Source organism: Schistocerca piceifrons, chromosome 5, assembly GCF_021461385.2.
Source record: "Schistocerca piceifrons isolate TAMUIC-IGC-003096 chromosome 5, iqSchPice1.1, whole genome shotgun sequence".
In the NCBI taxonomy this organism is placed as follows: Eukaryota; Metazoa; Arthropoda; class Insecta; order Orthoptera; family Acrididae; genus Schistocerca; species Schistocerca piceifrons.
Window position 1 is genome coordinate 204,504,865 of NC_060142.1, and position 288,358 is coordinate 204,793,222.

At 43.6% G+C, this 288,358-nt stretch overlaps 1 protein-coding gene and 1 pseudogene across 1 annotated transcript; both read right to left on the bottom strand.

The window, feature by feature from the left end:
• Positions 1 to 18,970: 18,970 nt before the first annotated feature.
• Positions 18,971 to 218,816, bottom strand: LOC124798893 (visual system homeobox 1-like). Its single transcript, XM_047262424.1, has 5 exons — positions 218,622 to 218,816; positions 95,209 to 95,433; positions 39,797 to 39,908; positions 27,132 to 27,514; positions 18,971 to 19,099 (listed from the first exon to the last, which is right to left on the bottom strand). Exons 1-5 carry the CDS (start codon positions 218,814 to 218,816, stop codon positions 18,971 to 18,973), a joined length of 1,044 nt encoding a protein of 347 aa, XP_047118380.1.
• Positions 149,848 to 149,965, bottom strand: LOC124799430 (annotated as a pseudogene).
• Positions 218,817 to 288,358: the final 69,542 nt, after the last annotated feature.

A 288,358-nucleotide genomic window follows, 5' to 3' on the forward strand; every position in this document is an offset into this window, starting at 1 on the left:
ACTGAATATGTGTTTCATAATTACCTCGCATTGTCAGTGTTGCAGGAGGCTCTCTTTAAATATAGTCTTGCGGTCTTCTTGTGGAAAACTTATTTGCCAACATCGCATGGAAGGCTGCAAAGATTACTAGTTTCGACCAGTTAAATGACCGTCTTCAGATCACATAATAGAAACCAGTGTTTCCATTGGTTTTTAAAGCCAGGCGCTTTGTCACAATAATGTTCATAATTCCAAACCCAAAAACTGTAGTTACAACGTTATGTACCATTGCGTTGCATGGTATAAAAGATACATAATAATGTTGAGTCTGCATATTGCTGCCAGCTGCATTGTTGTATAGCGTACGTATATTGTAACTACAAGTTCTGAGTTTGGAATTGTAAAGAAGATTGTTAAAGGCGTCTCGTTTTAATAACCGATGTGGAGACTGCTTTTTATTATGTGATCTGAAGACGGCAGTTTAATTGGTCGAATTAGTGATCGTTGTATACTTCTTTGCGAACTTGGCAAGTAGCATTTTTTTTTCAAAATAAGGCACCTACAAAAGAATATATTCTACTTGGCAACGACTAACATGCTGATTTCAAAAAAAAAAAAGGTTCCTCTGAGCACTATGGGACTTAACATCTGAGGTCATCAGTCCCCTAGAACTTAGAACTACTTAAACCTAACTAACCTAAGGAAATCAAACACACCCATGCCCGAGGCAGGATTCGAACCTGCTGCGACCGTACCGGTCGCGCGGTTCCAGAGTAGAGCGCCTAGAACCGCCTTTTTTTTTTTTTTTTTTTTTTTTAAATCTCATTTTGTTCGCTTATGATCGTTGCATCTGCTCAGGGCGGACGTCGTAAAACATCCATTGAAGTTCGTTGTTAATCGAGTAACTCAGTTTTTTTATTACAGAGAGCACGTGACCCTCTGACCGAACACGCTGAGCTACCGTGCCGGCTTTTTTGAATGATTACCAGACAAGTGTGGCACACTTTTTAAAATCTTTTATTAATATCATTTTTCCAGCTTAATTTGCTTGGTGGGAGCACTTACGGAGACCACGTAAAGACAGATATTCAACTTTCGAAGGTAGTCAAACATATACAGCGCGGGTACTGTATGATCTATCTTTCCTCTGTTTTCTTTCGAAATGGTTTTTAGACTAGTGAAGCCATTTAATAGAAAGATTTATGTTCATTTATCATGAATTAAAAAAAATCCCTATTTATGATTATTAGTGCAATGCACGCCAAAACAGCAAAAACAATAAATAAATTTTCTCACACGGGAAACTCTCCATCCCCATCGCAGCCCTCTCCGATTTAGAGCTAAGTTGGCCCAGTGCGTAGTCAGTCAAAAACTGAAAACAAATCAAGCGTGAAAACAGGAAGAAGGTGTAGTGAACTGAGAAACAAGAAGCAACATAGAAACAGTGAACGGTCCGAACTCAAGATATGCAACATCGAGCGAATTGCAAGAACTACGGATTCTTGATTGTGTGGTCACGGTGTTGGAATACAAGGTGGGAGATCCGTTTTCAGACATCGCTCGTGCTGCCCCCTCCTTTTTTTTCACATAATTATGAACTGTCCGTCAGGTCATTGACGTGTCTGTTTTCCTTCTGTAGCCTTGGCCATTGTTATACTATACCTTGATTTTAGAATGTGAGTCATATGATCAGAGTTAGTAAATGTGATGACTATAGAAAGCAGGCGACATGCTGCACAGATCTCTCACAGGAATGGAAACAACAAATAAACGGGTGTGAACTATGTTACAACAAAGGAATTCGAATGTCAGAACTCCCACAACGGAAACGCAAGATTCGTAACAAATGGTACTTGTGTAGAACAAATACGACGTACGTTCGTGTGATAGTCCCTTCCTTAACCTCTTACACCAAGACATAGACACGGATTTGAAAACAGCGAATAGACACATGAATGACCGGACGAACAGTTCATAATTTTGTAAGGGGAAAAGAAAAGGGCACGAGGAAGATTCGAACACAGATCTCCCCCTTCGCAGTCCAGTACCATGAACACGCAACACGACACCGTGGTTCTTGCAGTGTTGCACATCTTAAGCTGAGACCAGTCACTGTTTTCTATTTTGCTTCTTTTTTCACAGTTCACTACACCTGCTTCCTGTTTTCATGTTTGATCTGTGTTCAGTTTTTGACGGGCTGTCCAATGAGTCATCTTACCACTAAATCCTAGGGGGCTACGATGGGGAGATTCTCTTGTCAGTCAGCTCTCAGTATAAGAGTAAAGAACGTTTCGTCTACTAAAAACGTCCTTTCCATAAAGTAAATAATTCATATTGAGCGAAATGTTGATATTTATTCATTTTGTATTTTATTAATCTTTGCTTTGAATAATTTAAGTTCAAGATGGAAAAAAAGAGTCTTTTGGCACTAGAAGGACAATTGACATACCGAAGTGCGACAAAAATCACTGCACGGTGTATAAACAAACTTAAGAGTCAATAAGTTCTCTGGGTTACTGTAAAACTAAAAGGAAAAAGATTAATGATTTTAACTTTCAAGGGGAGGACACGACGTTAGGATCACGGATTTAGTTGAACTTTTCTACACCATGAGCAGGCCGTTAAAACAACGCACTGTTCAAGTAGTAAAGTGCACTACTCTGGCACTTCCGAGAAAACCCCCAAGAGAAGTTTTACGCGTCTATTATCTAACTGACGTATATGTGCATAGGTGCCGGATGTTACAGCTGACAGTGGTTAAGAGATTAGCGTTCGAACTACGGAAGACGAACGTGTCTGAGGCGACGGTTCGACTCCCTCCAAAACCTTCGTTTTTGTAGTATAAGTGTAAGTTCTGTGATAGTCAAAAACTTTGCAGGTACACTATTCGTTCTTGCTACATTAGCAACGTCTCACCGCTACGCGGTTTAACTGCCAAATGAGGCCTGCATCTGTGTCTGCAACTAGAAGCGTCGACGTGCAAATTAGTTCCGGGTATCTTACCAGACTGCATGGATAAGTGGTTTCGCTAATCACGTGAGGCATACATTTTCAGGGAAATTCTATGCGTTTCTTCATTTGCTTGTCGATAGTTATAAATATGTTTGTTCTAATAATTAAATTTACTTAAAATACTAAGTAATCAAATAACATGAAATTCACTAAGACTTCATGCAAATACAATGGCTTTTAAATTATGTAACCTCTCAAATGTCATATAACTTATATAATATGACCAGTGATGAAAAAAAAAAAGATTAAAAATTGAGATTGAGTGGAAGTCAAACCGTCGCTTCATGCACTTGATTTTACGACGCTCGAACGCTAACAATTATTTTTATTTTTTATTTTTTTTATTTTCTTCGTTATCGTTTGTTACGTTTGTTCCTGGTGGACGTCACACCACATCCTACCATTTGACCACAATCAACTCTATCGTCCGGCACCAATGCACAGATACATCAGTTACATAATAGACGCGTAAAACGTCTCTTGAAATTTTCTCGGAACTGCGAAAGAAGTGCACCTTGTATTGTATTGTATGGAACTGGGGACGTAGAAACGACGGAGAGGCTTCGTCCCCGCCATAGCCCTCAGTGGTCCACAGCCCCACAGCACGCTACAGCAGTTCACTCACCCCTCAGCCGCCCCACGCCGAACCCAGGGTTATTGTGCAGTTCGGCCCGCAGTGGACTCCACCCACCCCCACCCGGGAGCGTCTCGGACCAGACGAGTATAACCCCAGTGTTTGCGTGGTAGAGGAATTATGGTGTACGCGTACGTGAAGAAAGTGTTTGCGCAGCAATTGCCGACATAATGTAACTGAGGCGGAATAAGAGGATCCAGCCCGCAATAGCCGAGGCAGATGGAAAACCGCCTTGAAACCATCTACAGACTGGCCGGCACACCGGACTTCGACACTAATCCGCCGGGCGGATTCGTGCCGGAGACCGGCACGCCTTCCCTTCCGGAAAGCAGTGCGTTAGACCGATCGGCTAACCAGGCGGGCATTAGTGTACGCTATGTTGTTTTAATGACCCACTAAAGGCGTTCAAAGTTTGAAGAAAAATCTGTGATCCCAATGTCGTGGCTTTTTTTATACACCGTGGCATGAATCCGTGCTTAAGACAATAGATACGAATCTAGAATAAAATTCAAATGCCCATGTCGTTCTGCTGGCGCTATTTTGACAAACATGTATGGAAATAAAATGTAACAGCTGCATCTCTAAACGTATTGGAATAACTGCCAGAAGCCTTAATATCAGATATAAAGAACACTCAAAAGCATCAACGGAGAAGTGTACCCATTCCACACAAGTAGAATACATAATATTGGAAAACCACTATCACACTGGAGTACTGGCTCCTGACGGCACAGCAATCATTTATCAATTCATAATACTGAGGAAAGCTCAGCTGAAAGCTTGTAGGAATTGAAGCACTGGAAGTTGCTGGAAACCCGAGAAGATTTATATCCACCCCAACACTAAGGAAGTGGAATTTATCCACGAAGGAATTATCTTCCGAAACCAATGAAGAAACGCTACTTATTTGCACTTAAATATTATTTGATTATCATAATGATAAAATTAAAGATTTAAGGCTGAAATGGAGGCGTAGTGACATTGTCGCACATCATACGTGGAGGGAATAGGAACGGGGTGAATGATGACACTTTATACACCCCCTGTCACTCACCGTACTTGCACATTACGCAGGTAGAAGTTTATCCATTGGTGATTTTGCTATACTGGATGATGGATTAAGAATGCTTCACTGAACTGTAGAATCGGTCATATCATGTACAACTCAATTGAATTGCGAATAACAAATTTTTGAGAAAATTTCTCGTAGAGAACACCGGTTTTTCTTAGTACTTTAAAAACAAAATAAACAGTCTCTACCGCAAGAAACCTTTTTTTTGTGGTCAGTTGCAGCTGACGTTCGTGGAGTTAGTAACGCCTGCTGCGTTCACCGCCAACCATCATGGTATGAGGTCTGAAGATAGTCAGAAATTGACCGAAACCGGTAATTACAGAAATAAAGGTTTCTTGCCGTTGAGACTGTTTAAGTTCATTCTAAAATATATTTTCGTTGGGTTACTTGTACAAATGGATTACAGTGCTGCTTATCTTATGCGTAAGTCTCAGAGAAGTCTCAGAGCTGGAAATGATTAGTGAGAAGGAGAGATAGGAAAACTCGCTAAAATATACGGTTCCAGAATTTGCTTTTTCTTCGGATAGTCAAGAAAGCCACCAGAGACTCCGGAATAGCGGTAGTGTTGAAAACGCTGTAGCACCTCAGTGTGGGCAGTCGCCGCAGGGTTTGTGCGGGCAAATCGAATTTGCTACGGCGCTGAATGTCGGGTAACAAGCCAGGCGTGGCCTGGGAAGCCAATATTATGTGCCTGCTGCAGAAACTCTGTTGTCGCCCCAGGGGAGCTGTTTATTTCCTAGTTTCCTCAACGCGTTTCTGCGGACACAGAAGGTATTTAGCGATTGCACACCAAGCAGATGGGCGAAACGAGGTAAAGGACTAAACGACACTAACGGCTAACTGATGTATCTCCAAATTGCGGTGGAGTACACAGAGTACGCAACTGCGATCTTCGTTTATAAGGAAAATCCCTTCTTTTTTAACGTAATGTGCAAGCATGTTAGGAACGCCCTTGGATAGCACTTCCGAACTGTGCCACAGAGGCACCTGCTCACGCAACAGTAGACAACCTTACAAACCAACTATAATGAATCGCTGACCAATCCACTTAGCGGTGCTCAATGCTAGTATCGCAAATGGCAATTTCAGTCACGCATGATGAAGACGTTGATACTGTAATACTCTTTCGCTTATGAAGCATAGCTAGCAGAACTATCTTTGAGACAGCGTAATTGATGCATTGACAGTGTTGGGCCCTTGCATTGCCTGGCATGAAATAAGAGTAATTTTGTTAGTTATAAGTTCTCTGAAAGGAAAATGTTGCAGTATATTGTCCACCTACCCATTTGATTTTATAGTTAGGTGGAAAAAGTTAGCTACAGTAATTGTATTATACAGATTACGCACAACACACCTTTCTTCACACCATGCAGGGTCTCTTTGTGTAATTTACGAGGATTTTCATATCTCCAACGTCCATTCTTCTGAGAGTTCACGTCCCCTACAAACGCAGCCACGCTGAAAGTTGTAAGAGAGTCGAAGTGTAGTCGGTGAAATGACTGTTAAAGAAGTGAATCTCAAAGTGCAGCTGATTAACGTAGAGGTTTACGCCCTTCTGACTCATGGTTATTGGAGCACATGTGACTAACGCTGTATATACAAACGCAACTGACTGATAATAATTATACAAATACCATGAACGGTGACAAATAGACAAACATAATGGACTGATAATGAATATACTCGCATATGTGACTATAATTCTTAAACGAATGTACTGTTATTTAAACAAAATTGCATACACGGCTAATGTTTCTGACAGCATAAGACCACTATACGAACTATATGACCCTTATCGCAGTCAGCTTCTTACCAGAACGTAAAGTTGAAACACGTAATCGAGCAATGCATTAAGCGAGTGCTGACGAAGTCGTTATTAAGATCTTGTGTCATTTGATCTAAGTATTTACCTACTACTTCTCCAGCTGAAATCATGGACTGATCTCCAGATAGAACATCCGTTTTAACAAAAAAGAATCGAATCTGTGGACACAGACGGCATGTGGTGCACGTGTGTGACGCAAATTATATACAGGTTAATAAAACACAAGTGGAGAATAACGAGAGTGCATTACTCGCACGAACCAAAATTGTACTCTACTTACTTTATACTAAAGCATATAGGTTCATCACATTTCACACGTTGTTCCTCCCAGGACAAAAGATTGGGACCAATGGATATCCCCGACACGCAATGTCAATTTTTCACTCTGACTGCGTACTTAAAAAATCTTATTAAGAACAGAAATTAATGATGTATAACGTGCAGGTTAATATTATAAGGCAACTCTTCAGCCTGTCGCATTCTACACACAACTGCCATGACGGGTCGGTTTCCCACACCTAAAATATAAATATCTCGAAGCTGACTCAAACCATAAAGCCCAAGACCATATCAAAGAGCATCCTCATAAAAAGCTTCTGGTCTCACGGCTTCTGGTCTCATTAATCACTACCTGATAAGACAAAGGCAACCACATGGCACGCAAAATCTCTAATGTAACAAGAATTTACTCTCCAGGATGTTACGAGTACCACACCGGTGTTGACGTAACAATTTCACAAATGCTGCAAATTACACGATGGAGAAGCGACCATAATAAAGGCATGTCAACTCACACAAAGGAACACATCAAAAAATCTCCAGCCAGTTTCTTGGCACTCTACTTGACGAAACATTATATGTATGGAAATACGACATACTGGAACACTGCAAGGCAAAGCATTCATGTAATAAATGAACAAGGTAGTGCAGGACACAGTGGCCTTCATCCCTCTAACTGATACGCAGCTCTACTTATACAACTGAGGAGCGATTTGCTTCTACATAACGAAGACGTTTACAGAAATCCTTCTCATTGTTCAAAAATGGTTCAAATGGCTCTGAGCATTATGGGACTTAACAACTGAGGTCATCAGTCCCCTAGAACTTAGAACTACTTAAACCTAACTAACCTAAGGACATCACACACATCCATGCCCGAGGCAGGATTCGTACCTGCGACCGTAGCGGTCGCGCGGTTCCAGACTGAAGCGCCTAGAACCGCTCGGCCACTCCGGCCGGCCCTTCTCATTGTGATGAGGTCTGCGACTTCCCAGTGTTCGTTGACAACATAGCGTCTATTACTTTCTTGAAAGAACAGCGTCGTTTGAAGTCAGCTACAGCATTCATAAGTAATGTCACACATTTAATATCCTTTATGAAGGTGAGTCATACCTCAAAATTGTGTTTTCTATGTGTGATTAACGCGCTTTCCCAAAGACGGAGTGTAAACAATCGTCGACTCTTGTACAGTAACGATTTTTCACTCAGTCAAGTCTGCAAGGTTCTCAGACGACGTATTACTGGCAAAAATCAGATTCAGACGACTGTAGGCTACAAACTTAGTAGGTCTTTCGGTAAGTTTGTGGCATCTGCAGTGTTTTGAACATAACAGTGTTTTAGTATTTACAGTATTCAGAACGAAGCACACACAGTTTAAATCTCATGGCAGATTGAAACTGTGTTCCGCTTGGATTTGATGCCAATACTCTTGTCATCGAAGCTGCGGTGGTGGCTAGTGCGTCGTATCACGATAGCTCGGTTGGCGAGAAGATTGTCGCAAAACACAATGATCCTGCTTTGACACCCAATCCGGCATACAGTTTAAATTTGTCAAGGAGTTTCGCAATAGTGAACATTCTGCTGGAGAGTGAAGTATTCGTTCATGTCCAACGAAGTTTCAGTGTCTAGTACAAATCTGGATGGTGCATGCTGGGCACCTCACATATGGAACGAATTGCTTATCCGTGCAAGAAGGAGCTTATGTCGCCTCGTACTACGATCATACGTGGCACTCTCCCAGGAGACTGTAAAAATAAGCATACATTATTTCGATCACAGACGTCTGCTGCTGTGAATTATAAATTATTCAAACAGTGAGACTCATTTCACGTACGGATTTTATTAATAAAATAGACACGGTTTCGGAGAATGTGGTCCATCAAGACGTAATTTCTTTTTAATTTTTTTAGTTTGCCAGCATGGATCTCCCACATGTTGGTGGAATGGCCTCTCAGTTGCAAACCTCGGAGTTTGAATTACAGGGTTTTGGGGACGAATTTAGTGGTTTACCAAGCTAACCCATGGGCCGCGAAGGGGTTCTGCTCTAGACTTTATGGATGGACAAGTGCTTACCAGAAAGATCAATCACTCCATAAAGAAAAAGCACTATTTCAGATTTTTTTAGCTGACAGCATTCAAAATGTCAGTAGTGCTAATATTTCATTTTTATCTCACCAATTCAGAAAAAAAAGAAAGAGACGTCAAGGACATGGTATCTCTGTAAATGGCCGTTGCTATGATGTTACACGTATTGTGTCTGGTACGAAGAGGAAGGTTTGCGAGAATCGGAACAGGAAAGTGCGTAAGTTGCCTATCTCCAGTAAGAACTATTTGAGAGCTAGCCAACGTTGAGAAGAGGCCATTTCAGTGCTATATAGGAGTTAAAAAAGTATGCGCATCCATGCCCGAGGCAGGATTCGAACCTGCAACCGTAGTGTCGAGCGGTTAAAGACTGAAGCGCCTAGTACCTCTCGGCCACATCGGCCGGCTATTAGCGTATCCTTTTAACAGAAAATTGAGAATAGAGTTGAATTTGCTAAATATTTTCGCTTATCAGTCGATGAAAAACTAGTGAAAAATTCTTTCACTAAAAATTTAAAGGAAAAAGCACTAACACGTTCGCCCAGGTCAGATTATATTTCAGCTTAATTTTCCTCTGACTGCTGATATTATTTCATATTTTAAAGAACAGTAATGTATAAAGTCATGTTCTTGTTTTACTTCTATTTGATAAAAATGCTAGCAAAATGTAGCACAATTACACTTAATATTTTATGGAATAAAAATATAACAATCACAGCAAATAAGTACCCTTGGAATACAAAGACATGGTTGCACTCTGCTTGATTTTGTGTGGAAGATTTTGAAACAATCCATCCTCTTTACAGGACAGAGGTACTGGTTGAAGCCGGCCGCGGTGGTCTAGCGGTTCAGGCGATCAGTCCGGAACCGCGCGACTACTACGGTCGCAGGTTCGAATCCTGCCTCGGGCATGGATGTGTGTGATGTCCTTAGGTGAGTTAGGTTTAAGTAGTTCTAAGTTCTAGGGGACTGATGACCACAGATGTTAAGTCCCATAGTGCTCAGAGCCATTTGAACCATTTTTTTTACTGGTTGAATTTTATGCTCTTTGTTTTAGGTCTGCTATTGCAGTGGTCCTATTGACAAGTTCATGATGATAAAATGTCATCCGCTGTAGGTCAGTGGTCATACCCATCCTGTCGCTTGTCCAGACCTGACCTTGGATTTATAATCTACACTTGTTTTTTTTTCTTTTTTCTTTTTTCTTTTTTTTTCTTTTCGAGGTGCTTCACACTCTTCTGGCCTACTCATGCAGGTATAAACAAGGGTAAAGAGCCCCTGATAGAGATATCTTAAATTTTACAAAATACATAATGCTCTTTCTCACTGTCTCTTTGTACCGATTAGCAGTTGACGACAGACACGTCTAGATATGCAGTAAACACTAATGAAAAGCCACTGGAATCAGAACCCTCTAACAGAGAACGGATCTGATCATACGTCAGATCAGTATGTAACAAAGTTGTTGCGGTTCAAAATTTTCTCATAAAAAGGCACTGATAGAGCGAGCCTACAACTGTTGCCGTTCAAGGCTAAAGTTAAACAGTAAACGTTTGTCATGCTAGTACAAATTTAGCGAAAAATTGCTATTCGTAGACATGAGATTACAATTAATTGTTCATAGTACAGCATTGTACAGTAACAACTCAGTCTGACGTTGTCACAAGCTGCTGACCTAGCGAAGGCTTTGTGCTTTCGTCTTGAAAAAACACAGTTAAATGTACTGTGATTAAATGGCGCCGAGTGGCTGCATAATCAAGAGAAATACGTAGAGTAGAATGTGCACAATAGCTGTAGGTCGGTTGAAAGCAAAGCGAGGTAGTCCGCTAGAACAAAATGAAAACCGAAACTCTACGATTCTGTGGGTTCAGATGGAAAGGGATTTGTTAGGCAGGGAGGTATGGCTGGAACTGTGACTGAAAGAAATGAACAGGAAAAAGCTATCCGTGGTATCTCCTTATGTATGGTAAGAGCTGCTTATCGCCAATGGTTCTAATTCTTATTAATTAGGGATTAAATTCTACTGATCCATGCACGTGTTAGAGTCGATTTCTGCCGATCATTAAACTTCTCTGTTCGTCGTTTGCAAGATACCAGCCCGCATCTCGTGGTCGTGCGGTAGCGTTCTCGCTTCCCACGCCCGGGTTCCCGGGTTCGATTCCCGGCGGGGTCAGGGATTTTCTCTGCCTCGTGATGGCTGGGTGTTGTGTGCTGTCCTTAGGTTAGTTAGGTTTAAGTAGTTCTAAGTTCTAGGGGACTTATGACCACAGCAGTTGAGTCCCATAGTGCTCAGAGCCATTTTGCAAGATACCAGTTGTCGGCGTCTCACGAGAGGGCGCGGAGCTGCTTGCGGAGTTCACTTAACCGACTGCGCGCACCTCCCTGTCTGTGTGTTTCTGGCGTTCTTTTAGTTACGTTCTGTACAGTTACTGAGGTCACTCACCGAGTTCGGAAGTCCAGTTCGTTGTGTTGTTGGTTGCTGTGGGAACAGTGTGAATAAGACAGTTGAAGAATGGAAGTTAAAATCTTTTGGGTTATTAGGCCGATTTCCTCTAAAATGATCGACGTTTCGACCCCTCTGCTGGGATCTTCCTCAGGATCGTCCGGTGTCCACTACTGCTCGAACACTGTCGCGTCCTCTTATAAAAAAAAGTTTTCCCGCGTTCGTGCTGGAGAAGTGGAAATACGACGCGGCCTAATAACCCAAAAGACTTTAACTTGAGTGAAACGGCCACGAAAGCCTGCAGACTTACAGTTGAAGAATTATTGTTTCACTCTGCCTTCATGGTCGAAGCTTTGCATCTTCGGAGTCGGCGTGTTTCTCATTCCTCCTGCCTTGGTTGTGGACGCTGTGACGTCGGTATTTCCTCACTTCCACACACAGACATACCCGGAAAATGGTGAGCATCTTTGTTTAGTGTAACTAAATGGCTTACAGAGCTGTTACCATTCAAAATCCCCTATTCGTTGAGCGAAATTTAGTTTGCCTTCTCGCTGTTTAGTTTTCATCAGTGACAGTTACATTTGTCTTAGACCTCTATGCGGTTAACCATTCCGTGGCGCGGTGGTCTCGCGGTCCTAGGCGCGCTGTCCGGAACCGTGCGACTGCTACGGTCGCAGGTTCGAATCCTGCCTCGGGCGTGGATGTGTGTGATGTCCTTAGGTTAGTTAGGTTTAAGTAGTTCTAAGTTCTAGGAGACTGATGACCACAGCTGTTAAGTCCCATAGTGCTCAGAGCCAGCCATTCCGTGGCAACACATCAAGCCCGTGCCATCTAGAGCTTTCTTATCAAAGACAAGCTTGCGATCGCGCGCCTGTGTGTGTGTGTGTGTGTGTGTGTGTGTGTGAGTGTGTGTGTTTGTTTTACTGTTTATCGGATATGAAAGTCAGATGTGCAGACTTTAAAGTTTTTGGTAAATGTTGTGTCTTGTTCCTTGTTGGTATTATTAACGATTTTATAGTGGCTGTTTTGACTTGTTTTTGCCATTTTCAAAATTCCATTGACGTAAATAAAAATATTACTAAAATTTTTTAAATATTGGCTCAGCACTTTACCATTCCCAAATTCAAGCTTCCTACCATTTGAGCCACCAAAAATTGTTAAGTCATGTCTTTTAAACTTGAAGGATATTTTGCAGTTAATGTACGAATTTTCCTTTCATAATTTGACTGTTACTTACACCGTTAATACATTCAGAAAGCCTCCGGCTGCAGATTCATAACTAATTAATTAATGAAAGATCAAACTTGAGGTTGATTTGATTTTTGGTCATCCTGATAAAGTACTGTCCTACATGACTGCAGAAGCAGTGAAGTGCGTCTGTATACAAACCGCAAGGCCTTCAGACACTTCTAAAATCCTGTCTGGTGGTGACCAATGTATTATCTCGACCTGTCGTGGCGTTACCGGGCGGACAGGAGCGGCAGCAGAGGCGCACGCTTACCTGCGCCTTGCTGCATACGACGCGCGTTTCCCAAATTCCAACCGGTGTGTCAAATCGGATGCAAATCTGTCGACTTGCAGGCGCGCGTTGCAGTTTCGCTTGATTTTATAAACTTGCATATCCGATTTGCGGCAACGCGCACAATTTTTCCATTCAGTGGCATGTAAAGCAGACTATTATTCAAATCGTGTCGTCACAGAATATGAAATTCCGGCGATGGCTGCACCGCGCAGCACAGCTTTATTCCACAGTGGAAATACGTGTGACGCTGTGCGGTGCGACCTCGGCCGGATAAGCGAACGCAAACCGAACATGCGTGACACAAAAGAACCCTAATGTTTTTTGAATGATGCCGCCTTACAGAGCTATATGCGCTATACCTCATGACATTTTCTCTATAAATTTTGGCCTGTCTGGAGCGAAGTGGTATAAACACGGCACAACAGCGACAAGGGGAGGCACCCTCTGTATACCTAAAGGAAGGGATGGAAATGCTGGCACTGCATCCATCTCTGACCCCCTCCAAGCACCAACATAAGCACGAATCGCCCATTCGAGTTTACTGGAAATTGAAGGACGTGAAGATATCAAGAAACATTAAAAGCCATCTGTTATGCAGTGAGTAAGGTAGACGATTGGTCCTAAAGGAAATATGTGGGCTGCATTTATCGTTGCTATCTGTAGCTAACTCATGCAATTCGTATCAATAAATGTCACACTCCTTCCATAAAAGCAGTATGTCTCCGGTTTCTTCAAAGCTATGATAGCCATTAAATCTACAATACATGCGTTTTACTATCTCTAGGTTTCCAGTGCTGATCTAGATTGTTCGTCCCATTGACTTACGTGTTTCTTCTTATTTTTCGATTGTTATCACGCAAGGAGGAGACATTTATCGACTGAAAACTTTTACTTGACACTAAATACGTTCCCGGCAGTTAGTAACATTTAAGTGCTCTTTTAAATATTAAACATCGCACAAATTTACAAATCTACATAAACTGCAACTCCATATGTATTGGCTTTCATAGCAGTGCACAGCCTCAACATATTATCTGCTTCAAGTTCTGTTCAAAAGCCTTATCCACATCATTTCAGTAATTTCCTGTAAATGCAGTACTTCATCTTGCTGAATTCGTCACGTTCATTTAATTGCGACACTTTTTTCTGAGAAACAATCTTTTCCGTCTTGTAGCCTCCAGTTACATGGGGAGAGTAACTGACCTGAATTTGTTGCAGTTCTCTAAGGACAGAATGTGAGAGACAGAATCCGCCAACAATAGGTGGACCAGCGTACTTGCTCGTGTGGTTAGAGACCTTTTAAATCTACTCTGAGTTGTAAAAAATAAAATACTATCCAAATGATATGGCTGTACAGAGTGTTAGGAATATAAGTGCGCCGGCCAGGGAGGCCGAGCGGTTCTAGGCGCTACAGTCTGCAACCGCGCGACCGCTACGGTCGCAGGTTCGAATCCTACCTCAGGCATGGATGTGTGTGGTGTCCTTAGGTTAGTTAGGTTTAAGTAGTTCTAAGTTCTAGAGGACTGATGACCTCAGAAGTTAAGTCCCATAGTGCTCAGAGCCTTTTGACCCATTTCTTTGAATGTAAGTGCAGCTATTGTGACTATTTGTACCTTAATGCATAATAGTTTACCTTCCGAGAGGTAAAGGTTTGGCAATGGTGAGTACTGGAGCATAGCTTACGCATTGAGACAGATTATGGGAATGATACATCTCCCATCGACCACTCACAGTTTAACCTCCACCACATTATTTACAAAAATGTAATAAATCATATGATCAACAACTAGAAATACTGCATCTTCAGGGGACTGATGACCATAGATGTTAAGTCCCATAGTGCTCAGAGCCATACTGCATCTTCAGCTACACAGAGTGTTTCAAAAAGGACTTTATAACTTATAAAATTCATATAAATTAATTCATAATACTTACAGAAGTGATTGAGTATTAATTTATAGGAAAACACATCAAATTTTGTCTCGCGAAGTTCGTTAGTGCCGAATCGCACCGTAAGGAGCGCTAGCGGCAGTTGCGTTAAAGGTGGCTGCCTTCACTGGACTCGAGCGCGTGTGGTTTGGTTTGAAGAATGGAAGTTGGCGATAACAGTTTAGCGTGATTTCCGTACCATGTACGATAAAGATCCAGCTAGAAGGCCTACAATTTATGAGTGGCATAAATGTTTTGTAGAAACTGGATTCTCGGTAAGACATGGGAAATCATCAGGTCATCCAAGCACATCTGACGACGTCGTTGAGAGAGTGAGACAACGTTCTGTGAACAGTCGTACGAAATCGACCCGACGTGCATCTCGTGACCTGCAAATCCCACATACGACTGTTTGGCGTATATTGAGAAACCGTTTGCATTTGAAACCGCACATACTGACGATCGTACAAGTACAAGCAAAAAAAAAAGACACTGGTAAAATTGCTCGCAAGAACTTATATGTGGATGTGTTAAATCGATTACATGAGGATGAACATTTCTTGGACAAAATTATCTTTTCTCACGAGTCGACTTTTCGCTTCAGTGGCAAGGTTAGCACACTAAGTGTAGGATTTGGGGCAGTGAAAATCCACATCAAACATTGCAGAATGTTCGTGCTAGCCCTAACATGAACGTTTTTTGTGTATTGAGCAAGAATAAAGTGCACGGCCCCTTCATTTTCCGTGAGAAAGGACCATCAACAGGATAGTGTACCTGGATATGTTACAACAATCTTTTACTTGTCTGGCTGACGTTCGGGATTTTCTCAGTGACCGCTTTCCAGATCAATGGATTAGTCGTGTTACGTCAATTGCATAATCCCCATGTTCAACAGACGTAACACCAGTCGATTTTTTTTATGTGGATTCATCAAGGATATCGTGTTTGTACCTCCTATGCCGGCTTCTCTATCTGGACTTAAAGTAACAATTTACGCCTGCAATGAGCAAGTTACACCTGCAGTGCTACAGGGAGTTGGGGAAGAAATTGACTTCCGATAGGACGTGTGCAGAATAACCAACGGAAGCCACATACAACATCTTTAGTTCAAGGTAAAAAAAAAACTTGATGCGTTTCCCTACAAAGTAACACTAAACCCAGCTCTACATCTTCTTTCTATAAATTTATATGAATTTTTAAAGTTGTAAAATCCTTTTTGAAACACCCTGTACATTGTCATTAATTTTGAATATGACTGAGAAGCTCGCGAGGAAAAGATGAAAAAATTACTCTTGCTCTTTATTTGCTGGTAAATGATCTCCACACTCATCTACCTGTTTTTTGATGGTCAATTCTGACGCGTAAATCTTTGTGCTGTTGTATTCAGAAGCTGATATTATTGCCCTAGGGGAGAGAGTGAACGGAAGAGCGTCGATTTCGACATTATTATTGCCGTGCACTTGCGGATGTAATTTTGTCTGGCGATGTCGCAGATAGCAGAGCAAACAGAGGGAGGGTCCGTATCACGCCGCACGCAATGAGGGTCGCCGCGCGGGGAAATGTTATTCAGTGCGGCTGTCAGGAAAGTGCTTATTACTCTGTGATGTCGGGGGCCGCCGGTGGCCGCATTACTTTCAACAAACACAGCCGCTAGCGCACACTCGCGACCGCGATACGCCTGCAACAGCGGTCTGCAGAGAGTCTATGCTAACTACGCTGCTCGATATGCGTACACGTCACGGTACACACTCCACACTGAGCTGTAGTGTTCGTGCTGGGTGCAAATAATCTCTGACAAATTAAGTATACAATTAAACCGAATGCATGTCACGCGGTGCAGTGGAAGCTATTCGATAGAGAGAGAACTGCAATATTTTTGTTTATGAAATCGTAGGTCCCAGGTGTTGCTTTTAAAGCTTCCTCCCGTTTGTTGTGCAGTGTCTTATAAATTTACGATAAACCTTTCTGCAAATATCCTTTCTGTATAAAAAGCAATAATACTGTGCTTCTTTATCTACGTGAACGTAACAAATCGTACACCGAAATGTACATATGTAAAACGCCTTACAGTTATTGCGAATTCCTATAGAGGATCTTCAACATTATAACGGCACACCAAACAATGTGCTTCGCTGTTTCGTTCCCTCTGTCAACACAGTTATTTTAATACATGGTGCTAAGAGAATGTAGAGAGAAATAAAGTCTAAGACCTTTTGCGAAGGGAAGAAAGAAGAGAAAACAAACAAAAGAGAACAGAGGAGAGAAGAGGAGAGGAGACACAGCGTTATCTATAGTAAACCGCAGAATTTTCTTTTGTATACACTTCGAGTGTGACCTATTTCAACTTCTGTTTCGCCACGTCACCCTGATCCATTTCCACAAAGGTTCCTTGAGGGCACTCAATATACACTATGTGATCAAAAGTGTCCTGACACCCTTAAAAACACAGGTTTTTCATATTAGGTGCAGCATGCCACCTACTGCCAGGTACTTCATATCAGCGACCTCAGTAGTCATTAGAAATCGTGAGAGGGCAAAATGGGGCGCTCCCGCGGAACTCACGGACTTCGATCGTCGTCAGGTGATAGGGTGTCACTTGTGTCATACGTCCGTACGCAAGATTTCCACACTCCTGAACATCCCTAGGCCCACTGTTTCCGATGTGATAGTGAAGTGGAAACGTGAAGGGACAATTTGAAGAAATGGCTGGCGGGACAAAGATTTTATTCAAACGAGGAGGTGATTGCAGCAACTAATAGCCATTTTGCAGACTTGGACAATTCCTATTATTCGGAAGGGATCAGCAAATTAGCACAGCGTTGGACGAAGTGTGTAAGTCTAAAAGGAGACTATGTCGAAAAATAAAGAAGGTTTACCCCAAACAGGTAAATAGTTTTTATTTATTGCACGGACCTTTCAAACGTCCCTCGTATATGATGATGTAGATACGAAAAGAGGCAAACATCGTGACTCGGTAGACGACACTACACATCTCCAGTCAGCTACTGCTGTACTGTTTGGCCTACCGTAAACCAACAGGTTTATGTGCCACTGCGACTCGTGCCCTTTTGCGAGATACTGGCGTCAGAGTGTCCAGTGCACTCATTTCCCTTCACAACGTTCGATCAAAAACTGGAGCTGTTCCTATCAGGATTGAAACGTAGTATCAGTGACAAGGCGTGACACACCCCTCCAGTGTGAATACGACCACTGCTGTTGCATGGCAGCGAGTGGTACGCCGTTCCTTGCACACGAGTTGGACATTTCACGTTGATACATAATCAAATCGGACAGTTCATTTACTGTGTGATCATGGAAACGTCCAAACACGATAGATCCTTTCAGCCATTCTGTGACGCCCCATGTCAGCCCATTTTCCTGCGTTGATTCCAAACTAGCAACTAGCACGAGCCGGCCGGAATGGCCGAGCGGTTCAGGCGCTCCAGTCTGGAACCGCGCGACGCTACGGTCGCAGTTTCAAATCCTGCCTCGGGCATGGATGTGTGTGATGTCCTTAGGTTAGTTAGGTTTAAGTTGCTCTAAGCCTAGGGGACTGATGAAAATGGTTCTGAGCACTATGGGACTTAACTTCTGAGGTCATCAGTCCCCTAGAACTTAGAACTACTGAAACCTAACTAACCTAAGGACATCACACACATCCATGCCCAAGGCAAAATTCGAACCTGCAACCGTAGCGGTCGCGCGGATCCAGACTGTAGCGCCTAGAACCGCTCGGCCACTCCGGCCGGCCGGGACTGATGACCTCAGATCTTAAGTCCGATAGTGCTTGGAGCCATTTAACGGGAGGTGCTTATGTTTTGTCCCGTGAGCATATATAAAAAATATTTATCACTATCGGACTACAACAAGGTCTGTTCCTAATAATAAAGTGCCTTTAAGAAGGCAATTATTTTAGGTTTCGCTAATTTGTAACCTGACAGGGATGGTTGGGCCAAGCTTAACAAGTTTTTTCGGCGCGGCAGATAAGTGGCGACACGTCACTGACAGCGGAATGTCGGCCCGGCTGCAAATCCGCGAAGATTTCATCCGACGGAGCAGCGCCGCGCCGGGGGACGCATGGACGGCGGCCGCGGAACCGACGCCGCCGCTGCCCGGCCCGCCCCCGGGGGACGCGCCTTAATTCGCGTAATCCGATTGTCTCATTAGCGGAAGCGTCTCTGCGACGCGCCGGCTCAGCCCTCCCCGGCAATCAATAGGGACGGCGACGGCCGCCCACGAGCCTCCGCTGCCGCCCCCGCCGCCGACGCGCCGCCGCAGTTGCTGGTTCTCCGGGAGGAACGAGCGACCGCGGAAGCCCGAGGCTCCAAATGCAGTACCCCTGCTCTGTGAAGTGCACTGAAACACTCATCACAATGTCTTTCCGTTCCATTCCCATACGGTGCGCTGGAGTAGTGCCTCTGTACGCACTGTAATTTGTCCAGTTTTGTCTTCGTGGTCACTATGGGAGCGATACGTAGCAGGCTGTAGTAGAGGAGTTGGACTACAACGCGGGAACAGAGCGACAAATGAGTACTTCAACATAAATGCCAATTCTAGCCATGTCTGCAGATAGCACTGTTGTACTCGTATTTCACCACGAACGGAACCTGTGCAATGTCCTCAAGACATCACAAGTGTAAGCCGTGTTCACAACAGTGTTCTGCGAAGTTGGGAGTGCATTGTTTCGGAGCTAAGTGAATTCCAGTGTGAGCAATTTTTTTGTGCTCGTGAAATGGGTGCTTCCGTAACGGAATCAGCGCAAGGCATCGTACCGACAATTTATACCACAAATGGGGAAAACGGGAAAACATGGTCCACTAAGTCACAACGCAGACAACACTGTGTGTTGAGTGATCGTGACTGTCATTGAAGAAAATTGTGAGGAAAAATATGAACGGAGGAATTCATGGCTCGGAGCACTGTGGGACGTAACGTCTGAGGTCATCAGCCCCCTACAGCTTAGAACTACCTAAACCTAATTAACCTAAGGGCATCACACACATCCATGCCCGAGGCAGGATTCGAACCTGCGACCTTAGCGGTCGCGTGGTTCCAGACTGTAGCGCCTCGAACCGCTCGGCCACCGCGGCCGGCGAAAAATATGAGGACGACAGGTGCGAAAGTCACTGCAGAACTGAAAGTCGCACCCGCAAACACTGTCAGCACCAAAACAACACGAAAAGATCTCCGTAAGGTGGGAATTGCAGGGGGAGCTGCAATTCCAAAACCACTCATCAGTGATGCATATGACCACAACAGGGAAACACGGTGCCGAAGCCATAAAACCACGACTGCCGAGCAATAGATGTCTTATTTCACAATGTTTCCAACTCGTAACCAATTTCACTACATCCCAGGAGCTAAATAGTTCGGCGGGCCGGTAACGGTTTGGCCGGCTCTATCGTGGTATTTCATGGGAACCATGGTTACTCTACAAGGCTGCCTTACAGCAAAGGATTTTGTGGCCATCTTGGCTGATCAGGTTCATCCCATGGCACAATGTTTCTTCCCCAATTGTGATGCTGAATTCCATGACGACAGGGCCCCTGTTCACACAGGACTGGTTTTGTTACCACGAGGATGAAGTATCGCGACTTCAAAAATGGTTCAAATGGCTCTAAGCACTATGGGACTCAACGTCTGAGGTCATCAGTCCCCTAGACTTAGAACTACTTAAACCTAACTAACCTAAGGACATCACACACATCCATGCCCGAAGCAGGATTCGAACCTGCGACCGTAGCAGCAGTGCCGTTCCAGACTGAAGCGCCTAGAACCGCTCGGCCACAGCAGCCGGCTTATCGCATTTTCTCGGCTGTCACAGTCACCAGATCTCTACGTTATTGCTGTCTAATTGGGAGAGGATGACGCATGACCGCTATCCACCTCCATCACCGTTATCGAAACTTTCCACTATTTTTCAGGGAGAGTGGTATAAGATTCCCTTGAAAACCCTACAGGACCTGTTTTTACCCATTCCGAGACGACTGGAAACTGTTTTGAATGCCTATGGTTTTCCTACACCGTGTTAGACTCGATAAAGTGTTGCTTTTCCATATTTTTGTCCACCCTTGTATATTCGTAGATTCTGGAAACTTTCTAACAAGGGAACCTCCACATCGCACCCCCCTCAGATTTAGTTATAAATTAGCACAGTGGATAGGCCTTGAAAAACTGAACATAGATCAATCGAGAAAACAGGAAGTTGTGTGGAACTATGAAAAAAAAATAAGCAAAATATACGAACTGAGTGGTCCATGCGCAAGACAGGCAACATCAAGGATAATGTGAGCTCAGGAGCGCCATGGTCCCGTGGTTAGTGTGAGCAGCTGTGGAACGAGAGGTCCTTGGTTCAAGTCTTCACTCGAGTGAAAAGTTTGATTTTTTATTTTCAGACAATTATCAAAGTTCAGGCACTCACACATAATTAACTTCGCTCTCCAAAATTCCAGGACATGTTCAGATTTGCTTGGACATATGCAGGATTTGACGGTCTACACACGGAAACATTTGAAAACGTTAAAAACATATGTTTTGACAGAGCACAGGGAAAACTGTGCGACTGTGAAACTGTTGCATTCATTTGTTGCAATTTGTGTGACAAACTCTTATGTTTTCATCACTTTTTTGGGAGTGATTATCACATCCACAAGAAAACCTAAATCGGGCAAGGTAGAAGAACCTTTTTACGCATTCGCCAAGTGTACAAGTTAGATGGGTCGACAACATATTCCTGTCTTGTGACGCACATTCCGTCACCAGTGTCGTATAGAATATATCAGACGTGTTTACCTGTGGAGGAATCGGTTGACCTATGACCTTGCGATCAAATGTTTTAGGTTCCCATTGGAGAGGCACGTCCTTTCATCTACTAATCGCACGGTTTTGCGGTGCGGTCGCAAAACACAGACACTAAACTTATTACAGTGAACAGAGACTTCAATGAACGAACGGACAGATCATAACTTGGCGAAAATAAAGAACGTAAACTTTTCACTCGAGGGAAGACTTGAACCAAGGACCTCTCGTTCCACAGCTGCTCACGCTAACCACGGGACCACGGCGCTCCTGAGCTCACATTATCATTGATGTTACCTCTCTTGCGCATGGACTACTCAGTTTGTATATTTGCCTTATTTTTTTCATAGTTCCACACAACTTCTTCCTGTTTTCTCGATTGATCTGTGTTCAATTTTTCAAGGCTTATCCACTGTGCTAACTTATAATTAAATCTGAGAGGGGTGCGATGCGGAGGTTCCCTTGTAAGTAGTAGCACTTCGCTTCCGAAACGGAAACGAGACACTGCAGCTGCCGTCCCTTCTTAAAAACAACCCAGCGCAAATATAAAAATTTAGAGGTTACTGCCTGTTGGAGGAACGAATTATTAGTTATAAATAATCAATCATGGTAAAAAATTAATTAAAATGATTTATCCTTGTAACGATGACCTTTAATCGGACTAATCGTAAATTGCCAGTCTCCGTATACACCGCACTTCCGCTTCCGTCCATTGAAATGTCACATCGTTGGCACATTACTTACAATAAAGGAATTGTTGCAAATAAGGGTGCGAAAACAGTCTGGAAAGTCTCAGTGTGGTAAAACGAGTGCCAATTTCGGCGGAAGGATATCCAGAGTACAGACTGGCTGGCGCTAAGGTTACGCAACCCTAATACACGTCCGCTGCTTTCGGACATATATGGTCGCGTCCTTCCAGTTGTGAGCTGGGCGAGGTAAGAGTTGGGAGTGGTTGCTGTTAGGTCATTTCGCTTGAGTTAGTTTGCCGCACCAGATGGTGGAGGACTTGCTCACTGCAAAAACTTTAACGGCGAAGTTGTAAGCCCGCCAGTATTTCGTTGTCAAGAGCTAAATTCAGTTATGCAGTTGCTTTCTGCTCGTTTCCATCGACGGTGCTGCACTAATTATTGAGCAGCTTCCCACGAGGTGAGCGCGTCTCGTTAGTACTTTTCTTTCCATCATTTCCAGACTGGTTAGGCCTTTCATAAAGTGGTCCAGTAGAGAATGTTAGAAATGTGCTGTTTCTTGGATTTCTTTATCACGTGTGTGTGTTTGTTTGTGTGTGTGTATGTGTGTGTGTGTGTGTGTGTGTGTGTGTGTGTGTGTGTGTGTGTATGCGCACGCGCCTTCAGTTCTGTTCTTTCATTTCATTTTATTGCACAATTAGCCCCAGCAGTTTAAATGTAGAGAACGCAATTCGGTAGGCAAATATCAGCTATGTGCTCACTGTTAAGGAGAAAATAAACTCCATTTACTTCTTTTCCTCTAATAAATATATCTTTTTATTGTGTTGAGTAGCGGCTGCAGGAAGGAGATACCTTATCCCTTACAAGACCTAGTAAATAGGAAATCCACCATTAGCAAGACTGCAGGACATGAGTCCCCCCTGCAAGTAGGGGAAGAAGTCCAAATAGCTTGTTCAAGGGGTAAATTATTTAGTCATCCTCGTTGCGTTTGATTTAGTTTCACATCACAGTATCATCTTCCCAAAAGATTCTCCTTGTGCCCACCAAACTGCCAGTTCAGGTACTTCAGCACCTCAGTAACGCTCTCCAATTGGCGATTTAAACCTGTGATAATAGATACTGCCCTTCTACGATCACTGTCAATGTTCTCTGTTGGGCCTATTTGGCGCAGGCCCACAAACTCGAGCAATATGGGATGGGTCTCACGAGTATTTTGTTGGCTGATTGTATTTTCCCAGTTCTTGACTCTAGTAGTGCCTTACTCATACTGTAGACGCAACAAACTTAGATTTTTGCGTGTTGTGAAGTCCACAACTTTATACTTAGAACGTTTAATGTTAGTTTCAGTCACTCCACATTGCTGAAATCTTATCAAGATCTGACTGAACATTTTGGCAGCTTTTTTCAGACACTAGTTCATTATACAAAACTGCGAACAGTATGAGGTTATTGTTAATATCGGCTGCCATGTCATTAGTACCAAACAAGCCGGCCGTAGTGGCCGAGCGCTTCTAGGCGCTACAGTCTGGAATCGCGCGACCGCCACTGTCGCAGGTTCGAATCCTGCCTCGGGCATGGATGTGTGTGATGTCTTTAGGTTAGTTTGGTTTAAGTAGTTCTAAGTTCTAGGGACTGACCTTAGGAGTTAAGACCCATAGTGCTCAGAGCCATTTGAACCATTTTGAGTACCCAACAACAAGAGCAGGGGTCGCAACACACTACCATATTAGGTAACTATCTTCATAGAACAGCGTAGGCTTGGGGTTAAATATTCTAATTTAATAACCCCTCCTCCCGCAACCTTATTAATGGCCATATTTCATTGGTTACCGTGTAATTGAAACAACATCTGTTAACTAGCCACTACAATAACATCTGCATTTACCCATCCCTGGGGGATATAGAGTTCATAGCTAACCAACCCAATACGTTACCAGAGCAGTCAAGCTTTTTAACGGACCAACTTAATTGTAAGATATAGTATTGTTGCCAGTGCACTAAAAATATGAGAAGGAAATGAAAAAGCTCAGATTTACGCGCTTACACAGTGTTCAGACTCGAGCCAGAGTCTTCTTCTAGTGGATAAAAGTAACTGGAAGCTAAAGCTACAAACAAATCGCTTTATCTTTTAAGGAAGTGCGACATTTCCACAACTTCCTATTGGCTGTGCGAGAAAGAACGAAGGTCCCAGCTAATATGAAGAAATCGCACCCCGAGTTTGAAGGCTGTATGATGCATACAGCTTTAGGCAAGGTCGCCCACCTTGAAACATGCATGTTACTCTTCATGCAAGTATTCATATTTTTTGTAACAATGCTGTATAATTGTCAATATATTTCTCAATTACTTTTATGAAATAAGTCATCACGATGATTCTGTACATTTTTATTCATTGTACCACATCTAGGTTGAAGATCAGTGAAGTGTGTGCAGGAAATAGGAAGAAGAGTATGTATAGGTAAAAGAGCTTCTGCAAATGGGAAATATTCGTTAATAGCAAAAAGAATTCCGATGGAGTTAAGAAACAGGTTCACCACATGTTTTACCTGGTGTTATGTGGCAGGGATTGATGGACGGTCAAGAAGGAAGATATTTTCCAAATGTGGTTGTTGGTGAAAATTCTACAAGGGAAATGAGCTGAGACAATGACGAATGAAGAAGTAGGCTATTCGTATGAGAGGAAATAAAACTACTGCCGGCCGAAGTGGCCGTGCGGTTAAAGGCGCTGCAGTCTGGAACCGCAAGACCGCTACGGTCGCAGGTTAGAATCCTGCCTCGGGCATGGATGTTTGTGATGTCCTTAGGTTAGTTAGGTTTAACTAGTTCTAAGTTCTAGGGGACTAATGACCTCAGCAGTTGAGTCCCATAGTGCTCAGAGCCATTTGAACCATTTGAAATAAAACTACTGGAAATAACGAGAATGAGGAAAACACTTAGGTTGGAACACACAGTATACTGTGAAGGAATTATCTGCAAGAAGCAGCCATTTAAGGGAAGTTCGCAAGGAAGAGAGGAAGAAGAAGAGTTGGAATGACTGATAATATTAAAAAAAAAAACGGAGAGTTGCGAGCAGGATACGCGCTCTCAGGGTTTCCATACAAACTTAATGGCACATATACAGGGTGTAATGGGTATAATTGCATATATTTTTGTAAGTGGTACCTTAATATGTATACGTATTAATGTGCTGGTTGTTTTTCCTCTGCATCTAACAGTCATCCCACAAATACGTTGTAAGCTTTATGGCGTGATGTTTTCTGCATGGCTGTACCTGAGTCACAAAGTGATGACGCCACACAGTATACACAAATCGATTCGCGTCCACACTTCAGCACCTGACATGCTGTCCTGGGGAAAAGAAGCGTTGTTGGCCACATATACTTGGAGGTACTGGCCTACCTGAAAACATACTACTCATAATAACTGTAATTATTAGTTTGGAAATGACGTAAATGCTGATGTAATGTTGTTCAGTACACCGTCCTCAATCACCAAAATACCAGGCCCATTTCACCCGTGTCCGTAACCTACCCCAGTTATCTAACTGGGGAAAGGGGACGTATAGTATAATGTCGAATTCGAACAACGTATTGTTTCTAGTGACTCCTCATATCGCTGAGATGTTAACGCTTGGTTAAAACGAAGACTGAAAATTCCGTGGTCCAACCGACATTCGATCACGCGACATCTTGCTTTCAAACCACGGGCCTTACTGCTAGACCACCAGGCCCATCATGTGTACAACATTTCGTAAAGACATTTTATGTATATTACACGGGACGCTGCTGATTTTTGAAGCTTTATTCAAAAGTTTTACAGTTAGGGGATAAGCTTGTTTCGGCTGCACTGCCATTTCCAAGCGATCTACAATTATATAGCGCTCTTAGTATACACAGTTTTTACATTATATATCTGATCGGTTTTGTATTTGCAGATTGCTTGAAAATGGTAGTTCTGCCGAAATAATCTTATCGCCTAACTGTACAATTCTTGAATAAAGCTTCAAAAAATAGAAGCGTCAAGGTAAAATATACATAAAACGTCTTCACAAGATACCTTCGTGCGGCTGGTCCCGGCGGAGGTTCGAGTCCTCCCTCGGTCATGGATGTGTGTGTGTTTGTCCTTAGGATAATTTACGTTAAGTAGTGCGTAAGCTTAGGGACTGATGACCTTAGCAGTTAAGTCCCATAAGATTTCACACACACAAGATATCTGCAACACTGCAGGCCCTGAGAAATACAAAACAAGTAGAGATAGTTCATTGACAGGCTTTGATATATGAGTTTGCGAGTATAAAAATATGTGAAACGAATGGCCACATCCTTTGACTGAACTGACTTGGTAACTTAAATGCTCCGCCTTCAGATATTAGTCCTTATAAGCGACAAATTTCAAGTTGATACATGTACTCGTTGCTGAAAAAAAGGGGTCTTAATAGTCGGAGAGACAGACGGACAGAAAGTGATCCGGTACGAGTTCCGTTTTTACCGACTACGGTACAGAACCATTAAAAAACGACGAAATTAGCTGTAGATTAACGAAGAAGCGCAGAAAACAGGAAAGAAGAGAGTGTCCAATCGATATCTGTCGAAAGCCATTGCAGCTCTGATTGAGAAAATGTCTTGGCCTTCTAAATTGTTACTTAAATCTGCTATGTGGCCAATTTCTTCGTAGCCATCAACGTAAATCAAAGGTGAGAGATCAAAGATCCTATCACCACGTGCTGCCCACTGTGACAGTGGACAACTTACGAATATTCTAGGTGAGCGCAAATTAGAATTTTGTGACATTTTCATTGTGACACCACATTTGAACTGAAGAGCTGTTACAGCCAGGCACAGAAGCAAGACATACGAGATAGTTGGCTTACCTGTACGCGGACCTCGGGCAAGTTGACCTTCATGGCGAGCTCCTCGCGGCTGTAGACGTCCGGGTAGTGAGACTTCTCGAAGGCGCGCTCGAGCTCGTGCAGCTGGTAGGTGGTGAAGGTGGTCCTGTTGCGGCGGTGCTTCTTCTTGCTGGCGCCGCCGCCGTTGCCGCTGCCGCCGCCGTCGCTCGCCGCCCCCGGGGGCGGGCTGCCGCAACTGGGGGCGGCGCTCTCGTCCTCGCTGCCGCTGGGCGCCGCCGCCGGGCCCGAGCACAGCCCGACGCCGCCGCTCACCACGCCGCCGGACATGCCGCCTCCCACGCCACCCGCCAGCGACGTCGGAACGGAGCCCGACATGCAGCCGTCGTTGGAGTTACTGTTCTCGCCTGCACAGAACAGAGGTCGTTGTTCAGGCAACGTAACGATGCGGGCGACAGATAAATGCTACACTAAAACTTCCTGGCAGGTTAAAATTGGGCACTAGATCTGAGCTCGAACCCAGAACCTATGAATTTCGTGGGTAAATGCTCTGCTGGCTTAGTTATACAGACACGACTCGCGACCTGCCCTCGTAGCCTTACTCCTAGTTTCCAAGCTTCCCAGAGACTTTGGAACACCTGTACAGGGTGATTCAGCTGCCCCTAGCCACAGGTTTTATGCAACGCACACCACCTTCAAATACCACACGCTCAATTTTCACATTCTCTCGCTCACAACGTGAAAACTGTTATTCCAACAGAAAAAAATGTAGAGGACCTTTTTGTAGGAAATGAAATGTAGTTATATATGAAGACAGTAAATGTTCTCGAAAGAACAGATACCATTGATAACCGAGCAGCCTCTCTAGAATAAATGATAATTAATTGAAAATTTCAGCTGTCCCCATCGAAGTATATCAACAACACCTGTTAGCAGCTGAGGGTTTCAGTTAATTATCGTTTATTCTAGAGAGGCTGCACGGTCATCAATGGAATCTGTTCTTTCGAGAAGAGTTACTATCTTCATATATATAGTTAAAGGCTACCCAGCTGTTGACCTTCGTCTGTGCGAATGCTCACAGGTTGCTCGAACTCTTACGGGAATCGTCACCTTAGTGTGCGCGAGTAATGAGTGGATGGGCAAATATCTATTAGGTACAGTACGTATGTAGATTGTGGACAGTTGGGAATGTGGGTCTCACGGGAAGCGTGCAAGAGATAAGTCCCTGCAGTCGCGCTATTTATCTGTGTCCTCGGTGGCTCAGATCGAGCGGGCACGGTAGCTCAGCGTGTTCTGTCAGAGAGCTGGTTGACCTCTGCAATAAATAAACTGAGTGGAAGGATCAACAAACGAACTTGTACGGATGTCATGTGAGGTCCGCAACGAACCAAACACAGCGATCAACAACGAACAAAATGGAAAAAAAAGATGGATAGAGTGTTGCCATATAAGCAGGAGATCCCGGTTTCGAGTCCCGGTCGGGGCACATATTTTCAGCTGTCCCCATCGACGTACATCAACAACACCTGACGGCAGCTGAGGGTTTCAATTAATTATCATTTAATGTAGTTAAATTTTGTACTAGGGTCCGTTTTCGCTAGAGGCTGCAGTTTTAGAATTATTCAAGAAAGTCATCCGAAACTGACCTTCAAAAACGTTTTTCTTGAATAGTTCTAAAACTGTCGTCTCCAGCGAAAAACCTGTCCCAGCAGAAAATTTAGCTAAATAAAATTTCCTTCAAAAAGGTCCTGTTCGTTTTTAATGTGTAACTAACAGTTTGCACATAGTGACAGAGAGCGAATATTAAAACCTCTAGTGCAGTTTCTGAAGGCTTTGCATGCTGCATGAAACCCATACGCATTGACAGCTGACTAACCCTGTACTCGTATAGTTTCAGCTAGATCAACGGGTCGAAGCAACGGTCCAATTCCAGTGGTCAGCTTTGACCAGTGACGTCCTGCGTGACATCAGTAGTTTACGACGTGAAGAATGTAAATTGTCTGTTATTAAATGTTACGTGTGGTTGTCTCAGGAACGGGTGTAAGGTACGCCGAATATTCCAAATAGGCCGGGAATTAATAGGGTGCAATTAGGCAGGAACCTGAGAGCACATCTTACATTGTTGCTAGAGAAACGAGTAGCGACCATATAGTATAATATTCGTTCTAGTAAGATTTGGCCGCCTTTTTTTTTTCGTTGTAACTTGGGGTGTGTTGAAGTAGCTGTGGAGCACTCCTGTGGCGGCTGTTTGTGTTTGTGATTTGGTACGTGGTAATCGTTTTAGTTTGCAGTTTGCTGGTGCTTTGGATTGTATTTTGTGTAATTGTCATTTGTTTGTGGGTATGAATCGAACTGTGAAACGAAGTTCAAAGGCATTTGGTGCTGCTACGGGTGAAGACATGCCTAGTATTTTTAAAATTTGCGGTTGATTAGAGCCATTGCTGAATGTATAGGGCACCTACTAATGTGGTTGTTTGGGTTTGCATCTGGTTCAAATGGTTCAAATGGCTCTGAGCACTATGAGACTTAACATCGGAGGTCATCAGTCCCCTAGAACTTAGAACCATTTAAATCTAACCAACCTAAGGACATCACACACACCCATGCTCGAGGCAGGTTTCGAACCTGCGACCGTAGCTGTCGCGCGGCTCCTGACTGAAGCGCCTAGAACCGCTCGGCCACACCGGCCGGCTTGGCATCTGGTAACGCTGTCTTCGTTTGAGCTATGTCCACTGAGGGAAATTTACGATTCCTATTATTAAGGTTTTGTGTGAGTGCGCGTTTGTGGGGGAGGTGGGTTGGGTTCTCATATCGCTGTCTTCGTTTGAGCTATGCGGGTAAAGAGCAGTCCTCGATTACAGTTGTGTGCTTTTTGTATTTTATTATTCGGGTTATTCTGGACGAATTCGTGTCTGTTATATTTCGGTTCAAAATTGTTCAAATGGCTCTAAGCACTATGGGACTTAACATCTATGGTCATCAGTCCCCTATAACTTAGAACTACTTAAACCTAACTAACCTAAGGACATCACACAACACCCAGTCATCACGAGGCAGAGAAAATCCCTGATCCCACCGGAAATCGAACCCGGGGAGCCGGGCGCGGGAACCGAGAACATTACCGCACGACCACGAGCTGCGGACTGTTATATTTCGGTTACGTGGTTGTCTTTGAATTGTGTTATTCTTGTATTTTCAGTTTCTCCCCGCCCAAAAACATCTAATTCCCATGGTTCTCCCATTAGTATAATTTCACTAGGTGCCTGAAATATTTCAAGTCTTCTTATGTTTGTTTGTGGCCGTAATCTTGTAGCCACTAACTTGATTTATTGAATGTTATCTATGGTTGTCTTGGTAACTGGCATAAACTGTGTTGTTCATGCCAAATATGACGTCATGGGTCAAAGTAGGCAGGTAGAATCCCAGATCAGCCCAAGATTTAACATACTCTTGAACGCTGCACGTGCAGCTGTGCTTTTTACGTCCATATCCCTCAGTAAGTCGTGATAACGCTGCTGTGGGAGTGATACAGCCGCCCTGAAGACAATACAAAGCTCACGCAAAACCGTTCTTCCACATGCAACGAAAGTCACAGCACTCGGATAGCATCACTGTGTCTGAATGCAAAAACATTTTTTAAATGATACCTTTTTATTCCATGCCACTAAAAGTTGAAGTCATTTTAACTTTGTGACGCCACTGCCTTCCACAGACCTCCATGACAAACGTTTGAATGCCGTCTGGGGTACGCATTTCAAACACCTTCAATCTGTTTATGTTTTCCCCGAGTTCCACAAAAAATACGTGAAAGACTGATTCACTGAGAATACCATGAGACCCATGGAGTACATTTACTTATTCATGTAAGTACCTGAAATTTGGAGACACAACAGAACTTTCTGTTGACTACAGGCCTTGTGGTCGATATAAGCTCCTGTTACTGTGAAATAAATTTCATAAATTCAAATTTATGTGTCAGTGAATACTCACAGAAAGAATAAGTGAAGTTATAGCTCTGCTAATGTGCATAATTTTTTTGTAATTTGGCTCATTTAATTTTCGTATTTATTATTGTATTACATACCAGTATGGTATTATTCTACGTCATCCAGTTTTGGTCAAATAGCCCGTTTATCTATTTCTCTTATTTAGTTCTTGCTACAACTTAACCGCAATAACATACACGAAAACAGTCAGGCCTACTCTTACGATTTCAGTTGATGCCGTACTGTAAACCGTGCCACGCGAAATTTCGCTGTCTGTGGAAACTGCAGCTGACGACGCCACTACAGTGTGAGCCATCATGATGTCTGATGTTGAATGGCTTTAGTCGCATGTGGAGACTTGGCTTAGGGCCTGGAAAGGTTAAGCACTGGGCAACCGAAAGACACGGCTGGCATCTGCACACGGAACCTCTTGACACATTTAAAATCAGCGTGACTACATGGCATTATAAATATTAACCACGTTTCTCTCTTCCACTTACAGTCACACGAGCTCTCCAACGTCGTGGAGTATCAGTAGCAAAACCCAAAAGCGATCTTAACTCGAACACACGTCCGTTACCGTATCACGATTTCTACTCTCGAATAACTCCCATCGGAAACCTTCATATATCATGTAGTAAATATTATAGTCTCCCTCCTCATCTGCAATTTTGCTGCTCTGTCGTACAGCAGCGACAGACTAGTTTGCCCGTGTTTTCTTCTTTTGTTTTCTTTTTTTTGTGGATGGACACAGCAAGGGTAGCAGATACATGAGATCTTAGATCTTAGTCTTTTGTGAGTATGGGTCCAGTCACTGCGAAGAAGACATTTCACCGCGTAAGCTGTTGTTTTATTATGAAATTTTTATTTAATAATTTAGAAATTGTGTTGCTATAAGTATGAGACAGTCGTTTCCACAAATTAATCTGTGATGTGTGACACAGGGTAGATAGACACATAGGGGTCGATGAAGTAGGCTTAGCGTCTGGCAGTCATTTAACTTACGTGACCACAACCATTCTCATTGAGCGTTTGAAGGACTGACAGACGACAGTAAAAAACTTAGGTCTGTAACACACACAATCATTCATGTTGGTTCTAGCCGTTTGAAGATTACGCTACTCACTATGGCTGATCTAAAAACATCAGAAGAAGAGAAAAATCAGTAATTTTGAATGTGCTGCTAGTGCTTTCAGAAAGGCTTGTCCGACAGATCAGACACTACTTGTATATATGTATACATTTCTGTGATAGAGCAGCGGCCCCATGACATTTCCTTCAATGCAAATGGCCTAATATGGTCCGAACTTCTACGGGAATAAAAAATGTGCGAGTAGGCGGTGAATGGACGAGGGACGCTGTTACCGTGTCCAGATGGTCGAAGTGGTTAAGGCAACCGCTCATGAGAAGCTGAAAATCCTTCTTCGAATACCTGTCCGGTACAAATTAACAACTTTCGCCATTTTATTTCTACAGTGCTCCGTGTAGGTCACTAGTTTTCCACTCACCCTTTTCCTTTCCTTCCCATTCTTCTAGTTCATATACAATATATTGCAAGTATCGTCGAGCCCTGGCTTCGCACAGTTAACACTAAGTATCTGCGGCCAGATTACTTGTATGGAGTATCGGTAACAAATTACTGTATATACAAACGTCATCCTCGTGAAAACCGTATCAAAATATCAACAGTAGTTACTGAGAACAGACTTCCAATACAGAGAGAAAAACGTGACAGGTCACTTTATAACATGTATCGAAGAAGACATTTGTAGATGTATAGATTCTGTAATAATAATTTCCTATGGGTAGGTGGTCAGTAGCAACTCTTCCAATTGAACGCAATTTCGGTGACTTTCTTTTTCCTGACCTGGTCCAGTTACCTATATGGGGAAAGGGTACCTACACTTTAACGCGGAATCAGAATCACGTGTTGTTTCTTGCGAATCTCCACAACATTAAGAGGACAAAGCTACGTTAAAAGGCCTTTCGTTTCCTCAGCTCCATTAGAATTCCTCCAGATGTTAGTAACTGCTTCAGGTTTTGAAATGCTCTTTCTCGTAGATGTCCTCCTCCTTATTTCTTCTGTACAGCTTTCATTTCATGTCATTAAACTTTCCCGGTACAGCAAGGATTTTACTTGGTCTTTTTTCCGTGTAGGAATATGTTAACTGGAGCTTCCATCTTGCTTACTCTCATCATTTTTCTCTTTCCCATATTTATCTTCATTCGATATTTTTTGCCCCTTCTTGTAATACTTCTTAACATCTTCTGTAGCTGCTCTGCTGATTCCGTCATCACTGCTTGATCATCCGCCCATTTTACAATCTTTAAGTTCTCTCCTCCGATTTCAATGGCTCTTGCATTCTTTGTGGCCTTACATATCAATTTTTCGCTGTATATGTTGAATAGCTTCGATGACAGTGAGTATCTTTTTCTTACAACCCTTCCAACGGTCATCTCTTTCGTTTCCTCATTTCGTACCCTAACTGCCACTTCTTGCTTTTTGCTTTGTGTACATCTCCTTTATTAGTCATATATCTTTCCAGGTTATATTCACATCTTTTGTAAGTCTCAATAGTATACTCCAGTTGGCTCTATTGAAAGCCCTCTCCTAGTCGACAAAACTTATATGCAACTCCTTGTTCATTTCTATCATTCTTTCTCCAACCGCTCTCAGAGGGACTGAAGCATCTCTTGTACCTTTACCCTTTCCGAATCTGAACTGGTTTTTTCTGATACTCTAATAGTTGGTTTGTCTGTAGCTATACATCACACCCCTACCGATTTTCATCCCATTCGAATAATTCCGTCGTGGAAGATCGTTTTTCCTTTTCTCTTGGTGTGTGTGTATAGATATACCAGGTGTACCAGTATGAAAGGAGCGTTTTTTTGTGAAAATGAAACACTAATTTTGAATTGAAAAGTAAGAACATTTTATTCAAAGTACTGACCATTGCTTTCTATACATTTTGACCAACTTTCTGGCAATTTGTGGACACCACGCCAATAGAAATATTCGTCTTTTGAAGCAAACCAATCAGACACCCAATTTTCGACTTCTTCGTAGGAATCAAAGTGTTCCTCAGCCAATGCGTGTCCCATTGATGAAAACAAATGGTAATCGGAAGGGGCCAAGTCTGGTGAATACGGCGGGTGGGGTAACAGCTCCCAGCCAAGTGTTTTGATTGTATCCTGAACCAGTTTTGCTTTGTGTGCAGGTGCATTGTCGCGTAAAAAAATTGCTTTGCCATGTCTTCTGGCCCATTCTGGTCTTTTTTCGATCAATGCATAGTTCAAATTGATCATTCGTTGTCCGCAGCTCGTGGTTGTGCGGTAGCGTTCTCGCTTCCCACGCCCGGGTTCCCGGGTTCGATTCCCGGCGGGGTCAGGGATTTTCTCTGCCTCGTGATGACTGGGTGTTGTGTGATGTCCTTAGGTTAGTTAGGTTTAAGTAGTTCTAAGTTCTAGGGAACTGATAACCATAGATGTTAAGTCCCATAGTGCTCAGAGCCATTTGAACCATTTGATCATTCGTTGTCTGTAGCGATTAGTATTCACAGTTTCACCGGGTTTTAGAAGCTCATGATACACCACACCTTTCTTATCCCACCAAACATAGAGCATCGTCTTCTTGCCAAATCGATCTGGTTTTGCAGTCGATGTTGATGGCTGTCCCGCATTAACCCATGATTTTTCCCGTTTAAGATTCTTAAAATAAATCCATTTTTCATCGCCAGTAACAATTCGATGCAAAATTGATTTTCTTTCATGTATTTGAAGCAAAATTTGATTAATGGTTTTTCAGTTTTCCATCTGTCTTTCATTCAATTCATGTGGCACCCATTTTCGACACTTTTTGATCTTTCCCATAGCTTTCAAACGGACAGAAATTGCTTGTTGTGCAACATTTAGCATTGCTGCCATTTGCTTCTGACTCAAAGTATCGTCTTCATCCAATATTGCTTGCAATTCGGCGTCTTCGAACTTTTTTGGTGGTCTTCCATGTTCTTCATTTCTTACATCAAAATCATTATTTCTTAACTTTGCATGTTGCTTCTGATAGAGCATGATCACCACATGCCTCGACAAGCATTTGATGCGACTCTGCAGCACTTTTTTGTTTCAAATGAAAACAAAAAATTAGTGCTTTCCGCAAATCATCACTTTTTGGTACAAAATTCGACATTGTTAACACGATGAAAACATATGATGTTGTTTGTTCCATGACTTGATGTATACTAAATATGTTTGACAGATGTCATACCAACCAAAAAAAAAAAATTAAGGCTGGTTCACAACAAATGTTCCCTATCGACACATTTGTATCTTAACGCTCATTTCATACCGGTACACCTGATAATAAGCTGTTGTCAGAAGGCTATCTTCTTTCCCCCTAGAGAACTCAGGAAAGAAGCTGTAAGTTCGTGTCGTGAGTCATTCATTGGTCTGTAGGAGGTGAGAAGTAAGAAGGTGGTATGGGGAAGACGCGCGAGCAACAACTGCAGGCGGGTCATAGTTCACGTCGTCGGTCACGCACCGTCGCGTGCCGCCGCGTCGCGGACATGATATCGAGAAGTGGCGTCTGGCGCAGGTAGCGACACGGCCGGACAGGTGGAGAGAGAGAGGTGTGCCTCACCCCGGCGCCGATGCTTATCGGCCGACGCGCTGCCACAGCCGGCGGCTGTCGATTCGACGCGGCTACTCGACTTTACGACGCGTAATGGCTTCATCGCGTTACCGGCGCGCCGCGTGTCGGCATGCCACGCCACGCCGCCGGCTCCCACTGCCGCCGTGTGTACCGAAAACACGGGCGCCGGCGACAAGCGTGGTAATCGCTAACGAGGAGCGCCGTAAGCTGACGGAATCGACGCGCGCGATTTCACGCCGTTCCGGGCGGTGCGCCAACACAAACATATGGCCGCGCGGTGGTTCAATCCGCGGCGGAATATTTAAAAGCGAACAAGGCGCCACCAATCTTGTTGTGCCCTGCAGTTCTCGTCAGCCTTGAAGGGTAACCGGCACTTTGATAACATTATTTCCGCCTATCGAGACATATAACGCGGTTGCTGCGTATCACATCTATCGACAACACTCCATTTGGCCTAACTGCCTCTGCTGTTGTCGCTCGGGGCGACGTGTGCACTGCAATACTGCATGCTCCTTAGTAACAACAGGTATTTCAGCCCCTAACAGGAACAACGAACGGGTTCATTCGGTGGTTCTGCCGAAAACACGCTGGCTTGTATTAGCCTGCTGACGTGTGCAGGGGTCGCCAATGGATCCTTCTGACCTATGATTGCAAAAATAAATATGGAACGCATCAAGTCCTCCATTCTTTTATTTCTTTCTCCTCAGTTGTCTGATAGGGTTTTTGTGGCTCCCCATTATTTATTTTTTTGTGCCGATCTTTTTATCTCAAACCAGGTCTTCCAACCAGCGTCCACAGTAGTTCATTGTGTAAAGAGTGAGTTTGGTAAGTCAGGCCAGCACAGATATATCCAGAACGACTAAATACATCGAGGTACGATTTTTGTTAATTTGTAGAAGACATATGTAAGTAATTTTCAACCCGTGTGGTTACCGAATTGTAGCCCCGACTTAAGCTTTTCAGCCAAATGGTAGGGAGGAGTGAAATCAAGAACCCTAGAAATAACGAAATGGATTTTTGTCCCAATCTTCCTTGCCTAACGATGAATAGCAAACGGAGAAAACTAGTATCAAATTGACTAGTGTGAGGTCCAGTTTCGAGAAAAAAAATATGTATTTTGAAAGCAACGGTAATTAATAGAAACTTAATTCAAAAAATGTTCAAATTTGTGTGAAATCTTATGGGACTTAACTGCTAAGGTCATCAGTCCCTAAGCTTACACACTACTTAACCTAAATTATTCTAAGGACAAACACACACACCCATGCCCGATGGAGGACTCGAACCTCCGCCGGAGAACTTAATTAGAGATTCGATTGGAAACTGCACAATGGATTTCGATTCGAATTTTCGTAGCCAAACAACGAAATGGAATTGGACAACTGGAGTATTAAACCGATCAGGGAGAAATCTAATTTTCTGAAAAAATATTTAATTGCGTGTAAGTAATCAGAGTAATTAAGAAAAACTTAATTACTGATCAGAGGGAAAACTTTTTCCCAATTTTAATAGCCTAATGATGGGTAGGCAATGCACAAAAGGGGTACCGAATTGAATACCGTGAGGTCTAGTTTCGCAAAAAGAAAGAAAAAAATATTTAATGTCTTGAAAGTAATCCAGATAATTGTTAAAAATTTAATTACGTAATTGAGTGAAAATTTCACGACGGATTTTTTCTGAATTTTCATGGCTAGACAAAGAGTGGAATATGGAATAGTGGGTATCAACTTTCTTTTAAGTTAATTGTGGTAGTTAAGGAAAACTTAACTTTGCATTTGAGGGAAATTTTTGTCCGAATTTTCATAGCCCAATAATGTGTAATAAATAGACAAATGTGGTATCAAATTGTCCAGTGTGAGGTTTACTTAGAAAATTGAAATATTTCACGAACAGCCGCTGCTAGCTGTGTAAATCAAGTGTAAAAAAATCAGATCACACCATAAATAATTGAAACTTCTCTTCTTTGTCTGGACTTATGTGATCGTAATAATAATAATAACAGAATACCAGTCGATATTTAAGTAGTTTATAGTTTTTGCTTTCTGAACAGAACTTTAGAATAAAAATAATTTTTGAAAAAAAATGATCAATTATTTTGGGAAACGTTTCGCCTGAAATTAAGAAATAAAATATATTAGAGAAACATTCGTCGTGCCTGTAATGGCTCTCGAAATCATGTACAGAAAATGAGGTGCCGATTGCGAATTTAAAGTTCATTGTTTAACTCAGAATGTTATAATTTTAAATAGCACAAGGGCATATCTGTGGAATTTGACTCACAAGGGAACCTAACCATGGCATCTCGTATTGAGTGGTAAGCTGGGGCCCTGTGGATAGCACTTACATCTTCAAAAGGACGCCCTTCAGGGAAAAACAGGAACCTTCTTCATGGATAGGGGATAGAGGACTTAAGAACACCATATACTGTAACTCCTTTGATTGTACTGGGACGCTTTTCTGAGTTTTAGCGGCACGTCCACCGTACACTTACTACTATAATATCTGTATTGATGACAATTGCCATGACTGCAGAAGGAGAATAGACACTTCAGTGACCAGGCAGAAAGTTCATAATTTTGTGGAAAAGAAAAATGGGGCAATGGGGCACGAGGGAGTTCCGAACACGGATTTCCCGGTTTGGAGTCCAACACTGTGACTACACAACCAAGAGTCCACGGTTCTGGTAATAATCCTCTCATTGCATGCCTTGAACTTAGACCGTTCACTGTTTCTGTTTTGCTTCTTTTTTCATAGTTCAGTACATCTTCTTCCTGTTTTCATGTGTGATCTGTGATCAGTTTTGAAGGTCTTCCGCTAAACCTGTGGGGGGGGGGGGGGGGGGGGGGAGAGGGGGGATGCAATGGGGAGTTTCCCTTGTCAGTGCTCACCTTACATCACTAACGTATGAGCGTCTCATCTGCTGTACATTATTTCAGCTACGATTCAAATGTACATCAATGTTTCTCTAATTCATTTTATTACTTGCTTTAGAAAAATCATTTCACAACATATTTTTTCAATTTTTTTTTAAATACAACTACCTATATACTTCTACTGCGTAATTTTAAAGAGCCTTCAAGGAGGACTTCAGTGACATAACATATGTGGAACATGATCAAATTGTAACGAGATTACAATATCGCGATCCACGGTCCCGACGTCAGGAGAAGAAGTCGCACAAACGGTTAACCCATGTAGAAAATGTAAGCAAACACGGAAGTCAGTTATTATGACCGTCACAGCAATTGCTCATAATGCTGACCTAGAGCATGGCTGTAAAGCTGTTCCCAACAGATAATCTTGTACGTTAACTTTCATCTAGCAGCGCAGGCTCGTGTTGTACGACATTTGTTGTTTTCGGGAGTTTCCTTGCAGATCTTTTATGTTAATTACCGCCATCCTAGTTATAGGGTTTAAGAAAAATATACCAACAGACTATTAGGAGTTGTAGAGTCTCTCTTGCGAAACAAACTGAGGATAGGACCCAATATCTGGAAAAGTCATCTAATGCCCTTACAGAGTGTCAAACTTAAAGGGCAGAACGCCTGCCGCTAGGCCATGTGTATGAGGGAAAAGTGAGCTCTAGTGCTGACTCCTCTGGCGTGTCTGTTCTTAGCGGTCTATACAACGGTGTTGTGACACTTATGAATGCCTTAGACGTCTTCCAACTTCCTGATATTGTCAGGGCCATTGTAAGGCATTCGGCGCTCCGTCTGCGTCACAACTCCCGTTTTCTGTGGAAGGGATGTCCCAGCGACAGGCATTTTCCCTTGTAACTGCGACCCTGTGAGACGTACGTGGAAGACTTTTCTCCATATGGGATCCTGCCCACAATTTGTTCCTCCAGACAGCCTGGAGGAACCCCTGAAGTTTGTCAGTATATTCCAGTCTCTGTCTTGCCTTACCACCTTTCCTCTTACCTACCATGGATGTTTTAGCCCGTTGTCTTAACAAATGTTATTGTCATCCAGTCCGTTCTTCTAGTTAGTGTTTTGATGATGTTTACCTAAAACTGATTCACCACTGTTGCGTAACTGCTGTTTATTTTGACGCACCATTGTTTGGTGTATCGGTTAGAGCTACCCGACACCCATTCTCGTCGTGGGCGCTGGTGGAATCCATTCCTTTGTTCTCAAGAGGGGGCCGCTCAAGTTTGTCGCATGCTACCTGCGCAATAGAAGCGTTCTCATTATTATCTCTCGACTCCACAGCATAATCCTGCACCCTCCGACTTCTGTTGTGTCAGAACAGGCAAACAAGGAAGTAAAAGTCTCGCTAGAAAAGTGTGCTAGGGAGGGTTGCAGGAACTGCTCGGTATACCAGTTGTGGAATAAAGAGAACAAAGGTGGGGCACAACATACCAAGGGACTTCGGAAAGTCGCCCCACGCTAAAACCAATGCGCAATAAGATTGGCGAACTGTCATTAGGTAATATATGTTCTGGATTTCCTGCGGACACAGTTCTGCTATGGTACGCATAACAGGTGCACTAGAGTTTGTGAGTGAAATGGCATGGAAACTGGAAAAGTACTGCAAAGTTGATGTATACAGGACTAGTACATTTCCTGCGAGTAAAACGCCTAAACTGCACACAGATTTACTGTGAAATTCTGTTGCTGCCCAGCAGTAGTGAGACGGTACCAACATTTGTGATTAAGGCCACACAGTCTTGAGTATCGCTGATGAGGAAATCCATATCCTACACCATGTAGTTTCCATCTTTTTGGCAAGATGAAACAACGTCTAGGAGGTAAAAGATTTTCCAACAATGAGAACGTTCACACAGCAGTTCCCGAATGACTCCATGAAGAAGGAGCAGATGTCTATTGTCAACGCACTGAACAGTTGGTAGAACGTTCTGACCGTTGTTAGTGGCTATCTTGAAAAATAATGTCATGTACTTGCATCATTCTGACGTGCAATGCGGGGTTTAATAAAAGTTACGTGGCCTGCCATAATAATGTGTAACTTACGTTCTGGACTTTCCTCATAGCTACAAATACTTCTCAAGGCTCACTTCTTCTGGAATAATGCAGAAGAAGGAGAAAAAAATTCACATTTACGTAACGCTGACGAACATATTGACAGGGGACTGACACAGAATTTCCACATTATACATTTTTTATTTTACATTGTTAGCATCACAGTAAGCGACATTGTCCGCTACACTGCTTTTACCTCGTTTTTGTTTTATGAGATTTCCTTCTGACAGTGCGTGGTCTGACTTGCTGTGGCCGGCCGGTGTGGCCGAGTGGTTCTAGGCGCTTCAGTCTGGAAACGCGCGACCGCTACAGACGCAGGTTCGAATCCTGCCTCGGGCATGGATGTGTGTGATGTACTTAGGTTGGTTAGGTTTAAGTAGTTCTTAGTCTAGGGCACTGATGACCGCAGATGTTAAGTCCCATAGTGCTCAGAGCCATATTTTCCCCCTTCGAACTGCAGCTCCCCTACTGAAGAGTGACCGTCCACAACATGGCTCCAACCAGTACCGTTGGCGCTCCCCCATTCCGCCGTTTTGACACTTACGGGCCTAATTATTTTGTGTCCATTCTACTCCTAGAATTGTAATTTACACAGTGCTTCACAACCATTTGAAGCAAAAATTATACAGATATTAGGGGATCCAGAATTTCATAATTTGAGATAAGGAACTAATAGTCAGAAAGTAAAAACTTAAGCTCAAAGTAGCTATTCCAAGCGACGACTCAGTGCATGCATCACAACAAAATGTATAGAGAGAACTGGTCTCTTGGTTTAGAACCATTCGGTCCTACTACTTGCACACAATGTCTGATAGGAATTTAATTGCTGCTGCACCAGCATTCCCCACATTGCATTATTAAATGTGTGCATTTCACAGTCAGTTTCTCGTGAGTTCCTGTTCACAGCAAAACATTTCATTCAATTAAAATTACGCCTGTTACGAAACATTTCTCCGTGCATTGGTCTGGCTTTTCGGACATTGCAGCCTCCACCACCATACTTCAAATGAAAGTATGCAAGTTTGTGTAATTCCCTATCTTCGACTGTAAACTTTCGATATAAATGATGGTAAACTCTAACATACATTTAGCACGAAGGAAGCATATTGTTTTCCAAGATAGCACCACCAACTTCGATGAGCCAGAAAAGGTAGGTACGAAACTCGTTTAGACGTTGCGAAATTTCATCGGTGCCATTCGGTTGCAGAACCCAGACTTATTCACCAGCAAAATAAAGTTGCAATGTTTTATTTCACACATATCGTACATGATTTTAATGTAGGACTACTTGAAACAGATTCTTCCATCAACGAAATGAATATTTGTGCCGAGGCCCCAACGCTGTAACTGCGTAGGTGTGCCGTATACGTTACACAATTCTTCATAAAAATTGTCAGTTTTGTATACTGTAACTGGCGTCATTTTTATCACCGTATCATCGGCGTAAATTTATATATCGTCCTGAAGCAGAAGCTGCTCCCTCCACGATACTCATTGAACAGTTGTCTTCCCAATTTTCTTCTGTCACTCTCACGGCATAAACTGACGTCTCAAACTGATATATTTAGCAATGTATCCAACTTTTCTATAAGTTGGATTTCTTTATTTATGATTCAATGCGCTTTTTCCAAGCTTTTATCTATTTTATGGAAAGCTGCGTATCTTAGGATATAGGTGTTTCCATTACTTTTACGAGTTTTAATTCGTTGACGCGGAAACATAAATCCAAAATGTCACCATTTGTGTCAGAAGACAACAGGAGGACTTGGTCTTGATAATTCTAGTTTGACATAATTAGCGAAATGCAATCTCTTAACCAGCGCACATTAGAGAAAGTGTGTAGACGAAACACGAGAAGATTTTTCTTAAGTACACGTCGCTTAAATTTCAGCCTAACTGTTTCAAAACAATGAAAAGCCTTACCACGAAGATTAAACTCAGTAACAGTAACGGAGAGGTTCTACAAGCTATTAGTTAAACGACTGGCGTCCTTGGAGTCGGCGCCTACGACCCTGTGGAGGCCTTTGCCCATACAGTGTGGAAGCGAGCAGAACTGTACCTGGACGGGGGGGGGGGGGGGGGGGCGAGTATAGTCCGTGCGACGCGCGATGGTCGAGAGCAGATAGCGAGCGCAGGCTGCGCTGTGTGTGTTTTAAGCCCACAGTAGCCGTTTGTTGTAATTAAGCCGGCCTCCACGCGAGAGCCGCATTACCGCCACGAGTTAAGCAGTGCCGGACCAGCTAAACGGCTTAGCGACGCGCAAAGTCCCAGCGGCGCTTTCAGACCAGTGCAGAGTCTGCACTGCCTCGGTGGCGGAGGGGAAGCTAACTGGACGACGAGGAAGTCTCAAGCTGTGCACGTGTAAATTATTGGACGCTGTAGTGTCTAATATTACAATGGGAGATCTAGCATATCAGTTGACATTTGAGAAAAATTGCCTGAGCCGTCGCAGCTTGCTTGTCAGCGAGATGCCACGAAATGCCTAATGACCGTAAACAAAAATCTGTCAAATTGTGTAAAGTTGACCGGAAAGTTCCAAAAACATTTTATGTTAAATAACAACACAATGATGATGAAAATTCTTTTATTTTAATTATTATACTTGTTCAAAAGTTCTTAATTCGTGGTAATAGCTAAATGTCAGTACTCCGAACCTCCATCTGAATATTAATCGTTTCTAAAAGGACTGATTTTTTTTAACTTTTTTAATGATCTAATGCTGAGACTTGTCTAAACAACTCATTTTCCTAGGTCTTATGTATGTCGTGCATTGACGCTTCAGAACGACAACCAGAGCAATAATAAAAGTTGATCTGTTACACTTACCTATTTACAAACAAGTAAAACTTGGCAAATTCTTGGTGAAATCGGAGTGAAGTTGGCCGTCTTTTCTAAAGCGGTTCTTTTATTAACAAACATTCGTGAATGTGGCAAGAATGTGGCCAAATGAGTGCAGCAACAATGTGTCATAATGGCTGCAACAATTGTCTACAGCAGTCTAGTGGCGCAGTGGAAAGTCGTTGTTGGGAATGTCTGTACTTTACTTTAAGAATTTGTCACGTAGGTTGCTGTTCCGACCCGTTTGTTGTATCATACAGTTAAGGTCGTAAGAGCTGTCAGTGTGAAAATGCCGGGTGTGGACAAATGTAAATCGGGTGAATTGAAGAAATGTAGTCTGAATGTTTCAAACTGTTTCTCATGGAAATTTTTAACTGGAAATAACCATTGACGAGGCTATCTGAGTGTAATTAATTCCCAAAATAGCCCTGGTAAACAGAGTTGAGGGTTGTCATGATAAATAACAATGTGGTCAGCCAGTTGTTAGTGCTAAAGGAGGAGAGTGTGTGTTTGTTCGGTATTTATTGTAATCACACTTTCGTGTCCCTAAGCTTTCTTTGTATGATTATCTGAAATTAGTATTAAAATTTAATTACCATACCAGATTTATTTTTCAGCTATTGTAAAGTTCCATAATAATTGAAGTCAACATAGAGTCATACACAATAAACAATTATCACCTAAAAGATAGTCGGTCAACTACATTTCATGTGCCGGCCTGTGTGGCCGAGCGGTTCTAGGCGCTTCAGTCTGGAAACGCGCGACCGCTACGTCGCAGATTCGAATCCTGCCTCGGGCATGGGTGTATATGATGTCATTAGGTTAGTTAGATTTAAGTAGTTCTAAGTTCTAGGGGCCTGATGACCTCAGATGTTAAGTCCCATAGTGATCAGAGCCATTTTTGAACACCTCACCTTCTGAAAAAAGAATTAATTTCATTGTTTTCTGAAATATTGAAGTTTTAATTCCAAAATCAGCCAACTGCAGCCCATTTTACGGTGAAGTCGATAGTGACTTGTTCCTTGTTGAAACCTGCTGCTAGCTGCAAACTCGTGGACTCACAATCCTTATGTCTTCATTTTTTTCATTAAAAGCATAGTAAGTCTTCGCAACTTTTATTTCTCTCTTATCGAATAGATGCTTTGTTTTCCGTTACTGTGCATATTTGTTCAATAGATTGAAGAACTCATCATTACTCAAAGGCATAATCTGGCTATCAAAATTTTTAACGTGGTCGCACAATATCATCTTCTGTTCATCACTGACTCTTCTCGAAAAAAAAAACTCTTGTTATTTCTGAAAACAGGTTTCATTGCTACCTCTTTGTTTTCCTGTAAATCTTTAAGTCTTGTCACCTAAGGAAATTCATGAAACTGCATATTCCTCTAGCTTCTCTGATTGTTATTTTAAGAAATATGTCTATTTACACGGCTTCCTTCATATTATTTTCATCTCACTTATGTTCTGAGTTCTCTGTTGTCTTTACCTGTTAAATAAATAACCGTAAAAATTAAAGTTTTATGGTAAAGCTTATCTGTTTTTTTTTCTTGTACAATTTGTAATTGTCCTGTCTGATTCAACCCTTATGTACCGCTGCACAAATTTAAAAGATTCCAACTGTAATTGCATGGGCTGTTGATCTTGGTCTAGAGATAAACCGCGTGCCTGGAAACCGAGAGGTCGGGTATCAAATAACGGTCAGGTCACGGAAATTCTGAGCTAGCCTTGTCTTCACCTCATAGTGATGGACGATTCGATAGGGAACGACACGTGGTTCGGATTCCACGTTAACCTGTAGCTCATCTTTCTCTGGTTGGATAACTGAGATAGATGAGGGACACGTGTCGCCGATGTGGTGTCCCATAGGAAGATTTGCACTTGGTTACTTGAGTTACAAATCGTCGAGGGCCTACGACATAAATAATAACATCAATTGTATATAAAGACACAATAAAAACGTAATAGCATATTATTTACTTGCAAGCGAAACACAACACACGAAAGCTAAATTCGTGCACCGAAATACTCAGATACCACACCAAAAAATAGCGTGAGCGATGTTGTTCCTCCATAGTTCACATTGCAGTGTCGTGACGTATGCTGTCCGTAGCACCTGAGTTTAGAAATAGCTCATCTTCGATACAGTACGTTGACCAATATTACTCGGCCTTTCCCTGCTATAATTTACGGTTAAATCTACAAAAAAGTGCAAGTGCACTTACTTCACAGGCTCATTTGAAGGCGAGTTCGAGAAAAATGTGCAGAGTAACATAACTGATTTGACTATTTCAGAACTCATTTAATTATGATACCGAATTTTAGTTGAAGTTATTAGTCGTATAATAACCACACTAGAAGATGTTGGACTGCAGCAACCGGATGTACTTTCGGCGGGATACTGCAGTGCATGTGTCGTTCATAAGTACGATGCAATGTTTCTTCGGACACGCATTTGTATCCTAAGGTGCAGGCACTGCAGAGACTGCAGCCGTTACGAGAAACTTGAAATGTATTGGCAGTTGCAAATACGGTGAACCATCAGATGTATAATGGTTGTCCATGTTCGCAACTGGGAATGTATTTCATAACGGCTGTAGTCGTCGCACTGCCTGTTCCTTTGGACACGCTTGCAAGTCTTAAGAAACAATTGCATCGTACTTATGAAAGACACGGGCGCTGCAGTATCGTATTTATCCGCCGACACCGGGCAAGTGACTTTCAATTAAAATGTCTGCCCTGTACGGGAATATACATAATGAATGTACGGGTGCGGGCTGTAGACTCATAGTTGATGACATATGGAAGTTTGGGTCTGGCCCTGCGTCGCGCTTGGATAGCCTGATGGATGCCGGCACGGTAGCTCAGCGTGTTCGGTCAAAGGGTTAGGTGCCCTCGGTATATAAAAAAAAACGCAAAGAACAATACGGAACAAAAGAATAGGATAAAAAATCCTTTACCTGTACTATTGACTTAAAAAATTGGTAAAGCAACCACTCGCAATATGTGGGAATCTGGGTTCGAGTCCCGAATTTCATACCTTCTGATGTATACAGGCGATAAACCTGTGTCCGGATGGCGCAGCGGTTAACGCAGCTGCCTAGTGAGCAGAGGATCCCGAGTTCGAGTTCCGGCCTTGCACGCATTTTACTTGCCGCCGCTGATTCCTCATAAAGCCCCGACGGAGCTGATATCATCAATTCCTTCCTTTTCCTTTCCTTTCTCCCTCCTCCACCTTCAATTTACATAGCAAGAAGTTTATTGTGGGGCGTCACATTAGGCCGGAACACACGTCTTATGGTATATCCTGACTTGTGACCTTTGACCATTGCGCAGTTCTTTAAGAATTCTCATGAGAGGACGAAGACATACACCCCGTCGATACTGACAGCACTCAGGTGGACAAGAGTGAGGAGGGATATCAGCCGCGGCCTGTTCAAAGTCATCGACCCAGCATTACTGATGGAAATACTGGAAATCCAAACTAGGATGTCCGATGGAGTTTCTACCCCTGCCGCTGCACAACGCGAGTCCACTAGCTTAAAGAAATGAATCAGAGCTGTCACAATCAGAAGGTTTTTAGATGCAACTTAGTCGTATAGTCATGTTTCCAACAGAATGGGAGGAAAAAAAAAGTCCTAGCACAAGCCCACGAGAAGCTTAATTTTCCCTCCTCCGCAACGAATCCTTCCGAGTCATTGCTGTCATCTCGCACGTTCCACTCCGCCTCTCAACAGTTCCCAGTTCGTGCTTCGTGACTCCACTTATCTGTTAGCTGTAAGATAATGCGGTAGATTAGACGAAATTTTAATAATGGACTTCTGAGAAGAGAATGGTTCAACGAGGCAAACAAACTCCGGATGTTTGTCTTCACAGCTTTCAGGAACGTATATAACTGCACGTCGGCCGGTATTCAAATTGATTAACATTCATTATGTACTACGCGCTCGCAGTTAGTTTTTAGGTGCCGAGCTCGCTCTGAAAGCCGAGTTTAGCGCAAGAAGCACGCCTGCGTGATTACGGGCTTCCTAATGGAAGGCACTCTGGCGGACTCCACAGCTCTGCCCCCCCCCCCTTCCCCCCCCCCCCCCCCCCCCGTCCGCCACCGCTTGCCTGTGTTGTGCCCCGCAGGCACCCTCACGACAGTTCCGCAGCACGACTTTCTTCCAAATGGTCAGCTGTTTGCCGACGGCTCATAGTCTCTAACACGAAACACTCAGAGCAATCATCGCCACTTTGTCACGTCTGTAACGAGAACCGCTTGGAAATTTGGCGCTAAAACAGATGTCTTATGAGTATGTACCTTTTGTGTTTTTAACACACATCATTGGGCAAGATTGCTGTGTTAGTCTTTGGCTTCTGAGAATGCAGTTCGCTCGTCATTGGCAGAAAAAATAGACACCAACAGCGTTACGTAGCTATGAAGTAGAGTCTTCGCATTTCTTCTATAAACATATATTACTGTACTACTAAAATCACCATTTAGGCACTAAGATTCACAACTACAATTAATTAAATGGCTTAACTTGCGACATAGGGTTGCGCAGGAGGCCGGCAACCACAATATGATTAATTGAGCGGACCCTTGTATCTTATCTGGGATATTAAATAACTAGAAAACTTCATTGATTTGTTTCGGTCATAGAACATCGTCAGGTATTTATTTATTTATTTATTTTCATTCATCAATCTTTTGACTGATTTGATACGACTCGCCACGAATTCCTCTCCTGCGTCAGACTCCAACCTCTTCGTTTCAGAGTAACACTTGCACCCTTCGACCTCAATTATTTGCTTGACGTATTCGAATCTCTGCCTTCCCCTAAAGTTTTGCCCTCTAAAGTTCCCTCTAGGACCATGGAGAGTAATCACCGCTGACTTATCGCATATCTTATCATCCCGTCCCTTCTTTCTTCCAGTATTTTACATGTAATCCTTTCTTCGCCATTTCTATAGAGAACCTCCTCATTCCTTATCGTATCAGTCCACCTCATTTTCAACATTCTTCAGTAGCGCCACATCTCAGATGCTTCGATTCTCTTCTGTTCCGTTTTTCTCACTGTCCACGATTCACTACCATACTACGGTGTGATTCGAACGTAAATTCTCAGAAATTTCTTCAAAGTAAGGCCTATGTTCACACCAACAGACTTCTCTTGGCCACGAAAGCCCTCTTTGCATGTGCCAGTCTGATGTTTTTTGCCCTCCTTGCTTCGTCTGCCAACGGTTATTTTCTTTCTAGGGTGGCAGAATCCCTTAATTTTTGTCTATTTTGTGGTCTCCACTTTTGCTCTTAAGTTTGTCGCTGTTCTCATTTCTGCTACTTCTCGCTACTTTCGTCTTCCTTCAATTTGCTCTCAAGCCATATTTTGTACTCATAAGGCTGTTGCTTCCAGTCAGCAGACCCTGTAATTGTTCTACACTTTCACTTGGGGTAGCAATGTGACCAGGAAATCTGATATTAATACCCTTTCACGCTGAATTTTAATCCTACTCTTGAACCTTTCTTTTTTTTCCGTCATTGCTTCTTTGATGAATAGACTGAAAAGCAGGGGCGGAAGACTGCATCCCTGACTTAAACCGTGTCTAATTCGAACACTTTGTTCTTCGTCTCCCTGTCTTATTTTACAATCATCAGACTATCAGCAACAAACTTGATACAAATTTCGTGACAAGCGGTAACTGTATGAAAATCAGTGTTCATCCCGTACCTGAGCCCATGTGATAGTTTCACTTTACCTACCTGCACAGTGATACTCTTTTTACAGATGATACTAGTATTGTACCCATTCCAAAAAAATACTTATAGCAACAGAAGAAATGGGAAATAATGTTCTTAAAAGTATTATTGTGTTGTTTTCTGCACTGTCGTCACTCTCAGTTTCAAAACCACGTAACATATTCAGTTCTGCACGTCTAAATGTACTGAAACAATGAGAAATGCAACGCATGAGGAAATAATTAGTAGGGTTGAAACATAAAAGTTTTGGGTATCGAATTTGTTGAGAATTTAAACTGGAGAGAACACGTTTTTCATGTCCTAAAAGCACTCAGTTCAGCCACGTTTGCACTTCAAATCATTCCAAATCTTACAGAGAAACAAATCAGTATGTTAACTTATTTTACATATTTCATAACGTCGTATGGAATAATGTTCTCAGGCAATTCATTATTAAGGAAGTTTTCAAAACGTGAAAACATGCTGTTAATGTAATATGTGGGGCTTATCCACGACCAGTTTGTAACATCTGTTTCAGGAGTGAATCAGTTCGACTACCATTTCACAGCATATTTTTTCCCTCGTGAAGTTTGTTGGAAATAATCCTCTACAGTTCAAAAGGAACAATGAGGTATATAGTTACGATATCAGAAAAAATGACATTTATTATTCCACATTAATCTTATGTAGCAAAAAGGGGGCTAAATGCTGCCATCAACATTTTTTATCGCTTTGCTCCATTTGATAACTCCTATTTATGTATTGTGTAATGGGTGGCATGTATGAAGCACTAATTCACATCTCTATTACTAAAAACAAATCTTGTAAATAGTCATCATGTAGCTATATTTATGTATGAATGTGTACGGTAATATGAATGTCTCGTTCCACGCCACTGCGATTAATGATGCAGGGGACATAAAATAGCTAACTAACGTATTTGCACGATACGGCTAACCACATGAGGCATTAACCTTTAGTCAGAGGTTGTGACGTTTTTCTGTTTCGTGAATATTGTAATTTTCTACGTTAAGGAGTGGTTACCAATCTTAACATTATCCTGATGTATGTGTATAGTATTATCACAGTTTCTATATGATGAGCCAGACACATACGAAACTTCGGAGATTGTAATTAAGGCTGTGGACAAGGTCTTTACTGTAGAATGCACAGAGTAGTGACTGATCACAGTTCTCTGGGGAGTGCCAAATCCACATCTGTGCTTGTATCCGTCTCTTCGTTCAGGATAATGAACAGCATTCTCCATATTGTGCGTTACTCTTCCATGCACCCGGACAACTCGTCCCTGCCGGCCGGGATGGCTGAGCGGTTCTAGGCGCTACAGTCTGGAACCCCGCGACTGCTACGGTCGCAGGTTCGAATCCTGCCTCGGGCATGGATGCGTGTGATGGCCTTAGGTTAGTTAGGTTTAAGTAGTTCTAAGTTCTAGGGGACTGACGACCTCAGAAGTTAAGTCCCATAGTGCTTAGAGCCATTTATGAACCAACTCGTCTCATCAGCACGTTAGACTCCAAGTAGAAGTGAAGATAATTGCTTTTATATTGGGCATACGGAAATATTTCTGTATAACATATTATAATAACTTATACAAACGACATACTCTGATCTAATTTTTTCTTTAGATAAACTCATAACTCTTCACTGACATGACACGCTTACAAATGATACTGTAATTAGCAGTCAAATAATTAAAAGATGAAGTACTTCAGATAAAGTTGTTTTCTTATCTACTAGCATATTTCTCCCATTTTCAGCGTAGGCTTATCCGAAAGAAGGGCCATTTCATAACAGGCGATAATCAGTGATTAAAAGAGAATAGATTTATCTCTTTCAAACGTAAGCTTCCTTATGGCAAGCAACAGAGAACATTAACCTGAAGTGGCACCTGTCTGTTGTTCCGACTGAAGTTATTCGCAGAGACTTCTGAAAAAAATCTTATGGGACACGAGACAGCCGTTAACGTTCAGCTGGAAGGCACAGATTAAAGTAGTAAGTAATTTAATATAGGCCCCTGAGTGCGTCCCGACTAAAGCGCCAAATTGCTTAATCAATGCAATTTCCTCTGGATTTTCTATTTAAATAAAGATCGATACAGCCTCGTCGATTAAATTGTAACTACTTTAAGTCATGGTCGATCTTGGCGCGTGCAGAGAGCTTGCTAAATTTAATCAGTTAATCACTAAACGCGTTCACAAGGGTTTCCCTGTCCGCACGCAGTATCCCAAGCATCGCTTACAGTCTAACAGGGATTTACGTTAGACAGCCTGGAGTGAAAGAACATGGAAATAACAGACGTTACATCACAGAGATCGTATGGTGAGGTAAATACTCAATAGAAAATGCAAAGCTAACACCTCTAAAGACGTAATGTAGAAAACAAACCACAATTCGAAACACACAGTATGGTTGTTGTAATGTGCAAACTCAGTTCTGCACGGTGTTGGAAAGTGAATAGTAACAAAGGTGGTTGTAGGATAAAAATAAGGAACATTTGGCAATACAGTTGTGTTTTACAGAAATTTAAGTACCAACCACAATTTATGACTTGCAATTTCTTTTTCGCAAGTAACTTCCTTATGATCACCAAAGATTATTACAAATAATATTCTTCACTGCATACTTTTTCACGCTATTTTGCTGAGTTTGCATCGTTCTTCTCTTAGACCCGGTGCATATGACTTGTTGTCTTCCTTCGATGAGTTAACCACTTCGAAGATTCCTGACGGTCAGTCTTTGTTGTGTAAATTTTGTTGCTAAATTAAGCCCAAGTTTGTGAGGAAACTACATCATTTAGGTAATTTCAGTTCAGGAGCTGCACATACATATTGCAGTACCTCAATCGGTTCTTCCTTCTATTCCAGTCTCGTATTGTTCGTGGAAAGAAGGATTGTCGGTATGCTTCTGTGTGGGCTCTAATCTCTCTGATTTTATCCTCATGGTCTTTTCGCGAGATATACGTGGGAGGGAGCAATATACTGCTTGACTCTTCGGTGAAGGTATGTTCTCGAAACTTTAACTGAGCGTCTCTCCTGCAGAGTCTTCCACTGGAGTTTATCTATCATCTCCGTAACGCTTTCGCGATTATTAAATGATCCTGTAACGAAGCGCGCTGCTCTCCGCTGGATCTTCTCTATCTCTTCTATCAACCCTGTCTGGTACGGATCCCACACTGCAGAGCAGTATTCAAGCAGTGGGCGAACAAGCGTACTGTAACCTACTTCCTTTGTTTTCGGATTGCATTTCCTGAGGATTCTTCCAATGAATCTCAGTCTGGCATCTGCTTTACCGACGATCAGCTTTATATGATCATTCCATTTTAAATCACTCCTAATGCGTACTCCCAGATAATTTATGGAATTAACTGCTTCCAGTTGCTGACCTGCTATTTTGTAGCTAAATGATAAGGGATCTATCTTTCTATGTATTCGCAGCACATTACACATGTCTACACTGAGATTCAATTGCCATTCTCTGCACCATGTGTCAATTCGCTGCAGATCCTCCTGCGTTTCAGTACAATTTTCCATTTTTGCAACCTCTCGATACACCACAGCATCATCTGCAAAAAGCCTCAGTGAACTTCCGATGTCATCCACCAGGTCATTTATGTATATTGTGAATAGCAACGGTCCTATGACACTCCCCTGCGGCACACCTGAAATCACTCTTACTTCGGAAGACTTCTCTCCATTGAGAATGACATGCTGCGTCCCGTTAGCTAGGAATTCCTCAATCCAATTACACAATTGGTCTGATAGTCCATATGCTCTTACTTTGCTCATTAAACTGCTGTGGGGAACTGTATCGAACGCCTTGTGGAAGTCAAGAAACAGGGCATCTACCTGTGAACCCGTGTCTATGGCCCTCTGAGTCTCGTGGACGAATAGCGCTAGCTGGGTTTCACAAGACGTCTTTTTCGAAACCCATGCTGATTCCTACAGAGTATATTTCTAGTCTCCAGAAAAGTCATTATACTCGAACATAATACGTGTTCCAAAATTCTACAACTGATCGGCGTTAGAGATATAGGGCTATAGTTCTGCACATCTGTTCGACGTCCCTTCTTGAAAACGGGGATGACCTGTGCCCTTTTCCAATCCTTTGGAACGCTACCCTCTTCTAGAGACCTACGGTACACCGCAGCAAGAAGGGGAGCAAGTTCCTTCGCGTACTCTGTGTAAAATCGAACTGGTATCCCATCAGATCCAGCGGCATTTCCTCTTTTGAGCGATTTTAATTGTTTCTCTATCCCTCTGTCGTCTATTTGGATATCTACCATTTTGTCATCTGTGCGACAATCTAGAGAAGGAACTACAGTGCAGTCTTCCTCTGTGAAACAGCTTTGGAAAAAGACATTTAGTATTTCGGCCTTTAGTCTGTCATCCTCTGTTTCAGTACCATTTTGGTCACAGAGTGTCTGGACATTTTGTTTTGATCCACCTACCGCTTTGACATAAGACCAAAATTTCTTAGGATTTTCTGCCAAGTCAGTACATAGAACTTTACTTTCGAATTCATTGAACGCCTCTCGCATAGCCCTCCTCACACTACATTTCGCTGCGCGTAATTTTTGTTTGTCTGCAAGGCTTTGGCTATGTTTATGTTTGCTGTGAAGTTCCCTTTGCTTCCGCAGCAGTTTTCTAACTCGGTTGTTGTACCACGGTGGCTCTTTTCCATCTCTTACGATCTTGCTTGGCACATACTCATCTAACGCATATTGTACGATGGTTTTGAACTTTGTCCACTGATCCTCAACACTATCTGTGCTTGAGACAAAACTTTTGTGTTGAGCCCTCAGGTACTCTGTAATCTGCTTTTTGTCACTTTTGCTAAACAGAGAAATCTTCCTACCTTTTTTAATATTTTTATTTACGGCTGAAATCATCGATGCCGTAACCGCTTTATGATCGCTGATTCTCTGTTCTGCGTTAACTGTTTCAAATAGTTCGGGTCTGTTTGTCACCAGAAGGTCTAATATGTTATCGCCACGAGTCGGTTCTCTGTTTAACTGCTCAAGATAGTTTTCAGATAAAGCACTTAAAAAAACTTCACTGGATTCTTGTCTTCATAAGGACAATACAGCTGACATTATTAAGACAAGTTTTCCTTCTTAGGTGAAATCAAATATTGATTTATACTAGAATCAAAGAGGAAATAAACATTGTTTGAGATATTGGTCGTATTTTAGTGTGAAAAGCTCAAATTGATGGTAACATGGGTGATTTTTCACACAGATATTTCTGTACAGGAGTACTGAAGCAAGTGACACACATCTTTCAACAGTAGCTAAACTTATACTACTAAAAAATGAGCAACCCAGGATGGCCGACACTCTAAGCAGGTTTGTCACTTCACAACAGAGAAATTATATTTCCCTTGTATGGGAAATATGTAGTGTATTAATGACCCTGGAGACAACATTAATAGTAATCTCAGACATTTCGTAGATGATGAGGTTTTCTATAATGATATACTCTCTGTAAAAAGCTGCACGAATATTCACTCGGATCTTGATAGAAATATCCGTGTGAAAAATCACCCATGTTACCATCAATTTGAGCTTTTCACACTAAAATACGACCAATATCTCAAACAATGTTTAAGGTTTCAAATCGGCGCAAGGTTGCCAACTTGCTTTAAATATTTAAATGTTCAGAAACATATAACTGTACGCTTCATAAAACGGAAAATCGTAGAATCCTACCTCATTAATGTTTTCGTACTTAAAATACCACTTCAAAACTGGCTTCCTTTCATCGAATGTAAGCCTTGCGCCAGCCATGTTTACTCGAGTAGCTAGGTGCAACTAAGAACAAAACACTGACTGGCGACTGTCATCTGACAAAACAAAACAACGCAATACAACGCTTGTGTGGCGATTGCCGGAACTACAAACTACTACACTACCAAAGATGAGACAACTCCATCAATTAGTTTGCCAGTTATGGACTTTTAAACAGTGGGTACATTTTTTTAGATCCCTCTGTAATTTTTTTTTTTTTTTTTTTTTTTTGTGGGACATCCACAACAGTTCTGCAACATGTGCATAATAACCAAATCTGCCACAGCTGTAAAATGCTTTTCATGACCGAAGTCTTAGACGATAGAATTATCTATATACTGCCACGGTTTAGGGTTCCTACCCCTATCATCAGGTGCATCTGAAATCTAGCAGTAGTAGGACGTCATGTCCATACCCAAGCAACTAGTAGACAAACATCTATGATGGTCCAGCTACGGCAGATATTTGCCTACTGTTTGTTTGGACATGGACATGACGTCCTACTACGACAGATTGCGGATACACCTGATGATGAGGTAAGACCCCAAAACAGTAGTGGTATACAGCGATTTCTGTCGTTCAAGACTTAGGTGAATAAAAGCATTTTACAACTGTGGAGGATTTGTCTAACATGAGTAAAATGTAGATTAGTTTGAAGTTAAGGGTTTCGAAGTCCCGTGTGTTTGGTGGGACATGGAATAGAAAAGCAACTGAAATCACTCACCAGAGGAAAGTCCACTGGACCTGACGGGATACCAATTCGAATCTACACAGAGTACGCGAAAGAACTTGCCCCCCTTCTATCAGCCGTGTACCGCAAGTCTCTAGAGGAACGGAAGGTTCCAAATGATTGGAAAAGAGCACAAGTAGACCCAGTCTTCAAGAAGGGTCGTCGAGCAGAAGCGCAAAACTATAGACCTATATCTCTGACGTCGATCTGTTGTAGAATTTTGGAACATGTTTCTTGCTCGCGTATCATGTCGTTTCTGGAAACCCAGAATCTACTCCTTAGGAATCAACATGGATTCCGGGAACAGCGATCGTATGAGACCCAACTCGCTTTATTTGTTCATGAGACCCAGAAAATATTAGATACAGGCTCCCAGGTAGATGCTATTTTCCTTGACTTCCGGAAGGCGTTCGATACAGTTCTGCACTGTTGCCCGATAAACAAAGTAGGAGCCTACGGAATATCAGACCAGCTCTGTGGCTGAATTGAATAGTTTTTAGCAAACAGAACACAGCATGTTGTTCTCCATGGAGAGACGTCCACAGCCGTTAAAGTAACCTCTGGCGTGCCACAGGGGAGTGTTATGGGACCATTGCTTTTCACAATATATATAAATGACCTAGTAGACAGTGTCGGAAGTTCCATGTGGTTTTTCGCTGATGATGCTGTAGTATACAGAGAAGTTGCAGCATTAGAAAATTGTAGCGAAATGCAGGGAGATCTGCAGCGGTAGACACTATGTGCAGGGAGTGGCAACTGACCCTTAACATAGACAAATGTAATGTATTGCGAATACATAGAAAGAAGGATCCTTTATTGTATGATTATATGATAGCGGAACAAACACTGGTAGCAGTTACTTCTGTAAAATATTTGGGAGTGTGCGTGCGGAACGATTTGAAGTGGAATGATCGTATAAAATTAATTGTTGGTAAGGCGGGTACCAAGTTGAGATTCATTGGGAGAGTCCTTAGAAAATGTAGTCCATCAACAAAGGAGGTGGCTTACAAAACACTCGTTCGACCTATACTTGAGTATTGCTCATCAGTGTGGGATCCGTACCAGGTCGGGTTGACAGAGGGGATAGAGAAGACCCAAAGAAGAGCGGCGCGTTTCGTCGCAGTGTTATTTGGTAAGCGTGATAGCGTTACAGAGATGTTTAGCAAACTGAAGTGGCAGACTCTGCAAGAGAGGCGCTCTGCCACGCAGTGTAGCTTGCTGTCCAGGTTTCGAGAGCGTACGTTTCTGGATGAGGTATCGAATATATTGCTTCCCCCTACTTATACCTCCCGAGGAGATCACGAATGTAAAATTAGAGAGATTCGAGCGCGCACGGAGGCTTTCCGGCAGTCGTTCTTCTCGCGAGCCATACGCGTCTGGAACAGAAAAGGGAGGTAATTACAGTGGCACGTAAAGTGCCCTCCGCCACACACCGTTGGGTGGCTTGCGGAGTATAAATGTAGTTGTAGACGTAGATGTAGATGTAAACATGGAAAGGCTCCAACCTGACGGATAAATAATAACGTGAGCTGCGCCGCGGGATCTACCTAAGGAGCGGCCGGCGGACAGATGAAAAACTAATAACACAGGCAGCAGCTGCGGCTTCCCTGGACGTGTGCTCGTGACGTCGTCGGGCGCGCGCGGACTTCTGCGGCGGGGCTCGCCGTTTTAAATAACCTGCGCCTAATTTTCCCCATTTCTTTCGCAGGGGCCCGCCGTTCTGTAAATAAACGATTTTTCTTCCCCTTAGAGAAGAGGAGAGCAAACCTCTATTATATTTACCAAACACACAAATCCAGATTTTAATTAATTTCTCCCCCTTTTGCTCTCTCTCCTGACTCGGGGTCTTATTGACATGAGGATGAAATTCAGAATGAAGAGAAAAATAAACCGGACAAGTCGTTGTGGTTCATTAAATTTAATTAATCCCTGTAGCTCTATAGATGGTTACTTAATTAAAATCTCGGATTGTTGTTAGTCTGCGTTGACAGTCTCATCTGGAAATGGATTTTCTCGTCGCGGGCGGGCTGGCCGGCTAAAGACGGGCTGATATTGCGCGCAGGCCGCAAACAAAGGAAGGTGGCGGCGGCGCGGCGCGTGCGCACACATGGCTCGGCCAGCCCGGCCGGCTTAAAGTTAAATTAGCAATTACGGCGCGCTGTCACCCGAGCGGTCGCCGTCGGACGAGAAATTTAAGGCGTTCATAATTTGTCTTTAATTAATTAATTTAAGATATTAGAAGCAAGAAAGCGCTGCCGATACGCAATTGTCCAGCCCGAAACTATGCTGTTAGCGCTCAAGCCAGGAAACTGTAAACCAAATATTACCAAATAAAACACTGGATTTCCAAAGAAGAATGGCAGAATTTTGCACGTTTACTTGTCTCTGAGGAGGTTGGCGGACGACGCAATTCTGTGCAAGGTCACATTGTCGCGTCCCAGCACAGCCTCACCATACCAGAATGAAGTGCGAATTGCGTAGCGCAATCGGGATACGTTAACGACAATGGGTTAGTTATAAATTGCTGTCAACCTTTATATCGGAGACGAGAGGGAGAGAATCTCCTTGGTTTGAAGCAAATAAGTTTCCTGACAATAGTTTACAGAATTGCAGTAGGCAGAAAAGATTGGTTAGTTTCTATCAAGTTTATTCTCACATGTACTTATGTGAGGTGCTGGACCATAAACCCCTTAGTAAAATTGTTCAAATCGCTCTGAGCACTATGGGGCTTAACTTCTGAGGTCATCAGTCCTCTAGAACTTAGAACTACTTAAACCTAACTAACCTAAGGACATCACACACATCCATGCCCGAGGCAGGATTCGAACCTGCGCCCGTAGCGGTCACGCGGTTCCAGACTGTAGCGCCTAGAACCGCTCGGCCACCCTAAACCCATTAGTAAGATTCAGTCTATTTATTCGGACTTGCTACTTCAAAGCTAATTGCCAGTACATATAAGACACAAGTACAAAGCAATTACTTGTTCTTGGTTAGCACTGAAGTCTCTCTAAGTAATTGAGATAATGACTGCCAGCCTCTGTTCAACACTACTCCAATGAAACTCGAAAAAACCTACTTGACCTGCAGTTCATGAGTGTTCACCAGAGTCTATCACCTTCTTCTCGTAGTTCAAGTCTTTATCAGCTGTATCGGCTGCTATGGGTTTACTCGGCCCTGCTGGCTTCTCGCTGCGGAATCTCCAAACTGCGGCGCTGGCTCTGAATCTGCATGTGAATCTCTGCCTCTACTATTCCGCTGCCTGGCCTTTTATTTCGTTTCTTGGGTGCACACGAGTTAATTTGTTTCACACGACCCTTTCATTTCTAAGTGATCGGATTGCACAAGAAAGCCTATGGTTCCACACGACACTATCGTTTCTAATTGGTCGGCTTGCATAAGAATGCCTTCGGTTCCACACGACACTTTCGTTTCTAGCTGTACACAACTTAATTTGGTTCCACACGAGTCTTTTCCGCACGTGACTGACACTTTCTCTTGCTGTTTTATCGCCCTGGTGTTTGCGTCTTCCATTGCGCAAGTTTGATTCATGCTGCTTCTTCTGCCAGGAAGTCAAACATTAAGTTATTTGATCAACAAACCATACTTGGCAGCCTCCGCTGCTTATCTTGTCCCTACGTCCTGGTGGACTATTTCTTAATGTCGGCTGGCTGTTTGCCTATGGAGCCTGTACTCCAATTACGGTCACAAAAGCAAGAATAAAAATTAAAATTTTTCTATGGTCACAACAACATATTAAGAAAGTAAAAGAGCCTGTTATCGGCCGGAAGGTTCGTTTGAAGACAACAGCGCCTGACTGTACTTCGTGTATGGGAGATGATATGTCTTGCCTTCCTCCGATCACTGAAACGACTAACCCAGACATTTGTTGATAAATAAATGTTCACTTCACCACTATTGCTATTAGTATAATATGCAATGGACTAGGGCTGTTCGGAAAGTAAGGTCCGATCGATAGCAAAATGGAAACCACAGTGAAAGTCCGATGAAGCTTTGCGTAGATGTCATGGTCGGTCTCTCTAGTATACTGGTCAATAGCGTCGCGTCGCTGTTTTCAGTTCTGAGCGCACGGGGAGCACGTAAGGGTGCCTAGAAAACAGTGTCTCCCGCCTAGTCTGTGAGACATTTCGCTGGATTTCATGTAGCTCACAGAACGTAACTGTCATGCATTTCGATCTTCATGACAATTCTTGGCGTGCACTATAGACGCAATGAGGAGGCTCCTGCAGCTCTTTCAATGGAGAGATCACCTACCGTTCAGCCCGGTTTTGGCTCCCTCTGATTTTCATATCTGCTCATATGAACCGCTGGCTATGAAGACAACATTTTGACACAGACAACGAGCTGTAGATCAGCATAGAGAATTGGCAGAGAGCACTGGCAATTGCCTTCTACGATGAGGGTATTGGAAAGGAGGTACAACCCTACGACAAATATTTCAGTCGGATAGGCGACTATATAGAGAAGTAGCTGGAATGTGTACGTAATTGCTGCAGGTAAAACATTTCTGATTTTCACGGTGGTTTCCATTTCGCGACCGATCGGACCTTACTTTCCGAATAGCCTTCTATGTGCGCCAATCGCAGTGAAGTCGTACTTGTTGAGCTTACTTTGAATAATATGCGCTGTATTTGCGATATGCTCGCGAATTTATCGATTGATAAATTATGTTATCACGATTCTTCATCACATCATCATAAAGCGCAATGATTATTATTATTTCTTTCCAAAGAAAGTGATTCGTCGTGATGATACAAGTGTCTGCTGGAAGAAAAGTCTTGATTCGAAAGCAAGATTTCTTGTCTACAACCTTAGCCGGCAGCGCAAAAACCGATAATCGCCAGCTATTGCTCCTATCTAGAGAAAGATGACCAAAATCATTGACCTGTTCTTTTATGCTTCTCTTAGCACTCCGACTTTCGACCACAAGTGGCCCAACGGGACCATCCGACCGCCGTGTCATCCTCAGCTGAGGATGCGGATAGGAGGGGCGTGTGGTCAGCACACCGCTCTCCCGCTCGTTATGACCGTTTTCTTTGACCGGAGGCCCTACTATTCTGTCGAGTAGCTCCTCAATTGGCATCACGAGGCTGAGTGCACCCCGAAAAATGGCAGCAGCGCAAGACGGCCCGGATGGTCACCCATCCAAGTGCCGGCCACGCCCGACAGCGCTTAACTTCGGTGATCTGACTGGAACCGGGGTATTCACTGCGGCAAGACCGTTGCCTTATGCTTCTCTTACAAGTGTTTAAATGCTTGACGTCACCTCAACATCGGGCTCATCCCGTAGAGCTAACTCGGTTTGACAAGAAAGTGGGAGTAATGGCCACGGCATAATCCAAGTGACTGGCCCAGTAATCGTCTGGGATGGCACTGGGAAAGTGCATGTAATATAACCACACAGAAACTTAGACTATACATGGGAAGAACTGCTACACTATAGTGTAAATGATGGTGATCAAAACACCTTCAGCCATCTGGATCTCCAGTTTTATTTTATTTTTGGTACCAGTTTCAGTGTTACATCATGTCGTCTTCGGATCCCCTGACCGACGTGACCCCCCCTCCCCCCCTCTTGTACAGTATAATCAAAATAGGGGCCAGCATACAGTCACTGGTAACAGTAGACTTCTTTTTAACAAATCGATCCCTTCGATCAACACACATTGAAGGTTGTGGATTCATTGCACATCGATGCGAATCTATTATATGAATCCGTGTCCGTTCTTTTGGTCTGCAAATGTTGATCGAAGTTATAGCTTTGTTCAAAAGAAGCTACATGTACCAGTAAACAGGTAGGATTCTTTCTACACGTCGGTCAGGAAGCCTGAAGATGGCGTACTGTAATGCTGAAGATGGTAGTAAAAATAAAATAAAACTCGAAATTTATACGGCTGAAAGTACTTTGATTTGACTTTTTATGCGGAATCAGCAGCGACGAGTGAAAATGTGTGCCGGATCGGGATTCGAACCCGGGATCTCCTGTTTATGAGGCACTTTCGTTAACCACTGCGGCACCTGAACACAACATGTATCACAACTGCGCGAACGAGCTCGTCACACTCTCCGGCCAACTCACATTCCCACCTAGCGCCACTAATCCGCAGTCACTGTCCTTTTCTTCCACGCTCACTACTCAGAGATTTACCACTTGAGGGCGCACGTGAATATACGACGGTCACTCCAAAAGAAATGCACACTATTTTTTTTAAAATCCATCTTTTATTCTACATGTTTGAAAGTTTAGAGTGTGTAGATACATCCTTTAGGAACAATATTTTCATTTCTCCACATAATTTCCATCCCTCTCAACTGCCTTACGCCGTCTTGGAACCAGCGCCTGTATACCCGCACGGTAAAACTCTGGACTAACCTGTTGGAGCCAGTGTTTGGCAGCGTGCACAAGGGAGTCATCATCTTCAAACTTTGTTCCACGAAGAGAGTCTTTCAGTTTTCCAAAGAGATGATAGTCATATGGAGCCAGGTCAGGACTGTAAGGCGGGTGTTTCAGTGTTGTCCATCCGAGTTTTGTGATCGCTTCCATGGTTTTTTGACTGACATGTAGCTGTACATTGTCGTGCAACAGCAAAACATCCTGCTTTTGCCGATGTGGTCGAACACGACTCAGTCGAGCTTGAAGTTTCTTCAGTGTCGTCACATATGCATCAGAATTTATGGTGGTTCCACTTGACATGAAGTCTACAAGCAAGAGTCCTTCGGACTCGAAAAACACCGTAGCAATAACTTTGCCAGCAGAAAGTGTGGTTTTTAATTTTTTTTCTTGGGTGAATTTGCATGATGCCACGCCATTGATTGCCTCTTCATTTTTGGTGAAAAATGATGGCGCCATGTTTCATCACCTGTCACAGTTCTTCCAAGAAATTCATCTCCACCATTGGGTGAATTTGCATGATGCCACGCCATTGATTGCCTCTTCATTTTTGGTGAAAAATGATGGCGCCATGTTTCATCACCTGTCACAGTTCTTCCAAGAAATTCATCTCCACCATTCTCCATACTGTTCCAAAAGTTCGCTGCATACCGTTTTTCTTGTTTCTTTGTGAGCCACCGTCAACATCCTAGGAACCAAACTGGCACAAACCTTTTTTAACGCCAACACTTTCAGTATTCTGCAAACACTTCCTTCCCCTATCCCAACGTACCGAGACAATTCGTTCACTGTGATGCGTCTGTCAGCAGTCACCAATTCGTTAACTCTCTGCACATTGTCTGGAGTGTGTGCAGTACGAGGCCTGCCGCTGCGAGGACAATCCTCAATATTGCCATGCCCGCTTTCTTTACGTAACCTGCTTGCCCACCGAGTAACTGTACTGCGATCGACAGCATCATCTCAATACACCTTTTTCAACCTCTTGTGGGTGTTTCCCAGTGTCTCGTTTTCGCAGCACAGGAATCTATGACAGCACATTGCTTCTGACGAACGTCAAGTGTAGGAGCCATCTTGAAGACATGCTGTGACGGTGACACTCATGGGAATAGGTTGAACTAAGTTTGAAAACAAGCGGAAAGGATGTATCTACACACTGTAAGACTTTCACACATGCAGAATGAAAACTGCATTTTTACAAAAATAGTGTCCATTTCTTTTGGAATGATCCTCGTATATCCGCGCTGAAATTTGTGGGTTCATAGCCCATTATGAAAGTCTACGAATGATAGAAACTTCAGCGTAGCTGGTCCCGGGAACGAACCCACTGTTTTAAGCACACAGCCACACCGTTCTTAGTTGATACGGCGGCGATGATGGCCTTATGACGCTTAATATGCACGCACTGGCAGTTCTCAGTAGGAGACAGGTGCCCAAATTTCATCTCCTTCCGCCGCCCGGCACACTGATTATTAAACACGGGAAATCATTGGTGGGCGGACACGATGTAATCATGGCCCTGTATCACCACAAAGACTGGCTTAATGAGCGCGGACCTGTGTACCGCTGTAATGACCGGAATACTTGCGGCAGTGCGCGTAAACGGCGGAGCGGAACAGCGGTGGGGTCGCAGCGACGGCGTTAATGACAGGGAAACAGGGGCGGGGGGTCCTTCCCCCGACCCCCCGGCAGACTGGCATGTGAGAACTGGCATATGTCTGACGCGCCACGCCATGGCGCCGGGGCCGCTTGTCGCGGCTGGTAATTAATTTAAGCCGCGCCCGGGGCAGCGAGTCGTGTAAACGGAGTCCCAGCTGCGCTCGCTGCACGTGACTCAGCCGGCGGGCCGGGGGTTCCCCGGACAGGTCGCGTTAACTCCGTGGCGCGCCACGTGAGTCTCCAAGTTTAATTGCGTACCCGCCAGGCGGAGAGAGCCGTCTGCCCGTGACGCAGTCGGGCCACACCCTTAAACTGCGCCAGTTACTTGCATGAGGGTAAGTTGAAGAAGCTGACATTGTTTCCAGTTTATTACAACAGTACAAAATTTGCAATGACAACACTGATGAATTTTTACGGACATTAGGCCGTGGCCCAACGTATAATTCTCTGGCTAACGTTTCATCTTTCAGTGCCGAAGACATCATCAGAGGCTATAAGGGCTCAAAAAGCAGAATGGAACTTAACCCTTTGACTACAAACGGGACGTATGTGTGAATCGTCCCCTTTGAAAACTTATGAATGACAGTGCTAGAAAAGCTCTTACATTATTTAATTTTCAAACAGCTGAACAAAACTCAACGTACTCGACAGTTCTCTCTTTACCAGTTCTGATCGTCACTAAACTGACACACAATATTTTTAGCGCAACGCAGTCTGACTTTCAATAACCCCTACAAAAGAATGGCACTGACTGATAATAACCTATACCTTTCATGAATCACTTACCTCACAAAAATCTACGTTACTCGAACTAGTGCAACACAACGAGCGCCAATACTGCCAGCTAAATAAAAGATTCTAACTATTGAAGGCACTAACCACTGATAACACGCCCGTGTGGAAGAGCGATTCTAGGCGCTACAGTCCGGAACCCCGCGACCGCTACGGTCGCAAGTTCGAATCCTGCCTCGGGCATGGATGTGTGTGATGTCCTTAGATTACTTAGGTTTAAGTAGTTCTAAGTTCTAGGGGACTGATGATATCAGAAGTTAAGTCCCATAGTACTCAGAGCCATTTGAACCATGTGAACTACTGATAGGCATATAGTTCGCAAATGAATGATTTTGATAGAGAACACTGTATTTCCCTTAATAATGTTCAAAAGTCATAATATCTGTATCAGTTCATGACATCAAGTCTTACAAATTTCCTTTTCCTGACGGGCACCCGTCAAGATCGTCCGCTCTCAAAACTCTGGGATCTCCCTCTTCCCACATCCACAACTGCTGGCGGCTCACCTCCAACTGCCCACTGCTACGCGCTGTTGTTCACATCCAACTGCCCGACACTACACAAGCGAATGTTCCAACAATGAGTCCAACAAGCCACAGACTGCACCAGCGCAGTCAGCGATTTTCATACAGAGCACTACGTGGCGTTACCAACATAAAAACCTAAACAGCCGACTTACATGTGTCGTACAACAGCTTGCTAGAGAGCCAATTGAAATTTGTCGCTTGTTAATGCTATGTATCAGTGTCCCACTGGTAGAGGGGAACCTCATAATGGTTAGTAGAATACAGAGTGCAGCTGCAGGTGGTGCTGCCCTCAAGTTTCATTCTTAACCCTCATCTCCGTATTGTCACAATGAATTGGTTCGCATATGTAGATAGGCAACCTAATTACCAGATTCGCAAAGCGGGATGCCTTCGCGTCTTCCCGGACACATCGTGCCTATAACTTGCACCCACGAATTGGCGCTTGCCACGTCACAAACGAAGCCCACATTGAACACCTTTACAAACTTGGAGTGATGCTCTGTACATTGGTGTGTGTCTGGCTTCAGTATTCGTTTAGTTGTTGCGCAGTCGTCTTCTGAAACCCTAGAGGTACCCGTTAATACTCCTGTATGTCCTAGCCCCTCCCCTCATCTCGCCATTCGACTTGGAAAACAAAATGGCGGGATATATTGTTTTCGCATTGTTACTTCTGACTAAGACATAAATAAACATATATTAATGTTTTTCAAATGAAATTGGTAGTCAAAGGGTTAAACAAGCTCAGCAGGACGAACTATTTACACGTATCTACGCAACGCTCGGTTTATGACGTCATCAGGCCGCTGCCGATCGAGAGTCACACAGACCTGTGGTACGAGTATCTTAGTGGGGAAGCGTTGGCGTTATTTGATGAATTAGTTTAAGTTCTAAGAACGAAAATATGATCCAAGCAGGCTGTAATCTGGTTATCGTCTGCGATATTAGCTAATTTCCACTGTCGGTCATTTTCAAGCACGTATCACAAGCCTCAAAATTCACATCATATTTGACGAAATAGCTAGTACATATGTAATGGCATACATCGTTATCATGTGCGTATGTAGTACAAATATAGTCCATTAGTGCACTAGATTACATCCATTAGTAGCACACATACATGTATGTGTAGCACACATACATGTATGTGTATTACTAATGGACGTAATCTAGTGCACTACTGAACTGCCTTTACACGCACATGAAAACGATGTGTGAAGTTGCACATTACTGGCTATTTAGTCAAATATGATGTGAAGATTTCGACTCATGGTAATTGCTTCAGAATGGCAGACGGTCGAAATTACCTAATACCGCAGACAATAAAGAAAATCACAGACTGCTTGCACCATGTTTCCATTCTTAAAACGCACTGAGGCTGTGAATCCTCACAAGAACAAAATTCTAGTTTTTGTTCCGCTATCTGAGTCTTTATAGACTCTAATGATGTGTTTTGCACTGGAATATGACGCAAATTCCAGATGTGAAATCCTGCATTGCGTAATAATGTTATTACTCAACATAGTCAACCTGATTATCAAAACCCCTAATGCCGACCTGTGTGCTGGCGAAGGTGTACCCCAGCACTCCTCTTACGCAAGCATTGCGCAATGTTGATCGTCTGACTTCCAACTATCTGGCTACCGTACGCACCGATTTCGTCGGGCTCCTATCAAACGCCTGCCGTATTTTGGCCACATTGGCGTCTGAAACAGGTAGGCGAACTGTCACCGTTCTATGGATAGCACTAATTGTTTCGATAAATACGCATGCCAAACCAGAATAGTTGGTCTGGACGATGGTTGCCTTCCATACAGTGTTCAGAAGTTTTGTTGCACCTGGACATCGGACGTCGTCTGTATGAACCAGACCACACACGGAGTTTTCTTTTCTGGCGTCCACATTTTATCAGGTTTTCAGGTTCAATTTTACGTCCAAATTGCGTCGTCTGGAAATCAAAAATGTTATGAGCTACCCTATCACACTTTGAAAACCAGTTCTTTAAACTTATTAAAATCTTAAATTGTAAAGATAATTTATGGACTTTCTGTTTGTCCTGAAAAGTTGAAAAAACAGAAATCGATAACTTTTTTATAATAATTTATTATGGCTTCAGCAGTTTCAGGCAGGTTTTGCCCATCTTCAGACGAGGTCTAGCTTAGGTTGTAATGTAACAATACGGCTCTGAGCTGGCGAAGCGAACGACTCTGAAACCAAAAAAGTACCTGAACTGTCTTGGATCTCGCACCAACATCAACACGCTGCTCCTCCACATAGGTGTCGCTCTGTAGAACTGCCAAAAACTCGACGAGGTCTCTTGGGGCGCAGGTGCCTTGCAGGAATACTTGGCGCAAATTTAAATTCCACCAGGAGCATGAAAACGAAGTCTTTCGTGGCGTACTGTTGTGTAAAACACTGTCGGACTTCTTGCCGCGTCAGTTCAGGGTAAAACGTCGAGCTTTCGACGATTACCTCCATCCACATCGTCAGAAGCAACTGACTAAGTCTGGGAACAATTTGCATATATACCTTTCTAAAATCATTGGGGGAACTGGCAAGAAAACGACTATTCACGACGGTGTGTAGAATGTAGGAGTCTGGCGGCGTACCGTCTGGCTTTCGGAAAAATATCATCCACTCAAGTCCGAAGACTGCAACATTTGACAAGTGCGAGAATTACCACATAATCAGCTTAAGAGCTCATGCATCCAACCTGCTGACAAGAATAATAGACAGAAGAATGGAAAAGAAAATTGAGGATGTGATACATGACGATCAGTTTGACTTTAGGGAAGGTAAATGCACTAGAGGAGCAATTCCGACTTTGAGGTTGATAATGGAAGCAAGACTAAAGAAAAATCAAGACACATTCATAGGATTAGTCGACCCGGCAAAAGTGTTCGACAATGTAAAATCATGTAAAATGTTCGAAATTCTGAGAAAAATGGGGGTAAGCAACAGGGACAGAGGGAATAATAAAGAGTAGACGACCAAGAACGAAGTGCTCAGGTTACAAGGGTGGATGACAGGGATGTAGTCTTTCGTCCCTTCTGTTCAATCTGTATGTCGAAGAATTTATGATGGAAATAAAATAAACATTCAGGAGTGCTATTAAAATTCAAAGTGAATGTATATCAATGAGACGATTCGCTGATGACAATGAAAGAAGAATTACATGATATCCTGAATGCAATGAACAGTCTAATGAGTACACAATCCGGATTGAGAGTAAATCGAGGAAACACGAAAGTAATGAGAAGTACAAGAAATGAGAACAGAGAGAAACTTAACGTCAGGATTGATGGTGGCGAAGTAGATTAAGGTGATGAATTCTGCTACCTAGGATGCAAAAACACCAATGACGACGGTTCAATCCCGCGTCCGGCCATCCTGATTCAGGTTTCCCGTGATTTCCCTAAATCGCTTCAGGCAAATGCTGGGATGGTTCGTTTGAAAGGGCACGGCCGACTTCCTTCTCCATCCTTCCCTAATCTCATGAGACTGATGACCTCCTAGTTTGGTCTCTTCCCCCCCGAAATCAACCCCAACCCAACCAATGACGGACGGAGTAAGGAGAGCATCAAAAGCAGGCTAGCACTGGCAAAAAGGGCATTCCTGGCAAAGAGAAGTCTACTAGTATCAAATGTAGGCTTTAATTTGAGGAAGAAATTTCTGATGGTTCAAATGGATCAAATGGCGCTGAGCACTATGGGACTTAACATCTAAGGTCATCAGTCTCCTAGAACATAGAACTACGTAAGCCTAACTAACCTAAGGACATCACACACATCCATGCCCGAGGCAGGATTCGACCCTGCGACCGTAGAGGTCGCGCGATTCCGGACTTAAGAAATTTCTGAGAGTGTCTTTCGGAACACAGCTTTGTGTGGTAGTGAAACCTGCGCTATGGGAAAACTAACAGAATAGAATCGAAGCATTTGAAATGTAATGCTACAAACTAATGTCGAAAATTAGGTAGACTGATAAGGTAAGGAGCGAGAAGGTTCTCCGCAGAATCAGAGAGGAAAGGAATGTGTGGAATACACTGGCAAGGAGTAGGGACAGGATAACAGGACATCTGTTTGGATACGAGGGAATGACATCTATGGTACTAGAGCAAGCTGTAGGGGGCAAAAGCTGTATACGAATACAGAGACTGGAATACATCCAGAAAAGAAATTGAGAACGTAGGTTGCAAGTGCCACCCTGAGATGAAGAGGTTGGCACAGGTGAGGAATTCGCATCAAAATAGTTACACTACTGGCCATTAAAACTGCTACACCACGAAGATCACGTGCTGCAGACGAGAAAATTTAACCGACAGGAAGAAGATGCTGTGATATGCAAATGATTAGCTTTTCAGAGCATTCACACAAGGTTGGCACCGGTGCCGACACCTACAACGTGCTGACATGAGGAAAGTTTCCAACCGATTTCTCATACACAAACAGCAGTTGACCGGCGTTGCCTGGTGAAACGGTGTTGTGATGCCTCGTGTAAGGAGGATAAATGCGTACCATCACGTTTCCGACTTTGAAAACGGTCGAATTGTAGCCTATCGCAATTGCGATTTATCGTATCGAGACATTGCTGCTCGCGTTAGTCGAGATCCAATGACTGTTAGCAGAATATGGAATCGGTGGGTCCAGGGGGGTAATTCGGAACGTCGTGCTGGATCCCAACGGCCTCGTACCATAAGCAGTCGAGATGATAGGCATCTTATCCACATGGCTGTAACGCATCGTGCAGCCACGTCTCGATCCCAGAGTCAACAGATGGGGACGTTTGCAAGACAACAACCATCTGCACGAACAGTTCGACGACGTTTGCAGCAGCATGGACTATCACCTCGGAGACCATGGCTGCGGTTACCCATGAGCTACATCACAGACATGAGCGGCTGCGATGGTGTACTCAACGACGAACCTGGGTGCACGAATGGCAAAATGTCATTTTTTCGGATGAATCCAGGTTCTGCTTACAGCATCCTGATGGTCGCATCCGTGTTTGGCTACATCGCGGTGAACGCACATTAGAAGCGTGTAATCGTCATCGCCATACTGGCGTATCACCGTGCGTGATGGTATGGGGTGCCATTGGTTACATGTCTCGGTCACCTTTTGTTCGCATTGACGGCACTTTGAACAGCGCACGTTACACTTCAGATGTATTACGACCAGTGGCTCTACCCTTCATTCGATCCCTGCGAAACCCTACATTTCAGCAGGATAATGCACGACCGCATGTTGCAGGTCCTGTACGGGCCTTTCTGGATACAGAAAATGTTCAACTGCTGCCCTGGCAGCACATTCTCCAGATCTCTCATCAATTGCAAACGTCTGGTCAATGGTGGCCGAGCAACTGGGTCGTCAGAATACGCCAGTCACTACTCTTGATGAACTGTGGTATCGTGTTGAAGCTGCATGGGCAGCTGCACCTGTACACGCCATCCAAGCTCTGTTTGACTCAATGCCTAGGCGTATCAATGCCGTTATTACGGCCAGAGGTGGTTGTTCTGGGTGCTTATTTTTCAGGAACTATGGACTCAAACTGCGTGCAAATGTAATGACATGTCAGTTCTAGTATAATATATTTGTCCAATGAATACCCGTTTATCATCGGCATTTCTTCTTGATGTAGCAATTTTAATGGCAAGTAGTGGTGCGGTGTGACAGTTGGCCCCTGGGCGCGGCAGGCAGCGAATCACCGCCGGCACTTGGCCGGAGCGGTGTCTCCCTGGAGAGATCAAGCAGACCGGGTAGGCTCCGGCGTGGATGCCGTGGAACGGCCCCTAATAGCAGCCTGTGCTCCCCTTTTAATCCTGCGCAGCCGCGCTCTGACGCACTCTCCCCGGACAATGAGCGCCTAGCGCCGCTGCGTCCGCAGGTAACTATCAGCCTCCTAAGTGGATTGCGCAATCGTTTCAATTACGTCGTTACCACACTTGTAACGGCGCGCACAGGCGGCTCGGCGGTCGTAAAGGTTAATGCTACACCTACCGCCACCCCGGACACGGTTGCTGTTGTGAAGGCGGAACGCTGTCCGACACTCTCTTAACTAACGGACAAGTTAAGTGGAAGCTAGACGTCAAAAAAGAAATAGAAGAAAAAGGGAGGAGCTATCACTTTTGCGGTATCTCAGGAAATTGAGCCGTTCCACATCAGTTGTAGCACAGGCGTCTCTTCACCAAAGTGGAAAGTCAAACTACCTCTGGACTACCCACTAGGGCTACAGAGGAAAAACCAGCTAGGATATCTGTCATCTGTCATCTGAGACAAGGCCTACGGTGGTGGATATCAATATAGAGACATGCATGTTTTGGGGAAAATCAATATTGCCGGTCGGAAAAGTTCAAAATTGTTCAAATGGCTCTAAGCACTATGGGACTTAACATCTGAGGTCATCAGTCCTCTAGACTTAGAACTACTTAAACCTAATCAACCGAAGGACATCGTACAAATCCATGCCCGAGGCAGGATTCGAACCTGCGACCGTAGTCGTCGCGCGGTTCCAGACTGAAGGTCCTAGCACCGCGATAACTGAATTATTCAATGACGAAACACACGGCTCATCTCCTCTGCGTTCTCTTTTAAACCTAGCTTACGAACGTCAGAAACTGACGAACAGTGCTCTGTAATCGATTGAACGAGTGTTTTGTTCCGGCCAGAATGGCCGAGCGGTTCTAGGCGCTACAGTCTGGAACCGCGCGACCGCTACGGTCGCAGGTTCGAATCCTGCCTCGGCATGGATGTGTGATGTCCTTAGGTTAGTTAGGTTTAAGTAGTTCTAAGTTCCAGGGGACTGATGACCTCAGATGTTAAGTCCCATAGTGCTCAGAGCCATTTGAATCATTTTTAAGTGTTTTGTGAACTACTTCGTTGGACGATGGATTTAATTTCTTTATAGCTCTTCCAATGAATCGAAGCCTCACAGTATCTTATCCTACAACCAGCTTCATGTGGCCGTTTAAATTTACGTCACTTCGATCGGTCACCGCCAGATATTTTACAGTCCTTCCTGCCTATAGTGATTTATAGCCAGTTAGTTTAACTGAACAGTAGCGAGTCCTGAATTCAGCCCAAAGCTGGTCCGATACTCTGTAAGCGCGTATTCTGTTCACTAAGCGGCATAGTGCAACTGCATTCGTTGCATCCCAGAAGCCAACGAACGCGGTAACATCAGCTTCGTGATCTACAGCGTTCTGGAAGCCATGAACAAACAGAGCGCGCTCAATTTCACAAGGTCTCATTTTGCAGAGACATGCTCTTTCTCCAAAAAAGGTTATAGTAGGCGAGCACAACACATGATCCATAACTTAAAAACACACTGACGCCTCCGTTATTGGTTAACTTAATCTAAATCTTCCTGAAGAGTTTTTTTGAAAACAGTTTTCCAGTCACTTGGCGTTCTTCGTTGCCCGAACGACCGACAAAGTACTGCTGACGGAGTGGAGCAAGCTTTTGTGAACGTCAATGTCTCACCCGTGCGTCAATGCGTCCTAGAAAGGCAGGCAGTTTCAGAAAGGGAATAGCCAAGAGCATTCTACGTGAAAAAAGAGCGATCTATTTGCTGGACAGGAAAGAAAAGTCCCTTGTCTTAATTGAAAACAAGTCACTTGGCTCGTTTGGTTTCAGTTTTCACACAATGATCTTTTCGGAATAATTATGCGTAAAATAAAATTGCCATATTGAGCCTCAATAATTAGTAAAGGACTGGCACTTGAAGAAACAAAAGAAGAAGTGGTAGAAGAGGATAAAGTTTCAAAGGTGATGTGAAAGAGATTTTCCAAATTTCTCTACATTCATCTAATAAAAATTTCAGTGTTAGGAAGCACTTTCTGGAGTATTTTTCTGAGGCGTGACGCTATAAGGAAGTGAGAAGTGACAGAGAGACAGCGCAGATAAGAAGAGAATAGACACTTACGAAATATGGCAAGATTGCTGAAGATCAGATGGCGAGAGCAAACGCTGTTTAGACCAGTTCAATGTAAAGTGGAAGTGGAGTCAGCAGACGACGAGATGCTGTGGCGAGGACGAATAGGAAAATACGCCGACGCCCTACTAGAGGCTAGAGGGTTATGAATATGCACATAATTTATCAGCTGTACTACAGGAATAAAACTCGTAACTGCTATATGATACGGACCAAAGTATTAAAATGCTAAAGCTACATCGCATTCGGCGCCGAAAACTACCCTACCGCCGAGACGAAGGAGCTGACGAATTAAAGGGACCTCACAATGATGTGCGCTCGAACGATCCAAACGAGCATATTCCCTGTAAATCAGCGTCCACCACTATCGAAATTTCAACGACCAGCACAAAACTGAGGCGGGCATGTCCTGGACAAGGTCACCTTGCACAAGAGCGAGAGTACATTGACAGCGTCTGAGGCTCGTTCATTACGTGACGAATCGGCCAAAGGACCAGACGTTTGTTTGGAGTAATCGACGCTATAACATAACTGATTGGTAAGAAGTGGACCAGTATCGTAAAATACAATTGGTTGTCAACTCAACGCTCGTATCTTTAGTCCATTGTAGACTTACATTAATTAAGGTTGATTCATACTCGCTTGTGCTGTATGACTGAATGACGAAAGTCGACACTTCATGGCGCTGGAATATATGTCAAATCTGAAACTTGATTTTCGTTTATTGGGAGGCAATTACTCCAGCCGTTTAATACAGTGTATGTTGTGCAGCATGGTATAAATGTCTGGTAGACGCCTATTGTGTCGTGATCTAACTGCAGGTGTATGGTCGAAAACACAAAGAGACTGAGAAATACGTTTCACGTTTCTCGTTGGGTGCTCAGAACACGCTGTTAAGAGGAAGCGTTGTCTTTTCTTGTCTCTAATTGGCTACAATTCAAGAATAGAGACTCCAGAACGGTCTGATACGGAGGGGCTAGGCAGTAGGAGGGTGAACCTGAGTGGAGAAAGATGCACACAGTGCGAGAGAATGCTGTTAAGTTGTACGGATTTTACTTTACTTCTGCTGTATGCTGTTATCATTCAAAGTCATAGTGATTACGAGTGGTACATATTCTACGAGAACAGTTCTCGTGATAAATAAAAAGTATAATATGCATCCGTTAAAATTTTGAGAACTTGTTGTTAAAATCCAAGAGGATTATTAATCATTTGTAGCAGTCCTCACTGCCGCCAGGGGGAGTACTATGAATGGACCTGCACCTGTGATACCTTCCACGTAAAAGACACGGTTACAAAAGATGCAAAGGTAATGGAAACAACATTTGCAACACATGCCTAGCACATACATGTCTGCCTACAGTGATCGCGTGAAATATCTGACCATTACTTCTAGTCCACATCATCACGCTTTTAGGGGTAACGACGAGATTTTTCGGGCACTATTTTGCAGTCATATTAATGGGCACTGGAAAAGCGCGGTCGGAGAGGAAGGCTCGTGCCGTCCTACGGAAGCAGGTGGGCTCTGTTATGCTCTTGAGTCTCCTTTTCTGGCACAGGGCAGTGTGTGAATATTACGTTAAGCGCGACTCCCTGGCGTGTCGAGCAACTGCCATTATGTGAACACGGCCACTCCGTGGAGATAACTTGAGCACGGCATTTTTGCCTTTGATCATTAAGTTCAAAGGCCACTGTGGTGCCGGTCGGTTAGCGTAGAAGGGTCAGTTCCGTTTTGCTCAAAAAAATTAGTGTACCAATGAGACGGCGTCGTGCCGCTAAGCACATGGCGTGCGCTGGCCGACAAGTCAAAGTACCACTGCTACAGGCAACTGATGGTAAAATGTGGGTCTCGTACACAAAAAGTGGAAAGTTTGCTGACTATTCTCCGATTTTTCGTTAATTTCGTTGCATTTCTCTACAGTCGCATTGGCAATACCTTGGATTCGTCCCTCCACATTGCATTTTTAAATACTCGAAGGTAGGCGGGAGGAACGATTTTTGTGGGGATTTGCTGACAAACGGCCAAGGATTCGGGGGTGATTTGGCGATGGGGTTTCAGAGGTGACGGGAGATGAGAGGCGTTTGGTGCTCTCGGCACACTTTACTAGTCTTGGGGAGATATACGTTTTCACTGTCCACAGTAGCACGACCCGTAATCTGAGCAGCTGTCTTTTATGGTTTTTAGTACGCAACTTCTACTGGTGACTTAATTCGAATTTTTATCTGGTTTCGACAATGTCGTACCAACGAGCTGCCCAAATGAGGATGTCTTGGTTCGTCATCCTCCATGCAGTCTTCCTTTCATTCGGTACCGCTCAGAGTGTCTGCATCATTTCTTGTAACATACGTTCGTAATTCAATCAGTCTCGTTTATTTGAGAAATTTTGATCGACCTTTGTGGAACTTAAGAGCATATAAAATTCTGTTAAAGGCAGACTTGACTTCTATTTGAAGATCCTAAACATGTCCTACAACTCTTCTGCTTATATTATTCATTAATAAATAAAATAATCGAGTGCAGAACCAAGTTGTCTACCTCTGTAGCTGAGTGGTCAGCACAGTTAACTGAGTTCGATTCCCGGTACTGCCGAGGGACTTTTCCTTGCTGTGAGAACTAATCAGGGGTCCACTCAGCCTCCTGTGACCAACTCAGCAGCTGTCCGACCGATTAGTAGCGGTTCCAAGGTCAAGACAGCCGACAACGAGCGGGAGAGCGGTATACTGACCACACGCACCTCCATACCGCATCCTATGACGCCATTGACAGATGATGACACGGCGGTCGGTCGGGCCCGATTGGTCCGTCTAGGGTCAGAACGCGGGACTATACTTTACCTTTATACTAGCAAGTTGAGCTTTGCTGTGTCGGCGTTGTCCTTCACTACATTGGCCCACTATAAGGATAATTCATCTATTATTTTGTAAAAGCAAGGAGCACTGCGCGTGTTCGGCTTATAGCACGACGCTGCTCAGTAGCATTTATACTGAGGAGACGAAAGTCGTGACATACCTCCTAATTTCGTGTCGGACGTCTTCTTTCCCGGCGTAGTGCAGCAGGTCCACGTGACATACATTCAACAAGTCGTCGGAAGTCCCCAGCAGAAATATTGAGCCATGCTGCCTCTATAGCTGTCCATAATTCCGAAGTGTTCCAAGATTCTATTCCAGGCGGGTGTAAAATGAATGTGCATAACGGAAAATACTGAACGCGAAAATGAATATTTGGCCCTGTCTGACTACCCCCTGAAGCAGATCTTAGGATCTATTAATGGTTATATTATCCCCTCCTTCTTGCTCTTTAACATATAAATTACGACATAAACATAAATAAATGATTAAGGTAACTAGTAACTACAAGTGATAAATGCTGTTTCTGCTTATAAGTTTACTGTAGATTAAAACCCCTTTATATACTACAAATGTTTATATATCATTGTCCAATGGACATAAATAGGTACAAATGGATTTCTTAACTAATATGATTGATCAATTGCCTAATTCTTCCCCTTTTTATGGCTACGCGATCTAATGTAAATAACGCGAAATGACTGACATCATCTATGTACCAAACACTAGAAGACACTACTTTCAAAGATGATCTACAGTGGTGTGCAACCACAGTGGAAATAAAATTTACGTGATCACAGCTGATTTGCTTTATAGCCCTAATAAGCCGAAACAATTAGCAATATGACCATACTGCGTCCGGTGCGTCGGAGCGATGGTTCTCGTTCACGTCTGTGATGATGGAAGAACTCCAGCTACAATATATTAAAAAAAAAACCTCATTCAGACACTAGTAAGGGAGAAGACGGTCCTCTGACTAGTATAATCTAATACTGTCCTCTCCTCTCTGTGTTCTACAGACGAGAAACGCGAACTCCGAGCCACAAGGGCGGAGTTCAGATAACGTCTCAACGTGAGTATAGGCAGAAGGAGTGCTCTCAATCACTGAACGCTGCGTACTCAACGACGACTCTCTACCCGGAGGCGAAGTCCAGAATCGTATAAGTTCGCAACAGTACAGTGCCTAACTGCTCTAACTATAAAATCTCCTGACATGAAAGACAGGAAGTCCGTCTGTAGCAACAAAGATGATACCGAGCGACCGTCAAACCTGGCGCTCAAAGCGGAAGACTTCATTCTCTCCACCACTGGCTTCCCAGCAAAGCTCGGCTTCCCTCCCTCGTAACCGCAGAAGGCGAATCATATTCTCGAAACCACGGAATATTCTACACATCTACAGATTCTTCCGAACGCCGACCAACCATATTTTAGACTTTTGTCGTCCAGCGTGGAACGTTTGCGGGGAAATACTGATACCCGTTAATTAGGAAGTCATACAATGGTACGCTTCTCAGAGTAAAAAGCCTTGGAAATATCCCAGCGTGCGTGATTTCCGAGGTAACACTTCCTCGTTCCTCTGTGGCTTCCAAGATTTTCAGAGCTTCCGAAGTATTACCCAGTTATCCCTCTGGCCCTTCTACCAAACCGGCCGGCTGCCGCTGTACTGTGCTTCAGCGCTCAGGTCGGGGACCGTCCATCTTGGGACACTTCCTGTGTCAAGAAGACCAACACTCGTGTGAGGGCTTTTCCACGCAGGGCCTGAGTTACACCTGCCGTTTCATTTCCACAGGCGTTCCAACCTCTGCTAGCATACGCAATCATTCGTTACATCGTTTTGATAATAAAGACAGCCTATCACCTTTCATGCAATAAGCGTTAACAACTATTTACAAGGTGTATGTGACAATGTCAGTCTTCTTTAAATATTCATATATACGACGTACAACCTATCAAAAGATACCTAATTCCGGTTGTAAATCACGGCAAAGTATGAAGACGAGTGCTTGTAAGGTGCTAAATTATAGCCACCTTACGGTGTTACCGGTGCAGGAATTTGTGCACGAACTGACCTCTCGAGTATATTCCATAAATGTTCAATTGGGTTCATGTCGGGTGGTCTGGTGTCCAAATAATTCGCTCGAACGGTCCAGAATGTTCTTGAAATCATCCACAAACGGTTGCGGCCCGGTGACACGGCTCTTTGCCATCCATAAAAATCCCGTCGTCGTGAACGGCTGCAGATAGTCTTCAAGTAGCCGAACATAACCATTTCCAGGCAATGATCGGTTCATTTCGACCAGCCACGTAAGTACAGCTCATAGCATTACAGAGCTACCACAATGCCGTGTTCACAACTTCGGTCCATGGCTTTGTGGAATCTACGCCTCACTTGAACCCTAACATCAACTTTCACCGACTGAAATCGGGACTCATCTGACCAACCATGGTTGCCCTGTCGTCTACGGTCCAGCCGATGTGGTTACGAGTCTAGAAGAGGCGCTGCAGGTGATGTCGCGCTATTAGCAAAGGCACTCGCGTCGATCGCTCCTGCTATAGTCCATTAACGCCAAATTTCGCTGCACTGTGCTAACGGATACGTTAGTCGTACGTCACATCGATTTTTACGGATTTTTAACGCAGTGTTACTTGTCTGTTAGCACTGATAGCTCTACGCAAACGCCGCTTCTCTCTGTCGTTAAGTACCGGGCGCGGCAGTCAAATCTGCATTTATTATTAGTGCGCGGAAGCGTTGGAAGTATTTGGGGGGAGGGGGGGGGCGAGTAACCAAGGTCACCACTGCGTTCCCCAGCACACAAAAGCGTTTCAGTAGCCAGGGAGCAGTGGACTAAGCAACAACGGCCGTTTGCAGTGAAAGCGTTCTACCAAAGCATCTTCAAATCAATCGTAATAGGCCGGTGCCTTCGATTGGATCGAGAACTTTGATAACGCCGGTGAAAAACAAGTAAAAGAGGTGGCAGAGCAAAGACAGTGCGTACTCTCGAGAATGTGGAACGTGTAAGAATTGCTGTGGGAAGAAGCCCTCAGAGATCAGCCCATAGAGTGTTGCGCTTGGAATTTCTGACAGGATTGTCCGAAGGATTTTGAGGTTAGACTTACATTACCATCCATACAGAATCCAAGTGGTTAACGCTTTGAATAATAACAACTACATGGTCCGACAGCATTTCTATGGAAATATTTTGCGAATGATTGAAGAAAACAAGGAGCTTTTTTCACAACTTCTGGATGAGTGCCGAGGCACATTTTCACCTCATTGTATATGTGAACAAACAGATCTTTAGAGAGAGAGATAAGAACCCTCACCAACTCTATGAAAAATCCCTGCAGTCAACCAAGGTAACAGTTTGGTGAGCAGTGTCCTCATCGGGAGTAATAGGCCCTTATTTCTTTTGAGAACGAAAGAGGGCAATCTGTTACCGTGAAAGCTGAGCGCTGTTCAACAATGTTAAAGACATTCTTTTTACCTCAGCTTCATCAATATGCAGTGAATGATGAAACATTATTACAACAAGATGGAGCAACATGTCACACAACCCGCGTGATCATTAATGTTCTCAATGAAGCTTTTCCTAACCAGGTGATTTCCAAGAATGGAGCAATGCCTCCCTCCCCCCCCCCCCCCCCCTCCACCCGCGCCTCCTACGCCCAGTTCACCCGACCTTACAGCTTGTGATTTTCTCTTATGGGGTTCCCTGAAGAGCAAAGAGTACGAAGAAAGACCTCATAACGTTGGTGGCCTCAAAGCAAGAATCCGGCTGGAAATCGAGAGAATTTCTCAGGGTATGCGTGATGTGATGGACAGCTTCGTAAATCGCCTGCGAGAATGCCGTGATCGAGAAGGCCGCCATCTTGCTGATGTTATTTTCAAACAATGAAAAAAATGTGTTGATGTTTCTTAAATGCTTTTTAACGTAGAATAAGATTGTATGAATAAAATTTTGATATCTGCATCCGTGTTTATTTTACTCTCATTTAAAAAATGCAGGTTTGACTGCCGCACCTTGTAAAAGCCGTCGGTCATTGCATTGTCTGTGGTGAGAGTCAATACCTGACTTTGGTATTCTCGGCAAACTCGTGACACGATGGATCTCTGAATATTGAATTTCCTAAAAATTTGGGAAATGGAACGTCCCATGCGCTAGCTCCAACTACCATTGCGTGTTTTAAGTCTGTTATTTCCCGTCGTGCGGCCATGATCACGTCGGGAACCTTTCCACAGGATTGACCTGAGTATAGTTCAAATAGCTCTAAGCACTATGGGACTTAACATCACAGGTCCCCTAGACTTAGAACTGCTTAAACCTAACTAACCTAAGGACATCACACACATCCATGCCCGAGGCAGGATTAGAACCTGAGACCGTAGCAGCAGCGCGATGCTTGACTGAAGGGCCTAGAACCGCTCGGTCACAGCGGCCGACCACCTGAGTATGAATGACCTCTACGTCAATGTACTGTACTTTTATATCTTGTGTATGTGGTACCAGCGCCCTCTGTCTATGTGCACATCGCCATCCCATGGCTTTAGCGACCTCAGTGTATAAGACTTACAAATTTTCACAGTAAACAGGTTGAGGTGGATGTAGTTTACGGTAGTTTTGCAGAGATGTCGAGGCTGGAACAGGCAGGACCAGCGTGGTGAGTTGCACCAAATCAGTCTTCGGATTGAAGGCCACAGCAAATAATAACAATAAAGTCTGCGAAAATTGCGACATCCAGAGAAAACAGCAACAACAATAACGCTTCTGAAAATCGCAGCACCTAGCGACAATATCCTCATTAAAACCAAACTCGGAGGCTGTACATTGCGGTTTACCAGCAGTCAGTGCCCAGATCTGCACAGAAACGGCGCCCCCTCTGAGCAGATCTAAGGAGCGAGGCGGGAGCGAGCCCCTATCGACCCGGCAGAGGATCTATCAGCAGGGCGCCTCTGCTGGACGTGGGAGCGGGGGCCCACCAGTCCGCGGCGGTAATTACGAGCCCTAATTAGCGGCCCTGGGCAGACGTCAGGTCCCGCTTATTACCGCTCGCCGCGGCGGCGCATTGTTCCACGCCGCGGGATGCGTTGTCGCGGGGCCTTCCCGACAGTGGCCACCTGGCTCAATACGAGGGCATCGCGACACAAGGGCCGTCGGCACACAGCAGCAAATCTCACCGCAATAGTTTCGTCTGTAGCTCGTCAGTCACTGAATTTTCAAAATACATCTTAAACTAGTGCCCATCTACATCTACATTTACATACATATTCCGCAATACACCATACGGTGCGTGGCGGAGGATACCTCGTACCACAACTAGCATCTTCTCTGCCTGTTCCACTCCCAAACAGAACGAGGGAAAAATGACTGCCTATTTGCCTCTGTACGAGCCCTAATCTCTCTTATCTTATCTTTGTGGTCTTTCCGCGAAATGTAAGTTGGCGGCAGTAAAATTGTACTGCAGTCAGCCTCAGATGCTGGCTCTCTAAATTTCCTCTGTAGCGATTCACGAAAAGGACGCCTCCTTTCCTCCAGAGACTCCCACCCGAGTTCCTGAAGCATTTCCGTAACACTCGCATGATGATCAAACCTACCAGTAACAAATCTAGGAGCCCGCCTCTGAATTACTTCTATGTCCTCCCTCAATCCGACCTGATAGGGATCCCAAACGCTCGAGCAGTACTCGGGAATAGGTCGTATTCGTGTTTTATAAGCGGTCTCCTTTACAGATGAACCACATCTTCCCAAAATTCTACCAATGAACCGAAGACGACTATCCGCCTTCCCCACAACTGCCATTACATGCTTGTCCCACTTCATATCGCTCTGCAATGTTACGCCCAAATATTTAATCGACGTGACTGTGTCAAGCGCTACATTACTAATGGAGTATTCAAACATTACAGGATTCTTTTTCCTATTCATCTGCATTAATTTACATTTATCTATATTTAGAGTTAGCTGCCAGTCTTTACACCAATCACAAATCCTGTCCAAGTCATCTTGTATTCTCCTACAGTCACTCAACGACGACACCTTCCCGTACACCACAGCATCATCAGCAAACAGCCGCACATTGCTATCCACCCTATCCGAAAGATCATTTATGTAGATAGGAAACAACAGCGGACCTACCACACTTCCCTGGAGCACTCCAGATGATACCCTCACCTCCGACGAACACTCACCATCGAGGACAACGTACTGGGTTCTATTACTTAAGAAGTCTTCGAGCCACTCACATATTTGGGAACCAATCCCATATGCTCGTACCTTAGTTAGGAGTCTGCAGTGAGGTACCGAGTCGAACGCTTTCCGGAAGTCAAGGAATATGGCATCCGTCTGATACCCTTCATCCATGGTTCGCAAGATATCATGTGAAAAAAGGGCGAGTTGCGTTTCGCAGGAGCGATGCTTTCTAAAGCCGTGCTGATGCATGGACAACAACTTCCCTGTCTCAAGCAAATTCATTATATTCGAACTGAGAATATAAACATAGCCGGCCGAGGTGGACGAGCGGTTCCAGGCGCTACAGTCTGGAACCGCGCGACGGCTACGGTCGCAGGTTCGAGTCCTGCCTCGGGCATGGATGTGTTTGATGTCCTTAGGTTAGTTAGGTTTAAGTAGTTCTAAGTTCTAGGGGACTGTTGACCTCAGAAGTTAAGTCCCATAGTGCTCAGAGCCATTTGAACCATTTTTTTATAAACATAATCGGGAAAAAGGGTGAAAGTCAGTCAGTAAAAATCTACATCTAGGTACAGTAAATAGTCATTAAGATTTCTGCAAATTACAACGTGCACTATTTGTATAAGAAAGGACTACTGTCTGTTTCCAGTAAGCATGCGATTCAGTGATAGTGAAAAGAGTTGCATTAGACCTATAAGGTCTCAGCCAAGATTGCTGTTGCACTGCGAGCAGTGTGTTGTCTGTTGGTAACACGAAATGAAATGAAATCATCGATGATGATGAAATTGTGATACCACGCATCAATACCACCCACAGGCATAAAAGCTGAACAGTCGCCTTTTGCAGTGGTTCAATTTTTATTATATTACGACCGGTTTCGAGTCACCTAACGACTCATCATTAGATGATACACACTTTTAATGACTGTAGCACAGATGTGTAGATTTATTACCATCCGTGGGTTTAACACTGATGCATCCTCCACTCTAAGAAACATAGGAATGTAAACATATCCTGGCCGGCCGTGGTGGCCGAGCGGTTCTAGGCGCTTCAGTCCGGAACCGCGCGGCTGCTATGGTCGCTGGTTCGAATCCTGCCTCGGACATGGATGTCTATGATGTCCTTAGGTTAGTTAGGTTTAAGTAGTTCTAAGTTCTAGGGGACTGATGACCTCAGATGTTAAGTCCCATAGTGCTCAGAGCCATTTGAACCATTTTTAAACATATCCTTACATTCTATAACGCACGTGACAGTTGTTGCCTGGCGTAAGGTTTGTATAGTCCTGTGGAGTTAACATAAATGGAAAATATAAATTATGTTTTCCAGAGTGATATATGCAGAAGGATTACACCCAAGGATTGTAAGAAAACTACAAGACCTCCTCATTACTACAAACAATCATTAAAAGTGTGAACTAGGCTACTCAATAGCGACACTTTCCCCGGGTACGCTAATGTACGTGCGATGCTATTACTCGCCACAGACGGTATCACAATCGTAATCTACAACATGCAAAGAGCGCCAGTATTGCAAAAGCAGGCAACGTTCTTAACTCATTACTACACAACGAGCAGAGCCATAGCAAGTTGCACAAACGGTGCAGTATGCCAACATTCATAACGTTGAAACTTCCTGGCAGGTTAAAACGGTGTGCCCGACCGAGACTCGAACTCGGGACCTTTGCCTTTCGCGGGCAGGTGCTCTACCATCTGAGGTACCGAAGCACGACTCACGCCCGGTACTCACAGCTTTACTTCTGCCAGTATCTCGTCTCCTACCTTCCAAACTTTACAGAAGCTCTTCTGCGAAACCTTGCAGAACTAGCACTCCTGAAAGAAAGGATACTGCGGAGACATGGCTTAGCCACAGCCTGGGGGATGTTTCCAGAATGAGATGGTAGAGCATTTGCCCACGAAAGGCAAAGGTCCCGAGTTCGAGTCTTGGTCGGGCACACAGTTTTAATCTGCCAGGAAGTTTCATAGCAGCGCACACTCCGCTGCAGAGTGAAAATCTCATTCTGGAAACATCCCCCAGGCTGTGGCTAAGCCATGTCTCCGCAGTATCCTTTCTTTCAGGAGTGCTAGTTCTGCAAGGTTCGCAGAAGAGCTTCTGTAAAGTTTGGAAGGTAGGAGACGAGATACTGGCAAAAGTAAAGCTGTGAGTACTGGGCGTGAGTCGTGCTTCGGTAGCTCAGATGGTAGAGCACCTGCCCGCGAAAGGCAAAGGTCCCGAGATCGAGTCTCGGTCGGGCACACAGTTTTAATCTGCCAGGAAGTTTCATATCAGCGATAGTTACAGGTTAACTCCACTGGCGACCCGTGATGGTCTGCTTACTGCCTGTTTGAAGACATCAGCTACAAGACTGCAGCCTGCCGGCTGTGGTTGAACTTCATCGTTCCACACTGCCACTGCTGACGGGTCACAACCGTGACTGATAGGAGACGAGAAAATGCCGTGTCATCCTCAGGTGAAGGGCCAAACCGACTTAACTGCAGTCTGCCATCTTCTGTTTGCTAGGGGGTGGGGGGGGGGGGGGGTATTTGAATGCTTCCTCTCGGGCTTGTACCACCTTCGTGGCTGTACATTCTGTGTGCTGAAGGAGTTCTGGGCTTCTGCCTTCAAGACAACAGCCGTACGGAAGGTGCATGGGCACTGGTCTAAGCGCAGGTCAATCTTCGAAAGTGCTGAGGCCCATCCTATTGGCAGAGGCGAGTCTGGGGGCTGCCCTTGCTGACCCCCTTTACCGTGCACCGCGCCAGCTCGCTGTGGCTGCAGACCAATAACACTACATGCACGCCCAGTACGTTTCCGTGAGAAAGTCAAATAGCTTGGTGTCTGGCAGGACCGGAAATTACTCTGGGAGGGACCACATCCAGCCCATGACCAACAGAGCAAGTGCGAGGCTCAAACAGCTCTACCCTATGCTCAACAGACACGCTGAAGAGATGCGTGTCGAGGTCAATGTACATGACACTTATTCGATCCCTGATGATGTACGCAGCCCCTGTCTGGGGATGCGCTGCGCCCACGCGCCTGCGCCGTCTGCAGATCATACAAAACAATGTACTCAAAATCATAAGCAATGCTCAACGATACACACGCATCGTGGATCTTCAACGGAATACCGACTTGAGACTCTCACGGAGGTAATCCACAAACTCACCACAAGACTATACAGAAACTCCAGACATTCGTAGAATCCGTTCATTTTGAATCTGGGGAACTACGACCACAACCATAGATGGAAAAATAATAGACCAAAAAACATACATGCAGGTACCTAACGTTTATGGCCAAGTACACGCAAACACAACGGTACAGGTAAGCCCCTGTTTATCAGCCACCATTACTGGATACCCAGTTGGAATACACCTGCCGAAAAACCGGCACCATGCAGGGAAGCAGTATCGTACACTACATGCAGACAAGCTATACACAAACCCCACACAGCGAGATGATCTATGGACGAACTCTCACTAATATATAACGATCTAGACTGTTCCAGGAATGCAGCGGCTGCAGCAGACCGGGACACATCGCCATCCCCTGCCACGGTAATGATGCACGATACCCACACTAAGAAACACAACCTTGCATGAACTACCGCAGCTAGTAAGCCACTACTGCTCTTACTACCCATCCCACTGTCGCAGGGGTTTTTTCCCCTCGGCACGAGCCTTGGTACTTTCTTCCCTCTGCTCTTCAAATCCCTACCCTCATTCGCGTTTCGTCCACAAAAAATGGTTCAAATGGCTCTGAGCACTATGGGACTTAACATCTATGGTCATCAGTCCCCTAGAACGTAGAACTACTTAAACCTAACTAACCTAAGGACACCACACACATCCAAGCCCGAACCTGCGACCGCAGCAGTCGCGCGGTTCCGGACTGAGCGCCTAGAACCGCGAGACCACCGCGGCCGGCGTTTCGTCCACAATCTATCATCTGATGGACCGTGTTAATGCGTGATCTTACCCAGACGCACGGATAACATCACAGCCCAGCATACTGTGATCCACTGATCAGACAACCAACATGTTGACGGAGGTGACAGTAGAACATTTGGTTTGGCCACCACGTTGGTGCGGGCGTCGAGGGGCCCCATCTTTTGTTAAAACTCGCTGTCAGGCAAAGTGCCTGACCCGCCGAAAGCTACGGGAGTTACCAGGGTGATGGCACCCGGACGAGCGGCCTATTCCGTTTCCTGCGCTCCGGAGAAAATATTCATTGTAGCTGTCACGTTAATGAAATGTTATCACAGAAACCCCTATTCGTTTCACTGATATCTTCGGGTCTAAGACTGAAACACTCAGCAACCCACGAAACCCAGTCTCCGATACCTGTAACGTCACCAGCTCACCTGATCAGCCTCGACGCCCACTGACCTCCTGACCTGGGGCGTGACCGTTACAGTACTACAATATTGCGTTGGTACATATGCTCATAGCGTTTTTGTTTTGTGTGTTGGTATTCCATTTACTACAGGTTTATTTATCGATTGTTATTTTTTATTTATAGTTCACTGTTGCTATTTGAGGCTACATATTGTCGTCATCTGAAGGTACTGAGTGGAGCTGCGGACGCTACAAAATGGAATGGCTGGTAGAGAAATGGAACGTTCCCGACATGTTCCTGTGTTTGATTTCAGTAGAGGGATGACAGCACCGGGACGTAGCGGGAAATATCTGCGCCGTGTGTAGTGGTAATGGCAATGGACAGAGCACGACAAGAAAATGGTTTTCTCGACTTGAGGACAATCGTTTTGAGATTAGTGACTCTCCACTTTCAGCAAGACCTTCGGGTTTGATGAAGATCATTTAAACGCATTAATCCACAATGATCCGCGGCAGTGTACTTGAGAACTGGCAAATGTGATGAACTGTGATCGTTCAAAACCGTGCGATGTTTGAATGCCACGGGGTAGGTTCAAAAATCGGTTGTATGGGTGCCGCGTACTCTAAGCCACAAACACAGAAATCAGCGGGTGGCCATGTACGAGTATGCATCTCTGCTCGCTCGTCATCAATTGGATCGGAACAACACCGACCATTTACATCCTGTATCGTTATTGGGGACGAGAAATGGTGTTCTTATGCTAACATAAGGGAAAGAACGATGGAGTGGTTGAGCCCAAACAATGCAGCAACTCACCGTTCAAAGACATCTGCGCATTCGCAAAAGATAATCTTACGCAACTGAGACGTCTTGCTGACACAATCCCAGAACAACGACCATGAAGGCTGTGTAGTGATGCTACTCCACTGTAACAACGCCCGCATTTTTCCAGTCTGACAAAAACACTACACAGGTGTTCGGTCGGGAAGTCACTCCGCACTCACCTTCATTCACCCGATATTGCACCCTCAGATTTCTACAGTCGCGGAGTCGAAACGTTACCCCAGCGTTGACACACAGTTGTAACCAGTGAAGGACAATATATTATTGGCGACTAAAGTCTCTGTATTGTGTATCAGTTGTGTTCATTATTCTTAAAGGAAAACACTTTGAACTTATGCACCAACCCTGTAAAAACTGATGCATCACAAAAGTCGACTGCTTGCAGTTATTTCCAAAAACCTTTACTCAACATAATCGCAGTGTTCCACATCCATAGCCAGCCGTTGTGGCCGAGTGGTTCTAGGCGCTTCAGTCCAGAACTGCGCTGCTGTTACAGTCGCAGGTTCGAATCCTGCCTCGGGCTTGGATGTATATGATGTCCTTAGGTTAGCCGGGTTTAAGTAGTTCTAAGTCTAGAGGACTGATGACCTCAGATGTTAAGACCCATAGTGCTTAGAGCCATTTTTTGAAAAGTGGCAGTTGACTCGAAATAACGAAAAGTGTGAAGTCACTCACATGAGTACTAAAAGGAATCCGAAAAATTTCGGGTACAGGATAAAACAGACGAATCTTAAGGCTGTAAATTCAACTAAATACTAAGGGATTGCAATTACGAGTAATTTAAATTGGAACGATCACATAGGTAATGTTGTGGGTAAAGCAAATCAAAGACTGCGATTTATTGGCAAAACTCACAGAAAGTGCAACAGAGAGACTGCTTACACTACACTTGTCCGCCTCTTCTGGAGTATTGCTGTGCGGTGTGGGATCTGCATCACATAAGGTTGATGGAGATAATGAAAAAGTTCAAAGACGCACATCTCGTTTTGTATCATCGAGAAATAAGACTATGAGTGTTCGATCACCAACTTTGTCCTTAGAGTGTGAAAATATTTTGTTGGCTCGTACCTTCATACGGAGGAATGAACGTCTTAATAAAATAAGAGAAATACGAACTCGCACGCAAAGATTTAAATGTTCATTTTTTCCGCCCGCTGTTCGAGGGTGGAACAGTAGGGAAATAGCTTGAAGGTGGCCTGACAAGCCCTCTGCCGGGCACTTAATTGTGAATTGCAGAGTATTCATGAAAATGTAGATGTGACTGTCTGGATTGGTTATAGTTTTAAACACGGCTGTCTCTCAGCAAGCGTACAGGAGCCAGGCAAAATAATGTGAACAGTGATAGTATTGGGATGGTTGTGTTTGACGGTCAACTACGGAGGTAAGGCACGTGTCGCGCTGGACTGTGCGTGTTAAGTACGTACTAGGCATCAGTGCAGGTTGTTTACGAGTAGTGCACACTTTGTATTTGCATTCAGAGGTCGAGGTCGACGTGCGATGGAAGACCTAACAGAGTTCCAAAGTGGCCCGATTAGCTGGAGCACCAGTAACCAAGACAGCCAACTTATTGAATATTTCAAGAGCAACTGTTCGAACAGTCATGGCAGCCTACACAAAACATGGACAGACATTATCGTGGAAACGTAATAGTGGGCGCAAATGAAAACTAAATGACGGAGATCGTCGTACGCTGTGTTAAAATAACACAAAACTATGGCAGCTAAAGTGACTGCACAGCTCAATATCCATCTTCGAGACCCCTTGTCTATCGACACTGTCTGCCGAGAACTCCATAACGCGAATATTCATGGACGAGCTGCCATACCGAAACCGTTAGTGATGACAACCAAAGCAAAGAAGCGTAAAAATATTGTCAGGAGCATAAATCCTGGACGGCTGATCAGTGGAAACACTTCATATGGCCCGACGAGTCAACGTGTTCGTTATTTCCAACATCGGGCCGGGTTTACGTCTGGGGAACGCCAAAAGAAGCCTACAATCCTGATTGCTTGATTCCAGTGGTTAAGCGTGGAGGTGGAAGTGTGGCGGTGTGGGCAGCCATATCAGGGTATTCTGCTGGTTCCATCATTACCCTCAGAGGCCGTGTTACGGCCCACAATTATGTGGACATTTTAGGTGATCAGGTGCACCGTATGATTCAAATGTTGTTCCCCATATTTCAGGACGATATTGCACCTATTCACACAGTCAGGACAGTACAATCGTGATATGATGCACGCAGCTAAACTGCAGCATCTTCCCTGGCCAGCACAGTCCCCGGACTTGAAGATTATCGCACCCCTGTTGGCGATATCGGTGCGCAGACTCCGGAGCGGGTTTCCACCTCCCGCGTCACTACAGGGGTTAGAAGAGGTTCTGATCGAAGAGTGGCATTGCATTCCACTAAAGACTATACAATTATTATATGCCTGTATTCCAAGAAGAATCGCAGCTGCATTGCGGGCAAAGGGGGGGGGGTCCAACCCTTTATTAATAAACCATTCCCAAGTAAGTTCAAGTGCTCACACTATTCTGCCCATCCCCCTATATATAAGTTTCAACATTGGAATCCCACATCCAGCCGGTTGCAAGCAACTGTTTGGTGCACTGACCTAGGTTTCTACATCTCGAAGGATATCTTCATCAGAACGAAATTTTAAGAACCTGAAAGGGGCATTGCGAGAAGGCAATGATCAAGGTTCAGAGCAGATATTCTCAAGTCAAAAATAGTTTGGCAAATATGCCTTGATGGGAAAACCATCAAACTGATCTGGATTGGGCTCACCAACATAACCGTTAATCGCCCTGGTAAAGTCCATGCTTAGCAGTATCTGTTTGGCAGAATTCGCTGAAGGTGTTCATTGTGTAACAGTTGCAACTTCCGTCAGCGTATGAGTCTTTGTTTTTAGAGTGAGGCGGAAGTAGCAGTGGCTTTCCTGCGGTACGCACAGAGCGGCTGTGTGTGGCGTGACACGAGCAGTCGATGGCCTCGTTAGGTGAGCGAAATGAGCCCAGGCCGATACCGGAGCGCGCCTAGCTGCGCTGCGCCCTATCCAGATTTGGGGCGAGCGCTCGTTAAGATCTCGGCCCTACCACGGCCGCCGCCGCAGCAGCTAATGCGCGTGTTACGCGATAGTTTCCCCGCTACGAGCTCCTAATTCGCCCTAAACTACAGTCATAATTAGCTAATTACACGGCGGCATAAATCGTTAACTCTGGCGTGTCCCCAAGCCGGGCGGATGCGTGCGTGCAGCAGCCGAGTTAGTAAAACGCGACCATTAGCGCGGGAAACACACACACACACACACACACACACACACACACACACACACAAATTCTCTCTCTCTCTCTCTCTCTCTCTCTCTCTCACACACACACACACACACACACACACACACACACCACAACACTACACAACACAGTGAGAGAGAGAGAGAGAGAGAGAGAGAGAGAGAGAGAGAAACACAGTAAATTGTACCTCACAGCAGTCACAAGTTATCTGCCCTTTTCTCCTACATATTTGCTGTATTTTCCAACCGGCCAGCATTACGCTCATGCGTCACGCGTGCGCCCTGTCACGATATTGTAATTTAAGTTACCTAAAAGCCGAAGGACGAAAAAAACGCACGCTCACGTGTTTTTCGGAAGGAGATTGGTCTTACAGTAAATACGATGATGGCTGTTATTAAAATACGGTAACGACTCTGGGAGATTTATATTTCTGTTTATCGGCAGCAGCAACCGCGTATGTGCTGTTATTAACCGATGAAATCTCGCGGCCTGTTCCAGAACGCTTTTATTGGCACAGCGATAAGTGCTTCCAAAATGACAGCAGAGTCGTACTGCGAAATACACGCAATGCTCTCGGCACGTAACGTACTACTCGCGGAAATTATTAAAAGCAGTTTCGATTACCGTTTCAGGGGAGTTTTCTCGTCATTAAACTTCCATTTTTCAATTTTTCCTCCATTTGTTACCATTAGAGTATGGCTGTGAAAGACAAGCCATTGCTGTAATGCTGTAAATATTTACCTCTTCATTTCACGTTGAGCTTCGCACTAATACGTTACGACAAAAATGGTTCAAATGGCTCTGAGCACTATGGGACTCAACAACTGAGGTCATCAGTCCCCTAGAACTTATAACTACTTAAACCTAACTAACCTAAGGACATCACACACATCTATGTCCGAGGCAGGATTCGAACCTGCCACCGTAGCGGTCGCGCTGTTCCAGACTGCAGCGCCTAGAACCGCTCGGCCACAACGGCCGGCAGTTCTTTAGTAATGCAAGCGTCCTTGCTTAACTGTGTCAGCATTGTTGCATTTGTAAAAGACAAAACCACTATCTGTGTTAATTACTTTTCCCTTCTTACACCCTCACTTTCGGCAGTTAACTTGAAGCGTTTCAGAAAAAATGCAAAGTGTCAGGTCTGGTTTTACTTTCTCGCTTCCTTTCAATCCATATTCGTCTATAACAAAATAAAAATAGCTCTACATTTCGCAACTGAATCAGTGGTTTTGGAAAGGGCATCAGTCACATTATTTAAGAAAATGAGGTTTGGATTTGAACACGTTTCTTACGAATGTATCTGCGAGTTTTCATTGAAAAGGGCACCAGTCCATTGCGTATTGTCATAGTTACCATGGTTTGAAAAGTCCATATGTTCAGAAAAAGGGGCATCAGTTCAGAACTTATGCCCTATCCGAAACAATTACACCAGCGCTCTCATGTGATCAACCAGTGAAGCTCTAGCCAGTCTTATAATCTCTTGAAATCTAATATTGTTGTTATTTTTATTTTAGTTAGAGTCTATTTAATCCTTCTAAAAAGAAGAAATCTGAATCTTATTCTCAAGAGGAAATAATTCCTTAAAAGAGATACAAAAAAATCAAAATGTCATAGAAAAGCTGCGCGGAGTGGCCGCGCGGTTAGAGGCGCCATGTCACTAATCGTGCAGCCCCTCCCGCCGGAGGTTCGAGTCCGCCCTCGGGCATGGGTGTGAGTGTTGTCCTTAGCGTCACATTAGTTCAAGTAGGGTGTACGTCTAGCGACCCATGACCTCAGCAGTTTGGTCCCTTAGGAATTCACACACATTTGAACATTTTGTCATAGAAAAGTACAAAACTGAAGGACTTGAACACACAAAGTACAGAGATACAACTGTGAAGGCAAGAGCTATTTGACCTGACTGCAAGTAACTTGACAACCTCAAAATATAAATAAGTTGAATGTAATGAAATTATTTTATATTACGTAAAACACATAAGACATGTTTGAATGCAACAAGCACGACAAAGGAGTGTTGGAAACTTATGACTAAGAATTAATACTTTTAAACTGGCAAAATGTGAAAATATGCCATTCCCTACAGAAAAGGCGTGCTTGGAGAAGTGTTCGACTAACTCGAAGAAAGTGAAAGACATATTATACCCTTCTACGAGAATATATGAGGGTGGCCAACAAAACACGGACACGAAGCTGATTGAAAGGCATTACGCCAAACCTTCTGAAGCTAAATTTTCTACATAAATTTTGTACAGAAGGGATTTATTTTTTGTAAATACGTCTTAGGCAGTACCATTAACTGTATTGGTGTTCAGCTTTGTAAAATTAAAATGCTTTTAGATGTGTTATGTTTGTTCTAAAATATTTTCTTTCCTTCATTTTGTAAAGGGTATCAGTTCATTTATTATTATTTTTTTAGTAGCTCAACAAAACTGTAAAACAATAAGACGATTTAGTAGAATATGTCTTTTCACAACAAGTAACTAGGAAAATAATGTACATCTCTAATGCTGATATGTTTTTCGCGAAACAGTTGTTTTTAATTTTCCGAAGTTTAGAGCTTGCAGACTTATGCCCTTTTCAAAACCACTGATTCAGTTACTACGGTGATTCAGTTGTCTCAGGTACACGCTTAAGAACCTACAACAGGTCGTAGGAGAGCATCAGCAATCGTCTCTATCATACCTTAACCAGAGCCGGCCGCGGTGGTCTAGCGGTTCTAGGCGCGCAGTCCGGAACCGCGAGACTGCTACGGTCGCAGGTTCGAATCCTGCCTCGGGCATGAATGTGTGTGATGTCCTTAGGTTAGTTAGGTTTAAGTAGTTCTAAGTTCTAGGGGACTGATGACCACAGTAGTTAAGTCCCATAGTGCTCAGAGCCATACCATAACCAGAACATCATGTCGAATAAGTCTGAGACTGGTTGTTGACTACAGTACTGTCCGAGCGTTCGCTTCCTGCTGATCGGCTAAACAAAATGAAGTGTGCACAGTAAATCGGCGGTAAGGTCCCTGAAATTCCGTCAAATGAAAAACGCTGCGGACTGATACACAACAAATCCTTTTCTCGATTTAACCTATATTCCGTGGATACTGCAGTGTAAGTCGAATACGGTTAATGTTCTGTGGAGACAAATATTGTATCTCAATTAGAATTACACAGTGTCATACGGAACGAACACACTGTTGGAAAAAGAGTAATCAATGAAAAGATGATTCTTCCCAGTTGAACAAGATGAATGTGAAGGAGTATATATACTAGAAAGGTGTAGGATAAACATAAGCAAAAAACTCATTGTAAGTCATAATGATCTCACCAGACAAGATGTTAATCCTTAACATAGCAGCCGTGTCGCTTTGGAGCGCTGTAGGTGGTGTAAAACCAATACGAGGCAGTTATGTGAGCTTCCATCGCTGACGTAAATAATGGCATTGAAGTGACGTGTAGGTGCCATTCGGTTCTGCGGTGTTCCTGCAGTAAGACAGGCCGACATAGAGACATGACACGACGGTGTAAATGACCTATCGTGCTTGGACTTGCCCACAAACTTGCTATAAATGAGGCTAAACGATGTTTTAATGCATCAACGTGATCTGCGAACATTCCTACGACGAACGGTGTGCCACTCGCTACCACGTAACACGGCTTAAGAACAGTGCCCATAAACTAACAGGAGTTGTCACACTTTGTGAGCAATAACAGGTTTCAAACCCGGCAGGAATTGTTGCTGGGTAATTCTCAACCTGTTTCCGAGGCTTATGCTTATGTGTCGGAAATAAAGACGTATTGCGACCGCCATATCAGATGAGAGAAAACGCTGATCACAGCAAACAGTAAGTAATTACTTATTTACATAAAAAATCGCGATGTGAACTGTTTGATAATCTAAAAATGATAAAACTACATCGTTATAGATCCCAGTAATTACGCCTTAGAGAAAGAAAAAGGGGAAAGGCGTCTGGGAAAAATAAATTAAGTTGCAGCAAGAAAAGGCAGTTTTATTTAGAAAACAAGTATTTCCTTTGATTAGATTTATAAACAAAAAATATTAGATTTGACGAGATTCGAACCTACAGTCTTCTATACGTCATGTTTATACAGTGTTTTGCTATGCCACAACTGTGACTGTAGTGGTTGCATTTTTAACTATGTTGACCCAGTCGAAATGATGTACTGCAGCATTCAGAAATTCGGCTTCTAACAATGCCGTGCGAAGCTTATCTAATGCAAATCGATCTCTGTGATTATATCAACTGTGTTTGTGACGCTGAATCAGCCGGCCTGGGTGACCGAGCGGTTCTAGGCGCTACAGTCTGGAACCGCGCGACCGCCACGGGACTGATGACCTCAGTTGTTAAGTCCCATAGTGCTCAGAGCTACTTGAATGAACTAACCAATTGAACAATTGTCGTGGCAGTTTGACAACGGCGAACGGTTCGCGTGTGACGTTGTGAAGTCTAATTGGAGGAAGCCAGCTGCAACGCGTGAAGTGTCACTATAGTCATTTTAATCTGACTATAAACAACGTTTTTTTCTGTGATTCTGCAGTTCAGACGTACAAAGAGATAACATGGATTTTCGTCAGTACAGAGGCCGGGGGCGAGAGGTCGACCGGCGCGTGAAGCTGACCTTGGGGCCCGCTGCCACATAGAAACGAGGCGGTCGCTTTACACGGCGGCAGTGCGTGCGCTTCTGCGGGCGGCCCCGGCTCCGGAAGTGGCGTGCGCGCCTGACTCACGCAGCTGGAACTGCGCACGGCTAAGCACGCACGTGACGCGGGGGCGGCTGCGGTCAGCTGTTCAACCTGGGCCCACTGGAACAAGGGGCAAGTGCAGCCCGAGGAACTTACCAACTGTTTTTCCACGTTGCATTTCGGACGGGAAATTATTGAATATTTGCAGACTGAAGCGAAGAAAAAAGGCCGAGATTCGAACGTGGGTCTCCTGTTCACTAGCCAGACGCGATAATCACCACACCACCCTGGCACAGAGGATTTGCGCAACTGCACGTACTACCATAGCACGCCTTCGTTCTCAGTTCTAATTCCCCCTAAACTCTAGCTGCACTTCACAGGCTCTTCAGCTGTATTGGAAGAGCACCTCAGTACCGAACGAAACGGGAGATCCTGCCTGAAATCCAGGTTCAAAATGGTTCTAATGGCTCTGAGCACTATGGGACTCAACATCTGAGGTCATCAGTCCCCTAGAACTTAGAACTACTTAAACCTAACTAACCTAAGGACATCACACAACACCCAGTCATCATGAAGCAGAGAAAATCCCTGACCCCGCCGGGAATGGAACCCGGGAACCCGGGCGCGGGAAGCGAGAACGCTACCGCACGACCACGAGCTGCGGAGTGAAATCCAGGCATAAATGCATTAATCAAATGAAAATATATAGATCCAGAGAGCTATTCAAGTCTCAGTCATCTGTTGTGAATGTATATATATATGTGTGTGTGTGTGTGTGTGTGTGTGTGTGTGTGTGAATGGGAATTTGGATTAAGGAGGAAGAGTGCTAGGGTAATTCAAAAAAATGGTTCAAATGGCTCTGAGCACTATGGAACTTAACATCGGAGGTCATCAGTACCCTAGAACTCAGAACTACTTAAACCTAACTAACCTAAGGACAGTGCACACATCCATGCCCGAGGCAGGATTCGAACTTGCGACCGTAGCGGTCGCACGGTTCCAGACTGAAGTGCTTAGAACCGCTCGGCCACAACGGCCGGCTGCTAGGGTTGTCCATTGTGCTAACCTGTGCGCCACGTCACTCGGTGCCTTGGGGGTTGCGTTGTTTTGGGGAAGGAGACCAGAAAGCGAGGTCATCGGTCTCATCGGATTAGGGAAGGACGGGGAAGGAAGTCGGCCGCGCCCTTTTAAAGGAACCATCCCGGCATTTGTCTGGAGCGATTTAGGGAAATCACGGAAAACCTAAATCAGGATGGCCGGACGTGGGATTGAACCGTCGTCCTCCCGAATGCGAGTCTCGGTGCCTTGGTACACATACAAAATTTTTCATTCCTCGCTTCAGTGTGCATATATACACATCATAGATGTTTGAGATTTGACCCGCCAGGGTAGCCGAGAGTGCCGGCACGGTAGCTCAGCGTGTTCGGTCAGAGGGTTAGCTGCCCCCTGTAACAAAAAAACTGAGTGAATGGATCAATAACGAACTTCAATGGGCGTTAGGTGACGTCCAACACGAACAATTGAAACGAACAATAACGAACAAAATGAGACTACTTGGGTAGGCGCGTCGGCCCCAGATCGAATCCACCCGGCGGATTAACGACGAGGGTGGATGTGCCGGCCAGCCTGGTTGTGGGTTTTACGCGGTTTTCCACATCCCACTAGTTGAATACTGGGCTGGTCCCCATGTTGCGCCTCAGTTGCACGGCTCGCAGACATCTGAACACTTTCGCACTATTCCATGGATTGCGCTCGACGCATATAGTTGGGGTACACTAATTCCATCCCGGAGGGTACGGGGGTGGCGGCAGGAAGGGCATCCGGCCACCCCTTAAACATTAACATGCCAAATCCCATTAACGATGGCTGACCCTGCGTAACTGCGGGACAAGTCTCAAGTGATTTTGAGATTTGAAAAGGTCTGAGAATCCATATATTTTCATTTCATTAAAGCATTTATGCATGGGTTTGAGTTGGGATACCCCGTCTGGTTCTATGTTGAGGCGCTGTTCCTCTGCAAAAGTGTTCGAGCTTAGAGAGAATACCATATGGGCTGAAACGTGATTTGGAATTTGGATTGAGGAGCCAGATGTGCTAGCGTAGTCTGTGCAGTTGTGTAAAGCCGCTGTGGTGCCAGGGTGGCGTAGTGGTTACCGCATCTGCCTAGTGAGCAGGCGACCCGGGTTCAAAAAATGTTTCTGAGCACTATGGGACTTAACATCTGAGGTCATCAGTCCCCTAGAACTTAGAACTACTTAAACGTAACTAACCTAAGGACATCACACACATCCACGTCCGAGGCAGGATTCGAAGCTGCGACCGGACCCGGGTTCGAATCCCGCCCTTTGCACAAGGTTTCAGTCGTCACTTCAGTCTGTATCATAGATGCCTGGGACTTGGAAAGATCTGTGGAACTACGTAGTTTAATTTGACTGAAGTTACTGAAATTAATGAACAAGGAAGTCTACATCAATATCCGTACTCTGCAAACCACCGTGAAGTCAGTGGCAGACAGCGTACAACATAGCAGTTTTCCTTTCCTTGCGTTCATACGTGGAGCGCTAGAAAAAAAGACAGCTTCAGTACATATGTATGTGTGCAATTAGTCTTATTTTGTATTCGTGGTTGCTCCAACAGCGAGACGTAGGACGACGTTATGATCACAGGTACGCTACACGTTACTGTGTTTCACTTACACTGCCTGACAAAAGTGAAGCACTCATATGGGGAAGAAGAAACGAAACTTCACGGCTTCAGAGGGTATGTGATGCTATTAAAAAACTAATCCAATTTACAAAGAACTTGGTACTATGAGCCTTCTTATCAGTATGGCTTTGGACTCTCTCTGGCCTGGATGCATGGACTGAGTTGATTAGGAGGGATTTAGTAAGGCCATTGTATCCTCCCCCGAGGCAAGTTGGTTAACAAATGTTGTTAACTGGTCATTCATTTTGTAGGCACTGGCAAAGGGATACAGTTGACACCCGAGATGGTCCCACACATGTCGTATGGGGGCAGATCTGGAGACATTGCTGAACACGTTAGCTCTTCAACATCACGCACAATGTCCGCAGCCTGTGGTCTAGTGGCTAGCGTTGCTGCCTCAGGAACCCGGGGTTCAGGGTTCGATTACAGGCCGCGTTGGGGATATTCTCTGCTCAGGGATTGGGTGTTTGTGTTGTCCTCATCATTTCATCGTCATATTCTTCATCATTTGTGACAGTGACTAGATTGGACTGTAATAAAAAACAAGGACTGTGTGAAAATTGGGACTTTGTACTGGCGCTGATGACCGCGCAATTGAGCGCTCCACAAACCAAACATTATCATGAACGTCACGCACTCAGTTTATACAGACACGTGCCGTATGTGGACGAGCATTGATCTGTTGAAAAATGGCATCATGAGTGAACACACGAGGATGCAGGACGTCCACACATAACGATATGCCATCAAAGTTGCCACATGACTTGAAGCTATACCCAGTGGCTCCTCACACCTTGACACCAGAACTGAAATTGCAGTGACCTCTCCCCAGGTCACCACCACTGTCGTCGATGACTGTCAGACTGGGCAGTGCAGAAAAGGCTGTTAGTCACGGGATACAGTACGACACCATTCGTCAGCACATAACGAAGTGCCATCAAAGTTGCCACATGACTTGAAGCTATACCCAGTGGCTCCTCACACCTTGACACCAGAACTGAAATTGCAGTGACCTCTCCCCAGGTCACCACCACTGTCGTCGATGACTGTCAGACTGGGCAGTGCAGAAAAGGCTGTTAGTCACGGGATACAGTACGACACCATTCGTCAGCACATAACGATGTGCCATCAAAGTTGCCACATGACTTGAAGCTATACCCAGTGGCTCCTCACACCTTGACACCAGAACTGAAATTGCAGTGACCTCTCCCCAGGTCACCACCACTGTCGTCGATGACTGTCAGACTGGGCAGTGCAGAAAAGGCTGTTAGTCACGGAATACGGTACGACACCATTCGTCAGCACATAACGATGTGCCATCAAAGTTGCCACATGACTTGAAGCTATACCCAGTGGCTCCTCACACCTTGACACCAGAACTGAAATTGCAGTGACCTCTCCCCAGGTCACCACCACTGTCGTCGATGACTGTCAGACTGGGCAGTGCAGAAAAGGCTGTTAGTCACGGGATACAGTACGACACCATTCGTCAGCACATAACGATGTGCCATCAAAGTTGCCACATGACTTGAAGCTATACCCAGTGGCTCCTCACACCTTGACACCAGAACTGAAATTGCAGTGACCTCTCCCCAGGTCACCACCACTGTCGTCGATGACTGTCAGACTGGGCAGTGCAGAAAAGGCTGTTAGTCACGGGATACAGTACGACACCATTCGTCAGCACATAACGATGTGCCATCAAAGTTGCCACATGACTTGAAGCTATACCCAGTGGCTCCTCACACCTTGACACCAGAACTGAAATTGCAGTGACCTCTCCCCAGGTCACCACCACTGTCGTCGATGACTGTCAGACTGGGCAGTGCAGAAAAGGCTGTTAGTCACGGGATACAGTACGACACCATTCGTCAGCACATAACGATGTGCCATCAAAGTTGCCACATGACTTGAAGCTATACCCAGTGGCTCCTCACACCTTGACACCAGAACTGAAATTGCAGTGACCTCTCCCCAGGTCACCACCACTGTCGTCGATGACTGTCAGACTGGGCAGTGCAGAAAAGGCTGTTAGTCACGGAATACGGTACGACACCATTCGTCAGCACATAACGATGTGCCATCAAAGTTGCCACATGACTTGAAGCTATACCCAGTGGCTCCTCACACCTTGACACCAGAACTGAAATTGCAGTGACCTCTCCCCAGGTCACCACCACTGTCGTCGATGACTGTCAGACTGGGCAGTGCAGAAAAGGCTGTTAGTGACGGGATACAGTACGACACCATTCGTCAGCACATAACGATGTGCCATCAAAGTTGCCACATGACTTGAAGCTATACCCAGTGGCTCCTCACACCTTGACACCAGAACTGAAATTGCAGTGACCTCTCCCCAGGTCACCACCACTGTCGTCGATGACTGTCAGACTGGGCAGTGCAGAAAAGGCTGTTAGTGACGGGATACAGTACGACACCATTCGTCAGCACATAACGATGTGCCATCAAAGTTGCCACATGACTTGAAGCTATACCCAGTGGCTCCTCACACCTTGACACCAGAACTGAAATTGCAGTGACCTCTCCCCAGGTCACCACCACTGTCGTCGATGACTGTCAGACTGGGCAGTGCAGAAAAGGCTGTTAGTCACGGGATACAGTACGACACCATTCGTCAGCACATAACGAAGTGCCATCAAAGTTGCCACATGACTTGAAGCTATACCCAGTGGCTCCTCACACCTTGACACCAGAACTGAAATTGCAGTGACCTCTCCCCAGGTCACCACCACTGTCGTCGATGACTGTCAGACTGGGCAGTGCAGAAAAGGCTGTTAGTCACGGGATACAGTACGACACCATTCGTCAGCACATAACGATGTGCCATCAAAGTTGCCACATGACTTGAAGCTATACCCAGTGGCTCCTCACACCTTGACACCAGAACTGAAATTGCAGTGACCTCTCCCCAGGTCACCACCACTGTCGTGGATGACTGTCAGACTGGGCAGTGCAAAAAGGCTGTTAGTCACGGGATACAGTACGACACCATTCGTCAGCACATAACGAAGTGCCATCAAAGTTGCCACATGACTTGAAGCTATACCCAGTGGCTCCTCACACCTTGACACCAGAACTGAAATTGCAGTGACCTCTCCCCAGGTCACCACCACTGTCGTCGATGACTGTCAGACTGGGCAGTGCAGAAAAGGCTGTTAGTGACGGGATACAGTACGACACCATTCGTCAGCACATAACGATGTGCCATCAAAGTTGCCACATGACTTGAAGCTATACCCAGTGGCTCCTCACACCTTGACACCAGAACTGAAATTGCAGTGACCTCTCCCCAGGTCACCACCACTGTCGTCGATGACCGTCAGACTGGGCAGTGCAGAAAAGGCTGTTAGTCACGGAATACGGTACGACACCATTCGTCAGCACATAACGATGTGCCATCAAAGTTGCCACATGACTTGAAGCTATACCCAGTGGCTCCTCACACCTTGACACCAGAACTGAAATTGCAGTGACCTCTCCCCAGGTCACCACCACTGTCGTGGATGACTGTCAGACTGGGCAGTGCAGAAAAGGCTGTTAGTCACGGGATACAGTACGACACCATTCGTCAGCACATAACGAAGTGCCATCAAAGTTGCCACATGACTTGAAGCTATACCCAGTGGCTCCTCACACCTTGACACCAGAACTGAAATTGCAGTGACCTCTCCCCAGGTCACCACCACTGTCGTCGATGACTGTCAGACTGGGCAGTGCAGAAAAGCTGTTAGTCACGGAATACGGTACGACACCATTCGTCAGCACATAACGATGTGCCATCAAAGTTGCCACATGACTTGAAGCTATACCCAGTGGCTTCTCACACCTTGACACCAGAACTGAAATTGCAGTGACCTCTCCCCAGGTCACCACCACTGTCGTCGATGACTGTCAGACTGGGCAGTGCAGAAAAGGCTGTTAGTGACGGAATACGGTACGACACCATTCGTCAGCAGTCCATGCTTCCCGATCAAGGCACCACCCGAAACGCAGCCGTTAAATTCTGATGTTAACAGAAATCTAGGAAGGGGACAGTCAGTCCATACTACGGCTGCTGCTACTCTTTGTCCAGTGATGTGGGATTACATAGAATGTTGCAGGGAATCCATTGCTTGTTCGCGGATGGGAGGCGCATGTGTTAAGGGGTTGCTGTCACACAGCAGGGCTCAAAGGGACAAACAAGCGTCTCTTCAGTAGATTTATTGCATAGTCTAAGTGTTTCGCCAATGAAACGCGGTCTTTGATTCATCTTCCCCGTAGCATTTTCTGTGTGATGGTACCAACAGAAGTTGTTCGTAATTGTACTCCCTAGATTTTTTGTTGCATCAGCAACCTTAAGTTAGTGTGATGTACTGAGTAACCGATATTTAACAGTTGTTTTAGTATTCACATTGAGCACTTGACAATTTTTATTGTTTAGGATCAGCAGCCAATTTCATCTGTGTCTGGGCTAAGCGAAGTAGGATTATGTATGCGGTGCGTCTAAAGGAAACATGTAACCCTTGTAAGGTGAGACGATAAGATTTAATTAAGTGAATTAACTGTCCAGTCTGATACCACTTCCCCATTAGGAGATAAAAGAAATCTTACCTGAAAATCTCCTGTTCCTGGTTGTTAGGGTGTCGGGAATAATCTGCTCTACTTAGGTATTTCCGGTTAGAGTTAATGATGTAATAAGGGACAGGAGGAAGGCACTAACAAGCAACGCACGAGCAGCAGATTAATGGAATAAATATACGGGATGTAAACGGGTACAAGCGTAGATACCTTAGTACGTACAGATTTCAATGTGTTGGTTGTTTTTTCTCTGCGTCGAACAATCTTTCCACAAGCACGTCAGAAACTTTACGACCTGATGTTTTCTGCATGGGCGTAACTGCACCACTAACGCAAGTGCACTAAGCCTGTTGGTAAAGGCTAACCGTTTAGCGTCTACGCGTCCATACTTCAACACCTGAACTGCATCCCGGGGAATATAAGTATTGATGGCTTGTTTTTGTCACACGTACTTGGAGGTGCTACCAGCCTAAAAACATACGACTTGTAGTAGCTATAAGTATTAGCCCACCAATGACTTAAATACTGATGTAATGTTGTTCATTACACCTTCCTGTCTCATTAATAAAATTATCTGCAGTTATATCCATTACAAACTGCGTATTGACCATTAAAAAACGAGGTTAAACATGGGGTAGCCTTGTTACAAAATAGATCGACATCAATCAATAATTCTGGATCACTGGTCTGTAATTCGATCTTCCTTAGCAAATACAAATAACATGAGATAAACAACTGAACACAACATAGTAGAATGTACAGCCCCTAGAGAGCCCTGTCTGGTGAACCGTGATCTATCAGAAGTAACTTACAGCGCAGATCGTGGTTGGCTATGAGGAGTACGAGATTTGAACGCAAATGGCGGGAACTGCCGGAATTGTTGCCCAGTCATCGTTGGTGAATGTGTACTGCAGGCAGCTCTCAACGTAAACAACGTGCTCCCGTAATTACCGCGGATGAAGAAGGCGCGTGCATAGCCTCGCGGCGTGACCAAAATTCTGCTGATGTGACTTTACACAAGTCTGATTCCAACGTAACGGAAGCCAATTCATTTTAAATAAGATGGCATTCAACTTGCGCACAGACTATTCAGCAACACCGTGGTGCACCTGCATACGAATGAACACTGTCTGAGAACCGCATTAGAGGTGATGACTCTGGGAATATATTACAACTTCCTACATATTACTTGCCTCGCAGGGTAGTCGCTCTCTGAGCTGACTTCTTAGGACAACGAAGCTAAGATGCTCTGACACGGTCTAGATCGTCTTCAGACAATTTAGGTCGTCTCGTGCTTTTTCCTTTATACACACTTTAGGTCGTTTCGAATTGACTATACCATCAGCTGATGTTTTTGCCACAAGGAAGTCACAGACTTTAACAAAATGCACGTAGAACTGAAATTACAGATTCACTCTTAGCAGACTGCGCAATACAAAAAGCTTTATGCTCAGGAGTCGCCATTTTCGCTTATGTGTAGCTCCAAGCGGCAAAACAACAAATCAGTACTCGCGCATGCGCTTATCTAAAACAACTTTCGTTTCTTTCTAATTGAAACTTTGAACCAGCACTTTATAACGCTTACGGTTGGTATTATTACCATTTGTGGCTGTGACATTTTTTTATGGATACCCTACATGATATAAATTTGCCTATCAAGTTTTTCGACTTGTTGATTATTTACGCAGCCTGTTTGTGATTACCATATGGGATTTGTAATTTAGACATCGGTATGAATCCGCGATTATAATGATTTATTATCAAGTGATTAAGTTCTTTACAAAACAATTAAGGCTATCGCAGACACGTGTTGACAATGCATTATTAATACCCTCGTTGTGAGCCGCAGCACCTCAGACGCCAGTTGCCACACCCGGAAAGCTTCTGACGAGCGAGGGTACTCCACCAGTTATATAAGAAGTCTTACGGAATCAAACACTCGGCGAACTGACACACTGGATAAAAAAAGTCAGGTACGGCCTTTCTACTATACATTCCCAGAGTGACGGACACAATAGGTCGTATACTGCGCCAACATGGCGTAAAGACTATTTATAAACCAACAGAGAACATCAAAGGGTGTCGCAGATCGGCAAAGGAGGAAAGGGACTCGCTTGCAAAATTTTGGAAATTTGTGGTAAGGTCTAATGGGACCAAACTGCTGAGGACATCGGTCCCTAAGCTTACCCACTACTTACGCTAAGGACAACACACACAGTCACGCCCGAGGGAGGACTCGAACCTCCGACGGGGGGAGCCGCGCGGACCGTAACAAGGCTTCCATAGTCCGCGCGTCTACCTCGCGCGGCCCCGCTTGCAATTTCGGAAATATACCTCATACCATGCATATGTGGAAAAGTGTATGTTGGAACGATTAAAGCATCAGTCAACACCAGGATGACCGAATATTTGCAGATTTTCGCAGATGAAGAAATCGGCCGTGGCGGAGCACGCGACGTGTGAGACCGAGCACATAGTAAAATTCGCCCATACGGAAGTTCTTACTGTAGAGAAGGGCTATCACTACCGCTTATTCATGTGGTGTCGGCTTATCCAGTCGGCAATATGCACGCCGCCGCGTGTTCTACAGCCGCTGCCACGAATGATTACGCCGCTGCCAACGAGAGGCAAGCATCCCCTCTCGGAGCTCCAGCGGCGGGTCTAGTTAAGTTCGAACATTTATGGACTGGACCCATTTTGTGTGTTTCTCAGTTAAATAACATTTACAGATTTTCACAGTGACCAGACCTCGACAGCTCCTGAATAAACATTGTATTGGAGAGAGACAGATTTGTAAGTCTTTTGTATATGTATATATCTCTATATTCAAACCTACTGTTAGCAACTGACCGGAGGGTGAAGCTTTGAGAGTACTAGCCACTCGTGCTGGCGAAAAATCATCAAACATACGACCGCCGAAGAACCCGAGACAGCAACCAACAGACAGCTTACTCTCCGTTGTAAGGAACTGGATTACACAAATGCTAACGCCTCTCCATGTGTGTCTTGTACATTATGGAAAAGTCTCAGACTTACAAACAACCATTAGACGGTTACATCGCCTCCCATTCTCGTCCAGTGTGACTCGACCTCAAACGTAAAATTAGAGAGATTCGAGCGCGCACGGCGGCTTTCCGGCAGTCGTTCTGGAATAGGAAAGGGAGGAAATGACAGTGGCACGTAAAGTGCCCTCCGCCACTCACCGTTGGGTGGCTTGCGGGGTATAAATGTAGATGTAGATGTAGATATAGCAACAAAGTTCTGCATTATTTGTACTGAAACTTCCTGGCAGTTTAAAACTGTGTGCCCGACCGAGACTCGAACTCGGGACCTTTGCCTTTCACGGGCAAGTGCTCTACCATCTGAGCTACCGAAGCACGACTCACGCCCGGTGCTCACAGCTTTACTTCTGCCAGTATCTCGTCTCCTACCTTCCAAACTTTACAGAAGCTCTCCTGCGAACCTCCTGCGGTAGCTCAGATGGTAGAGCACTTGCCCGCGAAAGGCAAAGGTCCCGAGTTCGAGTCTCGGTCGGGCACACAGTTTTAATCTGCCAGGAAGTTTCATATCAGCGCACACTCCGCTGCAGAGTGAAAATCTCATTCTGGATTACTTGTACTGTTTGATATTAGATGTAGAATAAATTAATGTCTGAACTCTGTGTTCATGAATGGCGTTTGTTTCTCGCTCCTGTATCCGCTGAAGAATCACACAGCGTGCAGGGAAGACTTAACAGTTCAGAGAAGCTTTAAAAATACACAAACATGACAACAGCTTCAACAGGAAAGAAGGAATCAAAATGGCTCTGAGCACTATGGGACTTAATATCTGAGGTCATCAGTCCCCTAGAACTTAGAACTACTTAAACCTAAGTAACTGAAACCCACGCCCGAGGCAGGATTCGAACCTACGACCGTAGCGGTCGTGCGGTTCCAGACTGTAGCGAGCCGGCCGCGGTGGCCGTGCGGTTCTAGGCGCTGCAGTCCGGAACCGCGGGACTGCTACGGTCGCAGGTTCGAATCCTGCCTCGGGCATGGATGTGTGTGATGTCCTTAGGTTAGTTAGGTTTAAATAATTCTGAGTTCTGGGGGACTGATGACCTAAGATGTAAAGTTCCATAGTGCTCAGAGCCATTTGAACCAGACTGTAGCGCCTAGAACCGCTCGGCCACCCCGGCCGGCAGAAAGAAGGAATCATCCAGGTGAGTGGATTCTAGATTTCCCGTGCTGCAGCGAACGACTGTTGCAGGAAACGAGGGGAGAAGAGCAGCGTAATGAGCACGGAAAAGCCCTTAGAAGTTCGCGCACCACGTACATATAATTTGCTGCCGCGAGCTCGATTCCAGTCCACTACTAGCGACGGAGGGTGAAGCTTCGAGAGTACCAGCCACTGTTGCTGGCGAATCCTCAGAAAAATCATGAAACAAACGTCCGCCGTCTGCCGAAGAACCCGAGACAGCAGCCAACAGGCGGCTTACTTTCCGTTATAAGGGAATGGATTACATAGATACTGACGCCTCTCCATGTGTGTCTTGTAGATCACGGAAAAATCTCAGATTTGCAAACATACAACCATTCGACGGTTACATCGCCTCCCGGTTCACGTCCGGTGTGAATCGACCTAAAATTCTCGAAACACGACGAATGCTGGTAGCAGACATTCATTCATATGTAGGGAATGACCCTACGATCTTTCGTCCGACAACTGCTCCGCTCGGCCACGCCGGGGCAGCGTCGGTCACTCGGCGCAGGCGTTGCTAATGCGGCGGCCTGGGACAGGTTTTTTGCTGCCGAGCGGCCGCAAGCGCGGTGGTGGAAGAGGGGGAGGGGAGGGGGGAAGGTGCGCAGATAAGCGGCTTGTAAATACCTTGTCAGGCCCTCTTTAGCGGCAGCGCGCTACTAATGCGTGCCGCTGCGCGCCGGGCCTCGGGCAATCGACGTCTCGTCAGCCTCTCACTCGGTCTCTGGAGCTGCCGAGGAAGAGCACGGCGGCGGGACGCCAAAAGGAAGAAAAAACCGAGAGGAGTAAGAAAAAGGGTCGGAGGCGTATTTGGACAATGGACTTCCTCCCGTCTGTATTTCTTAATTATTCAGCTGGCTCAAGTCCTATGCAGGAGTCCAGTCACTCGAGGGATACAGGGAAAAACGAGGAACAATCTTCGTTTATGTAATCATGTTCCTCAGTATTGCTGACAGCGACGAGGCTAAGAAAACCATCTGCATCTAACTGCGCAAGTTCTTGTAACATATCAGGCTTGACCACCTGGATGTGCTATAATATTACCTCATAAGATTCTAACCGTGACTTATACAGAGCGCCGCCCCGCGGTGGCCGAGCGGTTCTAGGCGCTACAGTCTGCAACCGAGCTACCGCTACGGTCTCAGGTTCGAATCCTGCTTCGGGCATGAATGTCTGTGATATCCTTAGGTTAGTTAGGTTTAAGTAGTTCTAAGTTCTAGGGGACTGATGACCTCAGACGTAAAGTCCCATAGTGCTCAGAGCCATTTTGAACTTATACAGAACGCTAAGTTGAGACATACAAATATCTCGAAAACGACACATCATATGAAAACAAGTTCTAGGAGAAAAATTATTATTAGTGAAGGGGACAAGTGTGTCTGCTACAACGGGCCACTTCCTAATTAACCCTCCTGCGTCGACTTTGTATTTTCAATTGGGAAAACCCCCTTTTTAATGCATATTAGGATTCTGCGCCAAAAGGAAACGGTTTACTCAAACCGTTGTTTTCCATTCTTAGTACATGGCGCTGTAATCGACAAGTATGACGTGTGCCTCTCTTAGCAATTAAGATCCTACGCATTTGATTCTACAGTTCATTTACGATAGGAGTGGGCGATTTTTTGTCTCACGGATATTAGCGGAGTGCCACACCTTTTAAAATGATTGCATTCTTTAGTTAACTTTGCATTTCTGGAAAGGCATAAGTTCTATCGCCGTGCGGGATTAGCCGAGCGGTCTAAGGCGCTGCAGTCATGGACTGTGCGGCTGGTCCCGGCGGAGGTTCGAGTCCTCCCTCGGACATGGGTGTATGTTTGTCCTTCGGATAATTTAGGCTACGTAGTGTGCAAGCTTAGGGACTGATGACCTTAACAGTTAAGTCCCATAAAATTTACACAAATTTGGACGCATACGTTCTATCATAAAAATCAACAAATATAAGTAAAATAAAATTGGGGTACCTTTAATCATTTTATGTATTGTGCTAGTATCATATCATCTATAGCTGCAAAAACTTCAACTCAATTAGACAAAAGTATGCTACCAGCCATTCCTGCAGTCTTTTTCTTTTTAAAAAAGTAATCTGGAGTAAGACCGCCTGTTTAGTTTCTCATCACTGCCTGCAAGTTAATGTTTGTCAAGAAATATCTATATTAACACCTTCTGCTCTTCAAACAAGAGAACCTTCGCTCACAAATGTACGTAGACCCAATTACATAGAACATAATTCCAATAAACTTTTACATGCTTGGAAACTTTGTAACAGACAAATATTTGTGAAAGATGACTAATGTCGCAGCATTAAACGCTTCTTTCACAGTGTGACCTGACTGTGTGTCAGTTATTTCAAGATCAAGGTTCTCGGATGCTGTGTCAATACCAATGGTGGGATCAAAACAGAATCTGAAATGAGGCTCAGTTTTCTTGAAGTCCTGAATTCTTTTTGTGACCTCGACCTCCACCCACTGCAGGTGATCCGTAATGTTAACAGAAACTCTCACCGGCGCATTCTGTTCTCCTAATAAAGTCAAATGAGAGACGTTGCCTTCACCTGCTTACTTTGCAAATATGTCTACCTTTGGCTGTGATTTTACATGCTTCCACATTTCTTCTGCGAACAACTCCTTTACCTGCAAAGCCATATTCAGTTCCATCAGTTTCTCAAATTCTCAAATACATTAGCTGAAAACATCATCTCATATGACAAATTGCCTGTCTCGAGTTCTTCGACCGACGTTTGTTTGATGATTCTTCCGACGTTTCGCCTGCACAAGTGGCTAGAACAGTCAAAGCTTCATCCTCCAGTGCTGGTGGTGGACTGAAGTCGAGTTCGCGGCCGCAAATTATGTGTACCTAACGCGCCAACGTCCAAAGGCTTATGCGGGATCATAAACGCCATGGTTCTCCCCTTGCTACCTGCAGCGGTCGTTTGCTGCAGCACAGGGATCCAGCATCCATTCATCTTGAGGCTTTCTTCTTTCTTGTTGAAGCTGTTGTCAAATTTGTGTATTTTCACAGCTCCCCTCAACAAGAGTGTGTGATAGCTCTTCTCTAGACCAAGAACATCCAAGTCAGAGTATTTTACTATTTTACGCCGTGTTGCGCAATATTTGGCCGATTCTGTCCGTCACTCTGATAATCTATGGCACAAAGGCCGTACCCGATATTTCTTTCTCAGATGTGTCACTCCGCCGAATGTCTGATTCTGTGACATTTGTTACGTAACTGCTGGAATAACCATTGCTTCTCAGAAAGCTATCTAGGTGTCGTACCTCGCGTTTGAGGTGCTGCGGCTCACATATTCGTCTTGTTCACGTTACGAACGTGTTAATCATGCCTCTCTTGTGACTCGGGTGATGATTTGACAGTTCGTGCATATATTGGTCCGTGTGCTTCTGTTTTCGATACACGCTCTTTTCAAGCGTATGTTGCAAAACTAAGGTATGGTATAGATAAGTCGATGATACATTTGTTGTGTGGAGTCATGGTGAGGAACAGCTTGGTGGCTTCCTAAGACAAGTGAATAGTCCTCATGCCAACATAAAATTTACCACGCAGGTAGAAAAGGGCCAGCAGCTACCCCTTCTGGATATGCTGGTCGCGAGAGTTCGTAAATGTAAATGTCGTATGACTAGGACCTCCCGTCGGGTAGACCGTTCGCCGGGTGCAAGTCTTTCGATGTGACGCCACTTCGGTGACTTGTGCGTCGATGGGAATTATGATGATTAGGACAACACAACACCCAGTCCCTGAGCGGAGAGAATCCTAAGGAAATGCAATCCGAAAAAAAGGAAGTAGGTTACAGTACGCTTGTTCGCCCACTGCTTGAATACTGCTCAACAGTGTGGGGTCCGTACCAGATAGGGTTGATAGAAGAGATAGAGAAGATCCAACGGAGAGCAGCGCACTTCGTTGCAGGATCATTTAGTAATCGCGAAAGCGTTACGGAGATGATAGATAAACTCCAGTGGAAGACTCTGCAGGAGAGACGCTCAGTAGCTCGGTACGGGCTTTTGTTGAAGTTTCGAGAAGTAACCTTCACCGAGGAATCAAGCAGTATATTGCTCCCTCCTACGTATATCTCGCGAAGAGACCATGAGGATAAAATCAGAGGGATTAGAGCCCATACAGAGTCATACCGACAATCCTTCTTACCACGAACAATACGAGACTGGAATAGAAGGGAGAACCGATAGAGGCACTCAAGGTACCCTCCGCCACACACCGTCAGGTGGATTGCGGAGTATGGATGTAGATGTAGATCCAGGAATCGAACCCGGGCCCTTAGGATTGACATTTTATCGCGCTGACCACTCAGCTACAGGAGGCGGACGAGAGAGGTTGTGGAAACGTCGGACATAGCGCATATCGAAAATCGACAGACATGGACCAATATCTAAACAAACTATCAAATAACTACACAAGCCACAAAAGAAGCATTGTTAATAGGCTCGTAACGTGATAAAGACTAGTACGTGAGCTGCAGAACGCTAGGCGCGAAATGCAACACTTAGAAAGCGTTCTGAGGAGACATTGATACTCCACCAGTTACATAAGAAGTGTCACAGAATCAAGCACTCGATGAAATTACACATCAGAGAAAGAAATGTCGGGTATGGAATTTCTGCCATAGATTAGCAGAGTGACCACAGAATCGGCCGAATATTGTGCAAACACGGCATGAAGACTATTTACAAACCGACAAAGGAAATCAGACTGTGTCTCACATTAGTGAAGGAATAAAGGGAACCACTTACAATGTCGGGAATATACCGCATACCTTACATGTGTGGAAAAGTCTACGCTGGAATCATTGACAATCAATCAACACCAGTATCACCGAACATAAGCGGCACTGAAGGTTGGGCAGGTGGAGAAATCGGCCGTTGCAGAGCAAGCGTTGTGGCCATGAAAGCCTTAACAATTTTGTGTCGTCTCGTATCTCCACTCCCCGCGGACTGCCAAAACTCTTTTTAAAACTTCGCCCAATCTCTACTAAGTCTCACGGTTGTGGTATATTACGCCTTCATACTCTTTCTGCCTTAGAGCCCAGGAAATGAGCTGGGGGCGTCTCTGCGAACACCTTGGATCTCTGGAAAGAAAAAATAGGGGTGATAATGCGGTTACAAGAACTCAGTAAGGAGTTCTCTTAGTCTCTGTCACCTCAATTCTCCAACTTCCTATCTAGACGTGGTGCCACTGTTAAGCCGAGCGACTCAGCGGAAGGTTAGGTAACCAAGCCCAGCTAGAAACTGAGTCTCTGAGCAGACACGATTTGGAGGTCAGAGGAAGACAACGGAAAACCCCAGCTGAAATTTTCCTATGAGAACCCCATGACTTTGTTCAATTTTAAATTATCCAGAGCTTCAAGTCTCACAGTCACATCTCCGGGGATGAGGAGAGTTGAAAAAAGTCATTACACTAACACCAGAGTGCAAATTATTCCTGCACATTGTAAGAAAGATTGCGACATTGAATGTGCTACTTCAGACAGGAAAATTTGCTACAGTAGAAAGAGAAATCACTGCTTATGACATGTATATTCTCGGGCTTAGGAAGACTCACTGGAGAAGAAGTGGCCAGTTCATGACCCAAGAAAGAAACACTGTGTATTTTTCATGGAGTAGCGATCAAAGCAGAAATCGTATTGCAATAGAAATTTGAGGAACTGTGTTCTCGATTATGAACCCCTTAATGACAGAATCATCTCCATAAAATCGAATGCATCTCCGTGTAATCTCAACGTCATCCAGATTATGCTCCCACTGCTGCAGCATCGGATGAGGACATAGAAGAGTTGTCATAGCAACTGGAACAAGTCCTTAGCAAGATCCCTATCAAAGAACAGGCAATAATGCAAGGAGACTTCAATGCTAAAACTGAGATGCTACCGAAGACACCCATTTACACTCTTTGGTTGGAATTTATGGTCTCCTTGAGACAAATGACCGAGGCATGTACTTACTAGAATTTTGTGTCGCTACTTTAATGTCTGTGGCACTATGTTCTAACATCACCTGATACCAGTATACACTTGGATATCACCTAGCGATAGATTTACAAAACAGACTGATTTCAACCTAGAGCGAAGACGCTGGAAGACTTCAGTCATGGACTCTTAAGACCTTTTCTGGAGCTGACTGTGGAAGTGATCACAATCTGATGTGAAAACACAGATTAAGCTCAAATCCATCAAGAAGAGCGGAGAAAGACAACTAAAAGTCACCAACGAGGAAGTTCTTCGGGAATTTGGTGAGCTTGTAACCTCAAAATCCATAACATCAGTCCTGATGAAGATGCACCAGCATCGCAAACATGCCATCAAGTGAAGGATGTCATTTTCTCATTTCTTCCGACACCAGAACGACCACAAAGTGACACACATCCTTGGATATCACATTCCGCACTACAATAAATTGAAGAGAGAAGTAGTCTAGTCTGAAGAAAACTGGTATCCATACCACCAAGGATCAAGACAGATGTAAGAATCTGTGCAGAGAAATACAACGGAATTGCAGAAAGGGCAGATCACACTTCACGAACGATGTATGTGATGAGATAAAAATTACAAACATAATCAAATACGTGTTCTCTCCAAGAAACTCAAAAGCTTCACCGGTTAAATTAATCCTCATACTTGAGTGGTAGATGTTGAGAATGGCAACCCAACTGGAGACATGGAAGAAGCTGTTGCGAGCTGGAAACAGTACTGTGATGAGCTGTACTTTGGGATTAACGACAAAAGGGGGAAGTCAAGCATTTGACCAACTTACACTAGAACCTATAATCTTACGCAGCGAAATAGAGAACGCAGCTCAACAACATGAAGAATCCCTTGGTCTAGGCAGTATATCTTGTGGGACGATCAAAGAAATGGGACAGGTAGGTGTTGATGTACTGCATTCAACGTGTACCGGAACATGGGAACCTGGGGAATGGTCCGAAGACTGGGTGAAGACTTTCTTCACTCCACTACACAAGAAAGGGTGAATCAGGAACTGCTCCAACTACTGAACCATTGCCCTCATATCCCTTTCAAGCCATACATTCAACTTCACATACTGACAAAACAGAGAGGTTTTGTTGAAGGAAAAGGAACTCGTGAACACATACTCTACATATGACAAATAAGAGGAATCGAGAAATCGCGAGAGTTTTGTTTTTACGTCGTCACCTGCTTCCTCGACTGTAGAAAAGCCTTTGACTGTGTCATCAGGGAAAAGCTATGACAGGTGCTTGCAGAGTTCGGTGGGCCACAACATTTGATAGCACTGATCAGAAGTCTCTACAATAATCATCTAACAGTTATGAAGACAAGTGGTGGCACATCTGAGTTCTTCAGTGTAACCAAAGGTGTCAGTCAGTTTTACGTTCATTACCCCCAACTGTACAACAACAAAGGAGAATATGTCATTACGAATGCTCTTGATAATTGGACTAAAGGTATCTCAATTGGTGGTAAAACGATTAACAACCTCCGCTTTGTTGATGACACCGTGCCTTTAGCCAGCCGGGAAGACGAACTGCTGAACTATTAACGAAAGTAAAGGACAGTAGTCTATCACATGCATTTGACATCAATTTCAGAAAGTCCAAACTCATGATAATTGATCGAAGAGTACAGGTTCAACTCATAGGTCGATTAAAGAAACTAGAAATCTTGCACTCTTTCATATATTTTGGGTCAAAATCGGTGACATGGGAAGCTGTGAAGATGAGATGAGAAGACGGATCACGCTAGGGCGGGTGGTGTTGGAGAAGCTGACCAAGATCTGGCAGAGCAGAGCAATAACGAACACTACATATGTCCGGATTGTTTGATAACTTTTGTTTTCCGTCTTCTTTTATGGTTGCGAGGTACGGACGCTTAAAGCCAGAGATAAACAGCGCTTCGATGCATTTGAACTTTGGTACTGGCGCGGAATGCTGTGCATAAAATGGACTGAAAGAAGAACAAATTTGTCCATTATTGAGCAACTCAGTATCTCCATGCGCGTTTCTTCTCGTGTCAACCAAAAATTTCTCCAGTTCTTTGGCCCTATTGTGAGAAGAAATGGGGAAAGCCTGGAGAAAATAATCATGGAAGGGAAGATCGAAGACAAGAGACCGAGAGGAAGAACAATTGATCAAATCAAGATCTTGAGTCTGTCACTTCAGCAGGTTCCAAGAGAAGCTGGAAATCGTCCGGGATGGAAACGCCTGGTTCATGCGCTTTTGACACCCAGCATGAGCACAGCGTCTTGTGATGGTGATTCTGCCTAGACAAGAACGGATTTGAACTCTTTGTGGTGGAGTGCCCTTGCTGTTCATGTCTTCACCAAAGAAACAGTAGGATATACAGCTTTAAAGAGGCTCCTCTGATGCAAAAGGCAATGAAAAGACCGTATTTCACTGTCTGCGCTTTGTGCCTGTAACTTGTTTTTTAGCCACTTAACCGTGCCTACATTTTTCCCACTGACAGCTCTGGTCCCATTTCTTGTAATGCTTGCCATTTTATTCCAGGACAAGCCACTTTTCTCTACACAAACCACAGAACACTCAAGCAAGTCCTGATAAGTGGTTCTATCTTTCATTGCTGTAGGCCAAGTACTTCCTCTGTGATGACATTTTCATTAGCTCCACGAATACAGATAAGTACTAGTGCAGTGTTTTCGTGATCTAAGTTTTCAACGACTGCCAATGGAAACCAAAGAAAATTTTTCTCGCAGTCTTCAGTTGTTGCGTGAGATCGTCACTGAGTCACTGAGCAGCACAATAGTCGCTTTTAATAATGACATGCTTTCAAATTTGCTTCTCAGATCAAGACACAATTTGATTGCAAACTCTGGCATACAGTGCGTAATGAACTCGCCATCCGAAAAAGGCTTCGTGCGTTTGAACTGTTGATTGCTTTGTAAATGATGTCTGTTGCTTCTGCAAAACTTTTTTCACACAACTCGCAGCTTTTATTTTGCGGTCTTCCTTTTAAAGTTTCCTGCCAATTTCGCTATATTTTGTTCTGTTATGTCTCTTCAGATTGTTGTTCGTAACTACAGATAGCATTTCATGACACATTGCTTTACTTCCTGTGTTAGTAGAGAAACAAGTGTTTCTCCATTGTTCATTATGTATACGAAATTTACCACTGATTTTACACTTTTTCGTTGGGTTCATGGTTTCACTAAAGTTGGAAATTTATAGATTTACCGTTGCACAGACGAAACTGAAGTAAAATAGATCTACCAGAAAAGCACTACGAATCGTACTATTCGCGAAAACCAAGTTGACACTCGGCGCGGTGACTGATGGAAGAGACCGTAAAAGGGAAATGCGTTTATGGCCGCTTCCGTCAGCCACCGCGCCGTGTGTCAACTTAGTTTGCGTGAATAGAATTTACGCTGCGCATGTGTGTTGAAGCGGCCGTCGTAGTGAAGATCTTTCGTCGTGCACGGGGAGGAAATCTCTGTTCGAGGAGGATTTTTCTGTCCGCCCCCTCTGGCCGCACAAAATTTTTTAGCGGGTTGCATGTGGCCCACGGGCTGCTGTTTGCCCACCCCTGATTTACGATGTGTTCTAATGGTTGACCTAGACGTTGAAATGTTACTTCATTGTCACAAACGTGATTTTATAGTACAAATAATACAGACACTAATATTTCTGACAAATAAGCTATTTGTATGGTAACATAGATTTCAGTTCACTTAGGGGTTGATTGTGGTGTGTTCCCAGACCATCGGCATGCGTGATTTCGAACTCCGCCATCAGGATAACTTGATTTCAGTGCGTGTTTCCAACCAACCGCCTTAACTCTCTTGCTGGCCGCTACACGGCTAACGCAGAGCACAAATCACAGCCACTGTAATAAGATAAAATGTCCATGAATTGGTATCCGCACCTGCCAAGAATACACCCCAAAATCAAGAACCCCAATGCTGGGAGGCAAGGGGACTAACCAATGTCAAGTTTCCCGTTGGGAACTAAAAACTATTACACCCAAGTCGTTGTTCCTAGATCACGCTAAACGTAATTTCTAACCAAATATTGATATGGCTAACCGTATTCTACTGTACAGACAAATTCGCAACATTAAAGTAAATTTTGAACGAAAATATCAACCGTTAGAAGACAAAGGTTTGTATTTACGTCGCAAATGAAATGTAGAATCAAAAGCGTCTGTTCTTAGTTGCAAAAACAGGCACACTTTATATTTGTCGATAACAGCGCCGTCTATCACTTTTGGAAAACAATGTTTGGCTAAAACGTACGCACTTCTTGGCGTAGAATCCGAATATGCAATAAACATGGGGATCTCCCTTTTGAAAATGCAAAGTGACCCCGCCCAAGCAGGAGGGATGGTTACTAACATTAACTTCTCATCTAGAACATTTCTTTGTACGATGCGTCGTTTTCGAGATATTTAGTAGGCTGAAGTTAAAACAAACACCTTGCATTTCAGCATTGTTGTTTACATAACTAATGACTACTTATTATGAACACAAGCAAAAAAAAAAAAAAAATGGTTCAAATGGCTCTGAGCACTATGGGACTTAACATCTGAGGTCCTCAGTCCCCTAGAACTTAGAACTACTTAAACCTAACTAACCTAAAGATATGACACACATCCATGCTCGAGGCACGATTCGAACCTGCGACCGTAGCGGTTGCGCGGTTCCAGACTGTAGCGCCTAGAAGCGCTCGGCCACAGCGGCCGGCACGAACACAAGCAGCTGAAATAAGAATACTATAGGCAGATTCAAAACATATTACATTGTGAATCCACACATACATTTACATACCGCAAGCCAACTTATTGTGTGCCGCGGAGAGTATTTTCGGCAACACTACCATTCCCTGCACCAGCTGCCCCCCACCCCCTTCCCACTTTCCGTGTTCCGTCCGCGAGTGGTGCGAGGATGGAAATCCTGTCGATAAATCTCCGTATGAGCTTTAATATCTCTGATTTTCCCGTCGTATTCATTTGGACAACATATGTGGGCCGCAACGATACAGACTGTAGGTCCAAATACAACGATGGGGTATCCGCGGAAAAGCCAGATTAACCCGTGTTTCCTGAAGTGGGGCAAACGTCTTTTCGGTAATTGCAGGAGCACAAATCTTGACGAATGACTGGTCTAGCCAGTGTGACCTTGCTATGTTGATACTGCGGACGGCTGAGAGTATGAGCAAACTGTTTCTGTTCTTGTAGTGGTGGTCTTCAGTCCAAAGACTGGTTTGATGCAACTCTCCATGCTACTCTCTACTGTGCAAGTCTCTCCATCTCACCATGATTGCCGCTATCTATAGCCATTTGTAACTGCTTTCTGTATTCAAACCTTGGTCTCCCTTTACGGTTCCTCCGCCTCTCCTCAACCCCCTCCTCCCCCCACAAACGCACTTCCTTTGGTTACCAAATTGACAATTTTTTCATAGCTCTGGAAATGTTCTGTCCACACATCCCTTCTTTTAGTCAAGTTGTGCCGTAAATGATAAATATATAACGTCCCTCAATTCTTCGCTACTATACAGTAGAAGATAACAAACCGTTTTCAAACATGACGGTTTGGGTCAGCGATGTCCATCACAATCTACTATCGTGAAGAACACTGTTGTCTACGCAAAAATTACTGCAAAACACAGTGACGGTTCATAAATATTTTTCACAAATACGGTGTCTCGGCTGGAGGTATTCAAAAACATTTGTTTATATTTCAGTACCTATTAAGATTTCTAATTTTGTACAACTTCGTACACGACGGATATCGAAACGTTACTCCACTTACCACCACATGTTCACAATCGTGACCGGTGTTACGACTTCCGCGATGGCGTAGATCCGTTGTCTCAGGTCTACCAGATCTCGAACCCTTGCTCTGTTAACAATGTCCTTGATAAACACCCAATGCACCGAAATCCAGTGGAGTAAGATCGGGAGACCGAGGGAATCAGGCAACGGGATACGCCCTCCCGATCCAATGATCAGGAAACGTCTCGTGGAGAAATGTTGTAACATCTCCAAGATAATGGGGTGGATCACCATATTGCTGGAAAATGGCGTCGGGAGTCATCTGCACAGTTTGCTAACACGTCCAGATAGGTGTTCCCTGCCACTGGAGCGAATGCGCCATGCGACTCGGCGCTGTTCATGAATTGGCGAGGATCGTGTCTTGGAGAGTGCCTCTACCGATTGCTTATTCACCCAACAAATTAAAATGGCGAGTTTTTTCGTTATACAGATTTGTTTGTGTGTAACTCTATCCCGGAGACGCTGTGTAATAGCTCCGCATACTCTTAGAAGATCACTAAAACAGTCGACAGTTATTACTTGGCAAGGCGCACTTTAGACCCGACAGTAGGGGCAACTAGCTTGCTTACGACACTAAATGCATTTTGGCTTCAGTTTTGTGAACTATATTTTCTTCTTCAGTAAAAATTAGTACATAAAATTATAATACACCCGCTGACCTCAACAGATTCTACGTTATGAATAAATTTACGTCTCCTTTCAGGTTGAAGTGGTGAGCGTTATTAAATGGTTCAAATGGCTCTAAGCACATGGGACTTAACATCTGAGGTCATCAGTCTCCTAGACGTAGAACTACGTAAACCTAACTACCCTAAGCACATCACACACATCCATGCCCGACGCAGGATTCGAACCTGTGACAGTAGCAGCAGCGCGGTTCCGGACTGAAGCGCCTAGAACGGCTCGGCCACAGCGGTGGCGAGTGTTGTTACCTCACAGTGCAAACATGGAAGGTAATGGTGGAAACTGCTTTGCGGCCAGGTGCGATGGCTTGCTGTCAACATCATTAAATTATTGAGAATGAGCAAGAAAAAGAAATGACGGTGCTGACGGAAAAGGTGACGGAACATGCAAGCGACATATTAAAGCAGAGGGAGTCGATATGGTGCAGATTACGGGTAGTAGTTCACGATTCTGGGCAGAATGGCATCTAGAAGCAAAGTGCACACTTCTGCTGTGTTATGAACAGTCAAAGGAATACCAGCTTTTCGAGGAGTTCACAGTTTCGAGAGTTCGCCTACTCAAAAAGTCGCCACTGTTGCGATTGGTTTGAACTCTCGCGCGCACCTCGGCCGTACGCGGAGTTGAGGGGCGTTGTAGGCAACGAAACTATGGCGCCTCCTAAGCAAAGCTGCGCGCCCCCTGCTGCGGAGTGATAACAGTAGTTCTCTCCCACCACCAGCTTGGAACCTGTAGATACCACCTACGGAGTCCACACCACTGGAGCCCTGGACGTGTCTGCTTTCTGGCTCCATCGAGTGATCCAGTGTGCTAATGGTCGCCTGTTCGGGGTCGTGAATCCCGGTGCAGCTCGTTGCAGGCGCAGAAGTGCTGGGTGGCCTTGATTATTATTCAAAAAGGTGTGAAGTAACAGTTAAGTCACGTGTCACAAATCGAAAGCATATAAAGTGACTGCTGTAATACTACGCGTAACTTTCTTGGGAAAAGACACAAGGTCTGTTAAGTTTAGAACGTAAGAGCAGAATTTCTCCGCTGTTGGTGCGACACAGAAATAGCTGTCGGAAGTCCTGTGGGCAGTGCGCGCACAATGCGAGGACTACGGGAGAGGACACCTGTGTTTCCGTGGCCTAAAGAGTTGAATAGCCTCACTTTAGGTGGCAACGTCTCTACGCCGGAGATACGAAGTGTGTTTTCAAAAGGCATGAGAGAGGCGCTGAGCGAAGCTAGAACTGGCCACAGACTCTCCCACTCCAATATGCATGTTAGAGCTTCCGTCGGTTTTCCGTACACAGCGTGGGAAAACAGGACTTCGTTGCCAAAAAATATTCTCAGCCAATGACAACGAGAGCCTGCTACGGTGCCAACTCCTACGGAGTTTACGAGTATACTACAGCCACCTACTGAGCAAAATTCTGAATTACTTTACATGTACGCCGGCCGCTGTGGCCGAGCGATTCAAGGCGCTTGAGTCCGGAACCGCGCTGCTGCTACCGTCGGAGGTTCGAATCCACCCTCGGGCAATGGTGTGTGTGTGTGATATCCTTAGATTAGTTAGGTTTAAGTAGTTCTAAGTCTAGGGGATTGATGACCTCAGATGTTAAGTCCCGTAGTGCTTAGAGCCATCTGAGCCATTTTACAGGTACTTTGAAGGGAACGAGAAATTCTCGATTGTCAGTGTGGCAAAACTTCCAAGTCTCCCCCCTCCACGGTGCAGCGTTCGGGAGCGGAACGGAGCGCAAGGAACACGCATTTTTGACCTCCGACACGCGAGGTGTACGGACGTATGTATTAGCCTCTCTTCGTTTCATTGAACATGGTGTTCGACACACTCAGTGTCTAAACACCTAGCTTTCGATGTTCGCGACTGCGGGGCGACGTGCTGAGCACACTCACAGAGATCCAGAGGTGTCCAGCTGCTTCTTGACTTTGTTTCGGTGCTGTTATTTTGAGTAAGTGTCGCATTTAGCCTTTGTGCTGCTTTATGCTTGGCGCAGCTCGCAATATACGTAATTATTCAGCAACTTCATTCGTTCTGTTATTTACTGTAGAGAAAATTCACTGCAGGAAATATGAATCAATCTTCCCCAGTTTAGTAGTCTTTGTGTCCGCCCCCGGTAGCTGAGTGGATCGACGGCACGGTAGCTCACAGTGTTCGGTCAGAGAGTTAACTACCCTTTGTAACAAAAAACTGAGTGAACAGATCAATGGAGAACCTAAATGGGTGTCATTGGACGTCCGCCTCGAACAAATTGAACGAACAATATAGAACCAAACGAGATTCAAACAAAGTGGTCAGCACGACAGAATATCAGTTCTAAAGGTCCGGGTTCCATTCCCGGCTGGGTCGGAGATTTTCTCCGCTCATGGACTGGGTGTTGTGTTCTCCTAATCATCATCATTTCATCCCCATCGACGCGCAAGTCGCCGAAATGGCGTGAAATCGAAAGACTTACACCTGGTGAATGGTCTACCCGACCGGAGGTCCTACTCACACGACATTTACAAAAAAATGGCTCTGAGCACTATGGGACTCAACTGCCGAGGTCATTAGTCCCCTAGAACTTAGAACTACTTAAACCTAACTAACCTAAGGACATCACAAACATCCATGCCCGAGGCAGGATTCGAACCTGCGACCGTAGCGGTCTTGCGGTTCCAGACTGCAGCGCCTTTAACCGCACGGCCACTTCGGCCGGCCGACATTTACATTTTAGTAGTATTTGTGAGTTGCTCAGGCTTAAACCAATCATGAGGGTATTTTCGTTCGGTTGTTACAACTACAAGAAAATGCGAGTTTTTTCACCAGACGCTTTTCGCTTTTTTGAGGTAAACATCATCAGTGCTCTTTAATTAAAGATATTTACAGTTTGATTTGTTTTTAAGATCGAAAAACAGTCCCTTAACAATTTATTGGTTTTGACTTACAGTGATTTCTGCTTATTTTCTCTCCTACTTCAGGAAATGCTGTCTGCTAGCACGTCTTTGGCAGCTTTCGTAATTAGACAATGATACTTACAGTCAAATTTTTCGTTGCTCTGCTGAACTAAGTATTTCTTAGATTTTTCACAGCACACTTTTTCGTACAGCACTGTTTACTGTTTATTTCTACACTTCTATAAGGGTGTATTGTGTACTGGAGTGTTGCCAACATAACATCGCCTCTAGTTTGTCTTTGATCAATACTTTCTTTAGTTAATTGGATGTGCGTTACTCTAGTTATTCTATTTAATTAAGTTAATGTGTCTTTCTAAACTGTGAAAGAATAACAAAGGAGTAGTAATGGAGTGATTCTTTTTATTTTTATATAGTTGGAGGAGGGAGAAGCAAAGATGAGTGGGCATAAATATATTAGTGTAATGTAGTAGTGTGATGGGGAGTGAGTTGGAGGTAAAGGTGAGGCAAGAAGTGAAATGAAATGGGGGGGGGGGGGGGCGTTTTGATGGGAGAGGGTGAAGGATGGAAAAGGTTCTTTTCTTTTTCATGTTTCTTTCGGTTTTAAAACCTCTAAATATCTTTAATTACAGGCTACTCATGATGCTTTCCGTCGATAAGCTGAAACGCTTCTGGTGAAAAAAAAAAAAAATCCACATTTTCTAGTAGTTGCAACGACGGAACAAAAATGCCCTCAGGAAGTGTAAAGCAATTACGGACAATATGGTCACACAAATAAAGACTTACGGTTCTAAGCGCTACAGTCTGGAGCCGAGCGACCGCTACGGTCGCAGGTTCGAATCGTGCCTCGGGCGTGGATGTGTGTGATGTCCTTAGGTTAGTTAGGTTTAACTAGTTCTAAGTTCTAGGGGACTAATGACCTCAGCAGTTGAGTCCCATAGTGCTCAGAGCCAGACTAGTCATGTGATTTATCCTGCCCCAATCTTTCACATGAGATTCAGGCGACTGAGGCACATACAAAGATAATCAGTAGCTCTGAATAATTTCATATTGCTAACTGACGTCAATAATTTTTGAGTAACTGTACACTTATTAATGTTGATCTCGAACCCAGCAATTTGTAATTGCACTGAGAAATTAAATATTTTAACTGAATACGAATAGCTTTAGTGTCATCTTTCCTTTCGTGCAACTAACAGACGAGGCGACCCGATGATTAGCAAATATTGTCAGTACGTTGCCACATTTCTGAACTGCGATCTTGCTGTAACGGTGTTTTTCCTTATAAAACAGATGCCATTATTAGGAACGTTCCTAAGGCGGAAGGAGAGTGATATAATCATTGTATTTTGGTTAAATGGTCGTCACCTGCAAGTGCACAGAGTAGCACGAGTGATATTGCATTGCCATTGTATTTTATGGTGTTATTTTGCCTGCAAGGCGTAATATTAAATACAATGTATTGAGTTGGCGAGTGTGGCAGGTAACTTGCACTTATCACTGGCAAACCCCAGACCACTCAACCATACGCCACGTGTAAAGTACCGAACAGGTAACATATGAAGGTTATGGTCGTGATTCAGAAAAGCGTTGGTGTGGCTGGCCTAAGGCAAGTCAGTCTATGACTGGTGTGGCTCCAATGTTGTTGGTATGCTGTATTTAATTGGAATTCAGTTATGGGGTAACTTATCATATTGTATATTTTTTATTAAATGTGTTGATAAATGTAGATGGCGGTTTTTATGTATAAGTATTTTTCTCTGTTCCGCTTTATTGAGGCTTAAAGTCATTCAAGTCACAGCAGTACCGTATTTTCCATACGCGGGTAATGGAGATTTATGAAATAGCGATTTTACACATTTTGTTTTACTATGGTGTCTTTTCATAGATTATTGTAGTTACACCTAGTGACTGATGAGGAAGTTCTGAAGTTCTATTTAACCGCTTAAAATAATATTTTGTCTAAACTTGAATAGATGAGAGTTATGAATACTGTTATTTTCTTTGAAAGGGAGTATTTTTTTAGGAAGTAAAAGGTAATGTATTTTGAAGAAAGTTATCACACCCACCTCAGCCTAGTCCTTTCGACCACTCGTTACGCAGCAAAGACAAACAAGGAAGCTGTTAGAAAAATTATTAGGTTTAAAAAAATGTTTCAAATGGCTCTGAGCACTATGCGGCTTAACTTCTGAGGTCATCAGTCGCCTAGAACTTAGAACTAATTAAACCTAACTAACCTAAGGACATCACACACATCCATGCCCAAGGTAGGATTCGAACCTGCGACCGTAGCGGTCGCTCGGCTCCAGTCTGTAGCGACTAGAACCGCACGGCCACTCCGGCCGGCTATTAGGTTTAAAAAGACGTTGAAAAAAAAACTATTTATCTCATCATTTTTAATGGATATCCAAAGCAATTAGAACAATAAACTTTGTCAATACCGGCAGTAAATGGCTGAGTAGGTAAACCTGTGAATTCTAAAATCCTGAACAGAAATTCTGTGAATTAATCAGCTGCTCAGTAAGTCGTTTTGACACTAACAGTATCTCATACTGAGCCACATAGTTACATTGTAACACTTTCTACGATGTTACAAATAACGATGTTGCCTTACTGACACAAAAGAAACCAAGAATCGTGTCACAGATATCATCGAATACATTTCCTTGTAGCCAACCCATTTTCTTTGCGATTGACGCCGTACAAGCATTCCTACTCGTTTAATTGAACTGCTGACAGCAGAACGTGGCTGAAATGAGTAGGAGACACTGACTGTGTGATGCCTCCATCAACCGCTCCCTTTGTGCTTTTCTAGAGAAGCAGGCTATCTGCCGATAGAGGGTTCCACCCTCTCCCTGCCTTCCATTTGCATAATCGCCCATAACACTGCAAACGCAACTCTAGACTCACACTCATTCGCAAAGTACATTTACATACGGCACTTCACTCAACGTTCAACAAAAGATAATGTGTGCAGTGTTAAGTAACTCGTAATATCACTATGCTCGGTGGTTCAGAAGACTAGTAAAACAGTTCGACAATGACGCTGCAGGACTCATCTTGAAATTTCTTGTTCATTAAAAATATATCCGATCTTCCAAATAAAGCTCGTGATTATTTTGGTTTTTTGCCGATTTGGTACATGTTTCTTTGCCCACTGCCATTACACTTTTACGTAAGTTGGTCTTGTATCACTTATAGAGCTTCATATAATGTCAACGACTTTGATTTCTTTAGCATCTTGGCAAATTTTGTAAAGGCCTCGTCGTTACTGCAGTGGAGTCCGAATTGCCACTGTTGTTACGGTAGGCCGAGTTTGTGAGTTCGTAAAGTGGTTTCTAGTATAGTACATCGCTAAGACAATTTCTCCTTGCCACTATTACACGGCTATGCACCAGGGTCACAGGTAACAGGATAGGAGAACGAAGGTTCTACAACACCCCAACCAAATTAGTAACAAAGTCACACAAATGAGTTAAAAAGGCTTACTACCTTTGTGTATTGACAAATAATGAAGTCTGAAACACTATATGTAAAATATATAATACAAAAAAGGCTTGCAATGGCTAAGTGCATATTATCGTAGATAAACTTCACATTACATAGCAAATACAATTTATAGCAACTGTCTGTTCACTTCTAAGAGTTCTCTAAGCGACTTTCCCTGTCCAAGTCAGCCCTAGACGATGATCTACAACCAAGTGGGCGAGAGCTACTCTTCCACTTTCCTATTCGGCTTTTGTCCGTTGTCAGCCGGCCGCTGTGGCCGAGCGGTTCTAGGCGTTTCAGTCTGGAACCGCGATGCTGCTACGGTCGAAGGTTCAAATCCTGCCTCGAGCATGGATGTGTGTGATGTCCTTAGGTTAGTTACGTTTAAGTAGTTCTAAATTCTAGGGGACTGATGACCTTAGAAGTTAAGTCCCATAGTGCTCAGAGACATTTTTGAACTTCGTGTGGCACACACATCCTGTGCAAAAAAAACTGGTTCAAATGGCTCTGAGCACTATGGGACTTAACTTCTAAGGTCATCAGTCCCCTAGAATTTAGAACTACTTAAACGTAACTAACCTAAGGACATCACACACATCCATGCCCGAGGCAGGATTCGAACCTGCGACCGTAGCGGTCGCGCAGTTCCACCACTCCGGCCGGTCCATCCTGTGCAACGCCGGACACTGCAGCTTGTATACCATAAATGTATAATGCTGGACCTGTGTCTGAATACGTGCCCGTAGTCAGTGGCACATTAAAGAAGAACAGTCAAAATATTATAATTACACTGTTACAAAGCCACGCGGCATAGCCGCGTGGTGGCAGGTGCGTTGCCACAGTTCGTGCGGCTCGCCTCGTCGGAGGCTCGAGGCCTCCCTCGGGCATCGGTGTATGTGTCGTCCTTAGTGTAAGTTAGTTTGGGTTAGATTAAGTAGTGTGTAAGCCTAGGGATCGATGACCTCAGCAGTTTGGTTCCATAGGAACCACCGCAGTTACAAACCTAAGTAAGTAGTGAAAGGAATTGTCTTGTTTTTTGCATTGAGGTAGATGATTTTGTCCAGTGTTAGAATTTTGTATCAACTGTGATTAAATGCATTTGTTGAAATACACAAGGCAGACGTGAATCTCGAAACTCACACTGCCAGCAACACTGTGAATCGATACGATCGGCAAAGTCGCCTGGAGACACCATTACTGGCGCAAAATTAGTTCTTTATGATGAGGAAACCAGGAACTCGCCCGGGCCTAGGGCTTATTCACCACTCAGTATCTGAAGTGGATGGTCCCCTATGACATCCTGTAGCGCATTGTTAGCGTGTGTCCGCGGGGTTAATTAAACCGCGGTTTACAGATGCCACGCCTGGTTTCCGTGTAATTAACCGCTTCGCCTTGGGGTCGCGTCCGGAGCACAGCAGCCGAGCTAACGAGAGGCGCTGATTACGAAGACAAAGGCGGGCCGGCCATCAATAAGGCTGGTGTCAGGCCGAATGCGAGGCGGCAGAGACGTCTCAACTGGCTGGCCTCTCCAACCAGCCGCGTGCACTGCGCCGTGCGGCGGGCTTTCCCATGATCGCACCACGTCCTTCCTGCTGCTGAAAGAGATTGTCAGCCCTGCGCCTTGAACGAATTTTAAAATAGTACTGGTATTTTTCAACATCAGAAGAAGCTAAAATAAAAGATGATAATTCTGTTAACTAAAAGAAACCCATTTTTATCTTTGCTTCACACACTTAAGTATTACTGTACAGTATGTACTAGAAAGTTGGCTTACATGTCGAACCTAGATCCCACAGTAATAATAAAAGCTGTTTGGTTACACGATACAGTCACATTAACGTGACCACCACCTATGTTCGACGTCAGCCTGCAGTAACCACAGGTGGCAGCACTAGCACTTGAGAGTATATAAAGCGTGCGGAAAACAGTGTAGTCGTTTTCGTAATGCGGAAACAGAGTGATTTATCCGACGTCCAAAACGTCACGAGCGTTGGCTTTCGGGTCAAGGGTGGGTGCACTTTAGAAACGGCTAAGTTTGTAAATTGTTCACGTGCCACCGTCGTTAAAGAATACCGTGCGTGGTGCTATCCAAAACCGGCGCTGAAGCATCTGTGGCGTACCACGAGCCAGATGGCGGATGCGGAGATGTGTATGGGTGAATTGGCGTGTAACTGTTGAGCAACTGACGATCCAGGTTACATTAACAAGGGACTGCCAACAGTTTGTCCTCAACGACTGTATGCCGAACTTTTCTGCGTATGGGCCTTTGCAGCATGCATCTGGTTCATGCACCCACGCTGACTGCTGTTCATCGGCGACGAAGGGTGAAATTTGCACGCCGGCACAACCGGACGCGCACTGAGTGGCGAGAGGTGATCTTTTGAGATGAATCACGTTTTATGTGCCAACTTACAGATTGCCATTTTTGTGTGTGGCATAAAGGTCTGAAGAAAAACATCCTGCAATAATCGTCGGAAGGATCCAGGCCATAGGGCATTCCCTAGCTGATCTCGTCATTTTGGAGGGCACATTGGTTCAATACAGGTATGCATCTATCCTTGGGGACCATGTCCAGTTTTTTTTGTTGGCACGACGGCATCTCCCTGCAGGACAATAGAACGTGTCACACAGCTTCTAGTGTACGTGCGTGGCTGTAAGCACCAGTAGAAGTTTACCCAACCCTCTTCGCCACCAAATTACTGGATTCAAGCCCAATCGAGAATATATGAGACCGCCTCGATTGGGCTGTTCGCGCCATGGACTCTCCGCAGAGAAACAGAGTGCGGCTGGTCATGGTACTGGAGCTGGCGTCTCTCCAGATCCCTGTTGGTACCTTCCAGAACCTAATTGACTCTATTCCTGCACGTCTCACAGAGGTCCACGCTACAGAAGGTAGTTATTTAGGGTTTCAAGATACGGTCACATTAACATGACGGCACAGTATAAAACAATGTACAGTGTTTAATCAAGAAGCCCAACTGAAGCAATTAACAGCGGAAATGTACATCATCTGATGAACAGCGTCCGGTATCGCCACATGCCGAGTAAATACGTGTAGCCACTGTAATCACAATGGGGCAATGTTGCGGATATTGTATTGTATGGAACTGGGGACCCAGAAACGACGGAAAGGCTCCGTCCCCCCGTAGCCCGCAGTGGTACACAACCCCACAACAGGTTACAGCAGTCCACTCATCCCACCGCCGCCCCACACCGAACCCTGGGTTATATGTTGCGGATATACTTCTTCAGCAAGACGGAGCAACGCAGTTCGCCTGCATCCTTCGCGAATGGTTGAACGAACACTTTCCAGGGCGTTGGCTTGGACGACGAGGAGCCGACGAATGGACTCCGGGAAGACCCGATCTCACCGCTTGTGACTTCTTCTTGTGGGCTGAACGGGAGAAAAGCTGTACAGAACAAACCCAGGCACTGTAGACGAATTAGATGAGAGGATCACACTTGTCCTCGGTAAAGTACCTGTAACGTGTCTGCAGAAATCAGTTGATGACATTCCTTATGAAATGGAGTGGATGAAGTCGGAAGCCCGGCTAGACAGTTCGTGCATGATGCTGGCTGTTGTATATAGAGAGGTCGCAACGCTAGAAATCTCTACCGAACTGCAGGGAGACACACTGAGAGTCTTCTCTTGGCGCAGGGACTGGCATTTGTCCCTCAACATAAACAGATGCGACGTATTGCTTATAAATAGGCGGGAAGACTCGTTTTAGCGTGGTTGCATGATTGCTGAACAGTCAGTGGAAGCAGTCACATGCATTAAATATCTGAGGGTACGAGTATTTAGTATTCTAAATGAAAAGGTCGTATAAAACTAGCCCTGTAGGAACCCACAGGAAGTGAAGTCCACCCGCTAGTGAGGGCAGCCTACAAAATCCTCTTTCGACCACTATTTGAGTATTGCTCGTCATATATTCATCATTTCCAGCTAGATCTGATAGGGGAAACAGGGGAGATCCAAAGAAAAGCAGCACGTTTCTTCACAGGAACGTTTAGTAACGGAGAAAGCGAAGCGCAGCTGTTCATGCTACTCCAGTGGCAGAGTAAACGCTAGAAGACAGGTGCTTTGTATTACAGAGCGGTTTACTGCTGAAATTGCGAGAGCATACATTCCTATGAAACTTCGTCCTTCTCCTCGTGAAGCACAATGAAGATAAAACCAGACGCTTTTCACCTCAAAGGGGAACTTAACAATTGTTTTTTCTACGTACCGTTAGCGACTGGAACAGGGAAGGGGGGGGGGGGCGTGACAGTGGTTCACAAACTGCCCTCCGTCACCCACCATAAAGTGGTTTGCGAAGTACAGATACAGATGAACAGGAAACAGCATTAAGCCCAATAAGATCTGACAGAGAGAGAGAGAGAGAGATTCAGTGTTAAATCCTTTGATCCGATTTTTCGAAGGGGGTTACTGTAAAAGTTCCAGATTAAATCTCCTAATTGACGCAGAATCAGCGTTGCAGACGGCAACCTAGTGAAGGCATTCGATCTCTTGTTGCGTTTAGGGATGCGCGCGACTGTAGGGCGCTATCTGCTATCTGAGGGCCGACGCCTAATAAGCAATTAGCAAGTGACCGGAGGGGGGCCCGGAGCCGGCCGTGGACCTGCGCGGCTCTTTAGCTCTTTAGCGCGGCTGACTGACACAGCGTGGCCGCCTAATGGACAGAGAGGCCCGGACCGACAGTCGGAAGATAAACACGGCCCACCGCCATTGTGGCCGCGCAGATGAGATTACGATAGGCGGCCGTTCCGGGAACGGGGATCTGTCCTGCGACAGAGGACCGATCGCAGAGGATCAGTAGGGAATAGCAGCGTCACACGGCGACAGCGCGCCGGCCACACGTGTACGGTCCAGTGGTTACGGTGTCTTGTCACGTGCGCACCGTTACGTTCTGCCGAAAGACGTACCTGTGGTCCTCTTTCATCATCGTAGCTGGGCAAAATACACTGGCTGGCAAAAAAGGTGAAGCACCCAGATGACATCGTCGAAAGTAAATGTAACTTCGTACAGGTACACGTCATCGATAAGTATGTAAATGACTGGAGTTCAAATTCTCTGCGACAGGTATGACGGCCACCAGAGTACTTTAGTTTTGTTCGTGTTTAGTGTTGTTACCAGGCGTGATACGGTATATAACAGGCGTGAACAGTGTCAGATACTGAGTGAACATTCACAAGGACAGGAAGTTGCTGCGTACCCGTATGAGACCGCGTTATCAGCACCCGACAGTTTGAGAGGGACTTCTACATCTACATGGATACTCTTCAGATCATATTTAAGTGCCTGGCAGAGGGTTCATCGAATCATCTTCACAGTTATATATTATTCCAATCTCGTATGGCGCGCGGAAAGAACGAATACCTATATATTTCCGTACGAGCTCTGATTTCCCTTCCTTTATCGAGGTGATCGTTTCTCCCTATGTAGGTCGGTGTCCACAATATATTTTCGCATTAGGAGGAGAAAGTTGGTGATTGGAATTTCGTGAGAAGATTCCGCCGCAACGAAAAACGCCTTTGTTTTAATGATGTCCACCCCAAATCCCGTCAGTGAAACTCTCTCCCCTATTTCGCGATAACACAAGAGTGGTGCGCTTCTTTGAAATTTTTCGATGTACTCCGTCAGTCCTATCTGGTAAGGATCCCACACCGCGCAGCAGTATTCTAAAAGAGGACGAACAAGCGTAGTGTAGGCAGTCTCCTTAGTATATCTCTTACATTTTCGAAGTGTCCTGCCAATAAAATGCAATCTTTGTTTAATCTTCCCCACAACATTTTCTATGTATTCCTTCCAATTTAAGTTGTTCGTAATTGTAATGCCTAGGTATTTACTTGAATTTACGGCCTTTAGGTTTGGCTGATTTATCGTGTAACCGAAGTGTAACGAATTCCTTTTAGCACTCATGTGGATGACCTCACATTTTTCGTTATTTAGGGTCAACTGCCAATTTTTGCATTCTACAGATGTCTTTTCTAAATCGTTTTGCAGTTTGTTTTGATCTTCTGATGACTTTATTAGTCGATAAACAACAGCGTGATCTGCAAACAACCGAAGACGGCTGCTCAGATTGTCTCCAAAATCGTTTATACAGATAAGGAACAGCAAAGGGCCTATAACACTACCTTGGGGAACGCCAGAAATCACTTCTGTTTCACTCGATGACTTTCCGTCAATTACTACGAACTGTGACCTCTCTGACAGGAAACCACGAATACAATCACATAACTGAGATGATATTCCATAGGCACGCTTGTGCGGTACAGGGTCAAAAGCCTTCAGCTAAGAACTTTGTGTAGTTGTCTCGAATTAAAAAAAAAAAAAATTGGCCAAGTAGTCAATAAATTAAACATTTTACGAAATTACGTCTTTGATTCTCTGGATGTTCTGGAAAACTACTGCAGATACACGTCTGGGACATGTTTTATTAGATTCACCAGATCAATAAAAACAAAATAAATGGAAATCGTGCTTTACTTTAACCTCGTACAGTTTTTAGATGGCTTCATATTAGACAAGTTGCTAAATTTCAGCCACAATCTTTTATTAACTGTATCTCCGTAACTAAACATTTGTTCATATGAACTAGTTTCTTTAGTTTTACTTGTAGAATAACATGCTAAAATATTTACATATCTTCGTGAATCACTCTGTATTTGTTGAATCTTCTAGGAACCAGTGGACTTGACGTTTTAACGGTAAACCGCACCATAACGCACAACGCCTCTCTTGTAGCGTATGCCACTGGAGCTAGATAAACATATCCGTGAAGCTTCATGCTTACTAGCCGAACATATGATGATTTGCGCTTCGATTTTTGTATTTCTTGTGTCTCCTTTGTTACATCTGTGATTCCTACTACGTAAAGGTCCCAAACAGAGGGCAATACTCTCGATGATCCCTGCGTCGCAGTTGATGTTGCTGTTGAGCCAACATGGAAACACGTAGGGACTAGCTGATGAGGAGCTCCATATTCGAGAATGTACACTGACCGGTGTGCTGCCAAACACTTGCGACTGCGGCAGAAATGTAGTGCGTCCTCATCTCTGTCACAGATCGACAGGCACCTGTTCTGTTTTACAGAGGGGACACACCTTCTCACCCACTTGTGGTTTCAACGTCCTTCAACATTTTTTCACAGATGCTCACAACACCAGCATGAGAACAGCCAACCAATCCCGCCATTTCTTAAATCCTTGTTCTCCGGTGTTGGGCCATGTCAAAGTCAATGTATTTCCCTATTTTCGGCACATATCGTCGCTGTTATCATCCCAGTTCTTCTCTGCTCCGATTGCACAGGGTGATTCTTTGATGTTGTTACAAACTTTCAGGGATTATGGAGAAAGGTAAATGTATCAATTTGAGTCAAGTACCTTGGTCCGCAAACGACCCGGTCGAAAGTTACAAGCGAAAATCGTTCTGATACTTCTGACAGTGGAATACAGGCACAAGCACTGTTGTTGCTAATATTGTAGGGTAGACAGCTTCCAGAGATGGTATTATGGACCAAAACAGGAGAAAATGTCTTGTATCATGGGCTCTAAAATGCACACCTTAATAAGGGCTATGAACACTTGGTCATCTTCATTACTGTGAAGCACATGTCTTCTGCTGAACACATGTCCTTGGCTCTTAAGGTATGCATTTTAGAGCCCAAATTTACTGGGCTTTTTTTCTTTTGGTCTAGACCACCTCCTCCAAAACTATGGAAACCAAAGAGCTTGCTGTGGAAGAGATGCGTTTCACGGCGCTGAAGAAGATGAACAAGTGCTCGTAGCTATTAAGGTATGATATTTAGAGCCAATGTTTGGTAAATATTTTTTTTCTGATCCATGCTACCACCTTTGCAAGTTGCCTACCCTAAAATGTTAGCGGCCGGCCGCTGTGGCCGAGCGGTTCAGTCTGGAACCACGCGACCACTACGGTCGCAGGTTCGAATCCTGCCTAGGGCATGGGTGTATGTGATGTCCTTAGGTTAGTTAGGTTTAAGTAGTTCGAAGTTCTAGGGGACTGATGACCTCAGAGCCATTTGAACCATTTTGAAAATGTTAGCAACAACAGTAGCAGTATATGTATTACAATGCCATAAGTATCAGAATGATACCTGCTTGTAACTTTCGACCCGGTTGTTTCTAGGCCATAGTCAGTTACGTCAAATTGATACATTTACCCTTCTCCGTCATTTCTCAAAGCTTACAAAATCATCATGGAATCATCTTGTATACTTTCCTTACCATGTCACTTCATAAAATGCCACCAGGTGCCATTGAGTCTCGCGATGAGCAGTGGCCCTAATCTTTCGGCTCTTCTGTACTCACGTTGACCACGGCGATTCTTGAATGTGCGGTTCACAAGCACAGACAGTGATGAAAGACTGGCGCAGGACAGTAGTCGGTTAGGATACAGAGCTCTTGCAAATGCCTGTCATACTCCGAGCGATGCGAATGTCACATACAATCTAAGAAGAAAAGAAGAGATAAAGGAAAAGGAAAATCCACCAACTACGAAGGAATTATGAAAATTGGTCACAAATTGATATTCATGCAGATATCGACGGAAAATGCAAGAATGTAAACTTCGGCGGCCGATGGAAATATGTGTGACGTTGCAGGGCAATTTCACCGCGGAGTCGGCAAGGATAGTAAACAGAAGACATGCCGATACCAAGGCACAATGTCATTGCGAGTTTCATTTCGTGTACTCAGCTGGACAGTAACTATGCAGCGCAGACTGGCGCGTTAACAGTACATGCAGATCTCAACTTTTGAGAGGGGACGTGTAGATGGGCTCAAAGAAGCCGGTTGGGCTAATCGGCGAATTGCTCGACATTAGAATAGTAGCGATGCCTCTATGCGACGATGTTGGCAGGAACGGGCGAAACATGGACGAACACATCTAGAAGGAAGCGGTCGAACAGAGAGACGACAGAATGAGAGAATTGAGCAATCATCAGAGAGGCACTCGGAGCACTGGATTCATCATTATTATCGATCCGACGTGCAACTGGTGCTTCAGAAACCATTCATAGGCAACTCACAGAAATGGGGCTCAGTTCATGGCGCCCCGTGCACCGACTACCATTCACCTCTGTACACCAACAAGAATGTTTGCAGTTGTATAGGGCATATTGGGACAGGAATGTCATTAACTGGAGTAGAAATGGCTCAGTGATGAGTTCTGCTTCGAACTGAGCCCCGATCAGCAGCGAAGACGTGTCTGGTGACGCCCCAGATAGCGGTGCGATACCAACCTGACTGTCGCCTGCCATATGGCCCGATAACCAGGGGTGATCGTCTGGGGTGCAGTTTCATTTCATAGCAGGACCGCTTTGGTTATCATCAAAGGTGCCTTTACGGCACAGCAGTGGACCCACTATTCTATACTCTGTTTTTGTTGCCCTTCATGGAGCCGCCTGCTGTGGCCGAGCGGTTCTAGGCGGTTCAGTCCAGAACCGCCATGCTGCTACGGTCGCAAGTTAAAATCCTGCCTCGGGCATGGATGTGTATGATGTCCTTAGGTTAGTTAGGTTTAAGTAGTTCTAAATCTAGGGGACTGATGGCCTCACATGTTAAGTCCCATAGTGCTTAGAGCCAGTTTGCCCTTCATGGCAAGCCATCCTGGGCACACATTTCAACAAGATAACACCTGCCCACACACGGCGAGAATTTACACTGGTTGACTTCTTGCTTGCAGAACCCAACCTTGGCCAGCAAGGTCGCCGGATCTCTCCCCAGTTGAGAACCTGAAGCATTATGGGCAGCACCATCCCACCAGCTCGGGATTTTGACTATCTAACGCACGAATTGGAGAGAATTTGGCATGATATGTCTCAAAAGGACATTCAGCAACTCCGTCGAGCGTACCCAGCCGAATACCCAGCTTGCATAACGGTCAGAGGTGGACCAACGCTTTATTGACTTGCTCAGTTTGTGAAGCTCTTGAATAAATCATCCAATTTTTCTAAAATTGTGAACTTGTTTTGTCTGTACATGTACATCGCGTCTGCCGACCTCCGTCCCATTCGCTTAATTCTTTCATGGCGCGTCGTCTTTTTTCTGTCTTAGATTGTACATTTTGTAGTAGCCCTCAGGTTCAGAGCGACAGTATTCTTCGCGGTGGATCGGCGGAGGCTGGGCAAACAGACTGAAAATAAAGGCAAAGGGAACTGACTCACTGTAACAGCATTTCCTTGTCGAATCCTCTGGAGTATACGGCACCCACTGCTTACCTGGAACAGACGCCATAGATACCTGCTATGGAGATTCTACTGGCAGCGTGTTGTTTTGGCAGCCTTCCGGTTCGCCAAAGAAGCGGGCCGGCAGCTAGCTGCTGGCGGCTGGCGAGGCAAAGGTAAACGCAGTGGCGGGGCGCCTGAGTGGCGGAGTCGCCGGCGCCAGTAATCCTTGTGGGTGTGGGTGGGGGCCTCGCAGGAAATTGACTTTCCTCGGCAGCGAGCCTGACGCAAATCCCTTGTCGCGGCCGCGCCTGCGCCCCTACTGATGCTGCCCCCCCCTCCTCCTCCCCCTCCCTCCCCCTCCCCGTCGCTTGCGGGCACAGGAATGCCGGCGCCTCTGTTAGACATTCGCTTCCTTGCTGCTTCCAAGATCACATGCTTCTTCACGGCACATTTAGAATTCCGCGACATTCCTTACCTCGCGAACCGCTGACAAGTTCGTCACTGTATGCTACGAACACGCAAGGTGTGTCTAAAACATCTGTTACACGGTATTCAACAATGAAGACAAATGATGCAAATAAAATACTTTTAGACGGCTTTAAAGTTATCTGTGCTGGTGGCGGCTCAATATACTTCTGAAACAACTCTGTCAGCGAAACATTTCTTTTGGAACAGAGTGAAGCATGCACACCACACAGAAGATAATTCCGTAAGAAGCGTACTGCCATTCTATCTATATTTCGTATTGAACTAGCAGTGCCAGATATCTCGTACGTGTACACACACACACACACACACACACACACACACACACACACCACACAGAAGATAATTCCGTAAGAAGCGTACTGCCATTCTATCTATATTTCGTATTGAACTAGCAGTGCCAGATATCTCGTACGTGTACACACACACACACACACACACACACACACACACACACACACACACACACAAATTATCTGTATCACCTGACAATGTCCGCCCCCGGTAGCTGAGTGGTCAGGGCGATGGAATCCTAAGGGCCCGGGTTCGATTCCCGGCTGGGTCGGAGGTTTTCTCTGTTCAGGGACTAGGTGTTGTGTCCTCCTGATCATCATTTCAACCCCCTCGACGCGCAAGTCGCAGAAGTGGCGTCAAATCAAAAGACTTGCTCCCTGTAAATGGTCTACCCAACGGGAGGCCCTAGTCACACGACAGACTTTATTATTTGCCTGACAATGAAATCTCTGGCAGTTATTGTTACGGCGTAAAGTCAAGCGCCGGCATGCTACTCGGAAACGAGAGAGCAGAGAGCGCTGTGAAGACATCCGCCAGTTGCACGCTGCGCGCGGTTCCGGACTGAAGCGCCTAGAAACGCTCGGCCACAGCGGCCGGCCCGTATTGTTTGTAGCACCTGTTAATAACGTGTGAATACATTTGTCTAACCGTGGTTGCGTTTCTTTTTTGGTATTTGTGAGGAAGACTGCTCTAGTCACTAAGATTACAAAGCATACTCATCTGTGTATATATCCATTCTCTGCAAGTCATTGTGAAATGCGTGACACTCTGTGGCAGAAGCAAAATCATTCAAAGCAGGATTACATACTGAGTCCATGAAAAGACATAATGACGCTGAATATCATTTTTTCAAAAGTTTTTAAAATGGAGTTCCTCACTAAATGCGACAAAGTACGGAAAACGGATGGAAGCAAACGTAAAGTAGAATAAAAAGCAATATACTTACAACTCATTGAAATCGACCAGTCCACAGACAAATTCCTAAGCCGTATCAAATATACGTAGGTTGACAGAACACCACGTGGCGAAAATAGCCTCTATTTCACATGAAACAAAAACGAATGCAGAATCAATTACTCGGCCCAAAATTACGGATGCGAGTAGAAGTGAGACAGAATACGATAACATATTTACAATGCAATTCAAGTAGTGCAGTACACACCGGTTGTTGTAATCTGTTTACTAATAAACAAAAATATGATGGAAGAATGTTAAGAACTGCATTATTGAATACACGGCTTTAACGGTGTACTTAATTAGAGACTATGGGTTTCGGTCTCATCATCGGGTCAAAGAACCATCTCAGCTATGCATTTGCTTAATTAGAATAGCAATAGGGCCACTTTCAAGCAGGTATCTTAAGCTTCCAGCTTCACTTTATACCGTAATACATCGCTCGTACATGTCGACAGGATTTCGTCTTACTTCTGTGGTATGTGGCACAAAAGCAATACAGTATTGTACATGATTACGTATTTACAGCTAATATCAATGCTGGAACAATGTATATCTGATTATTATTATTCGAATTACGTCATTGCTTAGGTGACTGGTTTCTGGACCCGATGATGTCTGATTCTAGACCGAAGTCGATTGTCTAACGTACACCGTTACAGCCGTCTATTGAATAATACAGTTCTTAACAATAATTAAAACTGTACAATACCACCTAGATAATGTATGGAAGACTTTAAACCAGCCAATAGGAAACGAAATGAGAGACTGATAAGACTGCAGTTCTCAAAGTGTTCTGACAGCGAAGCATGACGTGCTACCGTAAATCCCTATATGAATTTCTCCCTCGTGGGTGGAACGCTGTGCATAACGCTCTCCCTGCTCCTTTGCGGACTGTACCTCCAGTGCACATGCGCGGACGGAAACAAATCGCGAGCGCACTGGGCTCGCAGGCCAGGGGCTTCTACTGCGGCTGCGTGCGCGGCCGCCGGGCCAGCTGATCTGTCAGCGGGCGTGAGTAACGCGCGTCTAATTAGCATCTCTCGTGCCGCCTTCTTTCTTATCTGCATAATTTACGCCCTTCTGATCGAATGGGGTAGGGGGGGGGGGGAGGGGGAGGCACAGCCGCGATGTTTCGGAAAAAGGAAGGCGGCGCCAACGCGGACGGGCGGCCCCTAAATGATTTACATAAGGCGAGACAAGGGGCCTAATGGTTGAGACGCGCATCGCCCGCTGCCATCGCAGTCGAGCCGCTGTCAAACAGCGAGTGCACGCCTCACTCGCCTCAAATAAAACGTCGTCCAACAAATTAGTAGCCTACAGTTTGTTAATCAATTCAAACGAGGCCAGAATAATAAGCCCGACATCGACGGGCACCTTCTCTCTCTCTCTCTCTCTCTCTCTCTCTCTCTCTCTCTCTTTCGTTCTTCTTCCGCTCCATTACCCTCTCTCCTGCTGTCGCCTCTACCTGCATGCTAAGGATCAGACAACTTTGTTTAGAACTACGAAACCTCCTTCGTCATTCTATTAATGGATGCCACTTCGCGTTGAGTTTAATTTGAGCTAATGGCATAATTAGTGGGATGAAATCACAACAAAAAAGCCCACGGGGACGACGAAAGAAAATTATAATTTGTTTTGAGCGTTCCGGGAGTTCCGATCGCGAGAGCGATTGTGTGTGCCGGGTGAGTGGGGGAGGGGGGGGGGGGGGCGTCTCATATGTTCTCGCGTCACTATCGGGCAGCGAAGCATTAAGGCGGAAATGTGCTTCATCATCTCGCATCGTCTGCAGCAAGGCCAACTTGTATCTACGTTGCATCCCTTCCGGCATAGCAGACGTCTCGAATACATTCTAAGGCAAAAAACCAAAAAGAAATAAAGAACGAGGCACGACGCACCAAGAAATTATCCGAATAGTACGTAAATCGGTAGATGTGTTGCACATGTACAAACAAATAATTACAATTTCAGAAAAACTGGGTGATTTATTCTAGAGAAAGAGTCCCACAAACTGAAGAAGTCAATAATGCGTTGATCCACCTCTGCTTCTTATGCAAGCAGACTCAAAAAACTTCCGAACGATACAGTTATCAATAATGGCCGTGTTGTACCCAGTGTGAGGTGTAACTATCGTAAATTTTCTGAGAATCTGCGTTTCGAGCACAACATCGTATTGTAGCGAATCATGGACTGTGTGAAAACAAAAGAAGAGAATAGAAACGTTTCAAGTGTGGTGTTACAGAAGGAAGTTGAAAATTATGTGGATTAGTAAGATAACGAGTAAGGAGGTTCTACGCAGAATCGGCAAATAAAGCAACACGTGAGAAACACAGACTAGAAGAAGGGACAGGATGATAGGACATTTGTTTTAGTGCATCGGGGGATAACTTCCATGGTACTAGAGGGAGCTGTAGAGGGTAAAAGCAGTAGGGGAAGACAGGAAGCTGGAAAACACCCAACAGATAACTGAGGACGTGAGGCTCAAGTGCTACTCTGACATGAAGAGGTTAGCACAAGAGAGGAATTCGTGGGCGGACCGTGTCAAATTCGTCACCGAGCGAGGTGGCGCAGTGGTAGCACACTGGACTCGCATTCGGGCGGACGACGGTTCAATCCCGCGTCCGGCCATCCTGATTTAGGTTTTCCGTGATTTCCCTAAATCGCTCCAGGCAAATGCTGGGATGGTTCCTTTGAAAGGTCACGGCCGACTTCCTTCCCCATCCTTCCCTAATCCGATGAGACCGAAGACCTCGCTGTTTGGTCTCTTCCCCCAAACAATCCAATCCAGTCTAACTCGCAGGAGACTCATGAAAAATAAATAAATAAAGACCTAAAATTCCAAGACGTTTCGTCTTGGAAGGATCACATATTAGTTGCAGCAGGAAAATCGAACTCCAGACTACTCCATTGAAATAATCCTAAGGAAATATAATTCACCAGCAAAATAGAGTAGCTTAGGAGAGTATAGAGTGATACGTATTTGAATACTGCTCTTCACTTAGGGACCCGAACCTTTTATGATTAACAAAGAGTATACCAAAATAAAAATAAAACAACGCGTTTGATCGTGGGTTCGTGTAGAAGGCGCTAGGGAGTCACGGAGATGCGTATCATACTCCAGTGGTTGACTCTACAAGAGGGGCGCGGTGCGTCACGGTTTACTTTGAAGTTACATTTCGCGAAATGGAGAGTTAGTTGACACAGACTTTTCTCCTCCGTAACTGAGTGGTCAGCGTGTCTGACAGCCTTGCCGATGACCCAGGTTCAGTTCGCTGTACAGGTAGGGATTTTTCTTGTAGGGGACTCGACTGTCGTCTGCTCAGTTTCGTGACGCCAGTTGAGAAGGTGCTGGAATGAGCTGTAGCGGCTCCAAGTTCTGGAAACCCTACAACGGCAGGGAGAGTCCTTCCTGACCCCATGCCCGACGGCCAAACGACACTGCGCGATCCTCTAGGCCTGATCGCAGACGGCTTTCTACTGAGACTTACCAATAGTCATTCAGTATCTCTCCACGCACTCTATTTGGGGAAGTAACGGGTAAGGAGGAAAATGCCAGTGATACAAAAAGTAGTCTCCGTCGTATACCATAATGTTACTTGAGGACTAAAAGGGTCTCGGTGAGCAAATATAGATATAAACGTGGACCATACGTATTGTCATGTGTAGCCGTATAAAACGATGTACTGAGGTAGTTTATCAGTGGCTATTACGAGGGTCACTCCAAAAGAAATGCACACTATTTTTGTAAAAATAAAGTTTTCATTCTGCATGCGCGGAAGTTTTACAGTGTGTAGATACATCCTCCCCGCTTGTTTTCAAACTTAGTTCAACCTGTTCCCGTGAGTGGCTCCGTTACAGCATGTCTTCAAGATGGCTGCTACACTTGACGTTCGTCAGAAGCAACGTGCTGTCATAGAATTCCTGTGCTGTAAAATCGAGACAGTGGGAAACATTCACAAGAGATAGAAAAAGGTGTATGGAGACGATGCTGTCGATCGCAGTACACTTACTCGGTGGGCAAGCAGGTTACGTGATGAAAGCGGGCACGACAATATTGAGGATTGTCCTCGCAGCGGCAGGCCTCGTACTGCACACACTCCAGACAGTGTGCAGAGAGTTAACGAATTGGTGACTGCTGACAGACGCATCTCAGTGAACGAATTGTCACGCTACGCTGGGATAGGGGAAGGAAGTGTTTGCAGAATACTGAAAGTGTTGGCGTTAAAAAAGGTTTGTGCCAGGTGGGTTCCCAGGATGTTGACGGTGGCTCAAAAGAAACAAGTAAAACGGTATGCAGCGAACTTTTGGAACAGTACGAGAATGGTGGAGATGAATTTCTTGGAAGAACTGTGACAGGTGATGAAACATGGCTCCATCATTTTTCACCAGAGAAGAGGAGGCAGTCAATGGCGTGGCATCATGCAAATTCACCCAAGAAAAAAAATTAAAAACCACCGTTTCTGCTGGAAAAGTTACTGCTACGGTGTTTTTTCAATTCCGAAGGACTCTTGCTTGTAGACATCATGCCAAGTGGAACTACCATAAATTCTGACGCATATGTGACGACACTGAAGAAACTTCAAGCTCGACTGAGTCATGTTCGACCACATCGGCAAAAGCAGGTTGTTTTGCTGTTGCACGACAATGCACGGCCACATGTCAGTCAAAATACCATGGAAGCGATCACAAAACTCGAGTGGACAACACTGAAACACTCGCCTTACAGTCCTGACCTGGCTCCATGTGACTATCATCTCTTTGGGAAACTGAAAGACTCTCTTCGTGGAACAAAGTTTGAAGATGATGACTCCCTTGTGCACGCTGCCAAACAGTGGCTCCAACAGGTTGGCCCAGAATTTTACCGTTCGGGTATACAGGCGCTGGATCCAAGATGGCGTAAGGCAGTTAAGAGGGACGGAAATTATTTGGAGAAATGAAAATATTGTTCGTAAAGGATGTATCTACGTATCTACACACCGCAAAACTTTTCAAACATGTAGAATTAAAGATAGATTTAAAAAAATATATAGTGTGCATTTCTTTTGATGTGACCCTCGTATGAATAACGAGTGGCTATACTTTATATTATACAGCCGTCGGACAGAAATATAGAATTACGGCGAGAAAAATATGCTTCAAGATAAATGCAGATTCTAGCCAAACTTGGACGTTGTGCTGTTGTATTTGACCACGAACGGCACATGCGCAATGTCCTCAACACGTTGTATATGTGAGTCGTGGTCAGTACGGTGTTCTGTGTAGTTGTGAGGGCATTATGTCGGAGCGAAGTGAATTCGAAAGTGGGCAAATTGTTGGTGCTCATATGGTAGATGCTTCCGTAACTAAGATAGCCGAAGTGTTCGGCGTTTCAAGAGGCAGCATAGAAAAGATTTATGCCGCAAGGGGGGGGGGGGGGGGGGGAACGATATAACATCTGATAAGTCGCAACGCGGACGAAAGTGTATGTTGAGTGATTCTGACAGACGATCATTAAAGAGAGTTGTCAGGAACACCAAGAGGACTACAGCTGCAAACGTTACTACTGAAATGAATGCCGAACACATGATCCCTGTCAATATCAAAACACCACACGAGGCGAGCTCCATAAGCAGGGAATTGGAGGGCGAGGTGAAATTCCAGAACCACTCATCAGTGATGCAAATGCTGGTAACAGGAAAACGTGGTGCCGAAGCCACTAAACCTGGCCTATGGAGCAATGGAAGAAAGTAATTTGGTCGCATGAGTCTCGTTTCACACAGTTTGCAACTTCTGCCTTAATTTACCAGCAAGGATTATGTTACCATTTTGGCTCGTTAGGTCCATCCCATGGCACAATGCTTGTTCTCCAAGAAGGAAGCTGAGTTCCAAGACGGCAGGACCCCTGTCCATATAGCTAGCATCGTCCAGGACTTGTTTTGTGAGTACGAGGATGAATTGTCGCATCTGTTCTGGCCACCATAGTCGGCAGATCTTATTTGTGTTGAGTCTTTGTGCTCTACTTTGAAGAGAAGGGTGCTTGATCGCTATTCACTGGCACCAACATTACCTGGACTTGGCACCGTATTGCAGGAAAAAGGGTATAAGGTTCCCTTGAAAACCATATAGGACCTGTAGTCCCCCATTCCAAGACGCCTGGAAACCCAGGCTGTGGCTAAGCCATGTCTCCGCAATATCCTTTCTTCCAGCAGTGTTAGTTCTGTAAGGTTCGCAGGAGAGCTTCTGTAAAGTTTGGAAGGTAAGAGACAAGGTACTGGCAGAAGTAAAGTTGTGAGGCCGGGGCGGGAGTCGTGCTTGGATAGCTCAGATGGTAGACCACTTGCTCGCGAAAGGCAAAGGTCCCGAGTTCGAGTCTCGGTCCGGCACACAGTTTCAATCTGCCAGGAAGTTTCATATCAGCGCACACTCCACTGCAGAGTGAAAATCTCATTCTGGAAACGCCTGGAAAGCGTTATAATACGAGCGGTTTGCTACATCGTATTAGGCATGGTAGTTTGTTGTGTTTTGGTGTTTCCATATATTTGTCTAGCCCCGATATATGAACTTAAACGAGTAACGATGTAAACTCCGCCGAGAGTAACTACTCTGTACACATTAATTTATCCATGTTGATGACGGCTAGGCTTGGTTGTAGATTTAACCACTTGAAGTATATGAGACTAAGGTAAGAGAGACTAGTGTATTGCTATTTCAATACGCGAATGTGGTAGGGCAAGAGATCGATAACGCTGATAGCACGTGTCCTCCATCATATACACCTGCAGCGGCTCTGTGGAGTATATACACTCCTGGAAATTGAAATAAGAACACCGTGAATTCATTGTCCCAGGAAGGGGAAACTTTATTGACACATTCCTGGGGTCAGATACATCACATGATCACACTGACAGAACCACAGGCACATAGACACAGGCAACAGAGCATGCACAATGTCGGCACTAGTACAGTGTATATCCACCTTTCGCAGCAATGCAGGCTACTATTCTCCCATGGAGACGATCGTAGAGATGCTGGATGTAGTCCTGTGGAACGGCTTGCCATGCCATTTCCACCTGGCGCCTCAGTTGGACCAGCGTTCGTGCTGGACGTGCAGACCGCGTGAGACGACGCTTCATCCAGTCCCAAACATGCTCAATGGGGGACAGATCCGGAGATCTTGCTGGCCAGGGTAGTTGACTTACACCTTCTAGAGCACGTTGGGTGGCACGGGATACATGCGGACGTGCATTGTCCTGTTGGAACAGCAAGTTTCCTTGCCGGTCTAGGAATGGTAGAACGATGGGTTCGATGACGGTTTGGATGTACCGTGCACTATTCAGTGTCCCCTCGACGATCACCAGTGGTGTACGGCCAGTGTAGGAGATCGCTCCCCACACCATGATGCCGGGTGTTGGCCCTGTGTGCCTCGGTCGTATGCAGTCCTGATTGTGGCGCTCACCTGCACGGCGCCAAACACGCATACGACCATCATTGGCACCAAGGCAGAAGCGACTCTCATCGCTGAAGACGACACGTCTCCATTCGTCCCTCCATTCACGCCTGTCGCGACACCACTGGAGGCGGGCTGCACGATGTTGGGGCGTGAGCGGAAGACGGCCTAACGGTGTGCGGGACCGTAGCCCAGCTTCATGGAGACGGTTGCGAATGGTCCTCGCCGATACCCCAGGAGCAACAGTGTCCCTAATTTGCTGGGAAGTGGCGGTGCGGTCCCCTACGGCACTGCGTAGGATCCTACGGTCTTGGCGTGCATCCGTGCGTCGCTGCGGTCCGGTCCCAGGTCGACGGGCACGTGCACCTTCCGCCGACCACTGGCGACAACATCGATGTACTGTGGAGACCTCACGCCCCACGTGTTGAGCAATTCGGCGGTACGTCCACCCGGCCTCCCGCATGCCCACTATACGCCCTCGCTCAAAGTCCGTCAACTGCACATACGGTTCACGTCCACGCTGTCGCGGCATGCTACCAGTGTTAAAGACTGCGATGGAGCTCCGTATGCCACGGCAATCTGGCTGACACTGACGGCGGCGGTGCACAAATGCTGCGCAGCTAGCGCCATTCGACGGCCAACACCGCGGTTCCTGGTGTGTCCGCTGTGCCGTGCGTGTGATCATTGCTTGTACAGCCCTCTCGCAGTGTCCGGAGCAAGTATGGTGGGTCTGACACACGGGTGTCAATGTGTTCTTTTTTCCATTTCCAGGAGTGTATGTAGGTACAGGCTGCTTTATTTCCTTTCTCTCCCTGAAAAGAAGTAGCCAGCTTGCGAAATTAGACGGCAGTGCTGGTGACGGCATGTGGTGGCGCTGGAGGAGGGTAGAGGGAGACCAGCTAATCCTGTACCTCGCCCCGTCAAATTAGTAAGCCTGTTACCACAGTGGAACGAGTATAATCGCCACGCGACAGACGTCTCAGCGGACAGCACGGGGCGGGCAGAAGAGAATAAAAAGAGCGAAACGACACGGCTGGAAGAAAAAAAAGCGTGAAGAAGGGGAATGAGCCTCCACCTCCCCTCCGCCCCTGCACTCTCCTCTGTCACTTTCTCTCTCTCTCTCTCTGTATCTGTATCTATCTCCCCCCCCCCCCCCCCCGCCCCACGCTCTCTCTCTCTCTCTCTCTCTCTCTCTCTCTCTCTCTCTCTCTCCCTCTCCCGTCCCCCAATCCCTTTCCTCTTTCCTCCGTCAAATTAATAAGGTTGTCAGTTGTATGTAACAAGCCTAATCGCTGTAAAAGGAGCAGCGTTGCAGCGGGGCACAGCCCGATAGGAAGAGCCTGTAAAGCCTCTCCGTTGAATTAGCGCCTGCGGCGTCGAGCAAGGCGGGAATTACGCTGTTAACACGCTACGGTCCACCCAAGCGGCGCGTCCGCCGGCCGCGACGCAGCCCCGTCTCGTCGCTCCCAAGTTCAGACCGCATCCAGACAGACGCAGCCTCCGTACGACATTTTTCTTGTGATCTCAAAAAACTACAAGACTCTGACTACAAATAAGGTATTCTAGCTCTTTTTCTTGTGGTGACGTATACGTCACCCAATGAGCACGCAACAAAATTTAGAAGTCAACACAAACCAGAGTGCTACAGAAAGACGACAACTTTTTCCAGTTTATTTTCATTCCGACGTCACCATACTGCGATTTAAAACACTTCTTAATACCTGTTCTGTTATGCACTACTCTGGTTTTTGGGATATAGATCAGAACAATTAATTATCTACACTCATACTCACAAATTAAGGATAATGCTCATACATGGTGAAACAACGCTCTGGTGGGCGGTTTGCGGGTTTAAATCACGTCGGGGTATGACCATGCGGTGCATTCGACCTGTGGTCGTCGCACGGTGACGCTGGCAGCATTCCATATACGCACAGGTATGTCAGTGCATGTCAGAGTACGGTCCAGTAAGTAAGTGTGCAGACGGTTTCAGACGTGCTAATGGTGACTGTGTGTTGAAAATGGCTCAAAGAACGCATATTGATGACGTTATGAAAGGTAGAATACTAGGGCGACTGGAGGCTGGTCAAACAGCAGGTCGTAGCACGGGCCCTCCGTGTGCCACAAAGGGTGATCTCAAGATTATGGCAACGATTCCAGCAGACAGGAAACGTGTGCAGGCGCTACGGTATGGGACGTCTACAGTGTACAACAAAACAAAAAGACCGATATCTAACCATCAGTGCCCGCAAACGGCCACGGAGTACTGCAGGTAGCCTTGCGCGGGACCTTACCGCAGCCTCTGGAACAGTTGTCTCCCGACACACAGTCTACAGACGAATGAACAGACATGGTTTATTCGCCCGGAGACCTGCAACGTGCATTCCACTGACCCCTGGTCACAGGAGAGCCCGTAAAGCCTGGTGTCAAGAACACAGTACATGGCCATTGGAACAGTGGTCCCAGGTTATGTTCACGGACGAGTCCAGGTATGGTCTGAACAGTGATTCTCGCCTGGTTTTCATCTGGCGTGAACCAGGAACCAGGCACCAACCACTTAATGTCCTTGAAAGGGACCTGTATGGAGGTCGTGGTTTAATGGTGTGGGGTGGGATTATGATTGGTGCACGTACACCCCTGCATATCTTTGACAGAGGAACTGTAACAGGTCAGGTTTATCGGGGCGTCATTTCGCACCAGTATGTCCGCCTTTTCAGGGGTGCAATGGGTCCCACTTTCCTCCTCAAGGATGATACCGCAGCCGGTCGGAGTGGCCGAGCGGTTCTAGGCGCTACAGTCTGGAGCCGCGCGACCGTTACGGTCGCAGGTTCGAATCCTGCCTCGGGCATGGATGTGTGTGATGTCCTTAGGTTAGTTAGGTTTAAGTAGTTCTAAGTTCTAGGGGACTGATGACATCAGAAGTTAAGTCCCATAGTGCTCAGAGCCATTTGAACCATGATACCACACGGCCCCGCCGAGCTGCGATTGTGGAGAATTACCTTGAAACAGAAGACATCAGGCGAATGGAGTGGCCTGCCTCTTCTCCAGACCTAAACCCCACCGAGCACGCCTGGGATGCTTTCAGTCGACGTGTACGTGTGCATGGTTATCACATCCCATATTGATGTCGGGGTACATGCGCAGGAAACAGTGGCGTTTTGTAGAGCATGTGTTTCGGGACGGTTTTTTCAACATATCACCAATACCGTGGACTTACAGATGTGTGTCGTGTGTGTTGCCTGTGTGCCTAAGCTATTAGCGCCAGTTTTGTGTAGTGCCACGTTGTGTGGCAGCACATTCTGCCATTATCCTTAATTTATGTGCATGAGTGTATAATACCAATAGAATATGCAGGGCGTTCGGAAATTCCAGTTACAAACTTTCAGGACTTGTAGATGGGAGTGAGTACATAATATTTTGAATAGGAACCCACGTCTGGAAACATACCGTTTGCGTGCTACAGCCGGTTGAAGACATGTTTGATAGGTGGGTACGCAGCAGGGTGGATAGGCGGGGCGAGGGCGGTGGTAGGGGTTGTGCTTACGTCAGATTGGCTGATGTCATTTGACATATATCGTACCTCTCTCATACGGTTCGAGCCTCATTCACGTTTCCGTGGGTGTCAGAGGTGGTATGGAGTGTTGGAGGCAAATCGATGCAGTTGTTGGTCATCCACGACATACCAGTCGATGCTGGGAGCAACATCAATTGCACGTGCATTTGCTCGTGTACTCCTTGACACATTCTCTTCAATACGACCCAGTACGGCCTCTTTCAATTGCGGTCTGCGACGTCTCCTTGGAGCACCCCGGTCCCGCCTGCTGACGGTGAAGGTACCCCTTTCTCGCAGCCGTTACGCAATTGTGACGGAATAGGTATGCGATTGGAGTCGATGTTGTGCATAACAATCTTTATAGGCGACGAACAGACCTTCCATTAGTGTGACCTTCGTTATACAGAAGGATCATGTCTGCAAACGTCTACTCAAACATGTTGCTCTAACCGTCGCAGACACGTGAATGTCGGTCGAACCAGGTCAGAGAGGTAGAACGGATGTCAAATGACATCAACCAATCCGACGTAACCACCCCCACACTACTACCCTGTTACAAAGCTACCCAGAAGACATGTTTTAAAAGTATTATGTACTCACTCCACTCTAATAGTCCTAGAAGTTTGTAGCGGAAATTTCCGAACATTCTGTGTACAAAGGCTATTTTCCTCGACAGTCCGATCGGTCGCGAAATATAAACCATATTGAAAATAAAAAATGTTTTATTTGCAAGATTTAGCTACACGTTTCAGCTACATCTTTACATGGTCGCCACTCCGACTTAGACATTTGTCGTAGCGTTATACCAACTCTCCAATACCCTCGTCATAGAAGGTAGCAGCCTATACTGTCCACGAATTCTGTGCGCTGGTCTGCAGCTCGTTTTCTTTGCCAAAAAGCTGCTCTAATAGCGGGTCCTGTGAGTAAAGAGATGAAAATTAGAGGGGTCCAAGTCCAGGCTGTGTGGTGGGCGATCAAATACTTTCCATTGAAAAGCTGCAGGAGCGACTTCGTTGGAGCTGCAGTGTGCAGCAGAGCATTTTCATGAAGAAGGGCAACGCACTCCGTCTTCAGACCGCAGGTGGCCCACCGAGACAATTCGACCGCCATGTCATCCTCAGCTGAGGATGCAGATAGGAGGGGCATGTGATCAGCACACCGCTCTCCCGGTCGTTATGATGATTTTATATCTCCGGAGCCGCTACTATTGGGTCGAGTATCTCCTCAGTGGGCATCAAGAGGCTGAGTGCACTCCGAAAAATGGCAACAGTGCATGGCGGCCCGGATGGTCACCCATCCAAGTGCCGGCCACGCCCGACAGCGCTTAACTTCGGTGATCTGACGGGAACCGGTGTATCCACTGCGGCAAGGCCGTTGCCCAAGAAGGACAATGCCATAACAATATGCCTCTTCACTTGTTCTGACTTTCGTACTTCATTTTCTCGAATCGTTTGATCCACTCACTGAGCAATATCATCGGTTGACACACGCTTCCTTCCCTGATCGCTTACTTCATGGAAGTCTGTACATCCTGCTTTGAAGTTCATGCACTACTGCCACATTTCGATGTCACGCACGACAGCTACATTATGTGGGCTGCATGAAAGCAGGCGGAACACCTCAGCGTGAAGAAATCGAATGACAACACGGTCTTCACACTTGGTGGAAGACCATGTTGTTCCAGGCATCTTTACTTGCTCATAGTGTGCTCAGATCTGAAATGTACAACGTGACGCGATCGACGGGCATACTACAGACACTGCAGCAACACGTCTGCACAACACTTCATCGGATTTTCTATGCAGTTTTAATTTCGTGCCCGATCGGACCTTCGGGAAAAAAAGAAAAAGAAACTCGTATACGCTGATAAGCCAAAATATTATAACTTGAGTGTTGGTACACCTTTGGAATGTTGTACAGCAGCCAGTATGTCTGGCATGGACTCTACAAGTCCGTGGTACGTTTCCAGAGCTATGTGTCACCGGACACCAATGCACAAATTGCGCTATAACCCGTAAATTACTGGTTGGAGGTTTGTGGGCAAGGAACTGGCGCCTGACAGAGTCTAAACGTGACTCACCGGGTTCAGATCAGGCGAATTGGTGGCCAAGAAATCAATGCGAGTTGACAGAAATTCTCCTCAAAGCGATGTAGACTATTCTGGATTTGTGACATGAGCAGTTGTTCTGTTGAAGGATGCTATGACCGTCAGGATAGACATCATGCATGAATGGACAAAGGGGATACGCAATAAGGTTTCTGTTGTCCACAGCTGTCATGGTGTGTATGATTACTACCACAGGGCCCATTGAAGCTCAACGGAATGCCCCTGACAGCATTAACACTACCCTCCCTCCTCCGCCCGACATACGTTCTTGGGACAATGCGTATGTCGAGCAGCAACTCGCGTGGATGATGTATCTGGGCGCAACCATGACATCATGCAACAAGAAACGTCATTCTTCCGACCTAGCGACACATTTCCATTGACCTACGAACCAATCTCAAAGCTCCCGTGAGTTCCGCAGTTGTAACTGACAATGTCGTTGTGTCAGCATGGGAATACGTAGAGGTCGTCAGCCCCATGTTCGAAAACGTGCTCTGAACGGTCTTCCCTGAAACACTTTTTCCTGCACCGTCATCGCACTCTGTCGCCAGGTCTGCCGCAGATCGCAGCATATCCCGCTTTATGGAGTGGGCGACGTTCCAACCTCGCTGGTGAGGCGTGAGCGTCGAAAATAATGTTGCCCACTTATGGTTTCACCACCCTCCTACCACTTTCCATTGACGATTATAGAAGTAGCACGACAAAAGCCGAACAACTTCGCCTTTCCGAGATATTCGTTCCTAGGAACCGGGAAATAACCATCCGCTCTTTGTCAAAGTCACTTACATCAGTGGATTTTCCTATTGCACCTGTTCTGCCGTTACAATGTTTCGTCATTCGTCTCTGCTCAGACTGCTTACTTTCCTTACCGCGCCATGTGTCCGGACAGCCACTCATCAGAATGTATATGGTGTCAGCCGGTTCTCATGCGATGATAGCAAGACAAAAGCGTATTTTCAAATTTGCTTTCTCAGTGTTCAGATCAAATACAGGGAATATTAAAAAGGATCATCCTATTTGGCACGTCTATATTTCGGAAACTAATAAACATATACAATGAATTTTATTTTTTGATGAACAGGAAAATCAATTTTTTTTCCATACCTTTTCGTAGGCATGCGATATGCCTTCTTGAGGTGCACGGCGTATGTCAATGCGGTACTCAGATTTTTCCGTCACTGCAGCGAGCATGTCTTGAGTTACAGCTTCTGCAGCTGCTGTTATGCCATGTCTCTGTTCATTCGTTGTTCTTGGTAACGGAGGCACATAAACAGAATCTTTTATTAACCACTACAGGAACTAATCGCATACAGTCAGGTCGGGTGACCTTGGAGGCCAGTAATGTAAGGCTGAATCATTTGGTCCAGTGCAACCGATCCACTGTTCAGTAATTCTTTGATTTCAAAATTCCCGCACTTGGTCACGCCATCGTTTAATTCTCTGTGATGTAGGAGGATCCACACCAAGCTACTGAGAAAGACACGCTGAACTGTTATTACTGACCCACACTCCGCAAAACGTAAAACACAAAACGCTTTCTGTTGTTCCGACACCAATTTTACTGGACTGAAGTGGGCGCACACTACTGCTACCAAGCGGGAGCCATGTAAAACTCGAGAGTTTGCCTTTTCCAACAGTACATTGTTCACGCACATATCTCCAATAACATAATACACTCCTGGAAATGGAAAAAAGAACACATTGACACTGGTGTGTCAGACCCACCATACTTACTCCGGACACTGCGAGAGGGCTGTACAAGCAATGATCACACGCACGGCACAGCGGACACACCAGGAACCGCGGTGTTGGCCGTCGAATGGCGCTAGCTGCGCAGCATTTGTGCACCGCCGCCGTCAGTGTCAGCCAGTTTGCCGTGGCATATGGAGCTCCATCGCAGTCTTTAACACTGGTAGCATGCCGCGACAGCGTGGACGTGAACCGTATGTGCAGTTGACGGACTTTGAGCGAGGGCGTATAGTGGGCATGCGGGAGGCCGGGTGGACGTACCACCGAATTGCTCAACACGTGGGGCGTGAGGTCTCCACAGTACATCGATGTTGTCGCCAGTGGTCGGCGGAAGGTGCACGTGCCCGTCGACCTGGGACCGGACCGCAGCGACGCACGGATGCACGCCAAGACCGTAGGATCCTACGCAGTGCCGTAGGGGACCGCACCGCCACTTCCCAGCAAATTAGGGACACTGTTGCTCCTGGGGTATCGGCGAGGACCATTCGCAACCGTCTCCATGAAGATGGGCTACGGTCCCGCACGCCGTTAGGCCGTCTTCCGCTCACGCCCCAACATCGTGCAGCCCGCCTCCAGTGGTGTCGCGACAGGCGTGAATGGAGGGACGAATGGAGACGTGTCGTCTTCAGCGATGAGAGTCGCTTCTGCCTTGGTGCCAATGATGGTCGTATGCGTGTTTGGCGCCGTGCAGGTGAGCGCCACAATCAGGACTGCATACGACCGAGGCACACAGGGCCAACACCCGGCATCATAGTGTGGGGAGCGATCTCCTACACTGGCCGTACACCACTGGTGATCGTCGAGGGGACACTGAATAGTGCACAGTACATCCAAACCGTCATCGAACCCATCGTTCTACCATTCCTAGACCGGCAAGGGAACTTGCTGTTCCAACAGGTCAGTGCACGTCCGCATGTATCCCGTGCCACCCAACGTGCTCTAGAAGGTGTAAGTCAACTACCCTGGCCAGCAAGATCTCCGGATCTGTCCCCCATTGAGCATGTTTGGGACTGGATGAAGCGTCGTCTCACGCGGTCTGCACGTCCAGCACGAACGCTGGTCCAACTGAGGCGCCAGGTGGAAATGGCATGGCAAGCCGTTCCATAGGACTACATCCAGCATCTCTACGATCGTCTCCATGGGAGAATAGCAGCCTGCATTGCTGCGAAAGGTGGATATACACTGTACTAGTGCCGACATTGTGCATGCTCTGTTGCCTGTGTCTATGTGCCTGTGGTTCTGTCAGTGTGATCATGTGATGTATCTGACCCCAGGAATGTGTCAATAAAGTTTCCCCTTCCTGGGACAATGAATTCACGGTGTTCTTATTTCAATTTCCAGGAGTGTAGTTACGATTTTTTAAAATCTGTTTCTTCTTCTTGATACTCCCTGTACTTTTATGGTGACCTGCATCTGATGAACAAAAATATTAAAAGTGCCTATTTTTCACAGTAGTAATTGCGTATTGGAGATTCCTGCACCAACATTCGTAACATGTTCTTTGGAAATTTGCTATGTCCTTGTCACTGGCTGATGTTCCAAATACTGAACCACGAAACAAATACTGTTTTCGTTGCAGGCGACCATAATGAACTCCTTTCCTGATCTTGCTTGAATCACATAGTGTCCGCCACTAGAACATCGCTTTATCTCTAATTAAGATCAGCATTGCTTGATAATGAAGTGTGTTATTGAGGGTTAGCGGTTTGTAGCTGTTCATTTGATAATGGAGATACAATTTTGTTACAGGTGTGAATTCTAGGCTGGTTCAGAAATCATTCAGTGTCACTAGACTGCTCCATATGTTTACGACACTTAATAACATACATCTCCATCTACGTGATTAATCTGCTATTCACAATCAAGTGCGTGGCAGAGGGTTCAATGAACCACCTTCAAGCTGTCTCTCTCTACCGTTCGAGTCTCGAACGGCGTGCGAGAAGAATGAGCACTTAAATTTTTCTGTGCGAGGCCTGATTTCTCTTATTTTATCGTGATGAACATTTCTCCCTATGTGGGTGGGCGCCAACAGAATGTTTTCGCAATCGGCGGAGAAAGCTGGTGATTGAAATTACATGATAAGATCCCGTCGCAACAAAAAATGCCTTTGTTTTAATGATTGCCACTGCAACTTACGTATCATATCTGTGGCACTATCTCCCCTATTTCGCAATAATAAAAAGCGAGCGGACCATCTTTGAACGTTTTCGATGTCATCCGTCAGTCCCACCTGATGTGGATCCATACTCCAGAATGGAACGGACAGGTGTAGTTCGGTAGATTCTTCAGTAGATCTGTTGCACCTTCTAAATGTTCAGCCAATGAATTGTAGTCTTTGATTTGCTCTACTCAAAACATTACCTATGTGGTCGTTCCAGTTTAGGTTATTTGTAATTGTAATCCCTAAGTATTTAGTTGAATTTACAGCCTTCAGATTTGTGTGACTTATCACGTAATCGAAATTTAGCGGATTTCTTTTAGTACTCATGTGAATAACTTGACACTTTCCTTTATTCAGAGTCAATTGCCACTTTTCGCACCACACAGATGTCCTATCTAAATCATTTTGCAATTTGTTTTGGTCATCTGATGACTTTACAAGACGGTGAATGACACCATCATCTGCAAATAATCTAAGAGGGTTACTCAGATTGTTTCCTATGTCGTTAATACAGATCAGGAACAATAGAGGGCCTATAACACTTCCTTGGGGAACGCCGGATATTACTTCTGTTTCACTCGTTGAATTTCCGTCTGTTACGACGAAGTGTGACCTTTCTGACAGGAAGTTGGACAACTGAGGCGATATTATATAGGCACGCAGTTTGATCAGAAGGCGCTTGTGATGAACGGTGCGAAAGCCTTCTGGAAAAATATGGAATCAATTTGACATCCCCTGTCGATAGCACATATTACTTCATGAGTATAAAGAGTTAGTTGTGTTTCACATGAACGATATTCCCTGAATGCGTGCTGACTATGTGTCAATAAATCGTTTTCTTCGAGGTACTTCATAATGCTCGAACAGAGTATATGTTCCAAAACTCTAGTGCAAATCGACGTTAGTAATATGGGCCTGTAATTCAGCGGATCACTCCTATATCCCTTTTTGGTTGTTGGTGTGATTTGAGCAATTTTCCAGTCTTTACGTACGGAATTTTCTTTGAGCAAGCGGTTGTATATAATTGCTAAATATGGAGCTATTGCATCAGCATGCTCTGAAAGAAACCTGACTGGTATACAATCTGGACCGGAGGCCTACCTTTATTAAGTGATTTAAGCTGCTCTGCTACACTGAGGATATCTACTTCTATGTTTTTCATCTTTGCAGTTGTTCTTGATTGGATTTTAGAATTATTTACTTCGTCTTCCTTGGTGAAGGAGTTTTGGAAAACTTTGTTTAATAGCTCTGCTTTAGTGACACTGTCATCAGTGACTTCACCGTTGTTATCGCGCAATGAAGGTATTGATTGCGTCTTGCCACTGGTGTGCTTTATATATGACCAGAATCTCTTTGGGTTTCCTGCCAGATTCCAGAGTTTCGTTATGGAAATTATTAAAAACATCTCGCATTGAAGCACGCGCTATATTTCGAACTTCTGCAAAACTTTTCCAATCTTGAGAATTTTGCTTTCTTTTGAATTTGGCGTGCTTTTTTCGTTGCTTCTGCGACAGCGATCCGACCCGTTTTGTGTACCATGGGGGACCAGTACCATCACTTATTAATTTATGTGGTATATGTATCTCAACTCCCGTGGATACCATCTCTCTGAAATAATTCCACATCTTTACTACGCTTACGTGATCAAACCGGAAGGAGTGGATACAGTCTCTTAAAAAGGTGTTAAGAGCATTTCACAGCTTTTTTAAGTAGGTGTACTTTGGGTTTCTTTTTGATGGTTGTGGGTGTTACGGTATTCAGCCTAGCAGCAACTGCCGTGTGGTCGCTGATCCCTGTATTGGTCATGATACTCCGTATTTGTTCAGAATTATTTGTTGCTAAGAGGTCAAGTATGCTTTCGCAACCATTTACTCTTCGAGTGGGCTCATGAACTAATTGTTCAAAATAATTTTCTGAGCAAGCATTCACTACAATTTCGGTTGACGTTTCATGCCTGCCACCGGCTTTAAACGTATAGTTTTTCCAGCATATCGAGGGTAGGTTGAAGACAACCATCGACTATAATTGTATGAGTGGGGTACCTATTTGAATTGTTCAGCAACTACATCTTTATAGTCGGGGCGGTCGATAAAACGATCCAATTAATAGTTTAGTCCGAGTGTGAGGTATAACATTTACCCATACTGTTTCGCAGGAACTACCTGCTTCAGTTTCACTGCAATAAATACTCCACCACCCACTGTATTTAATCTATCCTTTCTGAACATTGTTAGGTAGTTTGAAAAAATTTCGGCTGAATTTTTTTCCGGCTTTAGCCAGATTTCCGTACCTATAACTACTCACATCAAAAAAATTTTTGCACCACCCTGGTTCCCAGAACTCCTGAAGATAGACGTTGACTATTGATATTGTATCACAGACACAGCCCTTTTGACTGTTCAGAGATGTCACTAAACCCGCCCAAGGATGTAAACAACCATGCATAAGTAGCGCCTATCAGACGGAGGGGGTCCGACAGCTGATCAGTTCCAGTCATTCCACCAAGAAGGATGTACCCGACTTGTGTTGTCTGTAGTTCAACCATACCTAGAACCGCAGTTCGGTCGCATCCGCATCGTTATTTTGTGCTAGGAAAGGCTCTCAAGAAGGGAAGTGTCCAGGCGTCTCGGAGTGAACCAAATCGATGTTGTTCGGACATGGAGGAGATACAGAGAGACAGGAACTGTCAATGACATGCCTCGCTCAGGCCGCCTGAGGACTACTACTGCAGTGGATAATCGCTACCTACGGATTATGACTCGGAAGAACCCTGACAGCAAAGCCACTGTGTTGAATAATGCTTTTCGGGCAGCCAAAAGACGTCGTGATACGACTCAAACTGTGTGCAATAGGCTGCATGATGCGCAACTTCATTCCCGACGTCCATGGCGAGGTCCATCTTTGCAACCACGACACTATACAGCGCGGTACACATGGACCCAACAACATGCCGAATGGACCACTCAGGATTGGTATCATGTTCTCTTCACTGATGAGTGTCGCATACGCCTTCAACCAGACAATCGTTAGAGACGTGTTTGGAGGTAACCCGGTCAGGCTGAACGCCTTAGACACACCGTCCAGCGAGTGCAGCAAGTTGGAGATTCCGTGCTGTTTTGTGGTGGCATTATGTGGGGCCGGCGTATGCCGTTGGTGGACATGGAAGATGCCGCACGGCTGTACGATACGTGAATGCCAACCTCCGACCGATAGCGCAACCATATCGGCAGCATATTGGCGAGGCATTCGTCATCATGGCCGACAATTCGCGCCCCCATTGTGCACGTGTTGTGAATGACTTCCTTCAGGATAATGACAACCCTCGACTAGAGTGGCCAACATGTTCTCCAGACATGAACCCTATCGAACATGCCTGCAATAAGACTGAAAAGGGCTGTTTATGAACGATGTGGACGACGTGACCAACCACTCTGAGGAATCTACGCCGAATCGACGTAGACGAATGGGACAATCTGGACCAACAGTGCCTTGATGAACTTGTGGATAGTATGCCACGACGAATACAGGCATGCATCAGTGCAAGAGGGCGTGCTACTGGTTATTAGGTGAACCGGTGAGTACAGCAATCTGTACTACCACCTCTGAAGGTATCGTTGTTTGGTGGTACAGCGTGCAATGTGTGGCTTTCATGAGCAATAGAAAGGGTTATGTTGACCTCTATTCCAATTTTCTGTACAGTTTCCGGAACTCTCGGAACCGAGGTGATGCTAAACTTTTTTTTGATGTGTGTATTTGAGTTTCAGTGCTTTCTATTAGGGCTTGGAGCTCTGGTTCTTTCCCAACAGAGCTACGACAATTTAAAAATACAATACCGATCGTTTCTCCAACTACCTTAGTGTGTTTTATCTGCCCCCTTTTAGACGGATGTCCTTTCTGTAGTTTCCTGAGACCCTCTAAAGTTGAAACCGCCCAGTCCCTTCCACACAGCCCCCGCTACCCTTGTAGCCGCTTGCTGTGTGTAGTGGACTCCTGACCTATTAAGCGGAACCCGGAATTCCACCACCCGATGGCGCAAGTCAAGGAATCTACAGCCTACACGGTCACAGAACCGCCTGAGCTTCTGATTCAGATCCTCTACTCGGCTCTGCACCAAAGGACCACAGTCAATTCTATCGACGATGCTGCAGATGGTGAGCTCCGCCTTAATCACGCAAGCAAGACTGGCAGTCTTTATCATTTCCACTAGCCACCCGAAACCAGAGGGAATCTCCTCCGATCCAAAGCGACACACGTCATTGGTACCGACGTGGGCCACCAACTGCAGTTAGTAGCAGCCTGTACTCTTCATGGCATCCGGAAGCACGCTTTCCACATCCAGAACGACTCGCCCCCAGTATACACAAGGAGTGCACACTGGATTCCTTCCCCTCCATGTTCCTAAGGGGCCCCATTACGCATCTAATGTTGGACCTCCCAACTACCAGCAAACCCACCCTCGTGAATGTCCTGACCTTGCGGGCTGAGAAGCTTCGTCTGGAACAGAGTGGACGACTGCATTCGGTTCAGAGACTTCTCCAGCCACAGATAAAACTCGAAACCTGTTCGTCAAATGAACCGGGAAGGCCCTATGATCGGCCCCTCGTAAAGTCTTTCGCTGCTTGCCAGACTTTGGAATGATCTCCCACTTGGCCACAGGTGAGGAGTCAGCCTCAGGGCAGGCAGTACCCAGGGCGGCCACAGCAGTGGACCGACAAGGGGACATGTGGGTCGCGCTCGACATCCCTCGCATCCGCGCGTCAGACCCCCCCCCCCATCCCCCACCCCCACAGTGATGCCCTTTGGCAGCAGCCTCAAGCTGTGTGATGGAAGCCAACGCAGCCTGGAGCTGTGAGCGAAGGGTCACCAACTCAGCTCGCATCTGTACACAGCAATCACAGTGCCTATCCATTTCTGAAGTCGCTTCTGTTTGAAACTCGTAAAAATATGTAATAAAGGAATAGTGTACTCGCCTTATTAGCAGCAGGAACACGAGCGGCTCTGTCGCTGACGGTCTAACGGACACTGAGCTGTTCTAACCAAAACAAAGAAAAGCCTGTACGATACTAGGGAACCGATCTGTCTCTTTTTTCGATAGGTGTAGTAGTTGTTAGCTGCCAATAGGAGCGTCATCTACATTTATCCATGTCAGCAGCAAATGAAGTGGCCATCTGAGAGCATTATTACTAGTAATAGAAGAAGCTACTCATAAGTATACAGTTCTTGTCTTGATGATGATACCATTCCCTATCCCCGATGTTTGTACGATAAAGGAAAGGGAGGTGGTGGCGTGCAGTTTACTGACTGCCAATACTCTACATGGACGGTAGGCGCTCTACATTGATGATCTGTCCTTCAGATAAGAATGTGGCGGTAGGCCGTCCCTTGGCACCTAGTGTTTAATCAATAACACCAACAGGATACCACACTCCAGTTGCATTTATTAAAATCAGCTACACTAAACGACAATGACAGGTACCAACAAATCCACTAAATAGCAACAACTGAGAACACCAGTCAAAAATGAAATAGTTATCCTAGGACACATCAAGCTAATACCCTTTAACATCATGTCTATCCTTGACAATGAGCTCAATTCGGCGATGAAGAGTGTCTCCAAGTTTCTTCACGTATGCCATATCCAGCTGACGCTACTCATTGATGATTAGGTCCCGTGGAGCGAACGGACTGCACGGTTGTTGACTGCTACGTTTCACTTGCTGTTCCAAGTACCCCTAGACGTTTTTTTGTGGGATGAAGATCAGATGATATAGTGGGCCAGTCAAGGTGTTGTAGGATGCCTGAGAGTTCGGCAAATTTGTAACGTGTGCATGCAGCACTGTGAATACATCTGCTGTCATCTTGAAGATAGAAGTGTTCACAGCAGGATTATTATGACGATGTAAAAGGAAGGGCAAAACGTGGTCAGACGGAATATTGAAATAAGCGTCCTGGATACGGTCCTCGGTAACCCGAGTGGGGCCAAGCCATGGTTCGAAAAACACCTCCGAAACATCAAAGAACCACCTTTGGTCTGAGCTACACCCTCCACACTCTGCGGTTCAGTCGTCCTATTGGGACGTCAGTCTTGTGTCATTCGAAAAGAGGTAACTGTTTCTGTGTTGTTTGGGCGCAATTTGATGGGTCTACGTCAGCGACAGGTTTTTCTGCGAGGTAACGGATTCCAAATGTCCACCGCGTGCAGGTCCCTTTGCGATGTTCGCTCGGGAACTGGTTGAGGTGCATCTATCTTTATTAACAGCTGCCGAGTTTGAAACCGATTGTGACTTGGGGACAAGCCTGACATTCGTCTCCAGTCTCTGGCCGACAGAATTATTTTTGAATGGGGAGCTCCATATGGTTCCCAAGTTGTATAGCGACCGTAAACCATAAAATTACCAAATAAGCAGCAACCAGTCGCAAGATCATGTCTTCTTTATTTAATTTTGCAAATTGATTTCAACTGATTAACAGCCATCATCGGTACTTTCAGCGTGTATGTTCCCTGAGTAATAACACTGTGTTATTACTCTGTGTTAGTACACTGTGTTAATCAGTTGAAATCGATTTGCAAAATTAAATAAAGAAAACATCATCTTGCCGCTGGTTGCTGCTTATTTGGTAATTTTAGGATTATTTTTATACGACTGCCGTTTATACGCCGTTCTACGAGGCTGCGGGTGATGCAGAGTTCGTTGGAGAAATGCTGGACAGTCCATGTCGATACAAAATAAATAAATAAATAAATAAATAAATAAATAAATTGGGGAACTTCATTCACCTTGCTATCAATCTGCTACATCTCCACATCGACCTATCTTACTCCACTGATTCCAAACAGCCGAGTGGCGTACAAACAAAAACACACACGTAAACACACACACCAGTTCACTACCATGACTTACGTCAGCCGTGGAGAGCCATGTGACTACCTCTTACCAGTTCAAAATCACTTACGGGACTCCTTAAGCGAATAGTGTGCCAACAGTCTTGTCGCAGTGGTAACACAAGTTCCCATCAGTTCACCGAAATTAGGCGCCTAGCACTTGGATGGATGACCATATGGGTCTGACGAGTGCTGTTAACAAGCGGGCTGCACTCACCCCTTGTGAGGCCAACTGAGTAGCTACTTGAGTGAGAAGTAGCGGCACTGGTCACGAAATCAACGGCCGAGAGAGCAATGGGCTGACACATGCCCCTCCATATCCACATCCAGTGACGACTATTGACTGTAGGTGACACGGCGGGCGGGCTGTATAGTTGGCCCTTCCGAGGCCTGTTCCGACCGACGGAGAATTTTTTAAGCGACAAGTATGCGCTTTTAAGGGAGTGGGCTTATAAAGTCCAATACCAATGTCGTGTCACGGCACAGGTGCAAGTTGCCAATACAGAGTTGGTGTCGCCTGTGTGGTGCAGTCAGGATATTGACGACAGTACTGTTCCGATGTTATAGGAAGTTCCCAAAATTTACCTTCATAACACATTTGCTTAGGGTTGGTTCTGGAGGAAAAAAGAAGGGTATCTGACAGGAATGGTGATCTGCCAAAGAAGCAAAAATATATGAATTCCCAAGTACTTTTAAACAAGTTTATTTATCATCAAATACATGCATATGCAAGGCGTGTGATCAGCATTCACACTAACACATATAACTCAGTCGGAAACCATTTCACTGTTGTTCTGTCCTATTACACATGGACATCACACTGCCCAGAGACAAGAACCACCTAGCTGGTTGCTCTCATCACTATTATGGCTCTAAGCACTATGGGACTTAAAATCTGAGGTCATCAGTCCCCTAGACGGAGAACTACTTAAACTTAAATAACCTAAGCACATCACACACATCCATGCCCGAGGCAGGATTCGAACCTGCGACCGTAGCTGCCGACCGGTTCCAGACTGAAGCGCCTCGAACCGCTCGGCCACTAATCACTGTTAAATGCACTAAGTTGGGCGCCTAACTCAGAAACAGGTGCAATCACTGCCACTCGTTTTGACTTCTATTAAATCAACGACTACTTGGCCTGCTCGACGAGAGACAAGTAATATTCGTTAATACTAACAAATGAATGCCGAGCGCTAACTACTTGAGACAAGGCCCAACTGTCCTTGTTCGATGTTAACCATGAATGTATATCAGGCACTTGTAATAAACTCGCTAGTTATCTATCAATAACGTCTCTGCTGCAGAACTGTTACTGTCTCTCACAGATGAAGTTCTACTGCTCTTTCAGTAGCCGATGCTGCCCACCAATGCCACTACCCGCTTCCTCGGCTTTCAGGCCTGGATACTGCTTGGGCACTCCTTCGACACTTCTGGATAGTTCTTAGACATTCCTTGGAGTCTTCTTAGATTCTGATTCCCCATTGACTCTCACTGTCCTTTTGTATACCAATCCAACACCACTTCCACTACCTTAATTTTTCCGGGCTTCTGAAATATTCCGTCTCTGTGCGACCATATTGATTCCCATCCAATAAACACGGTTCCTGGTTCGAACTTTCCTACGAGGAGTGCGTGACACTAGATTTTCGTTTCTTCGCCCACCGTGAGGTGACTACCACATACGTCGGCTGTTTCCAGACGTCTCATCATCTCTAAATTTCCTGTGCTCCTCTTTGGCGTCATATGAAGCATGCTGGCCTGCCTACCAAGAGCTTGTGGCGGAACCTTTTCTCTTGATAGTACGATTTATGACTAAAATATTTCACCGGCCGCTTTGGCCGAGCGGCTCTAGGCCCTTCGGTCCGGAACCGCGCTGCTGCTACGGTCGCAGGTTCGAATCCTTCCCCGGGCATGGATGTGTGTGATGTCCTTAGGTCGGTTACGTTTAAGTAGTTCTAAGTCTAGGGGACTGATGACCTCAGGTGTTAAGTCCCATAGTGCTTAGAGCCATTTGAACCAACTAAAATATTTAACGGTCACGACGCCAAGGCCAAGGACATACGAATAAATATGTAGTTTAATAAGTGAAATACTGTAATGAGGGATCTACGGCTTTGTCATCAAATCTCGCATTACACATAGTCGACCTGATCTTAACGCACGGCTACTTTATAGATCTACTTCTCATTTAGTATTGGACTTATTAACAATACTTCTACCCCAATATCTAGGTTGTTACTACTAAAAGGAATGATACCATTATTTCAAACTCAGAGTTTAAAAGGGCTGATAACAATCAATTCAGATTTTAACAAAGTTAAAAATTTTCCTCTTACTTTACTGTTCAAGAAAACAGTGAATGGACTGAAATTACATGAGCAGCCTTTTAGGGCCAAAGAGAACAACAGATGGCCTCAAATTTATAACATGTCGACATTCTATAACGCAATAACTGCGCCCAAAGTAAAACCGTTGTAAAATAAATTGACAGTATTAAACGATGAAAATACTAGTCCATGGACAAAATCAGTTTTTAACATTCAAACAATGAAAGACCCACAGAAACAGTCGTAAAATTACAAGAATTTTAAAAATAGAGAATCAAACTTGGCAGCCAAAAAATAATAATTTGCAGAATACATGTAACCCAAGCTGTCTGAAATGTTGGCTGACCCTTCTAACACACGTGCTGCCTGTACACAAACTTCAAGATGCTGAAGTGAAAGTCGGCCACGATTACAAAACAAATTCCAATGGTGAGATACGTCAAGACACATCGACAGCATAACCTTTATCAAGCCTCTAAACAACGAGTGCATGCCCAGGTGCACCTGTAGTACAGAGAAAAGACTATTAGTTAATATGTAACAATTATTCCTTACCAGATTCGATACGAAACAGAAAGTAGGACAGGTAAAAAGAAAGATACAAACAATAGAATGAAATATTTACTCCGTAACTTCAATCATTACTGTGGCAACATGCCATTAACAACCTTTATGGCCAAATTAAGAGAAAATACATTGGTTAAGGTTGGCCTAAATACAAGCTGCACCTTGAATAAGCTATTAATGGCGCTTATCAGCAGATAACATACATAACAGTAGTTAACTTCAAAAATCTGTTGTTTTAGCGACACAGTAAATCAATGAGAGCGATTCCATACAATAAACAATCATTCACCCTATTATGGCATGCTAATAAAAAGGTCATTGGACAAATACATCAGTTCAACAGACAGCTTAAATAACACCTACAAGGGAATCAGCTGCAGCTTCTTTTTCTTTCCTTTCTTAAAAAAAAAAGAAATATATAGAGGCTAGAATCTCACAAAACAGCTTAAAAGGCACATTCTATATCACACAATGACTAGCGCCATCAGTAAGAGCAGAGGCAGTTGCAGAGCATCGAGTGAGAGATATAATCCACCAGCTCCCCGATACGAAACAAGTACTTTCCAGCTAACCAAGAAGTAAAAAATTGACCAAGGTTAAGGCGAAACCAAACCATCTTTCACAACATGTAAACGCTTCAGAAGGCGTTATGACAGGACCAACATGAGCCAGGGTACATCGTACTACGGCCAAGCAAATATCAAATACCACTGCTAGGCCGTACGGAGATGCACTACATGTCGCTACTCATTTTGCGTCCACTTTCTCACTGGCCGCCCGTACTCGCCACAGTACTGTCGCCACCTAGCCGAGTCGAACAACTGGAAACCAATGAACGTGACTGCTATCGAAAAGGTAGGAGCCGCCAGAGCTCATATGACTTTGCAAACTCTTAGCAGTAGTCAGATGTGAACTAAGGATATTCAGGAGCTGAAGTTTTTGAAATCGATGTTATTGGCCTAGAGAGCGGAGCTCAGACCCCATGGATGCCACGGAGGGAGGGCAGTCGTCCACAAACCAGTACCGCATACGGAATTTGATCGTGGTTTTGGTGTTTAGATCTGCTTCAAATGAGAATTCTTCAGAAATCTGTAGCTGTGCTGAATACCTCTCATTTCAATTTCGGCATTGTCTGAGTGGAGTCCTCTCTGAGCAGACTTAGATTATATGATTGGCAGCGTACGGACGCCGTCAACGATACCGTGATATCGTTTGTAGTTTGTCTCTGTGCGCCGTACTGCGAACAATACGTAATGAATGCGTAGTAAGCCACAGAAACCGTATTAAGGGTCTTTCTCTTTATTATCTGGCGTCGTTTAAATGCTCTGGTGACCTCTTTGAGAGCTACGCTTGCTACGGCCCTATTGTCCGAAAGGGGTTTTCTCTCGACAAAGAGGCTAAATCATTGCAGGCCCCGTGTTACAATACTCTTCCGTAGTGCCTCCGGCATTGTACAACAGAATATTAACTCCGTCCTACGTCGGGCCTCGCGAGAAAAGCTAGTAGTGTCCCACAGGCGTTTTGTTACGAGCGACAGAGAAGGATAATAGGTTTATAGAAAGGAATCCCAGCGTACTCAGGTAAATGATATTTCGTGCTGTATCTCATTAATGTTACAGATTGTGTAGACAGGTTCAAACGAAAATTATTCCTGTTTCCTTTGTCAGCAGAGGACAATAGGATTACAATAAGCTGTTTTAATTACGCACATTAACACAGAAATGGAGTTTGATCGCACATTCGGAGCAACTCTTAACTCTCTTGTGCTGACATACCGCTCTCTTTTTGTCTTTAATTGCACTCAATTCCCGAAATTATTACGTTCCTCTGTACCTGAAAGAGCTGCGTTAGCAGCTTTTGAAGCGGCCCTAAATTAAAAGCAAGGCAGAGAAGAAGACATTTTCGGCCGCGAGAAAATAAGTTGCGCCTCAGATCCGCCTGCTTTTAAATCAAAAGGGCGTCGCAAGAATAATACCCTCACGTGGTCAATTAGGAGAATTACAAATTCTAATTTTAACCCCCTCGATGTCTTTCGGCTCGCCCCTTTAACTGCCTAGCTTTAACTACGAAGCAAGATCGGCGGTACTGAGATTCCTAAGAAAATTTAGCTCAACAAAATCTGTTTTTTTGCACAGCTTTCTACTCGTTATAAAAATGACACATATTTACTTCAAGCTACTTCCTTCATTCAATTAGTACGTAATATGTAGAAATAATACTCTATCCAGCATGATTTCCGTGTGTATTCATTGAGTTTAATGCGTCTTCTACTTCATATTATATTGCACTAAGTTTTACCTGACTGTACCTGCCAACGTAATTGTTCTCAGTAAACAATGATAACAATTGTTTAACTGAAAGCACAGTATTTTCCACCCACTGATTCCTTTAGTTTCAACTATGTAACACAGGACGCTTTGGACCAGTGTTTTGCAACTGTTTTGTATACGCGACGCCTTTCCAAGTGAAAATATTCTGGCGACCCCCAGGAAGTATGCCAGCGATTTCAACGGCAACGTATTTAATTTTCTTTTTGTTGATACTATACTGATCGAGAAATCAAGTGCAATATGAAAAGAGGTCGCAGTGGCCTGCAGGCAGAGATATACAGTACTGGCCATTAAAATTGCTACACCACGAAGATGATGTGCTACAGACGCGAAATTTAACCAACAGGAAGAAGATGCTGTGATATGCAAATGATTAGCTTTTCAGAGCATTCACACGAGGCTGGCGCCGGTGGCGACACCTACAACGTGCTGACATGAGGAAAGTTTCCAACCGATTTCTCATACACAAACAGCAGTTGACCGGCGTTGCCTGGCGAAACGTTGTTGTGATACCTCGTGTAAGGAGGAGAAATGCGTACCATCACGTTTACGACTTTGATAAAGGTCGGATTGTAGCCTATCGCAATTGCGGTTTATGGTATCACGACATTGCTGCTCGCGTTGGTCGAGATCGAATGACTGTTAGCAGAATATGGAATCGGTGGGTTCAGGAGGGTAATACGGAACGCCGTGATGGATCCCAACGGCCTCGTATCACTAGCAGTCGAGATGACAGGCATCTTATCCACATGGCTGTAAGGGATCGTGCAGCCATGTCTCGATCCTTGAGTCAACAGATGGGGACATTTGCAAAACAACAACCATCTGCACGGACGTTTGCAGCAGCATGAACTATCAGCTCGGAGACCGTGGCTTCGGTTACCCTTGACACTGCATCACAGACAGGAGCGCCTGCAATGGTGTACTCAACGACGAACCCGGGTGCACGAAAGGCAAAACGTCATTTTTTCGGATGAATCCAAGTTCTGTTTACAGCATCATGATGGTCGCATCCGTGTTTGGCAACATCGCGGTGAACGCACATTGGAAGCGTGTATTCGTCATCGCCATATTGGCGTATCACCGTGCGTGATGGTATGGGGTGCCATTGGTTACACGTCTCAGTCACCTCTTGTTGGCATTGACGGCACTTTGAACAGTGGACGTCACGTTTCAGATGTGTTACGACCCGTGGCTCTACCCTTCATTCGATCCCTGCGAAACCCTACATTTCAGTACGATAATGCACGAGCGCATATTGCAGGTCCTGTACTGGCCTTTCTGGATACAGAAAATGTTCAACTGCTGCCCTGGCCAGCACATTCTCCAGATCTCTCACCAATTGAAAACGTCTGGTCAATGGTGGCAGAGCAACTGTCTCGTCACAATACGCCAGTCACTACTCTTGATGAACTGTGGTATCGTTTTGAAGCTTCATGGGCAGCTGTACCTGTACACGCCATCCAAGCTCTGTTTGACTCAATGCCCAGGCCCATAAAGGCCGTTATTACGGCCAGAGGTGGTTGTTCTGGGTACTGATTTCTCAGGATCCATGCACCCAAATTGCGTGAAAATGTAATCACATGTCAATTCTGGCATAATATTTTTGTCCGATGAATACCCGTTTATCATCTGCATTCCTTCTTGGTGTAGCAATTTTAATGGCCAGTAGTGTAATTATAATCTTTGCCGCGGTAGAGGCGCGGGGGTGAGAAGGGGTCAGCGGGAGCGTAGTCGCGCGTTTTCGGTCACTACAATCAATTGTCCGAGTACGCCAGCAAGTATAGACGTGATTATTGTCTTCGCGCTTTGCTCTGAGCGAGCATAAAATGGACAAGTTTCTTAAAAGATCTGTACAGCCCTCCGCTTCTGGTACAAATGGCAGTGGTGCAAGCGAATCAACATCGAAAAAAAAAGACTTCATGACGACAGTTATCTGAAGTATGGCTTTACTGTCACGAACAATAAAACTCAATGTGTAATTCTCGGTGAAGTATTGTCACGTGAGAGTATGAAACCATCAAAGCTTCTGCATCACCTTTCAACCAAACATTCCAAGGAAGCTGATAAACCGTTGGATTTCTCCGAAAGGAAACTGAAAACACTTGACCAGCAGCAAACTACTATGATTCAGGTAATAAAATAGTAATGTTATTTGTTGATTTAAAATAGCATTAATGTTCCTGATCTTTTATTCGTTTTTATGATTTAACAATATTTTTTATCTGATTTTAAGTATCCAGTGTCAAGGAGAAAGCGTTACTAGCTAGAAGCGTTACTAGCTAGCTACCGAGTCCTGCTCCGGTCGTATACCGAGTCACTAAAGCAGGGAAGCCGCATACAGATGCAGAGAATCTTATTTTGCCAGCAGCCCGGGATATGGTTGAAATTATGTTAGGTAAGCAAGAGGCAAACAAGCTAAAAAGCATACCACTTCATGATAATTCCCACTGAACGCAGAAAAACGATATGGCAGTTGATATTCGAGAAAAGTTAGTCGAAAAATGAAAGAAAATCCCACATTTTGCTTCGCAGTTTGATGAATCTACTGATGTTTCAGATTGTGCTCAATTTACAGTATTTGTGCGCTTTGAAGCAGATGAAAGTATCATGGAATGTATTTTATTTTGCAAAGCACTCCCTGTGAACTCTATTGGCCAGTGTTTGTATCACATACTTTTAGAAATCACGCGCAACTGCGAGATTGATTGGACAAAATGTATCGCCATTTGTAGTGATGGTGCTAAAGTTATGACTGGGGCAAGAGTAGCGTCTACCATTCCGTCGACGACGATATCATTAGAGACGGTACGCTAGATCGAACTACGTAAGGACTTTGCAGGAAACAACACCCGAGTTTTGTCGAAGGAAATATCCAGGCATTCAACTGAAACAATTGAGAGGAATTACAGGATGACTAAACCTGCATGGCCGGTCAGCTGTTTGCAGCCCTGGCCTTCAGAATGCGAATCTGGTACAGTGTGCACAAAACCACTTGGCCTGTAGCTGTGCAGATGGCGTGGTAGGGGAGCGGATAAAGGTAGTGGTGGGGGCCCCGTTGTGAACGGCCACCGATCGGTAGGGGAGGTGCAGTTCGACAGGTGAAGTCTAATTAAAAACGTACAGGTTGTGGATAAACATATGAAAACCACAACACATTAGCATGCCCAATACGGTGTGGAAAACAGTTGGTATTCGATACAACTTCTAATCATCTCAGAGTATACCAATACAGACCCTGTGTCATTTTCAAGAGAATCTTGCAGCACTCTTCCAGCAAAATAGTGGCAAGTTCAGGTAATAGTGAGGGAGGTAGATAGCGATCACGGACCTTTCTCCCCAAAGTAGACCACAGAGGATCAACAATACTGAGATGTGGTGACCGTGGAGGCTAGCAGAGATGCACACTCACAAAGCCAATCCTGGGCGATGCAATCTGTCTTGGAATACAGCATCACCAATGCGCGAACTATCATTGTGACATGGGGTACACATGATAATCTAAAATGGTCACATAATACTTGGCAGAAATACGACCTTCCAGAGAACCCATGGTTGTCATGGAATACCACGATGTGGCTGCCCAAATCATTACCGAAACCATGCTATGTTTAACTCATGGGACGTGAACTAATCCACAAGTTCGAAAGAGTGTGAACCAAGACTCATCGCGATATGGGACACAACAAGGAATATGACTCTACTGATCAATAGAACGGACTTAAGCAATATACAGGTTGCTAACGCCATGATAACTGAAAGCGAACCTTTTCCCAAAGAAAGCGACACGCAACAATGTGGGTGTTCGACATATCCAACTGATATAATTTTGGAACTTAAATTAACGCACAACTTAACAGTATCTGGCATACCTTTGGGATGATCACGAGAAAGAAAATCATCATCCCTAATACAGGTTTACGTTCTCGAAGTTTCTCAAAATTCCAATACGTAAAGTTTATGATAATATATTGACATGAAACTTTACGTAAAGAATAAATGTAACATGAATTCTACAAAATTATCATTAAGACATGGCTCAATGGACACTGTCTTGCAGATTTCCGTACTAACGTCTGAAATGCCTCAATAATACAGATCGTATGACTTCGGCGCCACTTTTTTCTTGTTACAGGCATTTGCAAAACTGACGAGTGGTTTTGGAATTCCTGCTCGCAATGCTATTTGTTGCTTAAGAAGCTCCCTTTGTGTTGCTTTGGTCCAAACAGCGCTCGTGTGTGCGACATTCAATCCTCCAATGACTTTTGCAGTTATCGTCCTCTCATTTTTCGTCACAGTCCTCTTCAGTGATCATGTCACGATCACACAACACACATTTTCGTCCGCGTTCTGACTTAGCGGATGATGTTTCTTCCGCCTTCCTTGTAAGCGATATAAATCTTCGATACGGTCCTCTTGAAACACCAAGCACTTCAGCTCCCTTGGTTACGGAAGCAGCCTCCATTGAAGCACGAACAATTTGTGCACGTTTGAAGTGAATTAGTTCCGACGTAATGCACTCACAACTACGCGTAATATTTTTCTGACCACGACTGAAACTTGCAAGGTATTGAGGACGTAGCACTGGTGCCATTCGTGGTCATATACAGGGTGGTCCATTGAAAGTGACCAGGCCAAATATCTCACGAAATAAGCATCAAACGAAATAAACTACAAAGAACGAAACTTTTCTAGCTTGAAGGGGGAAACCAGATGCCGCTATGGTTGGCCCGCTAGATGGCGCTGCCATAGGTCAAATGGGTATCAACTGCGTTTTTTTAAAATAGGAACCCCGATTTTTTATTCCATATTCGTGTAGTACATAAATAAATATGAATCTTTTAGTTGGACCACCTTTTTCACTTTGTGATAGATGGCGCTGTAATAGTCACAAACGTATATGTGCGTGGTATCACGTAACATTCCACCAGTGCGGACGGTATTTGCTTCGTGATACATTACCCGTCTTAAATTGGACCGTTTACCAATTGCGGAAAAGGTCGATATCATATTGATGTATGGCTATTGTGATCAAAATGCACGACGGGCATGTGCTATGTATGCTGCTCGGTATCCTGGACGACATCATCCAAGTGTACGGACCATTCGCCGGGTAGTTACGTTATTTAAGCAAACAGGAAGTGTTCAGCCACATGTGAAACGTCAACCATGACCTGCAACAAGTGATGATGGCCAAGTAGGTGTTTTAGCTGCTGTCGCGGCTAATCCGCACATCAGTAGCAGACAAATTGCGCGAGAATCGGGAATCCCAAAAACGTCGATGTTGAGAAAGCTACATCAACATCGATTGCACCCGTACCATAGTTCTATGCACCAGGAATTGCATGGCGACGACTTTGAAAGTCGTGTACAGTTCTGCCACTGGGCACAAGACAAATTACGGAACAGTTTTTTTGCATGCGTTCTATTTAGCGACAAAGCGTCATTCACCAACAGCGGTAACGTAAACCGGCATAATATGCACTATTGGGCAACAGAAAATCCAAGACGGCTGCGACAAGTGGAACATCAGCGACCTTGGCGGGTTAATGTATGATTCTGCATTATGGGAGGAAGGATAATTGGCCCCCATTTTATCGATGGCAATGTAAATGGTGCAATGTATGCTGATTTCCTACGTGATGTTCTACCTATGTTAATACAAGATGTTTCACTGCATGACAGAATGGCGATGTACTTCCAACACGATGGATGTCCGGCACATAGCTCGCGTGCGGTTGAAGCGGTATTGAATAGTGTATTTCGTGACAGGTGGATTGGTCGTCGAAGCACTATACCATGGTCAACACGTTCACCGGATCTGACGTCCCCGGATTTCTTTCTGTGGGGAAAGTTGAAGGATATTTGCTATCGTGATCCACCCACAACGCCTGACATGCGTCAGCGTATTGTCACTGCATGTGCGAACATTGCGGAAGGTGAACTATTCGCTGTTGAGAGGAATGTCGTTACACGTATTACCAAATGCATTGAGGTTGACGGACATCATTTTGAGCATTTATTGCATTACTGTGGTATTTACAGGTAATCACGCTGTAACAGCATGCGTTCTCAGAAATGATAAGTTCCCAAAGGTACATGTATCACATTGGAACAATCGAAATAAAATGTTCAAACGTACCTCCGTTCTGTATTTTAATTTTAAAAAATATACCTGTTACCAACTGTTCGTCTGAAATCGTGACCCATATGTTTGTGACTACTACAGCGCCATCTATCGGAAAGCGAAAACAGTGGACCAACTAAAACATTCATATTTCTTTACGTACTACACGAATATATAATAAAGAATGGGGGTTCGTATTTAAAAAAACGCAGTTGATATCCGTTTGACCTATGGCAGCGCCATCTAGCGGGCCAACCATAGCGCCATCTGCTTTCATCGTTCAAGCTAAACAAGTTTCGTTCTATGTAGTTTTTTCGTTTGATGCTTATTTCGTGAGATATTTGGCCCGGTCACGATCAATGGACCACCCTGTATAATAGCACAGCCTGCAGACTTGGCTAGTATCTGCATTTATGTTCAAGCATGCATTTCTCTGGGGGTTACCATATTTTCATCCAACCACTGTATATTTTGCTTAACTTGTAAGCTCTAGAAAGCGAGACTGCAGACGATCATAGTAACAGGTCATGTCATTACGACCAATAAATTGACAACTGTAAAAATTGATAGACGGTAGTTCCTCACTATAGAAGCGAAAAATAAATACTCGCATAAGTAAAGATCAACGAAAGTACAACAAGATCGACCATGCACCGCCTCAAGAAAACCTGATAAAACAGAAAGTGGGTAAAAATGTAGTACAGCGGCAACGTCTGTTACTATAGTCCTGATAATGTAAAATAAAGAACTTGCTTCGGATGGGAATTATGTGTCATGTCCCGGATAATGTGTTTGGCAGTATTATCTAATAATAAAATTCTCTTCTCCTTCTACCACATTTTTCCGAAACAGTGAAGTATTGAAAAGCACTTATAACTAATATTTCCCCCTCCTTCATTATTCTCTGTATTGACCGATTAGAATAACTAGAGTTTCCTGAAGCCCTTTCAAGCACAGTTTTGAATAAGATTTTTGCTTCCTTGATTTGCCTCCTAGAAGAAAAAGTTATGGCATTGCGAAGTATGCAGGTCTGTAGGCGACCACAAAGCGAGGCGCCACCCTTTCGGAACAACGGGAGGTATTCGCCCACTGGCAGCGACGAGGACACGCTTCTGTGGTGGTGCCACGTTACTTTCGGGAGCACTGCCTTAAACATTATACATGCTGTGTAGTGCAAAACATGGACAGGGAAGCTGCAGTGGCAGGAGGAAATGTACAATTGTGTGCTGAAAAAAGGAAATACTGTTCACAAAAGGAGGAATGAAAGATAAAACAGGAAAGTGTCGTAGTTAGAGAAAGCATGCGACAGACTGATTTAAAATGAAAAACGATCTTACAACTCGGTGGGGGTGCTGAAAGATTTTATTGCCGTATCTACAACGAGATACGAGCGTGAATAGTTAAAGTAGTAAAGTGGGTTCAGTGTTCCATTGCACTGAGAAGCAGGAGCGTAAAGGCTCGGAACAATAGACAAAAGGAAGTCGTATCAGCGTAAATGAATGGAACTAGTTAAGAATGATGGTAAAAGCTTGGATGTAAATGGTCGCAGATATTACGCTAGCGGCTTCAATACGTCTCCTATAAATGCAGGTGCAAAGGAAGAGCAGCGTTTTATTACTGCCTCAACTGGTTTAGTAACATTACAGTATAGCTAAATCGTTCCACCCGAGTGTTTATTTTATTACCATACGGTGACCAGCCGCCTGTGGTTATATGGCTGGTACTTCTTTTATTACAACTAGTTCGTTATAATATGATCTGCGTAGATGTTATTGGTCACTTGGCCATCGTGAGCAGGCGCAAGTTCTGGTAGCTTCCGGCTGCTCTCGTGTTTCCCGTCCAAATCCGCGAGGAGGCATACCAAATTTTCTTTCTTTTTAGATAACGATGCAGTTTACAGTTTTGGTTTGGGTGTAGAAATCGCACACTGAGGGTTCCTTTCTAACCTTATTATGTATATATACAGTTCATCCATCCTGCGAACGAGAATCTCAATGATTTTTGCCTATTATCGATACCGATGCTGGCAAGGCATTGGCACCAGGAATTCCAAGGCAGTATCAAAATATATACAGTAGTTCCTCAGTCTAGCCCAGACATACAAAATAAGCGAGGACTTAAGTTTATACATGTAGAGAGAGAAGATTTAATAAAAAAAATTCTTATTTACTTACTAAAACGTGACTACATCTTAAATTTTATATTTACTTGCAATAATGTTCGTCTACCATGCTTCTGACGGATGATGAATAAAATGTATGTTCAAATGGCAAAATATATTTTTGTGTGACGTAATTACAATGTAACAAGTTCCAATTTCTTTTATTTCACTTGTACTGTGAAACGCTACCTCTTGCCGAATTTCATGATTCTATGTCAACGGGAAGTATCCTCTAGTTTTTAATGAGTGAGTTTGCGAGTGTCAAAATATGTGACATAAATGACCGAATATTTTGATTGCATTGACTTAGAAGCATGAATTTTTTTACACCATGAAGGAACCGTAGCGTATGTGACGTAAGTGTAAACTTGATACGGCAACATGTTCCACAGGAAAAGGGTCTTAATAGAGAAACAAACAAACAGGCAGACGGTTGAAGAACGACAAAACATATTTCGACGTGTTATATAATTAGAAATTAACAATCTTTTGGTTGTTTACTTTTGGTGTGACACCTTACTCCTTGCCAACTCTCATGATTCTAAGTCGATGGGAAGCACCCTATAGGTGTTGAGTGAGTTTTCCAGTATCAAAATACACTATGTGATCAAAAGTATCCAGACACCTGGCTGAAAATTACTTACAAGTTCGTGGCGCCCTCCATCGGTAACATTGGAATTCAATACGGTGTTGGTCCACCCTTAGCCTCGATGACAGATCCACTCTCGCAGGCATACGTTCAATGAGGTGCTCGGTTTCTTGGGGAATGGCAGCCCATTCTTCACGGAGTGCTGCACTGAGGAGAGGTACCGATGTCGGTCGGTGAGGCCTGTCACGAAGTCGGCATTCCAAAACATTACAAAGGTGTTCTATAGGATTCATGTCAGGACTCTGTGCAGGCTAGTCCACCACAGGGATGTTATTGTCATGTAACCACTCCGCCACAGGCCGTGAATTATGAACGGGTGTTCCATCGTGTTGAAAGATGCAATCGCCATCCCGAATTGCTCTTCAACAGAGGGAAACAAGAAGATGCTTAAAACGGCAATGTAGGCCTGTGCTGTGATAGTGCCACGCAAAACAACAAGAGTTGCAAGCCCCCTCTATGATAAACACGACCACACCATAACACCACTGCCTCCGAATTTTACTGCTGGCACTACACACGCTGGCAGATGACGTTCACCGGGTATTCGCCATGCCCACACCCTGCCATCGGATCGCCACATTGTATACCGTGATTCGCCACTCCACACAACATTTTTCTACTTTCAATCGTCCAATATTCACGTTCCTTACACCAAGCGAGGTGTCGTTTGGTATTTACCGGCGTGATGTGTGGCTTATGAACAGCCGCTCGACCATGAAATCCAAGTTTTCTCATCTCCCGCCTAGCTGTCATAGTACTTGCAGTGGATCTTGATACAGTTTGGAATCCCTGTGTGATGGTCTGGATAGATGTCTGCCTATTACACACCATGACCCTTTTCAACTGTCGGCGGTCTCTGTCAGTCAACAGAAGAGGTCGGCCTGTACGCGTTTGTGCTGTACGCGTCCCTCCACGTTTCCACTTCACTATCACATCGGAAACAGTGGACCTAGGGATGCTTAGGAGTGTGGCAATCTCGTGTCCAGACGTATGACACAAGTGACACCCAATCACCTGGCCACGATCGAAGTCCGTGAGTTCCGTGGAGGGCCCCATTCTGCTCTCTCACGATGTCTAATGACTACTGAGATCGCTGATATGGAATACCTGGCAGTAGGTGGCAGCACAATGCACCTAATATGAGCAACGTATGTTTTGGGGGTGTCTGGATACTATTGATCACATAGTATATGTAACATAAATGGCTGTATCTTTTGATTGAGATGAGTTAGAAGCTTAAGACTTTTCCACGCGCAAGCGGCATAGGTCTTAATAGTAATATAAACTGGAAGTAGATACGTCAATCTCTTCCTCAGAGAAAGTATTCTTAACAATCGGACTGAGAAGCAGACGGAGAGGAGGACAACAAAATTATTCTACAGGGGTCCCGTGTTTGCAGATTGAGGCAAGGAACCCTAAAAGTAACTGAATATAAAATTAGTCTGGAAAGTGAAATTTACGTAAAATATTTTAATTTTTAAAAAGATTTAAAAAAGTGGTGGCTGACAGGAAAAATAAACTACAGGAGAAAAGAAAGAGATGAAAAACGATGTCCTTAACGGAGCCTGCGTGAACTGGAAGTGTAGCAAACGATTCGAGTCTTGCAGTCCTGGTTCGCTGAAGGTTAAATTGGGTTTATATGCTAACTGTTTTGGAACTACTTACTTAAATACAATAGATAGCGCCCGCAGAGCCGAACGCGTTGGCGCGCTGCTTACGGGACTTCGGGAGGCGCGCCAGCTCCGGATCGAATCCACTCGTGGTTCATGGGATGCATATGTCCCACTAAAGTAATACGGAATTTTTAGCATTGAGATGTCTGTATCTCCTTTCTGTCCAGTGCTAGCATGTAACGAGATGCTTTCGGAACTTGGAGAAATGTACTACGGATCTTGGGGTGGATATACAAAGTGAACGAAAATTCGCGCACTCGGACTTCGCAGCGCGATCCCTCACATACTAGCAATACAAAAATGTCTGTAACAAAATTTCGTCCTGCGCTTATCTCCTACAGTAAATGGACGTTAAAAACTAGCACACTGGCAACGTGTCATCTACGGTTAGTACTCCGTCAGGATTCAGTACTCTGTCAGGATTCAGTAGTAGTGCTGTGCAGTTGGTGCAGTGGATACGTTTTTCTTTTTTTTTTTTTTTAATTTTCCAGTTTCATTCTGTCATATAATACTGTAGCGTACGACGTTTCTTAAGCCACATGTATCCGACGTTTACATAGTATATATTTGTAAATTATTTCCAAAGCACGTTGCTAGCCCTACTGGTGACGTAAGGCCATAAAAGATAATGGATCTGAACGTGACAAGAATAATAGTTGGTACTAATCAATGGGACCAATGGAGGGGTGTAAACAGAAAACAGGTTTGGAATCCAGTTGATACAATTGTTTGAAATATTTCGCGTCCACGATGTGCAGGAGGCTTCTTTAATAGCTGATCAGTGAGAACGATTGTACTTGCATTTCTGTGTTCGTAGTACGTAAGTGCAAATGTTTTGTAGAAGACCCACTGTAATCGCTGTATGACGATTAAGACACCAGATAATATACCAAGCAGATAGGTTTAGCAAATAAAAACAAATACGCCTCGACCAAGAATCGAACCCTTGACCTCCTACATGTTAACCCAAAACATTATCCACAGCACCAATTGCATAGCAGAAGCCCCTCCCCCCCCCCCCCCCCCCCACTCTGCTGACAGAGGAAGTTACCATAAACGTGAATACAGTGTTGCTAGATTGCCAATCCTTAACGCCCAGGACGAAATTTTGTGACAGGAATTTTTGTATTGCTTGTATGTGAGAAATAACGCTGCGAAGTCCGAATGCACGAATTATTCTTCACCCTGTATAGTAGGCTGTTAGCGATAAAATGGAGTGGCGTATATGTATAGTGTGCCTGTTTCACGAAAATCACATCAAATCACCATCTTCTCTATTCCAAGAGTGTCTGAGCTAAGTAATGTAGAAATGTAAGGACAGGTGTAAGGTGAAATGAGAAGAGTGTGGTAGACAATATCTGTGAGGGACAGATTTGGAATGTAAAACGATCTTCTACTTGTTGTTGCTGCTAAAAGATTTCAAGGCTTTATCCGCAAGGATTTACGAGTGTGAATCGTAGTATAGTACCACTATGAAAGGCAAGGAATAATAGTGTTGGTTGTTCCATTAATTGGGTTCAGTGTTCCATTCCAATGCGAGCTAGAAGTAAAAGACTCGACACAAAAGGGAATGGTACCAGAGTTAATGAACAGAACCAGTTACGAACGGTGTTAACAGGTCGGATATAAATGATCCCTGATAGTACGCTACCGCCATCAACGCCACTTTCACAAGCGCAGCCGCCGAGGTACAACAGCTCTGCCCGTATTGGACACAACGCTCTTTGTTGCAGCGCAAAGTGGGAGTGCACGGCATCCGCTGTGCGGAACTCGATCTCCTATTGAGGGCTACAGGAACCAGCAGGCAACACAAAGGGCTGTAGATTGGTACGGCCGCAAAACAAAAGTAAAAGGAACGTAATCGGCAAGTTACGAGTCGCGTTCAGAGATCTGAGATCTGCACGTGCAGCGTCACCTGCAGTGGTGTGTGTGGGAGCTGAGCAGTGCGACGCGGCGGCCGCTGTATGCCGTGAGCCGTTCTCTGCTGGCTGCCTCTTTGCCTCCCCCCCGGCGCACTCTCAAGGGCCCGGCGTTCCCGCGCGCAGCCCAGAAGTTAATAAAGGCCTCTCCCCCGCTCTCGAGCCGGCCGGCGCCACCCCGCTTGTTTGCCAACAGCGACAGGCAGCGAGTTTAAACAATTCATCACTTGCCATTTGTGGACAATAAAGGGCCGCCGCGCGACGCCTAATTCGCCTTTCTTGTGCTCAGCGCAGCGCCGCTGCTGCGCCTTGCCAGGCGCAGAGATACATCCGAGCCCGGTCGCGTTCCGGTTGGCCTCCTCACCGTCGATATTCCCTCACTGGACGAGTCTCCTCTTTTCGAAGTGAACGCCGCTCCTCAGTGCGTAATACCGGCTGATCACGAAATCAGCCGTGCCACGCTTGACAGTGACGTCAATAAGTAATGCAACACTTTTTTTCTGAATGCCGGTTAGTTTTCTTCAGGATTCCAATACACCATATTATTCCCCGTTCTTTTGGCTGTTGTTGTTGTTGTCGTGGTCTTCAGTCCTGAGACTGGTTTGATGCAGCTCTGCATGCTACTCTATCCTGTGCAAGCTTCTTCATCTCCCAGTACTTACTGCAACCTACATCCTTCTGAATCTGCTTAGTGTATCCATCTCTTGGTCTACCTCTACGATTTTTACCCTCCACGCTGCCCTCCAATGCTAAATTTGTGACCCCTTGATGCCTCACAACATGTCCTACCAACCGGTCCCTTCTTCTTGTCAAGTTGTGCCACAAACTCCTCTTCTCCCCAATTCTATTCAATACTTCCTCATTAGTTATGTGATCTACCCATCCAATCTTCAGCATTCTTCTGTAGCACCACATTTCGAAAGCTTCTATTCTCTTCTTGTCCAAACTATTTATTGTCCACGTTTCACTTCCATACATGGCTACACTCCATACAACTACTTTCAGAAACGACTTCCTGACACTTAAATCTATACTCGATGTTAACAAATTTCTCTTATTCAGAAACGCTTTCCTTGCCATTACCAGTCTACATTTTATATCCTCTCTACTTCGACCAACATCAGTTATTTTACTTTTGAATGCATTATGGGAACAGCAGTGATCAATGTCTTATAAATAATTACTATTAAAAACAGTCTTGACCACAATTTATTTAATAAGGTGACCGGTTTCGACCACTACTGTGGTCATCTTCAGACCATTGAGTAGGAACCTCTTTGTAGTGATTCTCCAACAAAGAGGTTCCTACTCAATGGTCTGAAGATGACCACAGTAGTGGTCGAAACCGGTCACCTTATTAAATAAATTGTGGTCAAGACTGTTTTTAATAGTAATTATCAGTTATTTTGCTCCCCAAATAGCAAAACTCCTTTACTACTTTAAGTGTCTCATTTCCTAACCTAATTCCCTCAGCATCACCCGACTTAATTCAACTACATTCCATTATCCTCGTTTTACTTTCGTTGATGTTCATCTTATATCCTCCTTTCAAAACACTGTCCATTCCGTTCAGCTGCTCTTCCAAGTCCTTTGCTGTCTCTGACAGAATTACAATGTCATCGGCGAACCTCAAAGTTTTTATTTCTTCTCCATGGACTTTAATACCTACTCCGAATTTTTCTTTTGTGTTCTTTACTGCTTGCTCAATATGCAGATTGAATAACATCGGGGAGAGCCTACAAACCTGTCTCACTCCCTTCCCAACCACTGCTTCCCTTTCATGCAACTCTTTTGGCTAAAAAACACAATTTTCATCATAATCTCTGCTCAACGCGACGGTCTTACGCCACATTACTGGGAGGGCCTGTATGTTCGCATGGTACCACTCCAATAGTCGACGCCGGAACCAACGTCTTGCTGCGTCAATAACCTCCCCATCATTCACGTACTTTTTCCTGCGGAGGGCATCTTTCATTGGGCCAAACAGATGGAAGTCGGAAGATGCCAGATCCGGGCTGTAGGTTGGATGAAGAGGAACAGTCTAATGAGGTTTTGGGAGCTCCACTCGGGTACGAGACTTTTGTGAGGCCTTGCGTCGTCATGGAGAAGGAGAAGTTCGTTTGTGTCTTTGTCGCCACGTTGAAGTCGTTTCTTCTATTTCCTGAGGGCAGCACAAAATACTTCACAGTTGATCGTTGCACCACGAGGGAGAACATCAGAGTCCAAGAATATTTTCGCCATTACTTTACAGGCTAGTAAAGTCTGAAAAAGAGAGAAAATCTGAAAAGGGAGATGCTAAGCTCAATCTAGATATAGTGGGTGCCAGTGATGTGCAGTGGAAAGAAGATAAGGATTTCTGGTCAGACGAATATAGGGTAATATCAACAACAGCAGAAATTGATACAACGGGAGTAGGATATGGTGTCAGTAGGAAGGTAGGGTAGAGAGTTACTTACTATTAACAGTTCAGTGGTAGGGTTGTTCTCATCAGAATCGACAGAAAACCAGCAATTACAACCATAGTTCAGGAAAACAGGCCAACGTCGCAAGCAGAAGTTGAGGAGATACACAATGTACATGAAGATATTGAACGAGTAATTCGGTACATGAAGGTGGATGAAAATCTAACACTCATTGGGGACTGGAATCCGGCTCTAGGGGAAAGACTAAAAGAAAGTGTTACCGGAGAATATGAGATTGATAGAAGGAATGAGAGAGAAGAAACACTAACTGACTTCTGCAGTAAGTTTCAGCTAGTAATAGAGAATACTTTGTTCACGAAACATTAGATGAGGAAGTATATTTGTAAAAGGCTGAGAGATACGGGAAGATTCCAGTTACATTACGCAATGGCAGGCAAGAGATTCCGAAATCAGATACTGGAATGTATGGCGTACCTAGGAGTAGATATAGACTCAGATCACAAGTTGATAGGGGGTAGAGTAGGCTGAAATTCAAGAGATTAGTCAGGAATAATCAATGATAAAAGAAGTGGGACACGGAAGTACTAACGAATGAACGGATACGTTTGAAGTTCTGAGACTACAGATACGGCGAATCAGAATTTAAAAGAGTTGTGGATGACTTAAAATCAGATAAAGCAAAATGGATAAGTAACATTCCAGTGGAATTTCTAAAATCACTGAGGGAAATGGCAACAAAACGACTATTTACTTAGTGTGTGAAAATTAGGAGACAGGCGATATACCATCAGACTTTCGGAAAACATCATCCACACAAATCCGAAGATAGCAAGAGCCGACAAGAAGATGGGAGAGAATGATAGGACATCTGTTAAGTCATCATAAAATAGCTTCCATGGTACTAGCGGGATTTTTAGAGGGTAAAAACTGTAAAGTAAAATAAGATTGGAATACATACAGCAGTTAATTGAGGAGGTAGGTTGCAAGTTCTACTCTGAGATGAAGAGGTTGGCAAAAGATGAGTCACAAAAAAAAAAAAACTAACAATCTCCATCTTTCCTGTGTTATAATAACAAACAGTTATTTTCAGACCCTCAGTAGATTTCGGCAATCTGTCATTTTCATGTATTTACTCTTGTCTTCGTAATTTTACAAAGACTCCCTTTATAGGTGAATTCAATGTACGTCTGTGATCTACATAACTACTGGGGTACCAGACTCGAAAGACAACAATGTTCCTTAATCATCAAACATTTGAATAACATTACTGCCACAGTGGCGTGTGCAATTGAAAAGAAAACTCGTATTACTACTACGGGAGCAGTTTTCAAAAGGTTGACGAGTACAGAAAGTTATTCTCGTCCAAGATGCATGCACTGACTCCGTTAGGTTGGCTGTCACATAAAGTCGTCCTTGATGTCTGGGGTACTGGTAATGGGACGAAGTTGACGTTAGAACTGGTACCGCACACGTTCTATCGGGGACTGATCTGGGTACCTAGTTGGCAAAGGGAGTATGTTAAAATCACGCAAATGGTTCATAGAGACATGTGCCATGTCTTGACGAGCACTGTCCTGTTCCATGAAGTTTCGGGATTGCAGCTGGATGACGTCAACTTCTTGCCACGATATTTCGGCTGACAAGCACCCAGCCATCTGCAGGAGAGTGTTATCAGTGGAGATTGCTAGTGCACATCGCTAACTTTATACGAAAAATTGGCGCGAAGAGGCATGTGCAAAGGCAGCCGCTACATCAGCGACCTCTGTCGTGTTTTGGATCATCTTAGAATACTGCTCCATCTATGGCGCGTATTTGTGATCCCACATGCGCGCTTGTGATATCCAGTTTTTGGTATAAAGTTAGCTACGCAAACTAGCGATCACTAGTCCAAAACACTCACCTGAAGATAGCAAAAGGGTTGGCAGCCGAAAAATCGTGACAAGAAGTCAACGTCATCCGGCTGCAGTCCTGAAACGTCATGGGGCATTGTCCTGTTGAAAAATGGCGCCACGACACTGTCTCACAAGAAGAAACACTTGAGGACGCAGGATATCAGTGATGTACCGTTGCGCCTTCAGAGTTCCTTATCAGCCGTAACCTGAAGTCATAGCCGCTGGCTCCCCACACCATGAAGCCGGGAGTAACGCCGCTGTGCCTCTCCGAAATACTGGGAGTATTGGAGCTCTCTTCAGGTGGTCGCCATACTCGCCGACGATGGTCACGGAGTGAGATGCATTGGTGAACACAATGAGACGCCATTCATTACCAGTCCATGCTTTCTTGTCACGGCACCATTCCAGCAGCCGTTCGCGTTGTTGTGTTCCCGGCAGCCTACTTATGGGACAGTAATTCCCTAGTCCGTCTGTTGCTAGTCTACGACCTACGGTGCTGGATGACACAGGATGTTGCGAGGAGTCTATTTCTTGTTGTCGGACAACAAACGCAGATGTGAAGGGGTTACGATGCGCTTGGCGCACACCAAGGTAGTCAGACCTTGACGACGAATAAGTCTGCCCTCAAGTTTCCAAGCAGCCGAACATCGGGCCAGTGTGACGTCCAAATGCCCCACAAAGCAGGATATTACACGATCCGACCAGACGGAAAATGGAGATCCACAACGAGGTACCTTTCAAACGCTGTCAGTTTCTGATAACGCTGGCTCAAAAACGATTATACGCCATGTCCGTGTCCTTCACAGTCACCGGTCAACAACTGACACCGATTACATTCTCTACCAGGCCTGATAACAACAATAAACACGTACAACACTAAAGCACTCTGGAGGCTGTTCTACCTGTCACAGAGAATTGCAGCTCTAATCATTTGCGTACCAGCCATTGATGTGTACGTGTATACAAAGTTACATGGACATCCGACCATCTTTTTTGGGTGCTTCACTTTTTTTGTCTGGCAGTAGAAATGTAAATGACAAACGTACACTGTATACACATATACTCGGTGACTTTGTAAAATAACGAAGATAGGAATAAGACTTGAAAAGGCCACATCTTGGATCTCGCTGATAGAGGGAAAATAGAGTGTAACGAAGGGGCAAAATGATATTGTCTTCTAATAAATTTGTAGCTGTGGCATCCGATTTGAGAGAATTTATTAATGATTAGTACCATAACGGATGTGTAAGCGACCAGCTTCGTTACTTGAATTACACTTTCTTGAGATATCTTATGATAAACATGACATGACATCAGCCTTCCAATGGTTAAGGCACTTGACGTGGATTCTAGAAGACCTTGTTAGCTAGTCGCTTAGTTAGGTGTTCCATAGATCATTTGAATGATTTTCTTCATCGAACGAATGCGCTTGCATTATTATAATTAGTCCTACTGATGCAACTACTAAAGACTAGTATTTTCTTAATTAATTAATTTTTTTAACAGACTACCAGTTTTTAAATAGAAATTTGTGCCTGAAATGGCAGGAATAGTCCAGGAGAAATGATTTTAGTTTAGACTTAAAACTTGTTTCGCTACCTGCCAGACTTTTTATGTTACTGAAGAAATGGTCAAAAACTTCTGTTGCTGCGTATTAAGCTCCTTTTTCAGCCACTGCCAGATTTAGTTGTGGGTAGGGTCACCGTTTCCATTAATGTTGCGTGTATGGACATCTCTGTTCTTTTCAGATTGTCATGGATTATTTACGACCAATGTCATTAGATAATATCTGTAGCATGATGGCGAAGTTAAAATGCCGAAGTGCTCGAAGAGATATCTCCATGACGACCGGGGCTGAGCATCACATATTATTCTTACTGCTCGCGTTTCTGTAATCAGTACTTCCTTTTTAAGTGATGAGTTATCCCAGAAAATTATTCCACAAGATGTTATTTATTGGAAATGTGCAAAATGTGTTAGGAGGTTGATTAGTTTGTTTACAAGATTAGAAGTTAAATGAGGAGCAAAAGTAGCTGAACTTAACTGCTCGAGAAGTTATATGCTTCTTGCAGTTCAAATTTTCATCAGCACGCCCACCCAAAAGTTTATATCCTTCCAACATTGTTTGAATTATTCAGCATAACTTTTTTCCTTGCGTTTGTTAAGTTTGATTCAAACCAGTTGTGTGTAAAGCCATCAGTTTCATAAAACTTAAGTTTTTGTAAGAGAGTAACATAATCGACACAATCAAACGTTTTGGAAAGTTCACAAATACCAGCTGGCGATGTTTTATCATTTAAGGGTTGCTAAATTTGGTGAGTGAATGTATAAAAACAGGATGATACAAAAAGAAAGAACTGGACTATGAAAGATAGAAACACATTGCGCACGTCACTGGATAGAGGAAGGTACAAAGTTTTTTGTTCGCACAGACGTTATACCATACACTCAACATGAGCACCACGCATTGTTCGGGAAACATCGGAACGGTAGTCCATTTCATTTCACACGTGAATCAACAGGTCCCCGTTTATTGAATCGACAGCTTCAACAATTCGATTTCTCAGATCTTCAAGAGTAGCTGCCATAGGTGGTCCTTTATGTACTCATACAGAAATAAATCGCAACATGTGAGATCTGGTGACCTCGTAGGCCAAAAGCAATGAACAGGATCTTGTGGGCAACCACCTCCAGCCCAACGTTGCGGAATGGTGTTGTTTAGAAGACGCCGCACCTTAACGAGAAACTGAGCCGACGCGCCGTCATGCATGAAAAGGCAATTGTTGGAAGCTTCATGAAGCTGAGGAAACAATGAACTTTGCTGAATGTTCAGGTGTGATATTTGTGTCACAATGTCCTCCGAAAAAAAGAAAGGTCCATCAACTTTGTGAACAAAAACGGCAGAAGACACATTTCGTTTCGGCGAGTCTCGTTCATGTTCGGCGACGACGCCAGGATTTTGTGATCCCCGAACCTTATATTACGGCGGATTATTTTTTTACGCGATAGATGAAACACATTTGCGCACGTCACTGGATAGAGGAAGGTACAAAGTTTTTTGTTCGCACTGACCCTACGACTTATCTTAGAAGAAAGATTAAGGAAAGGCACAACTACGTTTCTAGCATTTGTAGACTTAGAGAAAGCTTTTGACAATGTTGACTGGAATACTCTCTTTCAAATTCTAAAGGTGGCAGTGGTAAAATACAGGGAGCGAAAGGCTATTTACAATTTGTACAGAAACCAGATGGCAGTTATAAGAGTCGAGGGACATGAAAGGGAAGTAGTGGTTGGGAAGGGAGTAAGACAGGGTTGTAGCCTCTCCCCGATGTTGTTCAATCTGTATATTGAGCAAGCAGTAAAGGAAACAAAAGAAAAATTCGGAGTAGGTATTAAAATTCATGGAGAAGAAATAAAAACTTTGAGGTACGCCGATGACATTGTAATTCTGTCAGAGACAGCAAAGGACTTGGAAGAGCAGTTGAACGGAATGGACAGTGTCTTGAAAGGAGGATATAAGATGAACATCAACAAAAGCAAAACAAGGATAATGGAATGTAGTCTAATTAAGTCGGGTGATGCTGAGGGAATAAGATTAGGAAATGAGGCACTTAAAGTAGTAAAGGAGTTTTGCTATTTGGGGAGCAAAATAACTGATGATGGTCGAAGTAGAGAGGATATAAAATGTAGGCTGGCAATGGCAAGGAAAGCGTTTCTGAAGAAGAGAAATTTGTTAACATCCAGTATTGATTCAAGTGTCAGGAAGTCATTTCTGAAAGTATTCGTATGGAGTGTAGCCATGTATGGAAGTGAAACATGGACGATAAATAGTTTAGACAAGAAGAGAATAGAAGCTTTCGAAATGTGGTGCTACAGAAGAATGCTGAAGATTAGATGGGTAGATCACATAACTAATGAGGAAGTATTGAATAGGATTGGGGAGAAGAGAAGTTTGTGGCACAACTTGACCAGAAGAAGGGATCGGTTGGTAGGACATGTTGTGAGGCATCAAGGGATCACCAATTTAGTATTGGAGGGCAGCGTGGAGGGTAAAAATCGTAGAGGGAGACCAAGAGATGAATACACTAAGCAGATTCAGAAGGATGTAGGTTGCAGTAGGTACTGGGAGATGAAAAAGCTTGCACAGGATAGAGTAGCATGGAGATCTGCATCAAACCAGTCTCAGGACTGAAGACCACAACAACAACAACAGATGAAACGTCGATTCGTCCGAAAAGATGAGCCATTTGGAAAACTGAAATGCAAAAGTCGTACCTTCTGTTATTGTCGTTGGAACGTTAATTGCTGCAGTGACTGTTGGTTGTATGGCTTCATATGCAGGCGGCGGTTCAGAACACGCTACACCTCGCCTGCCCATCTTGTGGACTTCCGAGGGCTCCGTGTGAACGCGCCTCGGCTGCGATCGACGTTGTCATCAGACGTGCTTCGTCGACCACTGCTCTTCCCTTTGGGTATCCGACCAACTTTCAAGAAATTTTTGCCAGTAATAAATCTGCGCAGAGGCGACTTCTTTCTGAGTCGTTGGCGGAATGCACTTTGCAATTGAACAATGGATTGTCTTCGCGCAAATTACAACATACAAAATGATTTCTCTTGTGGATACTCACCACATTGCTACAAACAAACAGCAGCGAAGTTGTGTCAAAACTTTAAACTTTCCTCTATCAAGCGACATATGCAATGTGTTTCTGTCTTTTATACTTTGTCTATAAGAAACAGTAGAAATATGTTCTTTCTTTTTGAGTCACCCGGTATCTTCCTTAGCCGAGTAACCTTCCTGGAATCCACTAAACTGTGATACGCTAAGTAAACTGTTTCTACATAAACAGGAGATTAGTATTGAGTGCACTTTAGAATGTTAGTAATGACATCTCACAGAAATGTGTGGCGGCAGCATTTAAGGAATGAAATCTCGAGATGAATTTGAGTGGTCTGAAGAACGGCAAGAAATAACTGGGTAAAGTTAGCAAGAAGGCGGAATAAGAAAACAAATAATTAGGCATGATGAAAGCATGGGCAGTGTTAACGTTGTGGTAGAAGTATTAGACTGCTTTTCGACGAAAGGAAAACAATAAGGATATAGCAAGAGAGAGGCTACGCAGTTGGTAACGGATAAAGTTTCGATCTCCTCTCGGATACAGAGCGGTTTAGGATAAGACGCTAGTTACTCAGTGGTTTGTCCCACGGCAATGTGGCTGAGACGGTGAAGGAAATGAAGGGTAAATCGCTCCAGGCAAATGCCGGGATGGTTCCTTTGAAAGGGCACGGCCGACTTTCTTCCCCGTCCTTCCCTAATGCGATGAGACCGATGACATCGCAATCTGGTCTCTTCCCCCAAACAACCCAACCCACGACGATTGTTGCAAGGCCGTACACGTCAACGGCCATCTGACCGATGGAGCAAAAAACGTGATTGATCTGTATAGGCCACCTGTCACCACACAGAGGGCGTGGAGTTACGGTATTGGCGTGCAAATTTTAGCCTTCATCGCCAATGATCGCCCTTTGGTTCATCTGGGTGGTCAGTTGCTCAACAGTTGCACGCCTGTTCGGCCGTACACATCTGCGCCACCGCCATTCACCTCTGTTACCTACGGCCCGTGAAACACCACAGCTGCCTCGGCACCAACTTTCGACAGCGCCATTTTGCATTGCATGGTACACTTTAACCACGGCGACATGAGAATATTTTACAAACTTAGCAGTTTTGGAAATGCTTCGACCCTTGGCCCGAAAGCCGATCGTGCCCTTTTGGACGTCGGAAAAATCGCAACGTATCCGCATTACGACAAAGACTGCACTGTTTTTAGCGCCTGCCTAACACTCTTTATATAGCCTCCGCTGCTAATGCTGTCACCTGACTGTGGTAAAATTCATGTGACTGGACCGTGTACTAAGGTGGCATTGTAGTGTTACTCGCTTCCTTGACTTAATAGCCCCGGGAGAGACTTCGAGGGATGCCATTATGTAAACAAGGGACCAAGGAACGTTTCAAAACGATTTACAGAAATCACGAAAAGTCGTAATCAAGGAGACTGGTCGAAGCTACGATCTGCTTTCCTGGTGACAACTTTTCTCAAATTCGAAAAAAGGTGAATTACTTAATACAGTAATAATTAGACTAGCATTTCTGAAATATCATACGGCCGGCCGGTGTGGCCGTGCAGTTCTAGGCGCTTCAGTGTGGGACCGCGCGACCGCTACGGTCGCAGGTTCGAATCCTGCCTCGGGCATGGATGTGTGTGGTGTCCTTAGGTTAGTTGGGTTTAAGTGGTTCTAAATTCCAGAGGACTAATGGCCTCAGATGTTGCTCAGAGCCATTTGAACCATTTGAAGTATCATATACTTCGTCTATCTATTATTGTTATTATGTATTGTTCATATAGTACCCATATTCTAATGTTTGTCTTCGAAGGATATCTGGTTACATGTAAAAGAAGGTGTGAAGACCATAAGCTTCGCATGTGAAATACCCTGTCAGTCCACAAAGTTTCGAGACTGGATTAATAAGAAACCGAGAAAAGTTGAGTTGGTAGTCTTAATGCTTCAGGTGTTCAACGCAGTCTCCACCCACTTCAGTACGACGCACAGATGGTTCATACAACCACGTGAAACTGTCACAGGAGTCCTTCTTCGGAATAGTGTTCACCTCGTGCGTCACATTGTAACCTCCTTCGGTGAAGCGGCCATCAGAGACCCATCCTGCACTATGTCGTTCCGTGGTGGATTCGTACCGACAACTGTCTCATGGCCCCTCATGATGTTTCCCAGAATAGAACTGTGTGCGTTTTGCTTTTGAAACAAGGCGCGGCAGACATCCACGCGCCGTATGTTTTGTCTGAGTCGTGCAGGACTTACTGTGCACACATTTTCCCCTTATTCAGAAGTTCTGGAGAATGTCTTGAACACTTAATTTAGAAATGTTGTTCCACTGCGATTGACACAACAACGTTGGCACACTATCTACACATCTGCTACTCAACACTGCCTGCTCGCAACTGCACAACTGACTGGTCGGAATGCAAATTTGCAGTTTCTAGCTGGCACCGTATTTACTGCGCTGACGTCGGTTGTACGCCAAGAATAAAATGAGTCTCGGAACTATTTGGACGGACGCTATAAATAAATATTTCCATGGAATATAAGTTTCAGGTTCCCGAGCCGCGCTGTCTAAGGCGCCTTGTCGCAGTCCGCGCGGCTCTCCACGTCGGAGGTTCGAGTCCTCCCTCGGGCATGGGTGTGTGTGTTGTCCTTAGCGTAAGTTAGTTTAAGTTAGATTAAGTAGTGTGTAGGCTTAGGGACCGATGACCACAGCAATTTGGTCCCATAAGACCTTACCATAAATTTACAATTTTTTTTTCGGGTTCCCGTAATTCTATTGCGTCTTATTACAATAATCTGAAACGTACAGTTTAATCAGTTCACTCGTAGAACTCTGTTACTATTCTAAAAATTCTCTCTAGCCTACAGTTCGGTTGATGATATGTAGAATTATATATCTGATTATGACACGAATGTTCAATAGATAAATTATGTGAGTTACTGGCAAGCGGTATGCTGTGAGTAGTTTGCAGCTTTCCAAGCCTGACACCAGGCTTTCTAAGGACTAGACGACGGGTCTTCTGTTGTGTATGGAAGATGCGATACATATACCTGTATTGAGGTCAGGAGTGTCTCAGCTCAAGCACTAAAGTTGACAGTTTCTACAAAAGCTATTTGATTCCTCTTGCACTTAGCAATTTTTCAAATTCTGATATTCGCTATATGGCAAAATGTCTTACATTGACAACTGCTCGCTATGCTACAAAATGTGAAAGCGGAGTGAATAGATAAAGCGAAAAAGAGTGTGCAAAGAGCAGAAAGTGATCCAACAGTTAAAAGCCGAGATCAAGCGTGTTATTTTCGAAAACTACCACACAAGTGTTAGCCATCCCAAACCACATATGTTTCCTGAGTGCAGTTTTATCTGCCGAAGCTTCAGCTGCTCACAAGAGATTCTTTAACTATTTTTTGTGTATTTCTCACTCTGAGCTACACCAGCACTACGCCTACTCTAGGTGAAATAAATTATAACATTGGAAGTTAACAAAACTGCATCGCATCTGCGCCAGAAAATAACAATTACAAATAGTATTCTTGTTATTGTGGCAGCTATATAAATGCAGAGAAGTTTTAAATCCATATTAACTGATCAATGTTTAAAGTTTTTAAATATATTACACTCTTGTTGATACAAGAAAAATTTGTCAAAAGACACGACATTTGACACACAACGAAAAGGAAAACGTAGTATCGAGAAAGAAAGAAGAATGAGGAAAGAATAGAGTTTAATGGCCACTGATGGCGAGGATTCAGAAACTGAGCACAAATTCGGGGAGGGGAAATATGTCTTTCTGAAACTTTTAAAAGGAATCATCCCAGCATTCACCTGACATCGGCATTAAAACTCCGCTGCTTGCGAATACGTGTCCAGTGTTGCAAATAGCGAGTTATTCGTTGTTTAACGCTTTTGTTTCCGTTGTTTCCTTCCGGTGGTCAGCCACGCTGACAATCGCTTTTTCTCGTGGTGTTGCCCCTGTCAAGTCCTGTGAGGTTTCTACATGCAGTTAACATGAAGGTAGGCCTACAGTTGGGAACTGTCTATCATTCATATGAACAGATATTCGAACTGAAATTTTCCCCTTGCTGAGAAAATGATACAAAGATTGGCCACTTGTTTTAAATGTGCGGAAAAATGAGATTATGCACATCGAAGAACAAAAAAAGAGCAGTAGCTTATGACTACAATATCAGCGATTCACAACTGAAATCATTTCAAAACAAATACCTGGGTATAACATCTTACGCGTCCCACCTTAGATAATTGCTTAAGTACGTGGGAGCCATACCAATAATACTACCGGGGAAAAGTGAACGTATACAAAGAAATAAGGCACGAATGGTCACAGGTTTGTTTGACTCACGGGAGGGCATGAGCGCAAATTAGCCCGCTAAAGCTTACTAACAAAATTTCAATTAATGAGCTTCGAGAGATTTCTCGTCCTACTATGTATCGCCCCCGTGTAGACTGCGAAGACAAAACCAGACTAATTACATCGCGCTCGGAGGCATTTAAGCCGTAATTCTTCGCGCGCAGCACATGTGATTGGAATGCTAAGAAACCATAACATGTGGTACCAAGCTGACTATCCTCTGCCAAGCATTTAATTGTCGTGCAGATGAAGAAAGAGGTTTAACAGAACCGTCCTTCCAAAATAGTACGATCCTTCATGAGACGCAGTGTAAATTGAATTGTCTTCTTATATTAAGAATAACGCAATAAAATCCATTGTAGAACGCCAACACTTCTTTCCAATAATATCTCTACTGACGGAGCGGTGATATGCAAAAATTTTAAAAATTTCGTTACTTTGCTCGTAGCAATTTTTAGAGGATTAGAGGAGTTATTCACAAAGCAAAGATAAAGTGTGTAGTATGTGCAGCAATGATCCGTTCTATTAACTTCGTGTGTGCAGTCGTCATTAATGTTCTCTATACATATTATATATGGGATGCAAACTTTCTACAAGTTTTCTTCTTGCGTTTTCAAACACCATGCCACCACCTCTTGTGCATCATTATCATAATCAGAAAAGGTGTTTTTATTCACATATTTCTTCAATTTAGGAAACAAGAATCACGTAATGTTAGACCTGAACAGTTCAATAGATGCACCATAGCTTTCCAACCGAAGGACAGGTAACAGATTCTTGTTCAATGCACAGCATGAGGAAGACGGATGTCGGGAGTTGACAAATCTCTAACCGCATTGTCCGATGATTTTGAACAAGTCGTTGCGATTTTTGTAATATCACACTGCAGACCTCAGCATATCTGAAATATCATCTAAGATGTAACCAACCGAAAAATAGTTATTGTGTGTAGTGAGAAATAGTGTGACAGTATTGCGATGTGATAAGATTATTTTTCTGTTTGATTGCGAATTAACTGTAATTTGTTGTAAAGTGTTTTTTGTAGCTACCCAAATTACTTCTTAATTACAACACAGACCATTTAACTCACACATTTTTCTGTTTAGTGAATGAACTCAGGAATATTGCTTGTAAGACAAAAATATGTAACAAGGAAGGTTGCAATAATTTCTTTCACATTTGTGCCGTAATGCGCTACTTTTTGGATGTATCCTGTAAGCATAACGCCTTATAAGTGTAATTTTTCTTAACCAATTTTCTTATCAATATAGATTTGTTCTTAGTGACAATCCCTGTACCTCAGTTGTTAAACAGCAGTCACTCTTGTTCTTCTCATATTAGTACCACCATCTGCTCTGTTTGTTCAATGTCACTTTGTCCTTAGATTTCGAATTTCGCCTGGCATTTGTCTTATAAAATTATTTAATTTTGTTAATGTAATGTCGGCAAGTGTATTTTTGAATATTGTTTCTTGATTCATAGGGCTGCTGAAAGAGAATAAATAGTCGAAACTGGTATAACCAATAAGCATACTTTGTGTGAAGACTAGCAGATGACATTTACAGTAAGAATAGTTGTTTGTCTCGCCCACTACAGCGTCTTTCCAAGTTTTGGTGCTTAGTGTGTCGATTTTCCTATTACCACTCTTCAGTAGTTTCACCTTAACTTCGTTTTATTTCACCCCATGTGTATACTCTCCATTAATTTCAGCCAGAAAGGCTATGTCACCTTCCGGTATTAGTGAAGGCAGTCTAACCGAATGTTCCCGAAAATTAATAGCGGTCACCGTGTTTTGTGTCTTTATACAAAAGACAATCACAACAACTGTTTCTTTCACCCTCAAATCAATTTTTGAGCCACCACGTCTAGACAACAACAAATCTTAAAACAATAGTAATGTCACAACTCAATAGCGGTATGCAGTGATCATTTGCGAAAGCCTTTAAAAAGCAGTCTTCACATTTAAACACGCCTATTACTTCCAGGTTATCTTCTGGATAGGTGTATCGGCTGTCAATGAGGGCTTTATTGCAGGACGTTGAGGTCCTGCCGCCGGATTACGTTGGTCTCCCTGCTCTCTTCGTCACCCACACTCACACAAACACGAGGCTTCCAGCTGAGCAAGAATTAAACAATAACACATCTAAGACAGATAGATTACGAAAAGATCTCTAAAAAGAATTATTATAATCACTAACTGTATTGTTTATTTTAGCCACGTTCATTCTTATCGAAGAAGTAACGAATCCAAAGTAAATCATACATTATAAACACGAATATTGCATTTACTTCCAGAATAAGATTTTCACTCTGCAGCGGAGTGTGCGCTAATATGAAACTTCCTGGCAGATTACAACTGTGTGCCAGCCCGAGAGTCGAAGTCGGGACCTTTGCCTTTTGCGGGCAAGTGCTCTACTATAGGAGCTACCCAAACACGACTCACAACCCTTACTTGCACCTTCAATTCTGCAAGTAACTCGTTTCCTACCTTCCAAACTTCACAGAAGCTTTTCTGCGAGCTCGAGTCTCGGTCCGGCACACAGTTTCAATCTGCCAGGAAGTTTCACTCCGTTTACTTTCCCTTTTTATAGTTTCAGTAGTCTAATATACACTTACGTTTGCGCTTGGAAATGATGATTAACTTCTGTTCTCGGATAGGAGTTTCCAAACATTTTATCTTTACCCATCTTCGTTGTTAATCATGTGCATACAGTTCAATTCATGTTTATTCAGTCTTCACGTGCACCAAGATAGCGTTAAAAATTATTTCCTTTTCTTTTGGGCCGTTGCAAATATGAAGCTAAGAGCATTTGACAACATCAGCCGCGCGGCTCTAGTGACCTTTCGAGCAGACGTTTGGAACTAGAGTCTCTGAAGTTTCTGCTCTAATACATCTGTCACTCACATTCGTCTCCCAAAATTCAACAACAAGAATTATTACTCCAACCCAGTTATTCAAATTATCGAAATTTTATTACTGGCGACTGGTTGGTTCGGTCTCTTTACTTCCGGCAGAATTCCACACAAGTTTGACACATCGGATGGCAGTGAGAATTAGGCTTCTTACTACCCAGCGTACAAATCCAAGCAGGTTGACAGAAGGGCGACCCGAACACTGTTCTTTCTCATCACAAGTCTATTCTGCCATCCACTACACTGCCTCGATTGCAGTGTGTCACAAAGTCAGACACAATGTAAAAATGAAGTGTGTGATCTAGCTATCAAAAATTTGGAAAACGAAGATTCTATTTCAAAGTTAATTTTCTGCTGCTAAAGGTAAGCTATCGTTTGTGTGGTCTTCTTTCCGAAGATTTGCTTGATACAGCTCTCCATGCTAGTCCATCCTGTGCAGCTCTCTGTAGCTCTGCTCAGTTGCAAGTACAGAAGGTGACAGATTTCGATTCATTTGACTATGGAGGAGATCCGTTACAAAACGCTGCTGCAACCCATCCTACAATACTGCTCAAATGTGTGAGACGTGTTCCGAACAGGACTAACAGCGAATGTTAGTCGTGTACAAAGAAGGGCAGTACTTATACTCACAGGATTGTTTAACCAGTGGGAGTACTCCACGGAGGTACTGGAAAATGAACTGGCAGACACTTAGAGATAGATTCCAACTATTCCGTGAAAGCTTACTTACAAAGTTTCGAGAACCAGTTCTAAATTGTGAATCTAGGACTGTACTATAACGCCCTAAGCATCGCTCCCTTAGGGACTGATAAGGCAAGAATAGAATGATTACAGTGCGAACTGAGGCATTTACGCGGGCCTTATCACGCGCCCCTTCCCGAATGGAACGAAAAGGAACCGCAATAACTGTTACAGTAGGAAACAACCTCTTCCCTGCACTTTACAGTGGTTTGCAGAATAAAGATGTAGATGTAACTATGCAATTACAAGGCGAGCTATGAAACTACATTTTCACACACAATGAACATTAGATCAAGTAAGTACTGTGATTTAGTTTGATATGTGGGAGGACGGTCCTCTTCGTAGACCGAGAAAGATGGCGGCTGACATCTCTCTGGACTTGCATTAATGAGGAGCAGAGTTCAGCCCACTGTCCGGCCATCCTGTTTATCTTTTTCTGTTGTTTCTCAAAACTGGTTAATGTGGATGCCAGAATTGTTCCAAGGCTTATTTCCTTCGCAATCCTTGCGTATTCCGAGCTTGCGCTCCTTCTCAAATGATCTCGATGTCGACGGACAGCAACCTTTCTTTTTTGTCACTTCCTGTTCTTAGCTTTCGCTTAGTGTTGATTGCTTACATAGGTTCAAATGGTTCAAATGCCTCTGAGCACTATGGGACTCAACATCTTAGGTCATAAGTCCCCTAGAACTTAGAACTACTTAAACCTAACTAACCTAAGGACATCACACACCCATGCCCGAGGCAGGATTCGAACCTGCGACCGTAGCAGTCCCGCGGTTCCGGACTGCAGCGCCAGAACCGCTAGACCACCGCGGCCGGCGCTTACATAGGTCTATAAACAATTTTGTATTGATATAATAAATGGAGTCGTACCCCTTAGAGCAAGAAACCAAATAAAAAACAGAGTAGGTTTGATATCTCATATTCACTACAGTGTCTATGTTATAAACAACGATATTAATTAGCTTTAATTATGTACTTGATGTAACTAAACAACTATCGTTTCTCACAAGAAGTAAAAGGAAACTGTGACCGCATCATGTTTTGTGGAACATACCTTTCTAGCGTAAGAAAATAATTTTAGGGGAATGCTTAGTAAACCTAAAAATAAAGAAGTAACGCAACAATAAATCGAATAATCTATTATTAGGATATAATTAACCGATAAAATTAAACGATTCATTTATATTATTGAAGAGGCCAATTAATCGATCTTACTCATAAGCGCCTATCTCTGACGCTGATGATATCATCACAACAGGAGGAATCGACTGATCGTTTCTGCGGGTCATTGTGAAGTGTATATTCTCGTACAAGTCAAGATCCTGAAGATATTTCCGTTTGGTAAGTGCAAAATCAAAGATATCCCGTGGCTTCTGTTTACAAAATTTTTTGCTTAAAGCATCGTTGTATAGTTCTAAAACGCCGAGTAAAGATATATATTGGTTCCAGTATAAGAGACTGGGTGTTGTGTTGTCCTCATCATTTCATCATCACTCATACGCGTGGCAAAATTGGACTGAGCGAAGATTGTAAATTTGTACGAGCGCTGATAACCGTGCAGTTGAGGGCCCCACAAACCAAGCATCATCATCACCACCATCCAGTATAAGACAAGTACGTAGTTAGGTATCTAAAGTGGTCGGACGCAACAAAGTAACAGACATTACGTAACAAATAACTATGTACTCACACAGAGAGGTGCCGTGTGTTTAACAAATACACATATTAATTAGTACTTACCTTACACTGAACTATGGTACTCGTCCCCCCCCCCTCTCTCTCTCTCTCTTTCTCTCTCTCTCTCTCCTCATCCTCCTCCTCCTCTCCTTTTCTTTCTTTTTTTTTTCAAGCGTTTGATGTTACTGGTAACGCTAGCCTCAAATATTCAAAGTGCAACAAATTTCCCTTCATTCATGGGATAACACACATTCCCCCTCGGGACCATTTCACATTGTGGTGAAAGCCATGCAAAAAATGTATCAATGGAAATAATATTTCTACTCGAAGTATGTCTGCATTTATTGCATAAATCGGTACATCCAGCCACCGACGGATACATAACAAGCTGCTCAGAGGCTACTATTATAAGCATTCAATAATTATTAGCCGTCTGTTATAAAAATAAGTGAATATTTAAAGTAGTTTGTACTAAATTGGGTGGGAAACAAGTAACTGAGTTATCCTGAACCGTTAATTGCAAGAAAAAATAGCAAAAAAATTTTGAACGCTTTATAAACAGCGAAAATGTGGACGTAATAACATCAAGTTTCATTATTTTCATATTGACGAGAGTATGCATCGTAACTCAGAATTATAGTCCTGTGACGTTTTACAAACACGTCAGACATCAATGGAAATTCACGTTTATACAGGGTGTATCATAATTAATGGCGTAAACACGTACAGTAGAAAGTACAGTACACGATACTAGAAGCAAAAAAGCATCAATAAACATAGAGTCGAGAATGCTACGAGCAATTTTTCATCTTCGATACTGTGAAACAAATCTCTTCTACTGCAAGTTCCTTGCTTTCCATATTTTGAGAACTGGTAGTATGGATCAAAATAAGGAAAAAATTCCGTAAACAAGTGCTCTAAAATGCATTTCTTAAGAACGATGAGCACTTGTTCATCTTTGCTACTTTGAAACATAACTCTTCTAATGATCAAGTACTCGTAACTTTTAAGGAATGCGTATTAGAGCACATATTTACTGGACATTTTTTTCTTGTTTTGGTCCATACTACCACTTTCCAAAATATGAAAAGCAAAGAACTTGCAGTAGAAGAGATTTGTTTCACAGAATCGAAGATGAAAAATTGCTCGTAGTTCTTAAGGTATGCATTTTCGACCAGATGTTTACTAGACTTTGTTGCTTCTAATATCGTGTACTTTCAACTGAATGCATTTACGCCATTAATTATGATAGATCCTGTATATAGTTTCTTGCTTCCACACTCAAAAAATCATTTTCGTTTTTGACAAGTGTATAAACTCGACAAAATAAGAATTAATAATAATACAGCGAAGACACCTTTATTTCGTGCTGCACTGTAAAATTCTGGCTCGTGCTGCTTTGTTCACGTATTCAATTTATTACTCAGTTTCATTTGACATCTCAAGTTTCGGTGAAAACTATGTAGTAAATTATGTTGAAAGCTTCAGATTTGGGAAACTGAATACCTACTTCACGCTAAAATTTAGTATATCATTATACCAGGTTCTTTTAGACGGAGAACCAAATTTCCAGTGAATTAAGTAGACCACTTATCAGTAAGAATGCAGAACAGTCTTCCTGAATCGAAAATAGGAATGACACAGTCGGGCTGCTCCAGTACAATGATGTAGACAGAAATAGACTTCGGCACAAGGATGTAGACAGACGGCATTCATAAACATGATGATGCGGTACTGCACTGTTTATAAATTTTATGATAATGTAATATTACCAAACAAGCAACCGATTAAAGTTGCTTAAAATTATAAAATTAAAGGGAAAAATTAGCAGTAAGAAAATATAGACAAAGGAAATATATGGCAGATTTAAATACTTAAGTGAATTTACATCAAAAAACTGGGTTAATCATATAAGTCAAGAAAGCCGCGATGCAAGTTTTGTCAATAGCATTATAGACTAATTAGAGTTCTAACAAACATTAAGAGTATGGAAAAAATGAAATTATACAAATCATTGGACTAGATAAACAAGCCGATCACGTTTTGGTATCAAGATTGGTAGTAGCCACCAGCTGAATTTGGACACCTACAATAATAAGAATGTCATCAATCAGTATCACAATCAAACGTTACACTGCAACAGTGAAAGGAATAAAGCTTTTTGCTGTTGACTGTATGACGTCAATGACATTTGGAGACAACATGTTAGACGCAATAGAAAGCTTTTAGGGTAAAATTCTTGGGGTGGAGAAACACAAATGTGTATTTATAAGTTCTGAAGAAATTATGACTTCAAGACGAATGAAGGAAGTGCAAAGGTGATCATTTGCGCACTTTAATGGGAAGTTGCGTTCTCTGACTATATCATGAGGAATATTTTGAAATGTTCAAAACTGGATGAATGCGAACCAAGGAACTAAGAAGGACAAGACAGAGGAAAAGAAAAAACAATACTGAAGAAAATTTTAGGCAAAGAGAAGCAAAGAATAAAACAAGGTCTCCAGAGTAAAGTCCAAATATTGAACAGTGTAAGGAGTCGATACACTAGTTTACTAAGTTGGAGCGCGTTAAATGATGAGTAAAGGTAAAACACTGAGCATTGTCGCCAACTAACTGATGATGCTGAAAACCTTGCAGAATACTTCTGTAAATGAAAGCATAAATCGGTGGCGATTGAAGCAGTACTGCAGTTCGCCTTATTAACAATGTGACGACGATATGGAAGGATTTTGATGTTAATAGATGCACTCTTCGTAGCACCGGTAGGCATACTTCTATAGCGGATATATGGGCTTCACATCATGGCGGACCCACGTATCCCTCAGATGTTAAGTCCCATAGTGCTCGAGCTATTTTTTTGCTCGTTACTCTCTGACCCTTACCCCACGTATCCCGTATTTATTTTAATCAATACTTCTATCAAAGCTATCAAAAGCAGATTCTCACTGACATTTACTCTGTGGCGTATAGTGATAGCAACTTCTAGATTACAGCAGTCAACTGTGGTAAAGCGTCTTTAGTACATAATAACACGTTTATCAGCTACATATACCATTTCCAGTACCTTTAACTAATATCTTGTTCTCAGTGATACTATTCAAGTTTCTACTGGTAAGATTGTTTTAATATTTCGCCTATCTGTTATCGAAGGAAAACGGCTGTTACTTTTGCCATAAAAGCAAGTCTGATTAAAATTACTACAAAGTTGATTACAAATACGAATGCATAACTTTGTAACGTGCACATGTGAAGATTTTTCAATAATGCAAAAAGATGACTTTATGTAACTGAAGGAAGGTAATCACGGAACTACACCTTCTACTGTTTTACCACTGAATTTCATGTGAATCGCAAATCGATCCCGGAACGATTTACGAGTACTAAATTCGTTTCGGATTTATTCACATTCGCGACACACATTTTGCTTACTACTCGACTACAGCGTATTTTTTTTATCAGAATTGTTGAAGGAAGTATGAAAATGGTGTCTTTGGACCTGAGAGGTGTATTAGTTTGCTGGTACCTATAACCCTCGCAAACTTCTTTACATGATTTTGATTGCGTGCTATCCGAGTTTCTGTTTCTTTCGTCCTCGCAAGCTGTTGAACCATTCAGGAACCCGAAGTCACTCTCACGACTAATGGAAGATATTCTTTCTTTCATGTTCCTTTTATGAATATGCTTCAGAAGATACAGTCGCCGTCGCCGTGCAAGACAGACTATATATAAAACAATTGAAGACGTCGAAATGACCACATCTGCCGCCGACAAGAAAAAGAATACCATCAAATCTGTCGCTGCACACTCTCTATTGGACGGACCTGCAGTGTTTTGTGGTTGCAGACTGAACTTCAGCATCGACATCAATGATTCGTTTACCCACGGTAACGGATGGTTAACATTCGCTGTTGTACGTGGTGGTACAGGCGTACCCAATGTATCCGGACTGGAGAGCTTCGTTGATCGTGACATTATAGCCTATCGAACATATCATGTTACCGAAAATGCAAATAAAGACTTTGGGAAATCAACATATATGTCACCCTTAGGGAGCCGAAGTATGTGCTTCTTTCACAGGCAGCTGGGCCATACTTTCATGTTAGCTAAAGTTTAGTTTTTCTTTCTTTCATGATTCATTTAAAAACCTTGAGCTACTTAGCACATTATATGGAAAATACCTTCCAGACCATTTCACCAATTTCCCACGAGGTTACAATGTGACATTCTTAAGTGGCAGGTGAACGAATATCCAATACTTACATCACAGTAACAGTATATAGACTTACTATATTTTTTATACTCTCATTTCTCTTTTAACTTACTCTAATATAGCTCAAATAATTTATAATCCAAATATAAACGAAACGCACAATATTGTGTATGTTCTACAGGATCCTGTGGAACATGTTACCAAGGAGCGATGGAGGAGTCAGTTAACATAATTAATTCAAATACTAAAGATGATTTTTCCACAACAGAAATTTTATTTTGAAGTTTACATTTCCTCGTATAAATTAATGCTATGATACAGTTTTCGATGTGAAAAATCGGTAATTCTTCTGGTGTTTAAGGCAGTGGTAATCTTACCTGACTCAGAAAATTTTCCGATCGTCTTGATGGAAGTGTAACTAACATGGCATTGTAAATATGAACTCTCTGATAATCCAATGTGTTGTAGCTCTATGTTATATACACTATTACTCAGCAGTTTGGAGTTACAAATTATATTACAGAACTAAAACGACTGCTCCTTCATCTCAAATGCCTGACCATCTGTATGAGGAAAAGAGACGCTGAAGTCTGCTGCAAAACCTTTTTAACTCGTTGTAATTCATACCTGGTTACTTAAGACACATAGCCAAGAGGCGCAGCACTATGAAGATCTTATTTGGATGTTTTTTAGAGAGATAAGACGTGTAAGAGAGACATGTAACAAACTACGTGGCTGAATCATCAGAGGACAGTCAGTTCGGCAGGATTTGCTTCCATGGCTGAAAGGTGGCAGAGAATTAAGAGCCGTGTCGATGGCTAATGTTAACAGGGCTAACGTATAAACTTTACCAAATCTGAAAGCGAAATTATCATGCAGGTGATAACGACACAGTTTTGTGCACAAGCGCCGCCTCCATCAATTTCAAGCTTTTTAGTGATAACTTCGCTACTCTGTGCGCTGCAGACGCAGGTTTAGTTCAGAATGGATAATGTCCAGGAGAATGAATTTCTTAAAAATTTTTTGCATTTACTTCTGTTAATTCCGTTGTACTTCCATGTCTAAGAAATATGATTCCAAAATAATTCTGCACTTATCCAGAACTTTTTTGAAGTAAAATCGAGCGTATCAAAACACCGAACTGTAAAATGCGAAAGAGACATTAACTGTAACAAGATGAATAAAATTACGCTTTGATTTATTTTACGGTGTGTAGTAAAGGGGAAGACATTGGGGCTGTGCCAGTCGTGGTTTATCAGTAGGAACCTTCGCGATATTCCCCTGGAATGGTTTAGAAAATCCAGGATCAACATGGCTGCATCAGAAGAATAGGTCAGAGCCCTCATGATGTCAGTTTTCCATACTCTTCGATTAATTTTAGTGAGATGCAGCTACCATAATATGATCATATAGATGAGCGACATTTTCTCAGTTTTCCATTCATTTCAGAAATGAATCGTCCATGAGAAAAATTAGAATGTACTTACAAATATCATTGCCGATGAATTATGATGAATATGAAACAGGTACCTAAGGTACGGAAGTCTGTGTAATTATATGCAGCACATAATGTACACGCAGCTGATCAGCATTACATCGACGAACACATCAGTAAAAATCTCGTTAAACGAACACACACACACAACACACACACACGCCCGTGTCGATACTTTCAAATCAAATAAGACCTGCTTGCACATTAATCACGTTCGTCGTTTATCAATTTGATAAAAATTGTTCTTCCTTTTCGCTCATAACGCCCTGTTGACCGGACGATATTCAAGAACTGAGATAGCTCGGTGGAGACGATGTACTTCTATCGTGGAGTAGCAAGGAACAACATTTCGTCCGCCCTTCCAAATTTTTCGTTTTTCGTCCAGTTCTGGCAAACGTGTGGATTCTTCTTACAATGTAACAGGAGACGCCTTAGCATATACGTGACCAAATCAGACAGGGATACGTTTCTGTAGACTACGATGTACATAGCTTGGAATTAGCAGGCATCAAATCCCGGTCCAACCATCTTTCTTAATGTTCTCGTTGCTTTACCCAAATCCTACGGCGAATGCCGGCGTGGTTCCTACAAAAACCTCTGATGACTCCGCCGTCGACGGGACGTTAAACTCGTAAGTTTTGATCCCTTGTTATTCAGACTCTACCGTTCCCCCATTCTTTACGAATGGTTATATTGTGGTAGACGTGAGTGCAGTAGAAATCCCTGTGGCCTTCTCTAACCAACTGTCAGGGATGATCTACGGAACAAACAGGGAAGGCCGGATGTGTATTCGAGGGACAGGCTCTTTGTAATGGGGCTGCTGTTAGTACTAGGTCAGTGGCCTGTTGATTTTGCGAAGGCCCCTGCGCCTCATTTGTTATTCTAATCCACGGTTTTATCGAGGCATATCGAGTGATTTGCGTATTTATTCTTTACATATAACGTCGGTGTCACTGTATCAGTAACCGATGGAAGAAACCGCGTTTCCAAGGCCTCTATCATACCATTTCTTCTCTCTAGTAAGAACCCGAAGTTCCAGCACCAGGCATGCACACCTTTATGACAATTTTTTGGTAAAGTTGAAACGTCCCCTTACAAAAATTTATGAATTACTGTGCTGGTAAACCCGTTACGTTATTTGATTTTCAAACAGATGAGCAAAACTGAACGTATTCAGACATTTTTCTCTTTACTTATTCTGATCATCACTAAACTGACACACAATATTTTTAGCGCAACGCAATCTGACTTTCAATAATCCCTACAAAAGAATGGCCCTGACTAACAATAACCTATACGTTTCATGAATCACTTACCTCACAAAAATCTTCGTTACTCGAACTACTGCAATACAGCGAGCGCCAATACTGCCAGCTAAATACAGGATTCTTACTACTGAAGGCACTAAGAACTGATAGGCACAGTTGGCAAATGAAAGATTTTGATAGAGAACAAACGGTGTATTTACCTTAATAGTGTTCAAAAGTCATAATATATAATCATGACATCCAGTCTTACAAATTTATTTTTTCTGAGGGACACACGTCCAGATCATCCGCCCTCAAAACTCCACCAGCTGCGCAACGCTACGCGCTGTTCACATCCAACTGCCCAACACTACAATAGCAAATATTCCAACAATGCAAACCAGCCACAGACTTCACACAGCACAGTCAGTGATTTTCATATAGAGCGCTACGTGGCGTTACCAAAATAAAAACCTAAACAGCCTACTTACAAAGTTTCAGTGTAGTTTTCTGTCTTGTTTTGCTTTGTTAAATTTTATTTATTGTCCGGCGTTTTCTGTAATGTTTTTTTTTTATTTTGTGTCTAATACCACATTCCGTGTAGTGTGAAAATGAACTAACGAAGAAGACGAAGTTATGAACTTCTTTAAACCGCTTTTTTTATTAATTTGTACTTGCAGCCGAATATTTCTGCATTAATAAAAATCATAGAATTCTGTTTTATTCACCGAAATTTCCAAACTCAGTTCTTGCGTAAATAAAATAAAACATATTATATAGAGCTGCAGTGTCAATATATTCCTAAATTTGTCTTCCTAGCACATATGTGAGTCGCATAGAGGTGTTCCATTATCTGTAGAGGATGTTTGGCATTTCCTCTTCTGTCGGCCGGATTGGCCGAGCGGTTCTAGGCGCTACGGTCTGGAACCACGCGACCGCTACGGTCGCAGGTTCGAATCCTGCCTCGGGCATGGATGTGTGTGATGTCCTTAGGTTAGTTAGGTTTAAGTAGTTCTAAGTTCTAGGGGACTGATGACCTCAGAAGTTAAGTCCCATAGTGCTCAGAGCCATTTGATGAGAGGAGATAACTGGAACGTGACGGAACAACACCAATCTACCACAGCTTGGCCCACAGTTATGCGTACAGTACGGCACCCCTTTCTTGACTCGAATGCCCAGGCGACATGGTATCTGGTGGCCAACAAAGACACAGCAACGTCTCCATGCCATTAATATTATCGTCTCTCCACTCTGCCGACAATGTCGTCGACCTGACACGGATACACAACGCCTGAAATGCGGATCTTCTGCAGAGGTGTAGCAGTTGATAAGAAAAATGCCTGCCATTCTTCCTCGCACTGCCCCACACACAGTGGTCTCACAGTCCCTTTTATTCCCAGCTGTGATGCTTTTCCTTCGCACTATGACTAACGCCGTGACATGGATCACAGAAATGTCGAAAGCTTATCTCTTCCACGATGGTGAGAAGAGCATTCTCGATTTTTAGACATTTCTGCAGGAATGTTTTACGCGCCTTCGGCACCGCCAACGCTATCGACAATATTATGCTAACTTCTTGGGCAGTGTTTTCTTGGACGCTCCCCTCAATTGGGGAGCTCAGTACTGTGCCAAGGCGGTTAATAAATCAACAAACACAACGTCGCTACAGTGATACCACTCTCTTCATTTTTCCTCAACGAAGATTTTATTTACGCTAATTGTGCTGTTGCAGCAAAATAGCGTATTTTTATTCGAACATAATTTTTCTTCGGAATCTATTTCGCATTGCTTCTCTCGTGGCGCTGGAACGCAGTAAGAAGAAGCGGAGGTGCCAGTCTATCTGGGAAGCCATTCCGAGGCAGGGCCAACATTTTCGGCTGCCAGCTGGGAGCGCAGCAGCGGCACGGAATGGGCGCGTTAAATATTTCAGCTGCGGCAGCCGCCGCGCCGCACCGCAGAGTCACGCGACCCCTGCGCGCTAATGCAGCGACGGGATAAGGAGGCCGTATCGCTGATAATGAATTATTGCGGCGACAGTGAAACGGCCGCCCACCGCGGGTAATTTACGGCCGCCGTGATGGAACCCAAAAATTCACAATGAAATCAGTCGCTTCAGCTCTCAATGGCGTAAATGCATGTTTCTTAGCCGAGCCACTAAATCAACTCAAATCTGTTAACATTACAGAATAGTATAGCATTACACTGGCAAACTGTTAATCACAGCTTTATATGCGAACTGTAGTTTAAAAAAATTATCAAAGTGTCGAAAGGGAGCGTTTTTTATTCGCTTTTCTGAATCATTAGAAGCTTTTTGTAGTATTGCATCCAATAAATAAGTCACAAGTAAAAATGAATCAAGACAGGTTTACTTAATACATGTAATTATTTATATTTGTCATGACAGATCTTAATGGAGAGAAATAATAAAGGTCTACTACAAATAATTCATTTGTTTTTAAAGTTCGATATTTTGTGAACTATTACTTGTACAAATATCATTGACGCATGAACAGAACCGTAAAGACCCCGAGGCTCTATTGTGCCCAACAGTACGATCTATGAGAGTGGTACCTTGACAAAATGGCAACAAATCAAGAAAAAGAGTTGTTTGTGTTGGTATAACGGGGTGTATACGCGGACAAGGAAAAAAAAAATTCCCGGATTTCCCGGTTAAAAATACACTTTCTCCCGAGTGAAAACACACATTTTTCCTGTTAAATGACAGTATATTATCTCTCGGAACTGTGTAACTTCTGAGTCATTTGAATGGTTATGGTTTTATACACGGGTGTAGAATTTCCTGGCGCTTTAGAAAACGAAACACATGGAAAAAGACACGTTTTGGAAAGATCTTTGATAAGCAGCAACACGTATGCTGCACATTTTCGTATTACGAAAGTATAAATTCGAATTCCACCAAACACCGCATGTTACATTCCGAAGCATTGAAATCGAGATTGGCCGGCCGCAGTGGCCGAGAGGTTCTAGGAGCTGAAGTCTGGAACCGCGCGACTGCTACGGTCGCAGGTTCGAATCCTGCCTCGGGCATGGATGTGTGTGATGTTCTTAGGTTAGTTAGGTTTATGTAGTTCTAGGGGACTGATGAACTCAGATGTTAAGTCCCATAGTGCTCAGAGCCATTTTAATACGTAATCTTCCTTACCTGTCATTCGTTTGTTTCCACTCCGGTACTCTGAATCTATGTATTTCGCTAGCAATTATAACATCGCTCATCATTCGCAAACCCAATCAACCACACAGACAGCGGTTGGCACTCATCCGTTCGGCCTTATTTCGCTCAGCTCGTATAGCCCCTTTTGTCTTTAGGAAAGTTTGTTTCTACATGCGACGAGAACTCCCCTGATAGATACATCATGTACACTATGCACGCATTCACAAATCAACTTGCGATTCATTCAGAAATCAGAATGTGTTCAAAAATGTTCAAAAACTGACAGGGATGCGTTTCAAAGTCATATGAATAATCGATAGACTAACGTGCGCTGGATGCTAGGTGCTTTGTGAAATAAGATTTTTTCCCCTCAAGAGTATAATTTGCTCCCCCCCCCCCCCACCCCACCCACTACATCTGGGCCTGCTGCGCATGCATGCATCTGGCAGCTTGGGCACTGCAGTAAATTTTTTCCCGGTAGCATCTAGCTGCTTGCTGCGACTGCTTGCACAGCCAACAGCCACATTTCTGTAGCGAGAAGCGGGAGAAGCTACTACTCAACAGGGCATACGCATGATCCCGCTTGTAACTGCTAAAACGAACCTAATGTAAACAGTCCTAAAGACTTTGACATATTTTGCTGTTGGCAGACGCTTGTATGAGCACTGTGTTTTGTTGTTGTATATGATGCATTTCCTTTGCAGTGTAAGTTTTATTTTCGTTTTTTCTCTCGTTCATGTTTTATTGCTGCAGTGTTAGGCTACTCTGCAGTAGCGGGATACAGTAATATCCTTTGTCAGAGTATCGGTTCTTACCAGTCAAAATTACAACACTTCAAATGAAAACAAAAAAATTCCCGGAATTCTAAAAAATTCCCGGGTTTTTCCCCGTTTTCTCCCGGATGAAAAAAACTCTCAGTTGCCCGGGTGGTATGCACCCCGTATAAATGGCTCCATACTGGTGTTCCTAGAACAGCTCGGCCACAGCGGCCGGCTGTATTGGTATATACGAGATTTATATCTGCTACGACATTGTAGCGTGCATTCAGAAGGAATCATGGGAAAGAAACGCCATATATAGAGAGAATTGTGCGTTAGTGACGCCAGTTGGAGGCACTGATCGTCTCTGTAAACAGAAAAGTACTGATAGACCAAGTGTGCAGATGCAACCGTGGAGACGGCAAGGGAAAGTTTTGTACGCAGTCCAAAAACATCTTGGAATACCACAGCGAACTTTGTGGAACGGTTTGTGATGGCATTAAGTTTTAAGCTCGTCCAATAATTTAAACCAGAAGATTATGGCCAGCGCCTTTAATTATGCATCACAATGTAGGAAGGACGAACTTTTCGCCTCCAAGCTGATATTCAGCGCCGAAGTGACTTTCGATTATCTGAACAGATTAATCCTCACAGAATGAAAGCGTCGGGCTCTGAAAATCCTCACGAAACCGTGGCACATGAACGAGATTCGCCGAAATTGTTTTGTGTGCAGTGTCACAGACGGAGCTCTGTGGGCCGTTTTTCTTCTGTGACAAGGCCATGACAGGTACCTCTTACCTTGGCACGTCTTAGTCGTAGTTATTCCTACAACTGACTGTTGATCCCGAGAATTTCATCTTCCAACATGACGCAGGCTCTCAGTGGAGCGTCGATATTTGTCGCTACCTAACGACGAACATCCGCGTCGCTGAACTGGCCGTAGTGGTGAAGAAGATGCGGATCACCTTAACCCCCCAGGTCGCCAGACCTAGTGCCTTGTGATTTGTGACTTTTTCCTTGCCGTGTTTATTAAGGACCGTGTTTACACACTCCCACTGTGAACCGCACCGGAACATCTGGTAGAAAACATCGATGCTGCTGTGATAACTATTGAGACGACGTTGTTACATAAGATATGGATCTTGACTACCGCTTGGACGTGTCTCGTGTGACCATAGGGGCACTCATAGAACATGTATAGAACGCAAAATGTAGACTTGGTGAGTTTACGGTTCTATTCACACATCAGTCTTATCTGTAATACTTTGGAAAATATAGAACTTCGAAAAAGAATGAATCATTTACAGTAGCCCTGTCTTTGATTTCTGACACACTAGTAAGTAGCATTTTGTGCACCGATGAAATGCTGATAACAGAGAGAACTGGGAACAGTAAATTGTTATTGTGGTGCGCTCAGTCCCAAGAGTGAATTGATCTAGCTCTCCATAGCAGTCGGCCGTGCGGAAGTCTCTTCATCCCCGTCTAACTTCTGCAGCCTACATCCGTTTGAAACAGCATGCTGCAGTCGTGCCTTGGAATCCATTTACAATGTTGGCTCCCCACACTCGCTTCCATTACTAAATTAACTATTCGTCGGTGCCTCAGGATATGTCCTGTCAACCAGTAACTCCATTTAGTGAAGTTGTGGCATAAAGATATGTTCTTCATGACTCGATTCAATGTCGCCTCATTACATATCTTACCCTCTTGTCTCATTTTAAGCATTTCCTGTAACATCACGCTTCAAAAGCATCCAGACTCTTCTTGTCTAAAAACTTAATCTTCCGCGGTTCGCTGCCATATGAGGCTACAAGCCAGACAGATAGTTTCAGAAAAGACTTTCCAACACATTAATGTGCAATGTTAACAAATTTATCTTCACAGAAAACCTTTCCTTGCTATACAAACATGTACGGCGTATATCAAGTCTTTGCACCGGATGACCAGGTCTGATGGATGACGTCATAAGGAACAAAGTTTGTTAGAGGTAAAATAATCGCTGACGCTTTCTGGCCACGAGATTTCACCCAAGAAGCAGGATGCAGGCCTACTAACAACGAGTGCTGCTTACTACCTACACCAGAAAATTGAAAAGAGTGATTTTCATCAAGAAGATCTTAAAAAATGTATGTAAACGGAGAAAGGTAGTTTAGAAGTGACTCAGGAACTTTAATTTTACTGGGCCTGCTCCCTTTCATACGCAGGAGATGACAGGATTACGGGTCACACACAAGGCATAAGCATACAAAAGCGTCGCCTGGAAGCGTCAGAGAACATTTTCTGTCCAACAAAAGTTGTGTCCCCATGATGTGATGAACTAAGTTCAGGTTCAAATGGTTCAAATGGCTCTGAGCACTATGGGACTTAGCTTCTGAGGTCATCAGTCCCCTAGAACTTAGAACAATTTAAACGTAACTTACCTAAGGACATCACACACATCCATGCCCCAGGCAGGATTCAAACCTACGACCGTAGCGGTCGCGCGGTTCCAGACTGTAGCGTCTAGAACCACTCGGCCAATTAGGCCGGCTAAGTTTAGGTAAAAATAAAAATTAAAGTCATAATCTTTATACATAGGCTTGTGCAAGGAGGGGGGGGGGGGCGAAAGGTGGGGGCATGAGGGGGCACTCCCCCTATCCTAGAACCTGGAATACAGAGTTCTATGCTTATACTGACTGGATAACCACCAACTACCTGTGGGATACAATAAGTTTTTTGCGTCAGTTCTTCATGGCATGAGATGTCTAGAAACTGAGCAAGTGATTTATATAAAAGAAATTGCGGTTTTGGAGTCTAGTCATCCCCTGGAATAATTTCTGCGGACGGCCGTGCTTTCAGATATAAGATCCAGTCCTATCGATTGTAATGCGCGAGACCATACTCTCTCGAAAATTTTCCATACTTCAAATATGAAGGAGGAAGAGATTAGTGGTTAACGTCCCGCCGACGACGAGGTTTTTAGGGGCGGAGTACAAGAACAGAGTATGGAAGGACAGAGAAGGCAAACGGCCGTGTTCTTTTGAAAGGAATCATCCCGGCATTTGCCTTAAGCCATTTAGAGAAATCAAATATGAGGGTGGCAATTTCATTGTCAGCAGGAATATCAATACCACGACAAGAACTGCTATATTACATCATATATTTCTAACAGTACAACAACTTACGAATTGTGAAACAAGGATAGAGTTCAACGAAATAACAGTCAACGCAACTGTGCTAAACGGAATCGGGATTTTGACACCTACGGAAAATGTCTTCTGAAATGAGATTTTTTTCTACCTGTTGAAGCATGTGCTAGGGAATTGGAAATAAGGGACGAAGTGGTGCAGTAAGAATTAAATACATCACCATCACTAAACGGCCAAAACGGTGCAAGGCTCACGGTTCCAGTTGCAGGTTGCTTACCTTATGGCTTCCAGGCGCAACAGAAATGTATTTTCCAATATTTCATGTAATTATTGCCCCATTCTGAAAATTTAAAATACCGCCATGGCGTACACATTCAGAGGTATAACTGGGCGTCAAAAGTTTAAAACAAAATCACGTGTTAATGTTAGAAATTGTGTAAATGTCTTGAAGTAGCACAACTCACGACGCGCAAATTACTCAGATAGTACTCATTCAGTGTCTCTTAATAAGAGCTCTTGGTGATTTCCAACAAGCTTTAAAAATAGTTTCAAAATTTTTTAAAACTTTTTTTCTCTTAACTGTCCTGTCAAACGACGAAAGGAAAACAGTTACTCATTTGCAAAGTACTCAGGTATTTGAGGCAGTTTCGTACATGGTAGTTCAAGTAATAAAAAAATCGGGGGTGGATTACTGGTATAACCTAACGGAAAAAGTAAGTAACAACATAAATCGTTGGAATGATCAGAGAACGTCAGCGAGTCGGCTCCCTGTGAAAACACGCATCACCGTCGACGGGTCGTTAAACCATAATTTTTTTTTCTGTCATGAAAACTCAGAGGGGAGACTAGGGAAGAACAAGCAAACGATGGTCACCGAAACAGTCTATTTAGCTCAAATCTATGACAGAGGTTACAAAAGGGGCTTATATCTAGATTCATATTACAGCTTCAAAAATTTCCGGTGTGAATTTTGCCTTTGGAAGGTCTCCAGAATAACCGGAGTCACTCACATATTGCTTACGAATTTCTACTCCGACACATTCACTCGTCTCCGTGTAGTTGGCGCGAACATGGCTCTCGAACATTTCCTTTAGAACACGCACTGCTAATCAACTGGTTTATTATTTTCGTGACATATTGGCTTCTCCATTTAATCTTGCAAACTGTTCTTACTCTCTGTGCCTTACTGTGCTACGAGAAAGGTTTCAAGAATCACCCAGCTGTCACGCTTGACCACCTATCCAACAATTATCGATTGAACAAACGTTTACGTACCTATTTCCATTTTCTCAGCACAACCGGCTCTACGCTTTAAAAACATGATTTTGCTCCGTTATGTATTAGTAGCGATAAAGTCTTTGAGAAAATAGTTTTAATGAGAGGATGGACGGGTAATGAGATATGTGACAATAAATTCATATATGGTTATTTCGACACTGAAGGGAATAACGGACGCACAAACTGTGGTACCAGACAAAAAGCAGATTATTTCTAGCAGGCTATCGAGGGTGCTGGGTGTACTGGGCAGAGAATGATGGAACTACTGATGTTGAGCAAAAAGAGATGGAGAATGTAATAGAGCCAGATGGACGAGTGATGAACTTATGTAACTGGGACTGCGTGATTCTATTACAAAGTTCGCGGGCTTGTGGTGGATACTGAATTGGCGACTTTTTAATAACGCCATATGTCTTCAAATGTTCTATTGCCAGCTACGTTTGAAGCAAACATCTAGTGTTTAACAATAATACCCCATCAATCCAAAAATGTTAGAGAATGGATTCCTGAAAAATATAAAAAAGGTTGGTAGTTTTAATGCTTCAGGTGTTCTATATAATCTCCCCCTTCCGCCCCCCCCCCCCTCGGCACCCCCTCCACATGATACAATATTCGTATAACCATGTGAAACTGTCACAAACGTCCTGATCTGGGATATTGTACTAGAGCGTCGCATTCACACTTTCTTCGGTCTTCCAGAACCGTAGAGTCCCGTTCTGCAGCTTGTCGCTTTGTGGTAGTTTCGTACTGATGACACCAAGTCCCATCACACATGATGATTTTTTTCAAAAAAGAAAGGTTTTTCTTTTTATTTCAGTCAATTCGCGAGAGTCATCCACTGGTTATCCTTCAGGGGTCAAGACGTTGGGGGTAAATTTTACATACACTGTTCACTTCTTCAGAACATTCTGGAGAATGAAACTTCCTGGCAGATTAAAACTGTGTGCCCGACCGAGACTCGAACTCGGGACCTTTGCCTTTCGCGGGCAAGTGCTCTACCATCTTTTTTTTTTTTTTTTTTTTTTTTTTTTTTTTTTTATAAAACCTTTATTAAAAAAACAATGTTACACATTGCAAATACATACTAAGTTATACATACATGAAGTTATTTAAACAAAGCGGTTTGATCATTTCAATTGCGCTGACATTAAGGAAAGACAACAGAAGATTGTGTTACTGACTAAATCACCAGAAAGAATTAAATTAAACATAAATACTTGAGAATGGCGGAAAGGAGATATATAATAAAGTTGACTAGCCTTCCAACTACACTTTCTGGACATTAATTGAATCTAAGTATTTCAAGTGATCAGATCTATATAATCAGTCTTTCACTGCAAAAATGAACAGGGCAATGTGCCAGCCATTGAATATTACATTTATCGGATAGAATCTTATGGTTTTAACCAATCGATAAGGAAATTTCTATAAAAAACTGTCTGTTTCCAAATTTCTAGTATAAGCCAATAATGCACCTTTCATGTTTTGTGTTTGGCACTATTAGACACACAATCTCAATGTCACATACGTTCTGTACATTAGCTTATAAATTTCAAAAAACTACTCTCTGAAGTAGAGAAAGCACACATAATAAATATACTGTAAAATCTTAAATAGTATCCTTAAGGTAACTATAATACATCACTGTCAACACAGTCTTCTTTTTTATATTAACCAATGCCCATTCTTTCAAATACAATTTTTAGCATATTACCGAACTTTTTCTTGTGATTCGAATAGCTTCTAATTTTGTGGAACTCACACAGCATGTGTACCTTGAACTCTATGATGCTATCGGATCCTAATTTGTTAAGGACGTAGTTAACAAAATTTCCCAGCAACCAGTACACAGCGTTATTTTTTGCTTCTGGGAAATAGCGTGCTTCAGGCCTGTTTATCAATGACAGCGATATATACTCAGGGGATGTTCTTGTAATCAGAGCTATTTGCTCCCGGATCCACTTCCAACTATTCATGTGACCACTGCAAGTATATCTATGAATTACTGTGTCAACTAGATGGCATCGTTGACATAAATTTGTTTCACAGAGTCCGATTGCGTGCAGTCTTTCATTGGTGCTAACTATGTTGTTAACTGTCTTGTACCATGACGTTTTTATGTTAGACGTGAGCACATTAGAACTAATGTTCTTCCAAATCTCAGTCCACTCAATGTTTGGAAACTGTCGTTCTATTTTGTTTCTTCCTTCGCTTTTCTTTCGTTCCCGCATTATGGCTCTCGATGTTAAGTGTCGGGACTGCCTGAGTTCGACACTGACATAACTAAACTCAACATAGAAAATCCTCACGTGCTGTAAGCGACTGTTGATATTCTGCACGTCAATCGGGGGAAGCAGGCTTGGAGGTTTAATGATCTCGAAAAGTTGGCTGGTTATGCTTTCTCGCGAGTCTCTTATTAAATTAACTTGCCTTTTGATAAAAAGAGCAGAGGCTTTATCCGTTATGTCAGTTAATCCTAGTCCACCATTTTTAGGATCTAAAGTGGCTACTTTAGCAGGTACTCTGAACACTTCACCTCTCCACAAAAATTTTGTGATTTTGGACATTATTCTTCTCGCTATCATTCTCGGTATTGGAAACAGCTGGGCAGTATAATAAGCCTTAGCAAGGATGCATGAGTTGATATACTGTGTTCGTTGAACTTGGTTCATATATCGAGTTAAATTCTCTACAATGGCTCCTTGCACTTTATCTGCTGCAACTTTCCAATTTAAAGCCGTCATTTTCATAGGGCATGCTGTCAGGGTGATCCCAAGTGTTTTATGTTGTCCGACTAATTTTGCCCACTCGACGTTGTTATTAGCAAAACCTCTGAGATTTAACATCTTACTTTTTTTCCGTTTGCATTGGCTCCAGATGCTCTACAGTACGAATCAATCACTGTTGCTAGCGTGGTTACCTCGTCATTATTCCTTATAATGACCCCTATATCGTCAGCATAGGCTCTTATGACTGTTTTGTTTCCTGATAATGTTAAGCCTTTTAATGTAGCATGGACGTGTCGGAGGAAAGGTTCCAGCGAAATTGCGAAGAGCGACATGGACAGAGGACTTCCTTGAGGAACACCTCGTTGTATTTGCATCGGCCTGGATTGTTGACAATTCACCGCTATTTTAGCATTTATTCCAGTTGCTATGTTCTTAATCAACTGGATAACCCTATCGTTGAAACCTATTTTCTTCAATGTCTGTAGAAGATATTCATGGTTAACTACATCGAACGCCTTATAAAAATCTAAAAACAATAAAGCACACTTTATGTTTGTTACAGAAGTTATTGCAATGATATCCCTGAATTCCGCTAGATTTTGAAAAATGGTTCTGCCTTGCGCACAGTTCTGATGTTGACTAATAATTTTATCTGTAAGGCATGAAATTCTCTTGTTTATTATTCTAGCTATTAATTTATAATCAGAATTCAGCAGTGAAATTGGACGAAAATTATTTAAATCTTTGTTTCCATTATTTTTTGGCACCAGAACAATTTTACTCTCCTTAAACTCAGCCGGAATCATTTTACCCTGAATAACCTCATTTACAATGTCCGTAATTTTCGCACCTACTATTGGCCAGTAACGGATGTAAAACTCTGCTGGCAGACCATCCGGTCCTGGGGATCTTTTTGGTGGCGAGGCGCACAGAGTCTCATACACGTCTTCTTCACTGACAACCTCGAGAAAATTTTCGTTGTCATCTTCTGTCAGCTGTGGGGCTATGATGTCAAGGAATTCTTCCAAGGAAGTATCACTACTTTGATGTACAGAATATAGCTCGCAATAATAGCGATAAATCTCGTCCATGATATCCTGCTGGGTTCTGAGAATCGTGCCGTGTTTTGTTCGAATTTCTTCAATAAAAGTCCTTCTCCCGTTTTTCGTATGCTTCACTAAATGATATAGGGAAGTAGTTTCATCTGCTGACACCGAATTTGCCTTCGATTTTATCTTCAACCCTTCCATTTGACTTCTCTTGATATTAAGTAACTTGGCTTTGACTTTTTTTATGTCTGCTATCCGAAGTGAGGAACCTGCTGAGACTTGATCATATAGATCTCTCAAAACAGAATAGTAATACTCTATAGTGCATTTCATTTCCCTTGCGCTCTGGGCACTGTATTGAATAAGAACTTTCCTCAACTTTGGCTTTGCCATTTTAACCCACCAGTCAATAGCAGTGGCATATCTACTACGGGTTCGCAGGCATATTGCCCATGTTTCTTTAATCAGATCTTCTAAATCATGATTAACTAACAAGGAAGTGTTCAAATTCCACTGATTCTTGAATCGGCGAACCGGCTGTCTTGTTAGATTTATGCAAGCTAAGACACTTGAATGGTCTGAAAAGTACGTAGGAACGGTTTCTACTTTTGTCACGGAAGTTACAAGATTTTTAGAAATATATAGTCTATCAATCCTGCTACGTGATGTTGCCGTGACATAAGTGAACTCAACAGTGGAGGGGTATTTGATTTCCCATATATCCTTTAATTCTAAACCAGTAACTAATTGTTTTAGTTCACTTGAGAAATTAAAATTAGGTAACTGATCTTTTCGATTTAAAACACAATTAAAATCACCTCCAAGTAATAACTGTCTTGGTGATTTCCTTAACAAGTATATCAGGTCATCTTTGAAGAAACTTGCCCTGTCAGCTCGATGAGAACTTCCTGAAGGGGCGTACAAGTTGATGATAGTCACATCATAGATGTTTAGTCCTATTCCCCTTCCGGATTCCAGTCGTTCCAACTCGCTTACTGTAATCCCTTCCCTTACCAAAATAGCTGTTCCAACACTTGTTTCGGGAGACACATTTATGTAACTGACAAAACCGGGAATTACCAAATCCGAAATTAGAACTTCTTGTAACAGGGCAATATCAGTCGCGGATTCGTACAAAAATTCCTTAAGGGCCGATAATTTCAAACCGGTCGTGATTTTATTTATGTTTATAGTGGTGACAGAATAAGATTGCGTCATTGTGCTGTCACTATGTAGTTGTTTTGTTGAACTAATTTAGTTTACTGTGGTTCAGGGTTCAGTTAAGCTGTAACAGTTTTCTCGGAAGGCTGAACATGGAAGAACACTTCAATCAGTTTATTAGTTACTGTCCCGTTTTTTTCTACTTCTGATGTTTTCTCTTGTGCCGCAAGCAGACTGATTTCCTGGTAAACTTTCTGATTTTTCCTCCAGTGATTCGTGTACGACCGTTTCGGACTGAACATTCTTTGGGCTTGGGTCGCCCCTACTGGATTTTCCCTTCCCTTGGTTACGAGCTACATTCTCATTTGGTTGCGTCGGTATTTTACTTCGCGGCTTATCTGGAGCAGCAGCAGACGCTTTCGCAATTTCGGTTGCCGGCGCCTGCCCTGAGGTGTTGACCGTGATTTCAGTTTGGCCACCACTTCCTCGTTCTTTATTAATTTCACTCACTTTCTGATCGAGGGAAACAAATGGAGACTGCAGTTTTGCATCCTCTCCCTGAAGTTGTTTATTAACAGATAGATTCTGATCTTTGCAATCAGCTACTGCACCTGTTGTTTCTTGCAAATTAATGCTACTTACACCCCTTTCATTTTCTGGTACCGTATGTGTATTATCTTTCTGTTCATTAGTTTCCATTCGCATTTTGCCTTCAGGTTCCTCTGCCTTCTCATCGCACTGTTTTTGCTTGCGAAGTGAGGGAGTGGGACAAGACAGCTCGTCCTCTGAGCAACTATCAGTTAGCTCCAGAGGTCGTTTTTTCGGTTGCATTTCAGTTTCACGAGTAGTGGCAACGGGGTTTCCTTTTGTTGTTAACGGGGGAAATTGACTGTTATCGTGAAGGGAGACATCAGCTTGTCCCGCTGCGTAAACATCCTCAACCAGTTGTTCCGGGCTATTCTTTGGTAACAGATCATTTAAGGTAAGCTTCTGACGCTGTATCAAATTACTTTTAAGCACAACAGTTCGCCGCGGACATTCCTGTCTGAAGTGGCCGGTTTCGTTACATATATGACATGTAGCTTCCTGACCTGTATAAACAATTTGTGCCTTATACCCACAAACAGTTATGTGAGACGGAATATTCGTCTTAACGTCCATCTCTACACAGCGGACCCCGTTAAAACACTGCAGTTTAAAGCGAGGCGACCATCTTTCATTTGCAATTGATTTAACGTCTCCGTAGTTTGAAAGAGCTTCCTTAATCTTATCATTTTCAATTTCAATGGGGAGATTCAAGACACGAACGGTTTTGTAATGAATGTCCGCTCTATAGATGGAAACCTTACTTTTATAACCATTTCTATGCACAAAATCTACTTCATAGCCCCACTTTCGTAACACTTTATCAACAGTCGAAGCACTGATTAACTTGACAAAAACACAGTATTTTTCCTGATCCAGTTGCCAGGTATGAACGGTTTCAGAATTTAGACCAATTACCTGTGTAATCCAGTCATCAATTTCCAGGGATGTCGGCTGAACAGGACGGGATTCTTTGTCAAAAGCAAATACCAGAGTATTCTTCCTGAGGTTTGTAGCCATGGTTAATCCAGCGAAGCAATTTCGGTTAAACAACCGAAATTCCAAGTAGCAGCAGCAAGACCAGAAAGAGCGATCAGATCACAAGGAACAGGAACGAACACGGAGATTAACGGACAGACGGCACTCGGCGAAGCACAAGTACAGCGATGTAAACACTGAAGCGCAGCGCAACAGTTAACAGCGGCCACTCGCGAGCGCGGCTGAAACGGAACTGATCTGAGCTACCGAAACACGACTCACGCCCGGTACTCACAGCCTTACTTGTGCCAGTATCTCGTCTCCTACCTTCCAAACTTAACAGAAGCTCTCCTGCGAACCTTGCAGAACTAGCACTCCTGAAAGAAAGGATATAGCGGAGACATGGCTTAGCCACAGCCTGGGGGATGTTTCCAGAATGAGATTTCCACTCTGCAGCGGAGTGTGCGCTGATATGAAACTTCCTGGCAGATTAAAACTGTGTGCCCGACCGAGACTCGAACTCATTCTGGATTCTGGAGAATGTCTTGAGCATCTGATTTAGAGATGTTCAGTTCGCTGTTCTTTTGCGACTCGTGATCCAACAACGTTGACACATTACGGCCGCACTACCACTACTTAATACAGGCCGCTTAAAACTGAGTTGTTTACAGTTGTTAGTTCGAACTGCCACCGCGGTTATCGCGCTGACGTCGCTCATATGCCAGGAATAGCACGAGTATCGGAACGTTTTGGACGGAAGATCTATTCTTGCAGTGAAAGAAGGATCGCTACCGCCTCTTTGCTGGTGATATAGCTCGTGTCTTCACCTTAACAATTGACATACGGTGTGTGATATGCTCTTTATCTGATGTTCAGTAGAAGAGAGGGGAACCGAGAGAGCCCAAGGGACTGCTCTGGACTCGGTTGTTCTCGAGTTTCCCCCATATGAGAATGAATAATCGATTGTCGTGTATATATTTGCTCTTTACGTAATAACTGTGATCACGCAGTCACCTCCAGTTTACTTCTAGAACTCAGTTCCCACTTGAAGCTGATACAAGTAAGACATTAATTTATTCTGATTTATTCTACCGTATAAGTTACGATATTCGAACAGGGCAACAGGAAACTATTCGCATGAATTTCGACTGTTTCAGCTATAACCTACTCCACGAGGAACGTGATATTTACACATCTGATTAAGTTTTTTTCCCACCATTTAGCAAAGAAACGATACTACCCGTCTACATCGTAGAGAACGTTATCTATACTGGATCCGCAATAAGCAGTGTAAGTCTGTTATTAGCACTTTCGTAATGCTTTCACTTTGAACTCCGTCAAAACCAGAATTCCAAGACGTCTTTGTGCATATGTTTCTTTAGTTATTATATTCTTTCGGCGACATCTTTGAAATGAACTAACCCTTTAGGATCGATTCGATAAAAGGAAACAAAAACTCTGTGATATGGAAAGATTTTCAGGTTTAGTATAGACAAATGAAATTGCAACTAGAAAACCATGATTTCAAATTAAAACATAAGAGGGGCCATATTACATACAAAATTGTGACGGGCTTAAAAACAAATTAATAAAGGAAACATGTCAATATTTCCTCAACAAGTAACGTGTTATCAAGTTTACAATTATCAACCATATCATAACAGGTGTGTACCCCCTGAGTTTAATATAAGGATTTTCTTTTTCCCTTCAAGTGGTATTTCCTGCGCTTTTATTCGCATTATGAATCACACAAAAATTCTTTTCACTGAATGTCCGTTACGATAATCTTCACATAGAGACGCGGCAGTTTTCGAAAGCTCGTTCTAACGATATGTAGAATTTATCTTGCTCTGTGAACAACGACGGGATGGGTCCTCTTTGGCAGAGATACATTTATCCTAGTACAAGGCACTGAAATATTCTACATATCAGAAAGAATAAGCTATGGGCGTGTCTATATTTGTTCTTTACGTACTGACTTTGTTTACTCAGTCGCCTCTCATATATGTCTAAAACTCAGTTCCCCCTCGAAGCTGACACAATTGACGCATTAATTTATTCTATTGCGTAAATTTTATCTAAAAATACAGATCGTCTAAGAGTAAGGCACTGGCTAATAGTGCCGCGGTAAAAATAATAGTTCATATCATCTTCAGTATTAATAAATCTAGTATGATAGTATTTACATATGCGTCGATTTCATGCCATTCGTATAAAGAATGTGGTATACATAGTGCATAAATTAAATGCAATTAAATATTTCATATCCATCTCTCTCGTCGGAAGCGCTAAACTTCCGTGTACGTAAACAAACAGCTTTTAAATTTTTCGTATTTTTGAACGATAATTTGGATGCAAGACATTGTTCTTTTTCTCTGCAAAATGTAAGATATTAGTGTAATTACAAAAACTGAAAAACAATCCAAAATAAATATATTTTACAGGGTTCTTTCGAAGTCTCTTAGTAGAACAATTACATGTTTTAGAATAAAACAAAGACTTGAACGATGTACTGTAATTATCTTTCCTTCTGACTGTTTCCCTCAAGCTGTTATCTGATGGTGTCTTTGTATACCTAAAAAAATAGCAACAAAGATACATACATTAAAATAACAATATTTTTTATATCTTCGTCCTTAAATAAATGGGTGGATTAATCTAGCAATGATCAAAAGCAGACGAAGTCATCGCAAGCCGAAGTATGTATTGGTAGATAATATATTTACGAGTAGTTCAGTTTGAAAAGGTTGATTGCATTATAAGGGGAGCGCGAACAGATGTCGATTAATATCTTAGATATCACCGATAGGACGTTAATAACTGCGGGCAACTGATTACAAGTGAAATATAAATAACAGACAACTGTAATGGTTATGCTAACTGATGCGACAGTATTGTCAAAACATAAACCGCAACATTCTGCGTTCTTTAGCAACATATATTACTGGTCGCACATACCATTCACAGCTGCCTTGAGAAGGAATACTGTCGTCTGAGTGAGATTCACAACGCGTGTAGCGTTGAGAAGAAACAACAGCGTAGGCAGAAGGTAGTCTGCTGTCTTACTATAGTTTATTTATCAGTTTGTCTGTAAACACTCTATTACTTCAGAGCAATTATCTAGTTTTTTGATATATAACAACTATCAGTGCTTGCCCGTATCTCTGTAATAAGTGTAAACGGTGAAATGTACGTAAATCGTTAGTGAATACACAAGAGAGCTGGACTTCCATTTAATGTTTATTAATACTCGATTCCGGTGCTACTATTGGGCTTTTCATAGAAACTGAAGGTTTATTCGGAAACGATCTAAGGAATATGCAAGCGATGTAAGTATCACACTTACCTAAAATAAATGCCTGTGCGTAGAGAATTATTTTTCGCACTGAACGACGGGAAAAAAACCTCCGAGAGCTAATTCAAAACTTGACACTGTAAAAACGCAATTTCTTTCAAAATCCATCTAGCTAAAGTTAACGATAAATTAAGAGTTATGTAAATACCATGTTTCTGTCTTAGTAATCAGTTTTATTTCCCTTGGTGCTTGGAAGACTCTTTCTATTTCATGCTTTCAATGCGTTGTCACTACATAAGAATACTGGTCATCTGGTATTTCAAACAACGCTCTGTGCCAACGGAATCAGTTGTGGTTGCCACTATAAAGACAATATTGTTTAAAATGTATTTTTATGTACTCAGTCAACAGAGCACCTTAAATTTGTCTCGTAGAATATTCAACCAAAAGACTGTTATCAAGGGTGACTCCAGAACATGACGTGCAGTCGTTGTTTCCAACAGATTTGCGAAGACAGAGCGGTGCGGCGCAGGAGCGCTGCAGCATATTTGTTAGCTGTTAGCATTGAGACGCTAATTTTATTTTAATTTTTCATTAAAGTCATTCGTGGGGGACTGCCTCGCTGGACGCATGGTAGACGATCAGCAGAAAGATGTGAAATGTCTGGGACAAGTGAGTTTGTACAAAAAAGGCATTTCACACAAGAAATGGAATTGTACCTGTGGAACGAAAAGTAGAAAACCGCACACGAAACCTCATAAAAATTTCGGCAAATACGTCGACATCATCGTGAGGCATTTGTATTTGTTGGTACTCCGACGTAATACGTGGCCTCTTCAGATGTTTGCCCGTTAGAGATTATAATTAACACGTTATGTCCCTCGTAAGAAATTTAAAGCAATTATATGCAGTAAAAGAAGAAAATTCTGTCAATTATTAACACCACAACAAGAAAATATATCCTCCCACGTCTTTGTATGAGAACGTAGTCCCAGTCAAAACTTATAACATTGTGTGAACTGTGTATGGGTTACTGATGGAAGTGAGGTGCTGAGGATGTCTTGCAGTCATAGAATGTCTATACATATATGTATGTAATGATTTGCATTCTAATTTCTAACATTCCAGTTTTTAAGTACGCAGCCTAATCCTATAACGCATTCGCCTTTTGTCACGCGGTATGTTATGCGATAGCATTGTAGCCGAACTTTCGGAGACATCAGTAACTGACAATTTTACACATAAAAACTTCGTTAAGTGTACGGTATACCGTCACCGTGGTGGTAATTTTGTCCGAACCTTTTTTGATTGTTGCGCACTGGCAGGCGTCAGAATAGTTGAAATAACAACTGACAGCGGACACTGAGTACTGTGAAAGATGCTTAAGGTGATACAGGTAACTGGAAGATAATATGTCAAGGTGATGCCGAAGGAACAGTAACGATGTCACTTGATCCATCGGCAGGTCATTTTTCCACAAATAATGAGAAGTCTATGGTTCTCAGGAAAACGTGAGCACTTGGTGTTTGAGAGACCACTTTTGGAGCTGAGTCTTACCTGCCGATTCTGTGCTGGCGGGGCTGGAACCGGAGAGCCCCAGAATGTGGTCTATGGTGTGCCGCGGCCCGGCGCTGGCCGTCGTGGTGGTGGCGGGCATCGAAGCCGCGATTTGCGCCTGGGGCGGCGGCGGGGCGCCGGGGGCGGCGTGGGCGGCTGCGTGGGCGGCAGCGGCGGCCGCAGCCGAGGCGGCGGCCTTGTGCAGCAGCGCGCGCAATCGCTCCTCGCCCTCCATCAGCACAGTGCCGACTGCCGCCCGCCGGCGTCCCGGGCCCGCGGGCCTGCCCCCGCGGTGGGCGTGTCCGGCGCCGACCAATAGAGGGCCGCGCTCCCCCACTGCGCCGCCCCGGCGTCTGCGGCGCTCCCACCCCCCGGCGCCCGCAGACCGGCAACCCGGACACTAATTACAGTCAAGAGGGGCCGGCTGGCTTTGATACGGATTTATCGTTATTGTTGTGTAACTAGACTCGACAAGCCGCATAAACGCTCCATAAACACTGCGGGGTATCGATCCCCGGCGCCGAAGCCGGCTCTCGCCCCGTGCGGTGACTTGCAGCTAGCCGTACACGCGCACCTGCTGCTTGCGTCTTGTCACCTGCGTATCCCGGCCTCGACCGTCTAAACGAATAACTGAAGCACTCCCATCTTCAGTCTGAGGAAGTGTATCACATGCTGCGGGCTCTACGCCGTCAAGGTAGGATGGTAGTTGCCGCTGAAACAACCGGTTTCCGTTATGTCGGTTTTTTCCACGCCATTTTAACCTGACTGCTAAAACCTCTCGAAATAATTGGTTTGAGAAATAAATGATTTTCAGTTTTCTGTGCCTATTATTTCCCGTAATAAACGTAGAAATCGAACAATGGAATCTGTTTAGTGATTGAATACTAGAACGGACCACCAGAATTCTGGTTAGGTTTGTCAATTGTCCGGTTTTAGATAGATCAGTCCGGTTTTCAAATAGAAACTGTGGTGACATCTCGGATATTCGGGAATCCAGCCGTATGTTCGCGTCGTTCTCGCACGATATTTCAACAGCGTGCATCGCTGTCTTCTTCAGGTGCTACCTGAGACTGGTCCTTGGAAATCATAGTAACAGTCGTGAGACAGAATACCCAACATCTCAGATGGGGTATGGGACACCTCAGATGACGACCACAACCGTTGAGGACGGCCAAAACGGGCGCGGACGGCAGTCGGAGCATCCGCGACTGGAGGGGTCCACTGAAGCCGAGTCTGGCGCGCGCGGACCACAGATGGAACACTCGACTCGGCACGGACCGATTAGGAAACGCCCAGCTCCTTCCAGGCATAAATACTGGACTCCAGCGCGTACAGTAGCACAAAACACCAGCCAAGAATACCCAGAACTCGCGCTCACCATGGAACCACTAACACAAGGTCCCACTTCCCCCACACCTGACCCAAAGACACAGAAACTAACCCCAGAATATACACACACACACGCGCACGCGCCCGCGCGCACACGCACACGCACACACACACACATACAAACACAAACACACACAAAAATCGTAGACCTAAGTTACACCTAAAAAGTAGCATGTTGTTGTTGTTGTTGTTGTTGTGGTCTTCAGTCCTGAGACTGGTTTGATGCAGCTCTCCATGCTACTCTATCCTGTGCAAGCTTTTTCATCTCCCAGTACCTACTGCAACCTACATCCTTCTGAATCTGCTTAGTGTATTCATCTCTTGGTCTCCCTCTACGATTTTTACCATCCACGCTGCCCTCCAATACTAAATTGGTGATCCCTTGATGCCTCAGAACATGTCCTACCAACCGATCCCTTCTTCTGGTCAAGTTGTGCCACAAACTTCTCTTCTCCCCAATCCTATTCAATACTTCCTCATTAGTTATGTGATCTACCCATCTAATCTTCAGCATTCTTCTGTAGCACCACATTTCGAAAGCTTCTATTCTCTTCTTGTCCAAACTATTTATCGTCCATGTTTCACTTCCATACATGGCTACGCTCCATACGAATACTTTCAGAAATGACTTCCTGACACTTAAATCTATACTCGATGTTAACAAATTTCTCTTCTTCAGAAACGCTTTCCTTGCCATTGCTGCCTACATTTTATATCCTCTCTACTTCGACCATCATCAGTTATTTTGTTCCCCAAATAGCAAAACTCCTTCACTACTTTAAGTGCCTCATTTCCTAATCTAATTCCCTCAGCATCACCCGACTTGATTAGACTACATTCCATTATCCTTGTTTTGCTTTTGTTGATGTTCATCTTATATCCTCCTTTCAAGACACTGTCCATTCCATTCAACTGCTCTTCCAAGTCCTTTGCTGTCTCTGACAGAATTACAATGTCATCGGCGAACCTCAAAGTTTTTATTTCTTCTCCATGAATTTTAATACCTACTCCGAATTTTTCTTTTGTTTCCTTTACTGCTTGCTCAATATACAGATTGAACAACATCGGGGAGAGGCTACAGCCCTGTCTTACTCCCTTCCCAACCACTGCTTCCCTTTCATGTCCCTCGACTCTTATAACTGCCATCTGGTTTCTGTACAAATTGTAAATAGCCTTTCGCTCCCTGTATTTTACCCCTGCCACCTTTAGAATTTGAAAGAGAGTATTCCAGTCAACATTGTCAAAAGCTTTCTCCAAGTCTACAAATGCTAGAAACGTAGGTTTGCCTTTCCTTAATCTTTCTTCTAAGATAAGTCGTAAGGTCAGTATTGCCTCACGTGTTCCAGTGTTTCTACGGAATCCAAACTGATCTTCCCCGAGGTTGGCTTCTACTAGTTTTTCCATTCGTCTGTAAAGAATTCGTGTTAGTATTTTGCAGCTGTGACTTATTAAGCTGATAGTTCGGTAATTTTCACATCTGTCAACACCTGCTTTCTTTGGAATTGGAATTATTATATTCTTCTTGAAGTCTGAGGGTATTTCGCCTGTTTCATACATCTTGCTCACCAGATGGTAGAGTTTTGTCAGGACTGGCTCTCCCACGGCCGTCAGTAGTTCCAATGGAATATTGTCTACTCCGGGGGCCTTGTTTCGACTCAGGTCTTTCAGTGCTCTGTCAAACTCTTCACGCAGTATCATATCTCCCATTTCATCTTCATCTACATCCTCTTCCATTTCCATAATATTGTCCTCAAGTACATCGCCCTTGTATACAACAATATACAAATAACAAAGTAAACATTAAAAGTAGCATACACATCAAAATTACTGCACTACTATCGTGTGCTACAACCTCTATATACACTAAATCATTCAAAGAGAATTTACGGAATATTCATAACGGAAAATATTGTATAATATATAAAATATACACTATATTTCAATATGACTTAAAATCTTTAATATTTAAACCTCAATTCCTAACTTAACTTATTTTTAATATACCTTATTTTATATAATATTTTTGTACTTATTTTATATTTTGTATTATTTTTATTATTGTATTATTTTATATTTTTGCATCTCGGTATATTTTATATTTTTGTATACTCAATGCTGTCAATATGACCAAATGCACTTTTGCAAGAAGTATTGGATTAATAAATAAACGAATGTACTTGTACAGCAAAAGGCTGAAAAGGGCAATGCAAGCCCTCAAGCAGCCCACCCACCCCCCTCAGGAGTGGGAATGAAAAGTGAAGAAAAAAAAAAAAAGGGGGCCAGTCTCAGGTAGCACCTGAAGAAGAGAGCGAGGCACGCTGTTGATATATCGTGCGAGAACGATGCGAACGTCCGGCTGGATTTCCGAATATCCAAGATGTCAACAGATCGCCGGGAAAGCATGAAGAATTTCAAAAACTGTGGTGTCCGGTCGAACGTCTCGACGGCACGTCAAAAGTCCGGTTTTCTGTCCCGCCCTTGAATTATCCTGAATTCATATTTCCCAATTTCATTTTTTTTAAATTTTTTTCACAGAGGCCAAATAATGAAAATGGAATCAGTTAAACTTTTCAGTTTGATTATCGTTTGGTTTCAATATTTTGTATCACATTGTGCCACAAGTTGGGAGTTTTATGGATCTGTTACAACGAATTCCAGTGTATTTTAATATAAGTTTGCGCGTTAATTTGCTCAATAAACCGTGTCAAAGAGGCTTTGTATTTTTGTTACATCGTGGTGTTCATTGTCGTCCATTGTCGTCAAGTCATTTGAAGATCGCTCCAATAGGAACAAACTAGGAAAGACATAGCATTTATTTTCTTAAGACAGCTGCATGTCACTTCTGCGTGAACAATGAAGCTGAGTTCCAATATCAGTTTATGTCTATTTGTTCTTCTGCTCAGTTATATTACACAGCTGCAAAAAATAACAAACAAAACAAGCCGTGAAAATTTCGCATTTTCATTTTATTCTCGGTGCTTGCAATAATGAGCTACTAATTTTAAAAGGAATACCGCTGTCGAACACGCCCCAGGTGCACCCATTGTCGCGCGAAGCGATGTGGTGAAGTATTTTGTCGTGGCTATATTAAATGAATAGAACACGGTATGCGTCTAGTTTCAAACTAAAATGTTTAAAAACGGCATTTTAGTGGATCAGTGTTACGTGCATTTATCTAACGTCGTATTATAGTGAGCCTCTCAAATACAGAAGACTCAAAAACAGCGCTATGAGTTTCATTTCAATGGCAAATGGCCACAAGAAACAGACTTTTCGGGATGGCTTCAGAAACAAGATGAAAATACCGGATCTTTTAAAACATGATTTTTACAGTTCAATACGACGCAGAGGTAAAGTATAATGCCAATACCAAGGCTCATATTGATAAGATGCGGAATTTGTTAAGGAATTCTACTGTTCAAAGGTATTTCGTGTCAGCGGGAGTCAGTCACGAAGAGGAAATTTCAGCAATGGAACTAATATTAACGTATCATGATGTGAAACATCATCACAGTTACCTTCCACAAGACTGCGGAAATGCTCTCCTAACTTACTTTTTGTTTCAAGATTCGGTACTATCATCCACAATTCCCTGTGGACGGACTAAAACTGAAGCTATAGTAGAGAATGTATTGGCTCCACATTCTCTGCAACAAATTCTGAAAAAGTTGGTAAAACTCCATTCGCAGTTGCACGTGATGCTTCAAATAAAGGACATATGAAAATATTTCCAGTTTCTATACGGTACTTCGACTAAGAAATAGGAACAACTTCATCTGTTATATATTTTTACGAAGACGCTGATGAAACATCAATTTCTACAACCAAGAAGCTTAAAAGAGCTTCCTTAAGACTAGTTTTCCGGATTTCGACTAGTTGCTTATGGTGCGGACAGCTGTTGTGTCAATTACGGAAAAGACCAATCTGTTTTCGTGGAGTTGATAAATATGTTTGAACAACCACATTTTACTGCGGGACGTTGTCATATACGTATACTGCTCAATAATGGGAAATGTGGACTAAAACTACTGTCGTACCATGTTGAATCTTTAGTGGTTAAGGTATTTAATGAGTTTTCTTCAGTCGCGAAGAAGGTGATGAACTTTTTTGAGTTCATGCAGTCAGGGTACTCCAAACTACCCTGTCATGTTCCTACACGCTTTTTGACTTTTTTTCTGCTGTAGATAGATTGCTCCAGAACTGGACATTATTGAAGTCCTATTTTCTAAGCCGGAGTGAAGGCAATATTGGCAAACTTATTTGGACATTCGTAGCCCAGAATGTTACGCATTTATTTACTACTACCATAAAACACGTGGAAAGTAATTATATACAGATAGCTAAAATATGTTCTGTATTCCTGAAGTTGCGTACATATATTATTAATAGACAAACAAATAATTTCTTCGGATTCATGATATTACTAGAGCAGCAAAAACTCCGCAGTTTGAACGGGCAAAATTTGTCAGAAAAGCTCAGCAAGTCTATACTAGGATTGTGGAATATCTAGAAATATGGTTTGACTTACGTGAAGATTCAATTTTCAATCTTAGCTCTCAGACAAATCTTGAAGAGCCCCTTAAAATGGAGAACATAATAAAACTTATAGATTATTTCAGCATAGTATAAGTGATGACGAACCATTTTCTGAAATATGTGCACTGAATGACGTCTTGCCATTCGTTACTGACTTATCAGACTCAAATATTCGAAACAAATGGGTGAAATTTTCAAAGAGATGCAAAGCACGTAACTTACTGACAGTTTTTCAACATGTGCTAGCACTGTCACTGCCCAATGCGTTTGTAGAGCAGAGTGATATGTGAAGACGTAGCTAAATTTGTCGGATCTACAACGGGAAAGAGCTTCTTAAGGCTGTGAAGTCAGTTACGAAGTATAACTTCAAAATACAACTGGCTGAGGAACTAGAGACTCGCAGAAATGGCTGATTCGCAGTATTAACAGTGAGTATCGTGTTAAATAAATTCGTGCTTCCTGTTGCAGCAGCTGTAATATATGTATTATGTAATGTGTTCTGAATAATCATAATAATAATAATAATAACAGTAATATAATAATAATAATAATATATTTTAGAGTTGCCCGGTTTTGGCTCCAATTAAAGTTGGCAACCCTAATTCTGGTATTGATCCTAATTTTTTTAAACTCATGTTTTAATCAGATATCAGAAAACAGATAAAGGCATATAATGTAGACACCGGCAGCAAATCAGCTATTTTCGCTTTTCATCGTGCATTATGAATGATTAGTTAAGTTTTTAATTTATTAATATTACCGTAACGTCCTTCCACTTTTATTATTTTGTAGAAATGACAGACAAATCTTTAATGTTTTAAAATAAATGAAACATTATAATTTATTCTAACGTCACTTCGTAAGAACATTGCCAGACTATGGTTGGTGCCATTCTGCACTGCAACGGACGTCCGGCGACGGCAACGAACAACTACCGCATAGACCAGGTGGGAGCCGGTCTTGCGCACTGCACGACACGCGTATTGTAAGCCACGACTCACGTCGTCAGGGACATTATCGTCTCAGCAATGCTATAACCATTCTTATTCCATGAGTTTATTGCTCGTTTCTGCAGGCATTGTTATTAAAATAGCACTGATCGCTTTTCCCATTTTCTGTAATAATAAAACATTTCAATATAACAAAAATATTATACAATCTAATTACTTCTTTTTTAAGAAAGGTTTATTTGAAAACGAAACATATTTGCGCTGTTGCTACAACAAACTGATATTTCTGTTTCTGTGCTCAGCTATTAGTAAAAAATAAAAAAAGAAACACCTCTGATAACCGAGGTCTAATAAATACCGAAAAAATACCAGCTGTTCCGAACTAAAATACCCGTATCTGTTGCAACCGGTCGGTTTTTCCCATCCCTGTGTCAAGGAGCGTGCACCGCACTGTCCAGTTTTGCAGGGAGAAATGAAACATTAGCCGTTAAGAATGGAAAATTGTAATAACCAGGTGACCCATGCGAAACTTAGGCACTTTTATAGTTTTAAATAATGACAGCATTTCGAATAAGTGTAGTCGTTGGGTTAGGGGTGATTGTGGAAACTAAGAGAAAACATCTTTAAAAATGAACCGAGTGACATGAAAATCACGAATTTGTTATATACTCTTGTATATACATTTCCATGTGTCAAGAAATTAGTTTTGCATTCGGAATGTTTGTCTCGGCTTGTACGACAGGCAGAGATCTGGGGCTTCCTGTAGGGCATGATCCATGACTTTAACTCTAGAAACATTTATACAATAAGAATGTTCGGCTGTGATAGCAATAGATAAACCACAATTCAAGGCGACAGTGGCAAACATGGTTGACATTTCGTAAATTACATTCGTTTAGAAAAGTTGGCCTGTACGATGCGCAGACACAATGGGTACCCAGTGGTCATGGTTATCACCCATGGCGATGCTGTTTGCAACCGATCCCTTTAATATATATTTTGAAATTAATTTGTATTTGTCATAAGATAATATTAAAGAGAGTCTCTTATTATCCACGTAATGCTGTATACAAGTTATCCATTTAATGTGTACTCTGAAACAAATAAAATGGTATTTGTAATAAGTCATATTAAAGGGAATCTCTTATTCGTGATTAATAAGTCGGCTTCTTAAAACATAGGTTTACTTAGGAGTCTCTTTTACGTTAAAATTTTCCACAAATAGTAACTTTTAGAGCTACAGCGCCAGAAGCCGGTAAGAAACCTTTCTAATGATACCTCATTCATTCCTGTACGATAAGCGTCTGTTGGGAAAAAGGGATGTCGCCTTGAGAAATTTGATGCATGATAGACGGAAGTGTTAGCTACAAATTAAACAGAAATAAATAACTCAAACAAAAACGTTCCAAATTGTTACACAGAATAGGGAGTGGAGGTTGAGTATTTTTGGACGTGGGAAGAGACTGGAGCACACTAGATTAACTAAAAGAAAATATCCAATATTTCAGTCGGGAAACAGTGGAACGAAGATACTCAGTAAGGCTTATAACCTTACTGAAGAAGACATTCAAAACAGAAAAAAATCAGAAAATAGGAAACTTCAGAACTTGTAGAGGAAAAAGAGGAAATGTAAAAGAATACTCATCTAGGAATACAGTCAGCTGCACAAAGAGAAAAAGTACTGGAAGACAGGAAGAAGAACCTCCGTCGACAGAACAACTCCTCTTAGTAATCCTTTTACGTTTCTCCACTTGGCCAGATACCCTGCAAAAAGAAAAATGATCTGTTTATTGATCTGAAGAGAACACAATGGTCTGTAGACAAAATCATTAGATAATACGGAGTTAAAGCAAAATTAATAAACATGATTCTTAAACATGTAATAAGCACGATATCTAAAGTGAAATTTATGTGAGAATTATCTCAGTCATTCGAAATAAAAGTGGTGGTAGAAGAGAACAACTTATCGTTTATTCTATTTGACATTGTGCTAGGACAAACTGCAAGCATCTGAAATTTTGAATTGAGCAGAATCACAAAATTGAACCAACAACAGTAGAGATGAAATGAAATGGAATTAAAATAAACAGCCTGTCTTTTACACAATATTTTGCAATACTTCAAGAAAATCTAACAGAAGCTGTTACTAAAATAAATCTTTGCAAAGAGTAGCCAATTGAATTGGGTACTAATTTCAACTTATGAAAAAAAAAAACATTTAGGTACAATACAAAGAATGCACCAAAATACATAGAAACACAAAGAGACAAAATTTAAACATATTGGAGAAACTATACAGTACAATCCAATAATTTTCAATATATGTACGAAGCAATAAAACAGGAAGAGCGTACGGCTTAACTATAAACACCTGCAATAGGAAATGCGTATCTAGAAATACAAAACTACTTCAGTCTACTGCAGCGATTAGTGCAGGGTTTTACATGCCTGTGTATTTTTAACGATACATTAGAAGCTGAACAGAACAGAGATACTTGAAAGACTTATTATTAGGAAGACAATGTGTGCAGTGCAAACTGCAAATGGTTGAAAAAAAGAAAAAAAATAACTAATGAGGAAATCTGTCAGAACATAGGGAAAATATCAGAAGTAATGGCAAAGCGAGAGGCTGTCTTCTTTGGACACAGTTACCGAATGAATGAGGACAGGCTAACGATGAAAATATTCCTGTATTTTTGGAAAATAGAGTGCATAACAACATAGATTACAGAAATTAGAAAAAAAATAGAATTAACAAAATACAACCGGAAATAACCGAAATAAACTTTTTAAGAGTCAAATATTAAATTTTGAAGGCTTATAAGGCAGAAAAATAAAGAATCAGTATCAACATGGACAGAAGAAAGAAAAAGAAACTTGGGCACAAGTAGAAGAACTAAAGTTGTTACATAACCCTAGCTGATCCATGTGAAGATAAAAGAAAATACTTTTTACGATTATGTGGTCATGATTGTGCATTATTTTTAAAATGCTAGATATACTAGACCTTTGACTCAAAATTATAATATTTTCGAACGTTTGAAAAATATATTCGTCATAATTACACTTTATGAAACCATATTCACGTATTACATATTGCCAAAAGAGTTTTATGCACATGTTCTGTTTTCACTCTGGCCTGCAGTGCATTATTATGAACACGTGTCACGCTATTGACGGCAGGTATTGTTTGCCCTACATTCGTAACAACACTCGCTTTAAAATCAATATTTTTATTGTATAACCTAGCACCAAACAACGTGGGCTGCTAAGCGAAACAATTGGACAACAGGAATTCCTTCGAAGTCTGACAGTTGTTTAGTTGTCTTTAAGGTTAGCGATATTAAATGGCTCTGAGCACTATGGGACTTAACATCTGTGGTCATCAGTCCCCTAGAACTTAGAACTACTTAAACCTAACTAACCTAAGGACATCACACACATCCATGCCCAATGCAGAATTCGAACCTGCGACCGTAGCGGTCACGCGGTTCCAGACTGAAGCGCCTAGAACCGCACGGCCACACCGGCCGGCGGTTAGCGATATTCCATCTCACTTAGTGATGCTTTTACTACTCTGTTTAACGTTACTTTCACTAATTATAAGTGTAGGAGAAGTATGCTCTTACGGTATGTATGTATATAACGTGTCAACGAATTTCTATAAGGTTTGCACGCATGCTTTGATGTCTGACCTTCGGAAAGCCCAGTGTTCTCATTCTCTGCCGTCGAGAGTCGCAGTGTTAGGTTTCCAGCGTTCCTGGTTTAGCACAGTGTAAGTCAGACTTTCGATACAGGTCCGTCGCAGCATTTCCTGGATCTATCTGCGGTGTAACCACGGCCGTACTCGCCTCCATCATGTGACAACCTTGAAGCGTTATTGCATACCCCATGTAGCGCAGAAGCAAAACACGGGATGACATTTAACAATTTACACTTATTCCAAACAGTGTTGTTATGTGAGTGGAAATAATGTAAATTAACTGCAACGAGTAGTTGTAGTGTCTTGATTAATTTTTATTATATTGATGAGGTAATTGTTCAAAAATCAAACAGCATGACATCTTTTGGTGCTCACATTATTGAAATAAAATTGTATGAGAAATTGTATTCGCATATTACATGGAAACAAAATAATTCGTTTTAAAGAGATGAGTACGTATTGTTGAATAGGGGCCCCGTAGTATATCTGATCTAATTGTTGCAAGCGTTCAGTAAGAAATTAACTGTTGTTACGCTTGTGCTGCTGGATACTTCATTAGTTCAATGAAAGCGTTAAACACAACTCTTATCAATTTTTAATGAATCCACAGTCGTTTAATGTGGCACATAGAGGCAGTAAAAGAAATTTATTTTATGTCTGAAAGTCCTTCAGGTGTCTGTTACCGTTTTCAAGAGCCCACTTCAGAAAGAATGCTCGATCGTCAGGGTTTCAGCGATCCATATGAGGGTCCTCAACATGACCTGGTGAAGCAGTCGCACTTGAGGGGAGTTCCATTGTTGTGAAACGAAAAAAATGGTATGTGAATGCTGACATAGACAAACAACAACGCCACGAGACACTTGCACATTTCGATAATGTGCTTCACTGGTGGCCCAAAGCGAAATCTGGTTTGCATTGCACACACGTTTCTTCATAAAGTGCAGGGTAAGCATAAACTCTTTTCCTGATTACAAAAATTTATTTCTAAGGAACTACGCTAGATACAGCTACGTGGTTTGTTGCATATAGTAGCTTAACTTATAAATTTTTTGTGCATACATTTCGACATGTATACACGACTTGTGCAGTTTTTATCAAGTGGTAGCTGATTACCTGACGTTTTTATGGACGCACGTGTACAACTTTATATTGCACCACGTTACAGGAATTTCAGCCGTGCGTAGTGTTTCAACAAGATGGTGCACCAGTACTTTGGTTAAAATTTTTCTGGATTAGCAGAGACGATCCAATATCATGACCACCAGGTTCACCAGAAGCAGTCCTTCTCGACTCTTTTTGGTGTGTGGTATTACGTTCGGTATAAAGCGTTCAATTCACCAGTTTTCGTGTGCAGACTCTTACGGCACGAATACGAGATGCTGTACAGATGCTGGCGGAAGTGATATTGGCAAAGACATGGAAAGAGAATGAGTATCGTCTAGACCTAATGCGAATCAACATTCTCCGCTCCAGACATCCTCTATTCAGAACAGCTGGTAACCTAGTGGACTATAACTTCAGACTCGACGAAGCTTGGACGCAAGAACGATAAAGCAACACACCACCGTAACCCCATAGTTTTGATAACAAGACATGGGAACTTTATCTGACCAATAGGAGGAGATGGAATACATGCGACAGGGTCGGGAATAACAATGGAAGACGCGGTTATCTGTTGTGCTGACTAGCACTGCGGAGTGCACCTGTGGCCTTACAAGACAGACTGTCAGACAGATTGTTGAAGAGTTACTTGGAAATCCGTATCCTGGAAAACTCTCGAACGTACCGGATACCAATGCAGATATGATGAATTATATAAGTAATAAGTCTGTAAACTTGTAAATTATGTGCGTATTCCGTTTGTATTTCTACAGTTATGTGTAACAGGCATACGATTAATAATAATAATAATCTACGGACAAGAATGGAGCGCCTGTGAAAGTGTATACAAAAAAACTTGATGAATTAAAGTATCAAACGCAACAAACCGCGTAGCTGCACTAGCATAATTGCTTAGAAATGTTTTTGTGATCGGGGCAAGTGTTTATGGTCACCCTGTATAATCAAATATTATTACGTTCATGTTTTCTTTGCTCGTATTTGGAAGCTTATGCGTCTATCTTGTTACGGAATGCATCAGCACAGATTGTGCCTCACTTGGTCAGAAAGCTCTCTTATTGTATCGACGAATCCTTGACGTAGGCTTATTTAATTGATTGAATGTACATGATGCAACGTACAGAATAGCATGAAGACATAATGTTTGCAAATATCTAATTTTATTCATGCAAAATCCATGACTTTGCACATTAGGCTATATTGTTTTCCTTTCTGCGGGCTAAAAGACTGTAAGTTACCCTATGTCAATACTTTGCGACTGACGGTGTTGTTATCTTCCCCTTATTTACAGAGCAAGAAATGTAGGGATACACTTAATTTCTTACCCCACATCGAACAGACATTTTGATGTAAAATCACCATGACGCTGCTAACTTTTTTATAGTTCTGCAATTATTTTCCGTAGCCATGTCGTCGTGTGGCAGATTTTAAAATATTGGTACGGTGTATACCAGATGTCTATAATCATATGACATGAAAGCTGTTAAAGTCTGCCAGACGATGACATTACTGTGGAATTTGTTTTCACAATAATAAGAACTTTAGCGGTGATCTTACATCAAAACGTCTTTTATATAGATTGTCGTGCGCAGCTTAAAGACTATATTATACAGCTGAATAGTTAATGCTAGATTTGAAATGGTGCTAAAAGAGGCTCAAGACGCTTTCTTCGAAAACTGTTAGCTCAAGATCTATTGCCATAAAAACAGCAATACGTACAGATAAATAGCTCGTATGCTCAACACGTATCAGTACTGTTTACAAAATACGCTGATACCGAAATTTACACCCTGTGGACCAGAACAAATTTTTCCAGAGGCCGAATGAATGCTCTGGTATTGTGGGACTCGCGGTCTCTAGTGGCTCGTTACAGAATAATTTCATTGAGTATTGTTTCTTACCCCCACTAATCTTCATATCCTTATTTGACTGAAAATATTGGGAACAGACACTGATCCACTGACATGCGGTATTAGTCGACCACGATACATCGCACCTGGCAGCGAAGGCGCTTCGGTCAGCTTAGCACGAGTTTTCGTCGTGATATATCACGAGGGCACGCTGAACCACTTGATAGCTGACTTTCAATAATTCGTACAAAAGAATGGGCCCTGACTAACATTAACCTATACCTTTCACAAATCACTTACCTCACAAAAATCTTCGCTGCTCAAGCTACTGCAATACAGCGAGCGCCACTACTGCCAGCTAAATAAAAGATTCAAACTACTGAAGGCACTAACTACTGATAGGGATAGTTAGCAAATGAAAGATATTAATAGAGAACAAACAATGTATTTACCTTAATATCATCACAAGTCATAATATATATATCAGTTCATGACAAATTACAAATCTCCGCCATCTCTCTCCCCACATCCACCACTGCTGGCGGCTCACCTCCAACTGCGCAACGCTACCCGCTGTTCACAGCCAGCTGCCTAACACTACAATGGCGAGTATTACAACAATGCAAAGCAGCCACAGACTGCACACAGCACAGCCAGTGATTTTCATATTGAGCGCTACGTAACGTTGCCAATAAGAAAACATAAACAGCCTACTTACATAAAGAAAACATAACCAGCCTACTTACATAGCCCCCATGCTCCCCACAAAAAATTTTTACAAATGGTGTTGGGCACTGGCCAATACAGATTTGACAAAAATTTTTCACAATTACAGTAACAAAGATATAAAATGCACACACTTATTGATACAATGTTGGTCAAAAGCTAAAATTTTCTCACAGTCCATAAAGATAGTCCTGATCATTCATCATAATAGTAATTACTGTTTCTCATTTATAAAAGAAATTGCACAAGAGAAGTAGTGGATTTCCATACAGTCTTGAGGAAGTAGTGTTGTCCTTCCAACGGAAAGACAGTGCTGACTCTTGACATGCTGACAGGTAATGGGCCACAATGGAGCAAACCCACAGCAGAGTCATTCGAAGTTTTGAAGAATATTGGTAGGTAGGTCATCACAGAGCAGACCCACTGGAGTCTTGGTAGAGATTGTGGTATTGGTGGGCCACCAGAGGTGCAGACCCACTGCAGTCCTTGTAGAAATAATGGTATTGATGGGTCATCAAAGATGTAGACCCACTGTAGTCCTTGTAGAGATAATGGTACTGGTGAGTCATCAAAGATGCAGACCCACTGTAGTCCTTGTAGAGATAGCCAGCAGCCATCTGTTGTGACTGTGCAGGTGCACAATCACCATTGAAGAGTCTTGCGGATAATATAGCAAGTCCATAACCACCACTTGTGCACTCACAAAGTTTTTGGAATTGTCTTTAGAACCAGCAATGCTGTTATCCAGTCCCTTGCTGAATTATTAACACACAGTCCCTTGCTGAATTATTAACACACGTGCAAACACTAACAGTCCCAACTTCTCACATATTGTCCATATACTATGACCAACAGAAACGTGTGCAGTGAAATGTAACTAACAAGTTAATAATATCATGAACTGGTGACAATTACAATTTTATAACATGAGAATACAATAACAAAGGTACAAAATACATCATTAAAAACATAACAATACAGATAACACTTGTAGTACAGGCTTTACAAAAGAATCGAACTAACATATACATCAGTGGAATTATGACATGAGTACATACATAAAAGATCACAATAACTTTTGAAACATCAACTTCACACATGAGCATTAAACAGAATAAATAATGTGTAAGCATATTTATAAGGTAAGTAACATATTATTAATGCCAATTATATTTGAGGATAACAGTATTCCTCATCATAGTGAATGTAGCTTAATATTAAAAGAAGAAAAAATTCTATGAAACTACACAGAGACAGGAAGAAAACAAATACACAAGGGTACACAAACATATAGTGGGATAACACCAATAGGAAAGGACAGGGTTCGTTTTCAGTGTAACATGTGGTACTGCAGTCCAACCCAAACTTCATATATCTTTCCTCTTATTTCATCCTTTGTTTCCACCAAAAAAATTCTATCTACGCATGCTTTCTGTATTTATATGTTCACACATTTCTCACCTCAACATTTATTTCCAAGAAAATCCTACCTAAACCTGTTTTCTGTACTTTTTTTTGTATAACTTCTCAATGCATTTCTTCCAATTCATCGAAACTCATTCTCTTAGAGGCTACCCCCTCTTAAGCTAACTTAAATCTACTGAGCTCAGATGCTAAACTAAGGGACGAGGCAATGCAGCAGCACGTAAAACAATTATTATAAACAGCAATGAAAAAAATGGAAAATTGCAAAGCAAGCTACAATATAAATTAGCAAAAGTCAAATTCAATAACACTATGCCTGGCAAACAGCAGCAACTTATACCTAAACATGACATAGCGCAAGCAAAAAAAAAATATTACACTAAAATGGCCATGTCTAATACCTATGTCACATCTTAACATTAGAGTGATGCATCACAATTTATTCTACAAAAGAAATTACCAAGTACTTGAAAAGAAAATTATGTGTTACTGTTATTAGTTCCTTCTTATTGTTCTTTCCTTTCCAAGTGCTCCTTTTTTTTAAAGAATGTGGATCATAAAATAATTATTTAATAGATCTGTTGACAGAAAGTGTTCACATTAGCAAATGCATTTCATTTTATAAAAGCAATGCTGCAACACAGCTGAAAAACAGGTATCAAATGAAATAAGCAGTTACGCAAACCAAAGCATAAAAATATCATTCAATAGTCATGTGACATTTCATAAGTTAGTAGAAATTCTCTCAACTCTCGTAGAAAGACACTTGTCATTATCAGGTTTGCAGATGTAAGAATATTTCCGAGGATAATGGCCTCCCCTTTTTTTTTTTGTTCTACCTGTGCCGCTGAAAAGGGCTCGCAATAATGGCTTTTTCTCCAGGCGTCTGACACAGCTGGGTGCCCGCGACGCATTACGTGCAGGTGGTCACTTAACTTTCTTACGGAAATATTTACCGCTACAGTGACAGCCTCACATAAAAATATTTCACAGGTCAAGAATTAGCGTTGCAAATCTGTAGAAACAAAATCCTATGAATATAACAGTGTCCAAAAAATGTTCAGTGGCATTGTGATACATTCACACATGATTCACACATGTCATAACTCTTAAAGTACGATTCTTGGTTTCCAACATCCTTTTTCACAAGTCAAGAGTCCCTACCCACTATTCATTACTCCTTACCTTATTACACATATACGTATCCATCGACACTCGTCAATATTTCGTCATTATAAATATAAAGCATAATCAAATAACTCATATAGCCTCAGCCTATTAATCGTAAATATACCTCAGCAGCATAATACACATCGTCGTCGTAAAAATAACATCATAACACCTCGGTCAAATCTCAAAATCGTCGTAGCTTCCTCCAATAATTAAAAAATTCTCTGCTCATGTCAAAAGTGTCATCTGCCTCAAACGTACTTTAAAAATCATAATCCCTTTACCAAATACATCATTCAAAGCTCTCATAGTATCACAATGGTTCCAAAAAAATATGAAGAGTTCACACAGTACAGACAAAATACAATTTCGTAAGTGTGAAGTTATCCAACGGTGTAATTACGTAAACATGTGTCACTGATGTAGTAAAAATAAATGTTTGTCTCTCTCAGTTAAATGATCAGATAGCTGTGTAAATTGTGTGTTAGAGAAATATGGTACCGATGTGTAAAGTTGTATAAGCAAATACCATATTAGCTAGGGTTCCTTGTGGTTGCCACACACATGGTACACAAAGTAAGCATGTACCCCCCTGAAGATTAATGTAATTATACCCTCAGGTGCTACAGATTATTGCAATGGAATGAAATGTATCACGGAAAAACTTTGTATCATTGTGTTTCAAATATCTTTGAAAATAAATGTTTTTAGTACAAAATTGATCACTCAAATACGTGTCCTGTAGCGCTAAATGTGCGTCTTGTTGCAACATAATCTCTGTGGAAGTGTCGTAGTTATCGTCCTCCGAAAGCTAAGTTCTGCAGAAGTCAATGTACTGACCTCATGATAAACAAAGTGAAATGCTTTGCGTATAGATATCATACTTATTACGCTTATTGCCGTGATGAAGAAAGTACTGTGCTGTAACGTATTGTTGTCCTACGTAAAAGGCTGTCTCCTTGTAGCTATACCACAAAAGTTACTACTAAAACATGTTTTACTTTCCAGAAGAATTCAGAAAAACTGTGCAGATATAAAACAAATACACCGCAAAAGTAACATTGTAAATTGTCACTCATTAGTAGCGTCGTGATAAAATCGTGTAGCTGTCACATAAACTAACTATTGTCTCATCTGGTATCTCACAGAAAGTACTTTAAATCCGGAATGTATTTTCAAGTAAACCAAAATGTTGCATTAAAATCTCATTAGCAGTACTGGTAAATGTTCTAAGTATGTGAGCTTTATAGTCGTTACGTAATCGTGCAACAAACAAGCAAGAATGCACACACACAATAACACTGTGTCGTCTGTCCACAATAACAATGCATTCGTGATTTCTGTTTAAATAATTTCTCTTGGTTCTTGGCTGGATATTTAACTTCAAACATTGTTGCATGGTAACAGTTTCTAAAGCATACTAGTAACGTGAAGCGAAAAATTTTATGACAAAGACTAAGTTAAAAAGCAGATTATCTTTCAATAAATGGTTTTACATGTGAAATGTGGTACAATCTTTTACTCTTCCTAGTGCACAGAGTTTCAACTTCAAAGCAATTATCATGTTGTATACATCGGTAAAGAATGCTAAAATTTTTCTCAAGGCTAGCATCTTATGTTATTTTTCTCGGAGCGAGCGGGCGCACGCGGCTGCCTGCTGTGCGGGTCATTGTCTGTTTCTTTGTTGGCGCGCGTCGTTATTCGGATTAGGAGACCGAACTTCTAAAAATTCACCTTGACGAGAGGGCCCTGCCCTGTTTGAAGCTCGCCAGTTCTGATGGAATTCAGGTCTGTCGTTATGTCGGTAGTTTCTGTAGTTTCTTTCTTGTCGGTTAAGTGGTGGAGAATTTCTCCCTGACTCGTAACTGCGCGCTGAACTGTTGCGTCTGAAGTTATTCTGTCTCCCTTGATAATAATTATTTTGGTTCCCATATTGTCTGTTTCTCTGATTGTCTCTGTGATAGTCATTACTGCGGAGAGGTGATCTTTCCCTGTAATTATTACTACTCTGCCAACGGTTGTCATACGGGTGGTGTCTGTTTTGGTCACGATATGTGTTGTGAGAATAGCCTTGTCGTGTCCAGTTATTATTTCTTTCATCGTGGAATTGTGACAGATGTGACCTGTAATTGTTGTGCTCCTGTTTCCGCGTTCCCCGATTGTCAGTGTCAATTTCCAGTTCTTGTAACAGACCCTGAAATGCTTCAATGTCATCTTTGCAGCGTCCTGCTAAAATAATATGTCGTAAATGTTCAGGCAATTTGAGTAAGCAAATGCGGATGAGTTCTGAGGGGCTGTATGGGTTTGATAGATATTGATTCTTATGCAACATGTCTTCAAAATATTTGACAAGACTGGAAAATTCAGATTGTTCAAAGTGTTTCATCATCATGATGCTATGTTTTACACGGTCTTGTGTAGTTTGAGACCAATACGCTGAGAGGAAGGCATGATAAAAATCTCCTTCACTGTGACAATCGTGAATGACCGATCGCATTCTTACACCTGGTTCATTCTCTAAGTAGCCACACATAAATTCTAACCTGTGCTCCAATGACCAGTTGGGAGGGAAACAATGAGAGAATTGATGGAGCCACGCTTGTGGATGAATGTCGTTGGCAGAATTCTTAAACGTTTTGAATTTACGTGTAGTAATGAACAGCTTATAGTCAAAATCATCGTGTCTGCGAGTAGCATCTCGGTCATAGTTACGTCGTGTCGGCGGTTCCATCTCAAAATTCGGTGTACCTTGCCAATTTCTTTCATAATTACCGAAATGCCCTGTGTTATTATTTTGTGGCTTTTGCGTATTTCTTAGTTCCTCTTCCCGTGTTGGAGCGCGAGTGTCTTCTGAAATACGTAATTCTTGTATTACCTGTGTCAGCTGATCTTGTACTTCCCGGATTTCTCTTTGGTGTTGCGTATCAATTTGATTCAGATTTTGTTTCAGTTTCCTAATTTGTTCGCTCTGTTCTGTGTCATTAAAGACTACCGGTTTTGCGTCATTCAGATTATCATCTACCTTCGTAGATAAATTATTTAGCTGATCCGAAAGTTGAACTACTTTCTCTGATAATGAACACATTTCCTCAGTGTGTTTTTCTGAACCAAGTTTCAGAGTGTCCATATGTGTTGAAATCGAATCTACTGTGTCCTTTAAGTTATCCTGAGTTTTTGCAAGTTGCGTAACCGAATCGGTAGATGCAACTGAGTCAAATTTAGCTTGCAAGGTCTCATGATTTTCATGAACAATAATTTGCAGTTCTTTTATGGCTGCTTCGTGATTCTGTAATGCATTTTCATGCCGCGAAAAAATAGGTTGAAAATGCTCACAAATTTGTGTTTTTACGTCATTACAGACTTTTTGACATTTCGATTCAATGTTATGTAACTCAGTAGTTAAGTCTTCACGTGTTTGTTCAAGAGTTTGTTCCAATGAGTCTAACTTTTTAAGATTTTGTTCCACTGTGTCTAACTTTTTGAGATTTTGTTCCACTGTGTCTAACTTTCGAAGATTTTGTTCCATTGTGTCTAACTTTTGAAGATTTTGTTCCATTGTGTCTAACTTTTGAAGCTTTTGCTGTGTTTGTCCCATTTGCTGTATTAATTGTAATAACAATGCACTGGTGTCTGGAACATGTTCCTCAGTGCTTTTCGGCAGTGAAATTGCACCGGCAACATTCACATTTTGACAAGCAGAAAATGTGTCTTGACTTATTTGAGAAAACGGTGAGGAACCAAAACCTGAATCTACAGTATTTGCGAGATTGTTTCCTGTCATTTCGGATTCCTGAGGCGAGCCGTTGCTGACCGATCGTTCGATAATGCGTCCCTCTTCACTAATTGTTTCACTGTCCACGCCATTGTTTGCCGCCCGCTCCATTTCCCTATGCACAGTTACCAAATTACTACTTTGAATGTCTGTTAATTCATTACTCTGCGGCGCTAACACACTGCTTTCATCTTCACTGTCATTTCTCAGTTTACTTTGGAGCCTAGTATTACGTTTTTCACACGCCATTATTGTCACAATATTTCACACGACAACACAGAAAAGCACAATTTGAAGAGCAAAAATAAGAGAACACATTAACATAACACTGAAAAAATATCTAGTTAATTGCAGCTGCGAAATACTTGGTGCAAATCTACATGCATGCCACAACTGTTTTACTGTACAACAATGAAAGGCTACAACTACAAAGGAGATTCTCTCTACAATTACGCGCTAGCAATAAACAAAAGCTACACTAAATACAGAAACTACAAGAAAAATCAGAAAATTCCAGTGAGGTATCCTGGCAGGGTCGCCATATGAAACTTCCCCTTTGAACATTTCTACATGACTGTGCTTAACCTGACACACAATATTTTGTTAGCGCAACGCAATCTGACTTTCAATAATTCGTACAAAAGAATGGGCCCTGACTAACATTAACCTATACCTTTCACAAATCACTTACCTCACAAAAATCTTCGCTGCTCAAGCTACTGCAATACAGCGAGCGCCACTACTGCCAGCTAAATAAAAGATTCAAACTACTGAAGGCACTAACTACTGATAGGGATAGTTAGCAAATGAAAGATATTAATAGAGAACAAACAATGTATTTACCTTAATATCATCACAAGTCATAATATATATATCAGTTCATGACAAATTACAAATCTCCGCCATCTCTCTCCCCACATCCACCACTGCTGGCGGCTCACCTCCAACTGCGCAACGCTACACGCTGTTCACAGCCAGCTGCCTAACACTACAATGGCGAGTATTACAACAATGCAAAGCAGCCACAGACTGCACACAGCACAGCCAGTGATTTTCATATTGAGCGCTACGTAACGTTGCCAATAAGAAAACATAAACAGCCTACTTACATAAAGAAAACATAACCAGCCTACTTACAGTATATGTGAATACTGTCTGCAGAATGTGTTTCAAATTGAATTAGTGCCAAAGAAGCAAAAAATTAAAACGACATCCCAAATGCGGCTATTTTTGTACATAAACATCGAAATATATAGTGATCGATAATTTTGTTTCTTACACCATCTCATGGGGTGTGTCAGAGAAACAAATTCTCGCAACGGTTTGCTAAGCACTATTATTCTCAAATACTGAATGGTGTAGTCTGCTTATTGATGCATCATGGGCTATACTTCTTTCAACTTCCACCCCTTTGAGAGGTAGGTGCTTCTTACCCCACAGTGGGTCTTTCCAGTCGGTAACTGCTATGTGTGCCAAGTTCGGTAGTAATCGATCCAGAGGGTTAGGAGGAGATGTGGAACATACATTTACACGGTCCAATCACATTGCTCCATTTCCAGTCAGGAATCCGTCCCTTCAGTTTGTCGGTTTTATTAACGTTCACCCTGTTTACCAGGTACGACGACCAAAGATCCATTCTTTCAGTGCAGATGCACACCAATGACGACCTCTTGCAGGAATCCGAAACGGAGGTTGAGGGGTTCATGGGTAGGTTGACGCTGACGCTGAAAAGACGAGCCTACCCATGGCTCGAGGTGGTGCAGTTTAGACAAAATTTGTCATTCCTGCGGTTCCCGTAAAAGAGAGACAGATATATTACCACTCTTGTTGATTGGTCCTAGCTGGTGTAACCTGAAAAAGAGAATGACACACTCTGTCGAGGGATTAGTAAAACTTAATCCCTCAGCAGGTCACGCCAACGCGTGGTTGGCCTGTGATGAGGTTTTTGGGCCAGTCCACGGATGAGGCGGTTGCGGGAGCGTCCCGTATTCTCGTAGAACTTCTTAGCGATGACACGAAACCTGTCTCGGAGAGGCAGGATCCCGGTGTCCTCGTGGAGTTGGTGCGTCGATCATGGGTAGGTGACACAACGACAGTAGTGAGTAATAGGGTGGGAATTTGGGTCGGATCAAAAAATGGCTCAAATGGCTCTGAGCACAATAGGACTTAACATCTGTGGTCATCTGTCCCCTAGAACTTAGAACTACTTAAACCTAACTAACCTAAGGACATCACACACATCCATGCCCGAGGCAGGATTCGAAACTGCGACCGTAGCGGTCGCACGGTTCCAGACTGAAGCGTCTAGAACGGCACGGCCACACCGGCCGGCTGGGTCGGATCTGAAGCTGTGTCCGGATGGCCGAGGTGGTTAAGGCAACCGCTCACTTTAAATGGGCGATGGGACTAGAGTTCCGGTCCAGTACAAATTTTCACCTGTTACCATTAATCATTTCAATGACTATATGCTGCTAACATCATTGAAAACCTTTGAGTAGTATTTGTATGGCCCTGGATCACATAAGGTGTCACCATACGCACACACACATACACACACACACACACACACACACACACACACACATATACAGGGTGTCCCAGCTATCTTGTCCACCCAAAATATCTCTGGAACAATAACAGCTATTGGAAAACGACTTTCACCGGTATCAATGTAGGGCTGGGGCCCATGAATGTACATATTTGGAAACATTCTAAAACGAAAGTATATGTGTTTTTTAACACAAACTTATGTTTTTTTAAATGGCCCTTCTATATTTTTTCTTCAGCAATCCATAGCATGACAAAGCACATAACCAATGACGTTGATTGCATTGCAATATTCTCATTACATCCCGAGATATTAAGACGCGAAGTTGTCGCTTGAAACACCCGACATGCGCTGATAGCGCACGTCCTGAGGCTCAGGCGTGAACCCCATGCTGCCCGCAATCGCGATGTGATTAACATGTGTAATCACACCTCCATACTTATCAAGAGGTCCGAAACGAATAATACGGTCTGCTGCCATCAACTCTCATAAGCATATAATGGTTTCCCTCTTGCACGTTTTACGTATCTACGTACACGATATGAACCAGCACCGATCGGTGTACACCCGTCAAGTTGTCTTATTTATCCTTCACACCCAAAATAAGGTTTATCTAATGCGTTATATGACCCATTGTGCCTGTCCCGCAGGGCCTGGCTCTACCTAGTCAAGTGTCCAACGTAGTTCTCACTACTGCCACAGTTACCACTTCGCCTTGTTTATGATTTGCGACCCATACAAACTCCTGTACTCCACCACCCTCCGAGCATCCCATTTGTTGTTGCTTTGGCGTGCAGTACACCGCTTGCCAGTGTAGTCGTGCATCAGAGTAATCTAGTGACGGCACAGAAGTAGTACACATTGTGAATAAACGTTGTGTTGTGGAACTTATACTGTACAGTATAATGTACACACATGAAGATGTGGTAGAAATGCTGCTGATCTATGGAGAATGTACGTCGACGGGAAATACGTTATGAGATTGCTTGTTTGTTGATAGTACTGTTAGCGAACATTATGATTATTAAGTTAATATGTCTGTTTTCTACCCTACTCTACATAGCTGTACTGTACCCTGTTGTAGGTGGACGAAATGCTGTTCAGGCAGAACGACTGTGCAGAAGACGATTCCCTGACAAGCCATCGCCTTCGCGCCGGATGTTTGGTCGTCTCACATCTCGTCTACGTGAAACGAGAAGCTTAAATCCAAGACCTCGACATCGTCCTAGAACACGCGCGGATGAACGTGCTGAAGTTGCTGTGCTCGCTACCATAGCTATGAATCCTCAAATCAGCACACGTCAAATTGAACGTGAAGTTGGTGTATCGAAATCAAGTGCACAGCGTATTCTTAAACGTCATAAATTTCATCCTTACCATGTTCATTTACACCAGGATCTTCATGGAAATGACTTCCGCAATAGGGTAACATTTTGTCGGTGGGCTCAGCAAAAACTTCTGACTAATCCAAATTTTTTTGCAGATGTTCTCTTTACCGACGAGGCATCACTCTCCAACAAAGGAATTGTCAATATGAGGAATATGCGTTATTGGTCCGCAGACAATCCAAAATGGCTCCGTCAGGTAGAGCATCAACGTCCGTGGAAAGTTAATGTTTGGTGTGGGATTATTGGAGATACCATTATCGGACTTTTCGTTATAAATGGCATCCAAAATGGCAGACAATACTCCAGATTTATACGACACAATCTTCCTGTTCTCTTGGACACCGTACCTCTGAACCGGAGAATGGACATGTGGTATCAGCATGACGGATGCACATAACGCCTTACGAGCACGACCACTTCTGAACCGTAAGTTCCCTGGTAGGTGGATTGGGTGAGGTGGCCCACTTAGGTGGCCTGCCCGATCTCCGGACCTTACACCGCTGGATTATTTTCTTTGGGGAGCAGTGAAGGATGCTGTTTACCAACATGAACCAACAACACCAGAGGACATGAAGCAACGCATTATTGATGCTTGTACAGTCATCAAAGAGGAAACAGTAGCACGAAGTAGGGCATCCTTCATCCGCAGAGTGGCCCTATGTATGCAAGCCAATGGGCATCACTTTGAGCATGAGATGTGAACGCTATGTTTAGTATGTAGTGCTGGTATCACAGTGGAAGTTTCTACAAACGGCCATTTTACCCAGTGATGTTAAGAAACATTTGTTTGCAACAATTTGTCATTTAACGCATTAGATAAACATAACACTGATAATTATGTGATAATAAAACTAATTGGTTAAACATGTTTACATTCATCTTCTATGTCCTACCTGAACTTCCAAAATCAAAACATTTTTACCTAAACAACGGTAAAACTTTAAGTCCACTTGCTCGTTTCACTAAAACCATCAACATGAATTTTACTATTACGAGTGAACGATTAACCGTCACTTGCGCTAGATCTACAGTAAAGTAAAGTTTTAACGTTGAACGGCATTACCTTTTTAGTAACGGATTAACGATAAGCGAAGTTAACTTTGTGACTAACGTTGCGGTACACGGATATGTTACAGAACCGCATCACCCCTAGCCTATGGGGTAAATACCTGATGGAATGTACGACGTTAATGCAGGATGGCAGCAGAGAGTATTATTCGTTTCGGACCTCTTGATAAGTATGGAAGTGTGATTACGCATGTCAATCACATCGCGATTGCGGGCAGCATGGGGTTCACGCCTGAGCCTCAGGACGTGCGCTAGCAGCGCATGTCAGGTGTTTCAAGCGACAACTTCGCGTCTTAATATCTCGGGATGTAATGGGAATATTGCGATGCAATCAAAGCTATTGTGTATGTGCTTTGTCATGCTATGGATTGCTGAAGAAAAAATATAGGAGGTCCATTTAAAAAAAACGTTAGTTTGTGTTAAAAAACACATATGCTTTCGTTTTAGAATGTTTCCAAATATGTACATTCACGGGCCCCAGCCCTACGTTGATACCGGTGAAAGTCGTTTTCCAATAGCTGTTATTGTTCCAGAGATAATTTTGGATGGACAAGATAGCTTCCTGGACTCAGGTAGGCGCGCCGGCCCCGGATCGAATCCGCCCCGTGGATTAACGACGAAGGCCAGTGTGCTATCTATAGAGAGAGAGAGAGAGAGAGAGAGAGAGAGCCTGTAAATATGTAGAAAGTATTCATGCAGAGGGAATAGCATTGTGTGTCTTTTATTAGGGAGTGAAACACTTTGTATTGTTATTTAGGATCGGTCATACATTGTATTTTGTGATGGACCAACCTCTTACGCTTATTTGCATAAGGTATTTCAGCAGCAGAAAGTATTTACTCTATGGATCAGAAACGTAACTCACAGTAAGAGGTTGAGTGGGGCAAATTAGAGGAAATGCTACTACATGAAAATGGCTTGATGATGATGTGTGCTTTTGTTGTCGTAATAAAGGTCATGTGGTTAGAGACTGCCCGCAACTGCGTGAAATGTTTAGAAAAAAATGACGACATCGTTCGATGGCGCGACATCAGACGGGAGTCAGAAAATCCATGCATTGCATGTTAATTCATTACCCATTTTATGTTTATTTTTGAATTCCGAATCAGTTTGTGCCATGGGTGATTCCGACAAATCCGTTTCTTTGTTAGACAGTATCCTTGGTATCGAAGTGTCGGAGGATTTGGGCCATTAATTCATGTTGAGAAAAGGTACTTTATTGCGAATGGTATATTGTTACCGGTAATTGGACAGTGTCGCCTGAAATTAAAAACTGGGAACTTTCTTGGTGCCTCCAGTTTATGGTTGTTATATGGCTAACTATCCGTGTAATTTTAGTATGTGATTTTCTAAGCAAAGAAGAGGTCTTTTTATTTTTTTATTTTTTTTAGTGTCAACAACTTAAACACCCGCCAGGTTAGCCGAGAGCGCTAATGCGTTGCTTCCTGGACTCAGGTAGGCGCGCCGGCCCCGGATCGAATCCGCCCCGTGGATTAACGACGAAGGCCAGTGTGCTATCTAACCTGGATGTGGTTTTAGGCGGTTTTCCACATCCCACTGGGTAAATACCAGGCTGGTCTCCATGTTCCGCCTCAGTTATACGGCTCGCAGGCATTTGAAAACGTTCCCACTATTTTATGGCTCACGCTAGACGTAGACAGCTGGGGTACACTACTTACGTCCTGGGAGGCATGGGCTGACGGCAGGAAGGACATCGGGCCACCCCGGACACCCACATCGCCAAATCCGTAGTAACAAGGCTGACCCCACTGTGCATTGGGACAAAGGCCCAAGGACATGATGATGATGATAGTTCACATGGCTCTGAGCACTATGGGACGCTCTGAGCACTATGGGACTTAACATCTATGGTCATCAGTCCCCTAGAACTTAGAACTACGTAAACCTAACTAACCTAAGGACGTCACACAACACCCAGTCATCACGAGGCGGAGAAAATCCCTGACCCCGCCGGGAATCGAACCCGGGAACCCGGGCGTGGGAAGCGAGAACGCTACCGCACGACCACGAGCTGCGGACTGATGATGATGTCCAAAAGCTCATTATCAGATGCCATAGGTAGAGGATTCAAAGCAGCTACGGATTTCTGTACGGAGAAAAGCTTTTAAAATTTAAACTTGTTGCCTTTGGTTTAACCACTGGAGCTAATGTGTTTTCTAGATTATTTGGCGCACATTTACGGGATTTAAAATATCACTGTGTTTACAAATACCTTGATCACGAGGTCATATACAGCGAAACCTTTGATGGACCTCTTGCATACATTAGTCAGGTTTTACACTGACTTAAAATCTCTGGCTTGACTGACAAGCCTTCCAAGGCTACTTTACTTCAAACCAAATTTCTTTTCTTGGTCACATTGTGAGGTATCCACTGACCAAGGTAGAACTAAAGGTATCTGTGATCTACCACCACCTTACGGTTGTTTGGATGGTCAACTTCTTTCATAAGTTCGTCCCAAGTTTTGCTCAGCTTGCTGTGCACCTCAGTCAGCTGCACCGAAAGGATGTAAGAATCTGTTTGGCTTCTTTTCACCAGACAGCCTTTGATTCTTTAAAAAGGGCGTTAGTTGGCACTCCTGTTTTACTGATTCTGGGTTTTAGCCAGAATTTATCGGTGTAAACAGACGCATCTAATAGTGGCCTTACTGTCGTGTTACTTCGAGGAAAGGAAGGGAAACGCAGTGCATTAAAGTATGCTTCACAGTGCCTGACGGAATCTGAACAAAAGTACTCATGTGCGAGTCGGAGGCCTTAGCTGCTCACTTTGCTCTGGAAAAGTTTAGATTTTATCTCGATTTTAAAATTTTTGTAGTATAAACTGATAACCAAGCACTAATAAGGCACAAGGGATAGAAAACATTTCATTAGAATTTCTACAGTGGCAACAAAACAACTATTCACATTGGTGTGAAGACTGTATGAGACTGGCGATATACCATCAGACTTTCGGAAAGACATCATCCACACAATTCTGAAGATAGCAAGAGCGAGAATTATCACACCATCAGCTTAACAGCTCATGCATCCAAGTTGCTGTCAAGAATAATATACAGAAGACTGGAAAAGGAAACTGAGGATCAGTTAGAGGATATTCAGTTTGGCTTTAGAAAAGGTAAAGGCGTCAGAGAGGCAGCTATGACGTTGCGACTGAAAATGGAATCAAGAATGAAGTAAGGTCAAGACACTTTTATATGATTTGTCGACCTGGAAATAGCGTTCGGAATTGTAAAGTGGTGCAGGATGTTCGAAATTCTGAGAAAAATAGGTGTAAACTACGGAGGAAGACGGGTAATATATACAGAAGCCAAGAGGGAATAATAAGTGGACGACCAAGAACAGTGTGCTCGAATTAAAAAGCATCTAAGACAAGAATATAGCATTTCGCCGCTACTGGTCACTTTATACAACGCAGAAACAATTATGGAAATGAAAGGAACATTCAAGAGTAGGATTAAAATTCAGGGTGAACGGATAGCAACGATGGGATTCACGGATAACACTGGTATCCCCAGTGAAAGTGAAAAAGAATTCCAGGATCTATTGAATAGAATGAACACTGTAATGAGTACAGAATATGGTTTTAGAGTAAACCGGAAAAAGACAAAAGTAATGAGAAGTAGCATAAATGTGAATAGCGAAAAACTTAAAATCGAAATTTTTGGTCATGAAGTAGACGAAGTTAAAGGGTTCTGCTACTTTGGAAACAAAATTACCCATGATGGATGATGCAAGGAGGACATAAAAACCAGACTAGCACAGGCAACGAGGACATTCCTGGGTAAGCGAAATCTGCTAGTACCAAACATACATCTTAATACGAGGAACAAATTTCTGAGAATGTAAGCTTGGAACGCAACATTGTTTGGTAGTGAAACATAGACTGTGGGAAAACCGGAAAAGAAGAGAATGGAAGCGTTTGAAACGTGGTGCTATAGAGAGTAAAAACTATAGAGGAAGAAAGAGGATGGAATACATCCACCAAATAATTGATGGCGTAGGTTGAAACTGCTACTCTGAGATGAGAAGGTCAGCACAGGAGAGGAATTCGTGGCCGGCATCAAACCACTCATAAGACTGATGACTCAGAAAACCAAGCACTGAGTTGGGTAACTGCTAGTCATAGGAAAACTGTTCACGTTGCTCAAAGGGCGGTACGCATCTCAGCGTTTAAATTCTGTATTAAGCATGTACGAGGATCTGAAAATCGGATTGCCCATACGGTGAGCCATATGTTTCAGGAAGAGCCATTGAGCCATCTGGATCTTGGCACTGTGTTAATCAAGATGCCACCATTATTTTGCAGCCTGAAGGAGGAGTAGAACAGGATCTGAGATTGGGAAAATCCTGAAAGAACTTAATCAACGGGATCTAACAGTTCGATAGCCGATATGCAAAGGACTATTGTATTATCGACTCGATGTGACAGTCAGCTGATACCGGCTGTTTCCAACTATTTTCTTTTATATCCTGCTCTTCAGAAATGGTTGCTTGCTGTGTTAAAATGTGATTCTCAAGTCGCAATACAAAACTGCTCAAAGTCATAATGACGTTTTTCGCAGAACACCCAACTGAGAGACCGTTCGTGATCGCTTGAAACAGCAAACACGAAGTTTACTGGCGTGATACCAGATCAGCACGAGCAGTCAGTCTCCGAGGCTGTAGGGCGGCGTCCATGAGGCACCGTGCGTAGTGGATTAGCATAGTAATGACGACGGTTGGAAGCAGAGCGAAGCATTCTGGCTTGTCTCGGTGATTTCTGTTAGGTAGACAAACTACGAGGGTAGCCGGATACTGGCCTGTAACTGCTACACCAACCGAATTGCACCGTACTGGTACTGTAGCTCGAACCACAACTGGCATGCCGAAGGCAGTCCCTGGCCTTACGTACCCAGCAGGTGGAACTAGTCTGCGTCCACATGATGTGCAGACTGTGTTTGTTCTTCGATAGCAGCGTTCCCTGGTGTGTGCCCTGCTCTGAAGCATAGCCCGTGCCCCATGGTGGAGCCTGGAACCAAGGACGTAGAAATATACTCTTTGTATACAGCACGGTGGCTTGACATGTGATGCCCATGAAAACACAATCGCCGGAGATGATGCACCAGCGTGCGATGGATAGGCAACCCCGCACAGCGAATACATCCGATTGGCGGCAGCCATATGCGACTTACGGCCGTTATTCAACATTTGTAAGGGTCTCGTGTGATGGGTGTTGCCAAGACTGTTAAAAGAAAATTAAGGAACACCTGAATTGGAGGGGCCTTCGTAGAGACGTTAGGAAACCAGCCAATCAATGTGAATTATGTAAGGTAGCTGAGCCGAATCGCAACACACGTCGAAGTCAGTCGTGTTTTGGCCGGGAAAATAGCCTACTGGACAAGATCTATACTGATTACCTAGGGCTTCATTCACGTACAGGACTACATAGCTGTATACAGGGTGTTATGAAATCCCCGATACAATCTCCAAAGACTTGTTGAGGGGAGTGAGTAGATAATATTTTGAACTGGAACCCATTTATGGAAATATACCTTACCGTGCTGCAACCAATCGAAAACACGTTGGTTAAGCGACCACTTTTACAGATAACTGAGTAGGTGTGACCATGTAAATCACTTGTTTTACAGTCCCATTCATTAATGGCCAAAGAAATGACTCATGTACTCGTTGACGAGTTCTCTTCAATGTGGTGCAGTACAGCATCTTTCAGTTTGGATGTGCGGCATCTCTTTGGAGCACCACAGCCATGCCTGCTGACACTGAAGGTGCCTTTCTCGAAATCGTTGCCTAATTGTGGCGACAAAGGGCATGTGGTGGAGTCGGACGTTGTGGAGAACGATTATGATAAAGGCAACGAGCAGCTCTAACATTACTGTGATCTTCTTCATTCAGAAGGATCATGTCGGTGTATTCCGCAAACGTGTGCTCAGTCGTTTTGTTCTGACTCTCACAGACAAGCGAATAAGACTCGAACCAGGTCAGAGAGGTAGGACAGATGTCAAATGACATCCGACATAACCAGCCCACACTATAGTGCACACCTGCGTAGCAAACGTGTTTTCAGACGGATGTAGCATGTAAATGGTATGTTTCCAGACATGGGTTCCCGTTCTAAATATTGTGTACTCTCTCCCATTTGCTAAAAAATGAGTGTGAATTCCTATGGGACCAAACTGCCGAGGTAATCGGTCCCTACACTTACACACTACTTAAACTAAGTTATGCTACGAATAAGACACATACCCATGCCCGAGGGAGGATCCGAACCTCCGGCGGGAGAGGCCGCGCATTCCATTTGCAAGTCCTAGAAGTTTGTAAAGGGAATCTCCTAATACCCTGTGTTCGTTATACTGGGTGCATTTAGTAAATTTGTTTGGCTCATTTCTAGTAATTCAGTTACAGCGTCTACTACCATACAACGTTTGACTATCATTTTCTCTAGTTAAGGGCCACGCTAGGTTTTGGTATCAGGTAATGCGGCCGCCTTTCTTATGAAGTTTTGCTCTGATCATGACGCCTTTCATGTTTCTGCAGTGCCCTGTTTTCCCCAGCCTTCTTTTTCGGAGCATATCAACCGGAAGTTGTAGCTTTGGTCATTCATAATTCCCATAATCAATTATGATGGTATAGTTCAGTCGGTTGGTTTTCGCATTTAACACCACTGTACATCAAACGTATAAGACCACTCTGGCCAAGCTAATGTTAGACTATCCTATCAGTTCGCTGCTTAGTAATTTGTGGAGATTAGCGACCTCTTACGTGGAAAGATAGACTCTTATGGTGTTAAAAGGAAATGGAGTGCGGCCCGTCAAAGCTTCTGTCTCGCACATCAGACGCAGTCTAGTCGGTATATCCATCGTCGTAGCGTGGTTTCTCTTTTGTTTTTGAAACCTGGTTTATGTCAAGAACTTTTGGGTGCATAGTAAACATGGACATAGAATTACTGAAAATATGTCACCATGTAAGGTTCTTCAAAACATCATACCAGACAGTTATTTGATCCAAAAACCGAGTACCAGGAATCTGTAGAGTGCACACTTCTTTTTGTGGACTCTCTAAAGGCCTGCAAGTAGCCTACACTGCCGCATGGTCCATCTCAGTGACAGAAGAAGAGCACACAGATTAAATTAAATCAGTAATTTGTACTTCAGATTCTGATTGTTCGTTAAGTTACTTGTCATTTGATATGCCGCTCGAGCTGATAATTATCTCAAAAAATGGCTTTGAGCACTATGGGACTTAACTTCTGAGGTAATCAGTCCCCTAGAACTTAGAACTACTTAAACCTAACTAACCTAAAGACATCACACACATCCATGCCCGAGTCAGGATTCGAATCTGCGACCGTAGCGGTCGCGCGGTTCCAGACTGTAGCGCCTAGAACCGTTTTGCCACTTCGGCTGGCAATTATCTCAAAAACATTACAATTAATAGTTAATTATACGATCTAAAATTAACTTCCATTAACGATTTGAGACCACCGTCGGCTTACCTAACCAGCGGACTAAGGGCTCGTGGACGCGGACGAATTTTCAGGGTCCAAATTCAGTACAGTTCATTAGTTACCATCTCATGGTCTCTAGCAGACCACTAACGGCTACAAAACTTATTCTATTTCACCTTTGCCTGCTTAAGTTAGACAGTAAAGGCCATAAGGCTGAGGGAATCGGGCAGTGACTAGCCATCTTGTTGTGTTTAAGCAGAGGAGAGTGAGCCTGTCCAGTATCGATATTCAAAGACACGGAGACTGCGTCACCCTAGATGGCAGCAGAGTCGTGCTACAAGGCTATGAAGTGCCGTACATGGAACGGCTCATGGTCTTGTTACCTCCGCTGAATGAAAGTGTTAGTGAGTCTTCTGGGACAGCGGCGGAGCTGCTCGCATGTTCGGTTGATACCGCATGGTCGGCACGGTATTATCTTGGGTGGAAGTTTGGTGACATCATTTATAGTATACGTTTCCAGCGTCACCTGAAAGTAAGGTGGTGTTTCAACTTATGTTTTGACTCTAAACGGAGTATTGGTGTTAAAAGTTTATGCTTGGTGGGCCAGCTAGTTTTCTGTTGTGGTTGGCAGGAGAGCCAACACCGTGTTACTAGAGGAGGCCGAAAGGAACGCGTTTTAGCTCACGCAGGCTGGCGTGAGGTCTGGAACAGGACAAGGAAATTAGAATTTAGAAAAACGGACGTAGCTGGTGGAATACTGAACTTTAATCCATTGATGATGAACGTCGCTCTTGACGGTACATGGTTCGCAATATCAATAGTAACTGAATATGGCGCCTTGCTAGGTCGTAGCAAATGACGTAGCTGAAGGCTATGCTAAACTATCGCCTCGGCAAATGAGAGCGTATTTTGTCAGTGAACCATCGCTAGCAAAGTCGGCTGTACAACTGGGGCGAGTGCTAGGAAGTCTCTCTAGACCTGCCGTGTGGCGGCGCTCGGTCTGCAATCACTGATAGTGGCGACACGCGGGTTCGACGTATACTGCCGGACCGCGGCCGATTTAAAGGCTACCACCTAGCAAGTGTGGTGTCTGGCGGTGACACCACATTTTCCATCGAGATTATGAACTGTTAATACATTTGTATGAATGCATAGTTTCGCGGCGGTATGAATACATTCTTCAATGTGCTGTCTGGAACATCTAGAGTCAAGAGACGCAACAAGTACAGAATGAGTCATTTGCTAATTTGGCTTGATTCCACCATATTGTTTGTGAGTGTTCGTATTTATGAAATGAAGGAAAAACGCAAACAATCATATGGTGAGCTTTACAGTTTAGTTAGCTTCTGGTGTTAATTTACACCAATGATTAACTTGTTTAATAACTTGAAAGTGTTCAGAAGTATTTGTGTTCAAGTTGTGTACTGTGGGAGACACCTGTGTTGTAAGACTGTTCACCGATCTCTTCAGTATTTAATTTTGGCTGTGTCGTTAAGAATTTTGACTATTCATTTTGGTGGTTATTGGTGTAGCGTTTATAAAATTATATGTAATCAGTCACCTTTATTCTTGCTAAATGTTTTTAAATATTTTAAATTATTTTAAAAAGTTGCTTGTGGTTAAGATTAGTGATCTGTCTTTTTTTATTTTTATTTTTAAGGAGAGAGATTTTGCGTTTGTGACTCATTTCAGTCTGTGTGCTTTTGAAATCATATTTTGAAAGTTATGTTTTATTTTTATCTGTAGTATTTTGACCAAGTATTCGTATAACCTTGTTTATTCAAGCCATAGTCAAGGGTTAATTTTTTATCCAAATGAGGGTCCTCTGATTTAAGATCATTTCTAACCTCATTACTTGATTTTCAATTTACATTAGCCAAAATGTACCACTGTATTTTACCAAAGTGCTTTTGTGTATTTTAGATGTAAAAAGCTGTAATTGCTAGCAAATACATATCGTTGATTTAAAGTGTTGAAACTGGTGGCCCAGAATATATTTCGAAAGTGGCTGGAGTGTCACACAGTCCAAAAGACGGAACTTTAAGCTCATAGAGGTCGTCAGGAGTTATGAAGACAGTCTTTTTCCAGTCATCCTCATCAACAACGATCTGCCAGTAGCCTGCCTGCATGTCCATAGTTGAAAAATACTTTGCTTCTTTCAAACACATGAGAGTGTTATCTGGGAATGGCAGTAGACAGACATTTTTCTTCATGGTTCTGTTCAGTTATCGGTAGTCGGCGCAAAAACGCCACGTGCTATTCTTCTTATTTACAAGGTCCATAGGGGAGTGCCAAGGACACTGAAGGTTCAGTGTGTCACCTTGCAGCGTGTTCTCCGCTTCATCCCTTATTGTCCACTGCTCGGCTAGCGACACCGCATGCAAGCGCTGACTCGGCCTATTGTTGATACAGTGTTTTGTAATGCACCAACTTGTTATCTTTTCTCCATTCATGATTTGAAAGCATCAGATAATTGATGCAGAACGACTATCAAGTGCCAACATTGTTTCCCAGTCAGGCAAGATCCTATTGGCAGTCAGATGGCAGCTTCCTCCACTGCATTGTCTTTTGTGTAGCAGTGCACGATTCTTCTACATCTACGTCTACATAGATACTCTGCAGCTGGTGCTATTCTCGAGTGAAGAACCTGCGATTGTTTATTCGGAAAAGAACGCACAGGAAATGCATTTCGAATCCCGAACTGACACAAAATTCCATTAGAGGTAAAAGAAGAGATGGGATTGCTGAAGTTTTTCAGAGCATTAGTAAATGGTTCTCTGAAAATGGACTCTCACTACATACTGAGTAAAAAGAAGGCATTCCTTCTGAAAAACAAACAGAATCATAGCAACAACTGATGTAGCACAAGAACAGGAGTCAGTAAATAGGATAGAACGTTCGAAATTTTTGGGTGTACGTATTGATGAAAATTTGAACTGAAGGAAGTGTATTACTGAGCTTCTCAAACAATTAAGCTCAGCTACTTTTGCTCTTCGTATAACTACTAGTCTGGGAAACAAATCATTCAACCCCGTGACTTATTTTGCACATTTTCGCTCCATAATGACTTTTAGAATAATTTTATGGGGTAATTCAACATTTATGTAGAAAATATTGTTTCCACGAGAGCGAGTAATAAGGTGTTTACTGGCAGAAATCACCTAAATACATCTTCAAACAGTTACGCATTCCAACTGCACCAGCACAATTCGTATGTTGCTAATAAAATTCCTCATAATTAATCAGTGACAACTCTTCAGATTGGTTTGACGCAACCCGCCACGAATTTCTCTCCTGTATCTTCTCGTTGAGTGGGAGTAAATTCTGTTATCGGTTCTGGTCTGTTCGTGTAGGTTCAGGTCAGTTCAGATCAGTTTTCAGCTTCTCATGGCTTCGACGTTCCAGATGCGAGGCGGATCATTAAAGGTGCTCCCTGAGAAATAGGAGAAGTATTGTTGATATTGCGGGTTGCGTATTAGGACACAGAGTCTTTTGTTGAGATAATTCCAATATCCTAGCACTGACTTATGGCCAGAATTAAAAAGATAACGGATCGTTTGGCCACAGATCCAGTTCACAGAGTGAATTTGGTGGTGGAGTAAAAACTTCCCTCCGGTAATAAAAGTGTGTGGATGTGGATCTGAGCGGGTGTTTGGGTGAGTCGGCTAGATGGACGCGATGCAGTGGCTATCGGTTAACTTGTTTGCCATTCACTGTCATATATCACGCTTATTGGACGTCGGATACGAGAAATCTGTCGTGGACCGAATTTCATATGTGTCGCCACACATACTGGGGATACTTAATTTTGAAGGGGTTGGGCGGGCGGCACTGTTGTAACATTTCGTAAACCGTTATAGTCTGAAACAACCGTGTAAGCGGTAAAGACCGGTCGACATAACTGAAGTCCGGGAGAAATCGCCAAATATGATAAAAAGGGGATGGAACGGTCGAGACCAAAACTGGGACGGACAAAACGACCAGTGAAAAGTCTTGGAATAGGAGTCCAGTGAGGCTCTGTGGGCAACGGTACCAGAGTATGAGTTGGGAGCTGATGTACAGCGCCGTGACTCGGGTCGGCACATGTATTAGTCCCATCCCACCACAGTCCCGTGGGAGTGCAAGGGAGTCATACTTCACTTTGAGTAACATACCTGAGCCGACGAAGTAGCCCAATGCCGTCAACAGATGTCAGGCCAGGGGAGTTGGGACCGTTAGTATCTGAGCCACATGTGGTATATGGGAGGCATGACAGATGTTGACACATTGGGCGCTTTGGATAATGTTGAGGGCTGGTAACCAGTCATCGGCATGGCTAACTCTAATGGTCTGTTGCAGACGCCTATCGTTTATAGCCACTGATCGGCGGAGATCGGCTGTGCATTCAGTGCCAAGATATCAATACATGGCGGCGACAGTAAGAGAGGCGACGCTTATCTCCGGTAGGTCCTCACCAGTGAGCAAGACCTTGGATTTGGACACGTTGAGGGAGCTGCCTGATGCTTCGCCGTAAGTCGCTATCCATGTCAGGGCTCCTCGAGCTTCATCCTCACTGTGCAATTAAAGAACGAGGCCATGCAACAGAAACGATACCCATACAATGTCATACCATCAAAACGTTGAAGCAGTACCTGGAGCAGAGGCCCAAAGCGGAAGCATATAAAATCATGGAAAGGGGAGAGCCTTGCCGGACAGATCGTGCTATGGCCAGGAACGGCGTGAAGCGGCCGTTGTACATGATTCTGGAGGTCGCGCCGTGATAAAACCGCCGGGGAAACCCAAATGTTGAAGAACTGCCCGAAAATAGGCGTGGTCTACACGGTCGAAGGCCTATGGCACCAGGGAGACGTTGGTCACGATCAAATTCTACCATGTCTCAGGAACGGCCAAGTGCCGTACGGACACTGTCCCCTCCTAGGGAAGTCTGGTCCAGGAGATGACGTAACGTGAAATCTTCTTGAGTCCCGATGTCAGCAGCCATGTAAATATTTTCATATGGCTGTTCAGCAACGTGATAATCATGGACGCTTGATCGTACATGCGGTTTGTGAACAGGTATAATGATGCCCTCGAGAAAAGTATTGGAGACTACTGTCATTAGGGACATCCGCTCTGGCGCTATGGTCGTCCACTTGGAACCAAACAAAGAGTTCAAAATTTGTAAAATTCGATTGGAATACCATCAGGCCGTGGGGATCTGCTATCAGATCCCACCTTGATAGCATCGAGTACTTCATCTGTCGTCACGTCTTCTTCGAGTTCGTGCGTTACCTCCACTGGGAGAGTGCTCGTCACGGACTGTGCGGCTGATTCCGGCGGAGGTTTGAGTCCTCCCTCGGGCATGGATGTGTGTGTTTGTCCTTAGGATAATTTAGGTTAAGTAGTGTGTAAGTTTAGGGACTGATGACCTTAGCAGTTAAGTCCCATAAGATTTCACACACATTTGAACATTTTTGAGAGTGCTCGTAGTAGGTCATGCGACCTCTGGGATCAGTTCCACGAAATACGGGACAGCTGCATACAATCTGGTGAAATGATGGAGAGCATGGCCGATGGTTTCTTGAGTCTCATGCCGGTGACCTCCCGCATCAGTGAGGACGTGGATCAGAACCCTGCGGCGTCGTTGTCTTTCCTGGAGAAGGTGGTACATCGACGGATGTTCTAGAGGTGTACGATTAGAGGTGCGAGGTCGGACTACAGTGCCTTCCAGGTGACGGCGCATGATCAAGGAGATCTGCGTCTTTGTTCGGTGTACCACCGTGCGCCTGGTTTGCGAAGAAGGAATCGTCACGAAGAATTGACTAATAAAAGGGCAATTGTATTAGTACTCCAGGCCTTGGCTTCCTTACCATAGCTCATCAATGTTTTACGGAAGGTCAGCTTTGCACAGGAGAGCCACCAGCACTGTGCTCCCCCTCCCCCTCCCTCCCCGTCAACTATCGGAGCATTCGAGTGTACATATCCTTTAAAGTGGCTCGTTACACATTGTTCCGATTTAAAAAAGAAATCGTTCGTTAGATCTATGAAGCATGCATTGACGCTTTCATTACAACTGTGACGGTGTTCAAAGCGTTTTGTTCTGCCAGATGTTTAGTAAATTGTTATTGTTATGAACCTGGTTACAAAATAGACGATGTCCCTCCTGCTATTTTTTTTTTGTTACCAGTTCTTCCAGGGTCATTAAGGCCCTTTCTTTGATATTTTCGACGCATCTTCTCGTTGGTTTTTCTATGCGTCTCTGAGCATTACAGCTTTTTCCAGTGAGTCTTCCACTCTCATTATGTGCCAAAAGTGCCTTAATTTTATCGAAAGATAATTTAGATTTAATTATTTCCAGCACTTTTATTAATTTTCTTTATTAGTCAGTTCTTGAAATCCTCAAGAACTTTCCCCAAACCTTCCGTTCAGAAGAATGGATTTCTTGCGCAACCCTCGGTTATTTCAACATAGGCGCGAATATGTAACTGTAAACTGATGTAGTACCAGGGAGTGAATAGTTATGCAGTTATCACAAGTCGATATTTCTCTCTGGCCCTGAAAAAATGTAGGAGGACTCTCAAAATCACTTCAGGAAATTTTTGTCTTGTCTACAAGGATATACATCGCAAGACACAATGGTGACACGATCCCTTTAGACCTCGACTGTATCTCACCATGAGTGGACCACTATGATTGTCATTATTATTGTTCTTATTTCCTTCCGAAGAAGCGTGGTTCATTTTAGTGGAACAAGTGTTTAGTGAAAGGTTAGGAAACGAACCAACGAGACACGAGCACAGTCCGGGGGACTTCTAATCTGCCATTAAGGTTGCTGCTAGTCAGGTAGCTCTCTCGTATGGTCTTCAACAGGATCATGACACTCTGAAGACCGTATTCACGTAGACGTTTGGGAAGTGCAGTGTACTAGAGCAGTATGTACTAAAGTAGTGGAAAGATGAGCAAGACCGGTGACCCACTGGGTGTTATGGTTCTCCTTTTAGCCATATCACTGTGATGAATGAGTTACGGTATTACCTGGCGTTTCTCCTTCACAATAACACAGTTAACAACGGACTTAAGTGTTGTGGATTGGCAGGAGCCAACCCACGGGGTTTGGAGGAAGCCGAAAGGCACGCGTTTAAGCTCACGCAGGCTGGCGTGAGGTCTGGAACAGGACAAGGTAGTTAGACTAGAAAAAAAGTGTGGTGTCACCGCCAGACACCACACTTGCTAGGTGGTAGCCTTTAAATTGGCCGCGGTCCGGTAGTATACGTCGGACCCGCGTGTCGCCACTATCAGTGATTGCAGACCGAGCGCCGCCACACGGCAGGTCTAGAGAGACTTCCTAGCACTCGCCCCAGTTGTACAGCCGACTTTGCTAGCGATGGTTCACTGACAAATTACGCTCTCATTTGCCGAGACGATAGTTAGCATAGCCTTCAGCTACGTCATTTGCTACGACCTAGCAAGGTGCCATTATCATTTGCTATTTATCTTGTGATGCATGTACCGTCAGACCGATGTTTACCAATTATGGATTAAAGTTAAGTATTCCAGAAGCTACGTACTTTTTTTACTAGACTCAACTCCTTTAACTGTTCCAGACCTCACGCCAGCCTGCGTGAGCTTAAACGCGTGCCTTTCGCCTACCTCATAGTGGCTTGGCTGTCTTGCCAAGTCACAACAAAAAGGATGTAACTGGTGGAATACTTAACTTTAATCCATTAATGTTGAACGTAGCTCTTGTCTGTACATTCTTTACAATATCAATAGCAACTGATAATGGCGCCTTGCTAGGTCGTAGCAAATGACGTAGCTGAAGGCTATGCTACCTATCGTCTCGGCAATGAGAACGTATTTTGTCAGTGAACCATCGCTAGCAAAGTCAGTTGTACAACTGGGGCGAGTGCTAGGAAGTCTCTTTAGACCTGCCGTGTGGCGGCGCTCGGTCTGCAATCACTGATAGTGGTGACACGCGGGTCCGACGTATACTAACGGACCGCAGCCGATTTAAAGGCTACCACCTAGCAAGTGTGGTGTCTGTCGGTGACACAACATTAAGTATTTACAATTCCTGTGAAATCTCTCAGAAAAGGCGCTCGAACCTCTGGGCCTCCGCACTCATGTCCAGTCCGAATTGTGTTATAATTTATTGTGGCGCCAAACATGTGTATAATGTTGACAGCTTATACCTGCTGCAATATACCCTCTCATACATACACTACGTGATGAAACGTATCCGGGCACTTTGCTGAAAATGACTTACAAGTTCGTGGCGCCCTCCATCGGTAATGCTAGAATTCAGTGTGGTGTTGGCTCTCCTTTAGCCTTGATCACAGCTTCCACTCTCGCAGGCGTACGTTCAATCCGGTGCTGGAAGATTTCTTGGGGAATGGCAGCCCATTCTTCACGGAGTGCTTCACTGTAGAAAGGTATCGATGTCGGTCGGTGAGGCATGGCACGAAGACGGCGTTCCAAAACATACCAGAGGTCTTCTATAGGATTCAGGTCAGGACTCTGTGCAGACCAGTCCATTACAGGGACGTTACTGTCGTGTAACCAGTCCGACACAGGCTGTGCGTTATAAACAGGTCTTCGATCGTGTTGAAAGATGCTGTCACCATCCCCCAACTGCTCTTCCCGCTGTGGCAAGCAAGAAGGTGCAAGTCCCCTCCATGAAAAACACGACCACATCTTAACCCCACAGTTTCCGAATTTTACTGTTGGCACTACACACACTCTCAGATGACATTCATCGGGCATTCGCCATACCCACACCCTGCCATCGGATAGCCAAATTGTGTACCGTGATTTGTCAATCCACACGATGTTTTTCCACTGTTCAGTCGTCCAATGTTTACGCTCCTTACGCGAAGCGAGTCGTCGTTTGGCATTTACCGACGTGATGTGTGGCTTACGAGCAGCAGCTCGACAATGAAATCCAAGTTTTCTTAACTCCCACCTAACTGTCATAGTACTTGCAGTGGATCCTGATGCAGTTTGGAATTTCTGTGTGATGATCTGGATACATGTCTGCTATTGCATATTACGACCCTCTTCAACTCACGACGGTCTATGTCAGTCAACAGACGTGGTCAGCCTGTGCGCTTTTGTGCTGTACGTGTCTCTTCACGTTTCCACTTCACTATCACATCGGAAACAGTGGACCTAGGGATGTTTAGTAGTGTGGAAATCTCGCGTACAGTCATATGACACAAGTGACACCAATCACCTGACCTCGTTCAAAGTCCGCGAGTTCCGCGGAGCGGCCGATTCTGCTTTCTCACGGTGTCTACTGACTACTGAGGTCACTGATACGGAGTACCTGGCAGTAGGTGGCAGCACAATGCACGTAATAAGAAAAACAAATGTTTTTGGTGGGTTGTCAGGATACTTTTGATGAGATAGTGTATCTTGAATTCAGACACAGTTGCCGGCCGGTGTGGCCGTGCGGTTAAAGGCGCTTCAGTCTGGAACCGCGTGACTGCTACGGTCGCAGGTTCGAATCCTGCCTCGGGCATGGATGTGTGTGATGTCCTTAGGTTAGTTAGGTTTAATTAGTTCTAAGTTCTAGGCGACTGATGACCTCAGAAGGTAAGTCGCATAGTGCTCAGAGCCATTTCAACCATTCAGACACAGTGCAGCCAGTGCTACACGCTGTCGTTAGCTGGTAATTTGGATCATTTGTGGTGACATTTTCGAACGATCTTTATGGTAACTGTACGTAACAGTCTTTAGACTGTGTGCCATGATTGACAAAGTAAAACTGCCCCGCAGAATGTTTCTTACGCCCTAAGGCAGACACCCATCCCATGTGTGGATGAAGTAAGTTGGATTGCCTATATTAAGTTGTATGAGATACTGGGCGAGTTTCATTTTGCCCATCCTGTACATCTATTTCTGCATTTACATCTATGCTCCGCAAGCCATCTTACGGTGTGTGGTGAATGGTACTTCGTGTATCACGGTCACTTCTCTTTTTCCCTGTTCCATTCTTCTCTGTTCAAATATGTAGGAACAACGATTGTTTATAAGCCCACGCACTAGCTTGATCAGTCTAAGTTTACCTTTACGGTATTTTCGTGAGATAAACGTAGCAGGAATCAATTTATTGCTCGACGCTCAGAACTTTAAAAGCAAACCACATCGTTCTGCCCAGCGCTTCTGTTGTACCCTCTGCCACTAGAGATGGACGAGCGTCTCCACGACGTTCATACACTTATTGTAAGGACCTGTGACTAAACGCACTGCTCTTCCACGGGCCTTCTCTGTTTCCTCTATTAATCCAAATTGGTTCAGGCCCCAGACTGACAGCAGTTTTCAAGTATGAGTCGGATGACGGTTTTCCTAGCTAACGTATCAGTAACATGTTATATTTCTTTACGCTGAGGATATTCCTACACCAAGCGTCGGGTCTTGAGTGTCTTCCTGCATTTAATTACAGTTTTCTAGCGTCGCGACTTGTTTGTACATAACAGCTTCCAGTGCGAGCTTCTCTGATTGAAACAGGTCCTGTGTGTCATCGCTCACCAATAGTTCATCCCTCCGGCCGTCTTGAACTCATTCGATCCTCCTCTTCTTTAGACTTCCTCCTTCTCTGGAGCCCTCTGATGACATCTCAGTCACGTTTCTTGCAGTGCCCGTCTCTTCTCTTATCAGAATATGCCCCATCACTGGAGCCTTCCCTTCTATACTTCCTTGAACAACTCAGTAACTTTTTAACTTCCAAAGAGTTTCTCCTAAAATTAGCCTATTGCACTGATTTTTAGCAGATTCCCAGTCCTCCGCTCCACGTAGCAATACAGTAATCTAGACCATTTTATATGCCATTGCTCTGGCTCTGGTGTTTTCCAAAAATTCTTCTCCACTTCTTCCTTCAAGCTCAGGCCCTATCATCTATCTCAAGATTGAGATTTTCGTTACTTCTCACAGTTAACGGCAGGTACTTACTCCGCTTAGAGTAAAGGAATTTATTTCCAGATCGCCGGCCGAAGTGGCCTAGCGGTTCTAGGCGCTACAGTCTGCAACCGCCTCGGGCATGGATGTGTGTGATGTCCTTAGGTTAGTCAGGTTTAATTAGTTCTAAGTTCTAGGAGACTTATGACCTCAGAAGTTAAGTCCCATAGTGCTCAGAGCCATTTGAACCATTTCCGGATCCTGATGGTGTTTAAACGTTGCCGTCTTTGTCAAGTAGGTACCTCGCCAGTGGAAAGTTGCAACAAAGGGATACTTCTAAATCAGTAGTTCCCAACCTTTCTCTGAGTGTAATGAAAAGCTAGGTAGTAGCCCCCCCCCCCCCCCCCCGTTTATTTGAACACTTGAGTTCTTAAAATGACGGAAGAAAAATTATATTTAGTTCTTGTGTTAGGTCTACAATTTTTCTCCCGCCATTTTGTGTCTACGTTCGAGACTTTATTGTGAAAACTTACAAAAACTTAATGATTCAAAGTATTGGCCATCGCTGACCACTATTTTCTCCCATATTTCGGGCAGCATACAAATCCCGCGGCGGAAGAACTGGGCGTCGTTTGAGGATATGCGTGAATTGATCTAGCTTTTCACTTATTCATATTAACAGATATTCATATTAACAGATATGCTGGTCGACCAAGCAGTGAGCCATTGATCGGAAAAGGTGGTAGGCAGAGGGAGGAATACGGCGGTTGGGTTAGGACTTCCCTTTTCAACGTTTCCTATGTTTTTACGTGCTTTGCATTATGGGGTGGAGCGTTGTGATGCTGCAAAATCACCTTTTCATTTATATCTCTGTATTGTGGCCGTTTGTGTTTCAGTACTGGGCTCAGACGCATCCATTAACTTGAACTTATTCGACTGTTTCCGTCCGTTTCAGTAGCTTCGAAAACCTTCGCTCTTCCCCCGCCATGCCGGTCTTCGACGTCAAAATCTCCGTTCTTGAAGCGTTGAAACCATTCTCTGCACGTTATTTCACAAATAGTGGCCTCACCGTAGGCCTGCTCATCATTTTATGAGCATCGGCCGCAGATTTCTTCATGTTAAAGCAAAAAATTGACATATTCAGTCGAGAATAAATTCATTATTCATTCGCAAACCGACTAATATTTTGATGGCGTTATGTTTAAAAACGCCCACTTTTATTGTATGACCACCTGCCCCAACACTTGCCGCTACTACCATCTATCGCAAAACGGCGGGAGCAAAGTTGTAGACCGATACCATGAACTACTGAGTCATGAGACAATTGGTACTGTTTATTTCTGACAAACTAATTTTTACGAAACGATGCCAAAATTTTCAGTCTATCACTAGTACTACCTAAAACTCCTTCACAAAAAAGAAAGTGATCGACACTGAGGGTAGACGAAACACCACTTCTCTCCCTAGCGACATCTGCTTCATCCACACTCTGCACCCCATTTAAAATCAACCAAATTAAAAAGCGTGGTCAATAACTAGGCCTACTGTCTTTAAGTCACTTGATTGGCCTCATTACTTATGAACTGGCAGAAACTGACTGCCAGCGCATTGTGTCTAACCACTGACTGTAACAATAATAATAATAATAACAATAATAATAATAATGATACTGTGTAGGTGAAGTAGTAATAAAAGGAATGATGTGTTAAAAATAATTTACTTTGATGACAGTTCAACCCTTTTGTTTTTACTCCTGAGAAAATTACTTGTCAACCCTCAGGGAGCAATTATACGAGGTTCTGTATGTCACTGCATCTCACACGCGGCTGACGCTGTGTTGAGGCTTTTCCCGAAATTTCTAGTCATATCCCCCAGTTTCCGTCACCGTAACCGACGATCGAGTTCCTATGCTCGCTGCCTGTTTCGCCGCCGTGCTGCTTTTTATTCTCACAAGTGTCACTTTACTGTATCGCTAACATTATTCGATATCGCATAAAATTTGTTCTCTTGCTTTGTGCCTCTCCAACAGCCGCATGGTAATTACATTTCAACAGAAAATATGGCAGCGTAATTGTTACTGCGCATCAAGCGCGAAAGGGAAGAAAAGCATTCGCAACAATAACAAAACGTTAAAAAATTAATGACGTTTCAACAGAGAAAAATGCGTATCCGAAACGTTAGTCGCTGAATTAGACTACGCGTTATTAACATGCGAAAACAAATATTAAAATATTCATTAGATTGCTGGAAGGCTGGAGTTAAAAAAGGCAATTTAACGATAAATTGGAACACAACCGTAATTGAAAATTTTATAACCAATATAAAACGAATATATCTTTGCAGACTTTTTGAAATTGCAGCAGCGTTATTAAATCCTATCAGCGGTACGGGGAAAAATGTTGCGCATTATGAAATTAAATAATGTGCGCCCGTTTCCAGTCCAGTGATTACGCAATTCAGCAATTACTGCGGAGCATTAGTTTCAAATGCTGGCGGCGGCAGCGTCCCTGGATGACGCGGTCTGCGGTCGCGAACATGGCGGCAGCCCCTGTACGAAGTGCAGAGCCCAACCGTGCGGTCAGCCTTTTGGCAAGAGGATTACTTAAGGTCAAGTACAAGATACAGCAACTGTGTTGATACTCATGAAAATAGTAGCATCTCTATTGAGGTGCCTGCACTAAACGCGCATCGTAAGGAAACAAGGGCTTTGACAAGTTGTTGCATAGAGAGGTGTGAGTGTGCTGATGATTACTTGCGACATTTTACGAATATCTACCAAAATGCTGATACCTAAGCCCCATTACGTTCTGTTTATGTCGCGAGGATGGTGAATTGTGAGCTTCTGTTTCCATTTAGCAGCAAATCTCCAAACTGTTTCTGCGAATATACATAGTGTCATTCAGTCACAAAACAGGAATTTTTTTAAATAATCTATTGCGAGAATGGAAAACCAGTCACTTTTTTTCAACGTAATCTCCCTCAAGTTCTATGCAATGAAGTCAGCGCTGGACAAGATTCTCGATTAAAAGTGCAAGGAATATTTGGGAAGGGGGTGTAACCAGTTATATACTGATGCCTGGACTTCCTCGTCATCAGGAACCCGGGGCCCCTAAGAACTTCTTTCAGTGGGTTAAAAATGCACCCAACTTCCATTTCTCCGTGAAATACTGTGAAGAAATGCTTCCCGTTTAGCCACGTACTGTCGCAAAAGCTCCCTGCACACATCCATGCGCCGTTCTTTCATTGCTGATGTCAAATATTTTGGAAGCTACCTGTCGTAAACGTTCTTGAACATCAGTATGTAGTGAACAATATCGTGGACTGATCAGACACTAACGTTCATCGTTGCTGCAATGTTACTCGCTGTAATACTCCAGTGTTTACCGTATCAGCTCACCAACTATCGTAGTGTTGCTGTTCGTGACAGCACAGACAGAGCATCCTGGGCGTGACGAATCTTCAATACCTGTTACATCCAGTCTGAACCTATCTACCGCTCGTACACTTGTGTTCGACTCAAACAACTTTCATCATTAAACTTCCTGGAAGATTAAAACTGTGTGCCGGACCGATACTCGAACTCGGGACCTTTGCCTTTCGCAGGCAAGTGCTCTACCATCTGAGCTACCCAAGCACGACTCACAACTCACGCCCCGTCCTCACAGCTTCTGCCAGTACCCCGTCTCCTACCTTCTAAATTTTACAGAAGCTCTCCTGCGAATCTTGCAGAACTAGCACTCCTGGAAGAAAGGACACTGCGGAGACATGGCTTAGCCACAGCCTGAGGGTTGTTTCCACAATGAGATTTTCACTCGCAGCGGAGTGTGCGCTGATATGATATCAGCTGATATGATATCAGCGCACACTCCGCTGCAGTGTGAAAATCTCATTCTGGAAACTTTCATCTTGTTGCACTGCCATCCGGTGGCGAATTTCATTGGTTTCAACCCTTCAGCACATAGAAATCTAAAGACATTCCGCTGCTCGACGTTGGAGCAAATTTGCAAGTCTGCCGCCATTTCCCAGCTTCCTGTCCGCGAGGTAGGCGTGCAAGACACATACGATAATTGTTCTAGGACACCACCAAAAAGTAAGAAAGACCCACAAACTTAGTCGACGTTTTGTGTTTTTCATTCAACTTTTCCGATTACTAATTGAATGCATCTTGTATATGAAGTGTTGGCAGAAGAGCCAACACCGTGTTGCTAGAGGAGGCCGAAATGCACGCTGTTAAGCTCACGCAGATTGGCCTGAGGTCTGGAACAAAGTAAAGTAATTATCCTATAAAGAAAAGAACGTAGTTCTTGGAATACTTAACTTTAATCCACAATTGGAGAACATCTCTCTTGACGGTACATGTTTTATAATTTTAATATTAACTGGTAATGGCGCCTTGCTAGGTCGAAGCAAATGACGTAGCTGAAGGCTATGCTAACTATCGTCTCGGCAAATGAGAGCGTATTTGTCAGTGAACCATTGTTATTAACGTCGGCTGTACAACTGGGCCGAGTGCTAGTAAGTGTCTCTAGACCTGCCGTGTGGTGGCGCTCGGTCTGCAATCACTGATAGTGGCGACACGTGGGTCCGACGTATACTAACGGACCGCGGCCGATTTAAAGGCTACCACCTAGCAAGTGTGGTGTCTGGCGGTGACACCACAGTATAACACTGTAAAATCTCTCTTGTCCTACTGTCAGGAACTATCCAATGTCTTATTTAAAAGAATCCATAGCTGCTTCAGTATTTGCAGTAGAGAAAATATTGGAAAGAGAGACGCCAATATTTTGTGAAATTATTTATCTAAGCGTAAGAAATATAATAGATTAGATAAACAGTCAACGCTCCTTCAAAAAAATGATTCTCGGAATCTTGTTCAGCAAATATCCTCTAGTATTCTTTAAGATTCTAAGTTAAACAGAGAACATTCATTCTCTAAACTATTTTCTTTCTTTCTTTTAGACAAATCATTTCACAATACTTTTTCCTATTATGTTTTTTTTATTTTCTAGTTTTGTTCAGAAAGCATGAAATATTATAACTTATTTTTGATACCTCATTTGCTTTCCTAGCGTCACCCGTAATGAACTGTTCTAAATTTGGTGCTTGATACGAAAGAAACCATTTAGAAAGTAAAGTAACGCAACTATGTGGCTTTTATGAACCTACATTGTGTGATTTCTAGAGAATTTTGTTTTCGCTGCACTGAAACATTTGACTAAAAACTGTTGTAGGAGTTAATCTTACGACAAAGTAATCCTTCCTGTGCAAACTATCGCTTGTCAAGAACAACGGTCTGTTGAACTAGCGTTCAATGGCCCGTTAGACGTCATTTTATCTAGTGCAGTAATTACTGCTCTGGACATAATAAACCCTTGTGTACGACAGATTTTAATTTGCTCTTCGAAATCGAGTTGTACAGAACCGAACAGGTCTTTCCTCACTACAGAACTGTCTTTCAGCGACAAAATGAAACTTGTACAAACAATAGATATTTTAACGTACATGATAGCGAAAGAATACGCCAATAAATGTACACTTCCACATTCCACTTCCATTATGTATGAAGTCTCTTACGAAATAACAAAAAATGCTGCTGACTGAGTCTGACCTGCAGCTGGTCAGCAAGTGATGCTAACGCAGAGATCGGAAATGAGCTCCTTAAACTCGCTTTAAACTCGCCAGGAGGCCCTGGGACGTCATATCCGAACTCACCGTCCCTGTATGCTCAGAGACTCAAGTCGCCAGTTTCCGCCGCTGTCCGTTTAACCGAAAACTCACCACTTGAGTCCGTTGCCGGGTGCAAGTCTACTACACCAGCGTGGAAAGGAGCGCTAGTGCTCGAGTTCGCAAGGGTCATCGTGGATTCGCGGCGTTGCTGCTACATGCATTTTTCTGTCTGTATGAGAGGCTAATTTCAGTAACTACTGTAGGTATTTTCATACGATTTTCGCTGATCCATAAACCGATTAACGAGGAAGATTTGTATATACAGTATATTATCGCTACGCCAGACATGATGTGCGACCGCAGATATTTAGTGTTTTAGTGTTTCCAGTGCAAAGTCGGTACGAGTCTCTAGTTATTACAAATAAGCAGTATATTAGGTGAGTGCCTGGCGTTACCTGGATGTGTATTTATTCCAGTCTTCTAATAGTCCATACCCTTCCCTGTCTCTTTCCACTTCCTCCTCCACCCTCCTCCAATCTCTCTCTGACCACCTCCTCCACCCCGTTTCTTTGTCTACGTCCTCCCGCCCGTTACTCTATCCATCTGCTTCTCCACCCCTCCTCCCCTCTTTTCTCCATCTGCTCCTCACCCTGTTGTCCATCTCTTCCTCCCCCTCTAAGTCTAACTCCCACTCCATCTTCTCTTCAATCCTCTGTCCTTCTCCCCCTTACCCTTCTGTCTCCTCCTTACGCCCCCAAACTCTACTTTCACCTCCCCCATCTCTCTGTCCGTCTCCTCCTCCGCCTCTCGCCCTCCGTCTCTACGAGTTGTAACGCTCCAAGGACAGAAAACCCCAATTAACAAACTTCGTGAAAACTTAAGGTAGGGAAGTGAGTCATCTTGACAATGACAACAACTATTGGTGATAGAAAAATTAATTACACTGATAATGTTTTGATTAACAACTATAACACTTATGTACTGAGAGTAACATGCAAAAGAGGAGATCAAAGGAAAGTGTTGTCATGCATTATCTTTTAAACATCTATAGAATAAATTTAACTTCATGTTAACTAAGGTGAAATCCAAGGTGGTTATTCAGTCAAAGATAACATTTACCATGGGAGAGAGTTGTAGCCGCATCGAAAAGGAAATTCAATGCGCCTACAATGCAACTCGGATATGGAAATGTTTAGTTAGTTGCTCTAGAGTACTAGTGCGATAGTTTTCTGGAAGCAAACGCTATTAGATAGTTTCAGTTGTGAAAGTCCGATAGTTCGGGAGAGAGAGACTAAAGCCATACTCAGTCATTCGACTGAATAAAGTAATATTTACCGTTATCAACACGACGGTGATTTAAATTGAGTGATACTGATTTACTGGACTTAACCTTCAGACTGAAGAACAGTTGCGAACTTGACAATAATGGATCAGTGACACGAAAACTATTCGTGGTCTTGAGTAGGACACAATAATACAAAGTCATGAAGAAAAACCAATACGCTGTTCAATCAAAAGTTGTTGTCAACGTCACTATTACTGGACTGATGAGAAGTTAATGTCGAGGGATGACATATCGGTGTGTGTGCGTGATAGGGACAAACAATTAATTACAAAAAGATTAATAAACTATCAGTCAAGAGATAAATCAGATGTGTCGCCTACATGATTCAAGGAATAATATTACGTATGTTCGTGCTAGTAATTGAGTCTTTTAAACATTTTGACTGTGTGAAGACAGGAATAAGAGACAGTGAAAGGCGAATAATATGAAAATCAGCATTACGGCGTGTTACAAGACGTTACTTCAACATAAGTGATCTCTGGAGTTACGTTGTACCGTTGTTAATAATTTGACGCAGCAACTTCATAGCAACGGAATTACGAACAGCAATTATTAATCCTCACTAAGGATGACGTGAAAAATAACCGTAATAATAGGACTAAGAACCAAGATTTCACTGCTCAACGAAACAAACCGGCCATAAGATAAACAATAGATCATTTAATACAAACTGATAAGACTGTTACGGACGAACAGTAGAATATTTCTTAACTACTGCTGTGTTTTACGAGAGTTACAGGTGCTGTTCCACGTCATACTGACGGGGACGAACATCATTACGAGTCGCATCTCCTCCCGACGAGTGCAGGAGGGGAGGGACGTCACAGTGTACATACGTCAGTACTCCGCAGGGATATTTCTGGTACCACAAATTGATCAGCCCTTCCCTGTTCCGTACACGAATGGCACGTAGGAAGAAGTTTACCGGTAAGTCTCTGTAACCGCTCTGACTTCTCGAGTTTTCTCGCCGGGGTCATTTCGCGAGACAAATGTGGGAGTAAGTAATGTGTTATCCTACTCTTCCCAGAAAGTACTCTCTCCAAAATTCAGTAGTAAACGTCTCCATGACGGACAGCGCCTCTGTTGTAGCGTCTACCACTGGAGTTTGCAGAGAATCTCTGTAAGGCTCTCACGCGGAGTAAACGATCCCGTGGCGAAACACGCCGCTTTTACTTGGATCTTCTCTGTCTCTTCTGACAGTCTTACCTGGCTAGGGTCCAAGACTGATGAACAGTATCCAAGAGTCAGTCGAACAAGCGCCTTATCAGCCACTTCCTCACTCTGTGATTTATCTTTTTTTTAAGATTCTTCCTACGAATCTCAGTCTGGTCTCTGCTTTCCGTAGTATTTGTTATGCGGCCGTTCGACTTAAGGTCGCCCCTGATAGATATTCCTAGATGTTTTGCGATAGTTACTGTTTCTTGCAATTTGTCAACAATAGTGTAGCGGTACAGTAGTGAATTTATTTGCACATTTCTATGCGCAATATGTTACAGTTATTTACGTTCAGGGTGAAGTGCCAGTCACTGCATCGTTCATCAATCCTAAGTTCTTCTGCAAATCGTTACTTTCAACTGGCGTCGATACCTTCTTATAGGCAACCGGATCATCTGAGAATAGCTTTAAAGCGCTTCCGACGCCTTCCACTACGTCTCCTTAACACATTTTATGCAGTAATGGTCCTGTCACACTTCCTTCGGGAATTCTGGGAATTACCTTTACATCCGTCGACTTTGTTCCGTTAAGAGCGATGGTTTGAGTTCTATCAGCAAATAAATCTCGAATCCAGTGGAAAATATTGTCCGACACTCGGTAATCTCGTAACTTTTTAACAAATCAGCAGTGCAGGACAATGTCAAATGCCTTCCTGAAGCCGAATGCATTCGGAGTGTTAACTGCGTATGACTTGGAGCCAAAAACACCTTCCGTTCTACTGAGCACATTAAACCAATGTGCACGGCAGTGTGGACAGCAAATCGATTCGCACAGTCGTGGCCCGAATCCAGTGAGGTAAACAGAGCTACTTATAAGTGGATTATCCATGCCAACATTATTTCGGGTAGTTCCATACGCAAGCAGATACGGAAATGACCTCTTTGAATCTCGAACGTAAATCGTGCAGTGAACTTGGACATGGAATATGCTGATAAAAGACGAAAAGCGGTAAATGTAGAGGTAGAACAATAGCTATGTTGCCAGATACTAGACAAGACTAGACAAAACTTACGTTTAACGAGACCATCGGGTGCTACGGAAAAGGAGAATGGGTTGAGGGAAAATGTGTAATAAGAAAGTTATGCGTAAAAAATTAAATGTAGAACTACGTTGCAGGTACAAATGGGCTTTGGTACACACCTTAGAGCCCTGCAACAAAAATCTATGTACAGTAGTTGAAAGAGAGCACAGGCTATACCTGCCTTCAAGCAGGGTAGCAGAAGTCACCGACAGAACTACCGTCCAAAATCTTCCCGTGTCATAGAATCGGTGAACTTACTCTGACCTCAAGGGTACGTTACTTCGAAGAAAATTATCTACTCAACTACAGACACCATAGATTCCTAAAGCATCGGCCAAATAGAGGTGACCGCTAAATGTGTGTAAATGAACGCCCCAAGGGAAGAGATGGTTTCATTGGTACACTCTGTCACATCCGGATGCCCTTTCGTGTCGATTCTGAGCAACAGTGTGTCTGAAATATTTTCTTCGGACACTTATAAGAAATCTTCAGTGCAGGGCGTCGCGGTTCTGACCTCCATCACAATGCAACGAACTCCACATCATCTGGTACGTCCACGGGGGTGTTTGGCAGAATTGTGATGAAATTTGGTGCGAATATTGTTATATTAACCCACCTTACACCTCAAATGAACTTCTGAGCTTTGACATTTTTCTTCCGCACGTGTGGACGCGTGTTGTTTGAAGCGCTACTGAGACCGAGTATGATGTCACAGGGTGCTACGGTTCAGTAAGGCTGGAGGTTGTAGGCACCTTCGAAAAAAAAATTTCGAACTTCTGTGTCACAGTGGGAGAAAGTGATGGTGTTTCAAAAAATTAATCCTTTAATTGTGTAGATCATTGCATCATCTGCAAATTTTTTTGATACCGTTAAATTTGTCTACCAGTTCATTAATATACAACATGAACAACACGGTTTCCAACATATTTCCATCGAGTATGGCTGAAATTACTTGTACTTCTGTCAACGACTCACCATCCAAGATAGCCTGCTGTGTTCTGTCTAACATTGAGGCCGGTCACAAATTTCGATTGACACCCCAAAAGATTGTGTTTTTGTTAATTAACGATGTTATGATACTGAGACACATGCTTTTCGGAAGACAAAAAAGGAAAATACGTTCAGCTGATATTTCGGTCCAGTGCTTTCACGATGTCAAGTGAGATTATCTGAAGTTGGGTTTTGCATTATCGATGTTTTTGGAGTCGACGATGCTTGAAGTGGTGGAGCTCATTGTGTTCAATAAACACTCATGTTAAAAAATAACGCACACACACAGAACACCTTGAACGACCAGAGGTAGGACGTTTACATTCACAAGACATGTACAATAGTATGTTCTGCAGAAATGATTAGCATTTGAGTCACCTCGGTTCAGCATGTGCCCTGTTGCCTAGCAGGCACAGGGTCCCCCATGGACCATGAAAACTTATTTCAGGCGTGATGTCACCGACTTGTAAAAGGCGCAAATGGCGTCCTGTGGTATAACCATCCATGCTGCATTCACCTGGTTCCAAAGTTCGTCTGTGGTGACTGGCATGGGGTCACAGCGCTGCACCCATCGTTTCACCATATTCCATACAGTTTCGATTGGTGACAAGTCTGGTAATGTGGCTGCCAGGCATATGTTCGTGCAGCAACATATGGTCGTGTATTGTCTTGCTGAAAAATGGCGCCTGGTTTGTTGTACAGTATGCGTATGGCTACGGGGCGCAGGATGTTATTCACGTAGATCACACTGGTCACTGTACCCTCGACACAAACCAAGTGTGATTTGTGGTTGTACCCAGTAGCACCCCATACCACAAGGCCTTTAGTTAGCGGTCCATGTCTTGTGCCAGTGCAGTCACTGTGATGCCGCTCACCCTGTCTGCGGCGAACCAAACTGCGGGCATTACTTTCAAACAAACAGAACCTGGATTCGTCCGAAAACAGAGTCTGATACCATGAAACTTCTTTATAAAATATTTGTTTGAACTGCTGAATGAAATTGAATGCAAGTGTCACTTTGTTGGTCTTTATCCTTACAACATTGACCTACAGATTTTGCCCTGGCAAACAGAACTCAAAGTTTTGGTATTCATTAATTACTCTCAATATACAACGGTAACGCGATCTGACTGCTACCAAATTAAGTCAAAAGAATGGTCCTGACTAAAAAGAAATCGTAACAATGACCTATACGTTTCATTAAGCACTTACCTCACAAAAATCTTAATTACGTGAACTACTGAAATACAGCGAGCGTCAATTCTGCCAGCTAAATAAAAGATTCTAACTACTTAAGCCACTAACTACTAATAGGCAAAGGAAAGATTTTGTTGCAAACCAAGTAATGCATTTTTTACCTTACTAATGTGACATCCAGTTCAAACACGAATATAAATCCTCATTGACATTTAGTACAAAGGTATATATAATCATGAATAATATTCAATCTCCAAGTCGAACATGTACAGATGGTTAGGCTACGCTAACACTTCAGACATCTACCCTCCATCAATGCTAACTTCTCACATCTAACATGCATCACTGCTGGCTGTTCACCTCCAACTGCCCAACAGTACTTCCATCACTGCTGGCGACTAACTTCCAACTGCTCAGCACTACTGGCGATTTACTTCCAACAACGAGTCCAGCCATCTACAAAGAAAGAGCAGTCAGAGATCCAAAGCAAAGCGCTACATAGCGCTGCCAACACAGAAGCAGCCCACTTACAACCATTCCTGTCCCAAGTGACGTCGCTCCATACACCAGTGCCTTCTAATATGTTTTTGTACGTTCGTGAAAGGTAAGCGGAAAAATTGACGACGCGCACGCAACCCATGCCGTTATAAACGGCGGCGGACTGTTACTCCTGATAATGCACGACGTGTTTCACTGTGGCGCGGATATGTTCTGCAATGCCATTCAGGTGACATGTCGATCTTCTCCGGGGGTGGTCTTGGTGGTGCGACCTGATCCATCTCTTGTGTTATATGGCCTTCCGTGAACCATTCTGCACTCACCTGCTGCAGTGCCGAAACACTTCGTCCCACACGAGCAGCAGTTTCCCGGATGGATGTATCTCATTCTCTCATGCCAATAATGCGCCCTGTTTCAAACTCACCGATTTGACGGTACGGTTCTCGCATACGTCTGCGAGGCATCCTGCACTCATACCTTCGGTTTATTGCGTCAACGAGAGCCACAAGCCCATTTTGTCGGTAGGTGGTGTTGCGCCGCGATGTCCATGTTGACCTTGAACCCGCGGGCCGACATGGTTCAAATGCTAACCATTTCTGCAAAACATACTAACGTACGTGTGCTGTGACTATGAACGTGCTATCTCCAGTCGTTCGAAGTTTTCTGATTTTTTTCTGGACATGAGTACATCTCATTATGTTTGAGCTCAGGATATGCTCTACTATTCTAGATTAAATATTAGATTGGACGGTAGTTTTGTGGTCCATTTTTCATACCCTTCCGGTAGCGGCGTGTGGCTTGTGCTTCCTCCTAGTCACTGACGTTTTGTTTTAAATAATATAAAACAGATGTATTCACAAAAATTAAAATAGCTTATGAAGATACTCGTCGCACGCAGTCAGAAAATCACGAACGCCAATAAAAAAAAGAAGAAGAAAGTATGGAATAAAGCAGACCAAGGGAAGAGGTACATCGCATAAGGACATAAAAAAATGCATGAAAAGGGGAGTACCAAGGAAAATGAATTTCAGACGTCCTATGAAACTATAAGTGGCGACCAAAAAGTTTCCGTTGGAATGCCGTACAGCTCAGAATCGGCATGTCAGTCAGGAAAAATCGCAGTGGGCATTGAGGCAATTATCCCACCTACGCACGAAGTTGAAAATACTCGTACGTGGTTGGTGAAACAACTTGTACTGCTGCGTGAAGAAGTCCGTAGCTGCCTGCTGCATACCCTCGTCCGACAGGACTCGTCGACACTTGAAGGCCTTTGTTGAGGAACCGAAGGCGTGATAATCGCATGGGAAGAGATCAGGACTATAGGGTGGGTACTCGAGTGTTTCCCACTTGAGTTTGCGTAAGTTCTGCGTTACGACATTTGCGACATGGACATAGAAATCAGTACACCATTCCACAGCGGTGGCTTTCGACAGACATCCTGCCCCATAGACATTTCTCATTCTATGAAGTATGTATACTGGTGTTTGTCCTTCTGCAGCCAAGAAAAGAATAACAGCATGTTGGTCCTGCTTGGATGCATTTGGCAATAACGTCGTCAAAGTTAACGTTTCCGCTTTTACTGCACGGAACTCGGAAAGACATAACTGCCATACTAATCCCTCTCCTACAAGTCGGTGCTTACATGCCCGCGCCAGAGTCCTGCTACGTATAAGCTGCAGCAACGCTCCCAAACGGAAACATTTTGATCACTCCTTTTACAGGGGGAATCACTTAAAACTTGCACTTGAGATATTGCTCAGATGGAAAGTGCTATTGATGTGCAGTTTTCACAAAATGGGTTGGTTGTCACGTTCTCGTATTCTTAGTCTGTGAACAGAGTGTAATAATACTTAAAAAGTGCATTTTTTGTGGAAACATACATTTTTAATGGGACGATGCCTATTGACATAAACTAAAAATAGAGTAAATTAGAATGTTAGTGGTGTTTGTTGCAGGGTCCTAGTGCGAGTCTTTTGCGAGATAATGTATTTCGAGAAGTTTCCACACCAACACGTATTTGTGCCTTTCAATCCGTGTACCTGATAGGTACGACGTCGTTCGTTATGTTTGCTTATACTGTGCTTGTGGGTTGCTTCATTGCTTGCGACTTGCTAGTCAGTTAGTGTGTAATATTCCAAGCAGTAAATTGTGAATGGACAATGGGATTTAGCAATGCAGAAAAAGCCTACCTGCTCATGGTGTATGGAGAGTGTAGCAAGAGTGCAGTTCGTTATTGTACGGTGTATGCCATAAGATATCCCAATAAACGTCAACCATCTCGGCAATTATTTATCAACCTCGTCAACCAGTAGCGTGAAAGTAGTAGTGTAACACGTAAACAACGTAACGGAAGGAAAAAAAAACGACGACAGAAGAGGGGTCAAGGAATATTCTTGCTGCTGTTGAAATTGATCCGCACGTTAGCTCCCCGCACTCGCACGAGGAAGTGGCATGAGTCGGGCAAGTGTCCTACACACTCTCCATCGACATGGGTTCCATCCCTACCACAGCTCTCTCCATCAAGTGCTGCGTGGAAACGATTATGAGAATCGTGTTAACTTCGGTACAGGGTCTTTAAGACTGGCTACTTCAATTACATCACGCATTTTGTTTAATTATTAAGCTACATATACCAATCGTGCCCAGGCAAATTCCCGAAACATGCAATACTGGTCTGTCGCCAAACCCCGTTGGCTTCGTCAGGTTGCATGTCAGCATCCGCTGAGTGTAAACGTGTGGTGTGGGATGATGAACCATCAGCTCATAGGCCCTTCTTTCATAAAAGGAACACTGAACGTGCACGAATATCACAGCCTCCTGACAAACGATCTTTCATGGATACTGTAGACTAGGAGCAACCTGTGGTACGAACATCAAGGCTATCCAGCACAAAGTGCACGAAATACCACAGCATGTCTTCACGAACTGTTTCCAAATTGTTGGACTGGACGCAGAGAACATTTACCTGGGTCGATCCCTTCCCCGGATTTTACGGCTCTAGACTTTTTCTGTAGGGGAAGCTGAAAAATTCTGTCTACAAGGCCATTCCATCTACATCCGATGATATGCAACGACGTATTACTGCAACCTGTTTGGACATCTCCAATGAAATGCTAACACGTGTGCAGCAGTCATTCTTTACCAGACTGGAAGCGTTTATTGCCGTTGTCGGTGGTAATTTGGAACACAAAATGTGATGGCCATTTGTATCGGTACTGGCTAGAATCCACATAACTAGTGTATGTCCTTGTGTTGTTCTTTAGTGTGTGCTACCACAGATATTGTACAGGTGCCAATGTGGAAACTTTCCAAAATTCGATATCTCGTAAACGACTCGCGCTAGAATCCTGCATCCAACACCACTGTCATTGTTATTTACCCTAGTTTTAGACTGTTAATGCCAACAGTCATTGTTCCATTCAAAAAAAGTATATATCTTCACAAAAAATACACCTATTAAGTATTATTACAGTCTGGTTATTGGGTAACAAAAAAATGTTCAAATGTGTGTGAAATCTTATGAGACTTAACTGCTAAGGTCATCAGTCCCGAAGCTTACACACTACTTAACCTAAATCCTAAGGGCCTTAATCCTAAGGACAAACACACACATACACACACACACACACACACACACACACACACACACATGCCCGAGTGAGGACTCGAAGCTCCGCCGGGACCAGCCGCACAGTCCATGACTGCAACGCCCTAGACCGCTCGGTTATTGGGTAACATTACGAGCCCCTGACTACCCATGACTACCAATACATCTGTGAAAACCGTATATTAATAGCGCTTTCTTTTTCCGTGATATTTGCAGTTCAAGTTTAAAATGAGCCACCCTGAAGAATAGGTGACAGAGAGATCAGGCGTATTTTGAATAGGCATCACAGGAGAAGTGAATGGAAATCATAGTTAGGCTATTCCGAATTCAGACGCACAGTTAAACTGGGCAGATAATTGTTTTGTAACGACTGAATTGGCCAGCGTTTGTGGTGGGCTGCGGCAATGGCAGACAGAGGTCAGGATACCGGTGAACCATCACACAGGGGGAGTGAGACCATGGTGTGGTGAGTGGGTGCCTGCTAGAGACCTACCTGGATATCAGAGAAACAGCATTGACAAACAATACATTTGTTGTTCAGTATATACATCAGTGGCAACGGCCTTGCCGCAGTGGATACACCGGTTCCCGTGAGATCACCGAAATTAAGCGCTGTCGGACGTGGCCGGCACTTGGATGGGTGACCATACGCGCCGCCATGCACTGTTGCCATTTTTTGGGGTGCACTCAACCTCGTGATGCCAATTGAGGAGTTACTCGACCGAATAGTAGCGGCTCTGGTCAAAGAAAACCATCATAACGACCGGGAGAGCGGCGCGCTGACCACAGGCCCCTCCTATCCGCATCCTCAACTGAGGATGACACGGCGGTCCGATGGTCCCGGTGGGCCACTTGTGGCCTGAAGACGGAGTGCTATATACATCAGTAGTCGTGACGTCGTCCCAAACAGCCAGCGCCTGGAGGGCTTCGGTAGTGTCCAGCACGTGACCAGCAGGCGGCAGTGTGGGAGGCAGTGGCGTCAGCATCAGTGACACTGCAAGGCCACTGACCTTCCAGGGCCAGCACACTGATCCAGCAGCGGAGTAAGCCCATGTAAGCAGTGCAGGCAGCACGTACTTTATCCATACAAGTGGAAGCGGACGACTGGCTGCGAGTCCCCAGTCACGAACTAGAGGCCTCCAGCAGGCCCACTGGTGTCAGAGCACCCATGGAGCCGATAGATGAGTAGACGCAAGGACTGGAGACCTTGTTGGGTCCCTCCTCGTAGCTGGATGCTGGTAGACTGGGACGGCTGTAGTTCTTGGCGACAATGTGCCAGGGAAAAATTTCCCACCGTATTGGCATGCAGCGCTACATAACTTGCGGTGGCTTGGTTTGCTTTTCTGTCCTCTTGCTGCACCCGAGGGCGAGAGTGATTTTCCTTGGCCTTGTCAAGTACACTAATTTGTGTCGCAACAGCTGAGATATAATGGAGGGCTACAAATTTCAACAGAGTTAAATTACTTCTCAAAAGGCAGGAAATAAAAAAAATACTACTCTCCGTCAGAAACAGATGTTTTATTGCTCTAAGAAATTGTAACCCTAGGTATGCAGAGAAGAACCAAATTTTTAGAAGCTTATTGCGACTTGAAGAGCTCCTGAAGTACACTTATTTGACGTTTGTTAGCTGAGTATGGGCGATTTAAAAACGGAAATACTTACGGAAGAAATGATTTAGATATCATCTGGAAATATTTCATTTGTTTTATCAACCTCATTTCATCTAAATTCGTTGCCTTACTGATGCTTAACTTTTAAAGTTATTCCACGGTGATGTAAAGGTGAAGTGTCTAGTCTCCATATCTATTTGTCCTTCCAGGTATTGCTGTATTTGCGTAACCCTCATCTGTTTAGTTAAGCAAAAGCCAATGATAGTTGTCTCAGATTACAATTTGATCTATGCTGTGACTACTTTGAAAGAATTATTAAGCCTTTCCAATAGTCTCCAAGATGAAATGAAATTACAATTGGCGTTTCCCACTGTGTCAGATCCGGCCACATGTGCTGCAATATTTAAAATAGCTGTATGTTCTAACAATTGCACCTCGCTGATTCACATTTGAATGTTGTGATAGCCTAGTGCGGTCGTTAGTGTGAATCAACCGAGAAATAAACTACGACTGAAATGCGCCAACTGCGAGACACTGCACAGAAATTCTGTACTGAGCTCACCTGAGGTAACCTCTTCTTGCTATTTGGCTGCTTTTTGTCTTACTCTGTCTGGAAATTGGGAAGCTCATCCATCATGAACTTTTCATTGTTATTCACAAAGCATCACCAGCATTTGTCTTTAATCATTACAATTAGATGAGACTTTTCATCTCTTTTTTATAAGATGTGTAGTGTTGGCAGAAGAGCCAACACCGTGTTGCTAGAGGAGGCCGAAATGCACGCGTTTAAGCTCACGCAAACTGGCGTGAGGTCTGGAACAGGACAATGTAATTAATATAGCCAATAAGGTACGTTGCTGCTGGAATACTTAACTTTAATACATAATTTGTGTACATCGCTCTTGACGGTACATAATTACAATCTCAATATAACTGGTAATGGCACCTTGCTAGGTCGTAGCAAATGACGTAGCTGAAGGCTATGCTAACTATCGTCTCGGCAAATGAGAGCGTATTTGTCAGTGTAGCATCGCTAACAAAGTCGTCTGTACAACTGGGGCGAGTGCTAGGACGTCTCTCTAGACCTGTCGTGTGGTGGCCCTCGGTCTGCAATCACTGACAGTGGCGACACGCGGGTCCGACGTATACTAGCGGACCGCGGCCGGTTTAAAGGCTACCACCTAGCAAGTGTGGTGTCTGGCGGTGACACCACAGGATGAATTACAGTACTGCTTAAGCATGACATATTCGACATCCTACTGACAGCACTTTTTGTTCCTTCTTTCACATTCTAGTCACAACTGCTTCTCCATCCGTGTTATCGGAATCTGGAATCGATCTTGCACTGCAATGATTATCTTGTTTAATTAAGTTCGTGGTTTTTGAGTTCTATTTTTCGGTCATTGCGAAAAACTTCCTAGCACAGTTTGCTTTTGAGATCTGAAACCGTTATTATTCACAGCTTAGGAAATTTGATTACAAAATGCAAACATCCACAAACAGTGTTACGTTGTCTTTTCATTTGTGTTATTGTCTATTAGATGTGGTGCTAATATAAGCATTCATAAGAAAGATTATTTTCGAGTGTACAATATTAAAATCAATGTTATTTATGCATAATGTTAATAGGATCTCGTGATGCTAAAAATGCGAAGAGCTTCCAGTGAAAGAGATTTTTAGTTTGCAGTTTGATTAAGGCAAAAGACCGAAAATATGTATGGCAGCTGCAGAAGAGCAGAACCGGCGAATTAATTTTCCCGCTCTTTATTTATGATGTTCGAGTTGCAGTCGGTGAATCTGGATACTACGCGTAACAACGCTTTAAATACAAATCACAATTACAGAAATGTGAATAAGATTCGTTGGCCTGTGCTGGGTATTTCTGCTCCCAGCCAACGCAATGCAGCTAGCGACACCCCTTCTTTAAAGGGCTAGCTCCCTCAGTGTCAGTCAGCTCAAGATTCACATCAACTGAGCGATCCTGTTCTGCTTGTCGCTAGTCCAATGAAGAATTGGCAACACTGTAGAATACGTTTGGCAACTATTTGACCACCGATTTACTTCCTGGTTTGGTTCAGAATAATCCTGGTAAATTCACTTGATATTTTCTTGTCATTTAGATTAAATATTCTGAATTATTCTCACTTAAGGGATGACACAGAAGCAGAAAATGTATGGTTTTGAGTCCTGGATGCTCGTTCCATCATGAACTGCAGCTTTCTTTGCCTTTTACTTGGTGAATTCTCTGTCTTAGCCGTCACTATGACAACAAGGAAGCGCTGTTTCAAAGCAGTTGTGTGTAAGCTAAGTGGTAAAATGTTCACTCTCCAAGCGGAAGAATGTGTTTGTTATCGGTTGTAATCTCACTAGACACAGGATTTTTACCTCTTCTGTGAAAGAGCCACTAGCAGGCAAGTCAACAATCAATGAAGAAATCTTAAGACATCTACTCCCCCATACGTCCCGTCGATACCTTGACTCTGTAGCACTAAACTTGCTGAAAAGCACAGTTGTTAGTGCCTGCTTTTTCTACTTGTGTCACATGAATCGACGTAAACGTAGCACTGAGTGATTTTTTTACCTGAGTTTTGTTATGTGCCTACCCCTACTGCTACATTCACGTACTTTCGTGGTAGTCCTGTAACGCTGCCTCAGTATGACTGTGGACTTGATGTAGACGCAGACCGTTTAGAATCTGA

What these genes read in the sequence shown, in the direction of transcription:
- LOC124798893 (XM_047262424.1), bottom strand. Translation starts at nt 218,816, where the DNA reads ATGCGAATGGAAACTAATGAACAGAAAGATAATACACATACGGTACCA. An exon ending in TTGTTTCCCTCGATCAGAAA is followed by an intron (nt 95,434 to 218,621) that starts GTGAGTGAAATT and finishes CCCTTGTTCCAG; the next exon opens with TGGGCCCAGGTTGAACAGCT. An exon ending in TGCCCGAGGTCCGCGTACAG is followed by an intron (nt 19,100 to 27,131) that starts GTAAGCCAACTA and finishes CTGCATTTGGAG; the next exon opens with CCTCGGGCTTCCGCGGTCGC.